At 34.8% G+C, this 288,358-nt stretch overlaps 1 protein-coding gene across 1 annotated transcript; it reads left to right on the plus strand.

Moving 5' to 3' along the window:
* The first annotated feature begins 108,625 nt into the window (after positions 1-108,625).
* Positions 108,626-242,106, plus strand: LOC129230209 (uncharacterized). Its single transcript, XM_054864610.1, has 5 exons — positions 108,626-109,009; positions 119,852-119,951; positions 127,017-127,094; positions 128,560-128,796; positions 241,838-242,106. Exons 1-5 carry the CDS (start codon positions 108,626-108,628, stop codon positions 242,104-242,106), a joined length of 1,068 nt encoding a protein of 355 aa, XP_054720585.1.
* Positions 242,107-288,358: the final 46,252 nt, after the last annotated feature.

The raw sequence follows: 288,358 nt of genomic DNA on the forward strand, positions 1-288,358 counted from the left end.
GCTTTTAAATTTTTGGAAATAATCCCATTATTATATGTGACATATAAATTAGTTTTTTCGTGTATATAATGATATTTACTTTCAGATTCGCAGAAAAAGGGGAAATAACGAACATCCAGAACCCTTGAAATTTTTACAAAGAGGCTGCTTGTTACTTGCCGATTTTTCAATTAAACTCTGCGGCAATACAAACTGAACCCGACGGCTGTACAACATTGCTCCCGGTTGAAATTTTAGATGCTGCCGATTTTGAACCAGAACCAGAAAATATATCAATGATCGACGGAGAGGAAATAGAAGCAGCCATTATTCCAGCAGTGTTCACGAAATACACAGCATAGTCTGAAAACATTTTTGCTCACATTGGGGGGTATTTAGCAAAAAAGTTTTTGCAAAAATTTGAGTGCAAGTACTGCATGGCAATACTTACGACTGATAAGAAACTGGACAAAAACACAATGTTGATAGACTGTTTACAATATGAATGGGTGAAACATGGTCTTAAGTACCCCACGCAGTCGCTACTTGACAGAGTGTTGATTTGCGGGAACATTTTCAAAAAAAATGTTTCCGGAAATTTCGTCAAAACCGGACATAAAAAAAGAAATAGTGTTGAGATGCGTAGTGTTGAATATAATGGTTTGATTGCCCAGAGCACTACAATAACTGGGACTTTTTTCCATTGTTATTTACCACGGCAATGTTATATAACAAAATAAAATTTTTGAATAGCACTATTCAAAAAAATACTCCCCAAGAAGAGAAAAAATTGGAGTAATTGAAAAAGTAAAAAAAAATCCCTGTTATGTATATTTTAGATTTTTAATCATGCTATTTTACTGTTGTCGGAGCAGAGTACATAAATATTACGAAGAGTAAAAAAAAAAGCTCTAAATGAACATTTTACTTAGAAGCATTCATGTCTGCTGTTATTACATACGAGTAAATGTTTAAATTTATATTTTTAATATTGTGTATACAGTAGTGTTTTTTGCGCATGGTTGTTTTCTCCGCAGCACAAGGGTTTCACAGCTGTTGCTCACAACATGAAGGGGTATTTATGCTTTTTTCAAAAACCTTTTATTTTCCTCACACCTTCTTTATGTTTAGACTTGTTTTTTTTCGCTCTTAGATTTGATGGTCAGTTTCTGATGGCATGGCTTTTGGAGCAGGGTACTCCTCCGGAAATTATACTCAATGGAACTAAAGTTATGGCAATTTTGCACAGAAGCTTTAATATTAGAGTCATTGACTCTTTCAATTTTTTACCCATGGCTCTATCGAAACTCCCAGCTTACTTTGATGAAAAGAACTAAAAAAAGGCTTTTTTGCTCATCTGTTCAACACAGAAGAAAATCAAAGTTACGAAGGCCCACTGCCACATACTGCATTTTTATGCCCTGACACTGTATCCGTTGAAAGCAGAAATGAGTTTTTTAGATGGTATGAAGAGCATAATACTGACACATTTGTTTTTCAAAAGGAGATTTCTGAATATTGCAAGTATGTGACTGTTTTTTTTTTTCCTTTTTTCATTTTTGTTAAGCGATACAAAAATCTTTTCTTCAAAAAAAAAAAAAAAAAAAAAAAGCTTATGATTTCTTTCCTATTTTCAGGTCGGATGTAGATATACTACGGAAATGCTGTGTGAAATTCAGGGGTCAATTTCTTGAGATAACCGAAGTGGATCCATTTTGGTAAGAAATTTTTTTGTGTCTCTATTTTCATTTTTTAATTTCCCTTCATTCTATTTTCAATAAAAATAATAATGCACCATTAATAAAAATAATCTACATAATCTTTTTTTTTTCTAGTTATGTGACTATTGCATCTGCCTGCACGGCTGTTTATAGGTACGCCACATCAAGCCAGAGAAAATAGTCATGGTTCCTGTTCGCGGTTACATAAACCAAATATATTTCAGCCCAGACTGTATTAGATGGCTGGATTTCCTGTCAAAGGAGAACAACATCAAGATTGAGCATGCACTAAATGGCCGCGGAGAAGCAAAGATCTATGGGATATCTGTTGATGGATTCTGCAGGGAAACAAATACTGTTTTCTAGTACCATGTAAGTTTCTTTCTTATTTTCTTTTTTTTAACATTCAAAAAATATGTATGCATTTATTTACTTATTCTTCATATAACATGGTTGCTTTGGTTTTGTTTGGTTTTGACGAGGATGCATCAAATCAACTAAAGGGAGTAACTATGGCTACACTGCGTCCGAAAACTGATAAAACCAGCAAGCACTTGAGAGCACTAGGCTACGAAGTCGTTGAAATCTGGGAGCATGAATTCCAGAAAATGAAAAAGGAATGCAAGAAATTGCAAAATTTCTTGAGTACTCATGAGCTTCAGGACAGATGGCAGTCTAGAGATGCTTTTTTTGGAGGTAGGACTAATGCAGTAAAACTGCCACTGGATGCAGTAAATTTGCCACTGGAACCATCAAATATGTAGACTTCACCTCCTTGTATCCATGGGTAACTGTTTTTTATTTATTTTTTCTCCTTTAGAAAAACAAACTGTTTTTGATATATGTATTGACCAATATTATATATATATATATATATTGTTAGGTGAATAAGTATTACCCATACCCAATCGGTCATCCGAAATAATCACTGATAGGTTTGGACGAGTGGATGATTATTTTGGCGTAGTAAAATGCAGAGTCCTTCCTCCACGCCGAGTAGGCCTTCCTGTGCTTCCCGTTAGGTGCAACAATAAATTGATATTCCCTTTATGCAGAACATGTACCCAAAATATGGAGCAAGCTTCTTGCAAACATTCGGAAAATGAAAGGGCATTCATTGGCACTTGGACCACAGAAGAACTAAAACTAACCGAAAAAAAGGGATATGAAGTAACTATCATATGTGCATTTAGTTTCAAACATATATTTTTTTCTTCATATTATAGTATTTTCTTTTTTAAAAAGTATTTTTATTTAGTTATTCATTTATTTTAAAAAGTTTCATGCCTGTTACTTTTATTTTGTTTTTCTGTTTTAAGTCTCTCATTTCAAACAGTCGGATACGTCCCTCTTTCGTTGATCAACCCTTACATTGATCTGTTCCTCAAGATAAAGCAGGAGCGCAATGGCTGGCCAGTGGAGTGTTAATGCAGAAGAACGGGGAAAATATATTTTCGACTATGAGCAATAAGAGGGTGTAAAATTGGATACCAATAAAGTAGGAAAAAATGCAGGAAAGTGTCAGGTTGCCAAATTGGCTATGAATAGTTTTTGGGAGCGGTAAATATATTCTTTTCTTTTTCCAAATCATTTCTTTCAAAAAGTAGCAAAAAAAGTTGAAAATAATAATCATAAAATAAAATTTAAAATTACGTTTCTTTAATAATTGGCGCATGAATATCAATAAAAGTCAAGTGAAGTACGTGAATTCGTTGCCAGAATTTAATAAGATGTTCGCTGACAGCACAAAAAATGAAAGTTCATATTAATGCTTTTTCAAACTTTTTTAAACTAAATAAATATATTTTTTCTTGTGTGTGTGTGTGTATTTATTTTTTTGCTTTGTACTTTTTAGATAAAAGATGTGTATTTCCCTACCCCGGAAATTGCTGCGCTGCATTGGGAAACAGAGAAGGACTTTGTACCACAGGATACTACAACAAATATATTTCTGGCAGCCTTCACAACTGCGTGGGGACGTATCAAATTGTATTCAGAGGTGGAGAAATTTGGTGATGCAGTTCTTGATCACGACACACTCTATTTTTATTCCAGCCATGACACAAACGACCTTCCTCTGGGAAACTTTTTAGGTTAACTAACAGACGAATTAAATTGAGAAACAATAACAAGGTTTTTTTCTGGTACGTGTTATTTTAAGGAGCTTCAAGCTCTATTATGACATGTTAGCACTTTGTATTTATTTTTTGTTTTTCGCTCAATCCGCAAAAAAGTGGACATGAAGATGAACATTTAAATTTTATTAAATATGGTTGAAATTTTGCACATAGACTGAAAATTGTACTAGTTCATATTTTACAATAAAAGAATTAAATTTGTCTGAATAACATACTTGTTTTAATTAATAAAGTGGGACTATGTCTGTGTGAAAAAGACTGAATCAAAAATGCTTATGTTTCATGGTCTCATGCAGCTCAGCAAATAATTCTACAACTCTCTAAATTTACACACATAATCTGACATCTATTGCTGAGGGTTTTTGCCCAAAGAGAAGTGTTTACTAATCTTCGTTACAAAAGGGAAGCATATTTAATTATTCTCAATTACTATGTCACACCCGCAACAAAAAGATACATTTATATTTTCAGAGAAATTTATTTGCCTGTAAGTCATGAAACTTAGTATTCAAAAATAATTCATTGAGGTACTTTCAATAACAGACATAAAAATAATTAATTAATATTTTAATTAAAGTTATTAAACGTTGCGGGTGTGACATGTTCCTGTTGCGGGTGTGACATCATACTAAAGTCACCCCCGCAACATCTTTTAAAATTGAACACAAATGTAATGTAAACAAGTTTAAAGTAATTTATTAAACAATAATATGCTGGAATATATTTAGATGACAAAACTATTTCCTTTGATTTAGTTGTGGGAACCCCAGTTTATAAATCAAAATTAACATCCGCTGAAAGTGGGATAGTGTGTGCAAATTTATTCATTTTAGATTGATAAATTTTTACTTCTATGTGCAAGAAAATAATATTTTTGTAAATTATAAGACAAAGAATATATTTTATATAGTACCTATAATGTTTTTATTGAAATTAAATTAATAGTTTCAAAACAAGATTATGTTTACTATTATTATTTTAAAAATAAATACAATATTCAGTGTGGATTGTTTTCTCTCTTTTAATTCAAATAGTATAAAAGTAAGGAATTAGAATACTTAAAATTGCTATTAAAGTGTTTACTAAGATAGAATAAAATGTAGATAGGCAAAGTTTGAAACGAATTAAAATTTAAATGAATTTCAATTGCAATTAATGAATTTCAATTGTAAATAAGGAATTCCAATTGTAAATCCGGCTCCAAGAACAATACAAAATACTGTATTAAATACAGAATCAGTGCATCATGTTATTCCTATTAATGAAGATACAGTTGGTATAGCACTAACTTCAGAAAATGCATATGAGAGAATTTGCTGCCACATCATTCTGATAAAAATGTACTGGGATCTGTTACTAACACAATTGCAGTTGAAATTTTTATCGAAGTAGTTTTGTTCACAAATACAGCAAATAGATGACGATGATATACAAATAGAGTATCTGAGGAAAAGTTCAGTGAATAAGTATATTTGACCAAATCAGCCAAGATGCATGTATCCGGGAGAAACAAAATATTATTTAAGAAAATGACAACTCGAAGGAATGAAATTTGTTTTCTTCATTACTCCTTTGATATTACAGTCAAACTTGCTTAAACAAGCCCTGATTTAGCAAGAACCCGCATGTAGGGAGGTAATTGGAACTATTTGGTTGGTACAATGTTAAGTGGGAGCACAGCTTCTTTTTAACGAGCAAAACCCGCTTACAATGTGTGTGATTTTATTTTTATATGTGTGTGTGTTTCATGAAATTGCTGTTGATTTACAGTTCAGCTTTTCTTTCCTAGGAAAAATTCCTTTAAAATTTAGAAGTCGGTTGAAAGTTAGTAATGAATCAGAAATCTTGAGAACAAGTGACAACAGTCCTTTTTTTTTTTTTAATTTGTGGAGTAAAGTAGCATTTTGAGTATTATACATTTATTTTTTTATGTTATCTCTTCCGAGAATAATGTAGCTCAAATTCAAGCTAATGCAGAAGAAAGAAATAATAATGAAAGAAATAACGACAATGACAAATATGGATATACACCACCCTCAACATACCCTATGGCTCTTGATGTTAAGAAAAATGCGGGGGGCACATGACGAATCTTCTCTCTTTGCGACATAAATATTCCTTAAGAACAATAACAAAAAAAAAAAAAAAAAAAGGAGATACCAAAAGATAAGTCAAATTAAACTACTTATCCAACTTATGTGTACAGAAAAGGGAAAAAAATGTGGTTTTTTTTAAGGGGGATTATTTAGAATTTTTTTTTACGAACTCGATTTTCATGAGTACTTGGTTGTAACAAACAAATATTTCAGAGCTTTTTCGCTTGTTAAAGGCAAGTTCAAATGTAATAATGTATTTATTAATTTGTTAGCTTCAAAAACTCTGCTTTGTTAATGTTAGTGTGAGGCATTACTAAAGTTTTAATTACAATAGTCTAACGAGTCACACCTGCAACAGGGCGTCACACCCGCAACGACAATTTTGAGAAATTACTACAAAAGAAAGAATTGAGTGTATAATTTAATTTTTCTATAGAATAATTACTCAAATTAAGTCACAGAGTTTTGAGTTTTTTCACAAAGAGATGGAAATGCATGTCCTTTTTATGTCACACCCGCAACGGGTGGTTGGTTTATTGGTTTATTGAATTTTTATGGCGCAAGAGCCCTTGAGAGCTATACTGCGCCAAACGAATTTTTATTATTTACTATTTATTTTTCGTTTAAGAATAAGTAAAAAGGTAAAAGTAAGCATATTTTGAAGTAAAAAGCATAAACGTTCAAGTACTAGTATTAAAAAAGAACAGTCTTCAAAACATACAAGCATTAAAAACACATAAGGAAAAATGGATGAAACAATGGCTTGAAAAACAAGTAAAGGACGAAATCACATAATGACGAGACAAACACTAAATTAAAAAGGGGAATCCAATCTCCTGGAGGAAGGAGTATAAATTGCAATGGGGTGGGTCCCCCAGCAAGTCTTTCAAAGATGGATTAAAATCATTAAAATATTTAAAGCGTATTTGATTAAAATTTGGGCAGTTGCATAAAATATGCAACACTGTCTGACTGACATTACATTTTATACAAGTTGGAGCTGGTTCACGGCATAATAGGTATTTATGGGTAAACCTAGTATGACCGATGCGAAGGCGACTTAATAAAACTTGTTCTCTCCTGGAAAGTTGTATTGATTTTAAACCTCTGGCCGACGGTTGGATCGAATGTAATTTATTTAGTGTTTCAAGATTCCATGTCTGCTGCCAATGTGTGTTAAGACTTTCAGAAATTGCGTTTTTAATGTCATCAAAAGGAACACTATCATCGACCATGGTGTTTGCGGTTTTTGGCAGCTGCATCGACTGCCTCATTGCCTGCAATGCTCACATGACCAGGTATCCAACAAAAGAAAACACGAAAATGATTTTGCATAAGATTTTTGTACAAATTATATGACTGAATGACTATGGGGTGGCTATTATTGTTGCAGTGAGTGATGGCTTCCACTGAACTCTTTGAGTCAGTATATATCACCCACTTTTTGTGGTTGGATTGAGCTATTGATTCAAGCGATGCAAATATAGCTTTAATTTCAGAGGTAAATACTGAACAAGATGGGTTTAGTTTTTCTGCAGTGACCTGACCATTAATTATTGTGGAAAAGCCGACGTGATCGTTTGCTTTTGATCCGTCAGTAAAAATGTCTTTATAACCAGAATATTTGCTTTTAATCTCCCTGAAAGATTTTTTGATAAACTGAATCGGTAGTAGTTTGTTTGGGGAATTTTCAGAAATCATTAATTATAGAAGGTTTTACTTCGCACCATGGTTCGATTAGTTTTATTGTGTTGACTGTTTTGAAATTTGTTATCTGCAGTTCTAAGAGTACCCAACGCATTCGGATCCCAAATGTTGAGGTCATCGAAGGACGGAGTAGAAATAAGAAAACATTAGATGGATTAAAAATATGGAGATGTAGTGGGTGATTTGTGCTAGGTTTTGTTTTGAAGCAAAAATATACAGAAAGTTGGAGACGTCTATTGTTTAGAGATTGTTCATGTGCTAGAATATGAATGCTATTTATAGGTGAGGTTCGGAAGGCTCCTGTGCTAATGCGCAGTGCCTGGTTATGTACTGGATCCAGGGCTTTTAGAAAGCTCTGGAAGTGTCATAAATTTGACATCCATAATCTAGTTTTGAACGTATAAGAGCCGTGTAAATTCTCAACAGAGACTCTGTATCAGCACCCCAGGAAGTGTTTGCTAAGACTTCAAGGATACTTAATTTCAATAGACATTTTTTTCTCAGCTCTTGTATGTGCGGTACAAATTTGAGTTTTTTTATCAAGTATGAGACCCAGGAATTTTCCCTGATCCTTTACAGCTATTGGCTGATGATTTGGATCAGAATGGAGACCTCTTTTATGACAAAAATGAATACAGAAGGTTTTTTGAGCAGAGAAAGAGAAGCCATTTTCTTCCGCCCATTCTGATACTTTATTAATGGCTATTTGAAATTGTCTTTCAATGATACTCATGCTCGATGAAGAAAAAGAAATTTGAAAATCATCAACGAACATGGTACCTTTTACAGCAGGAGGCAAATGGTAAAGCTATTGATTGCGATTATGAAAAGAGTTACGCTTAAAGCACACTTCCCTGGGGGGCTCCTTCTTCTTGGATGAAGGTATCCGACAAAACAAACTTGACACGCACGCGAAAAGTTCGATCTCTTAGAAAATTAGAAAGAAATATTGGTAAGTTACCTCGCAACCCTTACTCGTGCAGGGTTTTGAGGATCTCATACCTCCAGGTACGGTCATATGCTTTTCAATGTCAAAAAATACGCTCACAAGATGTTTTCGTTTGAGAAATGCTTCTCTTATTGATGTTTCAAGAAGCAGTAGGTTGTCTATGGTGCATCTGCCGCGCCTGAATCCACTTTGATGGGAAGATAGTAGATGGTGTGACTCCAGAAAGTACATGTATGGATCCAGACTTTTCAGATAGGTTTTTGCAGCGGAGAGCGGAGCCATAAATTTCACATCCATAATCAAGTTTTGAGCGTATCAGAGCCCTGTATATTCTTAACAGAGACTCTATCAGCACCCCAAAAAGTGTTCGCTAAGACTTTAAGGATATTTAATTTTAATGAACATTTCTTTTTTAACTCTTGTATATGCGGTATAAATTTAAGTTTATTAACAAGTGTGAGACCAAGGAATTTTCCTTGTTCTTTTACAGCTATTGGTTGATTGTTAAGGAGAAGATTTGGATCAGGGTGAAGCCCTCTTTTACGGCAGAAGTGGATACAGAATGTTTTTTGAGCAGAGAAAGTGAAGCAATTTTCTTCCGCCCATTGGGTTACTTTATTAATAGCCATTTGAAGTTGTCTTTCAATGATACTCATGCTCGTTGATGAGAAAGAAATTTGAAAATCATCCACGAACATGGTACCTTTTACAGCGGGAGGCAATTGGTCAATTAAGCTATTGATTGCTATAATGAATAGAGTTACGCTTAGTACACTTCCCTGGGGTACTCCTTCTTCTTGAATGAAGGTATCCGACAGAACAGACTTGACGCGTACACGAAAAGAACGATGTTCCAGAAAATTGGAGAGAAAAATGGGTAGATTACCTCGCAACCCATACTCATGAAGGGTTTTGAGGATGCCATACCTCCAGGTACGGTCGTATGCTTTTTTAATATCGAAAAATACGCTCACAAGATGTTTTCGTTTAAGGAATGCTTCTCTTACTGATGTTTCGAGGAGCATTAGATTGTCTATTGTGCATCTGCCACGCCTAAACCCACTTTGATATGAGGATATGAGATGGTGTGACTCCAGAATGTGCATCAGCCTGGCGTTTACCATCCGCTCCATTAGTTTACATAGGCAGCTTGTGAGAGCTATAGGTCTATAGCTCTCGAGTTTATCAGTTTGTTTATTTGGTTTAAGGATAGGAATTACTATTGCTTGGCTCCAAGATTTTGGGAATTAGTGTTCAGAATAAATTCTATTGAAAAGCTGCAGAGTATTTTCTGAAGAGGACCTGCCTAGATTTTTTAAAATGCTATTGTGAATTTTGTCAGGGCCTGGTGATGTGTATTTTGATTTTTGTAAAGCAATATTAAGTTCTTGAAAGGTAAATTTTGTTTTGTATTGATGAATAATGTTTGAATTAAAATCAAGAACTCTTTGTTCCTTGCGTGATTTGATAGTTAAAAACTTAGAACAGTAGTTATTTGCGCTGGAGACTTCAGCCAAATGCGTCGCCAGGCAGTCAGCCACTTCTTTGTTATCAGATAAAAGTTGACCATTTTTCTCCAGAATGGGAGTACAAGATGTGTTGTAGTTGCCAACGGTTTTTTTTATTTTACCCTACACCATCTTGGATGGGGTGGACGTCGTGATTGTGCTGACATAGGTCTGCCACGAGTCCCGCTGGCTTTTTCGTCGAATCCTTCGAGCTTCAGCACGAGCTCGTTTGAGTGCCACAAGATTTTGTGTGGTTGGATACCGACGAAATGTGTTCCATGCTTTTTTTTTGTGCCTTAAGATCCTCCTGACAATCAAAGTTCCACCAAGGTTTAGGAAATTTGATCCTATCTTTAGTGGTTCTTGGAATAGCTACGTTCGCTGCCGTCAAGATAATGTCGGTTACTCGGCTAAGCGCTACATCTATATCAATATTATTTACGTCTTCCGATGATATTTCTGCCAACTGGGTAAATGCTGTCCAATCAGCTCGATCAATGCGAAGTCGGGCTTGCTGATGCTGCTGATGGCCGCAGCGTCCAGTAGAGGTTATCCTGATCGGAATGTAACCACTGGTGTAGAGACCAGCCTACACATGAAAATCCCAACGTGGCAGAAAAGAAGGTGAGCATATTACGAGATCGATGGCATGGTAAGATTGGGTAGGAAGATTAAAATAAGTGTTTTTACTGTTATTAAGAATGCAAAGATCATTGTCTTCAATAAAATTTTCTATTGTTAAACCTCTACTGTTGGAGTCTCGGATGGCGATAATCCTCTCCCTCAGAGAGGATTATGGCCATTGAAATCCCCCAAGATGACAAATGGGGGAGGAAGTTGATCAACCAGTGTCTGCAACTCCACGCTTCTCAAGTCATAGGAAGGTGGGATATATATAGAACAAACTGTGAATAGCGAGTGAAGGCGAACGCGCGCCGCTACTGCTTGCAGGAATGTGTTGATATCGAGGTGGCTGGATGCATAATCATTAGAGATTAGCAATGCCACTCCTCCACAACGACGGTCGCCTGACAAGCAGTCCTTGTGGTGTATGTCAAAACCTTTCAACCTCGGTTTATCAACAGGGGACAGAAATGTTTCTTGCAGACAGAATATGGCCGATCGGTGATATTCGACAAGATCTTTGATGTCTGTGACATTATGAGAGTAACTCTGACAATTCCAAGAGAGAATGCTCAGGACCATGAAGGAAGGAGAAAGGAGAGAAGGAAGGAGAAACGGCCAGAAGGGAAAGAAACTCAAGAAGGAGGATGGTCCATCCACCCTTCATCGTCGGATGGCGAAAGGTCTTCAAAATCGACATCCTCGTCCTCCTCTTGGGGAGGGGGTTGTTTAAGTTTTTCAATTTGGGACTTGGTTAATTTTACTTTCTTGCTAGAAAGTAAAAAGTCCTCTTTTTTAAAATTATGAAATTTTGGGGGCCTCTGTTCAGAGGCTACCCCAATATTTGCGCGCGTTTGGATAATTTTCTTTTTTTCCACTGTTCTCTTTTGCTCAGTTGGTTTGTTGGATATTAATTTAGCTGAGTAACTTGTGCTCAGATATTGTGTAGTAGGTACTTTAATTTCGTTACAATTTTTTGGTGGTGGCTTAGGAGTATTTAGTTGTTTTTTTTTATTTAGGTGAGTTTCTTGATTTGGTGCTCGTTATTGTGTTAATTTGAGGATCTGTTTGTGTACTGGTAGAATTAAATACTTTTCTTACTGCTGCAGCATATGAAAGTCTAGCTGAAGGTGTACGAGACTGAACTATTTTTTTTGCGTCTGGGTATGAAATATTCGTAGTAGTTTTGATTACTTGTATTTCTTTCTCAGAGAGCCATTTTGGGCATTTTCTAGAGTAGGACGGGTGGTCTCCTTTGCAGTTGACACATTTGAATTCCTTTGAGCATTCATTGCTATCGTGGCCGGTCTCAGCACATCTGGCACAAGTTTCTGTGCCACGGCATGACAGCTTGGAATGCCCAAAGCGCTGGCACTTAAAGCACTGTAGCGGTTCTGGAATATATGGTCTGACAGGGCATGAGAGATAACCAGCTTTGACACGTGATGGGAGGATAGGCATACTAAAGGTCAGAATGACATGTTTCGTATTCTGCATTACGCCATTGCGTTTGATAGTAATCCTTCATTTCTTCTAGAATTTCCTCCCCTGGTGTAAATAGAAGGTCCGGCTCCGAAATGATTCCCGAGAAAAGTTTAATGTTGAATGTGGCGAAACTGTACAAAGATATGGACCTAATTGTTTGATAGATAGGATATGTTGAACGTGTTTTGGATGTTTTATTTCCACTAATAATTCACCAGTACGTATTTTTTTTACAGATTGAAATTCACCAATAATATTTACCAAGGCTTTATTTATTAGAAATGGGGAAACTGCAGTAAAAGTGAGATTTTCGTTTCTTTTTATAACAAAAAATTTAGCAGATGTAAGCGATTCTGTCTGACGCTCCCCACAATGGGGAGGGGTATTCTTTATGTTTTCATCCATAAATTAACCTGAGAATTGAGGGGAAGAACTGGGGTCTAGACCCTGTGTAGCCCCCCTGCACAGGGGTAAGGCTTTTACAGCAGGGTTCGCCTGCTATCCCTGACGTCAACCGTTTGAGGCACCGACTACCCCCGGTACCACGCAGCCACGGGCACGGTAGAAACACCTTGGCTTAGGCGGTTCCGTCTGAATTTGTTTAGTGTGATGAGGGAAGGAAGGGAACAAAAGTCCCTTCCCGCTGATATTCTGTTTGAGCAACAGGGGATTCACTACTCCTCCCAAGAGCTCGCCCCGAACTCACCACACCGCAAGTGTGGTGAGAGCATTGTGCCTTTAATTTCGTTTATTTAAGAGGAACACTGCGAATGTACCAATGAAAATAGCAGGCACCTCGAAAATCAAAGGCACAAAAAAGTTTTCTTCTTTTCAAGAAGTACAAAAACATATTATACCGCTCTGTTGTGCCTCTATACTCAACGGCAATGTTTCTTGTCTATGGAGAAATATGCTGTGAGTATAGAGAGGAAGTAGTTCCCAGTGCGGTGCCTGAATTTCGAGATTAAAGACTGATTTTTATTAAAAAAGTGCTATAGGATCCTTTATCCAATCACCTGTAGCTTTAACTAGTCCTAATTTTCAAATAATGTTGTTAATTTTAAATTTTACGAATGCATAACGCGGAGTATTATCACACTTCGGAATCGAAAGCACCAGTCAATAAGAGCTCACAAACAGTTGGCGTTTTGGGGAATTAATGTTTGGCGCCATTTAGCAAATTCAGAATCGTTTTGTTTACATGCGATTTGCGACTCATTCTTACTTCTATCTGATCTTCTGTTATATATACTGCATTTAATCTTAAAATTTGTTTAAATATCGTTTAGTACTTGAATCATGAAGTCAATCTTTGCTTTATAATAGTACGTTTTTTTGCATTAGCTTAGGAGAACCATGCAATCTACACCTAAGTTGGACTCGAACTTTGTCTTTCAGCCTCACAAGCAAGGCAGTGCTTTGAAAAGCTCCCAAAAGGTGATTATCATGAATGTATTTCACAAGTTGAAGGAGTGGATGCCCAGCGATTCCGTCAATGAAGTTCTTCGTAAGAATTTTGACCTAACCGACGTTTCTTCAAAAAGTGTCATCCGTATGATGAAGGAATATCGTGTTGCTGGATCTTTCTCAACGCCCGGGAAAAAGCGACCTTCGAGAATAGGTAAAGGGACCCGACTCCAGAAATTTGATGAATTTACCTTGTTTGCCATTAGAAGAAAAGTCCACATGTTCTTCAAAAGAAATGAAATTCCCACTGTTGCTAAGATAATTCATACCATCAATGAAGACAATTATCTTCCAAATATGCCTGTGGATTCAATCAGACGAATTATGAAGGATCTGGGATTTGTGTTTAGGAAAAGATTCCGTGATTCCATGCTTATTGAAAGAGATGATATTCAAGTGTAGAGAAGAAAGTTTCTACGACAGATTCGGCACTACCGAAAGGAGGGAAGGCCAATTTACTACACTGATGAGACTTGGATAAATTTTGGCCACACTAAAGAATCAGTGTGGCAAGACACTTTCATAAAGAGGCCAAAAGATGCCTTCATGTCAGGTCTCACGACTGGATTAAAAGCCCCTTCAAGTAAGGGATCCAGATTGATCATTACCCATGCTGGATCGGAGAAAGGATTTGTTGAAGGTGCTGCATATGTGTTCACCGGAAAGAAAGGTAGTGGTAACTACCACAATGAGATGAACGGTGACCATTATGAAAAGTGGTTCACCGAGAAGCTCCTACCTAACCTCGAAAGAAACAGCATTATAGTAATGGACAACGCTTCTTACCACAGTGTTTTTGTTGAAAACATTCCCAAATCTTCAACAAAAAAAGAAGCAATCCAACAATGGTTAACTTCGAAAAACATTAGTTTCTCAGGGGACATGATAAAAGCAGAACTTTTATGCCTCGTGTCCAATGTACGGCACAAGTACCAGGAGTATCGAGTTGATAATATAGCGCAACTTCATGGACACACAGTCTTACGATTACCGCCGTATCACTGTGAGCTCAATCCCATTGAACATATCTGGAGTATAGTAAAGGGAGAAGTAGCCGCCAAAAATAAAACCTTTAAGCAAAAGGATGTGGAACTGCTCACTCAAGAAGCCATAGGCAACATTTCTCCCGATACTTGGAAAAACTGTGTTAAGCATATTCTTAAAGAAGAACAGCGCATGTGGGAATAAGATAGTATGTGTGATCACACAGTGGAAAACTTAACTATAAACTTTGATCCTGAGTCTACTGATACGGCTTCAGAAGACACTAGTGATGGAGATGACGATTATAACGCCATAACATAATATACATAAATGTGGGAACAGCATTTGCAGAAAATTTTAGTATTGAAATGGATTGTGTAAAATATCAATTATTGTTTTGTGTCGAGAAATATGTAATTCATCCTCTCATTTAGCATACCTATTTAAAATAGCCTCTAATAATTATAATTTCTCAAAATATTTGTTGAAATTTTAAAACATTATTAATTTGAATAACATAAAAATATACTTAAAATTAGAAAGTTTCCGGATTTTTGATAGTTTGTTTTTTCTATTGTTCTTGATTATTTAAACATTCTGTTTATTTAACATTTTTTTGTATTGTTAATTCAACTGTCCAATGCGTTAGAAAATTTATAAAAAAAACATCTGGAAAATTAATTTTCAGTTTGTAGAGTTTAATAATTAAGTTTACATAATCAGGTTTTACTTCTTTTTACTCAACGCAAGAAACTTGTTAAAATTTTAAACTGATATTTTATGTGTTTGCTGCTATAAAACAGTTTATTTCCTATAAAACAGATAAGAATAAAAATGATTATATTTTTAAAAATAACTTTGTTCAGTTTATTTTGTTAAAAATTCTCTGTCACCAACTTATTTAAATGCTTATTTATTGGAAAATAGACCTGATATTTTTACAGAAAATTTGTCTTTAAATCGGGGTTCCAAAAGCAATCTTTCTTTTAAATCCCATTTATACTAATTGCATTATCTTTGATATAAATGGTGATATAATGTTCAACACCGAGGTTTTTACTATTTAATATCTCGCTATTAATTCAAAAAGCATTGGAACTTATTACCCAATTGCTTAACTCAATAACAGTTTGATAAAGTATTTTCTAATGATGATCTATTTCAAAATATTTATTTGGCCCAATTTTAAAATGTTAATATTTTTTTAAAGAATAACAGAATGTAGAAAAACTAAATTTGTTAGAAAATGCTTCGACTGTTAGTTTCAATACAATATTGATACATTTTATGACTGGTCTGTTTTCATCTGAAAGTTCCTTATACTAAGTTTAAGATTCTTATTTAGATAATATGATGAGGTAATGAAGTAATTTTACTTATGTTTTACACTGATAGTTTTTACTAAATTAATTTGATAAAAACAGAGAAGTTATTGTTAATTAACCATTCCAATTAAGTATTTAAGTTGTGAAAATAGTTTTAAACAGTGAATTTTAGGTTTCAGTAATACATGTTCAAACTTCAGTTTCTCTTTCACTTATATCAGTCATTGAGATATATTTTTAAAAAGTGTTTTCATTCAGAATTTTTTTTATTTATTGCTCATGCACAGATAAAATAGTCACATTTTAAATATTTTAACTGTTAGAAATTCTAACTTTCATTGAAAAATAACATATTATGGAATCATAATTTAACATCGCGTTTTATGGAATTTCCCTAATTAGTTAAGTAACCCATTTGTATTTTTTTAATTTGTAGTGTGACTGACGTAAATATAAATTGTTAATTTCTATGGTTATACTTTTTGGACTGGAGTACAGTTGCCAAATTCTTGGTAATTTTATTCAACATATCCCTTAGAAAAAACTACCATGAAGAAAATGTGTTTCTTCTTAAGCTATTTAATAGGATTTATTAATATTATGATATACACTGGTGTCCAAAAGTTAAGCATAATTCATAAAATGCGAGAAAAATCTGTAAATTTTCGTAAAATTATATAAAGTTACTTATGGAGATTCATTGGTTGAAGAAGAAACAATATGTTTATGCAAAATAGTATAGTCGATGGCGTCATGCGCGTTTCGGAATGTGAATAAAATAGCTTGCACGCTTTAGAGAGTTGAGGCGCGTTTCATGCAATTGCTGTACCAAGAAACATTGGATCTGGTGAAACAGAACTAATAATGGCACAAAGACGCCAATTGGACATGTTTGCGATTGGAAGAATCGTTAGCATGCTAGAAGCTGGACGATCACAAACTGAAGTGTCTCGTATTCTTAATGTGCCTCAGTGTGTAATCTCGAGACTGTGGCAGAGGTTTTCAAATACGAGAGATGTTACCCGCCGACCAGTACCAGGTCGACCAAGAGTCACAACCGCAAGCCAAGATCGTTTTCTGGCAATTTCTGCACGACGTCATAGGGACAGCTGTGCCAGATAACTGGGTTCGGCGCTCAGTGTCGTCACAGGAATAAAAATTTCGAGGCAAACTGTTTACAAGAGACTCAATCATGTCGGTCTGTATGCCAGAAGACCAGCAGTTTGCATTCCTCTCACATCAGCGCATAAACGCGCTCGTTTAAACTGGAGCTTGCAACATCGGCATTGGAGTCTGGGACAGTGGGCTGATGTGATGTCCAGTGATGAGTCCCGCTTTACTCTACAGAGTGATTCTCGTCAGGTAACAATTTGGAGAGAAAAGGGGACTCGTTTCCAACCGCAAAACATAAGAGAAAGACATTACTTTGCGTCAGCAGGAGTAATGGTGTGGGCGGGCATTATGTTGGATGGCCGCAACGACCTCCATATTCTTGAAACAGGCTCAGTCACTGGTCAAATATACAGAGACGAGGTTCTTGAGCCTTATGTTCGCTTGTTTCGAGCTGCTGTTGGTCCTGAGTTCATATTCATGGACGATAACGTGCCATGTCACCGAACAGCTGTGGTCAATGACTTCCTCGAATCGGAAAATATCCAGCGAATGACGTGGCCTGCGAACTCCCCTGATCTGAACCCTATCGAGCATGTCTGGGATATGCTCGGCAGACAACTTGCAGCCCGTTCGCCCCCGCCAAGCTCCGCTCCAGAGCTAAAAAGAGCTCTCCAGCATGCTTGGAACTGTTTAAGCCCACAACTCATCCACCACCTCATAGAAAGTATAAGCAATCGTTGTGCAGCGTGCCTGGCAGTCAGAGGTGGCCATACACACTATTGAACTTCAGCATCATCTTTTAAAGAAAAGTTTTTGTGCAAAGAGTAAACTCCTCATATGCCTAATTTTCATTTAAACTATTTTTTGGGATGATAAAAGTAAATATTACCGTTTTTTTGAGTAGTTTCCTTATTTTATAACAGTGTTGCACTCGCATATCACGTTTCCCCCTATTTCGATGTATATTTCTCACATTACTCACATAAATAACAATTATGCTTAACTTTTGGACACCAGTGTACTTTTATAACTAGCTGATATGTCCGTCCTTGCAGAGGTGCAGAGTATGAATTAATGATTTTTAAGTTCCCCAAATACATTTCTAATTTTGTATATTCAGCATTTACCAATCATTCCGGTATCCCAGGCGTCTTTTTCATTAGAGACGACCGAGTACTCGGTAACTACTCGGTACTCGGCCAAATTTTGATCAGATACTCGGCCAATACCGAGTAGTTGCATAAAATTGAATATATTAAAATTTACAAAAAAGCTCAAGCATACATAATTTTCTGCAACCATTTACAATTCAAATTTAAATTTTGAGAATAATGAAGTTTGAAATACTTCAATGGAATAAATCTTGGTTCGAATGTCTCGAAAGTTAATAAAACTTTTTTGTTAAAAATTGTGCAAATATGGAATTTTTGCTACAAACTAAAATTAGTTATAAGATATATAAAAATACCTTAGCTTTAAAAATAGAAGGAAATAAAACAACGTTAGAAGCACAGTGCAGGATCACTGCAGACACGTGTTTTGGCGTTACGAGGAATTTCTTTTTCAATGCACAAAATGTGAGCTCGTTGATTTAAAGGCATCCGGCAAAAGTCGAATTTTTTGTCGTATGCCTTTACATTCTTTAGTTCACATGTTATGTATGCACTGAAAAGACGAGCCTTGTAACACAGAAAAACGTTTCTGCAGTGTTCCTGCACATTTGTTTTTTTTATTTTAAAAATTATTTATGTTTAGCGAACTAGACCTATAATGAATAAATTTGTATAATTTGTTTTAATTCCAACTTGATAAGTCATACCTTTTATTTATTTATTTTTAATTTAAAAAATATTATTTTTGCAAAATTTTGTAAAATTTCAGCAGGAATTTAGTTTAAAAACTATTATATATAATAAGTTCAAAATTCATCGGTGTGTGTCGGTGGTCCTTCTTTCAACATATTGGTACTGGGAAACTCGGCCGAGAAGTGAAAGGCCGAGTTACTCGGTACTCGGCCAAAGTGCTACTCGGTACGTCTCTATTTTCATATTCCGGTGTTCCCGTTAACTTTTTCTATCCAGGTGTTCCTATAGTAATTTCTCATTCCGGTGTTCTCGGATGGATTGGAATTCCTTCAGTTCTCAAACAATGTAATTTTTGAATAATTTCCACATTCACAACACGGAAAAAAAGTTCTAAAAATTATTTAAAATTGATTAGATCCCTTGATCAATCATATCATTAGGAGTTACGTTTACGTGAAACTATTCAAAAATAATTCAAGCTTAATCCATTTTGCAATTAAAAAACAATCTTCTATTTGAAAAATAGTTTTAATATTTTTTTGTTGGTTAACCTACTTTTTTAAAAGCTACAATATGATCATCTTTTGATTTACATTTTCGTTTCCATATTTAAATAAATATCTGAATGAAACCTAAATTTGTGTGAAAGGTAATGCATAGGAAAAGTTTCATTCTAACCTTATAATCATTATTTTCCAGAAGTTGGTTGGTTGGTGTGGCGTCATGTCATGTAAGTATTTTCCTGTATATGGCAGAAGCTCCCATAAATGGCTTCAGCGATCTGGACACATTTTTTTTTTAAATGTGTGTTAAATTATTTTGGTGAATTTATTTTTTAATAAATTTAAGAGCAATCATTCTGTTAAAAAAAAAAATCTTAGAAAAACATTCTTTACACTTTGACATGTTTCTGTTGATGTTTGTAAGAGGTACTGCTGCAGCGCCCCCTATAGTTCGTTGGAGTTGCGGATACATTTTTGCAGTGTAAGAAGATCCACCTTTAATAATTTATCTTTTTTATAAAAATGCAAAATTGTGTGGAAAATTTAAATTATGCTTTGTCTTTTATCATAAGTTTATATGCCTTAATAGAGACCTGATATTTTTTTAACCATGCCCCAATATTAGTATGCATTGGCTAAAATATTTAAAATTAAATAAAGACGTTTTTACTTTTTAAAATCAGAATAGGTGTTTCAAAAGAACAAATAAAAAATAAAGTCTGAAGGTGCCTACATCATTCTTCAACCGTTATTACGGGAAAAGATCTTATTCACACGTACATGCCAAATGGAGTGATAAATGTTGCCAAATGTGGCTCTTTCTTGTATGTCTCTTTACTTTCTCCTCCCGGCAACCCTGAATAGAGCTGTTCACTCAGTTTTTCTTCCGCGCCTCGTGACGTAGTATGGACAAGAAAGTCTGCTGTGAAGTATAATTTTGTGAGACTGAACTTTCAGAGTTACAATTGAAAACAAACGCATGCGTGAACAGTGATATTATCCGTCATTTCCACTTCCTCCCGCCAATTTCATCGTTGTCGAAGCACGAACTTGAAGTTAAATCCCCTCCGTTAAATCGCCTTCACCTGATTAAAATGGTACGTGAACCACCTTTTTTTGAAAAGCTTCTGGTATTTATTTGTGACGTTTTTCAAATTGTACGCTGCGAGTTGAAGTTACATTTAATACAAGTTGTAGCTGGTTCACGGCATAAGAGGCATGGGTGATTGATGGAGTCGCTCACTTATTCACCAAATGGCGATAGCGCGCCAAATCTAGTGATCCCTCTTTCCTAAATTATGGCAGAGGAGAGCTTTTTTTGGATTCTGCCGTCTGAGGCGTGTGATTGGTTGAAATTTTTCTGTTGCGCAAACGAAAACGAACTTGAAATTCACTTGGCCGGTTTGTCCACTCGTCCGCTGTTAGCATTTTAGCACATTTTGAAGTAGTTTTTTCGGGTCGGGGGTTTCTCCGAGTTGATTTTGATTTTTTCAATATTTACAGTGGCTCCCAAAAGTGTTCGTACACCTTGAAATTTTGTAGTAAAACCAAAATAACGCAAAACTGAATTCGAATATGAAGTCCAATTTTTTTTTCACACCATTCCTATGACATTCTGAATAAAACCCAGCAGTTTTTTTTTTTTTCAAATATTTCTAGGTTTTATTTTTGAAATTTGTCACAAAACGAAGAGACAGAGAAAATGTCACAAAAGTCATCGTACATAGAAATATTTTCCAATTAATTCATGAAATAAATTATCATATGTGTTTTTTTATTATTATTTTTGCATATTAATGACACTGTAAAGTCATTTGGCTTTAATATTTTGTTTATTTATTCCCTAATATTCTGCTTATTATTTTTAAATGGCAGTTATGCGTAGAAAACAACAAACAAGATTCGAAATTTGATTTTTTTTCCCTTACAGTAGACATAAATTGGTTTAAAATGTCTCTAAATTAGTTAATTTATACCATTCTATACTGAAGTGCTTGATAAAATGCTTTAAAGACAAGAATCGGATCAGAAACAAGGTAAGAAAAGGTCAACAAAAGCAAACTTAACAAAGCGTGATCGGAGGTTTACTGTTAAAAAAAAATATGAAAAATACACATTTGAGTGCTGAAAAAGTTTCTGCAGAATTGAATGAAGCATTTTATGTTTAATTTTCACCTAAAATTGTTCGTTATGTTCTCTGATTAGCTGGATTAAAGGGGAACTCTTCACGCAGAAATTTTCTTGTTCGTGCGAAAAACAGTATGCTTACGCTTTGCGTCGTGAAATCATAGGCGGATTTTTGCCGAAATATTTGGAGGTGCAACAACAACAGGGATCTGGGGAGGGGAGGCATTCCCGGAATAACAAGGCAGTGGCGAAATCAGAAAATGATTTTAGTAGACTATGGGACGAAGCTGTAGAAAGCGATTAGAAATGAGATTCCGTTTGCCATCTCAAGAGAGTACCTAATTTTGACATTAAAACTTTGCGAAAATGATGTTTTAAATAAAATTGCAATGTTCCCACCTTTTCATGCGCACATTTTTCGAAACATTGCACATTCACCAAGAACTATATGTTTTATTTGCTTTACAGTCATTCTTCAGAATCGCCGCAAGGTGGCGCAGTAAAAATCTACTTTAAAATAAATTTAAAACTCTGAAAGACCTAGTTTGTTCTTTTTATTTCATTTAATGGTAGAAAACAGAGTAATAATGTGTAAAAAGCGAAAAAAAAAACAATTTTCCTTTGCTTTTGAATTTTTGTACGCATGCATGTGATTGTTGTATCCTTCCGCCATTTGTTTGTTTACATTCTGATTCCGTGCGATTTAGCTTCATGTTAAGTGCAATTGACATTTTTAGAGACATTTTGAAACATATTTCATGAAATAGCCATAAGCAGGAGATTTAAAAAATACTTTCACATATTTATTGATGCTCTCAACTAAAAATGATCCAAAATACGCATTATAAAAAATATTTTTTATCTCCGAAATGGATTCGAAGCTGGAGTCAAAAACTTGAAGTTTTTCTTTCATAAATGTTGAAGTTAAATTGGCAGAAATAAATAAGGATGTAGACTTTTAATATTCCTCCGAAACAATTCATTAGAGTTTGCCTGATTAAAAGTTATCAATAATTAAAATTTAAAAAGAAGGCGTATTTCTTTCCATTTTTTATCAATTTTTTTTGTTTAGAATTTTTAACCTGCAAAATCAATTCTAATGAAAAAGTTTAATTATTTACATTAAATATAATAAACTTTTATACCATTATAATTTTTCAATTAATACCACACCAAAATATTTACTAAAAAATATTGCAGCTGATTGCAAATAAGTTTAGTGGGGAATAAGTACAAGATAAAATAATGCACACATATTTCAATCAACAAAGATGCAAATTAGGGGCACATAAAAAAAATGGATTTGGAAATACTGTCAGCCACGCTTAAACAAATACTGTCAGTTCCAAGAAATATTATTCGATTAAGCGGGGATTTTGAACATTGCATTTACGGCATGGGAAATATTTGGTTTCAGGATATTTTTTTCATATAAGCGGGGTATTCATTTATCCGTAAGGCGATTAAGCAGGGCCGACAGTATATCTTCCATGAAACTCAATGTTTCTTTTTGATAGTGAAAAGGAATTAAAGTACCACTTTCCTTCAGATTTTTTTTTCTGGCTATACCACTGACACTAATAAACATTGAATAACATGTTAACAATTTTATATTATATTGTACCTCACGTTGAGATAAGAAAAGTCAACAAGTAATTAGTGGATCTCATGCAGAAGAGGAATTTAAATTCAGAAGTCGATATTGATTTTCATTGGTGTCATTGTGACTATAAGGGCAAGCATAGGAACTAATAAAACGTTCCTTCCCAATTTAAGCATTGAAATCACCAATGAAAAACTTCATGTCTTGACAAGGACATGAATTATAAGTCTCCATAAGTTACAAATTTAGTGCTGTGAGACATCACTATCACTGTCATAAAGTGAGTTCTCATAGTTTAAGTTGTTCATATCTTCAGAAAGCTCAGTTGACTGGAGAGAGTTCTGGCAGTTACTTGCACATAAACAAAATTCTGAACATAATGAGTTGTTTGACTTACATGAACAGTTTTTAGTCTTGCATGCTGATTTTGAACATGCACATGAGATATGTTTCACAACAAAATCTGGAGTCATGGGCATAGTGCTCCATTGTATTGTGATGGTATTATTACTTATATTCCATCCATGTTCGGACGGGCTTGGTGCATAAATAAAGTTTTTCAAGCACCTTCGGTAAATGTTTCCTTGATAATTTGCTCGTCTAATATGGCCCATCAGCGAATCAAAGTTAGGGGGCAACGAAACATCAATACTAAATTTGACCTGGAAAATTAAATAGCGTACGTCATTTACAAGGTTTATCTTCGGATAGCCATATAATTCACATATAAAAGCTTGAAGATTAGAAATCAAATTATCATTCAGTTCCCATGAAGAGCCTAACTCTTGAAATGTTGAACGATAAACAGGATTGAAATTCATTATATTTAAAGATTTTATTTTTCCTTTACCTTTAAATGCACTACAAGAATCACAACCAGTGAAAACGTGTAACCCAATAAGAGCTGAACAAAGATCATGGCCCAAAGACTTAGCAATTTCAGTTATATTCTTTATCTTTATATTAAATGAAGAGCCCATCAGTAAGTAAATATCAGCAGAAAAGTATTGGCTCATTGCCAGTGATAATATAAAGACGTCAGTGTCTGAACTTTTTATAATTACAGTTGTAGACTTCTTACATGCATGAAAAGCATGCAAAAACAACCGAGTATCGGCTTCTTCGTGGTCTGAGCTCAATTCTGTCACTTGTTCGTGAAAAATCTTTTCATCTTCAGTAAATATATGATGACAAACTTGACCATATGAAAAAAACATATTCACATTTTTAAAAAGAGCAGCATCATAAGTAATCCATTGCTCACACAAAAACTTTGCTAATGCTTCTTTATTTTTTCCACAAGTCAAGAACTTCTTAAATTGTTTTGGTGTTTTCTGAGCAGGTCCAATTATATTAATGACAGCTTCATCTCCATCACTTCGACGTTCTCTTTCGCTGTTCTTAATACTGATAAATGGATAAGTATCTGTTACAAAATGTAAAGTTATGCATTTATATTTAATAGCTAGGTTGACTACACGCTGCAGGATATTCAACGCTAACTCTCCAAATGTTGGTGGTATGTTTTGCATTTCTTGAAAAATAGCCATTCCATCAACAATTAAACTACTATTACTAGGTAAATTTTCCGCAGTGATGTTGATGTCAGCCAATTCCAAAACTGCACGAACCAAAGTTGCTTTGTTCGTTTTCACTAGCGATCCATCAGCATTTGCAATTGCAGGAGGAAATTCATTTAGGTTGTGAGTTAAAACACTTTTCATGTCTAAGGTTTTACTCTGTCCCATGATAATTATTCGGGCTAAAAGGTCAGAAGAATTTTTCAGAGCATTTTTTTGAGGCTGATCCTTTGAAATACTTTTTTTCCCACAGTCTGAAAAAGTTTTCAATTTTAATTGTTTTATTGGAGCATACACATCCAAACTCCGATCTTCGGTGAGGCGCTCTTGAAAAAATTTTTTATAAGCTTCTTCACCAAGATTTTTAGCTCTTAAAAGATCTGTTTGAATATGCTGAGAAGCATGAGCTCCGCTGGAAATATTTACTAATGTATCCTCCCTCCATGTAAAAGGATTGATCATTGATGTTATGGTGGTAGATACATTATCAATTAAGTCTTCATGTTTTTTAATTTCAGATAAATACAAATCTTTTTTAAGGGTATCAGTTTTCACAGTTCCAGCAAGCTCTTCACATGATATGCTTATATGTGCTCTTAAATGACGTGAAAGCATCCATCTATGTACAGCAGCAGGGTTTTTTGTAAATCCAGTGAGTCCGCCTTTGGTTTCTGAATCCCGATTTGCTGTTTGTTCAATAACTTGATCCATTGCGATACCACAGAACCCATAATTGTCTTGTCTCTGAGCAACAAAGTTTCCATTGCATAGTTCTTGGTAAATAAAAGGGTGTGTTACTGATAAATCTAACATTTCGTGCAAGTAGATAGGTAAATATCGAGCATAGTTCACTCTATCATATGAAAAATACCAAGGTATCATTTCTTCAAGAGCCGCAAGATGTAAATGCCAGTCAGCAGTTCTAGTTGCTCTTAAAAATCTCAGAAGACATCCAACCATATCCAAATATGTCATCCAAAAAGCAAAAGTTACATTGCTTTTGGAACGATTAGAAATAAAATCCTCAAACTTATCAACAATTAATTTGACATCTGAAGGAAATTCATTCTTTTTCAGAAGACCGAGTCTATAATTTTGATGAAGTTTTTGCGACATTCTTAAGCATAGGGCTCGCTCTTCATCGGAAATAAAATCTAAAAACTCAGTCCATAACAGTCTATTCAGGGCTTCAAAAACTATTTTATGGCAACGTAAACTGCGATTGTAGTGCTTGCCACTTAGTACTCCATTGACAGATCCTTCAGCAACAATTTCAGATTCAATCATGATGTTACTGAGTCCAGCATCTTTGAATCGCTTGCCTAAGATTGCAAGAAAGGACATAATAGTGTGGAATTCCCCAAGTCGTATAACTAAGCGTTGCTTGAATTTCTCTTCTTTCCAACGTATTTGTTGAGCTTTGGCAAAAATTGCTTGGTCGAAAACAAGTACTATTTCCTTTAAACCAATTTTATCAGCTATTTTTAAACTTTCTAATAAAATGGCATTAACAGTAGAATATTCTGTTGGATTTGCTTCTAAAACTGGCAGATAGTTAATGGTTGATATTGGTGGAACTTCCTCACATTCTAAAGAGCAGTTAAAACCAGTCCAGTTTGGCAAGGGTTCTTTGTTTTTATCAGGAAGTTTCGAAAGAATATATACCGTGTCAATTAGTTTTGCTGTGGATAATTTTTCCGCTTTATTATCACATGTCATTATTTTAGAAACATCAGGGTTACAACGTTGTCCAATATTATAATATGATACATGAGTTATTGGAGGATCTATTTTGCGTTTCTTCATTTTTTTTCCAGATTTCAAAATTTGATGATTATTAAAATAAAAATTAACATTAGGTTGCACAATTATGCCATTGGTACTATGTGTAGTACCATGGCCGGTAACAGTTTCTTCGCAGAAATCAATATTGTCCCACACAAGTGTTGCAAAACTTCCAGGAACAATGCCAGCCGGAAGACCATTAGAAGAATTTAACTGCATTTCTGCAAGCGCAGTATCATATTCTAAAACAGCGGAATGGGAAACACAGTGCCCTAGTCCATTCAAAATGCTGATGACTTTGGCAGATCCAGTAATATGTCTTACAGCCATAGCTAAAGACAGATGCTTTGGGGTCTGCTTTCTGCAAGCGGAAGAAATGTATATAATATCTTGAGCTATAGAAAGAATTTTTCGTTTTGCATTCAAAGAGGTATTTACAAATTGTTCAGTTTCAACATCCTCTGTTTCACCAATACTCCAAGCCAAAAAGTTAAATAATAGGTACGGAATCATATTTTCAGCAGAAACTTCACTCAAATCATCAGCAGTTGGAGGCCATGAACACTCGAGAGAAGGGGATGATTTAATGATATTTTTTAAGATTAATGCTGCTTTATAGAGAACTGCCTTAGATTCCCCATCAAGTTTATTTAAATTAAGATTTTTAGGCACCAAGTCTTCCATTTCATCCTCCGTTTCAGTTGAATCAGTCAGTGTCACATTTTGATTGATTAGGACAGGTTTTTCAGAATTTTCGTGGCACATAACCAGCTCCGACAGATTTCGTTGTTTTGGTTTTATAAATAATATTTGGGGAAAATCTTTTTGAATCCACCTCTTTAGTTGGCGATTATTTATAGAAAAGGAATCCGTTGGATTTAAATTACTGACAATCTCATTATATAAATTCGATAATTTATTCATAGACAGAATTTCAGAATTTTTAACAATTCTAGCTTTAATAAGTTCACAGAATAAAGAATATGCAGCAGGACAAGTTGGCTTAACATCACAAAAATTGTTGATTTTGGTGTACAACTTGTAGCAACTATTGTGGTATTTAACTTCTTTGGCAATGCAATCAATTCCTTGGATTTGACTAAGAAGCTTCTCATCAGCTTTTCTAACAGCACTATCCATGAGTGACTTACTTGCAGCAAAAGTTTGACACTGGCTTAATTTCTCTTTATTTCGCTTCCCAAAACGTTTATCGGTGACGAATTTTTCCTTCCTGCAAATCACGCAAATTGATGGGAAGATGACACTAGTCGATGGTTTGGATCGCTTCAAACGATTGACAGGTAAAACTTGTTCTCTAGACTGTTCTGATACCTCTATCCTTTTCTTGGCTCTTTCAATTTTAGTCCGATCTGTGAACTTCATGTAACATTTTCTATGATAGGCGTACTTTTTTTCAAAACATACTTCAACATTTCCTTCTCCACAAAAACCATCTAATTGTAATAAATTGTCAGCAACAATTTTTTCTTGGCCATCAAGAGCCGACCATTCCTTCATACAGATCATTATTTTATCATAACTTTTATGTGATAATACAACTAAATCACCGTCTGATCCTTCTAGGTGGATACAACAACATAATGAAGTATCAACATCCATTTTTAATAAGTAGCGCTTATTAGAAAGACAGCATGCAGAACAGGCATTTAAACGCAGTTGGAATCAAAAAAGCTCAGATGAGATGTAAACAAACGCGTATGAATACAAGCAGCACCGCACTTTTTAAAAAAATAAAGACAGTTTTCGCCCAATTAATATTTTAATCTCGCTAAAATATTCAAATAAAGTTTTTAAATAACTTAGAAATGTATTTTTGGGATTTCTAATAACAAATTAACTTTATTTTTAGCGCCATCTATTGGCTACTTTTTCTAAAGAGATGTAAAAAAGCATGCAATATAGTCCCGATTTTATTTGGCAAAATTTTGAAAACGTGCAAATTTAAAAGTGGGAACATTGTGATTTAAAGAAGAAATCGTTTGTTGATATAATTTCCAGCTGAACATGGTTACTCACAAGAACTGGTAAACGAACTTGAACGAACATCGCGTTCGTCCCATAGACTATAGGGCGGGACACACTTTTAAGCCTAAAAAACGCGATGTAAACCAGATTTAGTAAGATTAGGGGATGCGCAATTCTCAACATTTCAAACTGCAGAAAAAGTTTTAAACGAAAGTCGATATTAGAAGCAATGGGTAAATTCAGCTACTGGTTTGTAATGGGATTCACGCCCCCCCCCCCAAAAAAAAAAAAAAAAATTGAAATAGTAGTTTCGAAAACGCAGTTTTACAGTTCTTGGTGATATTTTATGGGCAAGAAAGGTACGTGTGGCTCCAAGGCTATTTTTAGAAATTTTAGTATTATAAATGTGATTATAGTCCATATTTATAGTTTGGGTTAGGAATGAGACTCATAGACTGTCTCCAATCGATTTTTTAAAAAGCAGATAGAAATACTTACCCCCCTTCCCTTCCCTATGCTACCTCTTTAACTTTTCCTAATTGAAGTTCCAAAAATGGTACGGAGGACAGTTTTTGATGCTGTTTCCGGACGAGGTGTTCTGGGGCTCTCCCCTGGAAAATTTTCCAAATTGAAGTCCTAAAAATGAAGTTCTTCTGCAATACTCCATGGTATTAAAAAAAAAAAGGATTCTCCCAAATGTTTCGAAATAGTAGTTTTCAAAACCAAAATATTCTCTTTGATGATATTAGAGAAAGGGGGTCGGAGGCCCTTGTTCAAATATTTTCTAAAATTAGTCTTAAACACATTAGTGTAAGACCATATTTGGTAACGTTAGGGACACTGCAGTTTTTCAAAACTGAAGCTCCAAAAACGCAATTTTAAACGATTTTCGATGTATTAAGGTGATTAGAAGAGCGTCCTTGGAAATTTTGCGAAAGTGAAGCTCAAGAAACGAAATTTGAGGTACTCTATAATAATTTTGGCTAGAGAAAGGGCTTTATGGAAGAAAAATTTTGAGGACTAATAGAAAAAATGAAAACGAAATATTTAAAAATGAAAAAAAAAAAAAAAAAAGGAGGGGGATATGAAAGAAAGAGTATTGTGCGAGGAGGGGGAGGAGGCTCACAATTCGCCGCCAATAATCTGAAGCTGTTGAAAAATTTAAGTGTCAATATTTTCTTTTTGAATGAAATTAAGATTTTTTCCCCAACATTCTTTTTCTTTTTTGTAAAATAACTGCGTTTTCCCAAAATGAGATCTTTTCTTCTATTCAATAATAAAGAATATTTTTTTAAAAAACATCTACTCAGCATTTTGTGGGGAGGGTCGCCAGTCTTGTGCCCCCTTCACTGCAGCAAAATGTCCGGGAGCCCTCCTTTAAAAATTTTTGAAAATGTACCTTAAAAATGCTGGTTTTTAGTTGATTTCGGAGAAGATTTTATTGATAAAGTTTTTTTTTTTTTTTTTTGACTTGATCAGCTATAGTTGTTTCAAAATAGAAGAATCGGTATTGATATACGAACAAATACCCAATTACAGAACATGCAATTATTCTATACATTAACGCAGCACTGAACAATAAATTGTTTGAGAAGTTTCTTTATTTGCATGAAATTATTTATTAGGTTTTTTTTCCAAATGGATCAAGTTACTTTAATTCTTAATATGAGCACAGTTATGTTTTTCTTGCACTAGCGACGTGTGGTGATACACTGGATTCAAGTAAGTTTACTAGTATAGCAGCTATGAATTCCCCCCCCCCCCCCCCCAACTGCGTTTCTGAGTGAAATATACTAAACTATTTTTTTTTTTTTTTCAAAACCCAACCAAAAATTTTGGGGATGCGGCGCACCCCCTGGCACTCCCGTAAATCCGTCTATGCGTAAAATCAATGATAAATAAGCTCAAAAGGTTTTGGAACAACGTCTTACTTATAGATGAAAATAAATTTAATATGTTGGGTTAAATTGTTGTATATCTGACAATAGAAGAAAAAATGAGGAATTTAATCTTAAGAACTTAGTTGGATCAGTTAATCAGGATGGTGAAGGTGTTTTTGTGTGAGGGTGCCTATCTGCTTCAGGACTTGGAAATTTAGAAATAATGAATCATGCTATTCATTTAAATATTTTTAAAAACAATTTTAAACTATTAGCCCCAAATTTGGTAATTGGAAACAAATTGGTTTTTTATCAAAATAACGATAAGAAGTACACGTTTGCGTTTGGTGCCTCAAAAATTATCCTTAAACTTAGAAATATCTCCTTAATCGCCAGATTTAAACTTAATGTAACATATTTGGAGATATCCGGCGGCTAGATTTCGAAAATACACCATTGAAACGAAAAGCGAACGAGAAACAGTAAGACTCGAAGAGCGGCTGAACACTTACTCGGAAATTGCATAAAAAAAGAAAGAAAAAACAATGAAATCTATTCCCACATGTTTAAAAGCTGTTGTTGATACTGCATCATATTCTACTAAATAATAATTTTGTAAAAAGTTAGATTATTTATTAATTTTTTGACATTTTTCAAAGTGTACGAAGACTTTTGTGAGATAAAATTTCCGGCACTTTGTTGTTTTTGATTTTTAAAAAATTAAGTTTTAATATTTTATTAGAAATTTTCGTGTAGTTTTGTTAAAAATAGATCATAGATCTTATAATTGAATACCCTTTCCGAAATATTAATTCTAACCAATGCATGGGGCCTATTTCATTGAAAGTCGTAGGTGTACGAACACTTTTGGGAGGTGAATGCATGTTTTATTATCTCTCAAAATGCTATTATATATAATTCTCTAACTCTAAGAAAAATTTCACATCTCTAAATAGACTGTTTATGACCAATTCAGTACTTTTAATGAAGAAAATAGCTGTAAATTTAATTGTAAACAGGCTTTTAATATCTGTTCTACTAATAGGACATCAGGCTTTAGAGCAAATGAGGTGTACTTTTGTACATGTTATATTAGTACTAATAGACACCTGGTGTACTACTAAGTTCATGTTTTGTTTTAAAACAAAACAATATTTTCAGTAATATTTTTTCCTCATAGTTATAGTGTGGATATTTTAAGGATTTTATTAAATAATTAAATGGATATTATTATCTCTTTGTACCAAATTATCCACACTGAAATGCTTTATTTATTTTTTTTTTAAATAAATATGCGAAGTAAAAAGTTGTCCTTGAATGAAGTTCTTCAATGCCTAAACAGTTTGGATGATTCTGATTTAGAAGATATAGACTTAGATGGGTCTGATGATGAATGGTAGCCATCAAATTATGATTTGCCTCACTTGGTACCTGATGAAGAGAACATTTCCTCTGATAGTGAAGACGATTTTGACGCAATTACTGCAGATGTTGATGAAGCAACTACTTCTAAACTTGATAAACAAAAGAAAAATCCTGTTCTGTGGTCAAAGAATGTTTTTGAACCCCCTGACGTTAGTTTTTTACAAAAACCAAATACGCAGCAACATATATTAGAATCCTCATGTACATATTTTTTCCAAATAAGTATGATGAAGATACCTTTATTGATACAGCTGATAAAACAAACATGTATTCACTATCGAATTTTGGAAATAGTATTGACACATCAGCAGAAGAAATAAAAAAACTTATTGCGTTACATCTTATTATCGGAATAATTCCATTTCCTCGACTGAGGCTGTTCTGGAAACCTTCAATAACTATCAAATAAGTTGAAAAAATACGTATGACAAGAAACAGATTTGAAAATTTAAGAGTCTTCATATTGTTGATGCAAATGACAGAATATGGAAAATCCGACCATTAAGTAAGAAATTTGAAGAACGCTGCAGTGAACTTCCATTAGAAGAATACTTATGCATAGACGAGTCTATAATAATATTTACAGGACAACTATCTATCAAACAATATATCAAAAGTAAGCCCGATCCATGGGGAGTAAAAATTTTTGTGTTATGTGGATTCAGCAGGCATAATATGTAATTCAATTGTATATCAAGGATCTTTAACACCAGTCGATTCTGACCTCAAAGAACAGTTTGGTTCAACTGGAGCAATTGTTTTGTACCTGGCTAATCGCATTCCATCCGGTCTAGGATATAAAGTATTTTTTGATAATTATTTTACCACCATTCCATTGCTAAATAATTTGTTGGAAAAACGAAGTTTCGCCGCTGGTACTGTAAGAAAAAACAGGTTGTCAAACCCTCCAATAAAAACTGATGCAGAATTAAGAAAGATGGCTGAGGAAGTACTGACAGTTGTATGACTGAAGATGGTAAAATCGACGTGGTAAAATGGTTCGACAATCGAGCTGTCACTCTAGCTTCTACTTTTTTGTCTGATAATGCACCAGACCAGGTTAAAAGATGGAGTAAGAAAGATGCCGAATTTGTTGAGGTAGCTAGACCCGAAATTGTGCTGTCCTATAATAAAAGCATGGAAGGAGTGGACAAACATGACTTTTTAACGTCACCATACCGAACTGCAATAAGGAGCAGAAAATGGACCCTTCGTGTTATTTTTCACTATTTCTTTCAGTATGGCCATAATAAACTCTTGATTGGAGTACAAAAAGGGATGCCGCTTCTTTAGGAATTACTCTGAAAGATCAAATGGATTTGTTAGATTTCACGTTTGACATAGCAGAAACGTTGGCATTTTTAAAGCAATCGGCAACCCCTAATAAACGTGGGAGGCCATCAGGTACCCTATTTTACCACCAGCAAAGAAAAAAATCAAACCCACCTGTTAGACCTTGTAGGGATGTCAGATATGCTGGACTAAATCATATGATTGAAAGAAGTTTAAAGCAACAGAGATGTAAATTAAAAGGCTGTTCATATAAGACTACTTCATTTTGTGAAAAATGAAGTCTATGTTTTCACGCCTAGAGAAAAAAAGCTTTTTTACTTTGAAAGCTTTCATACAAAATAAATGTAAACTAAATCAAAAATAAATTTTCTCTCTCTTTTACTTAATAACAGCCTGGTGTCCTATTATTAGAACATTTTTTAAATAGTTTCGTAATTGTCAGAACATTATAATATTTCATATTTAAGATATGTACATAAAATTTAGTATATATAATCACTCATTGATTTTTTAACATCCCAATTCATAATTCAGGGCCGAAGTTGTTAAAAAAAAATTTCGGTGGAAGAAGCTGCATCGAGAGGCCTGAACCTTTCTCCGTGAAGTGTCATCCTAGACTTCGAATTTTCTGCTATGATGGCATTCAAAAACACATTTGGAAGTAGCGTGCAGATACAGTTCTGCTACTTCCATTTCTGCTAAAATATTTGGCAAACTCTGGGTGTGACTAAGCTTTATAAAACAGATCCACAGTCCAGAGCATTGATTGGGAAACTGATGGCGCTGGCCTTTTTGCCAGCTAATGAAATCAATGCTGATTTTTTGACTCTAAAACAAGAGTCCCCATCATACAATTTGGAGTTGATGCTGTACTTCGAGGACACATATGTGTCTGGTAGATACAAAAAATCCTCACCTGCCAATGGCGGACGTATAATATTCCGAAGATCACCATTTTTGTTTCCCCCATCAATGTGGAGTGCACATACCTCCACATTGACTGGCGGGTACAGAACGAATAATTTAATCGAAGGGTTTAATAACAGACTGAACAAATTGACCTCTGTAAAACACTGTTTGGAGGTTAATAAAAGTGCTCCAAGCAGAAGAGAAGAGCATATGGATCAGTACCGCACCGAGCAATTCAGGGGCGGACAGCCTCTAAAGCGCAGGCAAAAAAGAAGATACAGGTTCCTCCAAAATAGGTTATTATAAATTGTAATTGACTTCAATGCAGGGGCGCTGACAGCCTCTGAATCGCTGGGTGGAGCAGGTAAATTATTAAGAAAATCTATTCCCAAAAATAGGCAACTAATTTTAATTACACAAATAATTTAATACAGCTGGTCAATTCCACTGTTACGGGTGCAACAATCACGTTTTAAACGTTTCCGATTTTACGTAATTCCAAACTACGTTCTTCCCGCATTTCAAGTTTTTTTTATCAGTTCTTTCTTATAAAGACATTTTTTTTTCTGTCTTGGATGCTGCTGCATTTGCTTTAAACTCCACGATCAAAACACAAAACACTGTAACGAACTATAACTGTTTTAAAATGATCTAAAAAAAATATACCTTTTCTTCACTACCTTTAGTTTTTTTTCTCTATTTAATTTTTGCTTTCTACGTGTTTCCCAAATTTTACAATTTTAACCCAGTCACTTGACAAACGTAAAATCAGGGTCCCATAGGAACATCCCTGGTCCTGGCTAAAATATATTTTAGCCAATATTTGCCAAACTGGCAAAAATACATCAGTTTTATTTTAGGGGATCTTATTTAGCTACTTTAATTTTTTTTCCTTTTAACTCTGATGAATTGGTTCAACGTTGTAAAAATTACAATGCAAGGCATCAATGAATCTAAATGTTAATTTTTTGGCTGTTTTAGTAAAATACCTTTTAATTAATAATACGAATGCAGAATATTATAAAGTGAAGAGTAAAAACAATAAAATAACTCAATAATTTTGGTTTCAATTATTATAGAGTAATAAGGTAGGTGAGGGTAAAGCCCCACGATTTTCAGTTTTTATACCACCATGGTCAATAAATGGCATATTTTCCCATTTTCTCAAATTAGAGTCATTGCGTGGGATGTTACCTATAATCCTTCCAAATTTTAGCTACGTGAGATTAGTAATAATTGAGAAAATTACAATTTAGCGGGAAAACAAAATTGCGGGGTTTTGCCCCACAAAATGGGGTAAAACCCCGCAATGCGGATCTTTACCCCATTCAATTTGAATGTGAATGAAAAGGGTGACTGTTTGATAAAAACACTTGAAAAACCTCCTTGAACCATTGGTTTATTGTTATTCAGCAGTACCGAACTTAAATATCTCACACATTTAAATTTTTTTTTTTTTAACTTTATCACGAAAATATTTTCTTCTCCACAAAAGGAGGATTAATTACCCGGAAAAAAAGGACAGTCGCATTATAAAAAATAATTTAAATGCCTGAAGCTATAATTTAATTGAATATCTAGTACCCGGTGCTTTAAGTTAACAGTACACTAGATTGAGTTTTCTAAAAATGTTATTGCATCGTGGATGGAACCGTGTTCTGCTGAGGTTACGACAATTTATTTATAACGTCTTCATTTCCAATGACTCTTCCTGTGCTCAGTACATTTGCAGGCTTCTAGGTGTTTTATTTAAGAAAAACCCTCTACATAACCTCCTCCTTCTAGTCATATTAAAGTTATCTTGGCCACATTGTGCAGGGATAATTTTCGAGTTATTCTCTACAGTTTCACTCGAAATTATAGGGAAATTTGTTTCTTCTTCGAAGTCCCAAGCTTTTGTTCGATTTTTCAGAGATGTCTTTTGATATTTTTTTACCTAACTTTAATGTCTATCATACAGAACGAAGAGAAGCCTGCTATTAAGGTACGTGTTCCATTAGGCTAGATATTATCGTGGTTCTGAATTGTTTTTCTTCTGAAGGTACTAGAACAAAAAATTAAACGTAAGTAAATGTTCAAAAAAAAAAAAAAAAAAAGAAAGAAATTATTACATTAATGAAAGCACGTTTGAATTAAAATGAATGTAAGATTTTACCTAACAAATCTTATCCAAATTAAAACTTCATGAGTAAATGTCCCCAACAATTAATTTTTTAAGATGAATAAGCTGTACAAAACACATGCTAAACAAAGATATTAATAATATTTCAAAAAAGAGACAATTTTAAGCCAAGTGGAGAGAATCCTTGACTTTTTGGAGATGCGGGGTTTTACCCCAAAACAACTGCGGGGATTTTCCCCATTTTGTCACTTTCTGAAAAACGCCTCATGTTGCTTTTAATCAACCACTAGAATAACTGTTTTCACGCGAAGGTGAAGCTTTAATGTACCAGTATTAACATGTAATTCATTGATTCTTCTTTTCAAATTCTACATTTTACAATGTTCGAATAATATATTAGAAAAGTTAGATCAAAGTAGTAAAAAACAGACTCATCCCCATTTCTCGTCTCTGGAGTGCCTAGTCAGGACAAAATTTGATTGATCAATAGGTTTCCGTAGGACAAGCCCACCACCTAGAGGTAAATTTCTTACTCCAAGGTGATCAAGTTAAAATATCGGTTCGGGTGTTTACCCCACGCGGAGCTTTACCCCCACCTACCCTAACTATTAAACGACAAAATTTTTAACTTTTAGGTAATTTTTAAAAGAATGATAGAAATTTGAAAAGAAAAAATATGGTTAGTATGCAAAAAAAGAAAAAAAGTATAATTGCGTTTTGAATTATTTCATTTGTAATTTTACTCAGGAAAATTACAAATGAAACACTTTATATTTCATCTTGTTAAAATTAAGTAATGTACGCTAAAATCTAATCAGAGAAAGCTTTCTTTTTTTTTTGGGGGGGGGGAGAGGGAATGGGATTTTTTTTTCTTCAGAATATTTATATGCAAACGAATAAGCAGTAATAGCTAGTGATCAGTTAGATCGATTGGTTGGTTTGAATAATTTTACTGGCACAAGAGCCCATGGGGGCTATACTGCGCCAAACGATTTCTCAAATTATATTTTTTCTATAAAGTTTAAAGACATGAAATGTTAGAAGAAAAAATGTTTTTAAGTAAAAGGCATAAAACTTCAAGCAGTAAAAATGAAATTGGCGAAATTCATGTAAACAATAAATAAAATGATATCTACACATAAGCCATAAATAAACAGAAAAAACACATAATGACGACACAAATTAAAAAGGAGAAGCCTATCTTCTGGAGGAAGGAGTACAAATTGCGATGCGGTGGGTCCCCCAGCCACTCCTTCAAAAATGGATTAAAATCATTAAAATATTTAAAACGTATTTGATTAAAATTTTTTGCAAATATTTTGCTTTTTCACAAAATTGTAACCCAAAAAGTAAAACCTGGATGAATCCATGAATAGAAACATTGTAACTTTTAATCGCCCCAAGACTGCTAGTTTTAAACAATCAACCATAATTTTAAATATATTAAAACCTTAATTTTGTAAAATTTTATGTTGGCATTTAAGTTGTAGATTAATTAATTTTTGCTTACTTATGTGTCTTTATTACTTCCAGGCGAAATACACAAGAGTCGCCTTTCTTCACTCAAATCAAGTACCAACGTGAAGAGCTTCTGTACATCAAAAGCAATGCCTAGTTCAGAAGATTCAAGTGCTAGTAACTCAAAAGGATCAGGAAACCCCACAATCAATGCATTTCTGTTAAAGAATGAAGTAATAGATGCTGAAATATTGTGGGTTATGAAGTGCATTAAAAGTTATTATTCATATAGATCTTGCGCAGATATTTCATAATTATTTTCAAAAATGTTTCCAGATAGTGACATTGAAGAAAATTTTCATGTGGTAAAAAAAAAAAGTTCTTATATCTGTCAGTTCGGTTTAGGACTGTATTTTCAAACATTGCTTATAAGTGCTGATTTTTTTTACTTTATTGTTTGATGAAATTCTCAATCAGACCAAAAGAAACAGCTGAACATTCACGTCCGATACTGGCACAAGGAAGAATCAAAAGTCAGAACGAAATATCTCACATAAGCATTCATTGGGCACTCCACAAGTGAAGATCTTCTTTCAGTCGTCTTGGAATGTGTCCCAAAATTAGATTTATCCAAGGTTTAGCAAATATCCATGGACGGTATTAGTACATAGGTACTCTGTAAACTGGAAATTTTGCCGCAGTTTACATGACAACCTTTCCAGAGAATTTGGAGTGCAATGTTTGACTCTAGGTTCTTGTGGTCACCATATCTTAAACAATGCATTTAGGCGTGGAATTTCAGCCAGTAGATGGGATGTAACATCTTTTCTTTCAAGTTTGTATTATATTTTTATAGATTGTCTAGCAAGACGGGAGGATTTTTTAAAAGTGTCATCGGTGAAAAAATTTGAATTAAAATTTTGCAGCTACAGGTGGTTGGAGAATGTACCTGCAGCTGAAAGAGCCATTGAAGTATGGGGTGACATCTTAATGTTTGTAAAAAAAATTGAGACAGGGCAATTATCGAAGATTACTTCTAAGTCTTATAACGGAGTTGTGGAATCAACAAAAGATAAAATATTTTTGATCAAATTACATTTTTTTTGTATCATTGTGAAAAATGCTGTAACCATTTTTAGAACAGTATCAAAGTGATAAACCTTTACTTCTATTTTTTGCCACTGATGCATTGAAACTTGTAAATGACTGAATTCAACATTTTAAAATTTTGAAGCTAGAAAATGAAGTCATAGAGACACCTGAAAGTCTATGTAAATTCAATTTCTATGATTCTAAGTTATATAATGACAAAAGCAAAATATATTTAGGGTTTCCGACTGAACTGTTAATAAGAGAGAAGGTTAAAAAGAAGATTATTGCTGACCAAGATGTTTTTACACTCAGGCAAGATGCTCGAAAACAATATTTAACTATGATAAAACATTTTAAGCTGAAATGTCCATTGAATTATAAAGTTATAAGACACGCAACCTGCATTGACCCACGAGTAATGGTTAGGTGTCCGGAGGAAGCATGGCATTTTATCGGCTGTGAAAGCGCACCGATTTAAGTATTTTTTTTTTTTTTTTTAAATATTAAACTTAAGCAAATTATTTAAAAACTGGGCAGATCCTACGTTTTTTTTTATAACATGCTCTTTCTGAAAAAAATACTTTTAAATTTTTGGAAATTATCCCATTATTATATGTGACATATAATTAGTTTTTTCGTGTATATAATGATATTTACTTTCAGATTCGCAGAAAAAGGGGGAAATAACGAACATCCAGAACCCTTGAAATTTTTACAAAGCGGCCGCTTGTTACTTGCCGATTTTTCAATTAAACTTTGCGGCAATACAAACTGAACCCGACGGCTGTACAACATTGCTCCCGGTTGAAATTTTAGATGCTGCCGATTTTGAACCAGAACCAGAAAATATATCAATGATCGACGGAGAGGAGCTAGAAGCAGTCATTATTCCAGCAGTGTTCACAAAACACACAGTATAGTCGGAACACATTTTTGCTTACATTGGGGGGTATTTAGCAAAAAAGTATTTGCGAAAATTTGAGTGCAAGTACTGCATGGCAATACTTACGACTGATAAGAAACTGGACAAAAACACAATGTTGATAGACTGTTTACAATATGAATGGGTGAAACATGGTCTTAAGTACCCCACGCAGTCGCTACTTGACACAGTGTTGATTTTCGGTAACATTTTCAAAAAAATGTTTCCCGAAATTTCGTTAAAACCGGGGATAAAGAAAAAAATAGTTCCTGAGATGCGTAGTGTTAAATATAAATGGTTTGATTGCCCAGAGTACTACAATAACTGGGACTTTTTTCCATTGTTATTTACCACGGCAATGTTATATAAAAAATTAAAATTTTTGAATAGAACTATTCAAAAAATACTCCCCAAGAAGAGAAAAAATTGGAGAAATTGAAAAATTAAAAAAAATCCCTGTTATGTATATTTTAGATTTTTAATTATGCTATTTTACTGTTGTTGGAGGAGAGTACATAAATATTACCAAGAGAAAAAAAAAAAAGCTCTAAATGAAAATTTTACTTAGAAGCATTCATGTCTACTGTTATTACATACGAGTAAATGTTTTAATTTATATTTTTAATATTGTATATACAGTTGTGTTTTCTGCGCATGGTTGTTTTCTCCGCAGCACAAGGGTTTCACAGCTGTTGCTCACAACATGAAGGGGTATTTTTCCTTTTTTTCAAAAACCTTTTATTTTCCTCACACATTCTTTATGTTTAGACTTGTTTTTTCCCCTCCAAGATTTGATGGTCAGTTTCTGATGGCATGGTTTTTAGAGCAGGGTACTCCTCCAGAAATTATACTCAATGGAACTAAAGTTATGGCAATTTTGCACAGAAGCTTAAATATTAGTCATTGACTCTTACAATTTTTTACCCATGGCTCTATTGAAACTCCCAGCTTGCTTTGATGAGAAAGAACTAAAAAAAGGCTTTTTTGCTCATCTGTTCAACACAGAAGAAAATCAAAGTTACGAAGGCCCACTGCCACATACTGCATTTTTATGCCCTGACACTGTGTCCGTTGAAAGCAGAAATGAGTTTTTTAGATGGTATGAAGAACATAAAAATGACACATTTGTTTTTCAAAAGGAGATTTCTGAATATTGTAAGTATGTGACTGTTATTTTTTCCTTTTTGTAAAGCGATACAAAAATCTTTTCTTAAAAAAAAAAAAAAGCTCATGATTTCTTTACTATTTTCAGGTCGGATGTAGATATACTACGGAAATGCTGTGTGAAATTCAGGGGTCAATTTCTTGAGATAACCGGAGTGGATCTGTTTTGGTAAATATTTCTTTCTTTTTTTTTTTTTTTGTGTATCTATTTTCATTTTTTTAATTTCCCTTCATTCTATTTTTAATAATAATGCGCCGTTAAAATAAAATTCTACATAATCCTTTTTTTTTTTCTAGTTATGTGACTATCGCATCTGCCTGCACGGCTGTTTATAGATACGCAACATATCAAGCCAGAGAAAATAGCCATGGTTCCTGTTCGCGATTACATAAACCGAACATATTTCAGCCCAGACTGTATTAGATGGTTGGATTTCGTGTCAAAGGAGAACAACATCAAGATTGAGCATGTACTAAACGGCCGCGGAGAAGCAAAAAATCTATGGGATATCTGTTGTTGGATTCTGCAGGGAAACAAATACTGTTTTCCAGTACCATGTAAGTTTGTTTCTTTTTTTCAACATTCAAAAAATATGTATGCATTTATTTACTTATTCTTCATATAACAGGGTTGCTTCTTTCATGGATGCCCCGTTTGCTTTGACTAGGATGCATCAAATCAACTAAAGGGAGTAACTATGGCTACACTGCGTCCGAAAACTGATGAAACCAGCAAGCACTTGAGAGCACTAGGCTACGAAGTCGTTGAAATCTGGGAGCATGAATTCCAGAAAATGAAAAAGGAATGCAAGAAATTGCAAGATTTCTTGAGTACTCATGAGCTTCAGGACAGATTGCAGCCTAGAGATGCTTTTTTTGGAGGTAGGACTAATGCAGTAAAAGTATTTGCCACTGGAACCATCAAATATGTAGACTTCACCTCCTTGTATCCATGGGTAACTGTTTTTTATTCATTTTTTCTCCTAACAAATATTTTTTCTCCTTTTAGAAAAACAAGCTGTTTTTGATACATGTATTGACCAATATTATATATATATATATATATATATATATATATATTACGGGGCGCAGGAGCGCCCCGCCCCGCCAAGGAAACCAAACGTCAGCAGCCAACAGAAGCAAATCCACCGCCAAAGACGAAAGGAAATAAAAGCGACCAAGACAAGATTACACGACAGAACGAATTCAGGTTTTTTGGGTTTTTCACCCCTCTGTATCTCAGCCCCATGAAGACCCCCGGAGTTGATTTTTGGTACACTCAATCTCTAGTGGCCCCTGACGCCGTAAACCAAAATACAATCCCCTGAACCTTCAGGGGGAGGAGGTATTAAAGTTATAAAATCGCTGTTCAAAAAAGTTTTCGCTTTCTTTGACAGGGCTACAGCCCAGACGAAAAAAGGAAAAAAGCTGAAATTTCGCACACGCATTCCTTATGCCCTACTGATGTGCCTTTTGTGCCATTTGACCCCCCCTCCCCTTCCCCCCTCGTTTTTACCCCCCAAATTGTACCTTCCCGGGGTTCTATCACAGCCCCCCCAGGGGGCTACGGTAATGATTTTTTGTATACATATTCTTGGGGGGCCATTGAGTACATATACAAAAATTCAACCCCCAGGGACATCATGGGCCGGAGTAACTGAAGTTTGAAAATCACTAATTTTCCCTAAATTATCATGTACTTACTCTCAGCTCATAGGGTTTGTTTATCTCGGACTGCAATTGCAAGGTTAGAACAGATCTAACAGTTATTCCGAAGTTGTCTTAGGAAACGAAATTCAATCAAGACTAAAACATATCCAACAGTTGCAACTAGACGTTAAATCGCGGATATCACAAATTTGCCACAGCGACTGCGCATGCTCGCAGACTTAGAATCTGAAAACAGAAAGCGTAATGAGCTATGTTGTTTGTTTATACTTAAGCAGAGAAACAAATTAATGAATGAGATTAGAATGCTGTCCCCCCCCCCCCCCCCCCCAAAGTTTTGCCGATACGAAATTTCCTTCCCCCTGTTTTTCAGTTTTTATGAAGGGAAGAAATTTTAAATGTCGGCGCGAAACTGGGGTTAAACCATTACAATATTTTACGTGACAAATTATATGAAACTGTACGCATATGAATACGGCACATATAACTTTTTAATTGAAAGCGAAAAATAGCACTTTTTTATTGGTTTGCTTATTTTCTAAATTATGGGATTTTTCACAAACAACACATAATGAATTGAAAATATATGAAATACGTGTGTGGATATCCGTGCTTTGAAGTAATTTGTTAGCTGAAAAAATTTTTGCAATTAATTTAAGCAAGACTTTCAATGAGCTTAGTCCGCGCACAACATGCGCTTTCGCTATGGCAATTTTGGGATATCCGCGATTTGATATCGAATAAAGTTGTATAGATCTTCTGACACATTCAAATTTAAAATATTTAATGGCTTATTTTATTTATTTATTTTTTTTTGCTTGTGATAACATGCGTTATTTCGTTTTTTAAATGAACTTTTAAACAAAACTAGGTATTAAACAAGACAAAGACTTCTATCAAGAAAAAGATAAATCACCAAACAATTAAAATTATCCCATAAAACGTAAAATAATCCACGATTTAAGAAAAAATGTAATTAAACAAGAAAGTGAAAAGCTAGATTAAAATAGCCCTCAAGCTGTAACACATTTAAAGAAACCTTCATGAAAATGCTGAATAGTCTGTCAAATAAAAAAACTAGTATAATTTATTGCGAAGTTGTAAAATACTTGAAAACAATATAATTTAAAATATAGTCTTTTATTATTCAAGAAGTTTTCTTTGCAACAGAGAGGATATAAGAATTGCAATAAAATTTAAACCGTCCAATTCTCGCAAAATGAACATAGAATCTTAATAGTCAGAAAATAACTTGACGTAAAATTAGGCTAGCCATTATTGTTCCTTAAAAACTCAAAACAGCGTTGTTTCAACTGAAAATTTTCTGACTTGAAGTTCTCAATTCTAAAAATACAAACAAAGTAATAATATCAATGCAAAAAGATCTGATATCTCATCAAAAACAACCCTGTTGTAAAAATTTCCCCCCCAAGAAAACCTTCAACTTTTCCGCACAAAAAAAGAAAACCTGCATCCTAAACCCAAAAACCCTCAGTCATAAAAATTTATGATATCTAGTTTGCCCACCAAGTATCTGCCAAACTATCATCTTCCCTCTTCTCCTTTTTCATCACAGCTACTTCCATTAGAACCTCCTCCCACCTTCAATTCCTCAGAAATATGGATAGATCTTTTTAATTGTTTATCTTGTTCGGCGAGAAGCTTTTTGCTCACCGAGCAACCACTTCACTTTGAAAAGCTTCCCGCCGAACAAGATAAACAATTAAAAAGATCTATCCATATTTCTGAGGAATTGAAGGTGGGAGGAGGTTCTAATGGAAGTAGCTGTGATGAAAAAGGAGAAGAGGGAAGATGATAGTTTGGCAGATACTTGGCGGGCAAACTAGATATCATAAATTTTTATGGCTGAGGGTTTTTGGGTTTAGGATGCAGGTTTTCTTTTTTGTGTGGAAAAGTTGAAGGTTTTCTTGGGGGGGGGGGGGGGAATTTTTACAACAGGGTTGTTTTTGATGAGATATATATATATTTATTTTTGTTAGGAGAATAAGTATTGCCCATACCCAATCGGTCATCCAGAAATAATCAGTGATGGGTTTGGACGAGTGGATGATTATTTTGGCCTAGTAAAATGCAGAGTCCTTCCTCCACGCCGACTAGGCCTTCCTGTGCTTCCCGTTAGGTGCAACAATAAATTGATATTCCCTTTATGCAGAACATGTACCCAAAATATGGAGCAAGCTTCTTGCAAACATTCGGAAAATGAAAAGGCATTCATTGGCACTCAGACCACGGAAGAACTAAAACTAACCAAAAAAAAGGGATATGAAGTAACTATCGTATGTGCATTTAGTTTCAAACATATATTTTTTTCTTCATATTATAGTATTTTCTTTTTTAAAATGTATTTTTATTTAGTTATTCATTTATTTTAAAAAGTTTCATACCTGTTACATTTATTTTGTATTTTTGTTTTAAGATATACGAAGTCTCTCATTTCAAACAGTCGGATACGTCCCTCTTTCGTTGATCAACCCTTACATTGATCTGTTCCTCAAGATAAAGCAGGAGCGCAATGGCTGGCCAGTGGAGTGTTAATGCAGAAGAACGGGGAAAATATATTTTCGACTATGAGCAATAAGAGGGTGTCAAATTGGATACCAATAAAGTAGGAAAAAATGCAGGAAAGTGTCAGGTTGCCAAATTGGCTATGAATAGTTTTTGGGAGCGGTAAATATATTATTTTCTTTTTCCAAATCATTCCTTTCAAAAAATAGCAAAAAAAGTTGAAAATAATAATCATAAAATAAAATTTAAAATTACGTTTCTTTAATAGTTGGCGCATGAATATCAATAAAAGTCAAATGAAGTACATGAATTCGTTGCCAGAATTTAATAAGATGTTCGCTGACAGCACAAAAAATTTAAGTTCATATTAATGCTTTTTAAACTTTTTTGAACTAAATAAATATATTTTTTCTTGTGTGTGTGTGTATTTATTTTTTTGTTCTGTACTTTTTAGATAAAAGATGTGTATTTCCCTACCCCGGAAATTGCTGCGCTGCATTGGGAAACAGAGAAGGACTTTATACCACAGGATACTACAACAAATATATTTCTGGCAGCCTTCACAACTGCGTGGGGACGTATCAAATTGTATTCAGAGATGGAGAAACTTAGTGATGCAGTTCTTTATCACGACACACTCTATTTTTTATTCCAGCCATGACACAAACGACCTTCCTCTGGGAAACATTTTAGGTGAACTAACAGACGAATTAAATTGAAAAACAATAACAACGTTTGTTTCTGGTACGTGTTATTTTAAGGAGCTTCAAGCTCTATTATGATATGTTATCACTTTGTATTTATTTTTTGTTTTTAATTGTAGGAGGTCCGAAGAATTATGCAAATCAAACGACATCTGGAAAGACTGTATGCAAAGTCCGTGCGTGGGTTTACCGTGAATTTCAAAGACTTAAGACTGCTGAACTTCAACACCATTAAAGAAATGATCTGCGAAGAGAAAGCAACATCCATTTTGATCGAAACCAGCTCAGTGATTTGCAGAGACCATAAGAGAAGGAAAGTAATAAATAAAGAGGAGAAAAAATTATACAGAATTACCTACGACAAAAGGGCAATTCAAGAAGATGACTCCACGTTGCCTTATGGTTTTTGATCAACTACCTTTTACGAATAAGAAAAAAAAATCTGCTTTTGAAGAGAGAGAGGAAGAGAGAGAGAAAAAACGGACCCCGGGTCAGGGTCCGGTGGAAAGACAGGTTAATTTGGCCTTATAATAAAAAAAAGAGAAAAGAAAGGAGAAAAAAAGGCATTTTGCAGCCAGGGTGTCAGTATATGATTGTAATTCTTCGTTTAGTAATTTTGATTCCTTTTTGAGTTTTCTCATGTCAACAAAAACGATTTAAAAGCTGCGAAATGCCTTTTTTCTTCCCCCCCCCCTTTCATTTTTTTTCTCGATGTCATAAAATCTTTTGAACCTGTGAAGTATTAAGGTGCAAACCGCAAATTCATACGACAATTTGTTGGTTTTCTGTGAATTTTTGAAATGTGTCAAGGACTTTTCGAACATCCTGTATTTTTTTAGAAATTTGAAATTGCTAGCGTTTGCCCCTATACTCCATATGCACCACAGAAACATTTAGGTATTCCACACTTCGCCTAAAATTAATAACTTTCTTCAAAAAATTGATTTTTTTTTCGATACACATTTTTAAAAATTTAAGGGCATTTTTACGAAATTATCAAGTTGAAAAATATTAACAGTGATGTAGGAAATAAGTGTTAAATAAATTTTTGCTTTCCTGCAATATTTCAGTCTCCCACATAGTGCTCAAAGATGTGGATTTTTTTTTTTTTTCAAGATTAATATTAGTTAAATTTTTCATTTTAAATTTATTATTTATTTATTATTCATTTGCAAATGCTGATCTGAACATGTGATGTTTAATTGATGTGAAACATGATAGTTCGTTTAAAATTATGCATATTTTTTTAAAAAATAAATAGAAAAAAAATCAATTTTTGGACGAAAATTAAATTTTAAGTCAAGTGTGGGATTAACAGAAATTTCGAGTTTCTAAAAAAATTTTTTCTTTGATTTGGCCTAGCATACAAGTGCTGGTTAAAACTTTCAAACGCAAGTAGGCACGGGTTGCCGTTGCTCAAATTATAAAACTTTTTTTCACAATTGTTTTGACGCATAAAAAGAAAAATATAAGAAGGTCTGCGACTTGAAAAATCAACTTTCGATCGGGACACCCTAGCATGTATGCTCTTTCATTATTTACTTATTTTTTGAAAAGTAGCAACTACATTTCAAAAGTATTTTGTAGTTGCTACATTTTAAAAAAGTAGTAGTTACCGACATTTGTAACAAAGTAGTCGTAGTTCCCTACAAAATGAAACGTAGTTTTTCCAACCACTGGCCTAGGCCATTCATTAATGGTCTTTAGAATCCCTTGTAGAAAGAAATGTGCCCCTGCCGCTTGGTTTAAAACGAGTGCAGAATAGCGATATGCCTGACCCAGTGCCATTGGTACACAAGTGCCCCGTGTAAAATGTAAAATTTTACAGAATGAAAGTGAGAGAATGGTTGGTCTGGAAGGAGCAACATCTATTGTGGTTCAAAATTACTTCCCCCCCCCCGTGTCCGTTTACCTTGTCGTGGTGGGGGGCTTGCGGTGTGGCGAGTTCGGGGCGAGCTCTTGGGAGGAGTGGTGAACCCCCAGTTGCTCTAACAGAATATCGGCGGGAAGGGACTTTTGTTCCCTTTCTTCCCTTATCACACTTACCAAATTCGGACAAAACACCTTAAGCTAAGGTGTCTCTACCGCGCCGATGGCTGCGTGGTACCGGGGGTAGTCGGTGCCTCAAACGGTTCACGTCAGGGATAGCAGGCGAACCCTGGTGTAAAAGCCTTACCCCTGTGCAGGGGGGCTCACAGGGGCTAGATCCCATTTTTTCCCCTCACTTCTCAGGTTAATTTATGGATGATAACATAAAGAATACCTCTCCCCGTAGTGGGGATCGTCAGAAAGAATCGCTAACCACCGCTAAATTTTTTGTTATAAAAAGAACCGAAAATCTCTCATTTACTGCTGTTTCCCCATTTCTAATAAACAAAGCTTTGGTAAATCTTATCGGTGAATTTCAATCTGTAAAAAAAACACGTACTGGCGAATTACTAGTTAAAATTAAGCACCTTAAACAAGTTCAATCTCTCCAAGCTATCAAACAATTAGGTTCATACCTTTGTACAGTTTCAGCACACTCAACATTAAACATTTCTCGGGGAATCATTTCTGAGCCAGACCTTCTATTTACACCAGAGGAGGAAATTCTAGAAGAAATGAAAGATCAACACGTAAGTGGAGTGAAGAGGATCACTATCAAACGCAATGGCGTAATGCACAATACAAAACATATCATTCTGACCTTTAGTATGCCTATCCTCCCTTCACGTGTCAAAGCTGGTTTCCTCTCATGTCCTGTAAGACCTTACATTCCTAACCCGCTACGGTGCTTTAAGTGCCAGCGCTTTGGACATTCCAAGCTGTCATGCCGTGGTACAGAAACTTGTGCCACGTGCGCTGAGCCCGGCCACGACAGCAATGAATGCAAAAAGGAATATAAATTTGTCAATTGCAAAGGAGACCACCCCTCTTACTCAAGAAAATGCCCTAAATGGCTCTCCGAAAAAGAAATACAGGTTATCAAAACTACTCAGAATATATCATACCCAGACGCACGAAAAATAGTTCAGTCTCGTACACCTTTATCTGGACTTTCATATGCTGCAGCAGTAAGAAAAGTATTCAATTCCACCGATACACAAACAGATCCTCAAATCATTACAATAACCAGCACTAAATCAACTAACTCTCCTAAATCAAAAAATAAACAGCTCAATACTCCTAAGCCTCCACAAAAAAATAATAATGAAATTCAAGTACAAAGTACACAAATCCCAAGTACAAGTAACTCATCTACATTAATTTCGAACAAGACAATTGATCAAAAACAAAAGACAACTGTGAAAAAAAAGAAAATTATTCAAACGCGCGCAAAAATAGGGGTAGCCTCTAAACAGAGGCCCCCAAAATTTTATAATTTTAAAAAAGAGGACTTTTTACTTTCTAGCAAGAAAGTAAAATTAACCAAGTCCAAAATTGAAAAACTTCCACAACCTCCCCCCCCCCCCAAGAAGAGGACGAGGATGTCGATTTTGAAGATCTTCCGCCATCCGACGATGAAGGGTGGACGGACAATCCTCCCTCTTGAGTTGCTTTCTCTTCTTCTGGCCGTTTCTCCTTCCTTTTCTCTTCATAGCCCTGAGCATTGTTTCTTGGAATTGTCAGAGTTACTCGCATAATGTCACAGACATAAAAGATCTTGTCGAATATCACCAAACGGCCATATTTTGTCTGCAAGAAACATTTCTGTCCCGTGCTGATAGACCGAGGTTGAAAGGTTTTTGACATATACCGCAAGGACTGCTTGTCAGGAGACCGTCGTTGTGGAGGAGTGCCATTGCTAATCTCTAATGATTATGCATCTAGCCAGCTCAACTTGAGAAGCGTGGAGTTGCAGACATTTAATGATCAACTTCCTCCTCCATTTGTCATCTTGGGAGATTTCAATGGCCATAATCCTCTCTGGGATAGTCCAGACTCCAACAGTAGAGGTTTAACAATAGAAAATTATATTCAAGATAATGATCTTTGCATTCTTAATAACGGTGAAAACACTTATTTTCATCTTCCTACCCAATTTTACCATGCCATCGATCTCGTAATATGCTCACCTTCTTTTCTGCCACGTTAGGATTTTCAGGCGGAGAGTGGTCGCTACTCCAGTGGCCACTTTCCGATCAGGATAACCTCTACTGGACGCTGCGGCCATCAGCAGCATCAGCAAGCTCGATTTCGCATTGATCGAGCTGTGGGCAGAATTAACCCAAATGGCAGAAATAACATCGGAAGACGTGACTAATATTGATATTGATGTAGCAGTAAAGCGAGTAACCGACATTATCTTAAAGGCAGCTAACCAAGAACCACTGAAGGCAAGATCAAGTTTCCTAAGCCTTGGTGGAACCTTGATTGTCAGGAGGCTCATAAGACACAAAAAAAAGCATGGAACACGTTTCGTCGTTATCCAACTACACGAAATCTCGTGGCACTTAAGCGAGCTCGTGCTGAAGCTCGAAGGATTCGACGGAAGAGCCAGCGGGATTCGTGGCAGGCCTACGTCAGCACAACCACGATGTCTACCCCATCTAAGATTGTATGGGGTAAAATAAAGAAAATCGCTAGAAACTACAACACATCTTATGCTCCCATTCTGGAGAAAAATGGTCAACTTTTATCTGATCACAAAGTGGTGGCTGACTGTCTGGCGACTCATTTGGCTGAAGTCTCCAGCGCAAATAACTACTGTTCTAAGTTTTTAACTATCAAATCACGCAAGGAACAAAGAGTTCTTGATTTTAATTCAAACATTATTCATCAATACAACACAAAATTTACCTTTCAAGAACTTAAGATTGCTTTACAAAAATCAAAAAACACATCACGAGGCCCTGACGAAATTCACAATAGCATGTTAAAAAATCTAAGCAGGTCGTCACAAGAAAATATTCTGCAGCTTTTCAGTAGAATTTATTCTGAACACAGATATCCAAAATCTTGGAGCCAAGCAATAATAATTCCTATCCTTAAACCAAACAAACAAACGGATAAACCCGAGAGCTATAGACCCATAGCTCTTAAAAGCTGCCTATGTAAACTTATGGAGCGGATGGTCAACGCCAGACTTATGTACATTCTGGAGTCACACCAGCTGCTATCTTTATACCAAAGTGGATTCAGGCGCGGCAGATGCACCATAGACAACCTACTGCTTCTCGAAACATCAATAAGAGAAGCATTTCTCAAACGAAACCTCTTGTGAGCGTATTTTTTGACATTGAAAAAGCATATGACCGTACCTGGAGATATGACATCCTCAAAACCCTGCACCAGTATGGATTACGAGGTAACCTACCCATCTTTCTCTCTAATTTTCTAAGAGATCGAACTTTTCGCGTACGTGTCAAGTCTGTTCTGTCAGATACCGGTATCCAAGAAAAAGGAGTTCTTCAGGGAAGTGTTCTAAGTGTAACTCTTTTCGTAATAGCAATCAACAGCTTAATCGAACAACTACCTCCCGCTGTGAAGGGTACCACGTTTGTAGATGACTTTCAAATTTCTTTCTGTTCATCGAACATGAGTATCATTGAAAGACAACTTTAAATTGCTATCAATAAAGTCTCACAATGGGCAGAAGAAAATGGCTTCACTTTCTCTGCTCAAAAAACCTTCTGCATCCACTTCTGCCGTAAAAGAGGGCTTCACCCTGATCCAAGTCTTCTCCTTAACAATCAACCAATAGCTGTAAAGGACCAAGGAAAATTCCTTGGCCTCACATTTGACAATAAACTTAAATTTATACCGCATATACAAGAGCTGAGAAAAAAATGTCTATTGAAATTAAATATTCTTAAAGTCTTAGCGAACACTTCTTGGGGTGCTGATACAGAATCTCTGTTAAGAATATACAGGACTCTAATACGCTCAAAACTTGATTATGGTTGCAAAAATTTATGGGTCTGCAGTAAAAAGCTATCTGAAAGCTTTGGATCTAGTACATAATCAGGCACTGCGCATCTGCACAGGCGCCTTCCGAACCTCACCTATCAACAGTCTCCATATTCTTGCTCATGAACAATCTTTAAACAATAGACGCCTCAAAATTTCCTTGAACTTCTACTTCAAAATAAAACCTTACACTGATCACCCTTTACACCTTCATATTTTTAATCCATCTAATGTTGTTTTATTTCGCCATCGCCCTTCTGCAACCCCAATCTTTAGGATCAGAATGCGCAACGTTCTCTCAGATTTGCATCTGTCGGATTTCAATACTATCAAGACCTAATTGAACCATGGTGTGAAGTAAATACATCTGCTATTAATGACCTCGCTAAATTCTCTAAAGAGATTACACCAAATACAGCTTACCAGCAAATATTTTATGATACAAACAAAATATTCGGACTATGAAGACATTTTAACTGACGGATCAAAAGCAAACAATCAAGTTGGCTTTTCTACAATAGTTGATGGTCACGTTACGGCAGAAAAATTAAACCCATCTTGGTCTGTATTTACTTCAGAAATAAAAGCCATATATACATTTCTTCAATCAATAGCGCAATCCAGTTACAAAAAATGGGTGATATACACTGACTCAAAGAGTTCAGTGGAAGCCATAACTCACTGCAATAATAACCCCCCCCAGTCAACCTTTTGTCCTACAGTCATATCTATTCAAAAATCTTACACAAACTCATTTTCATGCTCTCTTCTGTTGGATCCCTGGTCATGTGGGAATTGCAGGCAATGAAGCAGCCGATTTCAGCTGGTTGATGATACTGTCAATTTTGATGACATAAAAAACGTAATTTCTGAATGTCTTAACACTCATTGGCAGCGGACTTGGAATCTCGAAACACACAATAAATTGCATTCTATCCAGCCCTCGACGACAGGTTTCAAATCATTACAACTTACCAGGAGAGAACAAGTTTTACTAACTCGTCTTTGCATCGCTCATACCAGGTTCACCCATAAATACCTCTTATGCCGTGAACCAGCTCCAATTTTTATCAAATGTAACTTTAAGCAGACAGTGTTGCATGTTTTATGTAACTGCCCAAATTTTAACGAAATACGTTTTCAATATTTTAATGATTTTAATGTATCTCTGAAGGAGTTGCTGGGGGACCCACCCCATCGCAATTTGTATTCATTCCTCCAAGAGATTGGCTTCTTCTTTTTAATTTAGTTTTTGTGTTGTCAAAATGTAATTTTGTCTCTTTCCTTGTTATTCAAGGTTTTTTTGTCAACATATTGTTTCATACGTTTTTAAAAATGTTTAATGTTTTTCTATTAGTTATTTTAAACTACTGATGTTTATACCTTTCTCCCCATCAATTTTATTCTATCATGACTTTATATATTTGCATGAATTTTAAACTAAAAAAATGTTAGTCGCAGTATAGCCCTCAAGGGCTCTATCGCCATTAAAAATAAGCAAACCAAGCAACCAACCAAAATTACTATAAATATGAAACGCAAGAATATTTTTACATAAAAATGAAGAAATCCGCAATTTTTTTCGAAACTCAAAAAAGGGGGGCCTAGGGGTATGGGCTAATATTCATGGATTGACTTAAAATTTTGCGAGGATCATTTATTTGTATAATGGAACTAATTGAGGAGCCGTTGCAAAATATCTACAACTTCAAAAATAAGGATCACCCTAATATATATATGTAAAGTATAATATAATATAGTATAGTTTTTTTTTTTTTTTTTTTTGTGTGATTAGATTTTGACTTCGATTCCAATCCTTGCTACGCGCATTCCTTATCTCGTCATCTCTTAAAGTAAAACTACGATTGACCTCATTTTTTTTTTTAAATCTCCTCCTCCTTCCACTCTTATCAGTTCACGTGCGCTCTACGTGATTGATAAGAGGATCGGTTTTCCCTCTCCCCTTCTTCCTTATCAAATGATCTTTCTTGTTTGTTTAAATTCAATCACTTCTCGTTTTTTAAGATTGGTGTATGTATGTATTTTAGGCTTGGAAAGAAAACAAAATGTCCTACAAGAGCTTCAGAAATTTCATTAGTCGGAATGCTCATAAAAAAACTATGTGCATTCTATGCGAACGCGTCGTTTCTTTCGAAGATTTCGAAAATCATCGCAAGTTCAAACATCGATCGAATCCTCTGCAGAAATGTTGTAAGGAAAGGTTGGCTTACCTTTTCTTATCTCGATAGGCAGCGGTGTGATAGTTGAGTTTTCTGAACGCATGAAGAACAGTCAATAGACGAGTAGACGAACAACACGTAAAGATTTAATTAGGAATGACTAAAAACTAAATGTACACATATTATAAAATATATTCCATACGGCACAAAACAGATACACACACACACTATATCAAGAGAACAAAGAACAACCAAACTACTATTGAAGGGGGAAGAAAGGAATTGTGGGAAGGATAAGTATGACGCCAGAGTGACCTTGGCCTTTTGAGATTGTATCGCTATGCAGAAATGATTTACCTATTTGGATATATGATTAGAGTACAACATTTCCCCTCTTAATCGTATATTCAAATTACAAAACTTAAACTAAATTTAACTTATTTCTAAAGTCAATGAACTTGGGCTTAGGCAAAGGTTTAGTAAAAATATCTGCAATCATACAGTTAGTGTTACAATAGGTTATCTTAATTATTTTATTTTCTTCCATTTCCCTCACAAAGAAATATTTCACGTTAAGATGCTTTAACCTAGTATTCATTTTCCCATGTTGAATTAAAGAAATTGTTGATTTGTTATCATCAAACATTTTAACAGGCAATTTTTGAATTAGGCCAAAATCATTAAGTAAATCTAATATCCATTTCAGCTTTTGAGCAGCAGTGGCTGCAGAAATGAGCTCAGACTCAGTTAAAGATAATGAAACACAATTTTGTCTCTTAGTGGACCAAAATATAGGACTGTTCCCTAAGAAAAATACAGTACCCCCTGTTGATTTTCTAGTGGCAAGGTCAGATGCGAAATCAGCATCTGCGTAACAGGTAAGAGTTGGTGGGCTGTTAGAGTCAATTTGTAAATAAATGTCCTTCGTTGAGTCCAAATATTCAATGACTCTTAGAACTGCTTTCCAATCCTTTTCATTGGGAGATTCATTCTTCCTGCTTAATATGTTCACAGTGAAGGTAATATCCGGTCTTGTTACTGTAGATATATAAAGTAAGGCTCCAATTGCTTGCCTGTATTGCGTGTTGTCGACATGTGGGAGAGAGGAATCCTCTTCTTTTGGATAAGATGTGTCCATTGGTGTATAAGAAGGCTTTTTGATATCTGGACTAAATTTCTTTTTCAATTTTTGATTTAGTAGAAATTTGTCTCCATCTCGTTTAATGTTGATTCCCAAGTAATTTCTTACTTCTCCTAAATCTTTCAGTTCGAAGAATTTGTTCAGTTGTTTGATTAATTTCGCAATTTTATCTTCATTTTTACATGCTATAAGTATATCGTCGACGTAGATTATGATCATTATTCTGTCGTTTCCATCATTTTTTAAAAATAGACATGGATCTGCAATACTTTGAGAAAAATCTGCATTCTTTAGAATTTCTTCAATTCTTTTATTCCAAGCTCTAGCTGCTTGTTTCAATCCATATATTGCTTTCTTCAATTTGCAAACCTTATCCTTATGCTTTGGATCGACATAACCTTCCGGTTGTTTCATGTACAAGTCTTCTTCTAAATCGCCATGAAGGAATGCAGTGGTAACATCAGCGTGTCTCACTTACATTTTTTCGTATGCTGCGACTGCTAGAAAGGTTCTGATTGTTGTATATTTCACTGTTGGGGCAAAAGTGTGTTCATAATCAATTCCAAATTTTTCACTATAACCTTTTACAACAAGGCGCACTTTGCAACGTGTTACTGTTCCGTTTTCATTCTTCTTCAGCTTAAATACCTGTAGAGACGGGTAATCCAGTTGTTAAAAGCGAACATTTATTGTAAATTGCAACAAAACACATTACCATTAAAAGAAATAAATATAAATTAATCAGTTCCATCTCGGAATAATCTAACATTTACACTACACATCAATCCAGATACCGCGCGCCCGCCAACTCAGCTGGAGACTTTTAAATAAACTTTGCCAGATTTGCATGCGCTGTTTCTCTGAGTTTAGGCCGTTGCCACAGACTCCCTCACCAGTCTCACAAGACCATTGGGAGACGAAAACGTACTTTGCGCCCAAACCTTGTTGTAACTCCAGGAGTCCTTGGATTGGAATCTCCAGCAATTAAAAATGCTGGTTTTAAGCGATCGATGTGAACGATCTTTTGCTTGTCGTTCACCGAAATCAAAAAGTTCTTGTCCATTCTCTTTAGGACCTCATAAGGCAATTCGTATGGCGGCTGCAATGATTTTTTTACAGCATCTAAGCGCACAAAAACATGTGTACAGTTTTGCAGATTTTTAGGGATATAAATCCGTTGTTGACCATGCCGAATAGGGGTAGATGGACTTAGCGAGCTAATCCGTCTTTGAAGACGTGCAACGTAGTCAGGCATATTAGATAAAGTTTTTTCTTCATACAACTGTCCAGGTAACCGTAGAGTTGACCCATAAGTCAGCTGTGCCGCAGACGCGCCAAGGTCTTCACGTAACGTAGATCTGAGTCCCAACAGCACTAATGGAAGTGCTTCAACCCAATCGGATTTGTAACACATCAAAGCTTGCTTCAATGGTCGGTGCAGTCTTTCCACCAGACCGTTACTTTGGAGTCTGTACGGCGATCTCATTGCTAATTTTATGCCAAGCATCTTTGATAGACTCGTAAAAAGTTCAGATTCAAACTGTCTGCCCCTGTCACATGTTATCCTTTGCGGAGTACCAAATCGAGAAACCCATGACTGTACGAAAGCACGAGCTACCGTTTCTGCTGTTATATCAGTAATTGGCACAACTTCAGGCCACCGCGTAAATCTATCCACTATAGTCAAGCAATACTTAAAATTTTGAACTTGTGTTAGTGGACCTATTATGTCTAAATGAATATTAGAAAATCTCTCATCCGGAACTAAAAATTGAACTAACGGGGATTTAGTATGCAAATGTACTTTAGTCTGCTGACACGGAACACAAGCTCTGCACCAAGCAGTTATATCTTTGTTTATATTTGGCCAGACATATTTGCTATCGATAAGACGTTTTGTAGCACGTATGCCGGGGTGAGACAAACCGTGCATTGTATCAAAAATTTTACGCCTTAGAATTTGCGGAACAAAGAATCTATTATAATTTCCTGATGTATCACAATATAGAGATTTATCGGTACCAGGCATAGGAACTTTAGCTAATTTACCACTGTACTTAATTCGTCCCTCTAAAACGTCCTGAAGTTCTTCATCCTCAGATTGTGATTTTTCCCACATTTCTATATCATCTAGAGATGAAAATGTGATCTCCGATATTCGCGATAGGCTGTCTGCAACCAAATTTCCCTTACCAGGTAAATATCTGATATCCGTAGTAAATTGAGATATGAAATCCAACTGACGGATAGTTCGGGGGGAGGATTTTTCATGTTTCCGCCAAAATGCGAAAGTTAGAGGTTTGTGGTCTACATACAACATAAATTTCCTTGCCTCTAACATGTATCGAAAATACTGAATTGCACTATATGCTGCCAACAATTCTCTATCATAAATTGAATATTTACATTGAGTAGCTGATAGTTTCTTTGAAAAAAAAACCTAAAGGCTTGGGACCTTCGGGGGATAATTCATGCAATACACCACCCATCGCAAAATCACTGCAATCAGTTGTTAAAGCAAGTTCTGCATTAGTAGAAGGGTGATAAAGCAAAGTCGCTTCCGCTAAAGCACTTTTAATTTTTTCAAAGCTTGTTTCTGAAGCAGTATCCCACGGAATTTCCCTCTTATCTCGTTTTTTTGCTTTAATTAAAAACTTATGAAGTGGCGCTAAAATCACGGCAATATCTGGAATAAAGCGATGATAATAGTTTACCATACCCAAAAAACGTCTAAGTTCAGAAATAGTTTTGGGTTTAGGGAACTCTACCACTGCCTTCACCTTTTTTGGATCTGGCATACACCCCTTACTGTTTATCATATGTCCTAAAAAAATTATAGTTTCTTTCCCAAATTCACATTTTGATTCGTTTATAACGATCCCGTAGTTAAGGAAACGTTTAAAAATTTCTTCTAAATGCTTTTTATGCTGCTGGTGATTTTCACTCGCGATTAAAATGTCATCCAGGTATGGAAAACAGAAATTCAACCCTCTCAAAACCTCATCCAAAAAGCGTTGAAATGTTTGTGCTGCTGAACATAACCCGAAGTTTAGAAACGGAAATTCATATAACCCAAAAGGTGTTATTATAGCCGTTTTCGGAATATCAGGGGGGTTCACAGGAATCTGGTGATACGCCCTTATTAAGTCAACTTTCGAGAATATTTTCTTCCCGTGTAAAATGCTAACACAATAGTAAAGTCAGAACAAACAACGTAAGTAGAAGCACAAATTTGTAAATAACAGCAGACACGTGTTTCGGCGTTACAGGGAACGCCTTTTTCAATGCAAAAAATAATGAGCATTACTTTTTGACGGTCTACAAATCCCTTTGTCAAGCATATATTCAAATTCCTGTTTAGCTATTTGAAGTTGCGTTGGGTGTAACCGACGCGCTTTAGCTGAAACAGGGGGTCCCTCAGTCGGAATGAAATGAACTGTATTATGTTTCATTACCTTTTGTGAAAGAACATTAAGTTGTGTAATCTCAATATATTTCTTTAACAATTCTTGATATTCAGAATTCCCATAAATTGTTTTCACATTCGGAACCTCGCAAAATATCGATCGACCGCTTGCACTAAATTTAGTCACCGGATCTAAAATACGCCTTTTCTTTAAATCGACAAGCAATTCAAAATGCTGCAAAAAGTCCGCCCCTATTATAGGCTTTGTAACGTCAGCTATGATAAACGGCCATCTCAATCTGCGTCCTAACCCGAAATCTAAATTTAATAACTTAGTACCGTAAGTATCAATCCCAGATCCATTTGCAGCGTACAAAGTGAATTCTTTTTTTCCGCTGTCTAAATTCAAAAAGGATTTTGGGTAACAAGAAACATCACTACCTGTGTCAATTAGATAGCTCGTTTGAGTTAAAATATCAGTGATATACAGTCTGCGACTAAATCCTGTTTTAGTAAAAGTCATAGAAACTTCCGACGATTTTGAAAAATTTGAAAATTTCGCTTCAAAAGCGCATGGTTTTACACATTTGGTAGCTTTGTCTTTAAATTTAAAATGATACCAACATAACCAATTATTCCGCTTTTCAGCTCTCAAATTAAATTGTTTACGGCCCTGAGATCGATTTGGAGACCTTGAGCGACTGCGCGTTTTTACAATTTTATTAAGTTCGTCTACTTTCAGTTGCAATTGTTCCAACTGAATTTCAGTACTAGCAGTTTGGTATTTAAAAGTTTGCTTATCAATTGAGTTTACAACCAACCCAGTATATTCGCAAATCTTGTCTGCCATTTCCGCTAACTTTTCTAAATTTTCAGAACTGACCGCTAAAATTGTTTGCACTGGTACCGGTAACCTACGAAGCCAAATATTTTTTAAAAAATCATCATCTACATGACTCTCACTTAATTCTTTCATTTTTCGTAATAACATAGATGGAGATTTGTCACCTAATTCTAAGTCTTCAATTAATGTCTTTACTTTACGACTCTGAGAAAATTCGAACTCCGCTAACAATCTTTGTTTAAGTGCGGTGTATGATTTTTCTGGCGGCTGACATATAATATCGGTAGTATGAGACAAAGTTTCTGCATCTAGCGACGCAACCAAATGATCGAATTGCGTTTGTTCAACCGTAACGCCACCTAACCTAAAACTAGCTTCAAGTTGTACAAAAAATAACTTCGCATTATTAGGCCAAAAATTAGGTACTTTTACAGAAACCCTATTGCAACTTAAGTTTTCAGCACTTACTTCCTTTTGAGTCAAATTTAAATTCTCTTTTGTTTCCATACTGACATGAAACAAATATTTACTGAATTTGTAACATGAACAACTAATAGCTTAGGTACAATGCTACACTCAAGAACCTCAAAGGACACATGCACAGAAAAGCAAGACAGTTGAAAAAAATTGAAGTTTTTCGTCGAAATAAATTACCTTCCGGCGAATTGCTGCGACACATTCTTTCTTGAAATCATTTTGCTACCAACTGATAACTGCGTGTTCAGGTCACCAATGTAGAGACGGGTAATCCAGTTGTTAAAAGCGAACATTTATTGTAAATTGCAACAAAACACATTACCATTAAAAGAAATAAATATAAATTAATCAGTTCCATCTCGGAATAATCTAACATTTACACTACACATCAATCCAGATACCGCGCGCCCGCCAACTCAGCTGGAGACTTTTAAATAAACTTTGCCAGATTTGCATGCGCTGTTTCTCTGAGTTTAGGCCGTTGCCACATACCCATCGATTTCCAATGGCTTTCTTTCCAGGTGGAAGATCAACCAACTCCCAAGTTTTATTCCGGGACAAGGATTCGATTTCTTCATTTATTGCTTGAAGCCAATTTTCTTTTTCTGCTGGATTCATTTTAACTACATCTTCGAAATTTTCAGGAACATTTTTAAGTTCATCGGCAAGAAATCCTAAGCGATCTGGTGGTTTTCCTTTGGTTTTTCTTTTTAATCGTCTAGGCTTCTCTTCGGGTATTTGCTCTTCTTCAGATGTCATTTCGGATTCATCCACAGTTTTATCATCATATTCTTCATCTTCGAGTGAATCTTCGACTGGTGGAGGAGATGAAAGTTCAACGCTATCAGTTACCGAGCAGTCTCCGATAAATTTTACGCTTCTACTGACAATTATACGATTTCCACCGGTGTATATTCTGTATCCTTTAGAACGTTGATCATAACCAACAAAAGTTCCTTCAATGGCTTTCTCGTCCAACTTTCTTCTGTTTTCCTTATGTACGTAAGCATAGGCTGTGCAACCGAATTGTTTCATGTGAGCTAAATTAGGCCTTCTTCCGCTCCAAAGTTCATATGGCGTCTTCTCGCAAGCTCTAGTTGGAAGTCTGTTCTGAATGTAATTTGCAGTAATAATAGCTTCACCCCAAAATTGATTTGGTAGTTTGCACTGGGACAGCAGGTATCTAGTCATCTCTGTAAGACTTCTGTTCTTTCGCTCACTTACTCCGTTTTGAGCCGGGGAAAACGGAACGCTGAGTTGATGTTTGATACCGTTACTAGATAAAAAAATCTTCCATTTCACTATTTATGTATTCGCCGCCGTTATCAGTTCGGAGAGTTTGAATAGTTCTTCCAAATTTACTTTTTGTCATGCCTACAAAGTCCTTTAATTTACAAAGAACTTCAATCTTTTTAGCAAGTAAGTATATGACGGTTATAATCATCGATAAATGTGACAAAATGGTGCTTTCCACCAATACTGGTTGGTTGGTTGGTTGGTTAGTTGATTTTTTATGGCGCAAGAGCCCTTAAGGGCTATACTGCGCCAAACGATTTTTTGTTATATTTTATTTAGTTTTCATTTAAGAATAAATCAAAAAAGTAAAACAAAGTATTTTTTGAAGTAAAAGCATAAACCTTCAAGATGTAGTATTAAAAAAGGAACACCTTAAAAACATACAAATGCTAAAAACATATTACGAAAAAATGGATAAAACAATATCTTGAAAAATATAAAAAGGACGAAGTCACATAATGACGACACAAACACTAAATTAAAAGGGAGAAACCAATCTCCCGGAGGAAGGGGTGTAAATTGCGATGGGGTTGGTCCCCAAGCAACTCCTTCAAAGTAGGGTTAAAATCATTAAAATATTTGAAACGTATTTGATTAAAATTTGGGCAGTTACTTAAAATATGTAACACTGTCTGAATGACATTACAAGTTATGCACATTGGAGCTGGTTCACGGCATAAAAGGTATTTATGTGTGAACCTAGTATGACCAATGCGAAGTCGATCTAATAAAACTTGTTCTCTCCTGGTGAGAGGCAATGATGTAAAGCCTTTAGTTGAGGGCTGAATTGAACGCAGTTTGTTTTGGGTTTCTGAATGCCAAGACCGCTGCCAATGCGTATTAAGAGATTCAGAAATGGCGTTTTTGATGTCAGCGTAAGGAACACGGTCGTCAACCAGAATACTTGCAGTTCTGGCAGCCGAATCGGCTGCCTCATTGCCTACATGACCAGGGATCCAACAAAAGAGGACTTTAAAATTGTTTTGCATAAGATTTTTTAACAAATGATAGGACTGAATGGCTATAGGGTGGCTATTATTATTGCAGTGAATGATTGCTTCCACTGAACTCTTTGAGTCAGTGTATATCACCCACTTTTTGTAGTTGGATTGGGCTATTGACTGAAGAGATATAAATATGGCTTTTATTTCTGAAGTAAATACAGAGCAAGATGGGTTTAATTTTTCTGCTATAACGTGACCATCAACTATTGTAGAAAAGCCGACGTGATCGTTTGCTTTTGATCCATCGGTAAAAATATCTTTATATTCCGAATATTTGCATTTTGTGTCATAAAATATTTGCTGGTAGGCTGTATTTGGTGTAGTCTCTTTAGGGAATTTAGCGAGGTCATTGATAGTAGATGTATTTACTTCACACCATGGTTCAATTGGTTTTAATGTGTTGAAGGTTTTGAAATCTAATAGCTGCAGGTCTGACAGCATCCGACGCATTCGGATCCCAAATGTTGGGATCATCGAAGGACGGTGTAGAAATAACAGAACATTTGATGGATTAAAAATATGAAGGTGTAGTGGGTGATTAGTGTAAGGTTTTGTTTTGAAGTAATAATTTAAAGAAAGTTTGAGACGTCTATTGTTAAGAGACTGTTCATGTGCTAGAATATGAAGACTGTTGATAGGTGAGGTTCGGAAGGCTCCTGTGCAAATGCGCAGTGCCTGATTATGTATTGGATCCAAGGCTTTCAGATAGTTCTTCGCTGCAGAGCCATAAATTTGACATCCATAATCAAGTTTTGAGCGTATAAGAGCCCTGTAAATTCTCAACAGAGACTCTTTATCAGCACCCCAAGATGTGTTTGCTAAGACTTTCAGGATATTTAGTTTCAATAAACATTTTTTCCTCAGTTCTTGTATGTGCGGTACAAATTTAAGTTTTTTATCAAATATGAGACCCAGGAATTTTCCCTGATCCTTTACAACTATTGGTTGATTATTAAGATTAAGGTTTGGATCAGGATGGAGACCTCTTTTACGGCAGAAATGAATGCAAAAGGTTTTTTGAGCAGAGAAAGAGAAGCCATTTTCTTCCGCCCATTGTGATACTTTATTGATGGCTATTTGAAGTTGTCTTTCAATGATACTCATGCTCGATGAAGAAAAAGAAATTTGAAAATCATCAACGAACATGGTACCTTTTACAGAAGGAGGCAGTTGATCAATTAAGCTATTGATTGCGATTATGAAAAGAGTTACGCTTAGCACACTTCCCTGGGGAACTCCTTCTTCTTGGATGAAGGTATCCGATAAAACAGACTTGACACGTACGCGAAAAGTTCGATCTCTTAGAAAATTAGAAAGAAAGATTGGTAGGTTACCTCGCAACCCATACTCGTGCAGGGTTTTGAGGATCCCATACCTCCAGGTACGGTCATATGCCTTTTCAATGTCGAAAAATACGCTCACAAGATGTTTTCGTTTGAGAAATGCTTCTCTTATTGATGTTTCGAGAAGCAGTAGGTTGTCTATGGTACATCTGCCGCGCCTGAATCCACTTTGATATGAAGATAGCAGATGGCAAGACTCCAAAATGTGCATGAGCCTGGCGTTTACCATCCGCTCCATTACTTTGCAAAGGCAGCTTGTGAGAGCTATAGGTCTGTAACTCTCGGGTTTGTCAGATTGTTTGTTTGGTTTAAGAATAGGAATTACTATTGCTTGGCTCCAGAATTTGGGGAATTTGTGCTCAGAATAAATTCTATTAAATAGTCTCAGAATATTTTCTAATGAAGACCTGCTTAGGTTTTTTAACATACTATTGTGTATTTCGTCAGGGCCAGGTGATGTGTTTTTTGATTTTTGTAAAGCAATATCTAATTCTTGAAATGTAAATTTTGTGTTGTATTGATGAAAAATGTTTGAATTAAAATCTAGAGCTCTTTGTTCTTTGCGTGATTTGATAGTTAAAAATTTTTTGCAGTAGTTATTTGCACTGGAGACTTCTGCTAAATGAGTCGCCAAGCAGTTAGCCACCTCTTTGTTATCCGACAAAAGTTGACCATTTTTCTCCAGAATGGGAGCACAAGACGTATTGTAGTTGCCAGAAATTTTTTTGATTTTACCCCACACCGTCTTAGATGGGGTGGACGTCGTGATTGTGCTGACATAGGCCTGCCACGAGTCCCGCTGGCTTTTTCGTCGAATCCTCCGAGCTTCAGCACGAGCTCGTTTAAGTGCCACAAGATTTTGTGTGGTCGGATACCGACGAAAAGTGCTCCATGCTTTTCTTTGTGCCTTATGAGCCTCCTGACAATCGATGTTCCACCAAGGCTTAGGGAATTTGATCCTACCTTTAGTGGTTCTTGGAATTGCAACGTTCGCTGCCGTCAATATTATGTCGGTTACTCGGCTTACGGCTACATCGATATCAATATCAATCACGTCTTCAGATTTAATTTCTGCCAACTGGGTAAATGCTGCCCAATCAGCTCGATCAATGCGAAGTCGGGCTTGCTGATGCTGCTGATGGCCGCAGCGTACAGTAGAGGTTATCTTGATCGGAAAATGGCCACTGGTGTAGAGACCACCCTCCACCTGGAAATCCCAAAGTGGCAGAAAAGAAGGTGAACATATAACGAGATCGATGGCGTGGTAAGTCTGGGTAGGAAGATGAAAATAAGTGTTTTCACCGTTGTTAAGAATGCAAAGATCATTGTCTTCGATAAAATTCTCTATTGTTAAACCTCTACTGTTGGAGTCGGGACTCCCCCAGAGAGGATTATGGCCATTGAAATCCCCCAAGATGATGTATGGGGGAGGAAGTTGATCTACAATTGTTTGCAATTCCACGCCTCTCAAGTCGTAAGAAGGTGGAATATATACAGTACAAATTGTAAACAGCGAGTGAAGGTGAGCGCGCGCAGCTACTGCTTGCAGGGATGTGTTGATATTGAGCTGGCTAGATGCATAATCATTAGCGATTAGCAAAGCCACTCCTCCACAACGACGGTCACCTGACAAGCAGTCCTTGCGGTATATGTCGAAACCTTTCAACCTCGGTTTATCAGTGGGCGATAGGAATGTTTCTTGCAGACAGAATATGGCCGGTTGGTGAAATTCGACAAGATCTTTTATATCCGTGACATTATGCGAGTAACTCTGACAATTCCAAGAAAGAATGCTCAGGGCCATGGAGAAAAAAGGAAGGAGGAACGGCCGGAAGAAAAGGAAGCGGCTCATGAAGGAGGATGGTCCGTCCACCCTTCATCGTCGGATGGCGGAAGATCTTCAAATTCAACATCCTCGTCTTCCTCTTGGGGAGGAAGTAGTTGGGATTTAGTCAATTTGACTTTTTTGCTGGAAAGCAAAAAGTCCTCCTTTTTAAAATTATAATATTTTGGGGGCCTCTGTTTAGTGGCCACCCCAATTTTAGCACGTGTTTGCATAATTTTCTTTTTTTCAATTAGTTTTTTCGAATTTTGTGCGATTGGAATGTTTTCATTAACAGCAACAGATACAGTATTTGTTTTTTGTTTTTGTTGTTGATTTTGGTTAGTTTTCTTAAAAGAAGATTTTGGACTATTAGTTTGTTTATTTGATTTGGTTGTGTTTACGGTTTTGGGATTAGTTGAGGTTTCAGTTTCTGCATCTGTTTGTGTGCTTGCAGATTTAAATACCTTTTTGATGGCTGCTGCATATGAAAGGCCTGTTGTAGGTGTGCGAGATTCAACCAGTTTTCTTGCGTCTGGATAGGATATTTTTTGTGTTGTTTTAATCACCTGAATTTCTTTTTCTGAGATCCATTTTAGGCATGATCTGGAGTATGAAGGATGTTCCCCCTTGCAGTTTACGCATTTATAGGTCTTAGAACATGTATTACTATCGTGACCGGGCTCTGCACACCTGGCACAGGTGTCAGTACCACGGCACGCAATTTTCGAATGTCCAAACCGCTGGCATTTGAAACACCGGAGCGGATTTGGAATATAGGGGCGAACTGGGCAAGAGAGATAGCCAGCTTTAACACGTGGAGGGAGGACGGGTGTTTTAAATGTTAGAATGATATGTTTAGTATTGATCATTTCGCCATTGCGTTTTATTGTAATCCTTTTTACTGCACTTACGTTTTGGTCCTTCATTTCCTCCAAGATTTCCTCCTCGGGTGTAAAGAGAAGGTCAGGTTCTGATATTATTCCTCGGGAAAAATTAAGGGTTTTATGTTCGGTAACAGTAACTAGATAGGATCCTATTTGTTTGACAGACATAATGGATGTGGTTTGTTTTTGATGTTTTATTTCGACGAGGAGCTCACCATTACGCAATTTTTTAACTGATTGAAATTCCCCTATTTGATTAACGAGGGCTTTGTTGATGAGAAAAGGAGATACTTTTGTTAAATTTAAATTAGGATCAGAACGTTTTATAATAAAAAATTTTGCGGTGCTATTCGATTCAGTCTGACGCTCCCCACAAGGGGGAGAAGTGTTCTTTGTGTTTATATCCATAAAAAAACCAGAGAACTAGGGGGAAAAGTGGGGTCTAGCCCCTGTGTAGCCCCCCTACACAGAGGTAAGGCTGCGTACGACAGGGTTCGCCTGCTATCCCTGAAGCCGCCCGTTTGAGGCACCGACTACCCCCGGTACCACGCAGCCATAGGCACGGTTGACACACCTTGGCTTAGGGGTTTTCGTCCGCATTTGGTAAGTGTGATGAGGGAAGGAAGGGAAAAAAATCCCCTCCCGCCGATATTCTGTTTGAGCAACTGGGGGTTCACTACTCCTCCCAAGAGCTCGCCCCGAACTCACCACACCGCAAGCCCCCCCACCACGACAAGGTAAACGGACACGGGGGGGCCACCAATACTGGGAGTGGGCATAGAGCAAACGTCACTGTGTATGAGTTCCAGTGCTTTACTTGCTCGCGCAACAGAAACCTTTGAATAAGGAAGTTGCTGCATTTTATTTTTAATACATTCTGGACAATTGTTACTATGACAACAATTATCCAATTTAATTCCATCAGCAAGATCTTCGCGTACGAGTTGCCTGATTGCGTCATAATTCCTATGACCTTATCTTAAATGCCATATTCGGATACAGTTTTTATTTTTGCATTCAACTGCAATATTAACGTTTTCTGAGTGTTTATTTAAAACAATTTTGTATAAACTGTCATTATCGGAATGTACATGCATAATTATCTCATTATTCTTTTTCACGAAACAATGTTCTTTTTCGAAAAGTACAGAGAATCCCTTGCTTGTTATCTTCTTCACGGATATTAAATTACTTTTCAATTCTGGAACAAAATAAACATTGGTCAAACTGATATTTTGCAGACCGTATTCATCATTCAAATCAAGATTTACAGTTCCAATGGCCTTTGACTTCAAAATTCTTCCATCCGCTAAAACTATATCAGCTAAGGATTTGTTATAATTTTATTCCGAAAATAACACCTCATCAGAAAACATATGGGGGCTAAAACCAGAGTCAAAATAAAGAACAATTTCATTTGTTTTTTGTTCGGAATAATGAATCGGATTCGCAATAAAGTTTCTTTCGGTTAACCTTGAGACGTTTTGATCTACTGGCGCCGTGGAAAAATCTTCGTGTGGTTTACGAGATTTTGTAGAGTCGGCGATCATGCAAGGTCGAGCAGGTTTTCCGCCATTTTTGATTCCATGAAATTCCAATTTCTTATTATTGGAATCAGCTTTATTTTTGTTTTGCAATTTAAAACATCGATCGCGTGAACGACCGTACCGCTTGCAAAAGCTACATAATGTATTCGAATTCTTATTGTTATAATTTCTTGCATTAATTGCAGTTTTAAAAGCAGTTGAAGTGTTAGGATTTCAATCCGCTTGTTGCTCTATTCTTCGATTATATTCATCTGTTAGTTTCATTTTTACTAAATCCGATGCTATAAGTGCTTTATCTCTTGCTTCTAAAGCGGTGATGAGATTGTTGTAAGATTCGGGAATCGAAACTAATAAAAGAGCTGCTACATGTTGATCTGGGATATTTTCACCGATAGCTTTTAGTCTCTCGACTAAATCTGTCATGTGAGTTATGTGTTCGTTCATATCAGCATGTTCAGGCATCTTTATAGAATATAACTTTCGCAACAGGTATAGTTTACTGCTTAAATTGGATCGTTCGTGTATCGTTTTTAATTTTTGCCATGTGCCGGCAGTTTTGTTTCATCTTTTACGTGAATAATTTGTGAGTCGTCTATACATAAATTAATTATAGCTCGCGCTTGTTTATCTTTCTTTAAAAATTCAGCATTAGGTTCAGCGGGCGGGGGCGTATCAAGAAGTTCATCCAGCCCGTCACGCAATAAGAGCATTTGAATCTTGAATTTCCAAGTGGCATAGTTGTCGGAATTCAGTTTCGTTATTTGAGTCGAATCTTTAAAATTTGCTTGAGCCATATTTAGTTTTTTCTTATTAAACACAGTTCAATAGAAAATTATATATACAGTCCTAACTTTGTTCAGAACTTCAACATATACACTGTTAGAGAATATCAGTCTCATAATCAATGTTGTAAGGAAAGGTTGCTTACCTTTTCTTATCTCGATAGGCAGCGGTGTGATAGTTGAGTTTTCTGAACGCATGAAGAACAGTCAATAGACGAGTAGACGAACAACACGTAAAGATTTAATTAGGAATGACTAAAAACTAAATGTACACATATTATAAAATATATTCCATACGGCACAAAACAGATAAACACACACTATATCAAGAGAACAAAGAACAACCAAACTATTGAAGGGGGAAGAAAGGAATTGTGGGAAGGATAAGTATGACGTCAGAGTGGCCTTGGCGTTTTGAGATTGTATCGCTATGCAGAAATGATTTACCTATTTGAATATATTAGAGTACAACAAGAAATGTGTGTTTTGTAAAAGTGTTTTTTTTTTTTTTTTTTTTGGAACATCGGAAAGAAAATGTTTCAGGGAGAACATTTATCGAAATGCAGTGAATGACATTTCGAACATTACGAAAACGATTCGCTAATATGACAAACTGATGGCCATCAACTATCCTTCTTATGCTGCTATCCCTACTACTACTAATATGACCCCCGTCATCGCATCGATTGCTGCTGCTGTTGCTGAGGAAACAGGATTTCCGAAGCGGATCGACATTTCAGAAAGACCCCCGCCATTCGACGAGGATAAATTCCAAGAGAGGTTGATTATATATAGTGATGCATTCTCCGCTTCTTCTTTAGACGATAAAGAAATAGAACAAACAATCTTCATCGAATCGTGTCGAGACGACGACGACGACGCCTCGAGACGACGGAAATGTGTTGATAGAATTTCCACCCACGCCTCGTCCGGCAGCAGCAAAAGCACTCGAAGAGAAAATCGACGACGAACGCGACATCGAGATTGACGTTGCTCAAATAGAAATTCGAGCAAACGATGAGGAAGACGACAGTCTACCGGAAACTTTACCGCCGAGTCTCGTACCCGAAGAAGAACAATGTCCGATGGATATTACTTTACCGCCGACATGATCAACAGATATTCTATAAAAATCAAATCATCAAACACTTTGGTACCGACATATTTCAAGACTGGTTAAGACGTAAAATCGATCAAGGGATTAAAATTGAAATTATGTAAGGGTAAAAAATTTCATTTTGACGTGGATGGTGTGATTATTTCTTATTGTTTTTATTGATGTGAATACCGTTTTTCTCTGTATAAAATATCTAAAAAAATTAATTCCTTTCCTTCATTCTTTACCAAAAAAAAAAAAAGTGTCCAATATCGGTTATTTAAATGATGTAAAACATGTGAAGCCGATTAAATGTTGTAATTTATCTTGCTTTTAGTAAAAAAAAAAAATGCTTCGTGGATTTATTTTTACATTTTTGGATTTTTTCAATCAAAACAGTTAACCTTTGTATTTATTTTTGATTGTGTGTGTATTAATCGTATCGAGAATAAAGCAGCTTTTTTTACTTTCTTGTAATTTGATTTTGTTTATTCTGCGTATGTACACCAGAACGCTCATACTTACATGTGAGTTCCGAATCAATTTATATACCTAATTTTGAATTCTCTTTTAATATTGGTCTTTTTTTTTACACCCGAACGGTAAATTTGATAATTCCCCCCCCCCTTTCATGGATAACTATGACTGTATTCCAAAACATGTAGTATTAGTTAAATAATAGAAATAATTTTAGTTTGAGACATACGTTAAAACGGTACCGAGAGAATTGTCGTACATAAATGTGATAAACCTAAAAAAGTTCTCTTCCCCTCCTAAAAAAACATTTTTTTTTTTTCAATTTTTTTTCGATCAACGGTTAGGGTATGTAGTGATTAAAAACAAAGTTTGCACACAAGGGATACTATGTCTGTTCAAACGATTTGCTAAAAAAATAAATTACCGTAAAAAATGTTAAATAAATGAAACTAAATATATCTGTACCTTTAATTCTCTTTTCTTTCGAAATGAACTTGATTTTGTTTTTTCTTATGATATGTGGTACATTTCAATATTAATGATTTTCCTAACAAATTAAATGAAAATAATAAATTTTAACAAAATAATAATGAAAAGAGAAAAATGAATCTGAAAATATCACTCCTGATAGGTAAGGTATGGAGTGATAATAAAAAGTATAGTATAGTATAGGTTTTTTTTTTCTTTCTCTTTTTTTCCAAGGTTTATTAAGATTTTTCGGAATGGTATGTCGAAGATATATCTCGAACGACTACTGCTATCGTTACAAAGTGAGTGATTTTTTTTCTGAGAGATAAATACGGTCGAGCCCGCTTAATGGAATAGTCGATTTGCCAAGAAAAATTATTCTAATAAGCGGGATATTCTTTTATTTGGGATTCCATACTCAAGATGTTTCAAGCTACATTTTACCCCCCAGCAAAAAATCTAATAATTGATAGAAACACGTTACAATTTAGAAATTAGATGAAAATGAGCTTAATTTATTGTAAAATGGACATGTTTCCCAGTTTTCAAAAAATAGTTAAAATGTTACTCACTTATTTGTTGCAAAAGAAGTCGGATGTTTTAGACTGCTTACTGCTCTGAATGCATCAAGATAGTTACTTGATTTTCTAATTTATAAAACAAAGTCAGCATTTGGCTTCGTTTCCAAGAAACATCTTATAATACTACAAGGGTTATTAACTTCAACGTGAGAAGGAGCCTTAGTGACGACACATTCTTCTTCAAATTCATCTTCTTCAACTTCACTTTGATCAATTTGAGGGTTTGGTTCTGGAATTTCCCCATGTTCTTCCAAGTCATTGTCGAAATTAACGAAATTGGAAAAAACTTCTTCTGGTGGTTTCGTCCGTTGATATGTTGGTTGTTCATTTGTCACGGCTGTAGAAAACTTTCATTTTACAAAACAGTTTTTTATTGTTTCCGCAAATATTATTCCATGTTTTGTCATATGAACAGCTGTGAGAACTAAAATTCCTCCAGTAATTTTACTAGTTGAACTATTGTTGGAAAATCCAGTCATCATCTATAGATGCTATTAACTTTTTAACAACTTCTTTTCGATAATTCCTTTTAAAAACTGATATAATGCCTTGGTCCATTGGCAGTAAAAGTGAAGTATTCTTAAGCAAAAAATGAAGTGCTACGTTTTCTAGTCTTACATCGACTTTATGCGCTGGACAATTATCGGAAAAAAGGATAGTCTTTCTCTTCATCTTTGTCAAATGACACTAACCAGTTTTGAAAGATATTGCATGTCATCCAGGCGTTGGAGTTCGCTTCATACTTAACTGGAAGAGATTTTACACTTCTAAAACATCGCGGGTTTTTCGATTTCCCCATTACGAAAAGAGGTATTTTGTGGCTACCGCCAGCATTGCTACAGCATAAAACGGTGAGTCTGTCTTTCGGGAGTTTGCCTCCAACAACTTTTTCACCTTTAACACACTAAGTCCCATCAGGCATGTTTCCTCACAATGAATCGTCACAATTATATGTACACGAAGGACTATAGTCTTTTAATAACAAAGGCAACACATCACTTGTCCAAGAATTCGCAGCGGCTTCATCAGCATCACTAGCTTCTCTGTGAATTTTCTTGAAGTATATTTGGTTTCTTTCCTTCCATCTGCAGAGCCAACCATTTGTTGCTTCAAAATCAGTTACATTCATCTGTTTTGCTAAATCTTCGGCCTTTTGATTCAGCAATAGTCCATTAACAGGAACGTTACAAGCACGTTTCTCAGCAAACAAGTGAAAGAGAGCATCTTCAACTTCGGATTCTTTTCCTGTGCGTTTTCGCTTTTGGTTACGATTTTTGTTACATTTCCAGTCGTTTAGGACTTTTTCTTTATTTTTTAGCAGTTTTGAAACTTGAGATTGGGATATCTCATATCTCTTCGCAAGTTCTGATTGCGTACATTTATTTATATTTGCATATTCAATAATGTTTACTTTTTCTTTTAGAGTGAGATTTTTTCGTTTCGAAGACATTGTATGTAAGATACAAGCACAGCTGAACAGAGATTGGAAAATGATTCTAGATAAAGAAGTTCTCTAATTCACGGCAGAGACCCCTGCTGCGCTTCTCGGAAAATATTCGTCAGAGCTTGGTATTCCCTGATCCTTTCGACCAGTTGATTTTTCACATTTCTCTCCTATTCTCTTAGCTCTTTCTGGGACTCTGGAGAAGAAGCTTATTGTTCATTCTCTGAAAAGAGAAGTGTAGCAGAGGCACTGAACTATAAGAAAGGTGGAATGACTACTGAGGGAGAAACACAGTCCGAAAAAGGCTCTCATTCCTCCTCACCGTTTGACAGGGGTCTAGACGGCAAGAAAATCTGGTTGGGGGAATCTGTTTTGCTCAAGATACCGAAGAGTTTAGTAACATGGAACACAACTGTACAGTATTTAAAATAATATCCCTCTTAGTTAGGTTCGCAAAAAAAAAAAAAAAAAATGCATCTTGATTTCATAACAAACTATTTGTTTAATGAACCGATTTACGCAGTGTTTTCTTTTCGAATCATTATTTAAACACCTTAAATAAACAATGAAAAAGAAGGAACATTAATAAAGTTTTATGTTTTAAGAAGATATTTAAGTACATAATTATAAAATAAGTTTGTAAAAAAAAAGAAGAAAAAAAAAAAGCGGATTGAAAAATTTAGAATCCTTGAAAGAAAGAATCTACAGAAAATATTACCGAAAGAGTTTTGTAAAACTGATTAAATTATTATAACGCAAGTTATTTAGTGTTAAAAAGTTTTCATTCTGTTTGGCTTGACAAATAAACTTAAAATAATTTCGCGTTTTAACAAAAATGAAATATTTTATTTCTTTTTAGTAAGTAATTTTAAAAATATGTTTCAATATAGTTAAAAAAGTAATATTAAAATAATTTATACAAAGTACTCCTAATTTTAATCAAAAAAGGTGCGATCTTTTCCTAAAATTTTTCAATATATTTAGAATGGGTAAATCATGTTTTATGCATTTAATGCATTGTTGTCAAAATTTTCTAAAAATGTGTAACACACTCTGTAATTGTGAAATTGAACTTTTATACTTTAACAAGTGAAAAAATTAATGAATTGTGGTACTCACAATAGAAATTTTTTAAATCCATCTATCACAGTGTATCACCGAGGACGAAATTAGCGAATTTATGTTTCCACAAAATTAACTTTTCATATACAAGATAGAAATTACAAAAAATTATTCAACATTCAAAAGATTTTACTTAAAATTTCTCAACATTTTTTTTTAAGCAAACTTGACTCTAAATCAGGACTCTGTAGAGTGAAGATACATCAGAGAAATCAGGATGACCATACATTGGGGATGCGCCGATTAATCGGCCAATTTGCTGACTATTTATAACGGTCAAGTACTGCCAATTAATTGGCGGAAAAAATATTCAAAAAGATTTTTTTTTAAACATACCTTCAACAAGAGACTATGATGAAATCATTTGTTAACAAAAAATAATAATAATAAATGAATAAATAAATAAAATAAATGTAATTTTCTGCATACGGTACGACGTTACAATAACATGTAAACATGTAGAATGCAATTTTACAAAGCAAATAATTTACAAATTTCTTAAAATGAATGAAATGTTAAAGGATCATGTTCTAAGTTTGTTACAATAGCCTCATCCCAGCTTTTGATGACACTTTTTTTTTTTTTTTGCAGTTTTTTTATTCCTTCTAACTTTACATATGATTACATCACACATTTTACAACTTACTCTTTGCATTAATTTGATTAAACAAAACATTATTAATTATTAAATATCGCTTGATTAAAAATTGTATACATACTTATATACAATGATACAACATTTTTCATGCGTCTATAATTTTCTCCATCTTTCATAGTAAGGGAATATGGGGCAAAGTGAAATAGTTAAGATGCCCGAGCTGTTTTTATAATGAACATATTGAATATTTGTTCTTAAAATTAAGGTTCATAAAGAAAGAACAATATACTGTAAGCCCCGCTTAATCGGGTAACGGATAAACGAATACCCCACTTATACGAATAAAACCTTCCGGAACAGAATATTTCCCCTTAGACGCAATGTAACAGATCCCCGCTTTATCGAATAATTTCCCCGGATAATCGAATAATATTAATCAGCTAATGCAAATATTTTTGCTGGGAAAATTTTTGAATCAATTAGAAAAAGTTGAGTAAGAACAATTATTCACGGAAAATATAAGGTAATATTTATCGCCGACAACGGGCGAAAAAAATATTTATATTCTATCAAAACGTTTCCACTCTTCTGTCAAAATTCTTTTGATTTTGTCATTACAAATAATAATAATAATGCAGTAGATAATTAAGTTAAATGACACAAATAGATATACACATTTTAGACGATGATAAATTGATAAATATCAAATATAAGATACAGTAAACGAAGAGGGGGGAAAAGGAGCCAGAAAAGTGTTTCCAAAAGACCTTGAGCAAGCAATGCCCTATTATGGAATTTTTCAAAAAATAATGTACTGAAAAAAGGTGCTAAAGCAAAGATTTCATAACTCATGTTGTAATTTACTTTTTATAATTTTCATACTTACTTGTCTAATCATTAAACTTTGTTTTTTATTTAGCTTATTTCAAAAACTCGATTGCAATAATATTATTTCCTTTACATGGCTATTGATTTATTATTATTACATTTTAAGACAAATGTTGTCAATTTATAAAGGTAAAGAAAATGTCTCCGCTTAATCAAATATTTTTAGGAACCGGCGATATTCGATTAAGTGGGGCCGACAGTATTTTATATTAAAACTTCCATTGAAACTTTACTTTGTTATTTTTGGCTTAATTATAAACTAATTCGGATGAAATAAGCAAACGTTTTGAATGGCTCCTATACGAGAGACGTTATGTTTTGCCGTCTAAACTGCTGTCACCTCTCAAGTACCCTTAAGAACCTGTTTTAAAACTGGACCACGTCTTTAACAAAAGGGGGAATCGGCAGTAGTCATTCCACCTTACTTATAGTTCAATGAGCGGAAGGAACAATGCGTAGTGGGGGACGGCAAAATGTATACAACACTGCAGAGAAGCATTCCTTCAAATTCTAGAAAGTGCCATTTTCTGCACTTAGCACCCTTTCGAAGAAGTGACAAGAAAACTGTTGAAGACGTACAGTTGCTAAACATTCATCTTTGTTCTTTGCAGGATGGAAAATCTGAATAAATTGTGGAAAAGGAAAAAGATCGATATCGGCACGACTAAAAATTATCCTTTTAACCGGGTTTGCTTAACCCGAGATTGCTCGCGCGACCAAAACGAACGGGAGTGCTCGCGCAGGGTATCTCATACCCGAGGAGGTTTTTTAGTATTTTCGAGTTCAATTTCTTTTTCCAAAAAGGTTGAAAATGCAAATATGAGAAAAGAGTATAATTATAAAATACTTTCTTAAAAGACTTGCATTCAATTTCTACATTTTTTTGCAAATGCATGCCATATGGTCCATGCAAATGTTTTGGTTACATTTTCAAACACAAATTTGGTTTTTGTCTTTTATATTGGGGTTTTAAGTACAGCTTTTGTACGTTGACTCTGCTTTTTTAGCACGGGATACAATGTCTTCTCTAAATCCCAGTTTTAATTTTAAGTCTCTTGGAAGCATTGCGTTTGCTTTAGTTTAGAACTGTAGCAGAAATACTAGCGCAGGGCCATACACCCGTAGAAGTCAATTCTAAAGAAACTTATTTTAGAATGTCCCCACCGTTTCTACCCCTTCAAGGTCCTATGGGTCAGACTATAGGTCAGCTACTCAAGGAATAGCTACCCAAGGATAGTGCTGACCTATGGGTCAGCTACTCAAGGAATCATCCACTTCGGAAACAAAAGGTGGGGAGAAATTTGACTGAAAGCACAGAGGTGGGTATGTCATACCCTGCGCGAGCAATCTCGAGTTAAAGACATGATATTCCTTTAACCGCGAAATTTAACACAGAAATCATTTACTCCATGATGATACACCATGAACACTTAAAATACACCATATTTTTGAGCTGGCGGTGTATTTTAAGTATTTCTGCCTTTGCCCTGGCTTAAGGGCGGAAACTTACTACAAAATACCTTAGCTTTGCCATCAATCTTTGAATTGAACCGCACCATTGCTGCGGTCGCTCATCTGGTTTGTTAAATCTGCATTAGCTACCAGTTTGTTTGGCTCTCTTGGCTCCCTTAAGAGATTTTTCGCCTCCAGTTCATGTGATTCTTATTTCGGGCTGATGAGTGCTAAAAAGCACGAAACTGCAGTCCTCGGATGGAATAACTGAGCTGGCGGTGTATTCTAAGTAAAAAGCCAATCTCTTGAGGGAAAGGGAACTATTTCGGATGGAGGGTGCCCCTAACAGTTCCTTTAAAGATAGATGGAGCTGATTGAAAAATTTAGAACGAACATGATTGAAATTTGGACAAACGGAGAGAATATGTAACACTGATTGATATTGCATGTGTTACATATTGGAGTAGATTCGCTGCAAAAGAGACGTTTGTGGGTGAATCTCGTATGACAAATACGAACACGGGCTATTACAACTTGTTCTCTTCTGATCTTTGATGACTTGAATCCTTTCGTCGAGGGTTGATGGAGTGCAATTTACAATAGTTTGGTTAAAGCTTGAGTTATCTATTGGATTGTAATGTGTACGCATCTAGATGCATAAGTCAGGGGAGACGACCCCCCAAGAAGATGCACCCGTCTCAAATATCTCAAATTAACAGAAAAAATACCCCTGAAAACAATCCCTAAAAATTTTAATGCCGCAGTCTGCACCTTGGCCACCTTAGTTCTACACCCCTGGTCAGGGGTGCCCACCCTTTAAGTGCTAGGGCCCCCTAATTTTTGCAACGATCCCCCACCCCCAACAGAGCAAACGCCCCTTAAAAACGAGAAAAATATCCTTCAAAACAGCCCCCCTCCTAAAAAGGTCAACGGACCAATCTGCGCCATAACACCCTCTAGGTAGGCACCCCTGCCCCCGAGTATAAATTGCAGTTATGTGTCAACAATCCTCCAGAGTTAAGCCTTCCAGTCTGCATGTATTAGATTTTTTTTTCTTATTTAAAGCTCATAATTACATAGTATCATCTTATTTCTTTTGCAACTACCACAGATCTAGATCTTCAAATTTTTGGCTCCCTGAAAAAAATCAAAAATCCGCAAGGACTTTAACCGTCTACTGGATTGCTTTGCCCCCCCCCCCCCCCCCCATTTTCATTTAAAAATAAGTCAAAAAGTAAAAGTAAGCATATTTTGAAGTAAAAAGCATAAACCTTAGTGTACTAGTGTTAAAAAAGGACAGCATTAAAAACATAAGGAAAAATGAATGAAACAATATTTTGAAAAATATGGAAAGGAGTAAAATTAGACTCTGCCGATGATGCTGAAAATTTTAAAACGGACTTTGCGAAAGAAACACATACAGAATGGATCGTTTACAAATGATATCCTTCAAAAAATTAAGTCAATACATTTTTACTGTTATAGTATGATACTTATTCTATAATGTTAAAAGACTGGAATTGCATTGAGAAACATTTTAACTATGCGAAAAAGGCTCAACAAAGCTTCTGAAATATGAATTAAAATATAAATAGAAACTTGGAAAATATTTGCTCCAAGCAGGAGCGACCAGGTGCATATTTTACCTATAAAAACCCGAAATGAGATTATAAGCAGGTTTTTAACGGGTTGCCGGAGAGCTATTTGAACAGGGCTAGTGCTTGTACTGTAAGAAACTTGGCTCATTTTGAAAGATTCCAATAGTATCATGGACGTAGCCAAAACTCACGTTAAGAGGGGGGAAAGCAGGGCCCCCAATGGAAGGTCTCTGTGACCTCCCAAAAGTTGAAATTTCCGCAAGAATTCTCGGAGGTCATTCCACTGTATTGACCTCTAATTCTTGGAGGTCATTGTGATCTCCCAAAAAAGCCAATTTCTCCTAGCAAAAGAAAAATGAACTTTTTGTTATTTGATTCCATACAAAACTAATTGTCAGACTTTTCTTAACACATTATATTTTTAATACAAATTTTACAATTGTTTTGGAAATTGTATTTCGCGTTTTCTTTTTGCTTTTCGGTGTAATGCGATAAGTAAATGATATTTGAAGAACAGGCTTGTCATTTCAAAGCTTTCCACGGAGGGGGAAGGGGGGTCAGAATAAATGTATTCAATGTATTTTTTATTGAAAAACAATGTATGTCTAGTGAAACATGCCGAAGTATTAACTTAAACCAAACTTAGCTACCATGCTCGGCGCTTTTTTTCTGCAGTAAAATTGTACTTTGAATGAGGATAAGTTTCTTCATTTCGTGACTAATCGTGTTTCTTGACATTTTTCTGCTGTGTTTTGCATTACATTTTACTCTTTATATTTAGTTGGATTTAAAAAATATCAAATTTAGAAATTAACCCTTAAAGTATGAATGAAAAATTTGGTTTCAGTCCGAAATACGAATTTGAGTTTAGAAGAAGGTGTAAAATAACGAATTAAGCACATGTTCTGATCAGGGAGGTTCGAAACTTAACTCTATGTGTGTGTGTGTGGAGAGGGGTCTTATTGTACTGAATAAAGTTTCAAATTTTACCGAATAATGAAATACAAACTTGCACACATGTACCAGCATGTAATGAGAAAAAGTATCCAAAAGAAAAATGATGGCTTATAAGATAAAAAATGGGAAGTCATTATTTATATTAGAATAAAAGCATTATTTATAATAACCTCCCATAGGGGTGCACTAGCCCCTCTCTGGATACGCCTTTGAATAGTATTATCCCATGTTGAATCACAGTTGCATATCTTTGTTTTGTAAGTTTATGCTTAAAACTGTAGCACTTTTACTATTTTCTTTTACGAATGTATTTCATAAGACATGGATATGTGAACACAGTTGCCGAAATAAACAGAATTCTCATCGAAATACTAACTGCAAGGCAAAGTTTCATATTCGCATAAAGTAAACAGATCTACAGCAAGAAATAATGAATTTCTGAAAATGAGCCCCCCCCCCCCCCACCCCCCCTTTGTGTGCTGAAGTAAAAATATCTGTTCCTCCCAGTCATTCAACAACCTCAGCAGAAGCGTTAAAAATGTTGAGAGTTGATGAAAGTAGCGGAAATATGGGGCTACGAAGCCATGGAGTTTACTCCGGCAACGCCCACCCCGTCGACTCCATAGGGTCAGCGTGGTCGGAGTAAACTCCTTAGTTTCATAATCCCCATACTTCCTCTACTACGAACTCAGTGGAGGGGTGTTTATTTACTTTCGCAATCGAGCTGCTGAAGCGGCAAACGTGTCTGAACTTGAAACTACCTGTCTGCTTCGCACCTGGCTTCGGCGATCTATGATTTAAGTGATACTGACCTATCGTATTGTATAAAGCGGACGAAAGGGGGCGAAATCTCTTCATGTCCAGACCTGTGCTATGACTTCACGCGTTTACTGGGCATAAAAGAGAGGTGGCTCGGTTGAAATAATGAATTTGGTTTCTGGACGCACATGAAGCCGACCGCTGTTGTGAGACTGTTTTCGGTTAACGGGAAAGAAATTACTTATCCCTCGGAAAAACCGAAAGGGAAATGGCCAAAGCACAAGAAGAAGCTGGCTCATAGACTTCCGGACCAGCCAAATAGCGTTCATCCCATCGGGTATGGTGCACTGAGATCATGGTCTTGGTTGGTTGGTTGGTTTACTTATTTTTAATGGCGCAAGAGCCCTTGAGGGCTATACTGCGCCAAACGATTTTTTAGTTTAAAATTTATACATAAATAAAAAATCAGGGTATGATAAAAGTAAAAATGTTTTGGAGAGAAAGGTATAGACAACAGTAGTTTAAAACAAGTGATAAAAAACCTGTAAACATTAAAAAATTTATTAAAGGGTTTGAAACAATAGGTTGTCAAAGAACCTTCAGTAACAAGAAAAATGGATAAAATTACATTTTGACGACACGACCACTAAATTAAAAAGGAGAAGCCAATCTCCCGGAGGAAGGAGTATATATTGGGATGGGGTGGGTCCCCCAGCAACTCTTTCAGAGATGGATTAAAATTATTAAAATATTTAAAACGTATTTGGTTAAAATTTGGGCAGTTGCATAAGATATGCAACACTGTCTGGTTGACTTTACATCTAATACAAATCGGAGCTGGTTCACGGCATAAGAGGTATTTATGGGTGAACCTGGTATGGCCGATGCGAAGACGAGTTAACGAAACTTGTTCTCTCCTGGAAAGTTGTAATGATTTGAAACCTTTAGTCGATGGCTGGATCGAATGTAATTTGTTTTGTGTTTCGAGATTCCAGGTCTGTTGCCAATGCGTGTTAAGACATTCAGATATTGCGTTTTTAATGTCAACTAAAGGGACACTGTCATCAACTAGGATATTTGCGTCTTTGGCAGCTGAATCAGCGGCTTCATTGCCGGCAATGCCTACGTGACCAGGGATCCAGCAAAAGAGTACATGAAAATTATTTTGTGTAAGACTTTGGTATAAATGATAAGACTGAATGACTATGGGATGGCTGTTATTGTTGCAGTGGGTGATTGCTTCCACTGAACTCTTTGAGTCAGTGTATATCACCCACTTTTTGTGAGCGGAATGGGTTATTGATTGTAGAGATATCAATATGGCTTTTATTTCTGCTGTAAAAACAGAGCAAGATGGGTGTGATTGTTCAGCGGTAACTTGACCATTTATTATTGCAGCAAAGCCGACGTGATCGTTTGCTTTTGATCCGTCAGTGAAAATGTCATGATAATCAGAGTATTTGCATTTTGTATCATAAAATATTTGTTGGTAGGCTGTATTGGAGGTAGTCTCTTTAGAGAATTTAGCGAGGTCATTGATGGTAGATGGAACTGCTTCACACCATGGTTCAATCAGTTTTATTGTATTGAGAGTATTAAAATCTGACAGTTGCAAATCTGAAAGCACCCGGCGCATTCGGATCCCGAATGTTGGGGTTGCAGAAGGACGGTGAAGAAATAAGATAACATTAGATGGATTAAAAATATGAAGGTGTAAAGGGTGATCAGTATAAGGTTTTATTTTGAAATAGAAGTTCAATGAAAGTTTGAGGCGTCTATTGTTTAAAGATTGTTCGTGAGCAAGAATATAAAAACTGTTAATAGGTGAGGTTCGGAAAGCTCCTGTGCAGATGCGCAGTGCCTGATTGTGGATTGGATCTAGAACTTTCAGATAGCTTTTTGCCGTGGAGCCATAAATTTGGCATCCATAATCAAGTTTTGAGCGTATTAGAGCCCTGTAGATTCTTAAGAGAGACTCTGTATCAGCACCCCAGGAAGTGTTCGATAAGACTTTAAGGATATTTAATTTTAGTAAACATTTCTTTTTTAACTCTTGTATATGCGGTATAAATTTGAGTTTGTTATCAAGTGTAAGACCGAGAAATTTTCCTTCATCTTTTACAGCTATTGGTTGATTGTTAAGGAGAAGTGTTGGATCAGGATGAAGACCTCTTTTACGGCAGAAGTGGATACAGAAAGTTTTTTGAACAGAGAAAGTAAAGCCATTTTCCTCCGCCCATTGTGTTACTTTGTTGATAGCCATTTGAAGTTGTCTTTCAATGATACTCATGCTCGATGAAGAGAAAGAAATTTGAAAGTCATCAACGAACATGGTACCCTTGACAGCGGGAGGCAGTTGTTCGATTAAGTTGTTGATTGCTATTATAAAAAGAGTTACGCTTAGTACACTTCCCTGGGGAACTCCTTCTTCTTGAATGAAGACATCTGACAAGACAGACTTGACACGTACGCGAAAAGTTCGATCTCTAAGAAAATTAGAGAGAAAGATGGGTAGATTACCTCGTAACCCATACTCGTGCAGGGTTTTAAGGATCCCATATCTCCAAGTACGGTCATATGCTTTTTCAATGTCAAAAAATACGCTCACGAGATGTTTTCGTTTGAGAAATGCTTCTCTTATTGATGTTTCGAGAAGCAATAGGTTGTCTATTGTGCATCTACCACGCCTGAATCCACTTTGATATGGAGATAGCAGATGATGCGACTCCAAAATGTATATCAGCCTGGAGTTGACCATCCGTTCCATTATTTTACATAGGCAGCTAGTGAGAGCTATAGGTCTATAGCTCTCAGGTTTTTCAGATGGTTTATTGGGCTTAAGGATAGGAATTACTGTTGCTTGACACCAGGATTTTGGGAATCTGTGTTCCGAATAAATTCTATTGAAAAGATGCAGAATATGTTCTAAAGAGGACCTGCTTAGATGTTTTAACATACTATTGTGAATTTCATCTGGACCTGGGGATGTGTTTTTTGATTTTTGTAAGGCAGCATTCAGTTCTTGAAGGGTGAATTTTGTGTTGTATTGATTAAAAATGTTTGAATTAAAATCTAGAACTTTTTGTTCTTTGCGTGATTTGATGGTTAAAAATTTTGAGCAATAGTTATTTGCACTGGAGACTTCTGCCAAATAAGTCCCCATGCAGTCAGCCACCTCTTTGTGATCGGATAAAATACGACCGTTATTCTTCAGAATGGGTGCACAAGATATATTATAGTTGCCAACGATTTTTTTTATTTTACCCCATACGGTCTTTGATGGGGTGGACGTCGTGATTGTGCTGACATAGGTCTGCCACGAGTCCCGCTGGCTCTTCCGTCGAATCCTTCGAGCTTCAGCACGAGCTCGTTTAAGTGCCACGAGATTTTGTGTGGTTGGATAACGACGAAACGTATTCCATGCCTTTTTTTGCTTCTTATGAGCCTCCTGACAATAGAGGTTCCACCAAGGCTTAGGAAACTTGATCCTGCCTTTAGTGGTTTTTGGTATGGCAGCGTTAGCTGCGTTTAGGATAATGTCGGTTACTCGCTTTACCGCTACATCGATATCAATATCAGTTACGTCTTCTGATTTAATTTCTGCCAACAGGGTAAATGCTGCCCAATCAGCTCGATCAATGCGAAGTCGAGCTTGCTGATGCTGCTGATGGCCGCAGTGTCCAGTAGAGGTTATCCTGATCGGAAAGTGGCCACTGGAGTAGAGACCACCCTCCACCTGAAAATCCCAACGTGGCAGAAAAGAAGGTGAGCATATTACGAGATCGATGGCATGGTAAGATTGGGTAGAAAGATGAAAATAAGTGTTTTCACCGTTATTAAGGATGCAAAGATCATTGTCTTCAATAAAATTTTCTATTGTTAAACCTCTACTGTTGGAGTCTGGACTCCCCCAGAGAGGATTATGGCCATTAAAATCCCCCAAGAGGATAAATGGGGGAGTAAGTTGATCTACAAGTGTTTGCAATTCCACGCCTCTCAAATCGTAAGAAGGTGGAATATATACAGAACAGATTGTAAACAGCGAGTGAAGGTGAACGCGCGCAGCTACTGCTTGCAGGGATGTGTTGATATTGAGCTGGCTTGATGCATAATCATTAGCGATTAGCAATGCCACTCCTCCACAACGACGGTCACCTGACAAGCAGTCCTTGCGGTATATGTCAAAACCTTTCAACCTCGGTCTATCAGCAGGGGACAGAAATGTTTCTTGCAGACAAAATATGGCCGGTTGGTGGTATTCGACAAGATCCTTGATGTCTGTGACATTATGCGAGTAACTCTGACAGTTCCAAGAGAGAATATTCAGGGCCATGAAGAAGAAAGAGAAAGAAAAACGGCCAAAGAGAGAGAAGCACATCAAGAGGCAGGAAGATCCTCCACCCAACCTTCATCATCGGTTGGGGGAGTTTCTTCAAACTCAATGTCCTCTACTTCTTCGTCAGAGGGAAGAGGAGGAGATTTTGTTAGTTTAACCTTCTTGCTGGTAAGCAAGAAGTCCTCCTTTTTAAAATTGTAATGTTTTGGGGGTCTCTGTTTGGAGGATACCCCAAGTTTTGCGCGTGCGAGAATTTTCTTTTTTTCGACTGTTTTCTTAGATGGTTCAACAGCAGTGTTATTTATATTTGCATTGGTGGATTTTTTGGTTTGTGTTTTACTTACATTGGTTTTACTGCTAGAGGAAGAGGTTTGTTTATTTGTCTGTGTTGTGGAGTTTAGCGAAGTGTTATTATTAACAGTTTGTGTTTCTGTCTGAGTGCTTGCTGATTTTAAGATCTTTTTTACTGCTGCAGAGTAGGAAATTCCTACTGTGGGTGTGCGAGAGTCGACTAATTTTCTTGCTTCTGGATAAGAAATTTTTTGGGTTGTTTTAATAACCTGGATTTCTTTTTCTGATAGCCATTTTGAGCAAGATCTGGAATATGAAGGGTGATCCCCTTTACAGTTAACGCATTTGTATGTTTTAGAGCAGTTATTGCTATCGTGACCGGGCTCTGCACACCTGGCACAGGTTTCAGTACCACGGCACGAAAGCTTTGAATGTCCAAATCGCTGGCATTTGAAACACCGGAGCGGATTTGGAATATAGGGGCGAACTGGACAAGAGAGATAGCCGGCTTTAACACGATGCGGGAGGATGGGTGTACTGAATGTTAAAATAATGTGTTTCGTGTTTACCATCTCGCCGTTACGTTTGATGGAGATCCTCTTAACTCCACTCACGTGTTGGTCTTGCATTTCCTGTAATATTTCACTTTCTGAGGTATAGAGAAGATCAGGTTCAGAAATTATGCCGCGTGAAAAATTTAGGGTTGAATGTTCTGAGACAGTGACTAGGTATGATCCAATTTGTTTTATTGACATTATTTTTGAAACTTGTTGGGTATCTTTAATTTCGACTAAAAGTTCGCCATTTCGTAATTTTTTAACAGTTTGAAATTCACCTATCTGATGACTTAAGGCTTTATTGATGACAAAGGGAGATATTTTTGTAAAATTTAAATTTGGGTCGCTTCGTTTTATGATAAAGAATTTTGCTAAGTTCGAATATACAGTCTGACGCTCCCCACAAGGGGGAGAAGTGTTCTTAGTGTTTATATCCATAAAAAAACCAGAGAACTAGGGGGAAAAGTGGGGTCTAGCCCCTGTGTAGCCCCCCTACACAGAGGTAAGGCTGCAAATGACAGGGTTCGCCTGCTATCCCTGAAGCCTCCCGTTTGAGGCACCGACTACCCCCGGTACCACGCAGCCATAGGCACGGTTGACACACCTTGGCTTAGGGGTTTTCGTCCGCATTTGGTAAGTGTGATGAGGGAAGGAAGGGAAAAAAATCCCCTCCCGCCGATATTCTGTTTGAGCAACTGGGGGTTCACTACTCCTCCCAAGAGCTCGCCCCGAACTCACCACACCGCAAGCCCCCCCACCACGACAAGGTGATCATGGTCTTGAGAGATTTTTATGATCACAAACAATAAAAGGTCCTTTTTAGGATTCAAATTGTTCGAAAATTGTAAGAAAAAGAGACACATATAGATTTAATCTATTTAACGAGTTCTTTGACTACGCGTTATACATGGGTAACGAGTTTGACGCGATTGGTGACAAAGCAGTATTCAAAGCACAAAAGCAAACACTTGATCTGTCGGCGATGCCTAAAACATTTTACATCGGAACTGAATTTGGAGAGACATAAACTGAGTTGTGATCAGTATGAAGCTGTCCGAGTTGAAATGCCGAAAGACAAATGGCTAAGGTTCAAAAATATTAAACATACACAAAGTGTACCGTTTGTAATATATGCAGACTTTGAGTGCATCACACGACCAGTAAACTCTTGCTCTCCAAACCCCGAAAAGTCATATTCAGAAATATATGAAAAACATGAAGCTGTAAGTTTTTGACATTACGTGTCATACATAGGAGGGTATTACAAACCGCCATTTATTTACCGCGGAGAGAATGCTGCTAAAGTATTGATGGATCAAATGCGAAAAGAAGGCAACGAAATAGAGCAATTGTATAGCAATCCAAAGGCCATGGTAGCTTAAACTCCTCAGCAAGTGACACACCTTTGACAAAGCTGAAAATTGTTACATATGAAGAGAAAAGTTCACAGTTGAAAATTATAAGGTATGTAAATTAATTACTTTTTTTAAAAATTAAATTACTTAAAGTTATTTTGAAGTAGGTTAACAGTAATTTTGCATATTTTTGTTTTATTTCCAAGTTTTAGTTCAAATATTGACGTAAATTACTAACTTCTTTTTCTCACTAGGACAAAGATCACGGCCACCTTACACAAAAATTTAGAGGAGCAACTTGTAATTCCTGCAACTTAAAGGCTGGGGTACCTGATTTCGTTCTTGTCGTTTTTCATAACTTGTCAGTATATGACAGCCATTTATTCATCAAATTCTTGGACGGCGGTGATTTAAACATTACCGTAATACCTGAAAATACGGAAAAATATATATATTTTTCAAAGCAAATAAGTAACAGGCTAAGTCTGAGGTTTTTGGACTCGTTTAGATTTATGGCAAGTAGCTTGGATCAACTCACTAAAAATTTATCATCTGAAAAATTCACACATTTGGAAGAAAACATTTTCCAATTTCACAGATTCCACTTTTATTTCGTAAGGGTGTATTTCCCTATGACTACATGAATCCCCCTGACAAATTTAAGGACACTGCATTTTCACCACCAAGCGCCTTTTATAACCGGCTAAATAAAACGGAAATATCGCAGGCCGATTATGAACACGCTCAAAATGTGTGGAATGTATTCCAATTGAGAACCTTAGAAGAGTATGCGGATTTATACGTCAAAACAGATGTCCTACAACTCGTAGATATTTTTAAAAATTTACGATATGTCTGTATGAGCACATACGGATTAGATCCTCTGTGGTATTATACTGCTCCAGGGCTTTCATCGGAAGCTATGTTGAAGAAGACAAGCATTCAGCTGGAACTGATTACGGACTACGACATGTTGATGTTCGTAGAAAATGGCATCTGCGGGGGAATATCCCAATGTTCTCACCGTTATGCAAAGGCAAATAATTCTTATGTGCTGCAATATGACAAATCAAGTTATTTGCTATATTTAGATGCGAATAATTTGTATGGCTGGGCTATGTCACAGTACTTGCCCGTAGCTGAATTCAAGTGGGTGGATCCAATGACGGATGTTCTAAATACTCCAAGTGAAATTCGGTCGGTTAAAACTTGGAAGTCGACTTAGAATACAGTAATGATATGCATGATGCCCATTCTGATCTACCTCTGGTTCCAATAACTTCAAAACCTCCCGGTTGGAAAGAAAAGAGACTATTGACAACATTGTCTCATAAAAACAGGAATGTGCTGCACTACAGGAACTTTCAGTTCATGCTTCAGGTAGAACTGCAACTCACCGCTATCCATACACTCTAAAAACAGTGCCTGGGATATGAAAGGTACAAACGCATTGTGCCTTTAATTTCGTTTATTTAAGAGGAACACTGCTAATGTACCAGTGAAAATAGCAGGCACCTCGAAAATCAAAGGCACAAAAAAGTTTTTTGCTCTTAAAGAGGTACAAAAAAAATTATCCGGCTCTGTTGTGCCTCAATTTTGCGAGACTGAACTTTCAGAGCTACAATTGGAAACAAACGCATTCGCAAACAGTGATATTATCCGTCACTTCCGCTTCCTCCCACCAATTTCATTGTCAAAGTGCGAACGCAGAGTTAAATCCCCGCCGTTGAATCGCCTTCAAAAATGGAACGCGAACCATCTTTTTTTGAAAAGCTCCGGAAATTTATTTGTAAACTGCTTCAAATTCATACTTCGTACGCAGCGAAGGTAATAGAATTGTTGAAGGATGTTGGGGTTGAAGCTGAGGAAGATTTAAAGTTCGTCTGCGAAGATTTATCCATACTTAACAAGATTAAGAGGCGAAAGCTGATTTCATCTTGGAAGGAAACAAGTATGTAAAAAATGTTTTGTTTACTTTTATGCACATATTAGTTAAGTGTTATTAGTTTCATTTATTCATTAAATTTTCTCTGATAACTCTCATCCTAACCAATTTATAAAATTGAAAATTCAGTAAAACCTACCATGTATTTGCTCTGATATTTTTTAGTTAGAAGTGTAGTTACTTTATATTTTATGCAAATAATTGTTTTGAAGGTTAATGTTAAAAAAAATACATTAATGATTGGCCCATTAGTTAGGTTGAAGCTTGAGTTATTTATTGGGCTTTGTACTGTATACACGCATCTAGATGCATAAGTCAGAGGAGATGACCCCCAAGATTTACCCCCTCAAAAATCACAAAGACCCCCCGGACCCCGAGCGAAAGCACCTCTCTAATTAAAAGAAAAATATACCCCTAAAAACACCCCCCCCCTTTAAATTTCAATGCTGCAGTCTGCACCTTGGCCGCCTTAGTTCCACACCCCTGGGCAGGGGTGGCCACCCCCTAAGATCAAGGGCGCACACCACTAATTTTTGCAACGCCCACCCTCAAAGCAAGAGCCCCCTTAAAAATGAGAAATATTTCCTTCAAGCAACAACCCCGAAAAATGTCAATGGCCCAGTCAGTGCAATTACCACTCTCTAGGTGAGCACCCCAGCCCCTAAGTACCTATTAATTGCAGTAATGTGCCAACAATCCTCCTAAGTTCCTTCCAGTCTGCATATATCAGATCAATTTTTTTCTTATTTAAATCTCATAATTACACAGTATCATCTGATTTCTCTTTCAACTACCACAGGTCTTGATCTGAAAATTTTGGGCCCCCCTGCAAAATATCAACAGGGACCTTAACCCTCTACTGGGTTGCTCCTCCACCCCCTCCCAATTTTTTTTAGCGAGTAAATTGCTTTATGTTTTGAACTGCTTCACTATTTCTACTTAAATTTTAAATTCATTTGTTTAAATGTTTCATTCATTTGTTATTATTGTTTTAAGGTTTTTAACTTATTTTGTTAAATGTTATGTTAGCAAGAAAACAAGTCTTTCATAACTTTACATAGCCCACCTTTGTTTATGTGCTTAAGTGAAATGCATTGAGTTTCAATTTTTCCTCACATTTCTGCCAAAATGTTTGAAAGATGTTTTCAACAGCTAAAACTTAAATGTGGTTTTCAAAAATTTATTTATTTATTTATTTGACTTATTGTGCCAGAGCCCCTTAGAGGCGTAGGTCCCCCTGACCCCGGGGTTTGCGGGTATGTTGATCCGGGCTTGAACTATGAATTCCAGTGTTGATTTCAGGAATGAAATCAAAATCATTTTATTTTAATGAATTGAGACTAAAATGATTTTATTTATATAACATAATATTAATTGAGTTTCATATTATTTCAGTTAATATTTTCAAACAAGAATGCTAATAAAAAATATCAATTTTGACTAAAAAAATGAATGCAAAATAAGATTTCTTAGGCAGCTTGAAACATTTATTATATTCTAGAGCAGTGGTGCCCAACCTTCGGCTCCAGGCCACATATGGGCAGAGACGCTGAGCCATATGGGTGGTTGTTATATTCAGTATTATGAACTGAAAAAATATATTTTGGAGCCTTGCAAAACAACTGATCGTCTTCATTTGGTTTTAAGAATGATCATTGCAAATTTAGAGCCAAATAGTATATGAAATAGGTTTTTAAAAGACAGATGGTAACTTTTAAAATAGTGATACATTTTTAAGTTTGTAAATTTGTTTCCTTTCCCATGTTTTCCAAAGTCATTAATATATTATATACCAATGCTATTAAAAAAAAAAAAAACATTTTAAGTTCATGTGTGTTCTACCCCACGAGAATCATCTTAATATGATGTGCGAAGCAGAGGGTAAATGTTGGGTACCACTGTGCTAGAGAAATAGAGCAAATGTTTCATATAAATACTGTACTTTAAAAAAGTTTTTTAATGTTCTTCTTAATACACTTATATGTTTTCACGTTCAAATTAAAAAAATACAATATATGTTTATATATAGTGTAAATAATTTAGAAGAAGCAAAAAAGTTAAACATGAAATTTATCTGAGCATATATAAAAGTGCTTCAAAAGAAAGGATTTGAAACAAATCTTTCTCAAATTCTTCCGTAAATCTTAATATCTAATTTTAAAAAATACAATATTTTCAAATTTTATATGGATTTTTTTCTTTGTATTTGCAGCTGTAAATACTGCTGACACTGTGTCGGACCTTTCTCTTGGGCAGGGCACAAGCGCAGCTGGATTGTCGCAATTAACTCTCTGTGTTGATTCAGAGGTGAGAACACAGGTTTATAAGAATAAAATTCACAAGTGTGATCCTTGTGCATTTGAAACTTCTAGTTTCAGGACTTTTAAATGGCATGTAAAAAAGGTCCACAAAAAACAGCATTTTTTTCAGTGTGGTAATTGTAATTCAAAATGTTATTCTAAAAGTTCATACAGTTTTCATTTCAAAACTTGCCTAAAAGTAAATGCTTCAGCAGATGAGAATCTGACTGACAGCTTTGTAAATGATCAAATTGATCCTGGTGGAGTTATATATACTTGTACTAAACCTATTGATTTAATGATAGACCTGTGTATTAATTTAGAGGGTCGTCATAGGGCATTTCAGTCCTTGATTGACACTGTTGTGTCAAAAGTTCAAGATGTGTTGGAAGTTTGTTTCACTGATGTTTCTTTGCACCAAATATCGACAAATTACTCTCGCAGGCAACTGTACACTAATTTAGGGATATTTGTTAAACACAAAGAATGTTTGCTGGGAAACGGTAAAGGTTATTATATACCATTTAAACAACTAATTTCAAATTGAATGACAAGCATAGATTATTATAAATATTTTTGCAAGTCCTTCACAACCGAGGTTGAGGCTGGAGTACTTGTGGATTTTTTCAGTGGACTGAGAACTCAGTCACATCCAGTGCTCCTTAAACATCCCAACAATACTTTGTCGTGTTGTATCATGATGGTATAGAAATTGCCAATGTTTTGGGGATGAAACGATCCAATAAAGGGAAGATGGCAATGTTCTATGTCACATTTCTAAATATCCCAACTCATCTCCGAAGTCAGCTTTCCCACATTCGTCTTTTAGCAGTGGCCAAAGCAAATTTAGTAAAAACTGCTGATGGCAAATCTTAGCTATTAAATGATTTTTTTCAAACAATGAACCAATTGTCTGGAGAAGGTTTGCTTTCTATAACACACGGGGGAATGTCCAAATTTCATGGATGTCTTTTGTCCTACACTGGAGATTCTCTGGCGTGTCACAACATAGGAGGTTTTAAGGAAGGATTTTCAAGCAATGTGAAACAGCCATGCCGCACTTGTGAAATTTCTCCCCAAAATTATGACACAAATTTTTTTCATGCATCATGCCAACTTAGAAATGACTTTGAAATAAAATGACAATTGGCTGATCTTGAAAAATCTACAAGCACTGCAGAAAGTGAGAGCTTGTCCAAGGAATAGGGGCTTAGTTCTCGTTCTGTCCTCTGCAATCTCCCCTACTTTTCATTGACAAAAGATTTGCTATATGATCCCATGCATATTTTTTTTGGAAGGTGTTGCACCAAAAGAAACATGGTTTTTAAAATCATGCATTCAATCTGGGTATTTCACAAGAAAAAAATTAAATGATTTGGTTTTAAATTTTAAGTTTTGTAGCTCAGTGAGCAAAAGTTTACATCCTAGAGCATTTGAAACCAGTTTGATAGTTACTGCTTCTAGTAGTGCTTGCCTCAATTTAATCCTACACATTCCTCTTATTTTAAAAGATTGTTTTGGAAATGAAAACCTAGATGTTTTACAATGTTTTGTTTCATTGGTGCAAATAATACAGTACATTTTGTCACCAATTCTCCATGTCGATATGCTTGCAAAATTGGAAAACCCCATTGCATCTCATCAAAAATTATTCATCGAATGTTATGGGAGTGATAATATTATACCCAAGATGCATATGATGGTCAATTTGCCTGAACAAATTAGACAACATGGCCCAACAGGGCATCACTGGGTCATGCAGATGGAGCCCAAAAATGCCATTGCAAAAAATACGAAGTTTTATAACTTTAAAAACCTTGCATTTTCCATCAGTGAATATTTCCAAATGCATTTTGCTGCTTTTTTTGGGGGGGGGGGGGGGAGGGGAAGCAGGAAAGGTAAAAGAGGAGATTTTCACACCTCAATTTCAGTTTTTAGATGCACGACAGCAAATTTCCACTATTAAGTCGTGTTATATAAATGGAGATGACATCACTGATAATGATGTGAAAAAATCTTGTAAATTGTTGCTAAAATTAGTTTTTAATTCTGTAACCTTTTCTGCTGGGGATATAATTGTTTCAGGAAATATGGTTTCTGAAAAATCATATTCCAGGATACTTGATATTATTTTTTTTTTTTTGAAAATGAATTGTACTTTTATTGCAATGTACTCAGTATTGAAAAATTTGAAAATAATCTGAATGCCTTTGTTATGAAAACAACCGAATTGTTTATCACTTTTAATGTTAAGAAATTGTTAAACCCATGGCCTCTCTTAAATTTTTAGTCCAGTAACTTAAGAATTTTTCTTCGGAATAATTTTAAGCCAAAGTTTCTTTTCACACAAAGCTTTCTCGTGTCGTTCTAAGTAAAACCTCAAAAGTTCCCGACATTTGGTTTTAAGCGTCCCCCCTTTTAAGAGGGGAGAAGGGGGAGGATGAAAAATCTCGTTTGTGCACTTTTCACGCTGAGTTCAATGAAAACAGAATCATGTTGATACAGTCAATAGTTTCTGAGTCAGGAGGGGTTTTATATGTAAAAAAAGTCACATACGTAACCAAGAATATTTTGAATGAAAAATTTTATTAAACTTACATTAGAGAAATTATAATAACAGTAGACAAACATCATTATACTATGGAAAAAAATGTTATGATAAAAATTTACTTTTTTTATTATTATTATTATACAGTTTTGATAGTTTCTATCACCTGTTCCTGATTACAGAAAAATTGTTCAGTACATTAAAAATCCCTCTCGTCCATCACTTCTATTTCTTCAGTACCAATGATTACTTCACTTTCAGAAATTCCCTCCCTTGGTGCAACATTTAAGCAAGACTGCCCATGACAATTTCCACATGCTAGAGAACAGTGTAGTCCCAATTTTCGGCATCCACACATATTGCCGCAACCTTTAGAACATGACCAGAAATTCATATTCAAAATTGAATGTGGGGCGGGTGGCTGCGTTGTTCGTACTGGAAATAACAAATTGTCTTTCAAAATCCAGCCCCATTCCTGCGGATTCAATTCATTACCAAGCCATGTTTGTACTTGGTAATAAACCCGAAACAAATGTTGCTCAGCTGCATTTGAAATTGAAGGCAGGGCACATAAATTAACCGCTATATTTTTTGAGACATATTTGGTGAAAAGTGAAAAACGATAATCATTTAATGACTTTTGGTTTGATGAAGCACCATAAATAGCCAGAAAAAGTTGTATGCCATTTTCAGTTATCAATGCATGAGAAACATTACCCTGATTAAAAACTTGTATGGCATCTTGTAAATCTGGACGTTTTTGTATTAATTTCATGGCTGCTGATTTTCCTTTTCTGAAAATAGCGGATGTTCCATCACAACCTGAGAAAGCATGCAGGAATAAAATGTATTCTTTGTAATCTCTTTCCAAACTTGTTGAAGAATAAATCTTCTGCTCTAGTTTGCCTTTTCCGAGCTTGAGGAAAAATATTTCCAGGTTGGGTGGAGTACGAGCTACCATGATTACCAATAGATCGACATCCTCCCCAACAATAACAGTAGCATTTTTATTAGTTTCCGCAATCATGAGTGCTATTTCTATAACAAGCATGTCAGCATCATCTTTTGCTTGCTTGACAGATATATTAACGGCTTTAAATTTTTCAGTAAGCCAGCAGATCAATCTACTTTTGTTTTTTGGGTTTGCGAGGAAGTTTTCTTGGCTTACAGTTGAAATCATGTTTTTATCAAAAAGTATCTCCGTTGATGTTGCTTTGGAACATCGTCGAATTTGCTCCATGGTTTTGACACTTTTGTCTGGATTAGTATAAACATCAAATACGATGATAGTGCTTTGGTCGTACTGCTTTTCGACATACTTCACATATTTGTCACAAATCACTCCGAATGAATCGTTTTGATGCCAGACCACGTGATGAAGAAGGTAACCTCCATCAATAACATGATTCGCGATTCCAAAATCAAGACTTTTATGTATGGGATTAAAATTGTGGAACAGCGACGACTTGTTTGTTTTCCTCATTCCTATTTCATCGAAAAGGGCAACTGGATAAGGAGCCAGTTCAAACTTCAAACACTCCCGAAGCTCATCATCTGATCTTTTCATTACACTTATTCTTTGAAACAACATCAAGGGGTCGACAGGGATGGCAACATCATGAACTATTACATGGCTGTTCACTATTTGGAAAGAACGAACTCTATCCGCACGTGAATATTTCACATCATGAAAATTATCACCGACTTTTTCCCCCATCATAGTTGCACCAATGTTTAGTGCGTCGTAACAGTTTATCTGTTTCACATCTCCCGTAACCCCAATTGCAATGGACATAATCAATTGTACGCTTGGGAAAGAGTTGTGGGCACAAAACCATTTGGATACTTTATTAACGTCTTCTTGGTCTCTCTTTACCCCTGATTTTCGTGCATCCACATGTTGTTCTCCACTTGCAAAGGAAATCTTGCAAAAGTTTTCAAGTCTTTCAGTAACGTTACTTGCACTTAGCAAACCTACGACAAACTTAGTTAAAACAATCTCTTTTGTACTTCTTCCACGTACGAAACCTCCTTGCATCTTTGAGGACTTCATAAGGGACTGTTCTATTACCATGTCACTTGAAGTTCCACAAAAAAATTTGTCCGATCGCTTAACAGTGAAAAAATCAGCAGTAAATTTTTTAAAGGTGCCTACATCCATTGATAATTCCAACTTTTCCATGTCTTGTACAAACAAGTGGGCACTTTTGGCGTACAAAAAATGTCCTGCAGCATAGAAATAAGGTAACATTCCCTTAATTGCAGTCAAATATGAGGTCCATTCCCCTCTCCTCACAGCTCTTATAAACTCTTTGAGGATTAACACCATATCCAGATACTGAATCCATAATTTTGAAGTTGGTCCTCTATGTTTTTAATTGAAACATTCATTTTGGAATTTAATTTTCACTTCACTAAGAATCCTCATTTCTTCCACCTCAGAAAAGGGAGGTGTTGTTTTATGAATTTCTTTAAGGTAAGTGTCCATAAACTTTTGTTCGTCATTAGTCAAAAGCAATTCTCGAAAAATTATTTTTGATAGAGCTATATGCAAAAGTGTATGAGCTGGAACAGCTCGAGAGTAAGCATGTCCAGCCAGTATTTTGTCAACCGAATGAGAACCACAAATAGTGCTCATTACTTCTTTGAGGCCACTTCCAGCCATGATAAAGCCAATTGAACCGAGAAAGGACATGCACATGTGAAAACCTCCGAGTCTCACAATTATTTTGGAGACCCGTGAATTTGTATAGGCTGAAGCAACAATTTCCCTTGCTTTAATAAATAGAGGTTGGTCAAATGTTATTACACAGCTAGTGTGGCCATATTTAAGACCATCTTCAAGAACATATAGCAATGTACTGTAAATAGTATCATAATTGCTTGGAGGATGGTTTATGAATGGTAAGTACATGACACGTGATTTATAGTATTCTTCATGTTTTGTCAACAGCTCCATAAAACCACTCCACCCAGGAATTTGCTGTAGTTCCTTATATTTGGCATACATCCACAAAATATCTTAATTGCGAGGAATAGAAGCGGTTGTTGAGTCACAATGAAGCTCATCCACAATAATTTCTTTTAGTCCTTTTACACCACAATTTTCATAAATTTTGATTGGTATTTGTGTGTTTTTGGTTAGCTCTGAGGCACTTGGTATCACTTTTAGCCTTGGTATAGTTTGTAGGGAATCATTAACTTTATCATGAGGAGAAACAATTCTGATGATTCCCATGGAATGAAATGTATTCAAGCCATCTATTGTTGCGATACTATGATCTGCATTGTCCGCAACATACTGAATGAAACATCCTTCTTCAGGAGGGGAACTTGAAGGCTGGTGATATATTGGAGGATTCATACAGAAGTGCTTCTTTATAAGAAGTACAGAACCCTAAGCTGGACAAAATATCTATTAGACGTCTGGAACCAAAGTGTCTATGGAAATGAACAGTTACTCCATGGAGTAGGGGCGATATGAATGACCGGGGACGAACTGCAGACATGATGGCATGACGGATAGCAGTGGATTTCTTTTTTAAAGGTTCTACAGTGCCTTTTCTATTTTTTATGACAATTTCTTCTATTAGAAACCGAAAGGACTTGGGTGCATTGGCGTTGATATCAGAGAACAATTTAGTACTGGGAGAATATGTATCTACCTCACACACTGCAGAGCGCATATCTTGACGAATGATCTCTGCTGCCTTCTCTATAACTCTTAATCGTTCCTTTTCTGGATCCGATCCTCTGTTTTCATACCATGCTTTGGATAACATATCATAATTTGTGTCTCGAAAGCACAGAATAGTTGGTCCTTTTTGTTAGTAATTATAAGCTTATCGCTGAACCGCTCAGCAAGTTTTTTCTTAGTTGTCATCAGGCTACCAGTTTAAATCATCAGTCACGTCTTTTAGTTCAGGAAAGGGTAAACTGACAATCATCATTTGTCTCAATGAACGAATAAATCATATCCATAGCCTCAACTATACCCTGTTCTATAGGACAACCTGCAGGCACCTCTGATGCTTTCGTTGAAAATTTAACTAAACAAGTATCATGATACCTGGCATGAAGCAAGTATCTGTCATGGCATGACAGATAGCAGTGGATTTCGTTTTTAAAGGTTCTACAGTGCCTTTTCTATTTTTTATGACAATTTCTTCTATTAGAAACCGCAAAGACTTGGGTACATTGGCGTTGATATCAGAGAACAATTTAGTACTGGGAGGATATGTATCTACCTCACACACTGCAGAGCGCATATCTTGACGAATGATCTCTGCTGCGACCAATTCAATTTCGTAAATGATGCGCTGCCTTACAACTTTTGCCCAATCATCATTTCTTGTTTGTATCATATTCATCACAGTATTTAAAAATTCGAGGGTTGAAACCATTTTTTTTTTTTCGGAATTCTTTCCGCTTTTTGTTTTCTTTATCCACTAAAACTTCGTTTCGGAAAAAAAAGCAACATTCTTTGAAATTAAAATATGATGTAGTTCGCGTTCTGGTTTTAGTAGGACTAGTTGACGAGGCTGCTTCCTCAGTATCGCGTTTTCTTTTAAGTACTGCTATACTTGTTTTACGGATATAGTTCATACGGCAATCCACGTGAAGTTCAATTGAAGTCTTATTTGTGAACAACGAAACTTTTCCATCTTGTCTCTCATTACTCGCGGCAATAAGGCTGTCCAGTCCACGCTTTACAAACACAGTGCGTTTACACAGTAAAGCTTTACCACAAATTGCACACAACGTGTTCATTTAAAGTACTACACACATGCAGGGAACACGTGTTTTAGAAACAAAAGCACAGATTTTACGCACTTTTCAGTCAGGCAAATGGTAAGACACTGAGGCTGACGAACTTCACTGAGAGAGGGGGGGGGGGCGGAGACGGGTTGAACTGGTATTTCAACATTCCAACCACCTGCCCTTTCACACCTAGCTGTCCTTCTCAACGCTCATTTTGATTCGATGGATTTTGGCTCACAGACTTTTGAAAACAAAACACTTAATAAATATTTCTTTTATTTTCCATACCCCCTCCCCCCTAACTCAAACTATTCACACAGAAAAACTAGATTTTTATTTTTTGCTGTATATGTAAACTTGATTCCGTTTTCATTCGATTCAGGGCGTAAAATTCGTGAAAAATGACACCCCACTTGCCTACATACTGAAAATAGCATTTTTACTCTCACCTATTCTCACCCCCCAAAAAGGCCGAAGTGTACATTCAAATGTTGGGAACTTCTGAGGAATCATTTACAATGATATAACAAAGCTCTATGTGAAATAAAAATTTGTTTTAAAATTATTCCGTAGAAACACCCTTTTTTTGGCTAAAGTGACTGAACTATATGCCATAAGTAATAAAACGTATGTAGTTCTTCCTTGCATGTAGAACTGCAATGAATTATTTTAATGTGTTTGCCAAAAAAAAAACCCCACCTTCCTTAAAAATATTCATGCTATCCTAAAAATGTATATACAGTAGAATACTTTTATAAAACGGACCTATAAAACACAATTTTCTATTATAAACCACATCGCTTTTCAAAAGTATACAATTTGTTTTGTTCTTAAAAAAACATTCTATTCAGCCTTGTAAACCTAGCAATTATTTAAAAAAATGACTTTGGAAGCAGTTTTATAGCGTTCAATCGTATTTCTAAAGTTCTACCTAACAATTAGTATTCACAGTGAAAAATTGCCAGATTATTCGTAAAAATGCAGCTGTTTTTTGCTAACTATAAAGCTAACCAAAGTGCAAGATAAATGCACTTCCTTTGAATATGAAACATATGTATTTGTGAATTATAATTAACTTGCATAATTTGAGCTTTAGTACTCAATACAAATCAAAGCTTATTGCGATCTGCAAAATTATTGATGTATCCTGAATATTATTTTCTAAATTTAAAATTATGTAATTCCAAATTCTATGCAATGCAAAAACCTCAGGTCCGATGTCATTCGTTACAAAGATCTTCTACTGTGAAGTTTGTAAACTAAAACCCTTCCTTGAACTCTATGTTGTGGTTTTATTTTTTCGATTTCTTAACTCCACCAGGATTATACTGAAGCATTTTGTGTGATAATTTTCATGCTCTAATGTTAATAGGGCAATTCCATAAAAATGAAGAATTTTACAAAAATTTTTTTTTTTATTAATTATAATTGGAGTGATTTTATAAATTATTTTGTTCATTATACTTTGTTCAGTAACTTTATATTTGCCAATTTAAAATGTGGTCACTTTTATTGTAAAAAGTGGATATTGAAAATCCTTGTCATTCCGTCTCATCACACTTTAATTATTTTAATCTACTGTTCTCACTTCTGTATTCTAAAAGTATGCATCGGGGGGGGGGGGAGCGGGTTTAAGAATGAATTTTGCACTTAGATCGAAAATTTTGTTTAGAAGTGAATGACAATAAAAAAATTTTGAAAAAAAAAAAAAAAAATACAACCGACTTCAAAATTGCTCTAAAAAGTGAAAAATAATTTTATTCTTTAAACACCATCGATAATACTTTTAAACAAAATTTTTGAAGTTGGCGCAAAAACGATCGATAAAATCATTCACAGCCATAACTCAACTACAAGTATAAATTTAACCACGTCCAGTTTCTTCACTACCACATGCATTACGCATTGATGACAGCATATTTGAGTAACGATATAAATGTTTTGTTCCTAAGTTTGGATGATTTTTTGATAAAAATATGAACGAAGCATGGTTACAATGGATTTTACTTTTTGTTTTTGCGCCAACTTCAAAAATTATGTTTAAAAGTATTATCGATTGTGTATAAAGAATAAAATTATTTTTCACTTTTTAGAGCAATTTCGAAGTCGGTTGTATTTTTTGTTTTTTTTTTTTTTTCAAAATTTTTTTATTTCATTCTTTTTAGTGTAAATGTAGATATTTCAGTAAAAGTAAGAAGTTACCTAGTAAGAAGTGCGGCCTATATCACTATATTGCTTTAGAAAAGCCTTTATTCAAAATTATCATTACAATTACCATTAATGTTACAGTTATATGGCACCAAACTTTTATAACAATGGGTTTCATATTGTCGCCTAGATGAAGATAGCGAAGACAATGTGAAAGCCAAATGAAGCGAATACTCGTTAGTCTCAACCCGAGATCTTTATTCAGAACCACGAATGAACGTTACATCTCCTTATATGCAACTTGAAAAAGTGTTGGAACTTTCCAGACTTGAAAAGATACAGAAATTAATAGAACATTCGAGAAAATACGGGAAACAGTAGAACCGAAATTTTAGTAAAATTCACTTTTCCCTAGTCGGGATTTGAACCCGGGTCACTCGTGTGGGAGACGAGAATTCTACCACTGAGCCACCGTTATCCACAGATGCAAAGTGCGAACTTCGCTAGAATATCATTTTAATCATTTAATAGAGATATTTACTGTTTTTTGCCCATAACTTTTTTTCTAAAGAACAAATATGGTCCAACAAAGTAATGGGACCTAAGTTGAGCCATCCTCTATCCATTAAAAAAAGAATCATCGAAATCGGTTCACTAGGGGAAACGCTATGAGTGGACAAACAAAAAAAAAACATACATACGGTATGAACTGATAACCGCCTCCTTTTTGAAGTCGGTTAAAAATGTCATTTCATGGCAAAGAAAAATTAACATAAAAAGTGAAAAGTAAAACTCTTTTTTTTGTTTTGTTTTTCATATTTTAGTTTTCAATGAGAAAATGCAATGAATGAATGTCAATTTTTTAAATATAATTTCACTTAATCACTTAAAGTTTAGGCTTTTTTTTCATCAAAAACTCATTTTGTTACATATGGAATTGTTCTATTGTGAAATTGTGGTTTTTCATAACTTATTTAAATTTTTTATTTAACTTCATACTAAACAGACTTCAGCTTGCTGATTTATTTTATATGCTTCAGTGCTAGTTTATTTTGAAAAGTTAAATTTTCTTTTTAAAAAATTTTGCCAAAAATATTTGATAGCACCGTCAGGGGCAAACTGGATCCTTTCAGAGGGTGCCAACCATGGTCCCCAAAATGTGCAAAAAAGATGCAAAAAAAAAAAAAAAAATGCTGGTTATAAGGTCTGCGAGTAAATAGAAAAGAAAGAAAAAAGCAAAATCACAGAGGTTTGTAAATGCAAAAAAAAAAAAAAAAAATGCACCAAAAAAAAAAAAAAAAAGTGTTCAGGCTATTTGTTGTACTACGGAGCTTGTTGCTACTTGTTGTGACTTTTGTATTTGTTACAGTAACCTATGTTTAAAATTGGTTAGAGTTTTTATCAGCAAAATTATGTACAAGATTTTGCTGTTTGTTTATGCGACTCTTTTTCCCTACAAGGGCTTTGTTTGCATTCAAAATGAGAATACTGAAATTCAGGAGGACGTGCTGCAGGACAGCCACCTGGTACCTGCCAGTTTTTCTGAGGTGGAAGCCAACCAGATGGAAGATCGTGTAACGGAAAATGTTTCAGCAGCATCTTCCACTGGCAAGAAAAGAAAACTAAGGGTCAAACTTTTCAGACTACCAAGCAGCTTCTCTAGAGTTCTAGACCCACTTCTAGAAGGGCACATTGTTTCCGCCCAAGATCATGCTCGTTTAAGTTCAATTTTTAAAGACGAACTGGTTTTTGTTTCTTAAGTTTATTTTATATTGTTTGGTACATAATTATTAGCTTCTCATTTCATTAAGTTTAATACAGTTACTCAAACAAAACTTCTTAATGCTTCATGCCTATCTGTATATGTTATTATAAAATTTTAAAGTGTTGCTGCTATAATTTCTTGATCTACTGAGATAATGTTTAGCTTTACAACTGAATATTTAACAAATCATTGTATTTTCTTACATAAATACTTTTCAATATTTTCACTAATAGGACTTTTTTTAATATATAATAATTAGCATACATGAAATATCTAATACAATCTATAGTATTTTTAAAATTTATTTCCTATTTAGTCTAGAAAACATGGTTTTGCACGGAAATTCCAGCTCTCTAAGGTGGCAATATAGGGACCTTGGGGAAACCCTCATGAACAAATTCCCAAATATGATTTGGGATTTGCCCAGTAACCGGTATAAAAAAGTTCAGAGTGCAAAGGCCCCAATTTATGTGGTTATGTTTTTGTGTGGTCTTTTAAAAGAAACTTTGCAGTCAGATGTTTTAACTGTACAATTAATAAGTTCTTTAAAAAAAGTGCAAATTACAGTTTTTGATATGATTTAACTTCTTAAGCTATATTCTACTATCGTAGAGACAAATTATCTGCAAAACTGCCCTGTTTATTAATTTGTCACTAATTTCATTTTAATCTTGATTTGCGTGTAGAACACTTATAGATGAACCGTGTAATAGTTTTGTATTGAATAGTAAAATATTGTGCCAACACAGCTTTATAAATAAGGTTACAAAATCTATCATTCAAAAGTTCTATTTTAAAAAATGAGAATGTCTATATACCCCATCCTCTTCCTCTTAATTAAAAAATATGTATATATTTACATAAGAAGTTAAGTGAATGTACTGACATTTGCATTTAAAATGTTTAATTATTTTTAAGCCCACAACTTGATTGTTTTTTTTTTTTTGTTTGTTTGTTTGTTTTTTTTCTGTAAGATGTGATAATGTATGAGACAGCATAGATTTTTAATGTGTATGCAAGTTCATAATTTTAATCACGTCTTTTGTCACTTAATATCAGTACTAATGATTGATGTTGTAATAGCTAAATATAGAGTGCAACATTTTACTAGCATGTAATTGGTTATAAAAAGGCCTAGTAAGAATACTGAATTAAAGTTCCATAAAAATATTGACGTGAAGAAATGAAATTTTTATTTCAACTCTTTTGATAATGTTTTATTTTAATGTTTTAAAAATGTATGTTATTAATTTAAATATTGTATTGAGCTACTTAATAAAATTTGTAGGGCTCTAATTATCACCTTCTGAAGCAACCAACATTACATTCTTGATATTGTACCTCTGGCCCTGGTAGTGCAGTGGGATTTGGAAATGACTTGCAAAGCCAGACAGCTTTGTCTTGGTTGACTTTTGGTCATCGCAGATCTCTAAAATTCTTCCATGGTATTAAAGTTGTCTCAATGTACCAAGTGCAATGAAAGCAAGGCAACTGCAGAGCACCTTCCTTGTTGCATGAGGACATACTAGATAGATCTGGTCTGGCGAGATTGAGGGCAAATCAACTGATAGACCTAATTTGTTTTTAGATCAGTGAGAATAATCAAGAAGAGAAGAAGAAGCTATTATGGCATACAAAAAGACAACAATTACTGTTCGGAGCATTAAAGGTTCGAAAACAATTCGCTTGAAAATTCTATAGTTCAGTATTAAAAACAGGTTTAAGAGTACAAAAATTTGTATATTTTAAAATGAAATGGTGCTATTCGCCATAGGTAGATAAAGAGCAACACGTGCACGCTGTCAGCGAATACATTTGAGATGGCTTTTATATTTCACCGAGTGCCAATAAATAGATATTTATTTGTTTTAAAATAGAATTATTGAAAATCGTTGCTTTTTAGGGTACATTCATCCGAAGATTGAGTGAGCGGAGGAAAATGCAAAGACTTCGATAACAAAAAAAAGCAAAATCTGTCCAGCCAACAGATATGATAGAAGTTGAAGTTTCGCAAGAGGATGCTCTTATTGAACTAACAGTAAGAGATTTTTTTTCAATAGCTCTATTTTATTGAAACTTTTAATTAGATTTTTAAATCACTTAACTTATAATTAAAGAAAATGTATCAGTCATTTACGTGTGTTCTAATTAACTATTTTAGTCTGTCACTTATGAAGCGATAAGAAATGAAACAAGACAGGATTGTATATTTGTTGAAGAAATCCTTCAGCTTAAGGCAAACACAAGAGCTCTCGGAATTACCTCCATACTTGATGGTACAAAAATATGTAAGTTGGCACTTTTTCATGCTAAAAAATCTAAACAATTTCCTTTTGGAATTCCCCTACCACTTTTTTTTTAAATTAATTTTTGAAGTTTTTTTTTCTTGGAGCTTGAGATCAACATTTTATTTTTATTTTCATGCGCCGTTAAATTTATGGTCTTTACTTATTATGACAGTAAGCTCACCAAATGTTGATTTTTCGCTCAAGATCCCTGCTAAATATTGCTTGCATGCTTATTTCCATGACCTAATTGAAGCACTCTATATTTTTTATTATTGGACAACATATTTTACTTAATGCTCACTGTATATAAAAGAAAAGTGCCTGAAAAATATTTCTCTCTTTTCCAAAAACAGAAAAAAATCACTAGTCTCCTTTTTTTTTCTTCACAACATGCAGACCTAAAACTTAAAACCTGGATTGACCCCTTCTTTCACTGTCTGCAGCTGGCCTAGATAAACTAATTCTACCATCCCTTTCACTGATTCTGAACTTCCTATTTCCCTTAGCACTTTTAACATAAGGATAAAACTCATAGCTACTTAACACCAGGTAATCTGGTCACAAAAATACCAAATTTACGAAATGTTCATTCCAACTAAATAAATGTCCAATTTTGTTTTAAATAGCTTCTATTCTCTTACAGAAACCATTCTATTAAGAAAACAAAAATTGGGGATCCTTGGGATTTAACTGTACATTCTACTCTTTAAAAAAGCAAATTAGAGACTGTAAAAATCAAGCAATAAGTACTATTGATTATAGTATTTAAACATTTGAAGTGAAGGAAACAAAAGAGATACTGAATTTTGAACAGCAATACGTACTCTGAGTATCAACAAATCAGACCAAAAACATAAGCAGTCACTGATAGTTAGGCTTAGTTTATCAAAATCACTCTAATAACGCAAGTTAAGTAAAACTGAGTCCCAAAAAACTAAATTTCTAAATTACATATAAAATACTAAAACTAAAATAGAACTATCAAAAATTTACTATAAAGGTACTTGTCACTGCAGCAGCAAAAAGTACACGCAAGGAATACTTTTGGCACCCTCTAGTGGCCAAACATGCTACAAAGATGGGGGAGGAGGAACATTTAAAGAGTTTTCTTGTGTCTATTATTTATTTTTATGTTCAATACCATACATTATCTACCTCTTTTTTAGCTGGAAGTTGAACTTCGGTTTGAAACTGCATTTGAAGTAATGACTGTACAACTAAAAAATGCCCTGAAAAAAATGGCTGCTCATTATTCTATCCCAGAGAATATTCTAGAAATGGAAAAGTTAATGCAACCTAAGAGGTCATGCTGGAACGCCCTTTCAATGGTAACAATTTGCTTTTGATTTTAACTTGTATTAGGTTGCGAAGAATATTTCTTTGTAATCATCATTTCAGAAAGAAATGTTCTATTACAATTATCTTACTTATATTAATCTATTTAAATAAAACAAAGAATTTTTGTGTTTATATATGTGTATGTATATATACATATATAGATATATATGTGTATGTATATATATATATATATATATCTAACATTTCCCAAAACAAATCCACAGTTTACGTCGGATATTAACCAAATTTGGCAGGGAGGTAGGGACGTGGGGGAGTTTTCAAACGGCAAAGTACCGAAGCATTCGAAATTTAATTTTAGAACCCAAAAATTTCATTAAATGGTGGCTTTTTCTTCCCGAAATAATTATCCGATTTTCTTGATTCACATCCCATTTGAAAGCCCGTGAAAAATACCCCTGTTGTTGAGATACTTTTTTCTAGTTAAAAAAAACCATGGCTGTAAAATCACTGTGAAAAAAGTTATAAGCATTTTTAAGCCTAATGGAACAACAAAATCAAATTGGAAATTTATTGTTTGAGTTCAATTTTAGTTAGCGTAAATAAACGCATTGAGAAAGAAGGTCTGTTGCCATTTTTTTTCTCGGCTGTGAATAAATAAAATGCTTGCTTTTACATTGAGGTACATTTTCTGCCAGTAGAAGATAACTATGGATTTTAGTTATATTTATGGGAGTTAGCATTTTATTTATTGGGGGTTTTTTATTTACCGTTAACCAAATTTAAGAATCATTATTTTGAAGCAAAATTTAAAAGCATTTTTTTCGAATTGTTTAAGCCTAGTTGTTGAACATACTTCACTTGACAAAATTTTTATTTTAGAGAGATGCGGTGCAAAGCCAGGCGATGCAGCTATAGTAATTACATAAAGTAGAGTGGCGTAATTGTGAATGGGGCTTTATGCTTCCAAACTAAAGACCTAGGTTCATTTCCCGGGATCGTGCTCTGTCGAATGAACTTTTCGTCCCTTCAGTGGGTCAACAAAATGAGTACCAAGTGTTCTTAGGAGCTAAACACCAGGGGCGTTCAGCTGACCACCTAACCGTAATACCTGCCTTTGCACCTGATCATACCCAACGATCATTCGCTAATGAAGATGAACCAGAAGCGCAGTCTGTCCCTTCCTTCAACATTGCACGAAGAGTTAGAAATAATGAAAGACTATTTTCTTTCTCATAACGACCAGAAAACAAACTTGCAAAGTATTTTAATCTTGGAAGATGCTGCATTTACTTTGAACCCAAAAAAGCAATCCACTATTACTGATTACGTTCAACCTAAATGCCCGGTTAGTTAGTTAGTTAGTATAAGAGTCACCTCTTATACTAACTAAATGTGTTAAAATGATCCAAAATGATGTCTTTAATAATGTTATTTTCTTAAAATATAGATATACCTTTTGAAAGAATCATCTTTTCTACTTTTATTTTTTTCTGTTTGAGTTTTGCTTTTTTGTATTTTATGTTTTTTTTTAAAAACTCATTCCTTTGAAAAATGTAAAATCGGGGTTTCTCTGTTTATAAATATTAAATTATTTTCAAAATTTCGATATTTTCCTAGACTACTTCCAATTTTTTTTTCTACTAATTATTTTTCCTGCAATTTTAATGCTGGGTAAGATCAAAGTAATAGTTGGCAAAAGAACCAGTATTTTATTTCATTTAATGGTATTTCAAATATTGTTGTATTTTGTGGATTAAGGTAATGTTTTCAGACATAAAATCATTCTCTGATAAGTAATGTGTTTTTTTTTTTTTTTTTCAACGAATTAGAATTTGCAGGAAAATTATTCAGTATCAAGAAACTAAAGTTTTCAACTTTGCGCATTTTTTTTATGCTGCCAAGTATCAGAACTACTATTTCCTGTAGTAATACTTTTCATTTTATGTTTGAAAGCATTTAAATTCACACAATAGCACTTGTGCATTCTATAACACATACTACCTCCTACATTTATTTTTTTAAGATTGACCTGACTGATGATGCCAAAAGGCCTGGGCCAAGCATCTTTTTTGGGGAGAGGCCGTGCATCATGGCCAATGGAGGGCAAGTGATTGAGCTTGAGAGAAGCTGCAACTTGGAAGAGGCAGCATTTTTATTGCTGGGCCTCTACTTCATTTTAAATTTAAGTTTCCCAGCACCGTATGGACAATTTTTCGGACTTTTACAAATTATTTTAACGAAGGATAAGTTTCCCAAATCATTTTCCTCAAAACATCTCTTGGTAGTTACAGCTAATGTTTCTTCGTAAATTTTTTCTTCATATATGTTTTTCTTCTTTCTTATTTTATTTAAAAATATTATTTTAAATTTGTGTAATTGTTTTCTTTCAACGTGTCAATTTAAAACGTGTTTATAATTTTTAAAAAAAAATTTTCCCCTTTTTATTGAGATTACACGGAATTTAATCCAGTAAATATTGACCACACTCTAGCTGAGTCCAATACATTTGAAACTACAGAATCATAAAACATCAAGAGTTTCACTTCAACTTCAAAGAAACTTATACAAATACTGTATAAATTAATGTATGTATGAATTAAATTTAATCAATTTTAAGTAAAAGCATTACATTTTCATATGGTTTTATGCTTATCCCAAGATATTTACTGAACATATAACGGAATTATTTTACATAAATATGAATAAATTTTCATCCATTCTCATTATTTTATAAAACTGCTATTCTAAAATGAACTGCTTTGAAAAGTTATTAACGTGTAATAACGTAGTTTACATTTTGAAATGATTTGTTTAGTTCCTGTTTTCAAATAAGTGTTTAAAGTATTCCCTTGTGCTTAAAATTGTTAATAAAAGTAAAGTTATATGTGGACTATTTAAAGTAATTACATGTAAGGGACACAATTCAATTGTGCTATGAACCTCTTATTTTTAGAAGCACAAAAAATGCCCCTAAAAAGTGTGAATTAGAGGTATATGTAAGTAAAATAAGAGGTACACATGTCTTAAATAAGAGTCACACTGTGCCTTTGATATCTATAGGGGAATGCAAGTGAAACGCCTTCCGCAGTTGCGGTTTACGAGTGGGTTACGAGTGAGCTGCGAGCGAGCTGCGGTCTGTTTCGATGCAAGTGTAACATTTCCGCAACTCACAAGTTCTCTGTCTTTCTCGGCAACTGCAACCGATAAGAAACAACTCTCAGCCAATGAGAGCGAAATGACTGTAACCTCAACTGAGTAAACAGTTTTGTTTACCGGCTTACCGCGTGTTTCTGCTTCTTTTCGAAGATCGAAGTGTACGAAAAATGAATCGCTCGCAAAATTATTCTGCGGCAGAGCTGGATGCTCTGATTTCTGCATTAGAAAAGAAAAGATTTCTGGTGTCAGGGGAACTTGGGCCTCTTTGTGAAACTATTCAAGCCCAGAAGAATGCCTGGGATGAAGTGGCCGAGGTCGTATCATCCCGTGCTATGGGGGTAACACGCACTGGTTACCAAATAAAAAATAAGTGGTGCGATTTAAAATATCGCATTAGATGTAAAGCTGTCCGTATGAAGGAGGAACGAGAGAAGACCGGTGGAGGTCGTGGCCAGACAGTTAAACTGACTTTGCAAGAGGAGAGGGTGTTGGGGCTTTTAGGGGAAGCCTACATCAGTGGCATCGTCGGAGAAGAATTAGACACCTCATACGTAAGTACTCTATAAATTCTACATGCATGCTGTTCCGAAAATTAAATTTTTGTCTTTAAAATCCCTTGCTAAGTTCCTTATTGATTATTTTCTCAATATTTGATTGGTAACAATCAGGGGCATGCACAGAAATTTTGGGGCTCGTCACAAATGACTTTTCTGGGCCTCCTCCCATCCCCCTCTTATATTTCACCACTAGTAGGCTTCAAGCCATGGGCCCGGGCCAACCGGTGTCCAGGATTTTTCGATAATAGTGTCATTTCAATTATCCCCAAATTTTCTTCCACAAATCTTTCATGGATGAGGGCGGAAATGATAGGGCCTAGATTTAGGTGGCAAAAAATTTTGCCTCGGGTAAAAAAAAAGAAGCCATGTAGTGCCTTTATCGAAAACTTGGTGTCCCTTCTACCCCCCCCCCCCCCCCTTTGTACATTTACTTATTAGCTAAGGTTATGTTTTTTTCTTATTGATCTCTTTCATTAGTAATTTCACCCGACAATGTTTTTTTTTCACATTCTGAATGTGACATAAGAATCAGATGTATTTTTCTTTGATTTGAAAATGTTTTTTAAACTGATTTTATATTTGTGTTGTGTTGTGTTGTGTCCAATCCTTCAGGATCTAGCGACAGCTACATCAAATCCATAATTCCATGCACCCTCGCAAAGTCGAGCACCAGGAGTGGGTTGTCGCGGACATCCTCAAGAGTGAGCCCCAAGCAATCCAGTAGGTGTTGCGGGGAGGCCGGCAGCAGATGGCACTTGGGACACGTTGGGAAGACTTTACGGCCGGATTCAAATGACATGCATTTCAGGTGCCCACTGAAGAGTCTTGAGATGGCCGTTTGATCCTGTCTGTCGGCCTTGAAACGTAATGCACCTCCTGGTTTTGGTCTACTGTACCAAGAATGAGCTGGAGGAGCAAGCCAGACATGCCGGTCTCTATTTTTCGCCGCAGAGAAAATTTCTTCAAAGGTTAGGTCGTAATCAGTCGTGGCCATCTCAGAGCAGCCTCTTTTTGCCAAAGCATCCGCGGTTTCATTTCCCGGAATGTTGACGTGGGAGGGGATCCACTGAAGGTGGACGTCTCTTCGCTTTGAAATAGTTTTAAGCATATTGATGATTTGAATGCTTACTAGGTCATTTACTTGGTTCCAGTCCTGTAGATGTTGAATTGAGCTACGGCTGTCTGTAAGAATCCAGATGTCACTACAGTCTTTGGAGTGGAGAATTTGATTTAAACCCTCCTTAATAGCTATTAATTCGCTCTTAAAGACCGAGCAGTGGTCTGGGTTGCGTCGAGAGAGACGTACAGAAGGATTCTCAATATATATACCACTCCCAGTATGATTTGACTCGTCTTTACTCCCATCTGTATAAATAAGAGTAGCGTAACTCGGTATACTATTTATGACCTCCAGAGCCAGTTGTCGTAGATATTCAGGGACATCAGAGTTTTTGTTGGTTTGAGACGGTAGTTCAGAGTGGAAGTGAACTCCAAGGAGTCCCTCAGTCGGACTAACACAGGGTGTTAGAGATGAGTACTCCACTGAATGGGATATAATATCCAGTTTGTCGGCCAGACCAAGTGGGCTATTCCTTTTGAGTCTCTGGTTGCTACTCCAGCTGGACAGATATTCAGATGTACGGTTCTGATTTTCATAGCTTTTTAGTTTGTTGAAGTATTTCACCAGTTTCGAGTTTCTAACGAGGCCAAGGGGAGGGAGATCAGCCTCATAAAGCACTATATCATTTGGGCAACTGTTTCTTAGGCCTGTTATGATGCGAGCCGCACTCAATTGCACTCTCTCCAACTGGAGAAGGTTAGATGTCGAGGCGCAGAAGTATACCGGGAATCCATACTCAAGGATAGGCCTGATTAGTGCAATGTATGTTGATCTGAGTGTTTTGGCGTCAGCACCCCAGTCTCTGCCAGAGATGTACTTAAGGATATTTAGTCTCTTACGGCTCTTGATCACCAGATTTGAAATGTGTCCGTTGCTCGTAATCTCCTGATCTAAAACAAAGCCCAAGTACTTTGGATGTTTAACATATGAAAGAGGCTGATCTTGAAAGAGGACCTGGGGGTGGTACGAGTACAGGTGTTTATTGGTGGTAAAAAGTCCAACATATGATTTAGTGACGCTAAAATTCAGTTTGTGGTTGTTTGCAAACTTCCACACATCCTTTAACGTAGCGTTTAAGGTCGATTCAATATTTTTCACATCAGGGCCAGAGCACCACAGCACAATGTCGTCAGCAAATATTCCGACATCACACTCCGGAGCGATGATACTTTCGAATCCAGCCATAAACAATGAAAACAGAGTTGGGCTAAGGACGGATCCCTGAGGGACCCCCTGATACGTTTTGAACCAGTTAGATAGGGTTTCTTGACACTTAACACGAAAAATTCTGGCTCTTAGAAAGTCAGCAATCCAGGCAAGGGCACTGCCTTTGATTCCAAATTTGTCATGCAGTTTCAGGATGAGTAGGTTCCACCACACCCTATCAAACGCCTTGGAAAGATCCAGAAAAACCGCAATGGTGTGATTTGTTGGTTTGATGTTTTGGAAATCTCTGATATTTTGACAAAAGTAAAGAACTTGATCTGTGGTACTATGTCCTCTCCTAAACGCAAATTGTTCTTTAGGTAATAGGTTTTTGGAAGTCAGATGGTAAGAAAGTCTGGAGAGGATCATTTTTTCCATAATCTTGCATGGAATGCTTGTTAAGGCAATGGGTCTGTAGCTGTCTGGTGAGTTTGCGCTTTTAGCAGGTTTCCTAATTGGAACAATGGTAGCTTTTTTCCAATTTCTTGGTAGCCGACCCTTGCTCCAGGAGATATTAATGATTTCTAGCAATCTCTTCTTTGCCTTCTCACCGAGATGTAGGATCATGTGTCCGTAGATGCCGTCAGGGCCAGGAGACTTGGACAGTTTCAAGTTTCCAATAGCGAACTCCAATTCTTGCAGAGAGAAGTGAGCGCTGAATAAGGGGTCACTTGCTTTCTAGTTTCGGTGTCTGTTAGCAAGGATTCTTGCTCTACGTGCAATAGTCTTGTCTGGGTTAGTGAATGACAGTTTACTGATATTACTGTAATGCAGGCCTAAGATGTCCGCTGCTTCTTTGTGACCACTAGGGACACTCCCGTCCGGTGCTAGAATAGTGTTACAGCTCTCAGATTGAGGTTGACTTTTATCAATACTTTTTACTAGTTTCCACAGTTTGGACTCGGGTGTTCTAGAGTCGAGAGAAGTGCAAAATTCCCTCCATCTCTGCCTCTTTAGAAGGGCGTACTTGCGTTTGATTTCTGCATTCACTCTGTTCAGTTCGGTCTTGTCAGATGTGTTACCGGTATTGGATGAAATGAGATTTGACAGTGCTTCTCTCCTTTTTAAGAGTGGTTTCAATGTGTCGGAGTTGTGGGAGAAGAATGGAGTGTACTTTTTTACTTTACCACGAGGCACCGACTGCTTTGCTGCGCTAATAATTCCGTTTTCAAATGCCGTCCAGTTACTGTCGATGTTGTTGGTTAGAGGCTCATTAAATACTCCAGAATTTGTCAGATCATTGTACCTCTTCCAGTCGGCTTTCCTAAAATTCCAGTGGTTCCTACGGTCCCTGGAGACCTTTTGATTTATATCTAATTCAATAAGAATGGGGTAGTGATCACTACCAATATTACTTAACACAGTCCAATTACATTGTGGGTAAATATCTGGACTAACGATGGAGATGTCCAGTTCTTCTTTGGTATTGTAACTATGGGAGGAGTGTGTTGGGGATCCATCATTCAAAAATAGAAAGCTCTTATCATCCGCGAGATTAAGGAGCGCATTTCCCCTTGCATTGCTGTTGGAGCATCCCCAGTTAGGTTGTTTAGCGTTCAGATCTCCAAGGAAAAAGATGTTATTTTCATACCCTTGAAAGAAGCAGTCGGGCAAACCTGAGGAGCAAGGAGGATGGTAAGAGTTGAAGACTTTAATGTTCTTACCTCTCCAGGGGAACGAAATGCCTTGGATTTCCAGTTTAGTATTATCAAATTGTGGGGTGTCGATGCTCTGATACTGAATGTTCCTGACGAGGAAGGCTAAGCCACCACCAGCTCCTCCAGTTTTTCTGTCTGAACGGAAGACATTGTACCCCTTTACCTTCAGTTTAGAGGTCTCTTTAAGCTTGGTTTCCTGAAGAGCAATAATCTGAACTTCTTTAGTTTCGGCCAGCTCAAGAAGCTGGTCAAGTTTAATCCGCGTTGCTGCTGTACCAAGCCCATTAATATTGCATTGCAATATTCTAAGAGGGCGATGCTTGAATGGGGAAGGACGCATATTTTTCGAACGAGGCCCACTTCCCAAACCTCGAACGCGTCTCTGATTATCCAGCGCGACAGACGATGCTGTATGGCTTACTAAGGGTGACATATTTTCATGGAGAAGGGAAAAAGCAGCTTCTCATGGTACTAGGTACCTGGAGCTCCAATGGAGAGAAGTCTGACTTGGCTCCGGTGCCTGCAGATGCTTAGCTGAGCATAGTGGAACGGCCTTCACGCCTTGGGTGACCCTACCAGGAGAAAACTCTCCCGACGTACTTCACCCGTTCCGCCCAGGTACACCCCCTCGCCGGCTAAAAAGCACACTTTGAGGCGACCTGCAGGACTTGAGGGGGAAAGTCCGCTCTTAGATTTTCTCCTTGACCTTCAAGCTTGTTAATAGCTTCGATGTGTCGACTAAACTGACATGTGACTTGCCTTTGCCATAAAATGTGTTGAATTTAAATTACGTCACTATGATTCTGAGCCCCTTGCTCAATAAACATTTCATCAGTCCTCATGGACCCAATGTTAAAAATGAATCAATTATTTCAGAAAGAGCAAAGTGCTATGGGAATCCATTGGACTTGCGCCTGTTCTGTAAAAATCAATTCAAATCTTAGTGTCATGATGTCGCCTAGTATAAGCTCCTGCGCGTCGAAATGAAAAACTAAGGCACAATTGAATAAAATACATTAATGGTAACCCAAAGTTTAAGAAACATGTTGACAACATTGATTGTATTTTAAAAGCAGTTTTACAAATTAACTTGTCAAATCTATCACAAGTGCCCCCCCGTGTCCGTTTACCTTGTCGTGGTGGGGGGGCTTGCGGTGTGGTGAGTTCGGGGCGAGCTCTTGGGAGGAGTAGTGAACCCCCAGTTGCTCAAACAGAATATCGGCGGGAGGGGATTTTTCTCCCTTCCTTCCCTCATCACACTTACCAAATGCGGACGAAAACCCCTAAGCCATGGTGTGTCAACCGTGCCTATGGCTGCGTGGTACCGGGGGTAGTCGGTGCCTCAAACGGGAGGCTTCAGGGATAGCAGGCGAACCCTGTCGTACGCAGCCTTACCTCTGTGTAGGGGGGCTACACAGGGGCTAGACCCCACTTTTCCCCCTAGTTCTCTGGTTTTTTTTATGGATATAAACACAAAGAACACTTCTCCCCCTTGTGGGGAGCGTCAGACTGAATCGAATAGCACCGCAAAATTTTTTATTATCAAACGTTCTGATCCTAATTTAAATTTAACAAAAGTATCTCCTTTTCTCATCAACAAAGCCCTCGTTAATCAAATAGGGGAATTTCAATCAATTAAAAAATTGCGTAATGGTGAGCTCCTCGTTGAAATAAAACATCAAAAACAAACCACATCCATTATGTCTGTCAAACAAATAGGATCCTATCTTGTAACTGTTACCGAACATAAAACCCTTAATTTTTCCCGAGGAATAATATCAGAACCTGACCTTCTCTTTACACCCGAGGAGGAAATCTTGGAGGAAATGAAGGACCAAAACGTAAGAGCAGTAAAAAGGATTACAATAAAACGCAATGGCGAAATGATCAATACTAAACATATCATTCTAACATTTAAAACACCCGTCCTCCCTCCACGTGTTAAAGCTGGCTATCTCTCTTGCCCAGTTCGCCCCTATATTCCAAATCCGCTCCGGTGTTTCAAATGCCAGCGGTTTGGACATTCGAAAATTGCGTGCCGTGGTACTGACACCTGTGCCAGGTGTGCAGAGCCCGGTCACGATAGTAATACATGTTCTAAGACCTATAAATGCGTAAACTGCAAGGGGGAACATCCTTCATACTCCAGATCATGCCTAAAATGGATCTCAGAAAAAGAAATTCAGGTGATTAAAACAACACAAAAAATATCCTATCCAGACGCAAGAAAACTGGTTGAATCTCGCACACCTACAACAGGCCTTTCATATGCAGCAGCCATCAAAAAGGTATTTAAATCTGCAAGCACACAAACAGATGCAGAAACTGAAACCTCAACTAATCCCAAAACCATAAACACAACCAAATCAAATAAACAAACTAATAGTCCAAAATCTTCTTTTAAGAAAACTAACCAAAATCAACAACAAAAACAAAAAACAAATACTGTATCTGTTACTGTTAATGAAAACATTCCCATCGCACAAAATTCGAAAAAACTAATTGAAAAAAAGAAAATTATGCAAACACGTGCTAAAATTGGGGTAGCCACTAAACAGAGGCCCCCAAAATATTATAATTTTAAAAAGGAGGACTTTTTGCTTTCCAGCAAAAAAGTCAAATTGACTAAATCCCAACTACTTCCTCCCCAAGAGGAAGACGAGGATGTTGAATTTGAAGATCTTCCGCCATCCGACGATGAAGGGTGGACGGACCATCCTCCTTCATGAGCCACTCCCTCTTCTTCCGGCCGTTCCTCCTTCCTTTTTTCTCCATGGCCCTGAGCATTCTTTCTTGGAATTGTCAGAGTTACTCGCATAATGTCATGGACATCAAAGATCTTGTCGAATATCACCAACCGGCCATATTCTGTCTGCAAGAAACATTCCTATCGCCCACTGATAAACCGAGGTTGAAAGGTTTCGACATATACCGCAAGGACTGCTTGTCAGGTGACCGTCGTTGTGGAGGAGTGGCTTTGCTAATCGCTAATGATTATGCATCTAGCCAGCTCAATATCAACACATCCCTGCAAGCAGTAGCTGCGCGCGCTCACCTTCACTCGCTGTTTACAATTTGTACTGTCTATATTCCACCTTCTTACGACTTGAGAGGCGTGGAATTGCAAACACTTGTAGATCAACTTCCTCCCCCATACATCATCTTGGGGGATTTCAATGGCCATAATCCTCTCTGGGGGAGTCCCGACTCCAACAGTAGAGGTTTAACAATAGAGAATTTTATCGAGGACAATGATCTTTGCATTCTTAACAACGGCGAAAACACTTATTTTCATCTTCCTACCCAGACTTACCACGCCATCGATCTCGTTATATGTTCACCTTCTTTTCTGCCACTTTGGGATTTCCAGGTGGAGGGTGGTCTCTACACCAGTGGCCATTTTCCGATCAAGATAACCTCTACTGCACGCTGCGGCCATCAGCAGCATCAGCAAGCCCGACTTCGCATTGATCGAGCTGATTGGGCAGCATTTACCCAGTTGGCAGAAATTAAATCTGAAGACGTGATTGATATTGATATCGATGTAGCCGTAAGCCGAGTAACCGACATAATATTGACGGCAGCGAACGTTGCAATTCCAAGAACCACTAAAGGTAGGATCAAATTCCCTAAGCCGTGGTGGAACTTCGATTGTCAGGAGGCTCATAAGGCACAAAGAAAAGCATGGAGCACTTTTCGTCGGTATCCGACCACACAAAATCTTGTGGCACTTAAACGAGCTCGTGCTAAAGCTCGGAGGATTCGACGAAAAAGCCAGCGTGACTCGTGGCAGACTTATGTCAGCACAATCACGACGTCCACCCCATCTAAGACAGTGTGGGGTAAAATCAAAAAAATTTCTGGCAACTACAATACGTCTTGTGCTCCCATTCTGGAGAAAAATGGTCAACTTTTGTCGGATCACAAAGAGGTGGCTAACTGCCTGGCGACTCATTTAGCAGAAGTCTCCAGTGCAAATAACTACTGCAAAAAATTTTTAACTATCAAATCACGCAAAGAACAAAGAGTTCTAGATTTTAATTCAAACATTTTTCATCAATACAACACAAAATTTACATTTCAAGAATTAGATATTGCTTTACAAAAATCAAAAAACACATCACCTGGCCCTGACGAAATACACAATAGTATGTTAAAAAACCTAAGCAGGTCTTCATTAGAAAATATTCTGAGACTGTTTAATAGAATTTATTCTGAGCACAAATTCCCCAAATTCTGGAGCCAAGCAATAGTAATTCCTATTCTTAAACCAAACAAACAATCTGATAAACCCGAGAGTTACAGACCTATAGCTCTCACAAGCTGCCTTTGCAAAGTAATGGAGCGGATGGTAAACGCCAGGCTCATGTACATTTTGGAGTCTTGCCATCTGCTATCTTCATATCAAAGTGGATTCAGGCGCGGCAGATGTACCACAGACAACCTACTGCTTCTCGAAACATCAATAAGAGAAGCATTTCTCAAACGAAAACATCTTGTGAGCGTATTTTTTGACATTGAAAAAGCATATGACCGTACCTGGAGATATGGCATCCTCAAAACCCTACACGAGTATGGGTTACGAGGTAATCTACCCATCTTTCTCTCTAATTTTCTTAGAGATCGAACTTTTCGCGTACGTGTCAAGTCTGTTTTGTCAGATACCTTCACTTAAGAAGAAGGAGTTCCCCAGGGAAGTGTACTAAGCGTAACTCTTTTTGTAATAGCAATCAACAATTTAATCGAACAACTGCCTCCCGCTGTCAAGGGTACCATGTTCGTTGACGACTTCCAAATTTATTTCTCTTCATCGAGCATGAGTATCATTGAAAGACAACTTCAAATCGCTATAAATAAAGTATCACAATGGGCAGAGGAAAATGGCTTCACTTTCTCTGCTCAAAAAACCTTCTGCATCCACTTCTGCCGTAAAAGAGGGCTTCACCCTGATCCAAGTCTTCTCCTTAACAATCAACCAATAGCTGTAAAAGACCAAGAAAAATTCCTTGGTCTCACACTTGATAATAAACTTAAATTTATACCGCATATACAAGAGCTAAAAAAGAAATGTTTACTGAAATTAAATATCCTTAAAGTCTTAGCGAACACTTCTTGGGGTGCTGATACAGAGTCTCTGTTAAGAATATACAGGGCTCTTATACGCTCGAAACTTGATTATGGATGCCAAATTTATGGCTCCGCGGCAAAAACCTACCTGAAAAGTCTGGATCCAATACATAATCAGGCACTGCGCATCTGCACAGGAGCATTCCGAACCTCACCTATCAACAGTCTCCATATTCTTGCTCATGAACATTCTTTAAACAATAGACGCCTCAAACTTTCCTTGAACTTCTACTTCAAAACAAAACCTTACACTGATCACCCTTTACACCTTCATATTTTTAATCCATCTAATGTTGTCTTATTTCTTCATCGTCCTTCTGCAACCCCAACGTTTGGGATCCGAATGCGCCAGGTGCTCTTAGATTTGCAGCTGTCAGATTTAAATACTCTTAATAAAATAGAACTAATTGAACCATGGTGCGAAGTAAATATATCAACCATCAATGACCTGGCTAAATTCCCTAAAGAGACTACCTCTAATGCTGCTTACCAGCAAATATTTTCTGATACAAAATGTAAATATTCTGATTACCATGTCATTTTCAGTGACGGATCAAAAGGAAACGAACACGTCGGCTTTTCTACAATAGTGGATGGTCACGTTTGGGCAGAAAAATTAAACCCATCTTGCTCTGTATTTACTTCAGAAATAAAAGCCATATCTACATCTCTCCAATCCATAACCCAATCCAATTACAAAAAATGGGTGATATACACTGACTCAAAGAGTTCAGTGGAAGCCATCTCTCACTGCAACAATAACAGCCACCCTATTGTCCTTCAGTCATATCATTTATACAAAAATCTTATAAAAAACCAATTTCATGTTCTCTTCTGTTGGGTCCCTGGTCATGTGGGAATTGCAGGCAATGAAGCAGCAGATTCAGCTGCCAGAGCCGCAAGTATCCTTGTTGATGACACTGTCCCTTTTGACGACATTAAAAACGTAATTTCTGAATGTCTTAACACGCATTGGCAGCGGTCCTGGAATCTTGAAACACAAAATAAATTACATTCCATCCAGCCCTCGGCTAAAGGTTTCACATCTTTACAACTTACCAGGAGACAACAAGTATTACTAGCTCGACTTCGCATTGGGCACACAAGGTTCACTCACAAATACCTCTTATGTCGCGAACCAGCTCCAACGTGCATTACATGTAATGTGAATCAGACAGTGTTACATATTTTAAGTAACTGCCCTAATTTTAACCAAACACCTTTTAAATATTTTAATAATTTTAACCCCTCTTTGAAGGAGTTGCTGGGGGACCCACCCCATTGCAATTTGTACTCCTTCCTCCAGGAGATTGAATTCTCCCTTTTAATTTAGTGTTTGTGCCGTTAAAATGTGATGTCTTTTTCTTGTTATTCAAGGTGTTTTATCCAACATATTATTTCATACGTTATTTAAATGTTTTTAATGTCTACCTGTTTTTTATTACTTATTTTATACTACCTATGTTTATAGCTCTTACCTGAAAACACGCTTACTCCTATACTTATCTATATATTTTATCCCAAAAAAACGTTTGGCGCAGTATAGCCCTGAAGGGCTCTTGCGCCATAAAAATTAAACAAACCAACCAACCAACTATCACAAGTGCTAGTTCTGGATCGAAATAAATTTATAAATCTAATTTCAATTGATTCAGTAATATATATAGATTTTTTTTTTTTGCTTCATGGATAAAGCAGCATAATACAAGATTTTTTTAAAATTAGGATTTGGAGCCGGAGCAGTCAAATGGCTATTTGGAGACCCTTGCTGGACCCTCAATGACGAATTCTAGTCTAGCTGATGTAGAAACTGAAGTTGATACAGGTAACTTACTTCTTTTCAGAATAGTCTTGCATTTGTAGTTGCTAACTGTAGAAAATTTCATTAGCTTAATTAATGTTATCTGACAAAGTATTAACTGTAAGCCCTAAGACAGAGATTATGAACGTTGTTCGTATTAGCAGTAATTCTTTTTGAGAGTTCAAATTAAGGAAGTTGAAATCAGGGCTGTGGAGTCGAAGTCGGACTGATTTTGGATTAGAGGATTCGGAGTCGGAGTCGTTTAAAAACATGCCGATTCCAACTCTGGGTTCATTTTTTTCTTTAATTTCCACCGACTCTCATTGCATTTTTTAAACAACTGACTACTAACTATTTTTATTACATGTATAGAGGCCTACAAATAAGAAAATCACTGTCATTGTGGCAACCAGCTGGCTCAATTGCTTATTGGTTGGTTTGTTTATTTTTTATGGCGCAAGAGCCCTTCAGGGCTATACTGCGCCAAACGTTTTTTTGGGATAAAATATATAGATAAATATAGGAGTAAGCGTGTTTTCAGGTGAAAGCTATAAACAAAGGTAGTTTAAAATAAGTAATAAAAAACAAGTAGACATTAAAAACATTTAAACAACGTATGAAATAATATGTTGGATAAAACACCTTGAATAACAAGAAAAAGACAAATCACATTTTAACGGCACAAACACTAAATTAAAAGGGAGAATCCAATCTCCTGGAGGAAGGAGTACAAATTGCAATGGGGTGGGTCCCCCAGCAACTCCTTCAAAGAGGGGTTAAAATTATTAAAATATTTAAAACGTGTCTGGTTAAAATTAGGGCAGTTGCATAAAATGTGCAACACTGTCTGATTCACATTACATGTAATGCACGTTGGAGCTGGTTCGCGACATAAGAGGTATTTGTGAGTGAACCTTGTGTGACCAATGCGAAGTCGAGCTAGTAATACTTGTTGTCTCCTGGTAAGTTGTAAAGATGTGAAACCTTTAGCCGAGGGCTGGATGGAATGTAATTTATTTTGTGTTTCAAGATTCCAGGACCGCTGCCAATGCGTGTTAAGACATTCAGAAATTACGTTTTTAATGTCGTCAAAAGGGACAGTGTCATCAACCAGGATACTTGCGGCTCTGGCAGCTGAATCGGCTGCTTCATTGCCAGCAATTCCCACATGACCAGGGACCCAACAGAAGAGAACATGAAATTGGTTTTTTATAAGATTTTTGTATAAATGATATGACTGAAGGACAATAGGGTGGCTGTTATTGTTGCAGTGAGTGATGGCTTCCACTGAGCTCTTTGAGTCAGTGTATATCACCCATTTTTTGTAATTGGATTGGGTTATGGATTGAAAAGATGTAGATATGGCTTTTATTTCTGAAGTAAATACAGAGCAAGATGGGTTTAATTTTTCTGCCGTAACGTGACCATCCACTATTGTGGAAAAGCCGACGTGTTCGTTTCCTTTTGATCCGTCAGTGAAAATGACATGGTAATCAGAATATTTACATTTTGTATCAGAAAATATTTGCTGATAAGCAGCATTAGAGGTAGTCTCTTTAGGGAATTTAGCCAGGTCATTGATGGTTGATATATTTACTTCGCACCATGGTTCAATTAGTTCTATTTTATTAAGAGTATTTAAATCTGACAGTTGCAAATCTAAGAGCACCTGGCGCATTCGGATCCCAAACGTTGGGGTTGCAGAAGGACGATGAAGAAATAAGACAACATTAGATGGATTAAAAATATGAAGGTGTAAAGGGTGATCAGTGTAAGGTTTTGTTTTGAAGTAGAAGTTCAAGGAAAGTTTGAGGCGTCTATTGTTTAAAGAATGTTCTTGAGCAAGAATATGGAGACTGTTGATAGGTGAGGTTCGGAATGCTCCTGTGCAGATGCGCAGTGCCTGATTATGTATTGGATCCAGACTTTTCAGGTAGGTTTTTGCCGCGGAGCCATAAATTTGGCATCCATAATCAAGTTTTGGGCGTATAAGAGCCCTGTATATTCTTAACAGAGAATCTGTATCAGCACCCCAAGAAGTGTTCGCTAAGACTTTAAGGATATTTAATTTCAGTAAACATTTCTTTTTTAGCTCTTTTATATGCGGTATAAATTTAAGTTTATTATCAAGTGTGAGACCAAGGAATTTTCCTTGATCTTTTACAGCTATTGGTTGATTGTTAAGGAGAAGTGTTGGATCAGGGTGAAGCCCTCTTTTACGGCAGAAGTGGATGCAGAAGGTTTTTTGAGCAGAGAAAGTGAAGCCATTTTCCTCTGCCCATTGTGATACTTTATTTATAGCGATTTGAAGTTGTCTTTCAATGATACTCATGCTCGATGAAGAGAAAGAAATTTGAAAGTCATCAACGAACATGGTACCCTTGACAGCGGGAGGCAGTTGTTCGATTAAGTTGTTGATTGCTATTACAAAAAGAGTTACGCTTAGTACACTTCCCTGGGGAACTCCTTCTTCTTGAATGAAGGTATCTGACAAAACAGACTTGACACGTACGCGAAAAGTTCGATCTCTAAGAAAATTAGAGAGAAAGAGGGGTAGATTACCTCGTAACCCATACTCGTGCAGGGTTTTGAGAATGCCATATCTCCAGGTACGGTCATATGCTTTTTCAATGTCAAAAAATACGCTCACAAGATGTTTTCGTTTGAGAAATGCTTCTCTTATTGATGTTTCGAGAAGCAGTAGGTTGTCTATGGTACATCTGCCGCGCCTGAATCCACTTTGATATGAAGATAGCAGATGGCAAGACTCCAAAATGTACATGAGCCTGGCGTTTACCATCCGCTCCATTACTTTGCAAAGGCAGCTTGTGAGAGCTATAGGTCTGTAACTCTCGGGTTTGTCAGATTGTTTGTTTGGTTTAAGAATACTAATTAATATTGCTTGGCTCCAGAATTTGGGGAATTTGTGCTCAGAATAAATTCTATTAAATAGTCTCAGAATATTTTCTAATGAAGACCTGCTTAGGTTTTTTAACATACTATTGTGTATTTCGTCAGGGCCAGGTGATGTGTTTTTTGATTTTTGTAAAGCAATATCTAATTCTTGAAATGTAAATTTTGTGTTGTATTGATGAAAAATGTTTGAATTAAAATCTAGAACTCTTTGTTCTTTGCGTGATTTGATAGTTAAAAATTTTTTGCAGTAGTTATTTGCACTGGACACTTCTGCTAAATGAGTCGCCAGGCAGTTAGCCACCTCTTTGTGATCCGACAAAAGTTGACCATTTTTCTCCAGAATGGGAGCACAAGACGTATTGTAGTTGCCAGAAATTTTTTTGATTTTACCCCACACCGTCTTAGATGGGGTGGACGTCGTAATTGTGCTGACATAGGCCTGCCACGAGTCCCGCTGGCTTTTTCGTCGAATCCTCCGAGCTTCAGCACGAGCTCGTTTAAGTGCCACAAGATTTTGTGTGGTCGGATACCGACGAAAAGTGCTCCATGCTTTTCTTTGTGCCTTATGAGCCTCCTGACAATCGATGTTCCACCAAGGCTTAGGGAATTTGATCCTACCTTTAGTGGTTCTTGGAATTGCAACGTTCGCTGCCGTCAATATTATATCGGTTACTCGGCTTACGGCTACATCGATATCAATATCAATCACGTCTTCAGATTTAATTTCTGCCAACTGGGTAAATGCTGCCCAATCAGCTCGATCAATGCGAAGTCGGGCTTGCTGATGCTGCTGATGGCCGCAGCGTACAGTAGAGGTTATCTTGATCGGAAAATGGCCACTGGTGTAGAGACCACCCTCCACCTGGAAATCCCAAAGTGGCAGAAAAGAAGGTGAACATATAACGAGATCGATGGCGTGGTAAGTCTGGGTAGGAAGATGAAAATAAGTGTTTTCGCCGTTGTTAAGAATGCAAAGATCATTGTCTTCGATAAAATTCTCTATTGTTAAACCTCTACTGTTGGAGTCGGGACTCCCCCAGAGAGGATTATGGCCATTGAAATCCCCCAAGATGATGTATGGGGGAGGAAGTTGATCTACAAGTGTTTGCAATTCCACGCCTCTCAAGTCGTAAGAAGGTGGAATATATACAGTACAAATTGTAAACAGCGAGTGAAGGTGAGCGCGCGCAGCTACTGCTTGCAGGGATGTGTTGATATTGAGCTGGCTAGATGCATAATCATTAGCGATTAGCAAAGCCACTCCTCCACAACGACGGTCACCTGACAAGCAGTCCTTGCGGTATATGTCGAAACCTTTCAACCTCGGTTTATCAGTGGGCGATAGGAATGTTTCTTGCAGACAGAATATGGCCGGTTGGTGAAATTCGACAAGATCTTTTATATCCGTGACATTATGCGAGTAACTCTGACAATTCCAAGAAAGAATGCTCAGGGCCATGGAGAAAAAAGGAAGGAGGAACGGCCGGAAGAAGAGGAAGCGGCTCATGAAGGAGGATGGTCCGTCCACCCTTCATCGTCGGATGGCGGAAGATCTTCAAATTCAACATCCTCGTCTTCATCTTGGGGAGGAAGTAGTTGGGATTTAGTCAATTTGACTTTTTTGCTGGAAAGCAAAAAGTCCTCCTTTTTAAAATTATAATATTTTGGGGGCCTCTGTTTAGTGGCCACCCCAATTTTAGCACGTGTTTGCATAATTTTCTTTTTTTCAATTAGTTTTTTCGAATTTTGTGCGATTGGAATGTTTTCATTAACAGCAACAGATACAGTATTTGTTTTTTGTTTTTGTTGTTGATTTTGGTTAGTTTTCTTAAAAGAGGATTTTGGACTATTAGTTTGTTTATTTGATTTGGTTGTGTTTACGGTTTTGGGATTAGTTGAGGTTTCAGTTTCTGCATCTGTTTGTGTGCTTGCAGATTGAAATACCTTTTTGATGGCTGCTGCATATGAAAGGCCTGTTGTAGGTGTGCGAGATTCAACCAGTATTCTTGCGTCTGGATAGGATATTTTTTGTGTTGTTTTAATCACCTGAATTTCTTTTTCTGAGATCCATTTTAGGCATGATCTGGAGTATGAAGGATGTTCCCCCTTGCAGTTTACGCATTTATAGGTCTTAGAACATGTATTACTATCGTGACCGGGCTCTGCACACCTGGCACAGGTGTCAGTACCACGGCACGCAATTTTCGAATGTCCAAACCGCTGGCATTTGAAACACCGGAGCGGATTTGGAATATAGGGGCGAACTGGGCAAGAGAGATAGCCAGCTTTAACACGTGGAGGGAGGACGGGTGTTTTAAATGTTAGAATGATATGTTTAGTATTGATCATTTCGCCATTGCGTTTTATTGTAATCCTTTTTACTGCACTTACGTTTTGGTCCTTCATTTCCTCCAATATTTCCTCCTCGGGTGTAAAGAGAAGGTCAGGTTCTGATATTATTCCTCGGGAAAAATTAAGGGTTTTATGTTCGGTAACAGTTACAAGATAGGATCCTATTTGTTTGACAGACATAATGGATGTGGCTTGTTTTTGATGTTTTATTTCGACGAGGAGCTCACCATTACGCAATTTTTTAACTGATTGAAATTCCCCTATTTGATTAACGAGGGCTTTGTTGATGAGAAAAGGAGATACTTTTGTTAAATTTAAATTAGGATCAGAACGTTTGATGATAAAAAATTTTGCGGTGCTATTCGATTCAGTCTGACGCTCCCCACAAGGGGGAGAAGTGTTCTTTGTGTTTATATCCATAAAAAAACCAGAGAACTAGGGGGAAAAGTGGGGTCTAGCCCCTGTGTAGCCCCCCTACACAGAGGTAAGGCTGCGTACGACAGGGTTCGCCTGCTAGCCCTGAAGCCTCCCGTTTGAGGCACCGACTACCCCCGGTACCACGCAGCCATAGGCACGGTTGACACACCTTGGCTTAGGGGTTTTCGTCCGCATTTGGTAAGTGTGATGAGGGAAGGAAGGGAAAAAAAATCCCCTCCCGCCGATATTCTGTTTGAGCAACTGGGGGTTCACTACTCCTCCCAAGAGCTCGCCCCGAACTCACCACACCGCAAGCCCCCCCACCACGACAAGGTAAACGGACACGGGGGGGACCTCTCCCTGCAATATAGTGCAATATTTTCGTTGAAACTTTTAAGATGAAATTTAAGATTTATTACTGGGGAAATTTTTTAGAATCAAAGTATTTCAAATATTATAAATTCTGAAATTAAGTTGAGGTATCATCCAGGAGAGGGGGAATTAGGAACGGCCCCTCTCAAGAAAAGTTTTTTGACTTAACAAAAAGTTCGTTTTTCTATTTAGTTACAGCTTTCAAAAACTGAAAGCACAGAATTCGTAAAAACAGTTAAGGGGAGCAAATTATTCCTATTCAATTTTTAAAAAAATGGGATTTTAATAAAGTTCTCACTTTAGAAATAGCAACTATTAGATACTTTGACCTTCAAATTGAATTTCTGATGTTGTATGCATCTTTGGTTTACAATAAAATACAATGCGAAAATTTTGTAAACGGAAATTAATATTTCAATTTCTGTTTAGGAGTTTTTTCCCCTCTCTATGAGAGGGGTATTTGAATAAATAAATAAATGAAGCATCAGTGGGAGTCGGAGTTAGACGTTTCAAAATCCAGGAGTCGGAGTTGGATCATTTTTCTTCCGACTCCACAGCCCTGGTTGAAATGTGCTTATTTCAAGCTTCATGAGCCATATCAGAGTTTGCACTGAGCGTTTGCAACTGTGTCATGTATGATAAATCATAAATGAAGCACAGCAAATTGATCTAGCTAAAGTAGTACCAAACAGAAAACTTTAAAATTTCTTCCTGAACATACATGTTCCCTTCAATCTTGAAAATTGTTGCAAAGTTGATACGCAAGACATTTTTTTTTTCGTTCTTTTTAAAACATAGATAGCGTTTGCATGCATTTCTTCTAAATTTCTTTCAAGAGCACCTTTTGTCATATTTATTAGGATTTTTTTTAGGTTGCAACTTAATTCATTATTCTCCAACCAAATATACAAAGCGATAACTGAAAGAACATAATCTTTTTTGTCTAAAAAATACCTTGTCTGCATAACTATATTTTTGTTGAAATCATTATTCCTCTCTTCTTACAATGTACACAATTTTTTTCCCTTGCAGTTGAGAGAACATCCGCTGGACCACCTAGACGTATCCTATCAACGCCACAAGGAGTAAAGCGAAAGATAGAAAAACCAGGTATAATAATAAGAGAGAAAAAAAATTCTCTATTTCTGTATCAAGTTATTTTTAACTTACAAATTATATTGGAGAATTTGTTGTATTGGTATTACATGGTACATTACAATTAGTGTGTAGTTAAAACTTTATTACGTTTTTAAGAACGACCACACCAGGGTTGAGTGATTTAAATCAGTTGATTATTTTGAAATTGTTTTAAACCATTATTTTTAAAGATTAAAATTTAAAAGTTCAGAAGAATGAATTTGACGGGCATGAAATTTGGAGTATTTTTTCTAATAAAAACCATTAATTTTTTAAATCTTCATATGGTAATAATAATAAAAGAAAATAAAGAATAAAATTTGCAAATGCATAACTATTTTGAAGACTTCAGTTTGTACTGATTGAAAACATCACAAATTTTTCAAAATATCTGATATTTTTAAAAATGTCTTCAAACCCTGCAAATAATCTTTCCAAAAGAAAGAAAAGAATGGTAGTGAAATGAAATAAATAGAAACTGATAAAAAATCTCGACAATCATCCGACACAATCTGTTACAGTGCTGGATCTATTATTTTTCCGAGGTGGGGCCCTGGATCCGGCGCTGCTCATTTTAACAATAACACTTAAATAAAAAGAACTTGCTTAGGATATATGAAAGATGTATCTTTTTAATGAAATGAGGCATAATAATTGGATATTTATCTGTTAGCTGTTAAATTATTTAATCACTCATTTAAAGATAACCTAGTATGACAATTTTCCACTTCCCTTAATTAAAAATATGCATATCAATAAGACCAGAATTCTATGGGAAAAAAATGTATGCTTTTCAATCCTTGAATTTTATTAAAGATTTAGAAGTGAAGAAGTATGTATTTTATTTTATTTTTTTTAAAATCATGTATTAGTGACGCAACAAATATTTGGCTTCGACCAAATACCTAGCTTACTATTCAGCCTAAACAAAATATTTGAAAAAAAAGCATTGAAAGTTTTACATCTTTACGTTTGTATTGATCGTGTTCATTAAACATTTCTTAATTTGAACATAAATAGGTTGTATGATTTACAAATTAAAACTGATTTTGTGATTTGATAGATACAGAGAACGCACTTGGAACAAGAGTGCGCTGTTTCATTCCTCCCTGAAATTTTATGAACTGGACCACCTAAGCTATATGTTTTTCATTATGTGTAAAAAGAAATTGTTCAGAATTTGACATCTAAATTAACATTTTCATTTGTTAGTTCCAAATACATACTTTAACTTAACATTTAGATTTCAAAACTTAAAACAGAAAATAAATTTAAATTTAAAAAATATGATTTATATTCAAAAAATCTAATTATTTAAAAAGATGAGGATTTTTATCAACCCTGCACAAGACGAGTTGCAACAAAAAATTGAAAACTATACTTGGTTGCTTTGTTGGAGCTATTTTATGTGAAGTATTTTATTTTGTATTTTATTTAGGATCTTCAACCCAGCGTGTCCAAGAATATCGTAACAAGAAGAGAACACAAATGATAAACTGGGAAGAGGATGAGGACACGCAAGTGTTGACTACTCAGAAGGAAACAAATGAAAACATAAAAAAAATGAACAGAAACTTGGAAACTCTAATCGAGTTAAAAAGAGAAAGCTTAAAAAACCAGCAGAACATTATGAACAACCAGGCTGTCATTGCAAGTCTGCTGGCCAGATCCTTAGGTTTGGATTTGCAAACCTCAGAATCGTAAAAATTGGAATGGTTTCCTGCATTGTATTTATCATTTTCTCCCTTTTTAATTAGAAATTCATATGATAAATAAAACTCTATTTCATTCATATAGTCTATTTATTTTTGTCCAAATTTCATTTTACCCGGTTAACTAGTCAGTCAAAAATTGTTTTCTAAAATTCATTTTCCTTATGTGATCTTAGAAAGGCTGTTTGATAGTCGTTTTTCCTTGAAATCTCTATCCTCGGTTCTGGTCATTCGAAGCATACGTCTTGCTGTGATTGCCGAGTGCCAACAGTATGAATCAAACTCCTTTCAGTTACACATATAAATCTAATACCTAGAGAAAGTCAGTATTTAACACCCGTTCAAGGAACTACAAACACAGAATTTAAAGCTTGATATATGTTTGAAGACATTGTTCTTTTCCATAAGCAACAACTTCATCAGTCAACATTGTATTTATGTACTGTAACTAAATTAAGTTGTTATTTTGTAATGTAAAAGCAAGAGAAAATTTAACAAAGTAACTTATTAGTATTTTTCCCCCTTTTTAACACTTCCACTAATTTATAGATAACATAAGCTATTGTTTTTTCATGAATAGGAGTAGCATTCTGTGAATATTTGTAAGGCTTTTTTTTTCTTCCTTACTTTCCCACTCCACGTAAGTAGTCACTCTTTCAATTATCAATGGTTATTGTACATTTTTTATTTTAGCACATATTTAATCTTTTGTACATTGAAAAGACACACACACAAAACTCTGGTACAGATAAAATTTAAAAGAAATAATGATTAATTAGCATTGCGACTAAAATGAATAGCTAATTCATCCCTATAACGTAAACCACGTTCTCTCACATAACTTTGGTTTCCCCAATCTGGAACTTCGTCATCTTCCTCTTCCTCCTCCATCTCATAATCGTCATCAATGATCTCTGCTTCATTCCGAGCCATGCATATATTGTGCAAAATGGCAGCAGCCATAATCATTTTGCATACTTTAGCTGGCGAGTATGCTAATGTCCCCCCCGTTTGGTCAATGCATCGAAATCGACTTTTTATAACTCCAAATGCTCGTTCGACTACATTTCGTGCACTTCGATGCTTTTGGTTTAAGAGCTGCTCACGGGGAACGGTTGTATCGGCACTGTATGGAGTCATGAGCCAAGGCTCTAAAGCATAACCGGAATCTCCCAACAAGAAAGTACGACTTGGAATAAGGTTTCCTGTAAACTTGTTCCTCAGGTGGCACATCCTCCATATGAATGAGTCGTGGCTGCTTCCCGGCCACCTTGGCACGACGTCTAGAAACATCATTTTTGAATTTGCAACCTGGAAAATAAAATAACCTTTAATGTGTCAAATACCAACATAAGTAGACAATGTTTGAATTAGGAAGTTGCCCTAGAGCAAAGTATACTAGAAATTCAATAAATTTTGATTTATAAATTTCCGAGAAAACTATTAACATTAGAAAATGCAGGTTATTGCCGAAGTAGATACTATTGACCTTATGAGAAAATATGCCCTGAATCATGATTTTTCTATATAAAGTGAATTCCTAGAAATAGTATTGCCTCACGTTGGCGGGGAGAGACAGGGAGGGATGAAAGAAAGATTTGAGATAAACAAAACCTGCCTTCAATTGGTTAAAAATAAAGACCCGTCTCACTGACTGTACGGCCCCCCTTTGATGATTTTGAAAAGAAATTCAAATCTCAGCTCTTTTCTATTGATATTGATCTGATTTGTTTTCATATTAAAATGTAAGCAAATCATTTTATAATCCTTCTGTTTTATCCTTTTATAATTAATAATTTAACTATTAATCGTTCTTGTATAAGAGGGAAGGGTTTGTGTTTTCTGGCCCGGGTGCTCTTAAAGCCCTGACCTAGCCCAAATACCTGCCTTGCAGCCTGAAGCCCTTGGTCAAGAAAACAGAGATGGGCTTAGTAGGCTTTGGCCCTCATGGTCTGTTGCGTCACTGATTTTTTATTGAAGTTAAGCATGAATCGATCAATATAAGCAATACCTTGCAGTGATAAACTTTTTATTTGAAAATTATCTTTAGTTCAAAAACCAGTAATTATTATTTTAAGTTTAATTCTGAAAAATATTTTAGCTTTACAAAAAATATAGTTAGTACAAACTTTCAAATCAGAAATGAAATTTAAATATTTTTGAAAGATCAACTAATTTCAAGAACTTTTATTGTTACTACTGCAGTGAAGCACCCTTTATGCTTCTTTCAGAAGTTTTTCTCTATTACACGTTTTGATAACATGTTTTATTTACATGTGTATCCATTACATATTAACGTTTATGAGCTCTGTGACCTTCTAAGATTGCCCGAGAGGAATACAAATATGTATCATGAGGAAGTGATTTTATGTTTTTACTACTATTCTTGGCAGTGGTCTGCCTGCTATTCTTGGTCTACACGAGTGGTATAATACTGTGCTAAGCACAGATGTGGTATCTGCACATTTTATGAAAATTGAGTTATTGTCACCAGGTGGTTGTTAGTAATTTAGGCTACCTAAATCTCAAGTTTTTTCCCGATTTGTGAACAAGTTATTAAAAAAAGCTTTAGGAAAAAAGTCGTAACTGCACATTCTGCGTAGTTTGCTAAGGCAATTTAAATGTAAGTGAAAAATACTGTGCTTTTAAAGTGGTATCTGCGCCAGTTACCACTTTTTTCCTTAGTAATTTGTAGAATACTAAGGATTTTTATAACTTTGTAAAATAGCATATTTAATAATATAGCAGTTTATTGTAACAGAATGCTAATATTAGTTTACCATTAAATAGTTGATATAAGTCGATAAAAAAAATTAATACAACTTTGCATAAATGTTTGAGTAAATATTCAGCTTTTTCTTTTTGAACCTTTATTTAAAATGCAAATTCTGAAAAATCAAATTCATGTAAAATATTCATATCTAATTCTTTCATGCAAAAAAGCGCAATTCATTCTTTGGCCAATTATCTTTTCATTTAAGTATCGTCTGCTGTCAAAATTACCTTCATGCTGGGTAAAAATGAATCTATAAAACAAAACATCATAAATCATAGCATCAACACATTCTTTGAATATGAAGAACATGAAATTATAATGGTTTACAGTTTTAAATGTCAGAAATTTTGAAAATAGTATTTTTCAGACGGTAGGTTCTGTTAGATTTGTATTAACTAAATAATGCAGCAGCTTATTCAAACAAAGCAAAACATTATTTAATCATACATTATTCTCGTTTTATCTGTGCAGTTACCCATGAAAATGCCTAAGTAATAGCCACTTACGGTGAAATTACCCTAGTATATGAAAAGGTTTTGAAGAAAAAATGTGTTGTAACTGCATTCATTCATTTTAAATTGATATTTTTACAAAAATAGCTCTTAGGTGGGTTAGATAAGTTATTTATGAAACAACTACCGCGAGTTGAACATTTAATTAAGTCATAAATCAAAGAAAGGAGTTGTAAAACTTAGATCGTGAATTCCTCGTTATGAGCTCAATTGTAGATACCACTTTCGCACTTAGCACGGCAGAATAGTTGGTTACTACAATACAGTACAGGTACAGAAAAGTTGGTGAAAAAAATATTTAAATTTATCTTACCATCTGAACATTTATACTAAACTTCCCTTTCCTGTTGAGGTAGGTGAACCAGTCCTCCGTTGGGGGACACTGGATGGTTACATGCGTGCAGTCGACTGCTCCAATAGTATTTGGAAAGCCCAAATCAGCATAAAAAGCTGCAGTGGCCAAATGTATTTCATTTCCGACTGGGAACCTTATGTGCTCGCCTCTCAAATCAACGAGTGCATTTATAATTCTATCCATGTGTCTAGAAATAGTAGATTGGTCAACATGGGCAAGAACCCCATCTGCTAGGACATTTTGAAAACTTCCTGTGCCAAGAACACGAAGAGTATTCAGTACCTAAAATTTAAAATTATATTTATGATTAAGCTATTTCTGGATGGCATATACAAAATGCAGTATTTCTAGTTAAACTTTCCCTTCAGCGTTAAGCTTGCTTCAATGCATGTTATTCTAATCTCATGCATAGTAAGATTTATCTTACTATGCAGTTATAAAAATATAAAGTATCTGCACCAGCGTTAGAAATCAGTGAAAAATCCTACTGGTCCCTCGGACCAGTCAACGTGAATATGTACTGGTCCTCAAACAACACCACTGGTCCGCTTTAAATTAAACACTAAATATGTTTGTACCAAAAAATTACTTACGCTTTATGATGATTACATTGATTAAGTTTTAGCTCATTGACAAATCATGTAACTTCAAAATTACTGTACTGCGAATTAAATTCAAGATCATAAACAGAATATTAAATCACAATGTGAATGTGAACACGTAATATTAAATAACAATGCAAAACAGATTAACGGTATAAAACATTTTTCTTCTGATGAGGTTTTTAGTATAGTACTTAAATGTTTTAGAATTTCTAATTGGCAATAAGCATTTAAATGTGCAATCTTAAACAGCCAAGCATACAGTCAGAAAACAAATTTTGTTAAACACTTAAAATAGGCTACCAGAAATTTGTGAACTAAATTTGACCATTTTTACTTTGTTTCAGGATGTTATTTTCCCCTCCAAGTGTGAGTAAAATGTAAATGTGTGATTTAAAATTAGATAAAACTTTTCAAAATAAAATTAACTATAAAAGAGGTCAACCTAGGCTGATGCTTTTGAATTTTTTTAACCGAGTGTGATAAAAAATAAGCAGCAGTAAGTGGTCCCATGGACCACTGATTATTTTTTTATGGTGGTCCGAGGCTGGTTTCACTGGTCTGGGACCAGTAGACCAGCAGTAATTTCTAACGCTGATCTGCACAAAAACTCAAAAACTATCAGGAGGAATGAAAATAAACATACGGAGGGTAGGTAATTTTTAAGTAAGAAAATGCGTAATTGAACAGTTTAAGGGGGGAGGGGTATAGACAAGAACACGAGAATTTAGATTCGCTGAGTAGGTAATTAATGTGGTTGACTTTTCAACAACAATAATCACTACGTGTTTCGCTCATAGCAGAACAACTAGTAGGTAATTGGCTACTAATAATTTTATATAGTACAAAAAGAAAAAATCCACATGCTTATAATTATTGTGTTTTAGCAACATGCAATGCAAACAAATTAAACAACTTTACTTCTACCAAATGTTGAGTTTGAAGAAGGGAAAAACGAAAAAGAAAACAAAGGAGCATCTATAGCTGTCTAACTTTTTATGAATTAAGATTTGATTTGTTCAGGAATATACTACACTTTCATTTCTAGAACCTACTTGGAATTTGGGACATTCCTATATGTTTTTACATTAAAATAGTAATATTGAAAACGTAAATAGAATGAAGCACATCATTTAGCCCGTAAAGCTCCAACGATCTGCATCTGTAACGTTACTTAACATTTAATTTCAATAAACAAAACAGTACAATTGAAGTAACAGATCTCTTGTTTACATGGCAACTGTTCTTAATGAATGGAAGTAATTATAACTATATAAAATCGCATGCTGATGAACCATGTAGCAATTAAGTGCTGAGGGTAAAAGAGGTGAATTTTAAACATAGCTAATGCTAGAGGAAAACAAAATTGTACTTACTTGCAGTTCTAAAGGGTATCCATTTGGTTGAATCATGTTCCTCCTCGTCAGTACAACTGTCAGTTGACGACACAAATCCCTGGCTGTGCTCTTGGAAAGCCTGAATCTACGCACGAACTTAACATTTCGCATTTGAAATGGATCGCTAAGATCCTTCAAACTCCAATTTCGATTGATTCGAGATATTTGACATCTCCGGCGAATTAACATCACGTCCGCCATGTTTATCGCTCGCAAAGTGTCTGCGGGAAGAATTTGGTACCCACAGAGTTGAGCTGCAATTTGCCGCGTCGCTCGCAGATATGTTACAACTTGCATTGCACAAATCGCAGATGACGTCAAATACGAGCGAGTGATCTGCGATCGTTTCACTTGCATACCGGCATTAGAGTTACATTGTAACTCTGAAATTCAGAGGCACTAAAAATACATTTTTGCCTCTGAATTCCAAAGGCACAATGTGCCTCTTAATTTCATAGGTACAGTTTTTAGAGTGTAGAATTCTCCAGTTTTCACAATCTCCATCGTTGAGGACCTACATCGAATTGAACACTCAATTTCGTGCAGCTGCTGCTAATGAATTTGAGAAACTTTCTATAAATTAATAAACAATACAATTTTCGGTAAAACAATGGAGAATATTAGAAAACGAGTTGACATCAAGCTGTGTGGGCCGAGTGTTAAAAAGGCCGAGAAATGGATTTCAAGATCGAACTGTAGAGATAGGACTATTCTTTGTGGAACTTTAGCCGCGTTTCATATGAGACGGACCACACTAGCTTATAACAAACCTTTAGCTGTAGACATGGCTATTTTGGACATATCTAAGATCCTGATATATTATTTTCACTATTCAAAGATGCTTCCAAAATATGGACTCAACGTAAAGTTACTCTACACTGACACTGACAATTTCATTTATCATATAAAATGCAAAGAGGTCTACGCAGATATGATGGAAGATTTAGACCTGTATGACACATCCGACTATCCTGAAGACAACATTTTTGGATTTTCATTGATCAATAGCAAAGTTATTGCGAAAATGAAAGAAGAGGCAAGAGGAGAAATAATGACAGAGTTGGTAGGTTTGAGGGCCAAGATGTATGTACTGGTTAAGATAGCTAGCTTTAACATGTGGCGGAAGAACGGGGGTGTTATATGTCAGAGGCTATTTCCACGCGTTACAGACACTACGTCAGACGTTTATTTACACATGAAAAAATTTATTAAAAATTCTTTTTCACAGCTAGCTATTTTATTTTGCAAAAATATATTTCTAAAAATGCAAATAATTTTTAGAACATAAAAATACATTGTTATCAATGAAAATTTTTGTATTGTAATCACATTTACAGAAGTGTAAGTGACACACTACAAGAATGGAAGCAAATTTTGAGACAATTTTTTTAGACCCAAATTTCTTCTGGTCAAACAATGAAAGCAAATAATTTTTTTGAAGAAACTTCATTAAAATATTTGTATTTACAGAAAATAAATTGCAAAAGAGTTTAGGAATGACTCTTTATTTTTATTTTACGTTTTTCTTTGTGACTGACACTACACGCAGACTATGGCTGACACTACACCACCATTTTTTTCACTACCGTGAAAAAAACTTTATTATATTAACCCAATGTTAAGCTTGAAAAATCAAAATTATTGAAAGTTAAGCAGCCTCTGCGATCAAATCTTGGTTCAGGCAATATTTTTGTGTTTATCTCATTATCAATGTAGGAAATATCTTCTTTAAGCGGCCAAATAAAACAGTTTCCCTTTTTTTTTTGCAAAAACTTCTCTCTGATTTTTTTTCTTTTCTTTTTCCAGTACCTGACAAAAAAAAAATGCTTCAATTTACATTTTTCTGTAAATGGAACAAGAATCCAATTGCCCATTTTTATCTCTTGTGCCTCAACAAGAGAATTTTCCTCGCATATTTCTACATTTCCATCTGTTTGCCTTTTGTAACTTTCACTTTTTTTTCTTCACTATCTCCCATTTTTATCTCTTCACATTCACCTGTTCTCATGTTAAATTTAATATATTGTTTAGATTTAAACTTATGTTGGATGCCTTTAAGGTGTAATCATCAATTTTAATAAAAGAGTGCAATGTTCTTGTATTAGGAATTGCGAATTATTTCATTTCCTGCTGGACAACATAGTTGATCTAAGCGATTTTTTTCTGCTCCAATTTTGCATTCTGGAACATGTAATATAGTTACATTTTTGCAAATTTGTGCGCTGATGTAGAAAATTCTTCAGCATTGCATGAATTTAACTTTCTGGACGTGGTGGCTTTGCTGATTCTGCGCTTTACAGTTCCACCTACACCATCTATTGGCCCTTTACCGTGGCCTGTAACGGTAAAATGCCATTCAATATCATTTGATTCCAGCATTGATAGACAAATGGAATACTTCTGCTTAAAATGTTGTGCAGTTCCGTCAGACTTGTACACAGTTTTTAAAATTGACAATGCAGGAAAATTATGTTTCATTTTTTTTAATGATGGCGTTATTAAATAATGCAAAAGCATATTTATCATGATGCACGTAATCCGATAGCACCACAATAGGTACAGACTTACGATGATTTTCATAAATAAAATAGGCCATGGCTTTAAAAAGTGTACAAGATTTAGAGATCCAATGTAGTTTTAACTTTCTAATGAGAACTCAAATTTTTACCGGTTTTTTTCCATACTTTGGTTGGTTATGATGCTGACATATTCGTGAAAGAATTAGGTTACGACAATAACCCAATTTTCTTAATAACCAATAATGAGGAAGAATATGTTTCATTTTCTAAGAAAATTTCCGATAATTTCCACATTCGAGTCATAGATACGTTTAAATTAATGTCAGCAAGTCTCGATTCTTGAATATCTACCTTAAATAAAAATGAGTTTAACCATATGAAACATAATTTGCCTTCTGATAAAATCAATTAGCTCTTGTGGAAAGGAATCTTTCCCTCTGATCATTTTGATAATAATAATAAATGTAACGACACAAGTTTGCCAAAGCGAGAAGATTTTTACACTAAGCTTAACGAAGACGAAATCAGTGAATCAGATTATGAAACATATCGGTTGGATCCGTGTTGGCATTATACTGTCCTTGCTCTTTCTTGGGACGCAACGCTTTTCCATTCAAAAATAACAATAGAGTTACTGACTGATAATGACATGATTTTATTTATAGAAAAGGGCATTAGAGGGGGAATAAGCCAATGTTGCAACCGCTACTCTAAAGCAAACAATAAGTACATGCCTAATTTTGACCCAAATGAAAAATTAAATTATTTAATTTACCTAGATGCAAACAACTTGTACGATTTTACAATGAGTCAATGCTTACTATTGAACGAATTAGCCTAATGTAGCACAGATTTTAACGTCAATGAAATTGATGATGATTCTCCGATAGGTTACATTTTAGAGGTTGATATAGAGTATCCAGATGAGACTCATGATATGCATTTAGATTTCCCGGTAGCACCAGAAAATAAGAAACCCCCAAAATTGTAAGCAACCTCATCTTCTGACAACGTTAGAACCAAAAAAAAAATAATGTACTTTATTAGAAAAACTTAAAGCTTTATTTAGTTAGGATTATAATTAACAAAAATTCAAAGAGTATTGAAATACAATCAGTCCCCCCTCCCCCCCGACCGTGGCTTCAGAGCTATCTTAATTTTAATGCACAATTAAGAAAAAATTCCAGCACAGATTTTTATAAATTAATGCATAACAGTGCATTTGGTAAACTATGGAAAATATAAGGCGACGATTGACATTCGTCTATGTATATCTTCCGCACAAGCCACAAAACTCAATGCAGAACCAAATTTTAACCATAGGACTATATTTTCAGAATTCTTAATGGCCGTACACCTCAAAAAGAAAAAAAAAACATTTGCGAATCTATACACATAGGAATGTTAATTCTAGATGTAGTATCTAAAATTCCACTATAACATAATGAAAGTAACATATGGTTCAAAAGTAAAATTGATGTATACCGATACTGATTCCTTTATCTACGATATAGAAACAAGACATTTATGCAAGACATAAAAGAACGTGTAAATTTATACGACACTTCAGATTCTCCCCCTAATAACGCATACGGCATGGCGATAGTAAACAAAAAATTCGCAGGGAAAATGAAGGACAAGAACAATGGGCGGATAATGATAGAATTTGTAGGATTAAAATCAAAGATGTATGCCTATAAAACCGAGGAAAAATTGGAGTTAAAGTAAAAAGGGATTAAAAAAAGTCTTAAAAACAAGATCCAGTTCAGTGATTATATGGAATGTTTATTTAAAAAAAGGACACACTGAAATGAATGACATACACTGAAATGAATCTTATCTGTTCGAAACTTCATAATATTCATTCTGTACGACAAAACAAATTGGCACTATCTTTTAATGATGAAAAGAGGCACATTACGGACAATGGCATTTCTAATTTTGCTCATGGACATTATAGTTTAAAAAGAAAATAATTAGATTTATATATATATAAAATATTTATGAATTTTTGTTTATATATCCGGTGATTAATTTATTTAACAACTCCTTATATAGTATTTGTGTGTCTGTATTAATAAACTATTTTGTGCAAATTTTGTATGTCATTATCTTATTTTCAGAAACATACAGCTACAAATAAAATAATGCTTTTTCATTTTGTGAAAATGGGTTCGAGTTTCAAAGGTTAAAAGAAAAATTTTCAAAGTCCGAAAAAAAAAGAAAAGAAAGAATTCCATTTTTCTAAAGTAGATGCGCCACAATCGTATTCACGCTATTTTAAATATCTACACCGAAACTAAAAGATGCTGTCATTCTTAAAATAACAAACTTTTTTAAAAGCACTTTTTTCAACATTAACAACTTACAGGACTATAGTAGTTCCATGTTTCACCGCTAGGGGGCGAAGAGTTACAACCAAAACTAAAAACTCTTCTTATTCCCAAAACAAACTTTTAAAAACAACGCAACTCCACTCGAAAAACGCCTGACGGCATGCCTGGGGCGGGGCGTGTCACTCTGCCTCCACCGCCTGTGTTTTGAAAACGGGATTTTTATGCTACTTATGATCCAGTTTAATGGTTATGACAGTTGTCTATACTGCTATCATCTAGGAACATTGGATAAAAACCAAGTAAGATTTGATAAGTCTACGTATCCATTACGCACGCACTAAGAAGTTAAGCACGATATGCTGAAAGCTGAAAAAAATTAATGTTATTAAGAGTCTCTCGCCAATGGTTTTGTTACAGAAGTTTGATTTAGTTAATGGTTATTCCATTGATTATATGCATCAAACATTACTAGGGGTTACAGTGTACTCATGTGCAGCATGGATTGACTCTTCATGCCATGGTGAACCTTTTTATCTTTCAAGAATTGATATAAATTGCATAGATGAGAGACTTAAATATTAAATCGCCTTCAAATATATTCAGAGCACCTCGTCGATTTTCTGAATGCCAAATGTTGAAAGCAAATGAGTCGAGAGCATGGCTCTTATTTTATTCCATCACTTGTCTACAAGGCGTTTTACGGGAACAGTACTTTAAGCATTTTTCACTGCTAGTAGCTAGCATTTATATACTTCTCAAACATTATATTTCTAAGGATAAACTAGTGTACGCAGAGGAATGTCTTTTTACATTTGTGAATAAATCTGAACCATTAATACTCCCTGTCCAGAATGACATTTAACTTGCACCAAATAACGCATCTTGTCACTTTTGTTATACAAAATGGGCCTTTATGGGCAAATTCAATGTTTCATTATGAATCGTGTCTTGGTTTTCTGTTGAAATTCATAAATGGAAAAACCAATGTTTTAAGTCAACTTGCCAAAAAATACTGTCGTCTTTTCCAAATGCAAAAAAAAAAAAAAAAAAAAAAAAAAAAACATTGCCTTGTATGATGGCAAAAATTCTGACATAATACATTACTGTGATGACCTGTTTTTATACCCACGACTTCAAAAATCAAAGTGTTCTATTCTGGCACACTTTGGGGGAACCATCTAATTTTGAGCAGGATGGATCTCCCTCCCACACAGCACGGTCCGTTAAATCTTTTTTGGTGAATTAAAATATTTCTGTGCTGGATTGGCCGGGTAATAGCCCCGATATGAACCCATTGAAAACGTGAGGGAGGTAATGAAAAGAGAAGTGGCTAAAGATGTTATTACAAACAAAAAAGAACTTTTAGAAAAGATCATTCATGTGTGAAATCATCATCCTCAAATGCATGAGACAGTAGTCTTGCATTAATAGCATGCCGAGCGGGATTAAAACTCTTAGCGGCTAAAGGTTACTCAGCAAAATATTAACTTTTCATTATATTTTCTTCATTTTTTCAAGCTTTAACACTTACATATTTTTCCTATAATTACGATGCTTCATTGGTGTTACCTACAGATACTTACGTGGTGAATAATATGAAAATACATTGTATGTAGTAAAAACCATATAGCTGTTCAGCATCGGATAAGTTAACGTTTTCCATAACATCTGGTGCGTCTTATTAGACGCACCAGACTGTCGGCCAGGGACTGTAATTAGCAACTAAAGTGTGTGGCCAAATTATTTAGGGAATCTACTCGAATTTTCTAGTTTAGATTCAGTTTTTGAAAAAACATAACCACTAGCCACATTTTTTTTATTCTAAGATGCTTCTGGCATCATTACTATTGATTTTTAGGAGCATGTTAACATGATGGCGAAATTAACATTTCTTAAAACGCAGCGTGGAAAGAATCTTTAGTTTATTATGATTTCCGTTTTTATTTCGATTAAAAACCAAAGACGACAAAACTGGACGTGGTTTTTGATTTTTACTAAAAACGCACGGAATACCCTATTTTGCCGAAAACCGAATATTCGGTTCTAAAGCTAAGGATTTTAAAACTTAGATTACAATATTAATTTTACGTACGTTTTTGACTAATCTTTCATATTACATAAAATTTTTGAAAGTCAAATATTGCAAAAATTTTTGTAAATGTTTTTAATTTTTTAGCTGACTGTTTTACATGATAAATTAGCAGTTAATGTTCAGTGATATTAAATCTACTAATTTATAACAACTTAACATTATGAGTTTTTTTTTGGGCGGGGGGGGGGAGGGTTATTGTGTCATACTTAAAAGAGTTTATAAGTAAGGTGGATGTCATGTGTCATAAAATTTAAGAAAATTTGAAAAGCAACAAAATTTAAATTTAACATCTGTGTTTTCTCTTACATTCAAATCAGTAAGTAATAATTAGAATTAATTTTGCACTATGATACTATTCATTCATTGCGTTACATTGTTCACATATCATTGAATACTTAAATTTGTTTACTATTCGATTGGCTAAAACGAATATTCGGATTGTCTACCGAATATTAACTGAGTCTCTATTTTTTACTAATAGTGGGGACAATTGAGGGAATGACACTTTGGCATTTTAGACATTAAAAATACCGAAATTTAATTAACTTGTTAAACTGTATTCTGAAAAGTATTAAAGTCCTTAAAAATATGTATGAGTCATAAAACATTCGTTAATTATAATAAGGACATGGAAATGACCGTTTCTGTGCGAATGACCCAAATGTACACATTTTTTCTCCATTGTCCATAGTAATATATTTTTACTTTGGCCAAATTTTAATCATATTGCTTTTATGATTGCAGTTATTTTGCACGGAAGAAAACTTCAGAATTTTAAACAATACTCGAAGAATATTCTTGGGTGGAACTGTTAAGATCATTCGTGGAATATTTTGCAACAATATACGATTTATGGAGAATATATGTGAAAATGTTTTCCTTTAGCGTACTGCCTTTTAGGCAATAAAAGTCAACGGACATATACAAGGCTTTTCCGCCTCTGAAGGAGTCAGGTACCTTTTTAGAAATAAAGAAAAATCGATTTTTTAGAAGTTTGAAAAAATGGCAACATTTTAAAACAAACATAAAAAATTCTCAGTAGAACGGAAAATATGACGAAAATAGCAGACGCCGAAATTGGTAAATTGCGCTTGTTTATCCTTTTGACAGTGACAGCTGGCGATGAATTTCATTTGCTAAGCAATCTAACGTTTTCAACATGCATATTTTTTGTAATGGCTTGGAAGTAGATGTTTTATTTCAATAAATATTATTTACTGCTTTTTCTACAAGAAGAAAGAGTAACTCCTTCGCTTGATTTGTTTTGATCCGTGGTTGCTTGCGATTTTTTTCGTAGTGCTCGATATTTTGATTATTCATAGGTATATATTCCTTCTCTCTGTGATAGAAGTTAAATCTTATTGTTATAAACAAGTAATATGAGTTCGATTTGTGAATTTGTGCCTAAGCGATCATCTGAAAAAAGAAATAAGTAAAGAAAGTTCACTGGGAATATTCATACCAGGAAGCAGAATATAACACTTACTCATATTCTGGTTGGTTTATTTGGTTTTTATGGCCTTAAAGGCTATACTGCGCCAAACGATTCTTTATTTTTCATTTAAGTATAAAAACAATCAAATGGCAAAGTGTATGTATTTTAAAATAAGACATAAAACAAGTATAAAATAAAAACCGGTAACGGACACACAAACTAAATAATAAATAATGATTGAAACACTATATGTATTGAGAGTAATCTTAGAGTAAGAATAAAAGGATATAACTACATAATGACTACAGAAACACTAAATTAAAAAGGAGTAGCCAATCTCCTGGAGGAAGGAGTACAAATTGCGATGGGTTGGGTACCCCAGCAACTCCTTCAAAGATGGGTTAAAATATTTGAAACGTATTTGATTAAAATTTGGGCAGTTACATAAAATATGCAGCACTGTCTGGTTGACATTATATTTAATGCACGTTGGAGCTGGTTCATGGCATAAGAGGTATTTATGAGTGAACCTGGTATGACCGAGGCAATATCGAGTTTACAAATCTTGTTATCTTCTGGTAAGTTGTAATGATTTGAAACCTTTAGTCGACGGTTGGATCGAATGCAATTTATTTAGTGTTTCAAGATTCCAGGTCCGCTGCCAATGCGTGTTAAGACATTTAGAAATTACGTTTTTAATGTCATCAAAAGGATCGACCAGGATACTTGCGGCTCCAGCAGCTGAATCGGCTGCTTCATTGCCTGTAATGCCCACATGATTGGTTGGTTTATTTAGTTTTAATGGCGCAGGAGCCCTTGAGAGCTATTCTGAGCCAAAGGATTCTTTATTCATATAAATCAGGGTTCATAGTCCTCCTATATCTCCTACATTTCCTATTTTTTTGCAGTTTGGCTTATATTCTCCTATATTTTCTTATTAACTCCTTTTTTACTTCATCGGATGTTAGATGCTATCCAAAACTGCAAAAACTACTATCCTTCACAAAATGTGTTGTAGATATTCCGATTTTAGCACTGATGTTTATTTTTGAATACTGAGAACTTTGACCTCAGACATTTTTTCCCTTCTTTTCTCCACTGCGTGAACTCTTACTTTTTCTGTAGTGTTTTTGATCAATGTGAGACTTCAGCCTGGAAAGCATCCTCCTAGCACATTGAGACACAAAGGTGAGTCAATTTGTCTAATTGTTCTGTTTCATTAAATTTCCTACTTCTTAATGGATTCCTGAATTGGTGCTCTGGTCAGTGTAGCACTGACACTACAATGATGCCCGTCCTTTTCTTCTGTCAAGGAGTCTTAATAATGTCATCTAACGATAAGTCGACTTCCACGCTTTCTGTAAGTTGCTTTTTTTTTCTTCTGTCATTTTAGAACTGTCTTCTTTCTGAATGCTGTGTGGACTGCCTACAGGAACCGACTTCATCTACTATGTTTGCTGCGTGACTGTGCTTCATCTGGACTGTCATCTTTTGTAAATGTCTGCAACATTTCCTAGCTGTGGTAGAAAATTTTTGGGGGTTTTTTTTTTAAAAAAAGAAAAAAGAAAAATGAAATTTGGCATGATTAAAATTCTTTGGTGTAAAATTTGTTTTTTTCTTTCTTATATCGAAATAAGTAATCGGTACTTGGATGTAAAAAAACAGTAAATAATTTTGTGTCAATTGAGGTACATAAAAGTCCTGCTAATATCTTGTTTTGTGACATGAAATTTTTGTTCTTTATCTTACGGGCAACATCATTGTTTTGATAATATGTGGCATATTTACTCATTTTACACGTAAAAGTCCATGGCAAATTCTTTCTTTAAATAGTTCATGTCTCGATCTGCATATGAAGTGAAATTTCTTTTGGTACCAATGCTCATGTCTTTTGTCTTTTTCTTTGTAAGGGGGGGGGGGGGCACTTACGAAATGTCTTTGTATTTATTGAGCTCATGTATGCAGATATTAATATTGGTTGTCTTTTGATATTATGACATACAAACAAAAAAATAGTTTGATTTTATTCGATTCCCCTGGGTGCACCCAAATCAAAATTCGTTTATATCTTTCTGTGTGGTTGTAGGAAAAATTTTATGTGGGGAAGTTTTTGAAACATCTTTCTACTGCATTTTTATCAACATCTTTCTGTGGTTGGCCATTACCTTTTTGGATTATATCTTGAAGTTATTTGAGTGAAAATTTTTCTGTGTGGTGAAAGAGGTACACAAATTTTTTTGAGTTGTAGTTCTGCAAGATTTAAAGTATTAGAATATTGTTTTGTATTCTTTATATTGAATGATGGGAGCTTGAAAATATCTTTCTGTGTGATTTGTCAAAAATTCCTGTGTGGTGATGTGAATTGATGTGAAATTTTTTTTTTTTTTTTTTTGAAACAAATGTTTGGTATTTAGCAGATGATGTTATACAGTATCCCATTCAGTAAAATGTACATTTTTCTGTGCACTAAAATTTTTTTTATTGCTGGCATGAGTGGAAATGCATATCATGTTTGTTTTTTCAGGAAAAGAATGTAATTGTAATTGAATTCTTCTGTTAAAATTTATTTCTTTCCGTGTCATTAAGTGAAAATACAAATTTTGTTTTCTTTTGTATAGTGGCGAGTCAGGAATGATTTTTTTGTCTGAAATACCTTGAAGTGTCTCTAATGGAAACCAAAAAAAAAAATGAAAAAGGTTACTCTCAAGTAAAAATCTTGAAATTTTTGTGAACATAGTGCATGCTATGTCCAAGTATATATTTTGATTAAAAAAAAAAAGTTATGTTTGTTTTTGGCTGTGTTATTGACATGTCTTTGAAATTTTGAACTGTTTTGGACTGTCATGATTTTGATGCAAATTTTTTTTTTGTGGAAATGTTGGGCCAGTTTGTGTCATTCAATGTTTGGTAAAAGTTGGATGTCTGTATGATACTACTTACCTTTGTGACATTGTTGGCTTTGGAGATTTTGGCAGACAATGCCCCTCCACACATGTCTTGTACTGGGATTGATTTTTTTTTTCTCAACCATTTCGAGGGGGGATGTGGTGAGTTTGCATCACCATGATTTGTTTTGTTTCGATTTTGGTAGATTTCCGCTGTGTGAAAAGAGCTGTTCCGAATCGGTTTGCGCTCTCCTCGCGCCTTGCATTGTGTTTGGTTCTTTTTGCGTAACTGACTGTGTCGCTCTTTTGGCGGAGCGCCAATTGCTCCGGGTCTGTGACGTCATGCTAGCTTTCTCCCATTGTGAGCTGTTCTGTTTGTCGGTTAGCCCTGGGATTTGTTTTTTCATTCCAGATTATTCTAGAAGCTTTGGTTCGTTGTGAACCGTTGGAAATTTTTTTTTGCTGTAGCACCCTACGGGGTCTACAGAGTCTTAGTGAATGGGGGGGGGACGCTATCTGAAATTGAGGAGACGAAGTAGAGCTGGCGTGCTGGATGGTTGCGTTTTGACTGTAGGTGTGCGTTGCGGTCTGAGAATGATGTATAAACGAACGTCGGGGGAACGATTCCGCAAGGAAAACTGATGATCCTAATTGGGAAGTACCCTTAGCCCGGAATACCTACAGATAAATACCAAAAATTGAATATAGTATATTTTGGACGATTTTCTATCCATATAAATATAACTGTTGGAAATTTTAGCCGTGGAATCGGCTTGATTGAAAAAAAAAAGAACTGGAAGCTTTGAACAAATCAAAATGTTTACCGGGTATTATTGTGACTTTCAGACTTTGGGCATTTGCCGTGAATTCTTTGGCATGTATATAAAAAAAATATAGCGTTGGTAAAGATCTACAATAATTTCAAGTATTATCAGAAGTGGATTCGGGATTAGTTTTTGTTCTCTAAATCTTTGGAAAACTCGTTAGCGATGTGCTCTTATCAATGGTCGGTTGAAATTGAAGTTTTTCATTTTGAAGGGCCGTTCTGATATGTTCTCTCTTTTCGGAAAAATCAGTAATTTGAATTTATTTTCTGTGTGTATGGGGCGAGCACATGAATTGGAATATTGGTAAAATAAAATTAGATGTTCTGTGTGATATCGTAGGTGTGAAGCTTATACCTTTTGCATGAATATAGTCCGGCACTTGTTTTTGGAATTGAAGATTTAATGAAGTAAGAATATATTCTGTCTGAATGATATGTAACAATTTTCTGAATATTAATTGTGAGACACGCCACTTTGATTATTTGAGATAAATTGAAATTAAAGAAATTGTTCTTTTCAATATCTGACTTTTCATGTTTGAGTTTGGTGTTCTTATAACAGTACCGTATTTGTGCTTACGGGAATAAATCAAGTTCTCATCACCGCGGACTTGGGTTATGCGACATGTTTTTGAGACAGCGCAATTGGGAGGTAAACAATGAAAAGAGGAAGATTTCGTGAAGTTTTAAAAATAATGTTTTGAATGTTAATTTGTTTTCATTTTCAATTTTCACTGTCTTGCTGTTCTTCCCGGAATTCTAGCATCAAGAACATGCTCCGTGATGACATTTCCGAAACACCTCCTTAACTGTCGTGAATTTGAGATATACCACTAACGGTCTGGCCTTCTTCAAGTAATCATTCACGTATTGATAAGTACCAAACATTCATTATCATTTATCTATGATACTATTTATCATACACCATAATATGACATCCGTGTATTTGTCAATTCCTTCAAGATTTGTCACACACTCCTTCCGACCTTCCCATCTTATCAACGGACCATCCGCAATCTTCATCATCACAAAACATATTTAATTTTTATTTAAAATTCAGCACAGGCACCAGATATCTTCAAATATGTTCCATTAAGTTTAAATCTGGCGATTGAGGAGATATTTCTAAGCTTAAGAAAAAATTTTGAGGCACCAAACGCGAACGTGTGCTTCTTATCGTTATCTTGATAAAAACAAAGTTGTTTCCGATTACCCAATTTTGGGTTGATAGTTTAAAACTTTTTAAAAATATTTAAATAAATTGCATAATTCATTATTTTAACCAAAAAATTCCATATTTCCAAGTCCTGATGCTGAGATGCACCCTCACACAAGAACATCTTTATCGTCCTGATTAACTGCTCCAACTAAATTCTTAAGAATAAGTTCCTAATTTTTTCTTCTATTTACAATTATACAACAATTTAACCAAAAATGTTGAATTCATTTCTATCTACAAGTAAGACGTTGTTCCAAAACGTTTTGAGCTTATTTATCATTGATTTTACGACGGAAAGCGTAAGCTTACTGTTTTTCGCACGAACAAGAAAATTTCTGCGGGAAGAGGTCCCGTTTAATCCTGCTAATCAGAGAACTTGGCGAGCAAATTTAGGCAAAAATTAAACGTAAAATGTTTCATTAAATTCTGCAGAAACTTTTTCAGCACTCAAATGTGTATTTTCAGAATTTTTTTCACTGTAAACCTCCGATCACGCTTTGTTAACTGTGCCAGTTGACCTTTTCTTACCTTGTTTCTGATCCGATTCTTGTCTTTAAAGCATTTTATCAAGCACTTCACTATAGAATGGTATAAATTAACCAATTTAGAGACATTACAAACCAATTTACGGCTACTGTGAGGAAAAAAAATCAAATTTCGAATCGTGTTTGTTGTTTTTTACGCATACCTGAATTTTAAAACAATAAGCAGTATATTAGGGAATAAATACACAAAAAATTAAAGGCAAATGACTTTATAGTATCATTAAAATGCAAAAATAATAAAAAAACCACGTATGATAATTTTAATCATGAATTTATTTGAAAATATTTCAGTGTACGATGATTTTTGTGGCGTATTTTTTCTCTGTCTCTTCGTTTTTTGACAAATTTCAAAAATAAATTCTGGCAATATTTTGAAAAAAACTAGTGCGTTTTATTCCGAATGGCATAGGAATGGTGTGAAAAAAAAAATGGACTTCATATTCGAATTCAGTTTTGCGTTATTTTGGTTTTACTACAAAATTTCAAGGTGTACGAACACTTTTGGGAGCCACTGTATTTTGATTCCATTAGTCAAGCAGGAACGGAACTTTTTGGGAAGTTTGATAAAAGTTGCTGAACAGATGCTTGCTGTAATTAAAAAAGAGAACATTGATAAAGTGTGCTGCGAAGAGTGGAAAATTTTATATAAATGAGGAAATATGTAATGATTTAGTTTATGTTAGTAGAAAATCCCTCAGGTTGCATAAACGAATTGATGATTACTGGTCCATTACATTACAAATGAAAAATAATCCTGGCAATGTGAAGTATCCTTTCCTCTCAAAACTCGTCAAAGCCGTATTGAGTATTTACTATTATCTACCAAGGACAAGTTGATGTGGAACTTGGTTTTTCTGTAAATCGTCGTAAGTAACAACTTATCATCCTTCATTGAATGAACATGCTATTAATAGTCTTCGTACAGTTGAGGTGGAAAATAGAAGCAGAAGTAGTGATGTGACAAAGATTCCTGTTCCTCCCAAAATGTTGAAATCTTTTAGGGAAGCCCATAAAATGTATAAAACATACTTAGAAGAAAATAAAAAAAGAGAAAGAAATTTTAAATTTAATGAGAAAATATGATGATGAAATAAAAGGCTTAGAAGCAAAGAAAAAGCAGTTGCTGAAAGTATTGGACAATATTCAATATTTAATTGAGGAAACTAATACGAAACTAAAAAATGCAGTGGAGAGTAATAAAATGGCAGAGGTATGCTCTGCCCAAGCTTTTCTTCAGTCAGGGCATAAAGTGCTTGTCGAAAAGGGAGAAGAACTCAAAAATAAATTGAGTAAAAAATTTGATAAAGTTTTCTTTTTAAAACTAATGTTGTATATGCACTTAACCTTTGCTTATTATTTTATTAGTACTTTTATGAAATATAGGTGATTTTACTTGCAACGTTTAGCTTATTTTCAATGCAACAATCAAATCTTTTTTCTTTAAATGAATTTTTTTACGTAATTTTAGTAGTAAAACATGGTAGTTTAAAATGTACTGCTTCATAGATTTTGAAAACTTATAACTTTATTACATATAATTTTACATGTAGTTCAAATGCTCTGTTTTTGAGCTACGTATGACAGATTTCTAAGATTCCGAAATCATGCTCATTTTCTGATTGGAAACTGTACAGAAAAATTATATATGAAATATATTAAGTGAGCATTTTAAAACAATTGTGAAAATACCTATCTATTCTGTTGGGATTTTTGCATTTTTTTTTTTTTTTTTTGCTTTCCGGTCCTTTTCTTTGTATTATATTTTTAAATACTAATTTGAAGGTTTGAAACTAACTGCAAAACTTTTAACATAATTGTTTCTTTTGGTTCTTATTATATTTCGATATTTAGCATTATGATTACATGTGTGAAAATATAGGAAATAAAATTTCTTTATTCTTAAAATTATCTTTTTGTTAAGGTTTGTGTTTCTATCTCGATAATATTATTTCAAAGTTAAGTTTTTTAAAATGACTTTTACGCGCAATATTGAATTGCTCTTCAAGATCGCAAAATGTCTTTTTTTCTAAAGAAAAACATAAAATTTTAGGCCTGGTGTGGGATACCTAAATACTTAGAGTAAATTTTTCTGATACACATGTGGGTTTAACGGGACAACGTTTTATGAACATGAAGTTTTATAGTTTGTAAAAAATCGATTTTTTCGATTCCGTCTAGTACACACAAGTGATGTTTTAACCTTTCACGCTCAAGTTGGAACAGGGTTCCGTAGCTCAAATTAAATGAATTTGTTTTCAATTGTTCTGATATGAAAGGAAAAATATAAGAAGGCGTGCAACTTGATAAATCGACTTTCATTATTTTTGTGACACCCTAATATACATGTAATATAGGGAATTAAATACTGTCAAAGATTTATGAACAACAAATGTTCAAAAATAAAAAAATCCCTTTCCTAAACTCTATAATTTGAAACTGATTTACTAAAAATATTTATGCTTGTAAAAATTTTAATTTTTTTTTTATTTCAGGAAAAGTATGAAAAGGATAAAAGCCCTAGAAGACAAAGAGCTGCTAGGAACCGTAAAGGATACAATGAAGAAATATATTGAACCAGTTTACCAATGCCAAACGTGTCCATTAATTCCGGGCAAAGTTGACGTTCTAATGAAGGACACTATCTGGAAAGACAAACAGTTGTCTACACTAAACGATAAACTTGTAGAAATTAAATCAAAGTGCAAAATAAAGAAAAGAGCTGAAAGCATTAAAAAAGTCAAAAAATGTAGGCTTCTGGAGCTCCAGAATTATAGACAACGTTGACACCAGTAAGTCCAACTCTGGCAGAAGACTGACACAGACTGAGCTGCTCTGCCGGGAGTTAGAATATTCAAAATTCACAGGCGACCTACTGGATGTTTTATTTGGACCAAAGGTGCTAGGCACACAAACAAGTTGCTCAAAGGCATTACAGGGTGCAGGAAAGAAAGTGTCTTGCACTCTGAGTATATCAGGGAAATTCAGACGTATGTGTCACAAAAATTTAATGTGCCTGTTGGACCTGTTCGATAGGCCATTAAACAAAAGCATCATACAAGCTATTAGATAAAATGTCATTAGGCAGATGTTTGTCATAAAGCTGTAAAAAAAAGATATGCAATAAAATTTTTATACTTGTATAATAATGTTTTTTTTTTTTGGGGGGGGGGGGACACCCTAAGCCCCACATATACACAACATTAATAATATTGAAGAGGCCATAGCTTACGTCAATGAAAAAATCAATGAAGCCAAAGACAAGACTTCCCATACTACGATAATCAAAAACAAGCCGATAAAACTTCCTACTTACATACTGATTACTATAAAACTAAAAAATCAATATAGAAGGCTATGGTATACCACTAAATTTCCGCCCGACAAAACCATGTACAATCACCTGACCAGTGTAGTAAAAAAAACTTATCACCGACTATAAACAAGAAAATTGGGATACCTATGTTCAATCCCTAACCACAGAAGATAATTCCCTTTTTCAAGCAGCCGAAAACCTCAATAAGAAAACTCAACCTATCCCACCTCTCCATAGTAATAGGAGCATGACCTACAATGAAAAAGATAAAGCCAACGCAATTGCTGAATCCCTCGAACAAGTTTACCCATAGAACACCGTACCATTGAACTTTTCCTCGATATCTCAAAGGCCTTTGACAAAGTTTGGCACAAGGGAGTTCTTTATAAAATGATTAACTCGTGATTGCTCGCGCGACCAAAACGAACGGGAGTGCTCGCGCAGGGTATCATACCCGAGGAGGTTTTTTAGTATTTTCGAGTTCAATTTCTTTTTCCAAAAAGGATGAAAATGCAAATATGAGAAAAGAGTATAATTGTAAAATACTTTCTTAAAAGACTTGCATTCAATTTCTACATTTTTTTGCAAATGCATGCCATAAGGTCCATGCAAATGTTTTTGTCTTTTATATTGGGGCTTTCAGTACAGCTTTTGTACGTTGACTTTACTTTTTTAGCAAGGGATGCAATGTCTTCACTAGATCCTAGTTTTAATTTTAAGTCTCTTGGTTGGTTGGTTGGTTGGTTGGTTGGTTGGTTGGTTGATTTGGAATTTTTTGGCGCAAGAGCCCTTGAGGTCTTTACTGCGCCAAACGATATTTTATTATATGCTATTTACTTTTCATTCAAGACTAAAGTAAATAAAAGCATATTTTGGAGAAGAAAACATAAAACTTCAAGTACTAATATTAAAAATTGCAGCCGATAAAAACATATAAACGTTAAAAACATTTAAACAATTTGAAGATAAGGACAAAATGGACGAAACAATATCTTGAAAAATAAGGAAAGGACGAAAACACATAATGACGAAACAAACACTAAATTTACAAGGAGAATCCAATCTCCTGGAGGAAGGAGTACAAATTTCGATGGGGTGGCTCCCACAGCAGCTCCTTCAAAGATGACTTAAAATTATTAAAATATTTATAACGAATTAGATTAAAATTTGGGCAGTTGCATAAAATGTGCAACACTGTCTGATTTACATCACATGTAATGCATGTTGGAACTGGTTCATGGCATAAGAGATATTTGTGGGTGCATCTGTTATGTCCAATGCGAAGTCGAGCTAATAAGACTTGTTTTCTCCTGGTGATATTTAATGATCCGAAACCTCCAGTGGAGGGCTGGATCGAATGCAGTTTATTTTGAATTTCTGAATTCTTAAATACTGTGATAAAGATTTATGAACAACAAATGTTCAAAAAGAAAAAATAAAGAAATCCCTTTCCTAAACTCTATAATTTGAAACTGATTTACTAAAAATATTTATGCTTGTAAAAATTTAAATTTTTTTTTATTTCAGGAAAAAAAGTGTGAAAAGGGTAAAAGCCCTAGAAGACAAAGAGCTGCTAGGAACCGTAAAGGATACAATGAAGAAATATATTGAGACAGTTTACCAATGCCAAACGTGTCCATTAATACCGGGCAAAGTTGACGTTCTAATGAAGGACACTATCTAGAAAGACAAACTGTTGTCTACACTAAACGATAAACTTGTAGAAATTAAATCAAAGTGCAAAATAAAGAAAAGAGCTGAAAGCTTTAAAAAAGTCAAAGAATGTAGGCTTCTGGAATTATAGACAACAACAATTTAACCATAGAGCACCGTAACATTGAACTTTTTCTCGATATATCAAAGGCCTTTGACAAAGTTTGGCACAAGGGGCTTCTTTATAAAATTATTAAACTAGGTTTTCCTAATTACCTTATAAAAATTGTTACCTCCTTTCTGGATAATAGAACTTTCCAAGTTATAGACAAAGAAAAATTATGTCCAATAAATATCCCATCATAGCTGGCTTGCCACAAGGCGCAGCCGTTTCTCCTACGTTATATAACATATACACCAACGATGTTCCCAGCTATAGAAACACAATGATTTCTATGTTTGCCGACGACACGACACTTCTTGCCTGTCACCCTGACCATGATATCTCACACCTCATACTCCAAGAACATGCCAAAAGGCTACAGACTTGATTCACTAGATGGAGATATGATATTAATACAGATAAAACCAAACTTTTATACTTTTCCCGTGGGAAAGTAGTTTATTACCCTGACAAAATTAAGCTTTTTAATGACGAAATCGATTATTCCGACTCTGTCAAATACCTAGGAATAACACTCGATCAAAATCTAAATTTCAGAGGTCATGCACTCGCCAAACTTAATGAGTGTAAAGAAAAGATTGTTACAAATCACCCACTTTTCGTGAGCCCAAGTCTAAGCCACCATCAGTCAATAAAAGACTGATCTATACTACCATTATTTCGTCCTAAACTACTATATGCTATAGAAATTTGGCGATATGCAGCTAAAACCCATATTAAAGCTCTACAAATTTATCAAAACAAAATGCTGCGGCTTATCAACAATGTTCCAACTTATGTGAGAAATAGCACTCTACATAAAGACTTTGCTATCGAATCAAATTTAAAATACATTCGAAATCATTCAACAAATTTCATTACAAAACTACACCCTCAAGATAATAAAGAAATTGCTGACCAAATTCACTACATTTCTAATCTCATTGACTACAAAAATCCATCAAATACTATGATACTTGATTACGACACAGTTGAAACTTTCCAAATTGCAACCGCTAGGCGTGGTGGCGCCTGCTCTCCCTTTTCAGCCTCCTTCAACCAATCAGCACTCTCCTTCCTCCACTGATCACCTTGTGTTTTCTGAACGCTCCTCATACGTCGATTCAAGTCACATGAAATAAAATCAGCACTGTTTTAAAATTTGAAGCATGTTTTTTTCTCTTCAAAGGCTAGTCTCTTGCGATTAATTTACATTTTGAAAAATTTCAAGTTTTTTAACTTATATAAATTAGTCAAATAATTCTCTCTCTCTTCATTGGATAACAAGATAAAGGGATCACAAAATCTCAGATCTGATCTCCACATTCGAAGATCTCTTTCGCGAGCTTTCTGTTCTTGACGTTGTTTCAAAAATTAAATTTTTTCATACTGATAAAATTATATAGCATGTATTGACGAATTACATAAAAATGAATATGATAATGAAGAATTATTCTTATTCACCTTTTGTTTTAAAATTTTCGCTACCTTGTTTCCTTGCCTCCTCCCTTGTACTCTTCACACATAGTAAATAGTCGGAATAGTTATTTAATTATTCCCACTACCTAAATGCGGTATATTCGGCAGGCAAACCGAATATTTGGTGAGTCCGAATGCTTTAAAATTCGACAACCGAATAGTAAACAAAGTTAAATGTTCCAGAATTAGTAAAATATATATTTCTTTCGTTTTATAAATTTCTAAACTCTGCAAAGCCTTTTGGTACAATAATCTGCACAACTAAATTTCATTTTTGTAAGCAAGGAAAAAAGTTTTTGTGAAAATCCATATTAGTTGCTATCTACTAACAAATACCAAATTTTATAGAATATATAACACACTTCCAAAATTCAGATGCATTTTATACCCGAATCGCTGAATTTCTGAACGACAGCATGAGGTGGATTTCGTTTGCGGTGGTTGCAAGCCAACAACTCAGTTTTTCCAATGTTAAAATTAGTTATTAAAAAACAAACAATCTGATTTTTTGTTGCTATATATTTTTTTTAAGTTCAAGTTTTGTTTTAAGCCCTGTATTATTGTAATTTGAAAAGATAAGTTTTAGTAACCAAATATGCTAACAAATCCAAATCGACTTAAGATGCACTTATTGAGTTTTTCCTCTTCACCGATGTTATGATGTTGAATACTATTTGAAAATTGAATTCCTAATTTTAGTTTTAGGCTTGTGAACAACACTTCCAAAAATCGGATATTGAGGTTGAGACTTTCGTTTACGACAGCAAAATGGGTGAAAAAATTTCAGCACTATTGAAACTTCCCAGACTAAGGAAAGATATAGTTCCAACAATATTTTCTGGTTCCCCTTCATACTTTTCTAAAACTGAAAAGGAGAGAGAAGCTCCTGAAGCAAAACAAATTAAGGGTTGAAAATGACCAGTTAAAACTTGGCTTTCATTTAAGACATGAGAGCAGAAAACAGTTTGATGAAACAATGAAGTTTTCTTCACATGATGAACTGACCATACGTTTGACTACGTACAAAGTTACCCATAGTGGACTGTTTTCGAAAAGTCTAGCTGTACTACTTTTGCTTTATTAGATATGGAAACTTCTCCATCTATCGTAGCTGCTGTTGTGATTGAAATTAACTTTTCTTGGAAGTGTTGAAGTGCCAAAATGATGAAATGCATCTAGCAAGAACTACAAAAGACCGTCGAGAAATTACCACAATTTTTGATTTCTTGGTGACTGTTCATTTAAAAAGAGCAGCAGTTAATACTGATCGATCAAACGCCCTTCCCCTATTAGAAAATTTAGTTGATTAGTACATAGATTGTGATTTGCTATCACAATTTATGAAAGACCAGATAAGCTTATCAAACGTAAAAAGAAGTCAAAGGCCTTATCCTTCCTATCTAATGATTTTTGCTGCTCTTTTTCATTCAATATCACCCCCTTGCCTACCTTTTTTCAGTGTAATTCTTCCAAATCCAACAACAATAAGGCAGCTTACATCAAATCTTATCATAAATCCCGTAGAGGAACAACATGATACTTCGTTTTTAAAATATATTACAGAAAAATTCAATCAGCTGAAAAGTGAAGATAATGTTGTAGCAGTAACAATGGACGAAACATACATAAAACCATATTTTGAGTACAGTAAAGTGCCCATTCTTGGGACAGTTTTGAAATTTTACCTTTAGTAGCATATTAATCATATGTTTTCCATTAGAATGAAGTATTCTATTTTTAGATTGTGCCTTTCTACTTCACCTCAGGACAAGGTACAGATGTGTCGATATTTCCCTTTAAAAACAAAACAAAGAAATGTTCACGGTTACAAGTTAGGAACCCCCTCCCTTACTTGGGACAATGAACATTTTGATCATTTTCTCATGCATGCAAAAATAGATAATCGTTTGAGACACCAACTGTCATTTTAAAGAAGTTTTTTTACAACTCAATATAGATAGAAATAAAACGATCTTGTAAACGTCAGTCAAGCAAAGGAATGTAAGTGGACTATTTAAGATTTCGAGTAAATCGCGTTTAAAGTTAAGGTCCTGGGTAGGCTTCCATTCAAAACATTTTCTAAATCATGCTGTACTGCAGCACCTACTTGGGCAACTAGTACTATCACTAGCCGCAAGACAGAGGAGAAGTTCACCTTTCATGTGTGCAGTGATTATCTCCAAATTTTTAATTTCGCCACTTAAATCCCCTTGCTTTTCACTGCCTCATATGCAATATTTTGGCAAAATTTGTCTTCTTGCAACCAGGGCACGTGATGAGCATTGGGATATCATACAGTCGATCAGAATGCACAAACTGCATTCAACATCTTTGCAGATTCTCCGATGCCATTCAGTTCTTGGTAGATCCGCCACATTTGCTTAAAAATATCAGCTTAGCTTTGCTTAAAGATGAGCAATTCATTATCCCTAATAGTTTCAAGACAAATATAATTTGCCAAGCTGTGTTGTGGACATAAAACACGTGATCAAGTTGTTAGAATTTCAGAGAAGAAAGGCTTAAAGCTTGCTCCTAAATTGAAGGAATATACAGTAAATGTCTCTCATTTTGACAAAATGAAGGTGATACCAGCTACGTTAGTGCTAAGCACGATGTTAGTGCTGGATCGGAATTTTTGGCGGAAATTGATAATGATAAAAATCTTTTGACAACAGTATGGTTCATAAAGTATATTGACAAATGGTTCAATCTGATGACCATCCAGATGTTATACATTATTCCTAAACGATTGAATTGACAGAAGAATAAAATTTGCATAAAACTTTTTATTGAAAAGTTTTATTCAGGCCTAGAATAAAAACTTTTTCTAGGCTTGAAAAGCGTGGGGAAAAAAAATCAAATCTCTTGGAAACCTATCTAGAATGAGGTTATTATTTCTGAAACTTCTGTGCTGCAATTGCCACAAAAATTTTATATTTCTATTGACTTCTAGATTTTTTTCAAGATGTCGTAGAGAATCTGTTCAGTCGCATCCGCTTACGTTAAGCAGTTCCAACGTGTTTACAGTTCAAAATCACCTAAAAGCAATTTGTGTTTCTCGATTTCTGAAGAAATGTAAAGGAAATTATGACTGGGACGAAGGGCTAGCGTAAGTGCGGAAGAATAAACCCTGTCGAGTTAGTTGTGTAATTCCAGCGAAGGAGCAATGAGTGGTTCGAAAAATATTTCAAAAGTGACTTTCATCGTTTTCAAGAAAAAGAAGAGAAGGAAATCCTATGATTTTCAATTCAGCGTCTTTTTAACTGTCATATTAAAAACAAATGGAAGTGTAGAAATGCAAATAGAAGATTGTTACATACGTGAAAAAAATAATCTCACACCTCATGCTTCATGACGAAAATGTGCTCATTTAATCTGTCTATAAAGACGCTAGTTTTGTTGTGTATAATAAAGTGATTGTCTTCAACTTGGGTGGACAATATAAAATTAATCAAGTGGATATTAGAGGATCAAGTGTTACATTCGATAACGACGAATTCATTCTACATAATGAATCGGTTAAGTGCGTAACGGATAATTTTTCTCATAGTTTGGAAAAGCTGCAAGACTTGCTGTTTTCAACTACTTTGCAGGAAGTGATTCGTGTTTACCAAGAAGAATTGAAGCCCAGAAAATTATTCGAAAAACAGATTCATACTGAAATTTGCGAGCATATGCTAAACAGTATGCGAAGATGTCTCAATAAAATCTTTCAGCGTGCAGGATGTACATTATCACACTCGTCTCAGAGACGACATGTATGTATGATGCTGAGCTCACATTCAGAATATTTTAGCGTACTTAATTATTCTTTTCTAACTATTAAGTTTAATAAACCCTCACGAAAAATTTCAGAATTTGTTTGGGTACCTGATGATATGTTACGGGAAATTAACTGGGAATATTTTATAACTTGTATCTACCGTAAAATAGTACAACTTTGTGCCTAAATGGCAACAATGGGCCACTGTTGCCATTATTATGATTTTGCTCTCTAGTGGCATCATTTTCAAACTTACAACTTCCGAAAAAAATCACCAGGTAGTGCAACCATTTAGGTAACTAAACATGCTTTATCAGAGATTGCCGTTATTTTTGCATACCTCTGAAAACTCAGTCGTTCTTACAGCATGATGCAACCCACTCATGCAAGTCCCAAAAAATCTTCTATGGGCAGACCACTTACACGGTTTCTAAGATGTGGTAAGTTCAGGCGTTGTTTGCTGTAGATAATGGCAAGAAAAGGCAGAAGAAAGCTTGGGGGTCGTCCCTATCACCCGTATTCAGAGGAGTTTTTGCAGAAGGTGCTCACTAATAACCTAAACCAAACACAAAATGTGTTAATTATCAAAAATAATTTACTTTGATGAGCCTTTAAATGTGATTTTACACTTAATTTTCAAAATTTTTGTTGATCTTATTAAAACTTGTGAGACTTACGCATTTCCTGAAATAAAGTATAGGTAGCTTTTAGTTGGTGATATTTTTCTAATTTTTAAATGTTTCTATGTCCGAGGCAAACAATAAAGAACGTAACCTACATTTACAGTGTTGAACTTTATTAATCCTCAAGACGACAAATGATGATTAAACGTTAAAAACCGGGGGGGGGGGGGGGACTTAAAAAATTCTTTACACGGCTTCAAGCGGAAGGCAGCTCGTAACCTCTTGTTCATCAAGTTCATTCAATGCTAAGACAGTACTTATGTTGCTCATAAAGCACTGGTCGTGTCGATTATATGGAGGCTCAGCAAATATAGCTATTGAAGGTTTGATGATAGGAAGTACGGGCACAAAGTTATAACCCACCAATAAAAAATTTTCCGAGCATAAATCATGCGTTTTGCCTATAAAAGAAAAGTAAATTTCTATGGGTACGATAGATATGCTTGTTGCTCGTCAAATTGAAGAGGGAAAGAGAAATGCTGGCGGAATGTTTGGTAATGAGTTATTGCTGTTAGAGAGCCCTTACTTGCAACGGTTTATTATTGATGCGACATATGAAAACTTTAACTCTGTAAGAAAACAGCGGAAACTTCATCTTTTAAGATGATCTCGGAGTTTGACCCCTTTCTGGCTCAGCATATTGAAAAATTTAGCAGTCCGGGAAAGGGACACATATCATATTTAATTGCAACTACATATGAGCAGTTTGTTGACTTAATGAGTGAAAGTTTTCCCAAATAATAGAAGAAACTAAGCTGCCAAAGTACTCTTCCATCATTGTTGACTCTAATCCAAGACCAAGTGGCTGTACTTCTTAGATATGTTGATTCAGATAAATCATTCCGTCGAAAGGTTCCTTTGCTTTCTGTCCGATATTGGCTATAAAGCAGCAAATCTATGCAATGCAGTAACAGACATTTTAATAACTAAAGAATTAGCTGCGTCCTCATATCACTGACCTCTTCAATTCTTGATCTCTAACATGTCTGGTGTAGATATTCTGGTTTTCAGGTTTTTATAAAACAGGTCTCTCCTTATGCAACATTTACTCCATGCTGAGCCCAGCAGGCTAATATTGTTTTTATTCTTCTTTTGAAATGTAACTGTGGTTATAATTTTTCTTATATTTCAAGCATATTTTATTTTTCATTGTATATGTTGTGTTTGCATAGTAAAAGAAACAAAAATTCTCTCATCAATTTTTACTTTCAGTGCAGAAAAATAAAATCGTATTTATGTTAAATTTTCTTTAATGTATTCAATTTTAACAGTGTTTAAATTAGAATTTAGAAACACATTCTCTCCGAAAGCAGTTAAGTTGCTTTAGAAATGAGATCGCATGAGACTTCTAAAGTCATGCATTAATTTACAAAAAATAAACGGTGAGGTTGTGTACATTAAATTTTGAATTTTTCCCACTCTTTATTTTAACTACCATAACGTTTAGAGTTTTAAAATGTTCTTTTTTGTATTAAGTTATCGTATATAATTATAGTATTATAACTCTTCTTTTGATATGAGGCGAGGACAGCAATTATACATGGAAGATTTTTCGAAGCAGCATAACTTTTTAGTTAAAAGTATTTGTTTTTTTTTGTTTTTTGTTTTTTTTTACATTCAAAATTTCTACTCATGTATGCATATATTAATGTATACTCTTGTAATAAACAAACGAAGTTAAAGATATTGTTTTCAGCAGTCTACAATTTAAATTTGAAATCATTTAGTTTACTTTAAAAGATTTTTTTTTTTTTTTTTGATGTATTTAAATTACTTTTCTTCTGTTAACAGTTTCATGTAATTGTGTTACAGATAGCTTACACTTGTTGCGTCCCTAAGTGTAAAGGAAACTACAATCGAGAAAACAGTGGCTGTCTTCAGCTTTCCGAAAAATGAGGAACTACTTTAAAAAATGGATTAAAGCAATACCGAGAGAAAACCTAGTTATGACAAAATATACAAGGGTAAATAATTTTATTATGTATTTTAATATTTCATTCTTTTAATTGGCATTTTGGGCCAACTAGGATGTCTGAATATTGGTTATTTGTTTTTAATATTTGCAGGATGTGGAAAGGAGGTAAAGTCTTATTATTCACCCAGCCGTCAACAATTGGTTTTAAGTCATCAAAGATCACCAGAAGAGAACAAGTTATAATATCTCGGCATCGTTTATGTGTGAATCTGGTATGACCAATACATCTTTTTTCGCGAAAACCAGCTCCAATATGCAGCACATGCAACGTCAATCAGTGTTGCATATCCTTTGCAATTGTTCAATTTTCAATGATATTCGTTTGAAATTTTTTAATCAATTTCATCCTTCTTTGAAGGATCTATTAGGGGACACAATTCATCCTAATTTGTTCTCCTTCCTTCAAGAGATTGGATTTTCATCTCTAATTTAGTGTTCGTCCTTTTGTCCTTGCCTTCGTCTCGTGTTTGTGCTGTCATAAATGTTCTTAATTCCTAATTACTCTTTTGGTTTGTTACACAAAATTTAATACTTTGTTTATGTGGTTTTTCGGCAAAATTTTTTCAAAATTCTAGAAGTTTTGTGTCTTTTTCTCGTTGAACAATTTTTCTTCTTTGGCACCTTTTCGAATAAAAACAAACGTTTGGCGCAGTATAGCCTACTAAGGCTCTTACGCCAAAAGACCCAATCTAACCAACCAACTTATTATTCAAAAAAACACAATCCCATTTTAAAATCAATAAAAAAACTTTAAATAAACTTTTTCCATTTTCAAACTTTACCAAAAAAAGAAAAGGTTGTTGCAAGGTTTAAACTGTGTGTTTATATATTAAACTTAAACACCTTTTTGCAAATGGGCCGTAAAAATAGTAGTAATGTTATTCGACAGCTCCTCTCATTGGAAGTATAAATGAAGCAAACAAATCGTGAAATTTTTAATTTTCTTCACGCTTATATTTAGTTTCTCAATCAATTAAAACTCTTTTTTTCTTAAATTTTATACATGTAGCAGATAATCGAAGTTTATTTTCTCGATATTGGACAAAACAAAAATTGGTATCGATATTGTTTTCTAGCTTTTAAGATATAAAACATAAAAAATTACTATTCACTTGTTTATGGGTGCTTATTAATAAAAAGTAGAACCAGGGAAAAGGAAAATAAAGTTGGAATTTCGGAAATAGTGTATTTTCTTCTGAAGTTCGATAGTAAATTAATACATGCATGTAGTGAGAAATTACTAATGCCATGAAGTTGTACGTCGTTTAATGTGAAAATTTTGTTTTTGGTCTGCGAAAAACATTTTCAAGATGATGACATTGAGCGTCATACATTCTTTTATAGCGTCCAGTGGGGAAAATTGACTGCCGAGTTAAAAATGCCACGACTGAAAGATGGAGCCATTCCTTCAATATCTCCGAACTGCCCAAAGTATTTATCATCAGTCAAAAATATTCGTTATGATCCAGTTAAAAAGAAAAGTATTTGGAAGAGAACCATATCAACAAGGCTTTAGAGGACAGCTTACGAAGCAAAGAGGACTCTGATGAAAGGTTTGCATTTAGCAACTTCAATGAACTGTAAAAGTGCCATCATTTTGGTTCAATCTTTTTCGCTATAAATATCACTGAAAATGTACCTACTGTAACAAAAGTTATAAATATAGATTCAGAGCTAAAACTGAATGCTGCATATAAAAGCCAAACGATTCAAAACTATAAGGAATCTAAGTTACAGTCAAGTACCCGTACTTGACAGTATCCTAACTTGCAACATTTTGCCTAATTTAGTTTTGAGGGCTGGTACATCTCTTAGTATTTCACCAGTAAGAAAAAAAGGGTGTTACAGAATAAATGAAAAGGATTCTTATGAGGCTATGTGAATTAAACTTTGATGTATCAGCTTTTTGGGTTATTTTTTTAATTTTGAAAACTTCAAAGAAAATAAAAGGGGGGGGGGAAGCATGGAAATAATTTTGGTTACCAACGCTAACTGAGCAACATTAGTTTGAATTTGTTTCACAATTTATCTCGGCTATGTACCCTGTGCCTTATTTAGACAAATTCATTTCCACCCAACTAATTCAGCTGAACTTATTTGTTCATGATTATCAGAAATTGCAAATACGCTCCAAACTTCGGACACTGTTCTGAATTAGGATACTAAGGCATTAAAAATGTCTTTTAGGTATATTGAGGAAATAAAGTGTATATAATTCCATTAACAAAAACGTATAGGTACAAAATTTTATAAAATGAAGGCTATTCTGATGACTATAAATGTGTCATACCATCACAGGACATAACAATTGTCAGTTAAAAAATTGAATCTATTGACGAGCAAAAGAAGTCTTACCAAAATATCACATATGTTAGTTCTACTCTAATGAAAATGAGTCTCAAAGTATAGATGAGAGTAATTTATTGTACTGAATTTCACGCATTATGAAGGAATGAACATGAATGTGATAAGATGTGAAATAAGGAACATGGAGAGCTACAAATAAGCAAGTTATTCATTATTGGGTTCACCAATTGCATTTATGCTTCCGAATATAGAAAGGGGGTGCAGAAATATTACCTAAAAAATAATAATTGCTAGGGATTGAATCTTTACAAAATTATATTATTTCTATCTAATGATATTTTTTTCTTTATTGGATTGTAAAATAAACTGTTTTTAAATGATAGTTCCTGTCCCAAACTATTATCTATAGCTGAATACGTGAAAGGAAGATCAAAATAATAAATGCCCAAAAATAGGGGGGGGGGTGGGGTCCTTAAATTGGAACAATGTACATTTTTTTGTTTTATTTTTGAATGGACACATCTTTACCTTGTCTTGAGGTGAAGTACTAAGACACATCCTAAAAATAGAATACTTCGTTCGAATGGAAACCATATGATTAGTATGCTACTAAAGGCAAAAGTTCAAAACTGTCCCAAGTATGGCCACTTGACTGTATATATTTTTTATAAGCAAACTTCGACCGAATAACAATAACAACAATTATTTATTTATTTTTTCCATATTTCAGGAGAGGCAAGGGTCCCTCCCTCATATACGCCCTTGGTTCTGAACGATAATTAGCTACGTTGGTAATACAAGGAAATTGATCGAGTAGCTAACTTTTATTCATTCCAGAAATCTATGCATGCGGAAAAAAACCAGCATTGTTAAGCCTGAAATGAGGAAAACGACGATATTTTGCTTGCAAACAAGCACTACTTCATATCCCTGAATCCAACCGTCTAATAGCAGCAGATTTATTGATACCTAGCACTATTTACCGATTATAATTAAAAATTCCGAAAAATCGCTTTGTCTCACTGCACCTCAAGTTTCACAGTGCTCCTCTTTCCCCTGAATGTCCTAAAAATTGTTCTCACGTTTCTGAAAATGGGCGTTAGTCGACATAAATTATTTTATGCATAATGGATAGAGCAAATTCGACACCTTTTGCCACCAAAATATTATTATTATTTTGGTTTTTCAATTTTGTTTTGGTAAGTATTTTTATGTTTAAATTGAACTGAAAGTGAACTGTTTCTGACTTTTATTATTTTCACAGAACTGGTGTAGATACTTTTCTTATGCAGACACATTTTGAGAGCGATCAATTTGAAGAAACATCATCTGATGGTGAAAGAAAACTTAAAAGCGATGAGGTTGCAACATTGTTTGCTCACACCAAAGCACAGTGTAAGAGAAAGCAACCTAGCGATCGACTGCACAAAAAACTGATGAACCTGTTCACAGCCTTAAGGATGAACTTATCATTGATAAAGACAAAATTATTGTGTCTTCGAAAGAGTCCCTTCAGAAAATGACAGATTTGAACTCTTCTCTTGATCTCAAAACTAAACGATCAGAACAGAAAGTAAGGGTGACGTCATTGAAAGATTATAAAATGAAAGCAAAGTTTTCAAATTATCTATAAATGTGTAAGAAAAGGATATTTTTAAGGATGATCAGTTACAGGATTTGCAATCCAAGGTAACACGATTATCTAACAAAACGGTACAGACTGATTTAGCGTTAAGGTTCTCATGTGGTTCAAAAGTTTATGAAACCTTGTTAGCCCTAAAATTGCCCTTTCCATCAGTAAGAACACTGCAAAGGAGGATTGAAAATATAAAATTCGAAAGTGGAATACTGAAAGAGGTTATACCATTTATGCAAATTAAATTATCGAATTTCAAGCATGAAAATGAAAAACTAGCTGTTCTGCTTTTGGATGAAATGGATATTAAACCCAGTTGTGACTACGATGCTTTAACAAGTAGTTACATTGAAAATGTTACAAACCCCAACTGTGAGGGCCTTGCAAAAGATGCCTTAGTTTTGATGGTTGGAAGAGTTTCAATGAGGTGGAAACACGGTAGTAGCATACTACTTCACAAATGGGGTGTCGGATGGAAAGTAGGGAAACATGGGGCAAAGTGAAATGGTGAAATATTTACTCTGCTTTTAGCTCCATCTATCTGGTATTATTTTAACAATATAGTACCATATGTAGTCTATTCCAGTCTGAAAATAATACCGGCAAAGATTAAAGCATTTGGTAATACAGGCAATTTTTAAAAAATGATATTCATATTGTAATAATTAAAAAATTATTTTTGTTACTATAAAATAATAAAATTATTGTTATTATAATTTGAAATGTTAATTGAGACCTTATATTCAATGCAGCAAAAATTTAGTTCATATTGAGCTTATTTAGTAATTCACTTATTCATTTATTCTTTTACTCGCTCATTTATTTTTCTTCATATATCAATTGATTTATTCATTTAATTATTCGTTTTTTGCCTCTTTTCTTTTATTCATTCAACCTTTTATTTACGGATTCTTTTGATCAAAAATATGTTTTCTGATCAAATAAAAAATATTTCATTAGAAAAGTAACTCAAATTTACTGCCAAAAATTAAAAAAGCTGTTTCAACGCAAGTTTTATTATAAAATACAATGTTCTTTATGTACTGTAATTTTCAAAACAAATTTCCGATTTGATCATTTTGAAAAAACTCGCACTTCTTAACCGTTTTACTTTGCCCCACATTCCCCTACCTGGGAAAAATAATTTAAATCATCAAGGAGGCTGAAGTGATTGATCCACAAATAATTTCTGACACAACCGATATGAGTGCCTTTAACCAAAGCACGAGGAAAACTTTTAATGTCGGAGTTTATGGAGATAGCAAAATTAATTACATCACTCATCCTACAGATTCTTCAAGATGCATCTATTTTTTAGCAGACCCTCCCTACCTTCTAAAAAACATAAAATCATGTCTACTAAACAATGGTGAAGTATAATTTACCATCCCAAATTGTAAAAGTCCAGAGAAATTTCACCAATTACATGAGCTCCAAAAAGATTTAGAGTTAAAATTGGTACCTAAATTAAATAGTGATCACTTAAATATAGTCCATTTCAACAAATTTAATTTATTGAGTCATGGTGTTAGTTGTGCTCTGCAGTTTTTCGCTGAAGAAGCAAGTAATAATGATTTAACAACTACAGCATGGTTTGTAGGAAGAGTAACAAAGTGATTTGATCTGATGAGCTCTTGAAATTCTATCACTGCACTAAGTAAATTTCAGCCCAAAATATATAAAGACACATTGTTCTTTTTGGAGGAAGTGACAGGGGCGGATCCAGACTACGGATTTGGGAGGGGAACTTTTCTAGCAAATATGTTCATGAGGGGGGAGGGTATGTGAAATTACTCATTAAAAAATAACCATAAATATTGAGTTTTACAACGTATCTACAGCTTCTTAATGCTACTTATTTTTTAAAAAAATTTTCATTACAAATTCTAAAAGTACAATTCTTAAATAATTATTTTAAATAGTTTGTTCATTTTTCTATTTTTATGTGTTTAAAGGAAATAATATTTGCTGCAATGGCTCAACCACAAAAAGTTTTGGAGGGGGCACTTTTTAAATGTTCACCATCTGATTGGGGGGTCCGGGGGCCCACCCCCGGAAAAAATGTTGAAGTTTTAGTCTTAAGAACGCAGTTTTAGACGGTCTCTGGTGATGTTACGAGAAAGAAAGGTTCGAGGGCCGACTGCGGAAATTAAAGTCTTAAAAACAAGATTATAGGCAATATTTGTTGACGGTAGGGTAAAAGATGGGATTTTTTTGAGGGCTGCCTTCGATCGATTTTTTGTAAAACAGATTTAAATCGAAAATCCCTCCGCTAAATTTTTCGAAATTGAATTTCCAAAAACGCAGTTACAGACTAACTTTGACAATGTTTCGAGCAGTGCGGTTCTGGGGCTTTTCCCAAAAAATATTTCGAAATTGAAGTCCTAGAAAACGAAGTTTTTAAGCGATATTCGGTGATAAAGGATTTAAACGCTCTCCCCATTAAATTTTTCAAAATTGTAATTTTTTAATGTTTAGATTTTCTACAGGAGCATTTGAACCCTTGACTGGAAATTTTTCGTTATTGACGTCATGAAAAAATGACTGTAGACCATATTTGGTAACGTGAGGGGTTTGGCAATTTTTCAAAATTGAAGCTCCAAAAAAGCAATCTTAAACGATTTTCGATGTTATTAGAATGGGAGGTGTTAGGTAGTTCTCCCCTTTAAAATTTTCAAAATTCAAGTCCTAAAAACAAGATTTGAGACATGCTTTAAAAGGTATAGGCGGAGGAAGCGGACTTTCGAAGCATAGCATTATGAAGACTTTCTTATTTTTAGACCGACTAAAAAAAAGGGACTGTTCCCAAGGTACGTTCTATTTTTCTCTTTAATTATAAGAAATGTTTTGCAAAAACATTCTACTCGCCTTCTGGGGGATCACGGGTCTGCCGCCCTATGCCCCCCCCCCCTTCCCGCCTCCACCTCTGATAGCGCCACAGAATTGCAGAAGCTTTAAATATAATGATCAACCCTTCACCAAATAAATGCAAAAGACAGTTTAAACAGGTTTGTGTTCAAAGCGGCTTATTTTGAAAGATTACTGGAAAACAGATACAAAAAGCAAGTACAGAAATTTGGGAGACTTAAAATGGCCCTAAAATGGATAAATTGAACTACGACTGGAAAGCTGTATTGTAGCATATCGATGAGTCTTAAAAAATAAGTGCGATGAAAAAAATTTACTCAGTCCCCGAACTCGAATTTTTATGTAGTTAACTTCCCGTAGTCTTATAACTTAGCATAACTTATAAAATGTGACGAAAGCATTTAATTTTTGTACTTTTCTACAGTATAACTAACTATTTTTACATTCCTGCAGTGCCGGATTTTCGATTTTTTAGAACTGGAGCAAATTGCATTATAATAGGAGACTAGTTGGTGCAGTTATAATTTATTAAAAGTTTCCCCTATTATGAGTTCCCTCCAAGCTATGTTAACTAACACCAAAAATGAATCCTTTTAAGTGTCAACTACGGGTGGTTTTTTCTTACTCTGTTTTCTGCACAGTTTTAGGTTTACTTAAGATTTTTTTGTTTTGGAGAAAGACATTTCCCAGTTCCCCTCTTTGAGTCCGCTTTTGCAATTCTCTCCTCGCTTTTCCTTGCGCCTTTCTTCAAGTTCAATTTTCAAAAAACAGAAGAATTTCCTGCACTCTGTTCTAAAAATTTTTAGGTACTCTTGTGATTTTTGGGGGAGGGGAACATTTTCCCAATTCCCCACCGTGGATCCACTTTCGGTATTGTCACATCGCTTTTCCTGGTGCCTTTTGTCAAATTCTAAAAAACGGAAAAATGTTCCTGTACTCTGTTTTCTGAACAGTTTTTTTTTTTTTTTTAGGATCACTTTTTTTTTAAATGCAGGGAAGAGGGGAACATTCCCCAGTTCCCCTTCATGGATCCGCTTCTGTTGTTGCCTAATTGCTTTTCCTGGTGCCTTAGTTCACGTTCTAAAAAACTTAAGCATTTTCCGGTACTCTGTCCTTTGAACAGCTTTAGGCACACTTGTTTTTTTCTTTCGGTGTGTGTGGGGGGGGAGGGGGACATTCGAGCAATTCCTCTTCTTAGATCCGCTGTTGAAATTCTCTCCTCACTTTTTCTGGCGCCTTTCTTAAAGTTCAAGTTTTGAAAAACGGAATTATTTTTCCGTACTCTCTTTTGAAAATTTTTAGGTACACTTTGGATTTTGGAGGGGGAACGTTCCCCCAGTTCCCCTCCCGTGGATCCGCGCCTGGGAAGTGATGACTCTTTTCTGGCATGCAAGTGGTGCAAAAAAACAATAAGATAATATGGAAACCTATTCAGACTGGTGCACTTATTTAGACGCAATCAATTATACAATTACAAAATATGCTTTTGAACGAAAAGAATTTCCAGCTAGTTCTAAAATCAAGATTTTGCCAAGATTATCTGGAAAAGGTTTTTGGTTTTTTCAGATCTAGGCAAGCTATACCTACAGCATTAGAATTTAAAAATAACTTAAAGCTAATATCTGTGGCTCAATATATGAGAAAGAGCACGACAGGGAGTTACGATCCCGATGACAGGGAAATGCTATCAGAATTTCTGGATGTCCTGAAAAATCCATCTAAAGAATCAGATAAAATTGTGGGAAAAGTGTTGGTGTCCCTAAAGACTGGGACACCAACACTCAACAGTGTTACCGAAAGAAACTGCTTGTACAGTATTGCAGGATACATCATATGACGCCTCAAAAAAAATAAGCTGCAGCAAGTGTCTTTGTCATCTAAGTAGCAAATGTCAAAGTGACATAAAAGAGTCGATACTTCGCTCATGGGCAGCAATAGTGGCACAACTCAAAAACACGCATTTTTTTACTAAGAACAGGTGTAAATATGAAAATACACATTCTTTTCAGCAGCAATACTAGCGCAACTCATAATTCAATATTACGCCGCAAGGTGGCAGAAGTAAAATGCATTTCGCCACAAATAGCCAACCAAGTTTGCGCACATGCTTTGGAACACGTATTTAAGAGATTGGGTAAAGTTTTCAAATTATCTATAAATGTGTAAGAAAAGGATATTTTTAAGGATGATCAGTTACAGGATTTGCAATCCAAGGTAACACGATTATCTAACAAAACGGTACAGACTGATTTAGCGTTAAGGTTCTCATGTGGTTCAAAAGTTTATGAAACCTTGTTAGCCCTAAAATTGCCCTTTCCATCAGTAAGAACACTGCAAAGGAGGATTGAAAATATAAAATTCGAAAGTGGAATACTCAAAGAGGTTATACCATTTATGCAAATTAAATTATTGAATTTCAAGCATGAAAATGAAAAACTAGCTCTTCTGCTTTTGGATGAAATGGCTATTAAACCCAGTTGTGACTACGATGCTTCAACAAGTAGTTATGTGAGGGCCTTGCAAAAGATGCCTCAGTTTTGATGGTTGGAGGAGTTTCAATGAGGTGGAAATAAGGTAGTGGCATACTACTTCACAAATGGGCTGTCGGATGGAAAGTAGGGGAACATGGGGCAAAGCGAAATGGTGAAATATTTACTCTGCTTTTAGCTTCATCTGTCTGGTACTATTTTAACAATATGTACCATATGTAGTCTATTCCAGTCAGGAAAAAATACCAGCAAAGATTGAAGCATTTGGTAATACATGCAATTTTTAAAAAATGATACTCATATTGTAATAAATAAAAAATTATTTTTGTTACTATAAAATAATAAAATTAGTGTTATTATAATTTGAAATGTTAATTGAGACCTTATATTCAATGCAGCAAAAATTTAGTTCATAATGAGCTTATTTGTATTTTAAACAAACTGTGCAATTAGTCAAATACATACCGGGCAATGTAAAATAGTTTGTTTCATAGACTCAATCAATCATTTAATCTAAATCACTTACGTTTTCATTTATTAATTTATTTACATACCTTCATTTAGTAATTCACTTATTCATTGATTCATTCACTTATTTATTCTTTTACTCGCTCATTTATTTTTCTTCATATATCAATAGATTTATTCACTTAATTATTCGTTTTTTGTCTCTTTTCTTTTATTCATTCAACCTTTTATTTACAGATTCTTTTGATCAAAAATATGTTTTATGATCAAATAAAAAATATTTCATATTTACTGCCAAAAATTAAAAAATACTGTTTCAACACAAGTTTTATTAAGAAATACAATGTTCTTTCTTTATGTACTGTAATTTTCAAAACAAATTTCCGATTTGTTCATTTTGAAAAAACTCGGTCCTCTTAACCATTTTACTCTGCCCCACATTCCCCTACCTGGGAAAAATAATTTAAATCATCAAGGAGGCTGAGCGATTGATCCACAAATAATTTCCGACACAACCGATATGAGTGCCTTTAACCAAAGCACATGGGAGACGTTTTATGTGGGAGTTTATGGAGATAGCAAAATTAATTACATCACTCATCCTACAGATTCTTCAAGGCGCATCTATTTTTTAGCAGACCCTCCCTCCCTTCTAAAAAACATAAAATCATGTCTACTAAACAATGGTGAAGTATAATTTACCATCCCAAATTGCAAGTCCACAGAAATTTCACCAATTACATGAGCTAGCACCAAAAAGATTTCAAGTTAAAATTGGCACCTAAATTAACAAGTGATCACTTATGGTCCATTTCAACAAATTTAATTTGTTCAGTCATGGTGTTAGTTGTGCTCCGCAGTTTTTCGCTGAAGAATCAGGTAATAATGATTTAACAACTACAGCGTGGTTTGTAGGAAGAGTTACAAAGTAGTTTGATCTGATGAGCTCTCGAAATCCTATCACTGCACTAAGTAAATTTCAGCCCGAAATATATAAAGACACATTGCTCTTTTTAAAGGAAATGATGACACTCTTTTCTGGCATGCAAGTGGTGCAAAAAAAAAATAAGATAATATGGAAACCTATTCAGAATGGTGCACTTATTTAGACGCAATCAATTATACAATTACAAAATATGTTTTTGAACAAAAAGAATTTCCAGCTAGTTCTAAAATCCAGATTTTGCCAAGATTATCTGGAAAAGGTTTTTGGTCTTTTCAGATCTAGGCAAGCTATACCTACAGCATTGGAATTTAAAAATAACTTAAAGCTAATATCTGAGGCTAAATATATGAAAAAGAGCACGACAGGGAGTTACGATCCCGATGACAGGGAAATGCTATCTGAATTTCTGGATGTCCTGAAAAATCCATCTAAAGAATCAGATAAAATTAATCTTCCTAAAGACTGGGACACCAACACTCAGTGTTACCGAAAGAAACTGCTTGTACAGTATCGCAGGATACAGCATACGATGCCTCAAAAGAATTAGGTGTCTTTGTCACCTAGGTAGCAAATGTCAAAGTGACATAAAAGAGTCAATACTTCGCTCATGGGCTGCAATAGTGGCACAACTCAAAAAACACGCGTTTTGTACTAAGAACAGGTGTAAATATAAAAATTCATTCTTTTCAGCAGCAATACTAGTGCAACTCATAATTCAATATTACACCGTAAGGTGGCAGAAGTAAAATGCATTTTCCATTTTAATGCATTTGGCCACTAATAGCCAACCAAGTTTGCACACATGCTTTGGAACAGGTATTTAAGATTGCGGGCTAGTAGGTGAAATAGTACTTGGATGGCTGTCTTGAATAGCAGTCGTGTGGATCCTTGTCATGCAGTATTAGTGGTGCACATTCGTCTTTAGCTACTGTTCGGCTATGGTAGAAGTGATGGAGTTGTAGAGGTGATATGGTTGATCAGTTTTAAGTTTCTTCGGCTATTTTTTTTTAACTTGTCTATTACATGACAGTTTAAATGATTACCCTAAGGCTCAGTCATTTTTGCATGCTCTTAACCAGTTTTGTTGTCTGTTTTTAACCTTTAATAAATGGCTTTATTGATTTTAAAAAGGATTTATGAGTTTCTTTCAACAAATTTACATGCATTCAGTTAGTATTCATTTCTGAATAGCATTAGGTAAGCTATCAGTTTTACACAGGTAATATGGAAGTGTAAGTTGGTTGTCAGCCAGACGGACCCCACAAAGTATTCAATTCACCAGATCATATTGTAAAACAGTTTAAGAAACCTCTGAACAAATTTGGTAGAAATCTCACTACTGATAACTAGTATACCAGTAATATAGCCTTGCAAAAGATTTACTAAGCGAAACAAGTACACTAGCAGGAACAATGCAAAAAGATAAAAGGCTGAATGCAAAATATGTAAAGGAAGAGAAATTCATTCTTTCCTTCTTGGATTTCAGCAAAACACCACTTTAGTGTCTTAAGTTCCAAAAAAAAAATGTGCGACTTTGCTTTCAACAATGCATAACGATGATGCCATTGACGTGGAAAGCGGAGATGCAAAGAAACTAAAAATTACCACGTTCTACAACTGCATGAACTTAGCCGTTTATGTTGTGGATGAAATGGCAGCAAATCATTCAACTGCTCGTAAAACAAATAGATGGCCATTAGCAATTTTCTATTCAAGTTGTGTTTTTTCAGGAAAAATCCTACCAATGCATATCAAAACAGGCGACATTTCATAAAGGAGCCAGCTTTCTCCCTAATTAGGGTTATACAAATAAAAGAATGGAACATCCAAATTTAGCTCACAAATTCAGAGAGCAGATACAAAACTATTGTCACCCGGCAGCTGAAGAATCTCCAAGAACGAAATCAAAAACTGCCTAAAAAGGAAGATGTGCAATTTGTCCAGGAAATAAGGACATAAAAACTACTGGAGCCTGCAATTTGTGCACAAATTTTGCTTGCAAAGAACACTAAGTTTTTATGGAGACTATGGTTACAAATATAATTTAAAAATAAATGAAAATTAGTATGTACATTCAACTTCAATTATATTTAACTCTAAAGTAACTATATTAAGATTATTTCACAATTTGAGACAATCATGTAAAAAATTTTTTACTAGTATGGTAAAAATATATATATTTTTTTTAGCTTTTGTGCAAGAAAAATATAATGAGATTTCAGATTCCTTTAATTAGGTTATCATTATAGATGTCTCCCCTTCCATTCTACCTGTATGTGACATGCATTTTAATTTTTATAACAACAATGATAATAATATTTTGTTGATCTTTATACATGCAGTTATCAGAACACAAGAGGAAATAAATTGAAATAAACGAATAATTTTCTTTGCAATTCTAAATTAACATAGAAATACTTTTTAACATTATATCTAAAAGTTCACATTAAAAAAAAATCAATAGTAGAATAATAGCTGTTATAAATATTGTGAAACTTATATGAAGTGTAATTATCAGCAAGATTTATAAGAACTGGGTGCAAAAATACATTCAAACGTCTTTAAACAGAAACAAGACAAGTTGATTTATGCATCACATTTGTCTAAAATTAAGTTTTAATGTCTAGAACTATAAAACAAGACGGTTTTGAGAAAAGAAATAATAAACAAACAATGAATTTTGGTTTGGGATCCTTTTATGAGCCCCGCTTGTCCTTATGTTTGCTAAGGAGATACGTGTTCTCCCGGGTTAAGTAATAAATCATTGGGCTCATAGATTATCATTTTAGTTATTTGTCAAAAACAATTTTTCAGACTAAAATTTTCAAGTTACTCATTAAGTAATACAAAATCAGGCCTTCATATTCACAATATTAGAGTTATTGCTTCAATAAAATTAAATCATTAGGCCTAATCACAATATTTTGTGAATTAAAAAATTCGTTGAAAAAACATTGAATTTAAAGAAAAACATCAAATTAGTGTGGGTCATGTCTGCCTAGTAGCTTGGGTCAAAGTTACCTAGTTAGCTTTGTTTTATCTATCAATAAAATGACTAAAATTTTCCCTTTATATCCTTTTCATGAAAAAATACCCACGAATCCTGTCTCCCTATCACATCCAAAAAATGGAGTTTCCTTCTTATTAGAACTCTTTAGTCTGGAATAGTGAATAACCAAGCTGAAGGCAGATGTCATCCTCAAAATAACTGAGAGTGCCAACAAACTGGTACATAAACTAAATTCTCCTCACCAGCATTCAAAAGGATTAGTGTTCTTAAATTTTCTTTATAAATAACAAAATAATTAACAACTCAAATGTGTATATTAGGGTGTATTTAAAAAAAAAAAAAACTAGTTGATTTTTTAAAACAAACTGCTTTTTATATTTTTTGTTTTTGATCAAAATAAATGTAAAAAAAATTTCATATAATTTTAACAACGGCAACATGTGCCTATTTGAGCCTGAAAGTGTTAACCAGCACTAGGTACTAGGCCAAATTGAAAAATAAAAATTTTTTGGAAGTTTGAAATTTCATGTTGATAAAACGTTGCCTAAAGAGCACTACATACAACAAAAATATTTATCCAAATCCAAAATTTTTAAATGTCCAGCAGGAGGCATAAAATTTGTAATTTTTAAAGAATTGATTTTTTTTATATATATATATATATTTTTTAATGCAAGGTAAATTTTAAGAAGTTATCAAGATAAGAAATATAAACAGTAATGTTCACAATGAGCATTAAATAGAAATTTTTGCTCTTTCGATATTTAAACACACATGGTACTCATAATATGGGTATTTTTGATTTTAAATGTATTATTTTTATCATACCATTTGCAAATGTTGATTTGAAAATGTGCTTCCTAATAGTATTTGAGCTTCGTATTTTATTTAAATGCATATGTAATTTTTTAAAAGATAAATTTAAATAAAAATTCTTAAAGAAGCTTTAGTTTTACTGGACGCCTAAATGTTGTTTTAATTTGTATAAATATTTTTTGTGGTACATGTGAGGCAATAGGGGTAACATTTTATCAACATAAAATTCTGAACTTTCAAAATTTTTTTTTTTTAATTCGGCCTAGTACACAGGGGTGGTTTACACTTTCAGGCACAAGTCCACATGAGTTGCCGTTGTTCAAATTATAAAAAATTTTTAACAATTGTTTTGACCTTAAAGGAAAAATATAAGAGGATGTGCAACTTGATAAATCAACTTTCTTCCTTTTTGGGGGGGAGGGGGGACACCGTAGTGTATATCAATTATACATTTTATTTATTCAATTATTTTTTTTTTCTGGAATTAAAAAATATGAAATGAATCGGTTTCTGAAGCACGAAACCTTTAATAGTGATAATATTAACTTGTATTACGTAGGGGTATGAAAAGTAAGGTAACAAGAGCTCTGATGGGTGTGCAAATTATCCGTGTAAATAAAAATCCCTCTGAAGGTAACAGAAACAATCACAGCATTCAAACGGTTTCGGTAGATGGAGCTGATAGGCCGGTAACATGACAAAATTTGAGTTAGAAGATGGCCGCCTTCACGGAAGCATGGTCTGCAATCTAAATAAGAAATGCGATACGGTTTTTGGGTTTAAAAAAATTCTCCAGCTGAAATTCATGGCCAATTGGTGGAAGTGTACGGTAATAGTGTTATGTCCGCAAGGCTCGTCCGCATACGGGCACAACTACGCGCGATTTCTTAGAGCGTTTTCTGCGACAGATCTTGGACCACCCTCCTTACAGTCCCGACCTTGCACGAAGTGATTTCCATCTCTTTGGACCGTTAAAGAAACACTTGGGAGGTTTGCATTTCAGAACTGATGCTGAGGTTTAGCAAGCCGTCTTGATGTGGTTGCACAACCTTGATGCTAATTTCTTGTGTGCCGGTTTCAATGGTTTGGTGTACCAATGGAAAAAATGCTTCAATAAGCATGGTGACTATGTAGAGACGTAATATGTACCTGTGGCTTCCTATATTGTATATATTTTTTTAATTCTTAAATAAACATTTTCTCTGTTTGAGCTTGTTACCTTCCTTTTTGATACCCCCTCGTAGATAAAAATTTTAACTAAAAAACCTATATAGCATAATGAAAATAATTTTCAGATGCTAAAAACCTTACTCAATATATTAATCATGAAACAAGTAACTACACTGAATATATTTTATTTCCAAAAATTGAGTACATAAAAGTATTAAAGACAATTAACAGATTAACAGTTCAAATATATCAAGCACAATTCTGAAATAAAAGCAATTTCACTAACTTATACCTGTCAATATCCTTAACTCAAAAACAAATATTTGAAAAAAGAAACAGGAGACTTGGGGTAAGATCATTTTTCTTTTTACTGCTACATTCTTGCACTGTAACTACTTTTTTTCCAGCAGGACAGGGGTGCAAGTGGACTCATAAAATTTTCTGAAGAAATTGTGAAATTTTCAGATACTACGGGGAGCTCAACCCCCTCTCCGTAAAAACTCTTCAAATGCACAAACAAAAATCAATCAAATCATAGGAAAAAACTTTTGTTTTAGATTGACTTAGTGCAATATTTTTGGAAAATTCAGATCACAAACACCATTGCAGCAGGATTAAGCAGTTAAACTGTTTTTATTTCCTTTGAGTACTTAATCCTTTGAATATAATTATCGAAAAAGAAGCAATCAGTAAAATTAACAGCATTAAATCTCAGAATGTCATAAAAGCGGAGAGAATTCTCAATCTATTAAGTCAACATTTTTAAAGCAAAATTTTCTCTTAGATGCTAATATTTAAACGTTGCTTAATCAACATCTGTAACATTGTAAGTATTCTATAAATTTATCTTTAGGTGAACAAATAAGTTCCATAAAAAAATCAAAAGCAGGACTTTATCTTGCTAACTTCTCAAATCCTTAACAATAACATTTTTTAACACGCTGAAACTACACAAGTATTTTAATTAAAAACTCACTTGAAATCAGCACTTGATCTGAAGTACTAAGTTCAATACCAAAAACCACTTAAATAAACATCATCTTTGAAAGAACATCTGCTTTCTTACTATTTGATCTCTTTTTCCATACAACTGATTTTTTTTTTTTTTTTATTTAAAAAATGATATTAAATCTAACAAGTCCGAAAAATACCAACTCTAGTAAGTTGAATGTACTGTAAACGATAGAGAAAAAAGAAAATCAGAACAAAAAATCATTTCTATGCAAACAAATTTGTTTGTAGCAGAGACGGAATCCAAGAACATTAGTTTTATACTATTTCGAAAATTTCTTCCCACACATGGGAAAAATATCAATGAATGGTATTTTAACATATAACATAGGATTTATATTTCTGAGGTTCGTTAAATGTTTTGACTTGCAAGATATAATAATTGATTGCTTTTTAACATATGAAATAAATGTTAAAGGTCAAGTAATTATAGAATTTTGTAGTTTGGCGAAAATATTTCCTGCTTAAATTGTAATTAGCATTTTTTTTCCTTTTTTTTTTTCCAACATTGCCATCAGTTAGAAAATTAAGAGAAAACTGAAGATTTTGCTTCCTGTGAGGAAATTCAAAAGACAAAAGTAAAAAATGGGTCTTTGGCAGGTATAAGTTAGTATATTTTTTCAACAAAATATACTGTGATGATTTTTTTTTAATATCCTCACTGCTATAATGCATCAAAAATGCACATTTCAAAAGAACAACAACAAAGTAGATAAATTTTCTATTACATAACTATTAAGCTATTTCTTTCAAAATTAGTTTTTGTTTTTGCAAGAAACTTTAACAGTAATGAGTTTTTATTAATCAGCAAGGATTTCCTAACCATTGCAATCATTTTCGTAACCAAGGCTTATCATACTCTATTCTATATTAAAATAAAAACAATAAATGGTTTATCAAAAATGTATCAAAATCAAATATTGTTTAAACAAATAAAAGACAAAATATGAATACAAATATATAATTTTTTTTTATATTGTAATCCTATTTTACGAGCTCTTTCAATGTAATTAATAATCTTAAAAACTAATTATCTCTTTTTAAAACTACAAAAAGACAAATTTCATTCATTTGTCAAAGTCAAAAAATGCAACATACAAAAACAAGAGCTTTTGGTTATCAGTTTTGGGCGAATGCAACAGTAAATGAAAATGTACAAAATGTTTTTTTCATATATACAAAGAAAGTAAGGAAGATGACTTCCTTTGGAAGGCCATCGTTATTGATTCGCGGATTCACAAGCATCAATCCAGTCACTGTACACATCAACTGGTTCTGAGAGATCTTGGTCACAGTTAAGGAGCTTAAAACACAGCATAATAAAACCCAGTATGATGAGCATTATATTTGATTATGTGTTAGTATTAAAATGGAGACAATTTTACACTCACTGGCTAATGAATTAGAAACATTTGAAAGCAACTTCTTGCCTAGACTGTGAAAGGGTCTAGAGGGAGTATCATGATATGGAGCATGTTCTGCGGGCATGGAAGTAGTGCCCTGGTGTTTCTTGAAGGTAAATAAACAGCCATGCGATACATATACTGGCAGATGAAGTGAAACCTGCAATGTTGCATTTTTATTCTGATGGTGACTGATACGTCAGAAGTGTTGAAAATTGATTTGCTGAGAATCAGCGTCTTCCAACATCTTCCCTAGCCACCGCATAGCCGAGATCTTAACCCCAGAGAAATTGTGTGGGATATAATGAAAAGACACATCTGACACCACTCTCCTCTTCCATCTAATTTACTCGATCTAAAAAAGCTGTATAGCCAATGCATGGTATAAATGCACTCCAGAAGTTTGTAGATTGGATGCCCAAACAAATCTCATCAGAGAGAAACGTGGTACAATAAAATATCGATCTTTGGTTTCTAACTCATTGGCCAGTGAGTGTATATGTAGCATTCTATTGTAACAATTATATGTAGAGAGCAAAAAAAAACAAACAAACACAATCTCTACATTAAAACCTCCTTTAATGGACATTTTTAACGAGTCCAAATCTCATGATACAGGTGATTAAATATAATTCATTCTGAATAGTGAACACTTCAAATAGAGGACAGCTATTTGAATAAAATTCTTCTTTTTCGAGTGCTTTGACAAAATTTTCCAAAGCAAACTATCATTTGAATATTATATTTCACTATGCTTTTTCTTTTTTTCTTGTTTTTGTTTTCAATAGAGCTGTGTAAGAAGCCATTTGGCCTTCAACAGAACAGTGAGGCTCCCCAACAAAGCATCCGTCTTTCCTGTGACAGCATTAAGGTGCTGATGCATGGCACAAGTAGATTTTTAAGCCCAGCTTGCCCCACATGGAGTAATTAAGTAAAATGCTAACATTGAGGCACATTTTTACATCTGGGACATTATACTTCAAATAAAATTTAATTGCCTTCATACAAAGTCTGCCCTCTGAGGTCCAAGACATTATTGTCGAGCATATGATTGCTTTGTCAAGTTCTTTCAGAAAGTACTTCTTTGAACCAGACACCAATAATGACTGGATAAGATGCCTTTTCATTGATAAACACTTTACTAGTCTTCCTTGCTTCTCTGAAAGGTAGTAAGATGAACTGGGAATTTTATCTTGCAGTGAAAGTTGGGAGGTTTTCTTTAAAGAGAAAATGATCTTGGTTTCATGTCTGGCCTGAATTTTTTTCTTTAAATTATTCGTGTGAACAACCATTAATTTAAGGTTACAAATTCCTAAATCACTTCCTTCCCCCCTACCCTCCCCCCACCAAAAAAATTACTGGGTATGGTGGTCATATGAATCTTTACTACAATCAAGATCCGGTTAACCATATGTAACGGTGGTAGGTGTAGTGGACACTGGAGTGGAGTGTAATCCAGAAATAATGGTTACAGGGAAAGAAACACATCTGTTGCAGATTTTTAGCAAGATTAAAATAGGGCCTTTTTATTTGCTTTACGTAATAAAAAGTTTCAAAATCTGTAGAAACAATGCTGATAGATCATTTAAGATCCTGAATACCACAAATAAGTAGTAAAGGATACAGTTAATGGATGTCTGAAAATCTTCTAGGCAAACTCCACATGTGATACGACCCGTATTCCTTTGTCTATCCCTGAAAGAAATTTGAGCAAATTGAAATGAAATTCATATAAGAAACTTATAAAAAGTGTCAAGTTGAACAAATCTTTTATCACTACTATTTTACACAAATATCAGATTCTTCACGTATATTTGATTTCTTAAAAATATTGGACTTTTAAATATACAGTCACAGTTGTTATAACAACCTCTACTGTTCAAACAGAATTGGTCCCTAAAAGGTAAATGTACAAGAAAATGCATGCTATCCAATTCTATTTTAAAATGCGGGAATAACTTTCACAAGTTATATGATATTTTAAAAAAATAAATAAATAAAATTGAAAATTCCATATTTAAAATCAGTAATTGTGGCTTGCTTCTGCCTTATTCGAGATTTTTTCCAAAGCTATAGATTCTCTTCTTATTTAGATATTGTATTACTTTCACAAAAATATTCATTTGTGTGACGCTATATTTTACAACCATATTGCTACTAAAAAAGTTTATATTTCAATCAAAATAGGTGTTTCCATACTTATTGTTCTTCCTTTCCCCCAGTCAGAAACTCACAATTTTGCAAACTCTCCTCCCCCTCAAAGCGAATGGACAGCCTCTATCTTAATCATAGGGAAAAACAGTGAAAATAATTTTTAGTAAATACTGTCATGCACAAACCACTGATAAAATCTAATGTTTCATTTAATGCCTATAATAAGGGACAAACTGATGATGTTAACTCATATTTAGAAACCCAATTGTAGCCTTACAGTAATTTACAGAAGAAACGCTGCAGCACTTACGTGTTTAAAAGTAAAATTTTATTTAGGTGGGGTTTTTCTGAAGAAGCTGCGCTGTTAGAATAAAATTTCATTTTATTTATTCTCGGCCCACAGCTGATAATCTAAAGGAAATATTTTCAAGTAGATCAATGTAATTACCTACTCTAGACCTGTCAAAGTATGCACTTCAACAGATGTTTCCCGACGCCATACATGTGTGTAGATTTGAAAATGTTGAGTTGTCACATGGTGACTTATATTAAAAGTAGCGGCCGTGGGATAAACAAATGACTTACAGCTGAAGTTAATGTTTTGATGTCATCACTACACGCGATTCCCATCGGTCATTGGAATATATACAGGTGAGAGAGTGGAAACACTCTCTCTCCGATTCCCCATCTCGGTTTGTTTGTTGGCGTGAGGCCCAGCTCTGCTCAGGGTCGTTTGAAGAGGGGGTCAAGGGAGCAAACGCCCCGGGGAGTCAATATATAGAGGGACGCCATAAACTGAGCTTTTACTACATTTCAAATTTTTTTTAGCATTATTCTTTTTTTTTAAATAGTTTAAAAACCTAACACATTAGAGTTCAGATTACATGTTTAATTATGTAATAATTGATATAAAAATGTTTTATACTTTTCCAAAAACACCCACCATTCTGTGTGTGGAAAAGGAGCTTTCTTAGCAAAAGATTAGCAGGAGAGGGGGATGGAAATTTCAGTTTTGTAAAGGGGATTCACTCCTTTCAATAAAGTGGGTTGCTCAGGGTGGTCTAGTGACCTACTTATTGAAAACTTGTTTCTACACCTCCCAGCCCCAATTTTATTCACTCACATCATCGCTTTTGCTGTCGTTCATGCATTCTTTCTAAAGTTATCATTTTTACATTGAGTTTCTTCTGAAATGGCTCCTAAACGATTTAATAGTTACACTGCAGCTTTCAAGTTGGAAGTTATCTCAAAGGCTGAAGTGATTGAAAGGCGATCAATTGTCCTCCAGGCAGCGAACAACTGTGCGGCAAAGTCTTTCAGCTCATTGGATGGGGCAGAAGAAAAAATTCTAGACTACGTCGAGAAGCTGAAAAAGAAAAGAACTTTAATTCTCATCAACCGATCAACAACCTTTGGCGTTTGACTACCCTCCCAACAGGACTGTTACATCTGTCCTAGAGAAGAGCATCGCCATAACAACCACGGGGCACGAAAAACTTCATTCATGTGTGTTTTGGCTTGCACGGCTAGTGGAAAAAAGCTGAAGCCTATGCTGATTTTTAAGCGGAAAACGCTTCCGAAGGACTCTTTCCAGTCCACCATCATCATCCACTGCAACGAGAAGGGGTGGATGAATGAGACCTTGATGTTAGATTGGTTCAATGAAGTCTGGCGAAAAAGGAAAAGCACATTTTTTCAACCAAGTGGAATGTTGATCCTGGACTCCATGGCAGCGCACAAGACTGACGCGGTGAAGGAAGCAGCTTGGCAATGTTCGGCGTCCCTGGCCATCATACCTGGTGGGCTCACGAAAAAGTTGCAGCCCTTGGATTTGGCTCTGAATCGGTTTCAAGAGCCACATGCACCAACAATGGGAGTCGTGGATGGTGAATGGATTGCATGAATATATGAAAGGCAGCAATCTAAAAAAGCGTCGCTGCGGAAGTGGCTGCAGCTTGGAATGCAGTAAAACCAAGTACCATCATTTCCGGCTTCACGGAGGCGGAAATCATTACCGGAGTCCTGGATGTAACTGAGGAAGACGACGGCTCCGATGACGAAGGAAACAGCCCGGAGCTCGATGCAGACCTTCTAGGGACTGTTTGCGTCCAACAACAAGGACAGCGATTTTGAAGGAGTTTAAATTGCCGATTTGTAGTGGATGCGACCCACTGAAAAAAGTGCTTATAGTGGCGCTAACCACTTAAAAAAACGTGGAGCACGATGAGGTTGGGTCCTGATAAACATAAGTTTATTCTAAATATATTATCAGTAATTTATTATATGTATCTCATAATTTACAAACAACTATAATCATGTAAACGTAAACTTACTGGGAATGTTCACGGTGAAATGATAACCTAGCGAGTTCACTTTACTGGGCAATCTTATGATGAAACAACTTACAATAGAATGAAAACAAATCGGGAATTTCTCCTTTCGCATTCCGGATCAGATGATAAGATGACGTCGTGATTGATTTGCACACGTCTCTTTTCGCACGTGGCTGACATGTGATGACACATTAATGCTGTTCAGGTACGCAGTATTTATAGAGACTTTAGCTGTTGAATCGCTCTCTTTTTCTCGTGTTTGCTGCTTTTAGATTGCAGTTGGGGTTTTTTGACTCTCTGGCATTGTCAAGCCATCGAGTTCCCCGTTTATATTTTTTAGGATGTATTAATTGAAACTTAGTTTTTGATCGTCAATAGATATGATATGCTTGAATCATCAAATATTATCCGAACTTAGTATTCGTTGAATATATAGAATTGATGTTAGTATCTATTAATGCAGATCATGGAATCTTTTCGATACGATCTTCGGTAATAGTAAATTGGAATTAGTAACTAGAAATAAGATTGAATTTAAAAATCGTTTTAAATATGGCTTTGAGTTAGTAACTTTTTCTTTGATTTTAATTTACACAATTGTTATTCATAATTAACTTGTTATTGTTTATAATAGGACTTTTTCATCACTTAGTTTAAGATGATTCACAAAACAGAAAAGTGAATTTCAAATTGATAGTTTACTACTCTATTTACACATCACACTTTGCTAAATTATTAGCTTTGAAATATTAGTATTCTTAGCAAAACTTGGACTATTATTACTTATGCAATTTGCTGAAGTATTATTAGTCCATCAGGTCCGTGTCCCACACTCTGGATAGCCAATCAATGTCTCCTTCCAAAGTACGAAAATTTTATTAATAGTGGTTAATTCCATGAATATGTGGACATAGTTGCTAATTTTTAAATTTCATCAAAACTTTTAGTTTTGGATCAAATTGTGTAGGAAATAAAACAAATTTTTTGAAATTAATAAAATTCACTGCTATTATTATATCTTAATATTTTTATGAAGTATTTTTTAGAGTGAATTCTGTGACCGAAACTACAAGATTTATTTTCTCAACTTTGATTTTCCTTTAAATTAAAAATTTGAAATGTATCCCTATCAAAAGTTTTATTAGTCAAGAAAAATGATTCATGAGCACTTGAAAAACAAAGTTATTGATAAAAAAATATTTTTGAATTTTTTAAAGGATTTAGAGTAATCTCTCTGAGATCTGTAATGTCTGTCACAAAAAACATTTTTTTTTAAGTTTTAACAATTATATGTTTATATCTTATACTTTTTTTTATATTTCCTCTTATTCTGTGTTATAAGAAACATGTCTATGTAGTTAATTTTAAAAAAACCTAAAAGATTGAATTATATAGAGGGTTTTTAAATTTGTAATGTCTGTCACATATGTAATGTCTGTCACAATAGTTTACTTAAATATGCAAGCATCAAATTGTAACAATTTCTAAGTTGATTTTGGCAACAACAGAACAGTTTTAGTAAACAGCTCAACACAACCCATTAAGCCTCATACTGTGAGTGTTTCAAGTTTTATGAGCATTATTTTCTGCTTAGAACTGGAAGATGATCTAGAGTAAAATCAATTTAGCTACTGGTGAATTATTGATAACTGTTAAAGGTAAGTTCTTTTACTTATTTGCATAAAGAGTGTTCAGAACAAATATTTTAATAATTTAAATTTGTTCTTACATGATGAGAACAATCACGTTCTGAATACTATAAAAACATATTATTTTAATATTTAATACTTATTTGTGTGTATCGAGTTTCAAAGGAATATATCAGTCATATTTGATTTTTTTTAGTTTATAATGGCTAAAACAGCAGCAGAGAGGCAGAGAGAAAGACAAGCAAGGCTAAAAGAGAGTGGTCAGTATGATAAATATAAGAAAAAAGCAGCTGAAAACAAAAAAGCTGAGCGTAAACAGAAGTTAAAGAAAGAGTGTAAAAGAAAAAGAAATTCGTTTGGAAAAAAATAGAATAAATATAGCCAATTTCAGAATGAAACAGAAACAAAAAAAACTTCAGGTTGTCAGTAGTTCTTCTATGGCATTTGGCAATAACCAAGCTTTAGGTAAAGCTTTATCACTTGTTAAAAAATCCTTTCCCAACAGCCCAAGAAAAAGAATAGCAGTTGTTCAGAAGTTAGCTGGGCAATACTCCCCCAAAGTACCTCCTGTTATTCCAATCTCAAAAAATGGAATCAGTGATTGTGTAAAACAAGCTGTTATAAATTTCTATTCAAATAATACGATTTCAAGTCAAGCTCCTGGGTTAAAAGATTTTATAATCATACAAGATGAAGCTGGAAAAACAAAAATTCAGAAAAGATATCTCCAATTAACTCTTGGGGAAATTTACAAGCTTTTCGTGGAATAAAACCCTACTGTGAAAATTGGATTTTCTACATTTGCTAGTTTAAGACCTAGACATATTTTTTTACGTCAAGAAACTTCAAATAATATGTGTTTGTGCATTTATCACGAGAATACTAGATTGCTTCTAGAATATGCGACATGTTTCTCAAAAAGTACATCCGAGTTTGAAAACAGTTGTTTGTAACGATGAAAATGAAAACTGCATGTTACAAACTAGTGAAACTTGTGGAGAATTGAAGCTTTTCAGAAGATTAGTGGAAAATCTGATTTCAAATGAGTTGGAGACTGAATTAAGCTTTCTACAATGGATAAAATCCGAAGATGGAAATCCAGTAAGAAACAAGAGTAATGGAATATTAAATGATAAAGTGGAATTGCTGGAGAAAAAACGGCCTTATTTCTTATGGCATGTTTATGTAAAGCGCAAACAATCAAAATATTTGGAAAACCTTAAATCAAATATACCTTATGGCACACTTTTATTTCATGTTGATTTTAGTGAAAACTATGCCAATGTCTACCAAATGAAATTCAGTCAGCTCATTGGCAAAGCACATCAACCACAATTTACACAACTATGTTATATTATCGAGAAACACCGGAGAGTGCTAATGTAAGTTCTGAACCCTATGTTGTTGTGTCCGACTATCTTAATCATGACAAATATGCTGTCATAACGTTTAATGACGTAATATTGGAACGGTTTTCTCAAAAACATCCCCAGTTTAAAATGAAGCATGTTGAATTTATATCTGATGGTACATCACAACATTTTAAACAAAAGTACAACATTTACGCTATGACTCAGAGTAAACTCTCAACAGCATGGCATTTTTCAGCCACCTCCAATGGTAAAGGTTGCATCGATGGCATAGGTGGAACCATAAAACGACGTGTAAGAGAGGATAGTAGAGCTAGGACGATCGACCCAAGAACTGCTTTTGAATTTGCTGAAGCAGCAAAAAGGGTTTGTCCTGGAATAAATATATTGTTCATGTCAGAAAAAAACATTCAAGCAATGAAAGCAGATTGGGAATATTTGAGGAGAAAAGATGAAGAAATCAAGGGAATTCCAAATACCAGGAAAGCACACTGTTTCCGTTCTTGCTCTGAAGGGAAAATATTTTATAGTTCAATATCAGACAGTAAAAAGAGAATTTTTAATTTTAAAACTGGAGAATGCGTGGAAAGCTCTTTAATACCATTACCTCCAGGTAGTGAAGAATTTCAATGCGGTCAATGGGTCACTGCAACATATGACAATGAAAAGTTTAATGGTATAATAATTAAAACAGAGGGAGAACATTACCAAATAAAGTGTCTCGTGCCAGCTAAAATAAAAGGACTATTTACATTTGAGTCAGAAGACCATGCTGTTTGGTATAATAAAACACAAATAGTAGCGACCACAGTTGCTCCAACTTTGGTCAACTCTCGTGGGTTTTACAAACTTTAATAATGTAGTTTAACAATTTTTCATCTTCCAAATCATTTAAGAATTCAATTTGTAACATTTAATGTCATAAGAAATAAATATTTTTCATTTACTGATAGAAATTTAAATAAAAATTTTGCACGTGTAATGTCTGTCACAAAATCTTGTAATGTCTGTCACACAGATGAAATATTTAAAAAAAAAAAAAAACTTTTTTGAAATTTTTACTTTTTTCACTTAAATATTGTAGAAAACATTCTTTGTTTACTAACAACTTTTTTTTGGAACCAATAACATAAATCAATTCAGAGCAATTGGTTAACAACGAGGCATCGGCTCATTTCCATGTCTATTTTTTGTAATGTCTGTCACAGTGTTTTATTACTTTATAACTCAAATATTTAATTCAACAAAATATTTTTTTTATTTGTATGTAATAAGGGCATAAAAATGTCTTAGTACACCAAAATTTATTAACATATTTTAATATTTGGTACCTGAAACTACGGAAAATAGTTGTCTGATCTAATGTCTGTCATATGGAATTAACCTAAGTAATTATAATATAGTTATGTTAATTATTATTTTATTTTCATTTAATTCTAAGTTTCTTAACGTCTAATTGCGCTTTTAAGTTGTGTTAAGTTGGATACCCCGCTTATAGTGGGTGCAGCGCATACATTGACATTTTTTTGTCGCAATGATAATTTATGATGCGGTGCTTAATCCCCAAAATATGGTAATTGTTTTTGTAAAAGATAAACCTCTTCATGGGTGTGCATTTTTTTTTTTTTTTTTTTGAATACTTTTGAAATTACATAAAAACTTGAAGTTCAATAACATTACTGAATGAGAAGGGGGGGATATGTGATAGACATCTGAAAACAAGATTCAACCACATTCTCATTCCTAATGCATTATAATGTAATGAATCTTCTATATTCAAATAAGATCGATTTTTCAACTCTTTCGAGCATCTTAAAGTTGCAGTTTCAGGTTGGCATCTCTGGATGCCCAATCACATGCAAATGAGACAATTCAGTATAAACAGTGAACAATTCCAATGGTTTTCTCTCTTTTGCAAAGATACAGCATTTTATAAAAATCCGAACCTAGGTGTCAAACAATGTGTTTTTGGGAATTTTACATGTCATGAAAGAGGAATAAAATAAGGTAAAGAAATAAATTACTAAAATCTATATTAATATTATAAAGAGAGTGGGCGAATTTTCGTGTGTTTATATGTTCGAGGTAATCTCCGGAACCACTGCACCTATTTGAAAAATTCTTTCACTGTATGAAAGGTGCCTTCTCACTGAGTAACATAGGCTATAATTTGAAAAAAAAATCCGATACATAGTTCATTTTTATTCCAATTTAGGCCCAAATTTCACATAAATTGCCTATTACTGGCTATTAAAGGGGTGAAAAATTACTTGCACGTATTAATATTATATATATCGTTGAAAAGAGTAGAATTTTTCACATTCTAAACAATTTGTTTCGATGCTCTAACTCCATTACAACGGGAGTAATTTGCGTTTTTAGCTCTAACTTTTTTAGGCTAAGCTGAAATTTAGGCACTACTTTCTTCATTAAATCTATCAATAAAAAGTGAAGGAATTGTCCCACAGTTTTCTTTTTGACACCATTGAAAAAACGACATTTTGTACTCCAGAAATATCTTGACCTGTGGTCGAAAAAATTAGCTTCTATCTTCAAAGAAAAAAAGTTACACGTTTTTAGAGCAAGTTAGAAATATGTCATTTTGATTCAGGTTGTCAACTATTTTATTTTCACATTTCCACGGTTACGCTTTTTGAATCCATTCTTTATTTCCTCAGTTTGCATTTAATATCTTAAACTTATTTTATTTCATGTTTCCATGGTTACACCTTCAAAATCCATCTTTCGCATTTTAATTTCTTAAAAGTATTTTAATATCTGTCGTCAATGTTTGGAAGGGTAAATTTTGCATGGTGTTTTTTTTTCTTTTATTTAAGCCCGATTACTGAATATATGTCACTCGACAAAATTTTTATTCTCAAGGTAGATCGGGCAAAGCCGGGAAACGCAGCTATTAACATACAAAGATTTGAAAGCTACTGTTAATCTGATGATATACAATTTTTGTTTGTTTGGCGAAACATTTATTATTGCCAAAGAAAAAACATCTGCTTCACTCACAAAAGGACTGGGTTGGTAGCGTGGTTGCTTGGCGCGTTAGGCGCGGAACAGTTCAGTCTAGGATTATTGTTTTAAGGCAACCATTAATGAAATTCATTGTTTTGAGGATTTGTTTTGAAATAAAAAACTTTTGATTTCTTTTTATCCAAGTGAAATGTACGACATTTTCTTTTTTTCTAAAGATGGTTTTTGAATGATCCAAGGCATGTTTTTTTTTCGTTAGACGGATGAATTATGATAGCGTGGTTACTGGGCAAATTTGGAGATAAACAATAGATATGGAATTATTTTTACATTTGAAAGATATTATTTGATGTCTTTTTTTGTTTATTTTTGGCAAAAAATTTTATATTGCAGTAAAAACCGCTTTATTTGCTAAAAAGAGTTTTAAAGCAAATGTAAATCTAATTTAATCATTTGACGAAAAGTTTTTAATTACAAAGAAACTTAAGTATGTTTTTTTTTAAAGGTTGAGTATGCATACAAAGAAAATGATCATTTCACATCAGAAGGGGAGAGGACGTCAATTTTTTTTATTCAACGGACCTCCATTAAATTTTTTAGCACGGGCATCGCTGTGCGGGTACTGCTAGTAATGAATAAAATGAGTCGAGTTAGGGTAGCATATAATAAAACACTTCAAAACTTTCAAAATGATTGAAATATTTTCAGGATGCAAATGGATTGCAATCTCAAACAAAACATGCAATTTTCAGCAATGGACATGTTTCAATGTTGGCATGTTTCCAAAAGATACGTTTATGGAAGAAATTACAGTGGTGAAGATTGATTAGGAAAAATAAGGAAAAGAGGGATCAAAAACATGAAAAAAAAGATTTTATTCCGATTTAGAATATGAAATTTTTGCAGAAACTGCAGATTTTATACAAATATCATCCAACTCAATACAGAATTTTGTACAAATTCTGAAGATTTCTTTAAGTTCAAAGTAAATCTAAAGTTCCTGCAGATGACATATCAAATACAACATTTTTCAAATTATCGTAATTTCCAAGAATTTTAGATATTTTTCTAATTTTTAAAGAAATCTGCAGAATTTGTGCTAAATTTCACCTTGATTTGGAATATATTTGCAAAAAACCTGTAGTTTCTGCAGATTCCCTGCAGAAATTTCACAAAAATCTGTAGAATTTCACCAGAGAGTGAGTTTTACTCCCATATTTGAACAGAATTTTTTTGCGACTTAGGTCGCAACTTAAGTAGTATTCTGCTTTGGGGCTGATACATTTTTCATATCAAAGTGTACTTGAAAAATGTTCGTTAAAAGGGACGTGCAAATGTAAAACCTTTATTTTCTCAAAAAAGTTGGTGTTTTTTTTTAAATTAATTTTTTCGAGAGATGCTACTGTTGTTGTATACGAAACTTCATAAAATAGCTTACAAATAATGAAACTGTAAATAAGTTTTTAAAGAATTGAACTTACATTTTAACTTCACAAGATTTTTCATGATTACAAAAAGGGCAATTAAATTGAGTCTCCAAAGGCATAATAGCTTTCTGCTTTGGAGGAGGCTTCCGCTTACTTCTTCTGCGACCCATGATGAATAGTCTAAAAAATAATTACAAGATCAGAATATTTCTTAAATTTTAAACAGAACTTGATAAATGAAATGCATTTAAAAGACAAAGACATATGCTAAAGAGATATTTTTACAATGGGAAACATCAAAAGTCGGGATGGGCTAATTTGGCGTTGTCGCCAAATGAGCTGCGATTCGACCTGAAATTTAAAATTTATGTTGCGAGTTTTCTCGAGCGAAGGAGATAAACACTTGCTGCTACAGATAAAACCTGTTGATATTGCTCTGGATTCTGCTCTATTGCAGAAGCTTCTTCTGTGTGAATTCCTTTTTTAAAATCGGTTTAGTTTTTCTATTATTTTTATGTAAACGTCAACTAATTCCAATTTGTTTATCCCTCACTCTATTTTTATCATTTCTCCATTTGTTACATTGCTTCCATACCTAGTTTTTCTCATCGGTAAATTTATTGCTAATTTATTCAGAGCGGTTTCGTTTTTGGACTATTTGCATTGTTTATGGGTTGGGAATTTATTACTTAACGGTTTCTTTTCCTTATGGAATTATATAATAAATTTAGTCTCCTTGGTGTCATTTAATCTTTTTTGTTTTGTTAATTTATATTTTTTAGTATTTATACTATCTCCTGTTCCACCGTGTTGCTTTCCCGGTATGACTTTTCATCCAGAAGCTCATACTTATTGCATTGAAAAAGGTGTTCCTTGTAACGACGAAACACGTGTCTGCAGAAATTTGCATTACTTTGTGCTTCATAACATTGGACAACTGATTATTTTAAACAGTGTTTGTTTGATCGCAAAAAGCAATAACTTTAATTAAGGGTCAAAACACAACCTAGTTAATTTCAAATTTAATTACGCAAGCAGTGTATCACGAACTTGCAAGATAAGTCAGTCTATTAGAACATTTTCAATCAGTTGAAAATCTATGCTGCAACAAAAACTTCATAATATGTAACGGATTTTTTTTAATTAAAATTAGTCTGAAATCTTAGTAATCTTGAAGCCACTTCATTGCTACATTGAAAGTAAATTTGTTATTTTGCATTCTCTAGTGAACAAATATAAGAAAAATGTTAAATTAATTTTTACAAGTTATCAAAGATAGTTCCTGTCATTATGACAATTGATGTCACCAGTGCCATTCGGAGAGACAAGACCCCGGGCAGCCATAAACTGAGCTTTTGCAGCATCAGAATTTAAATTTTTTCAAGTATTTTTCTTAAATAGTTGTAGTATTATTAGATTTAATTCCTGGTTTTCTTTAGGGCAAAGATAACATGTTCAATCATCTAATATTTAAAATCTTATTAACAATTAAGGTATGGAAATATAGTCGGTACTTTCTATTATACACCCACTATACTGCCGTGTGCAGGTAAACGGCAGTATCTACAAAAATGAGTTTTTGAGATATTTGAAGAAACACGTTTCTGATTTCCCACAAATATCAATAAAATATTGAAATTTGATTTTAGGCTATTCTATGTTTATATCGAAGTATTTTTTGAGCAGTTTGTTTCATTTTGAAATCAAAATATTAATTAAAGCAGATACTGCCGTTTACTTGCTCTCCGCAGTAATTTTCATGCACTTTTACTGGCAGTTAGCAGTAACTGCACAATGTACTATTGAATGACCAATAATTACAAATTCAACATAATACAGAGTAGATATGTCATTACGAAGTATATTTATTGCAATGTGAATAATATATTTTATTTTATAAAATAAATAATACCGTGTATACACTTGACATTAATTTAATATAAATAAATGAAATGTAATTTAAAAATAAAATAAAAATTTATTTTTTACACATGTTTTTATGCCAATATAAAAAATTAATAAATATACATGTATATTGCTACAACGAACTATTTTTTTGTTTTACCTTTTCAAACACTGAACATAGAAAAAAAATTTCAGTAGATTTTTTTTTGCATATCTATTAAATCTTCTGTCATGTTTCTTCTTAATTAGAATTCCTCAAAATCGCGGACGAAGGGGAGGGGGGCAAACATAGAACTCTTCAGATTAAAATTAATTCTTAGGAAATCAAATTCCTTGGCTGCTGACAGTCAATTTGTTGTTGTTGGAGGAAGCCACAACATGTTCAAAATCGTGAAAATCAAATATATTTACTCAAAATTCAAATACTGACAACGAATAGTCGACAAGGCATATGTTTTGATTGCTTACGGCATTGTCGAAAACTCTTTAATGTTCTTACGTTGTCACTTGCAAATGGAAGATTCTTTAGGCATTTTTAAAACTACGACGAATCGCTTAATGTTCCTCACTTTGCAATAAAGCAATAAATATCCATGAAAATTTAGGTGAAAGAAATGCTTTGTGTGTTGACAATGGCTCTCATCGAACTACTAAAAGTGCAGCAGCTTAGTATATATAAAAAAATTGTGAAAAATATCGTCTGCGACAAAACAAATGGAACAGAATCGTTCTGTTGCTACACGTTTATTTATCGTCTGCCAAGCATTACTTGTGTTTACTCGTATGTTATCTTCTATAACTGTACATTACAAAAAATAATTTTGTTTTATTGCTTTTAGAACACGGATATGAAGAATCAAAGTTTTTGTTTTTAAATGTTTGAGGGCTTTGAAATTACAAAACGTTTTTTTCTACTTATTTGAAATAAAGTATGATTATTTTCCCTAAGTATCTCTCCCTTTTAAGTATCTCTTTCGCTCAAGGACGAGAGACGGTAATTCCCAATTTTACCGAAAGATAAAATACGACCTGGCACGCATAACTACATATCTAATGAGGAGCGACTAGGAATCATTTCAAAAAATGCAATCGTTTCTCTAAATTTGTCAAATCAAGGAAATTTTTGAGAGGTCACACAATGACCTCCCATCGGGGCGTTATTGCCTGCACTTAGTTGAGCTGAAAAGAAATCGCGAAAACCGTTTATGCACCTTTGTTCAAGTTTTGGCGGCGATTCATTTATGTTCCATTTTCCGGACAATGGTTATGGGCACATATAGAGCAGTAAGTACATACTGCTGATTACCTGTATAATGTAACAATATTAGTTACTAATCACCACTGATTTAAAAAAATGCTTTTATTTAGCGCTAACCAAATAAACATGTTTGAACTATAAAACTAAAGGAATATAGATTTGAAAAATTCTAAAAAAAAAAAAAGAGAAAATGGAAAATTTTGCAGTTACTGCCATTTGCCTGCCCACGGGTGAAAGTTTTCGTTCTTCCGTGTGCAGGTAAAGAGCAGTAAGTACATACTGCCGACTTCCCGCAAAATGTTGCTAAAAAAGCAGTTACCGCTAATTACCACTGATAAAAAAATCCCTTTTTTCTGCGTGCAGCCAAATAAAAATGTTTGTACCATAAAACTATAGTAATGAAGATTTCAAAAATGCAAAATCGAAAAATCTGCAGTTACTGCCGTTTACCTGCACACGGCAGTATAGTTGTTAGCGTGACTTTGGCAGCTTTAAAAGAAAGACAATATTGATTTTACTCATACTGAAGCACTTGATAGTAATCTTCATCTCTGTAAGAGTGGGGGGAGGGGATGAAAGCATTCGCTTTGTGAGCTGTCCTTTTAGGACCGTTCAGCATTTCAGCATGAATTCTCATTCTTAGGATGATCACAATACAAAATCCTAAAACAGTCATAAAGGTTGTTTCAGAGGAGAACAACTGATACAGTTGGGTTCACCGATGACAAATCAGTAGCTTTGTAATAGATTGCCAATTGGCCGATCACATATGAAAACTCTGGACACTCACCACTCATGTCATCGAACTTCATGAAGTCAAACGTTCCCCAAATAGAGACGAACATTTAACAAACATTTTGATCGCATTATCATCTCAGTTACTTTAATGCACATCTCATCGCTTCAGAGTAACAGCAAGACACCTAATCCCAGGAATAACACTAAGATATGCTACTGTTGGCTCTGAGGAGATGATATGATGAAATATTGAAAACTGCTCTCTACACTCAAAGTATGATAGTTAAAAATAAATGAGATCAAAACTATTCTAAGCTTGCAAGTTTAAAGTTTTAGTAATTTAACTGGAAGATAGAGTCAAGTACAATTTTGTGAACACTAATTATCCCTTGCAGTCCTGCGCATTTTGTCAAAGAAATTCACCTTAATATAAATACATAAGAAATATTTCTGTTCAGAAACTGTTGTTTATTTTTATACAGAAAAATTTGTAAATTGAAACAGTTTTAGATACTATGTGAGATATAAAATACAGTATTGGGTATAAGCATGTAGTACACAGAAATTGCTTCTTTTGTACAATGAAAAATAATAGTTATCACCACCAAAATCTTACCTAACTGATGAAAGAAAGGAATATATTGATGCAAAGCAAACGAACTGATCTGAATTTCTGTTGTTTTCTTTTTTCTAAGTATACTTTCTAATCTTGTAGAAAACGCCGCGGCGCACTGTTCGGAAATCTTAACGGTCCGTTATATGCGTCTAAACATCCGCCGGAAAAAAATACCGGGAGAGAATAATTCTTCAAAACCCCGCCCCTATCTGAGTGCGCATAAGCAACAATGGAGCTTAACAGTGTGTGTGTGGGGGGGGGGGGGGTGTTAGGGAAAACCACGTGATCCATGAGTTGATATTTTGTTCGCCATTGATCTGATGTGTGAAACTTACCAATTTAAATTGTTGTTTAAATACCTCCTTTGATTGTTTCGTTGTGTTTTCTTGCATTGAGAGTGATTAATAGATTATGCCTCGCTTCTGCTCGGCGTTCGCATGCACTAATAGTGCAGATAAACAAATCTGTAAGCTTAGTAACATTAGCTTTCATTCTTTCCCGCTCAATGAGAAACATCGTTTGGATTAATGGATTTTAAAAATTAACCGGAAAGATTTTGTGCCAAATAATCATTCGATAATTTGTTCCGAACATTTTCATGAAGAAGACTTCGAATATCAGCCTTTTACGAATAGAAGGGGCCTAAAAAAAGATGCGGTGCCAACGAAGTTCTCACACAAGCCGGAGTTGAATAAACGTAAACGGACTAGTTATCACTTTAAGTAAGTTTTATATCAATATGTCATCTTATAACTAAGATTTTTATACTTTTATTACGGGTGCACCCTTAAAGTAAACGAAACTTCACCATACAGTATTAAATGTTAGAGAAAGCAGCGGGTTTGCCGCTTTGCAAAAATTATTGGATTATGAAATGAATCATTTACCTATTATTTTTTTTTACATGAGCTATTTCGCCCAGAGGCGTCAGTAAATACTTGTTTACAAGGGCGTACTGAGATTTAATGAGTGCATGCCCCTGCAAATTATATTCAGTTTCTCTCCCTGTACTATTGTAAAATGTCCTTGAATATAATATTTTGTTTTGCTCCATTTGTTTACTCTCTCCCACCCCCTTGGGGAAAAAAAGTAACTGCTTTTGGCTGAAAATTATCCCTGTCTGTCAAGTACTTTTTTTTCATAAAGCAATTTTAAATGTGCATGACTATCTGTATAAAATTAAAATCAAATTATGCTTGCTTCTTCTCACCTTTTCAAGTATATAGTTGAATTATGTCGAAGTTAAAATTCAAGATGGTTTATTTTGTGTATCAGAATGTAATTTTAAATTTGCTTTGTATTATCTTCAGGTGTTCTTTCATACTTTTGTTCGTAAAACGAAGGTGCATCTTATTTAGCGTTCATAGCTAGTTGGGTCGTTGCGTTCATAGCTAAAAATGTGTAATTAATTTTTTTCTGTCTTGAATACGATTTTACTGGTATGTGGAGTTTTCATCAGTCAAGACTGGAGCTGAAAGGAAAATCAATTGAATTACACTTTTTTTAACCCTTTGAATGATGGGCCTAGGGTAGAAATCATCTCAAAGAGGCCCCCCAAACCTGCAAATCCATCACTGTGCAGTATTTATTTTCTTGCTCATAATATTTAATAATTACCTGTGGCATAACAATCATAGGATTATTTAGAAGTTCTTTTTAATTTTTACGATTAATGTATTAATAAGGAAGTTTTACTGTTTTTTTTTCTTTGTAAAGCATAACACATTCTAAGCAGTGTTAAAACGCTTTTGAAGGGACTATATGCAATAAATGTACGAATGAAAAAATATGAAATAGGTGTGTTAAAATGAAGGCCAGTTTCACTGCTTCTCACTTCCACGCCGGGGTTCTATTCCCGAGTCTGACATGGTCGACTCAGCTGTTCATCCCTTCACTGGATCAATGAAATGAGTATCAGGCGTGCTTGGGAACTAAAGCCTGGGGGTTCAGCGTTTAGTTTTGTCGCTCATGCCCAGGGGTTTGGTTTTATGCATTAATACAGTTTGCAGTCAGCTAGGATAGAACTAAGAAATGTACAAATGGTGCTTAGTTGTGATATTTCACTGTAAATTTAGCTATTTTCTGTTAAAGCTGATGATTTTTTTTTTTTTTTTTGAATTGCACTCGAGTAACATTTTCTAAAGACAGTGTAATTTTCGGAATCTGTGAGAAAACTGCCCCCCCCCCCCCGCCCCCGAAAAAAAAACTCTTCAAACATGCATACAAAAGTTATTGAAATATTTGATAAAAATCATTTTGAAAAAGATTTTATTTTGAGTAATATTTGAAATTTAGAATGTGTTGTCTGCCCAAAATTTTTGGAAACGGCAACCCAAAATTTTCCAATCAAGAACATCCCTGTATTTGCTGCAAAAATTGTAAATTACTTAAGTTCTGAAATTTAAAAGAACATACAGAATGCACCCCTATTTAAAGAATTTTGCGATTTAGCAAATTTTTCCTTTTTCCTGAGTAAAATGAAGCCGAAAACTCCTATTTACCGAATGATAAACCCCGAATTATTGAACTATTTTAACCGGAGGAAAAAAATAACTTGAATTAGAAAATAGTGGATTGCTTTCCAAATGATCTATCCATCTTTTCTAAAGCAGGAAATTTTTTTTCTTGAAATCAGCAATTTTTGAGAGGCGAGGGTGCAACCGGAAGCGCCTTCATTCTTCACAAATGCAGTTGAGTACTTCACAAATGCAGTAACTCGTCCAGGTGAATTTATCTGTGCCTGAGAAGACGTCGCTCCTGGGATAGACTTTAATGATTATCTCACATGTGATGACGGACTCTCTACTACCTGTACAACTGCAAAGTGAATGAAATTGTTGATTTGTCTAAATTAATGAATAGGGATTTTGATACAGAAACTGATAATGAAACTCCATATACCCCACTACGTCACCCCTTAGTTTTTCGTCAATGCTATTCATGTTCCTCCGATGTTTCAAGAAATATAGAACTCCTTTCTTTCATTTACAAACTGTTGACAGCATGGCATGTCTACCTTTTCTTTTATGCACAATAAAAAAATGAAAATTTCATATGAGTGCAACAGAAATAGAATCTTTTCTTCAGTGCCTGGAAATGAAGTGAAGAAAAATACGGTTTCTTAAAATTGAAATGTGTGCTTATGTTATGTATTAATTTTATAAATTTTCTTATATTGAATATTTTTTTAGGGAACCACTAAATGTATCTAATACAGAAGAGGGTGCCGAAGCGGATGACTTAACTGTTGAAGTTGCAGTCCAGACAGAGTCTGATATTGTTTCGCATTTATTGACTGTTATTGCTGACTTGAAAGCTGAAAATGAAAATTTAAAGACACAACTTAAAGAAACCAAATTATGTGCTAATAATGTGAAAGATGACAAAGAAATGAATTGTTCGACTGGTTTTACCAGTCAACAGTTCAAGGCTATTTGTCTGTTCCTAGCCGCTGACCAAGTGATGCAACACAATTTGTTTATTTATTTTATTAAATTGAAAACTGGAATGTCGGAGGAACTGCTGGGGCTACTGTGTGGTGTTTCAGGGAGCAGTTTCCCTCGGGTCCAAAAATGAAGCAAATGACTTTTAGTCGATATAAAAATCACAACACTGTGAAATGTATGATTGGCATTTCACCAGCTGGTGGAACTTCGTTTATTTCTGATGTTTGGGGAGGAAATGTTTCTGATAAAGAACTCTTCCTGAAAAGTGAATTGTTAGAAAAATTAGAGGCAGGAGACTCTATTCTAGCAGATAGAGGATTCATAGTTCAGAAGGAATTGGAAGCTAAAGGGTGTAAATAGTTTGCACCCAGCTTTCTGAGCAACAAAATCCAATTCAATTTGGTTGAACGCAAACACAACAAGCTTGTGGCAAGGCATCGAGGTCATGTTGAGCAACTGCATTCCATACACTTTGTTACCGTGCATTAATAAACTCATATATATTGTAAGTTTTTTTTTTTTTTTTTTTTTCAAATTTTGGCGACCCTTTGATCTACTTAAAATATTTCGATTTTGATGCACAAAAAATCTCTAAAAATATCATTTAAGTTTAAAACAAATGATAAATGCCAAAACGAGGAAAGACTCAAAGAAAGGAATGTTAATAACCTATGCAGTTTTTATTTTGTATTTTAATATTACTCATTTGCATTGGATTATTAAGTATTTTTCGATATTTTTAAATGGGAAAGATTGTTGTCTCCCCCCCCCCCCCTCCTGAGAAATTGATAACAATTCAGTTGTAATTTTTCCCTAAAAACAGGTAACTTAACTGTAAAAGTTTTAAACTGTTCTAAATTGCTCTGCTATTTAAATCTGCTTTAAGTTACACAATAATTAATGCATAGTAAAATGGGTTATTTTGGATTGTGTTGATGATGTATATTTCCCTTTTTAACTTATAGATTGTTCTGTTTATTTTCATTCGATTTTTCTTTTCAACTATGTCCTAACTGCTGTTGACAAGGATATTGTTATAAACAGCACAAAAAATAACTTGGAAACAAACTTTAATACTACTGTTTAATTTAGTTCACTAACCTAGATGATTTTTTTTTTAATGTTAGGTTTGAAATGAAATTAAATATTGTAAGAAATGAAATGTTACTTGTTTATAATGTAATAGATTTTTATGTCCTTATGATCTTTTTTGTTTTTCCTTTTTTCAATTTGTAAATTTTTAGTTATTAAAAATAGTTCGTATTAATTACAATTGCATCTTTTCCCTAATGTGTACACAACTGATATGTATGAATAGCGGTATGCCATGCATAAAATACTTGTCTTAAAATAAGTTTTTTAAGAAAAAAATTTAGTGTTATAATTAAGGTACGTAAAATTTGTTGTTTTTTTTTTTTTTTTTTTTTTTTTTTTTTTTTTTTTTTTGTGTGTCTGTTATGCGATTCAATAGCTTACGTATTTACCATTATTTTTACTGTCATATTCTGTAATAGAGATGTTTCACGTTCATAATTTTCCCACGCTCACTCGAAAAGTTGTATCAAACTGGTTGTAGGTGATAACTTTTGCATACCTGCCAACTCGACTGGTTTTTCCGGGAGGTACCTTCATTTTGAGCATTTCTCTCGATTGTGTATGGATTGTAAGGAATTTGCATTTAATAGTACTTTAAAGTATAGTAAAAAGGTTCTATTTTTCCCTAAAAAACAATTAAAAAAAATGCGATATTGCTGTGTGCCTCAATCATTTACTGCATATTTTTCCCAGTAGATGTTGGCAGGTAGGTTTTTGTATAAATTTGAACTTTTACCAGCATTTCATAATGGTATTGATCAATATTAAAAAATACATTTAGCTATAAAGTTTAATGAAGTAATTTTTCTATTAATAATCACAATATATTTTTTGATGCATGTTTATGTATTTTTAATCTACAATGTTTGTCCAAATTAGTGGACGCTATGTATGAAGTTTATTTTTAGTGAACTCTGAGAAAATATTGATGAAGCTCTCACTTTTCTTGTTTTTATAACTCTGTTAATATTATGTTTGTGAATAAATATGTACCTTTTTTTACTTTCTTCTATATCTAATACATAGAAAAAAGTATTGGATTCGTGCAAATTTTCGAATTTCGAATTTTGACGGATTCGAACGTTTTGAGGTGTGCTGAGTCCATTTCGACTATTTTTGGAAAATGTCTGTCTGTGTGTGTGTATGTATGTGTGTGTGTCTATGTGTGTATGCATGTGTGTGTCACCTCTGTGTGTGACCAGTTTTTTGTGGCCGCTCTACAGCAAAAACTACCGCATGAAATCGAACGAAATTTGGTACATATGTGCCCCTATGTGAACTTGTGCCCATTGGTTTTTGGCGCGAATTCCTCCAAGGGGGGTGGAGCAATGGGACGTTTTTTGAGTTACGCGTGCTTGCTATTCCTCAGGAAGTAACTGGCGGAATCAGACAAAATTTGGTCCATATGTTGCCATTAATAGGAACAGGTGCTGACACAATATTGGTGTCAATAACTCAAACGGGGGTTGAGCTATAGAACGTTTTTTGTCGTCAATTGTGACTGCTGTATCTCAAGAAATAATGAACAGAATGAAAGAAAAATTTATCGGCAAGTAGTCCTTAGTGGGTATAAGAGCTGATTTTATTTTGGTGTCAACGGCTAAAAAGGGGGGTAGCGCAATCGCCCGTTCTTTTTTTCCATTGTGAGTGCCCTATCTCAAGAAGTAATGCTACGTTCTGGTTGAAATTTGGAATATATGTGAATCCATATGTAAACAGGCTTTGGTTCAATTTTGACGCCAATCGCTCCAAGAGGTGTTGATTTTTTTTTTGAATAAAAATAGCTTTATTAATGCAACAATAAGAAAGATAAATCGTAATAGACTGTCGTCTGCGTATTTCTCGTGATTTTAATTGAATGGAAATGATCGGAAATATGAGTCGCCTATTTTCAAAACCGGCCAAGTGCAAAAATTCTCGATTTTCATTTTTTTTATAAGTTCCACTCAGTTTTACTAAGCGCTATGGTAACTAAAATTTTACGTTCAAAAGCGGCCTTTTTCAATGATAAATTAACATGGAAAGATTCGGTTAAGTTTCAAAACCGGCCAAGTTGGGTTTCTCATATAATCCGCTTGGAGCGCCCTTCACACAAACAGTCTGCACCTGTCTGTTGCTATAGTAACGAGACATGTCTCATTTCTTCGAGGGCAGTTGAATAATGGTTGGAGCTTTAAATGCGGTATATTGGCTTAGATTTTTTTCTTCGGGGGGGGGGGAGGCTAGGATTTCTTCCTCGCCTCCTCCCCCCCCCCCCCAGAAAAAAAAATCTAAGCCAATGTACCGCACTTAAAGCTCTAACCGTTATTCAACTGCCCTCGGAGAAATGAGACATGTCTCGTTACTATAGCAACAGACAGGTGTAGACTTTTCGTCTGTGGCTCTAGAGAAGTAAGGTTATTTGAGTGAGTTTGAGGTTTGTTTTTAAAATCTTTTATGGAAGTCAGTTTTTTCAGTGTTTCATGTTTTTTTTCTTGATAAAGAAAAATGGAAGTGAATCCGCAGTGTGTTGAACCAGCCTTAGCACGGAAAAGGGTTCGAAATGAGAGCTCTTGGCAACGAAGCAAGGAAAAACGAATGCGATACAGTGATCCTGGATTACCCTTAATGCCAAACTGCAAACATGAAAATAAAGAAGTTTACAAGTGTGCAGATCTTCGCCGGGAAGATGTATCGGTGTTTCATAATCGCTTCTATTCGCATAAAACTAAAATCCTGCAAGATGCCTTCATACTAAAATATGTGATCGCTGATGACCCGTCCCGGAAGACTAAAACTTTCCTAGACAGAGAACCAAAGATGTTTTTTGGGAAATTCTTTGTGCCAACTCCATCTGGAACCCAACTAAGGGTACGTCGACAAACGTTTTTACGAAGTCTAAACCTTAAAAAGCATCGGGTTCAGGGAATAATAAAGAGACATAAATTAAGCGGCACAATGCCTTCAGGGGGTCGTGGTGGCGACCATAAATCTGCAAATAATCGCGACAAACTTTCATCTGTTAAAAAGTTTATTGAAAAACTGAAATGCTGCGAGTCACACTACTGTCGGAGTAAAACTGTTGCTCGCATGTACCTTCCATCCGAGTTAAGCGTACAAAAACTGTGGAAAATGTATGAGGCGGAGTGTAATGAGGAACAACATGTTAAGGAAAGTTATTTTCGTAAAATATTTAATACAAATTACAATTTGGGTTTCGGTACACCTCGGAGTGATGTATGCTCAGTTTGCACCCAGTATAATGAAAAAATAAAAGCGGAAAAACGTGAGAACGAAAAAAAAGTACTAGCCTCTCTGAAACAAGTTCATTTATTGAAAGGAAAAGCTTTTTATAAAAAACTTAAGGAACGTCGTCCTGATTTATTGACCATTTCTTTCGACTGTCAAAAAAACCAAATGTTGCCTCGGCTCCCCGACCAGGCGTCATACTTCAGTAGGAAAATTCCAATGTACAATTTCACCATTGTTCAAGGAGATTCAAAAACTCCTCTCAACCCCAGCAACGTATTCATATACGTGTGGAATGAAACTGTTCTACCCAAAGGATCCAACGAAATCGCCTCAGCCGTTTTCCATCGCTTGGTTAACACAGATTTCACTGGAATTAAGAAATTGAGGTTAGTCGCGGACGGATGCGGCGGGCAAAATAAAAATTCAACAATAATAACGATGCTACACCACTGGCTGATAAAATTTGCCCCAGAAGACATTATTATTGAGTTGCTATTTCCAATGGTGGGACACTCTTTCCTCCCACCTGACAGAGTCTTCGGATTTATAGAACGTGACTTAAAAAAATTAGAAGTCATAGTGCGCCCTGAGGAGTTTGTCGATATTTTTAAAAATTATGGGACTGTAGAGCAACTTGGCTCTGATTGCCTTGTTTACGACTGGAAATCGGAGTGCAAAATTATAATGAAACCTCCGCAAAGCTGGCATTTTAAATTTGCACCCACGAAACGCTTTTTTCTTAAGAAATCTGGGAATCGGATATTAATAAAAGGAGAAGTAAATTATCAATCTGACTTGGGACAATATAAATCCATAACAAAAAAAAATCAGAAAGCAGAGAACATTCGCCTCAACATCATTCCAACTGGGAAACCCATTGCTCCTGCGAAAATTAATGATGTACATAATTTGCTGTCAAAGCATTTTGGGGACAATTGGAGGTCATTTAATACCCTTAAGTTTTACTCAGAACTGCGCCCACACCAGGATGATATTATTGAAGAAAATAACGAAGACTGTCACGAATTAATTATCGATCCAGATGAAGAAGTAAGGGGTTGAGTTTCATTTTAATCGTTCTTTATTATTCAAGTTTTTTATTTCCTTATCAATTTGCATTACTTCTGGGATTTTTTTTTTTCGTTCTTGAATAATTTTTTCAGTTTGTAAAAGAGTTTATGAGGCAAAAGTATTGTATTAATTTTTTGAGATATATATTGTACTTAAATATATTTACTTTAATGTTTTCAGTGTATTTATTTTAATCGTTAACCTAATAGTTGAGTATCAAAAGTGGCCAAGTGACATATTGAGTTTCAAACCCGGCCAAGTGCAAATTACTTTTCTTAATTACCATTAGTTAATTTTATTATTTTTTAAATTAATCTTTCAGTTTGAATATACTAGGCTAGAAGTATAGATAGAACCACAATTGATACACCACAATTGATTGATATAGTTGTAATAAGTTTTTCGGCCCTCCTGAAAATTTTAAATCACTGCACTAGGCCGTTTTTGAAAATAGGCGACTCATATTATCTCAATGATTTAAAATTTTTAACTGTTGCCATCTTATATTGTTAATAAATAAAATATTTGTAATTAATTCAAGCAAGGCTTTAAAAATAACTTTCAATTTTCGCTCTTTGCTTTGCTTTTGCAATAATTCAGACATTGGGATGGTAGTCAAGTTTTTGCATGTGTAATTTTGTTTTTGTTGGGAATATTGCTTCCTCGTCAAGCATGGGGAGGGATCAGAAAAAAAAGAAAAATATAGAAGAAAGTTTCGTGATGGCCACAACATACTATTTTAAACAAATGGTTGAAATTTTATTCTGAAAAGTACAACAATATAATTTAAAACAAAATGTAATGGATTATTATTCATGTATCAATTAAAGATTATAAATGCGCAATCAAGAACATGAATGATTTTATTGCAAATACTGAAGGATTTAAGTGATTGTTTACTTTACACTTATAACAAGCAATGAGAATGAGTCTTTTTTTTTTTACAACCATTGTTTAAGGTATTAATGAATCCAATCCAAACCCTGAAAATATTTATACTCCAAAGCCTTTCTCGTTGAATAATTTTTTAATGTTTGGTTCTCCATATGAAAAGAGTAACTCATTTCTACGTGCAAGCTGAAAGAAAATCTGTGCTCTAAAAGTGATAATAGATAATACACAATGTTAATAGGAATGTTGACGATTTGAAAAACTTTAATATGTTCATATTTAAAAAATAATTTTTAACCATACTAATATTGTCTTGTCCGTTTTTCATGAGAAGGCAATTTGCCATGCCTCCTCGAATGCAGAGTCCCATTTCACGCGGGGGTGATCAGTAAGCAATCCATGTGCTTCTAAAGAAGACAACCAGACAGCCTCAACTTGAGCATGCATTTTAATGAGGGAAAAAGTCTTAGTGTCCTTTACATCACTTGCTTGTTGTCATTTTAGTTATTACTTTTAAAAAACCGCTGCTTTTAATACAAAATACTATGATCCGAATATACCTTCTGCCAAAAACAGCGAAATAGAGTCATTGGATACTACGTGACGATGGAAAAGTCAAGTGTCTTCATGTGAAAAATGGACAATGCCCTGAGTAAGCCGTGCTAAGTGCAAAAGTCATATCAGAAGCAGAGTTCAAAATAAAAAATAGCAGTTTAAAGATGTGTGATTCCCTATATTTTACTAAGATGCAACTTTTTCAGTTTTTTTTTTAAATATTTTTCATTGACAAATGATCCTTAAACATTATATTTTGGCATACCTGCCAACATCTACTGGAAGAAAATCCAGTAGATCATTAAAAAAAAAAAAAAAAACAGTAGATGTTAACGACGGATTTTTCATTGTTAGTTAGGAAATAAAGGATTTTTCTTACTACCATTTTTGGTACAACCAAATGTTCCTTACATCTTATACATAATCAAGGGAAATAATCAAAATCTAGGAATCTCCCGGAAAAACCAGTAGAGTTGGCAAGTATGTTTTGGTGAAATTTGTACCAAAGAACCACTTGGTGCCGTAACTCAATTCTTATTTAAAAAGAAAGGTCAGTGCTATTAAGAAGAGCATAGGTTTTCATTATTATCTTTTCTTTCGCCCCCCCCCCTCGCATTTATTGCTCCCTTGGCAAGCCGAATCTAGGTTACTATTTATTGTTTCATAATTCTCTCTGCACTTTCTACAAAATAAATATTCTAACTAGTTACTGGAGAATGAATAAGGTATCATTGTTGCATTATTAAAATTTGTAAATATTCTTTTACAAATTATTGCAATTTTTTTTACTGGGGTATGTTAATTAGAAAAATCTTAGAAGCTTGGATTATCCTTACTCCTGCTATGTCCTTGTGAGGAAATATTCATCATCTTTTTACACATCTTACAGTATAATTCTGTACATTGGAGGTAAAGAGCACGGTTCTGTAATCGCGATTTTCCAGGAGAAGTTTTATTATCTTTTGACCTAAAAACTGAAGTTAATTTTTGTAATATGATAACCAAGCATAAAGCCATAAGTATGATGGAGCTTAGTACCAAATTTGAAGAAATGGACATGAGTGTCTTTTACTCCTCAGGTACAGAATAATAGACTAAGGAATTATATACCCACAATATTGTTTCTATGCACAATTATTAAATCTTTATACCATTTAGGCCCCTTTTTTTATTCTTTATTTCTCCTTTTCAGAGAGGTATAGAGATGTGCTAATTTTTAAATACAGTATAAAATAAAACAAAACGTGTTGAAAAATGTAAACATGGTTACTTTATTTGTTAGATTTTAACAAATTATATCAATACAACTCAGCAATGAAGAATCTTCATATTAATACCAGAGATGGCACAAAGAGCAATTTGGCTGTCGGCTGTTCTGTATGTTAAGTTATAGCATTAAATGCATATAACATCATGTAATTCTCCATATACTTATGTTTCAAGCCGAATCACAGGTCAAAATTCGGCCAGGCCCGAAGCTTATTCCATCTCCAATTCAGACATCAAATTTTTTCATTATATTAGGTAAATGGTACGTAAAAAAGAAAGATTTCAGTTTAATATGCATTTCGCTCCAGAAGTCACTGTCATATGCTATGATTTTTGTGAAAAGCACTTTTTGGAGATCATACATCAATACAAAAAGACATTTAGTAAGATTTGTAATTGCCATTTGACCAATAATCTGGTAATATGTATGCGTTTTCTTCAAAGTAAAAATTTCACCATTTCTTACTAAGCAGAAACTGGATTTGGAGCACAATTCTGAGAGGTTCAACTTCTCATCGTTGACAACACATTTAATTTCTACTAACATCGGGTTGTCACCGAACAAGAGACCATCTGGTGAAGCAGCCAGAAAAAAACTTTTGGGATCAATAACAAGCCCAACATTTCAAAAGTGATGGTCATTGTACATTTTGCGCACAATGTTTTTGACTTTGCTTTCATATTTTTTCCCGAAAGCAATTGCTGGAATATGAGATAGGTCCTTTGCATTTAGTAGCTGATGACTTAGTTCTTCAAAATGCTGCCTCCTTACACAAACATTGTAGAATTTTGAGGCTGTTAAACGTATCAGTCTTTCGTTCTTCCACATATCACTATTTTGAAAGGTAGTTTCACTTTCAATTTTGAAAGACTCTTCCAGATTGACTTTTAAATGTTCATTTAAAAAAAGAGTTTCATCCAATTTTAGAAACGTTGGAACGTCATAGTGAAATTTTGTGTATACTACTGCAGGTAGTGGTATTGATTTCTCATATTGAAACTAAACATTATTGAATTTCCTGTCGTTAAGTATTCCAAAAATTGGAGCATCTCCCATCAGAAGATGCAGAGCAGAAAAGTCAACATTTGTATCATTGCTGCTGCAAGCCTTGACTGCTCTTAATTTTACAAAATCATCTACCTTTTGAAGAGGAGTTTCCTCTTCGAGCATGGACGATGCCATTCTTGTAGCATTTCTGTAGTTGCATTATGCATTTCTTTGATGCAATACTCTGCCAAAAAATGCAGAACAGCAAATGCATGTTTGCGTGCTGCAGGCAATACCCCTCCAGGGCATTCACAAGTAGCACTCAAAATCTGAAGAAAAAAAAAAAAAAACACGAATAAAAACCATAGCTTGACCATGGGAGGATGGTGGATGAACTGGAAGGTAAGCAGAACATTTCATTTTATAGTAGGCAGGATTAATGAGAACACGCAAGCAATAAAAAAAAAATTTCATGTGTGATCTCTATGATCCTACCTATTAAAAAATTAAGTAATCCTTTTCCACTTTATCTGTAATCTCTCCGTGGTCAAGCTATACCAGAATTTCTGAAATAAAGTAACTGTTTAGAAGGAGTTTTACAGCAATTAACAAATTTTTCTTACCTAAACAAATTAAAATTTATCTCAATAAGCATTGCAGTGTCATAATTTGAAGCAATATAAGACCCTTGCAATATTCTCGACTTTTGTAACGCTTAACTCGTGTGGTGATTTTTTTATAGTGTAAGTGATGAGGTACCAACATTATACAGAGTAAAATATAGAAGAATTTAAGTAAAAAAAGTTCACATAATTATTTCAAAGTTTGTCCCCAGCATTAGTATCATTCCCTCACAAGTCTATTTTATTTCCAGAATGGCAAAAAAATAATTTTGGTTACAAAAAGCGTAGTAATTTACAGCTGAAAACCCACAAAAATATTGCTTCATATCTCATTCTTTTATTTGGAATCTGTATGAAGGCATAAAACCTATTAAGAGTTTTTGCATCTGTCATTCCCTCACATGTGTTTTTATACAAAAATTAAGTAAAATAATGCATGAAAACTAAACAATCATAAGTTACTTCCTTGTATGAGAAAATTTGTATGCAAATAAACTCAAATATCAGTCAGGCAAAACTACTAGACTACCGTTACTGACTTCGTGAGAGAATGACCCTTAAGTAAGGCTATAATGCTATTCAAAAATGTTTTTATTTTTGGGCAAGAATATTTTTTTATAAAGGTCTTACACCATATCTATCACCATAAAAGATATCATCAGATTCCGTCCACTTTATTATTATTATTATTTTTTTTTTTTTTTTGAGAATTGACCCATACCAACGAGCAAGGAGCAGTATGATCATGGTTTTGTATTGATATACACAATATAACCTCTACTTAACGATTGTCAAGGAACTGGAAAAAGTTATTGTTAAATCAAGGATATCGTTCAACCGAGGAGCATAGACATTCAATGCAGTCAAATCCGAACCAGTGAAATGTATCAGTAATTACGAAAATTCATAAACCAGGTGTCGTTTAATCAAAGTCATACTGCATATGGAACTACAGTGAAGCACCGTTTATACGTTTTTGAAGGGACCGTATGAAAAAACATAAAATAGGTGTACGTTAATGTGTATTAGACTCTGCAGGGACCAATTTAAAAACATGCAATTGATAAAAACCTATAAAAGAGAAACGTATAAACGGTGCTTCACTGTATATGTATCTGTGTATGCGAACTTACGGCACTGTTTCAGTTATATTTAAATTTGTGAAACGAAAATTGTTGGAAGTGTTCCTGTTTCAATTTGCTAACTTTTATTAATTATACAAAAAATTCAGGATGTCCAAATCAAATGTTGACTGCTCACAAAAAAAAATTAGCACACTTCTATATGAGCTCTTTTGGCCTTTCTGGCAACTTCCCAAAACAACACCTTTTATTCAAAATTACAAGCAGTATTATTTGATATAATTTCAGGAAAATTACAATAAAAAAAACCCACATTTAAAAAATTCAAATCGTTCTAACAAACATCAATATACAGTTTGAATTGTAAAATATTTGGAAGAAAATTTGATACCTCGTTTGAATTAACATCAATTGATGCTTCAACTTTTTACACTACTTTTTTCATTTCGGCTTTTACAACAGAAGCTACATCTTAAGTTCCCATGTTTACATCAGATTAAAACTTCAAAGAAATTATGAAATTCGACTTAAATAGTTTGGAACCTGCAATGCTGCACTTCAACGCAAAACTAGCTCCATTTCCCCCATTTACTTCATTGATTTTCAATATATATTCCGAAATATGCGTCTCTGAAAAACTTTTTAAAGGTAGAGGGCAATCAAATATAGTGTTCGTCACACCGTCAGCTCAGTCATTTCCAGCCGAGGACTGCAGTTTCGTGCTTATTAGCACTCATCAGCCCGGTATAGGAAAGTGACTGAGCTGGAGATGGAAAACCTCTTATGGAAGCCAAGAGGGCCAAACAAACGAACTGGTAGCTAATGTAGAATTAGCACAGACCAGTCGAGTGACCGAAGCAATGGTTCGGTTCAACTCGAAAATTGATGGCAAGGCATGGTATATTCAGTAAATTACCGCCCATTAGCCAGGGCTAAAGCATTGTAATTCTGCTTTAGCCCTGGCTAATGGGCGATAATTTACTGAATATAGTGTTCGTCATTTCGATGAGTTGAAATAGAAAAACATAAAAGAAAACACCGAAAAGTATGATAATAGAACAAAAATTTAAAAAAGTCAGTTACTAAAACATAATTAAAAAAAAAAAAACAACAAAGCAAAAAGCCACCAAGAACTCTTAACACTGCAACGAATCGGATCGCAAAAATAAACTAGAGAAATGTACAAACAAAACGCGATTTAATAACAATTAATAACAAAAAATAAATAAACAAGTACAAAAAAAAAATGATTATAATGCAACGAAAACAATTAACAGAAAATGAAAAAGGAGCATCAAATCTAACTAATAAACAAGGAAATATGGCGAGCGAATGCTAGTACTAAACGCTTAGCTGTCGACAAAATGTAAACAAAGCTGTTTCTGGTCACGTGATCCGTGAGTACGACGTCACATGAATAGACCCCATACTTTCCCATGTTATTCCTACAAGGATGCTGAGTGAGGTACATTTGCGAAATTAGGAAAGGTTTTATCGATTTCTTCAGTTTAAAAAGCACTTATTGCAACGCCAGGTAAAATGAAGTACCAAATGCAATCAGTCTTATGTTCATTTCAAGTACAGATTTTATTTGAGAATTAGATACAGTTTTGTTTACGTTCGCGTAGTGAACCATTGAGCCGCCATCCTGCATGTGTTGTTACTATTATTGCAGCACATTTTACTTCCACTAAAAACTTTTAATTGATGAAACTATTCCATATTAGATGAATAAAAGTCACCAAAAAATCCGTATTTCACGAAATTTATGGGGGGGAGGAGGGGTTCAGTTTTTCAGAATAACATAAATGTTTGCTTACATTTGTTGAGGTGTAGTGCGAAATGGGACGATTGGGCGCCGGGAAGCGAATTTTGAAACTCTCTCAATTAGTGCATTGGCGAAACGAGAAATAAAAGCGAGCGCGTTCTATCGAAAAGCATGGTAACCTGGATACATAGAAGCATCCTGCGTAAAATGTAAACAGAGCCGCCATTAAAATTGTTAGGTAGAAATTGCAATGCGAAATATTGCTCTTTGGGGCTTAGTTCGTTTTAATTTCACGATTCTCTGTTTTTTGTGTTTTGAATTAAAAACAAAAAAAAATGTAAGCTAATGTCTATGTTTACTGAAACACCCATGTTCCGTGTTGTGACGTATCAATATTAACTGTTCACTAAGCATTGCAGTTTTTCCTTATATTGGTAATAGATCAGTCAGAGTCGACAAAATGAACTGCATTTCATTCATTTTATTTACTGCTTTTGTTTTCAAGAGCAAGACAACTGTTAGCTTTTGTTGGGCCGATATCTGCCTGTCCTGTCTTATTTTTTGCTGTGATTTATAGTATTTTTTAGACATTAATTCTATTACCTTTCGAACGAAGTTAAAGCCAATGCTCAAAACTCATATGTGACGTGTTCAGGCTCATATCATGTAAAATTTTAAATTGAGATGTTAATTTCGATAAAGAAAAAGTTATTGTTGGAGCTACGCATAGTTAATGAGACGCATTAGCAGTACATGGATTTAGAGAGGTTGAAAACCACTGTTCTAGATTACCTCCTTTTAATTTAATTCAAGAAAAATTTTAATTGATGGAAGATGTTCACATAAAGGTTTTACTGCTACCCGTTTCCAAAAGTTGGCAAGTATGCTAATAATTCCCCCCCCCCCCATGAGCAGCGTTAGAAATCACTAGTATTCTGCTGGTCGAAAGTCAGTAAAACTGTGTCGAATCCAAACCCTGATTAAAGAATCTGCAAATTAGGCTGTGGCCTAGGACTCTCAAAGGCCCTTAAACCCTGGCTAATGGTTAAAATTGTAAGGATTGACTACAGAGGAGCCCCGACGGCCTAGGGCGCCCTTAAGTCTTAATCGGGGGTCCTGGTCCCTGGTTAGACCACCATTATATAGAGTTCAAGTCAGTGAAACTAAAGTCGGGGCAAACCTAACCTGGCAGCGTTGTGAAGGATACGCAGATCCTAATCACAGCATTGCGATGCTGTCGGGTTAGGCTTGCTCCAACAATAGTAATTGATGATCATTCCTTATTCAGAAATTTTATATTATTTACAGCTTTAAAATTTTATTTTTAAATTTGCAACAATTTCGTTTGATTAAATTGATGTAAATGTTTCTCAGAAGAATTTAATTTAAACCAATTATAACTAAATTTTGAAGATTTTGCGAAAGATGAAAATTTAAGTAAAATGGTTACAATCAGGTGTAGGAACACATTTCACGTTTAGTCGACCAGTCATCCTGGTTACGGACTAATTATTTTTTCTAAGGATTTCTAAGACTGCCATTAGCATACATTGAATAATTTTGGATTTTTATTTCATACCTGATTATATGTAGAATATTTATGATTTTATATTATGTATTCAACATTTAACAAAGCAGCAGTCAAAAATTAGAGTTATTAAAACATAAAACATTGGGTGAAATTGGTTTTGTGAGTGGTGGCACTAGTCAGCTATAAAAATGTACCTTGTTTTCATACCGTTTACAAGTGTTTAATATGTCACAAAATATCACAATACAGATTTACAAATTCTTATTCAATGTTTCGTGTACAAATCTTCTGAAGTTGAATTCGTGGAAAAGTTCTGAACTTTTATTTTAGGAGTTGGCTTCTTTCAAATCTCGAGAAAAAGGGCTGGTGTGGGAAAGCTTCTTGCTAAAAAAGCAAACTCTCTAGGATTTCAATCAGATGTCCTTCCTTTATGATGCTGATGGTTTAGATATTATGGGGACTGTTCGAGTAAGCATGAAAGAAAAGTTGTACATTGTATAGGTAATGAAACTTTAGAAAAGCTTTCGTTACAATAATTTTACAATTTGTTCTCTGTTGCAGTATTCTTAATTAATTTTCATTCATTTACAGCTCTTAATGATCATTTTTTACTCCAGTCATTTTCTGAGCTATTAATTTAAAAAAAAATAGCCTAGGTCTAAAGAAATTAAACCTATTATGTTAAGTGTATTTATTTTTTATTATTCAGTGTTCAAAAACTTGTACTTATTTTACTTCCCCCATAATGATTTTTTCCCCTTTTTCAATCAATGACACTTAACTCAAAGTAACTGCTTTATGTATTAAATGAAATTTGAAAGCCACCAAAAAAAAAGCTTGAAGTAGTGAAATCTGTCAATTAGTCAGTACAAGTTCTAGCATAAAATAAGGTATAGATGTGATATACCCCTTGGCGAGGATTGAATTTTTAGCTTATTTCGAAAATCGCCAAGGTTGGCGATAAAACATATTCCGGTAGCCCTAGTAGCCCTGCAGAATGCACCTGGGAAGTAGAGATGTGAACTAATTCTTTTCGCACGTGTGTCCGTGGAGGTAGGAGCACATACAGATGGGAGACAAAATAATATGAACACCTATGAAAAAGTATGCCGTATTTCACACCTATAGTACAGCCACGCCACCTGCAACAGAAGTCTGCCACATGGTGAGCGTAAAGAGGAACCTATCACTGTCTCAACAGAAAGTCACAAATGTTGCGTGCTTGGTTCTAAATTTCTTTATCTTTACTAATAATAAAGCTCAAAGTCTCTCTGTCAGGATGTCTGTGACGCGCATAGAGCTTAGACCGTTCGGCCGATTTTCATGAAATTTGGCACAAAGTTAGTTTGTGGCATGGGGGTGTGCACCTCGAAGCGATTTTTCGAAAATTCGATGTGGTTCTTTTTCTATTCCAATTTTAAGAAAAAAACTATCATAAATTACGAAATTATCATAACGTGGAACCGTAACATGGGCACAAGCCAATTGGCGAGATACGAAATTATCATAACGTGGGTACAAGCCAGTTGGTGAGAAAATTCACCATACTATATTTGTAAATATACAGGCGAACCAAAAGACCTTTTAATTTTTCTATTACGGGCAAAGCCGTGCGGGTGCCACTAGTATGTAATAAGTTGAGATGTCAGACCTTACTGAGTTCCAAAGAGGAATGATTGTTGGGGCGTGTTTAAGTGGAGCATCGGTTACGGAAACAGCAAAGCTTTTAGGGTGTGCAAGAGGTACGGTGTCAGAGGTTATGACAGCATACACGAAAGAAGGTAAGACGACATCTTCAAAGCACCACAGTGGCCGAAAGTCAAAGCTTGCTGATAGGGATAGAAAAGCTTTGAAGCGCATAGTAGCCCGAAGCGCAAGCAATCCTTATCCGAAATAACATCTGAAATGAACAGACATCTCCAGGACCCCGTTTCAACAAAAACTGTCAAAAAGGGAACTTCATGCTGCTAACATTTATGACAGAGTGGCAATTCGAAAACCATTGGTGACAGCAACTAATGCTTTCAAGCGACGCCGATGGTGCAGAGACCACAAAGTATGGTCCCCCACAGATGTGGCAACAGGTAATATGGTCAGATGAATCATCATTTACCCTATTTCAGACTACCGGGCACGTTTATATCTGGCAAACGCCCTCAGAAGCCTTTAATCCTGACTGCCTCTTGTCGACTGTGAAGCATGGGGGTGGCTCAATTATGGTATGGGATGCGATATCTTGGCGTGGTCTTGGGCCACTTGTTATTCTGCATGGGCGTGTCAAATCTAATCACTATCTGAGCATTCTAGAGGATCATGTCCATCCGTTTGTCCAGACTGTGTTCCCTGGAGAGCGACCGCTCTTTCAAGACGACAACGCCCCCATACACACTGCCAGATGTGTCCAAGAATGGTTCGAAGAGCATGACAGTGAAGTTGAACATCTCGCCTGGCCCCCTCAGTCTCCGGACTTAAATATTATTGAATATTTATGGGGATATTTAGAGTCCAAACTTCGTTGCCGATTTCCACCTCTATCTGGACTTTCGGAATTAGAGACCATTCTGCAGGAGGAAAGGCTTAATATTCCTTTAAATGTTGTCCATGACCTTTATGCATGTATCCCCCGTCGCATTCAATCAAAGGGTGGTCCACCCATTAATAAAGATTTTTCCTTATTTCACAGGTGTTTATATTATTTTGTCCCCCATCTGTATGTTCCGCTCTTAGGGGGATTTTAATTTGAAGTAATTTTAAGTTGAATAATCTAAAATAAAGTTTCAATTAAAATTTTATTTTAGAGTATTCTTCTTATTTTTACTATTTTCTGTTAATTTAGTTGAGTTTTATAATTTGAAATGAGTTCTGTTTGCAGTGTTATTGAAAAATATCAATTGAAATTTATGATTTGAGTCATCTTTTAATTTTTCGTCAGGTCGCCCAACCTTTGGACGTACCGGAGTGCGAAACAGATTTTTTATTTACAAATTAATTGAAAATAAGGATGATTTTTTAGAATTTTTGAGGGAAATTGGGTTGATTCAAAATGAAATGTTATGTTCTCGATGTAATTCCGTAATGAAAATTAAAGCAACAAAAAGATGTTCAGATGGGTTTGTGTTTGTTTGCAAAAAGGTTATTGGGGGGAAAGTTTGTGATAAAGAAACAATTATGTGGGGTTCATGGTTCAGTTTAAGTAAATTAAAATTAGAAGAGATATTTTTGTTGACATATGAAATAATAATAGGTACAAAGACTGCAGATATTGAAAAGCAATATTTTTTTTTCATCTCATACTTTAGCAGATTGGAGAAATTATATAAACGAAGAAATTTTGAAGAATTAAAATCCGAAAAAATAGGGGGGGTTGGGAAAATTATTGAAGTAGATGAATCAAAATTTGGAAAGCGGAAATACAATCGGGGTCACGCAGTTGAGGACAATGGGTTTTTTTTGGGGGGGGGGGGGAGGGGGTTGAACGGCGTTCGGGTAGAAATTTTTTGGTTGCTGTAGGGGAAAGGGGGAGGGAAACTTTATTTCAAGCCATAAAACAGTGGATATTGCAAGGAACAACAGTTTACTCACATTGTTGGAGGGCTTATGATACATTAGGGGAAGAGGGATACAATCATTTAACAGTTAATCACAAATTGCATTTTGTTGATCCTGTTTGGCTGCCACACAAACATATTGAATCCACATGGAGGCACGTAAAAAGTAGTCTACCAGCATATAATAGAAGGGGGGGGGGGATTTTCAATGTTATTTGGCATATTATTCGTTTAAAAAGAATTGTGAGTATAAGAATGAGGACATGTTTATAAAATTTTTGGAAACAGTACATGACGTTAATTGGGCAGAATATCAAATAAAGCAAAAATAAGGATTTTTTTTTTTTGTCAAAAGTAACACAGTTTAATAATTTTACCGTATAATAATAATAAAAAAGAGGATAATTTCCGTAAGAGCGGGACATATGTGCACGGCCTGATGCGGGGGTAGAGGGAAAAGAATTTTAAAAAAAAGGTAAGTGCACAGTTGGCTCTCTGTTTAACGACGCTCTATTTAGCGACTTTCTCTATTTAATGAAGGCTTTTCACGGTCCCACATGGTCCACTGTAGTGTTTAAAGCATTCTGTTTAAGGACGCTTTCTACTTAAGGACGATTTTTTGTGGTCCCTTGAAAGTCGTTAAACAGAGAGCCAACTGTATTGTGTTCTTAGATAGTTTTTGATATCTTTGTTACATATATCGCAATGTTCATTGTTGTTTTAATGATTGTCTTCTTAAAGTATTCGTTGATCATTCCTGTTGGTGCCAAAAAAGCATCGCCAGGAACGACGTACGATATATGCTGTCATACATCGTTCTCTTGGTGACACTTTTTTGGCGCCAACAGGAAAAAGTCGCCACCGGTGGGATATATCACATCAGTTCCTTAAATAATTATGATAGACTTATACAAACAGTGTGTTGGAATTTAACCTTAAAACAAATTTATTCCACATTTTAAAAATTTATATTTTAAATGCCACCTCTATATTTCATTGTGTAAATTTCATTGTTTTGATCTGAAACATTGTACAAATTTTAGACAATTGAAAGAGTGAGAAGCAAAGGGATGAAAATGGATATTTTCAAGGTTTGAGTAAAAAACGCTTGAAGTTGCGGTCTTAGGTAGGCTTTCATTAACCGGTTTGTGACCCGTCACAAATGCCTTTTACGAGCGCCCTCCAAATTGTTTACACATAAGTCTCTACACATATTTTACCCCTCATTTTAAAAATCTTGGGCCCCCTTCAGGCTCGATCAAACACCTTTCGGTCCTTTCTCCATCCCCCTGCTACTAGTAATATCTCGTGCCCCGAAACAGAGGAGAGGTTCACCTACCTTTTGTCCTAGTTATCTCAATTTTAATTTTGGCACTTACATCCCTTTGCTTTTCACTGCCTTAACTGCAGATTTCAGGTCAGTGGGTTTGAGAGTCGACTGTATGTACTATACAAGACATGTTTTTTTATTTACAATTTTAAAATGCACTCTTTTTTTTTTTTTTTTTTTTTTTTTTTTTTTTGCAGATTTTCTAGAATGAAAATAATGAAATTGTTTAAATTTTTCTTGAATGAAAATAATGAAATTGTTTAAATATCCCTAATGTTACCTTTTTTTTCTTTTATAGAAGATTGGTACAATTTTTCAAATTAAGAAAAAAATGTTAGGTACAGATTCCAAATTCTTAAAATATCCTTGGAATGAAGGAATCCGTAGTATTCATTATCTATTACATTTAAAAAAACAGCTAATTTCTATCTGTACCATACACAACAACTGCATCACCACGGTTTAAATTTCCAAAATCTCAGTTCCACAAAATAATTTTTTCTTTAAATTACTTGATATGGTTGTAGTAGATTTATTGACTGAAAATAAATCCTTACGTCTTCTTTCTTTCCCACATTTCTACCATTATCATCATAATGTCTTATGTACAAATTTCTGGTAGTTTGTATAAAATGTGAATATATTCATCCTTTTTCAGATGGCATTGTTAAATGGTTTGATTTGTCACACCTGAGTTCAGAAAAAAGCGCAACTACATTTGATGCATTGCAGATACATTTGTTCCGTGGAGCCCTTTTCTTCAATGTAAAAGAAGTGAGCTTATCGATGACATCTGGCAGAACACAGAATATTGACACACGCAAAAAAAAAAAAAAAAACTGCAATAAATGCAGCCGCTTACCGCAATGCAAATTTATATGAGTCTTTGCCATCTTTTAAGGGATTTCTTAAAATCATAGGCATCTGGTGCACCACAAAAGTGGGGGGAGGGGGCTCAAAAGAAGTGAGGAGGCTTCGGTGCCTCCAAAGCTGAATTTGTATTTTTAAATTGGGCTATATTATTAGTTTTTAACATTACTGGTTAAAAAGGCCTCTATAAATATGGAACATAGCATGAAAAATTACATTGAATGACCATTGTAAATTACCGATTTCCAATTAAAAGTTCTATTCTCATGAAATATGAGAAAAGTCTTTATTCGTAAATTTTGTTTTCATGAAATAAATGAATCCACCCTGTAAAAATCACTTTTCAATCTAAGATGTGAGGGGGCAAGGCATCTTTACATTTTGAATCCCTCTCCCGTACGAAAAGCCTGTTTTGAAAACTTAACAACATTGGAAGCTAGTGAAAACTAGTCAGGGAAATATTCCCCTTATTCTTCTTCCGAAAACAACATTGGATAAACAATGTGTATCTACATCTGCCACATTGCAGGGATAGCATAAACTAAGACGATTTTGCATCAACACATTGCTTTACATTACCCATAATTGCGTAAACATTCACGATTTAATTTTTTTTTCTCCTATCAACACATTAAAAATTTAATTAGAAAACAGTAATGAGTTATTTTTAAGTCTATCTTATTAACTTTTGTTCCAATTATTCTTTTGAATGTTAAGAGATTTTCTGTAAAAATAATATATATATTTTTTTCAATATAAATAAAACTTTTTTTACACACATTAATAATTTGTACATTTTTAATACAAACATCTTAAGCTGTAAGCGAATATCAGTCCATATGAAAAACTTGTTGCTAGGCCAATGAATCCGATTCTAGATACTCCAGTGGAGATGACCTTAGGGAGCCGATAGACGAGGTGTTACAATATTTTTTTCTCGCACTGCGATTTGTTGAACTTTTGGTAAAGAATTTTACTTTATTTGAACTTGACAATTTGAATCTCATGTGAAATATTACATATTTTTTCTAGAGAAATAAACCACTTCGGAAATATACTAAATCTCGAAGTACTGCTGTGACTTTTCTTGTACCTGCAGAAGCCATGAGCGGACTTTGGAGGAATCTACTTCTAGCACCGTAGCAGAAACATCCAGTGGAGCTCCAATTCCCCAACCATCTATGGAAAGCTGTCAGATAGCTACAATACAACTTCCACCAGCTGAAACTTATATCCCCAACTGGTGAAACCTCTCCAACTAAAGAAAAGTTAAACAGAAAGATAGTATCTTTGACTAATACAGTTGAAAGATAGACAAAGAAAATCAAATTGCTACAACAGAAATCTAGACGTTGCGAAAAAAGAATTGCAAATTACAAAGCTATCATACAAGAGTTCAAAACAAAACACTTCCTGAATAGTGCTGAACGTTTAGTTTTGGAAAGCAAATCCAAAGTCAACAAAGAGTTTCTTGGTCGCCAGTTGGCTAGTCATACTCCGAAGACTTAAGAGTTTTTGCACTAACTCTGCATTTCTACTCGCCTCGGGCGTACGAATATGTTCCGCCAGATTTTCAATTCGGCATTACCACAACAAAGTGTGTACACAAGTGTTGATGGTGACCCAGGTTTCATCAAAGAAAGTTTCAGAGCTCTGGAGGAAGGAAATTGAAGCCACATCCCATCAGCTTTTCTTTGCTTTGGTCATTGATGAGATGGCTATTCGTGAGCAGGAGGCGTTTGATGGAAAGCAATTATTGGGGCATATCACTCTTGGTGCTGGAGAGAGTGATGTATCACTTCCCTTGGCCAAATAATCTTTTGCTCTGTTGGTATACATTAACGACTGCTGGAAACTCCCTTTAGGATATTTTTTGACCGCCGGAATGAATGGAGGCCAAAGGAGTACGTTGCTCACAAGCTGCCTGCAACTTTGGAAAGAAGTAAGGGGTCAAATTTGTATCCCTAACTTTTGAGTTTATCAGCAAATCAGTCCATGGTAAGTGATTTGGGATGCTCAATGGACGCTGATAATCTTAATTCTTCTTTTCTAACCCTGTGAACACAGATACAAGAATCTCAGGGTTTTTAGATTCGTTTCATATGCTGAAACTTGTGAGGAACACTTTTGGTAACAAAGGTAGCCCAGCCTATGAAGATTCACTTATTGATTTTCGTTACATTAAAGAGATGCATGAGCTTCAAACAAGTGAAGGACTTCATTTAGAAACAAGTTAAGGACTGCTCATGTTAATTATAAAAAGCAGGAGATGATTTTCAAATTGCCCTCACAGTTATTCAGCCGAAGTGTGGCAGATGCAATCGAATACTGCAGAGTAAAGCTTGAGCTTCCCCAGTTTGAAAACAGCCCAGCAACTTTTGAGTTCCTGCGCATCTTTAATGATGTTTTTGATGTGTTAAACTCAAGGTCTCTCACGTGATATGGCTTTAAGAAAGTCATCAACAGAGACAACTTTGAGGAGATAGAAAGCTTTTTATTAATGGCTTCAAATTATATCTCTTCCTTGAAAATAAGTAGAAATGGAGTCTCCATTCTGAATTCCAACCAAAAAAAAAAAATGCGTTTCTTGGGTTCAAACTGTGCATCGACAGTTTAATAATCACGGCAAAAGAATTGGTATGTCGAGAAATGCCCCTCTATATTATTCCCCCCCCCCCATATAAAGTGTCGCAAGATAACATTGAGCTGTTTTTTTTTTCCTGCATAAGATTTCATGGGGGCAGCAATAACAACCCAACTGCCAGACAGTTTAAAGCTACATACAAGAAGCTGCTAGCTCAGTCAGAGTCAAAATTTTCCAGAACTGGAAATTGTGTTCCACTGACTGAAATCACAATTTTCATTAACCTGAAGCAGTAATCAATTTGTTTACCTCTTTATCAGATGAAAGCATTTGCAGCTCATAAACACGTGACGCTGGTTTTGTAGTAAAAAAATTTTTAAATTTTGAAATGTCGGGTACGTGTGTCAGTGATCGAAGAGCCATTCGAACGAGCCCGATCGAACCCTTACCACCAAATTAAATCTGATATCATTCAAATCAAAACTTATGTATCCAAGTGATGATGTATACCATATATGCAATGGAGTGAAGCGGCTTTCCGTAAATTGATCATCTAAGAGAGAAAAGAGTAGCCCTGCCAAAAATAGCTGTACAAGTTTTAGAGGCCATAAATTTCAAAATTTTATTTTGTGAGATTCAAGATTGTCAATTTGACAGCAACCCCCAAGATATTCATTTAATACACTTGGAAAGAGCTGTTAGAGGCCAGTATTTAAGTATCAGATATGGGTGAATATACGCTATTTGAATTTCAACGGCGAATAGATTTTTTTAAGGTAAAATAAATAATATTGTTATCGCATGCTTAATTTATTAATAATACTATGTTCTATTTGGTCCACACAGTCAATTATCGATAACTGTTTCATTGTTTCATTTATAAGCTAAAATAGTTAAAAATGTACACTCCCCTGCTTCCACCCCCCCCCTCTCTCTTTTTTTTTTTTTTTTTTTTTTTTGGAGGTTCTGTACAAACACGTTCAGCGTTCTTTTTAAAATAACCTGACAATGTATTTTACTATAATCATACTCCTGAATAAACATCAAAACACATTGAAAAAACATTTATTATTATGCGAAAAAATAGTGATTTTTACGTCACAGAAGAATAGTGTCACCCTCACCTGGCAAAATTGAAATTCAACATAGAAACTGCTGAAGGATCTCCTTAACTACAAATAATCCGCGTAATACAGACTAAAATTAAATGCTAGCTAACTGTTTTAGATCAAACTTCATGTAATATTGCATCAATTCTCGTTATAAGCGTCACAAACTGTGCTTGCTCCAGTCGTTAGAGTATTTCCCTTTGTATGTATATGTTTTTATATTTTATCGTTACATAAATGTAAGTTTGTGCAATGAAATGTTTATTGTGTTCAGACATCATGGATTGCGTTTCAGTTCTAGTAAAACGATTGCCTGATGCTTTGACAGGTTATGTGTGATTTTGTCACCTCTCTGACGTCACTCCTATGGCGTTTTTTGTGCCACTGGGAATACATATATATCTTACGATTGTAAAGCTTTATTTATTTATTTTTTAAAAGAGAAGTGGAAATATCGGTTAAATAAGAAAAAGAGGGGAAAATTGAGATAACATAGATAATTGCCAATAGAGTCACTTCCCTGGTGCATATAAAATTGAAAAATCTTCAAGTCTTCATCTTTATAAACTCAAACATAACGGCAACTAGTGAAATAATGAATATTAAGTGAAACAGATTCCTTTTTCTTTGGAGGCATAAAAAAAATCACTTACCGTATATTCACCGACATAACTACTACTGTAAAAATTTGATAAATCTGACAGTATTCGAATTGAAAATGCGAGGAACAACAATAATATGTAAATTGCCTGGATGGCGTAGTTGTTGTCTACAGTTATATATATATGGACTCTAGAGTTGGAAATTGGTTCGATGTTCAATGGAGAAATAGTGTGAATAATGCAATGCCGGATCAGATGTATAATTTAAGTTTATTGATCAGCTCAGTGAGCTTACCTTTTAGTTTACAATGTAATATAAACCAATAACTTTTTTTTATTTTTATCTGAATGTCTCTTGCTCTACAACTCTGTTATCATCAAAATCTCCATCTGATAGGCAAATATTAACCAAACCCATTTTGTTTAAACGTCAATAGTTTAAATAACAAGTTTTTCAGTTAATACAAAAATACAAAACATGAATATATTTTGTTTTCATCTTGTTTATTTTAAAATGATAAAAGGATCTTTACATTTGCTTTTATTGTTATTAACCTTTTACATATTTTTGTTCAGTATAGGAGTCTCACGCAAGTCCTTATGGAGGTCTATGTAGTATATAACATGGGATATATGCATATTTTGTAGCTAAAAAATGTTTTTTTTCAACAAAAAAAATCTTGGGTAATTAATAGTACTGTTGGCCCCTCTTAAACGAATACCGTCGGCTTCCAAAAAATATGATTCGATTGAGCGAGGTATTAGATTAAGCGGGAAAAATTTCTTTACCTTTCCAAATTTACAATACCTGTAGTAATAAATCAATAGCTATATACTGGAAGTTATTGGTAAAATGTTTCTTAACTAAGCAAAGTAAACAACAAAATTGTATACAAATTAAAGTGTATATATTATAAGTAGCTATGAAAATTATAAAAATGCAATTTACAATTTGTAAAGCTATTCTGCAATTCTTTGTTATTCTCGTCTGCAATATTTATATTCCTTTGCGTTATTTAATTTAATAATTAACTGTGCCGTTCATTCAATTTTTTTTTTTTTAATAATGGCAGCAGCGGCGACAATAGAAGTTAGAATAGTGGAAATGTTTTGATGGAATGAATGTTTTCTCTTCCATTGTAGATGAAAAATATATATTTTTTTAAATTTTATGTCAATAATTGCCCTTACTCTATTTTTGATTTATTCAAAATTTTTCTCGGTAAAAATATTTCCGAAACCTGATTAATATTGTTCTATTTTCCGATGAAATTTCTATCGGAGGGCTTCTTAACATTGTGTCTATGAGTAAAAATTCGGTTCTGGGATTTTTTATTCGTATAAGTGAGGTATTCTTGTATCCTTTACCCGATTAAGCGGGGCTGACAGTATTTTCTTTAATCCTGAAGTACAAGGGCTGTTCAAAAAGTATCCGACCTTGCTTTTTTTGGGTGAAAACTAGATGGATATAAATGAAGCACGAGGGTATGAGACATGGAATGAGCCAAATTTGGTGCTTTCTCTTAGTAGCGTAAGTTGCTCGTAAAAAGAGTTTGATTTACGTGAACGGGAGAGCCCTCTTTACATTTTTAAATTTCAAGTTTAATAACGAAACGACTGGAGTAGCACTAGCCTGTAAATCTTTGGATTTTGGGGAACAGCCAGAAGTTGCAATATGTCATATCAGGAGAATAATGAGGCTATTGAACTAAAGGATGCCAGTTTTCCGCCCAATATGTCGAATTCAAGTGCAGAGAAATCTTAACCGAAAACCGGCGGTTTCTTTCGAATGTCGTCCACCTAGCTCTGCCCAATAGTTTCGTCATTGTTCATGAATTTAAAGAACTGCGACAAGAATTTTCCATTTTACATCATTCAAGCTCTGTTTGCGAGCGACTGATGCTACTGACAGACGGCACAAATTTTACACATGCGGAGAAAGGTTCAAAGTTGGCTCAAGCAAGCGTGCTTTATTTATATCCGCCTAGTTTTTCGCACAAAAAATAAGGTTGGATTCTTTTTGGACAGCACTGTCTACGGTAAATATTTGTAATATTCATTATGCTTGCAATTTCACTTTTCAACAAGTAGATAAGGAATTAGAAAAATTATTTCGGTTGTTATTACTGCTGTAATTGCTATTTCTTTTTTTAATGTGAAAAGTGTAAATAAAAGTATTTTTTTTATAATGTATTTCAACTCATCGCACAGCAATTGTTTAGCTTTTGTTCTGAATCCTTCTATTTATTCTTCTGTGGTGCAGGACTTCCACGAAAGACCTTTTTAGGTCCTAGTTTTTATTTTCGATACGTTTTCAAAAAGTAATATTGTCCTTGATTGAAACAGAGTGTAAAACTGCAAGTGTTCTTTTTTTTTTTTTTTTTTTTCTTTTTTTGAATGAATGGATATTTAAAGACATATTTTGTTTCTCTGGAATGTGTTTTTCCAAAATGAAAAATATATCTTCATTAATTAATAGCAATATCTTTGATACGTAATCCTGAACTATTCAGTTAATAAATATTTTAACTATTCATTTTGTTTTGCTTCTTCCCTTTTCAAGCAGTAAATTAGGAAAAAGTGATTCAAATCAAGTGAGAAAAGCTCTATTAATTTTCTTATTTCCATTTTTAATTTATGTTTAAAGTCCTTTTTGAGTATATTTACCTAATACAAATTATTTTGTTGGTTTCGGTTAATTTTACTTTTCAAAATACTCGATGAATAAAGAATTCAAAAATCCAATGTGGTTTAAATTTATTTCAAGTACACTATATTTAAAGATTTAGTTCAAACAAAAGCCATCGTTCTTTAGACAAGAGCCTTGAAATCATTACAGACATTTAACAATGTAATTTTATATCCTGCTTTTAGCATTACTTTTAATGAAATCTCCTTTGCTCCAAAAAAAAAACATCACATCCTATATCAAAACAAAATATATCGTGCATAGCAATAGCTTTTTAATTCTTGAATTAAATGAAGAGCTCTTATACTTAGGAAGCAACGATTTTCCACCATCCCCCCCCCCCCTCCTCTCCCCATTTAACTGGCGGGGAAAAAACCCTTGAGTACTGCTCTTCAGAAAACCATAAATTATCTACTCTTATTGTTCAAAAGCAAAGCTATTGAGTCAACAAGGGCATTGAGTCGAAAGCGTACGATACAAACTTAAAGATGGCGGCACGAATTTTCGCTGTTGCTTCACTTCCATTGCGGAGTTTCAGCAGTGATGTCTTTTCCTTATCACTCGCAGCTCCATAGTTTGGGTGCGTTCCGAGTAACGGCACGAAGCGATCAAGTGTCATAGACATGACGTCATAAAAAAATAAGGGGCAGAACCTAAGCAGTTGTGCTCTGGACATCGTTTGGGACACCTGGGTGACAACAATATGGCGAATAACGAAAAGAAATTATATTATGTTGATAGCGCAGCGATTCTGAAGAAAGCTCATCGTTTGAGGAAGTTAAATTGTTATAGCATTGTTATATATATACATGCATTAAGGAGAACTGACGTCCCCAGAGTTCGGGATTACTGCTAGAAAATTTCCAGAAATGCTGGATACAGACTCATGTAGTGATGATGATGAGACTGAAAATGAGATTAATCCATCAACCCTCCACCTCCATTCATTTTTTCAGGAAAAATGTCTGCCTCCTCTTCCAATGCTAAGAATGACGTTAACCAAAGTACATCTGCTAACAAAGGTAAAATAAATGTCTACCCAATAGTCAGTTAACCCTTCTGTCTACTGGCCACTTTTTGGCTAAAATGGCTCACCTCAAAAGTAACAGAAATACAAACTGTAAGTTAGATATTAATTAAATAGGGAAGAATAATTTTTTTCTCTCACCTTAAACGAAATTTTCAGTTGAGCAAATTTGTAACCTTCTGATTTATGTTTTCAAGATAAGATTTCAGCAATAGAAAAAAAAATTATTACAATTTTTTATTTTTTAAGTGCCAACCTATCTGGTGATCCTGAACCTAAGAAAATAGAAGTTGCTCCAGTAAGTTAGGAATAAATTTGTACGGGATTCATGTAACAGTCTAACAAGCACAGAAAAGAAATATCCCGTATCACGTGTTCAAATATACAAGAGTAAGAATTTTATTTAGAAACGATGAACCTGGAGCTGGTAAGAAGATGAGGTAAAATACAGTTGCAATAAATACATTGAAGATTAACTGCCAATTTCCTGTGTGTACATATATTACTTAATTTATCCTTTCTGGCCCAGAAAAGTTATTTTATCGTTTTGAGTGTATTATTAAAAGTGCTTAGTATCTTTTAAAAGATTCTGTTATTACTTCTACAAAAGTATACGATTGATCCTCCTTAGAACAATGTTCATTCAACATTAATGTTGAATTCATACATATACTTGCAGAATCACCTCTAACTAAAATTGGTTAAAATACTAAAATTCTGTGAATTTAAAATAATTGTTTTTTTAGAAGATGAACAGGCTCATATATCGCTTCAAACAAGTTAACATCCATTGAAATTGAGAGATATCCAAGTTAAATTGCGAGATATTTAGATTTCTTTAACTGATACACCTACATTTAATAGATATCCTAGTAGATCTCTAAATTTTCCGTATTACCTCTTTAGTATCTAAAAATGTCTAAATAAGGTTCAACAACTGGTAATTTAAATGTCTATAGTGCATCTAGTAATATTTATTAGATGCTCACTAAATCTCCAAATTTGGCATATTACCTATATTCAACGTCTACGAATGTCTAAATAAGGTCCAAATATTAGATATTTGGATATTTATTAGATGTCTATCGGATATCAAAATTTGGTATATTACCTCCATTCAACATCTAAGAATGTCTAAATAATGTTGAATTACTGGTTATTTAGACATCTATTAGACATGTAATGTATATAAACCAGGGTGACATTTGTTGCTCTAATAGATATTTGTGAGGTATTTTTAGAAATCTGATGGATCATTTTTTAAATGTTAGATGTCTAAGTCTAATGGATGCAACTGGCTGTGTGGGTACCTTGCTACAATTCTCGACTGCACTCGGTTGTTGTAAAAGCAATATCAGAAATGCAATTCATTAGAATTATTTTTTGATTAGTGCATTATGTTGCATTACTTCTTCCGTTATCATCAGGTTGCGAGAGCAACGTTAATTGGGGCATTTCTTGACAACTAAAGTAAGTTATGAAAATTAAGCTTTAATTTTAAAGCAGAGTTTTTTTTAGAACGTATTGATTTTTTTGTGTCGAAATGCCTGAAGTTGAACGCAAGTTTTCGAAATGTCATAATGTTCGCAAAATTAATGAATCCGTTAATTCTAAAATTAACTTGTGTAAAGATTTCATTCAGGAATCGGAGGAATGTTTACCAAAAAACTCACTTGACGAAGTTGATAATAGTTTTATTTCTGAGGATTTTTCAGAAAATACTGAGTTAGCATGTACATCTTAAAATTTATCGCCTTAGTATGAAAAGGAGTAGGAAGATAGTTCATCAGAATCAGAAGATGATTTCTCGTCAAATCATTTATTCGAAGAAAATTCTAAATCGGTACAGGAGACATAACCGCTCGCAGTAACAGCGATTGCTGAATGGGAAACATCCTTGTCATATTTTTTTACCGAATGATTCTCACTTTTTAAGACTCCGCGGCATACAAATTTAACTGTATTGACAAAAAATAAATATTATAATTTGGTCTTGAGAAGGGTTGCAGAATATATTTGAGAAATCAGAGGGAAGAGATTTCGACTCCAATCACTTAAGTTTGATTGTAAATATTGATGATCTTCCTTCATCTAAAAATTTCTGGCAGCCAGTTATGGCCAATTTTAGGATTTGTAATTATTTCTAATCAGAATTATGTATTTATTATTGGATCATATCATGTAAATGAAGAACCAGTGACTGCAAATGATAATCTATAATGCATCTGGTAATATTTTCTAGATAATCAATAGATCTCTAAATTTAGCATATTATCTCTTCAATTTCTAATAATGTCTAAATAAGGTTCAATAACTGGCTATTTAATTATGTATAATGCATCTAATAATATCCTTTAGGTGTCCATTAGGCCTCTAAATTTGGTATATTACCTCCATTCAACATCTATAAAATTTCCAAGTAAGATCCAAATACTAGATATTTGGATAAATATAGTATGTCGAGAAAGATTTATAAAAATTTCTAAATTTGGTACATTACCTCCATTCAAGAATATCATCAAGAATCCGTTTTCACCCTCAAAAATAAACAAGGAGTTCACCTGCCCGCTTACAATGGAGATGCTGGTGTCAGATACATCCTCCCCCCCCCCCCCCCACGAGGTTTCCCAGGGGTTCGAAATGGCGGGCAACCAAGACTGGAATGGCAAACCACTTTCACAAACTTTTGTTATTTTAATATCACACTGGAGTTTCAGTATTTTGCATTTAAACTTGAACGACATTTTCGACAGTCCACTGCTAGTGTCAGATTTCTTAAGCATCAACGGCTTCATCGATTTGGTCCGACTCCGTCAGACCAAAGCGAGATTAAAAACAATAACAAGAATTACTAGATGTTTAGAGATCTATTACACATGCAATGGATGTAAAACAGGGTTACTTTTTTTGCTCTAGTATGTGTCTCAAGATATTTTTTGAAATCTAATGGATCCTTTTCCTAAATGTTTAATGGCTGTGTGAGGTATTCCAACGAACTCTTGATAAAATCTTGTCTGCAAAAAATGTGATATTGGATAAAAGCCGCTCTCTAAGTGAATCTAACTTTTGTAGAAAAAACAAGAAATTATTAAGTAATCAAACCAAACGCAAACACCTTATCTAGGCATAAAACTCAGCAAAATTGGTTTAAATTTATTGATTTCTCTCCATTTTGTCACCTTTTGATTCCTGTAATACAAATCAGAGTATGCTGTACGTACGGGGAATAATCAAAACGAGAAAAAATTGGCTAACTTTTTAAGTTCGTCGCCAAATTGGTCAAAACAACGCGCTTTTTTGGTCGTCAAACGTTGCCAAAATCAATATTTCAGATTAAAATTTAATTTTTAAACAAAACAAATCATTAGAAAACTGGAAGTTACATTAAAATGGTAAAAAAAAGTTCTACAAAAAATCGTTTCTTTGAAGCAGATTTTAAAGACGGCTAAGCCTTTAGTCACGCGATTGTAACCGTATTCATTTAGAGTAAAGAAATTACGGTTCATGAAGCACGTTTTTGAAAATGCATTAAAACATGAATTAATATGCAAACCAATCCGCCAGCTATTTTTTCGGTCTCTTTGCGAGATTGGTGAAAACTATTCTCGAGAAGCAACATGTTATCATAACTCCGCCCGTCATTGCACCGCTGTATCCCATAATTCCGACTTCAATTTCATCTTCTTTTTACCATAGACGGGGCTATCTATGCACATTTCTTTACTCGATGTTGTTAGCTGACAAGGAAATTAAACACAAGCGCCTCAGACTCAGGATAAGAAAAACGCATACTACAAAATCCCATCAAGAACGACTTTAGTCCACTTCGACCGTAAGAAGCGCCGAACTGTGCAACGCAGCGATCGAAAATCCCCGAATTAGCACATGGTATTTTGTAAAATGTACTCATGTTTGTGAAAGTTGCAACAACATGAAGGACTCATTGGAAAGGAATAAAATTTAGTGCACATATTACTCATAGGTTTACGAATTAACGATCAAAATTACAGATCAATAAAATAAAAACATGTGTAAATTAACATCGAATGCAGCTATCCGGCGCAGCTAAGCGAGCTTTTACACGTTTTTGGTATCGAACCAGAGATGCTTAGTGTCAAATGGGGTATAGCATCTCGCATTGCTTCAATCTGAAGCCAAAGTTCATCCGGACCAACTGCCGGAAGGGACACATGGGAGAGTCTCCAATAGACGAAATCCGAGACATGCCCGATGGGCGTCATATCCGGAAAGCCGGCAGGCCAAGGAAGTAGCGTAATATGTCGGAAACCGAAGAGCTTTTGTACGTTACGTGCGACATGTGGACATGCATTGTCCGGCTGAAACACTGCACCAGGAACGCCCTGAAGAACGGGTAGTAGCTACGGCGTCACAGCGTCCCTGAAGTAACGCTCGCTATTGAGTTTACCCGTAATTCGGATTAGATGGGACTGCCCTTAATATTGAATAGCACTCCAGATCATGACGCCTGGCGTTATGCCGGTCTGACGTCGGATGGTACGCTCTGGGAAGTGACGTTCCCATGTGTAACGTCTGACGCGTAAACGTCCATCGTTATAGTGCAGATTAAATCTGAACTCATCCAAGAAGACGACCTGTTGCCAGTAGCCACGCCAATGGGCGTGTTGGTGGGCCCATTGAAGCCGGAAGCAACGATGGTTTATGGTGAAGTGAATCCTGTATAGGAGAATCCTTGCATGCATGCCCTGGCGTTGCTCGTTCGTATGACGCTTTGCGTTTTGGACGAGACATATTGAGTACTAGAAAAACATCTACCATCGGCATATAATCATACATTGATTTAGAGAAACCTTTATAGCCTCTTTTACATAGAGAGTCTACGCCGCAGTTCAGAGGGCGTTTCTCGATCCACGCCTGCGCGATGTCTCTGTAATTCTAATAATTTGCATATCTTATCCTGCTAAACATTTCCTGTGAATTTCGTTACATTTGCATAATTCCTTTTTGGTGTTGCAATTTTTACAAACATGAGTATTATACAGCAAGCAATATTTTCCATACTTTTTCGTTTTTTACCTGCTGTCTACTCCATCAAATTTTAAGTTGCATATCTTGATATGTTGTCTATAATCAGCACAATTAATTACCTTATAATTTTCATTTTATTTCAAGCAACTTTTTTCCCCATAAATCCTCTAAAATGAGAGCGAAAAAATTATATTGAAGGAAGCCCCTAATTTATGAATTTCATGGCAAAAAAATTTCCAATGTCCCGTGGCAATTAAAACGGGAATTATTACTGTTTTTATCTAATTTCATGCCAAAGACTTCAATTTTAACCTCTCCCCTAGTAGACGACAAATTTAAATTTTTGATAGAACTTTTTATGGAACAAGTAGGCCTTTCAAATTCAAATTCCGCAAGATACCGATATTCCTCTAGTATTTATTTTTTTTCTTCATTCTTATTTCATTTACCGCCTCAGTCATATACATTTATTCATAAATCTGGTAATATACTACTTCATTCTAGTACCATAAGCAAGTAAGCTCTATGCTGAAATCACCCCCCCCACCTTCGAATAACAAGAAAATAATTTCCTTTTGTATGCAAAGCTACTGTTATAGCCTTTAGTCCCACCTACTCAATCAGGGATTTTCAAACAGACAGGGTGAAATATACTTCTGTCTGTAATTTCTTCTTTGTTATTTTATTTGAGAAATGCATTTTTTGTAAAATATATTACCCTGATTGAAATAAAATGAATTGAATTGAAAAGCAAATTTTTATAAAAACTAAGTAGAAAAGATGACCACGTTTTTTTTTTTTTATTACTTCTTGAAGAAATCACATGAGACCTTTCATGGATTACAAAGGAGGGAATATTATTGGTGAATTTTACAATGGTACAGATATGACTAAAAGAGCACATGTATTCATGATCACTAACATATCTTCATCATTCAAAGATTTAGTTCATATTGTTCCTGTAAGCCACAGCGTGATTGATAAAAAGAACTATAATTGCTTTAGAAGAAATAGGCTATGAAGTAATTGGCATAGTTACTGGCAACAATACAATAAACAGTAAAGCTGTTTCTACTTTTAGTTACCCTCCACAACTTCAAACCACATATCATCCAGCAGATAAAGGGCCCTTGTTCATCTCATAAAGTGGTCTCCTAAGAAAGATATATGACATTGGAGCATCAGGTTTGTTAAAATTTGGCACTTGACCTACAAATCTAGAACGGCAAAATATAGGCCTGGCCCTAAAACTTTTCAATGAATATCTTACAAAAGGTTTAAAAGAATTAGCCAAAAAAACAAACCTTATGCATTACAAGGAAACAGCAAATTTTCAGGAACTTTGTAGGATATAGTCAATGTAAAAACTGTTTTTAAAGGAAAGCACAAAAGAAATCCTATGACTGAACCTATAACTAATGCACCGGATGATATCACGAGAGATTTCTTAATAAAACTCATTGATTGGCTTCAGAAGTATGAAAAACTAGCTTCTGATAATGTTAAATTTATTCGTAAGACTCGATCAGCTTTGCGACAAACTTCTGAAGAATTTTTATCAGTAATTGAATATTGCTCTACGGACTTAAATATGTCATATGTTTTGTTAGAACAAATTCAAATTGATAAACTGGAGTCGCGTTTTGGTCAGTACCGTAGCATGTCTGGGGACCAATCTATTCGTCAGCTGTATGAAACTGAAAATAAGCTCAGGGTTAACAAAGAGCTAAAACTAATTTTTGCTACCGATATATTTGACTATGAAGGAAAATCGTTGGAAGTATTAGCGATTTTTTCCTGGATATTAAAGTTACAAGTTCTCATATAGATAAAGTAAAAAATTCGTTACTTACGAACTCTTATTTGGGAGGATATTGTTCTCATTCTGCTCATAAAAATTTCAAGTGCTGTGAGTGCCAAAAATAAAAATTGACTGATAAACAAATGGGTATTGAAGGCAATTGTAAATTAATAAAAAGTTGTGCTAGGGGGTGGACTATTCTTCAGAAATTGTGACAAATACTGTTCTTCCTATTTATATTGTAGTCCAAGAGTTTATTAGTGGAAAATATGAGCTTGAATTTTAAAAAGTTCAAAAGCAGCGTAATTTAGTGATGAGATTCCCGAAGGAATTATTGATAGCTAAAGATATGTGCGAGTTATCAATCTGTAGCTGCGGATATAATTTTGAAAAGATACTTTGACTTGATATAATACTTGGTATAATGAGGTCAGCTACCAATACGTCCAGTAAAAATTACTTTGAATAAGGTGTATTTTGCTCTATCATTCAGAAGAAATGTAATGTCCGCTTCTTGCATTGATAACTTTGGTTACGATTTGAGGTGCTATTCAGGTCGGATATGTATTTTCAAAGAGGGGGTTAAATTGTTTACAATAGATTGTATCTTGTAAAACCAATCCATTCTTTAAATACAGATAAAATCAATTGTGTACTGAAAGCATATGTATCCGAAACTAAAGGTTTAGACCAGGAACTATGGCACGAACGGTTTTTTCACATAAATTGCGATACAATTCTTGAGACAGAAATCTAATTGTGTGTATGATCTTAACATAAGTAATAAGGAAAAGCCAAATTTTGAGCCATGCATTTTGGCAAGAAAAGAAAGATTTTTTAAGCCGCCCATCTCAGGGCGGCTTTATGTAAGGGCTAAAAAACCAGTGGAGTTAATGTACATGAAACGGGCAAGAGCACAGCCCAAAGACATTATAGTGCTATAGCGGTAAAAAGGTAAATATTTGCCTTAATTGACGACTTTTCCAGAAAATCAACTATGTATTTTTTAAATTCTAAAGATGAGGCTTTTGATTATTTTTTGAGATACCAAAAACTCGTGGAAGGGTTCTTGGGAGGGGAGGGAGAAAGAGAGAGTTGACAAAATTTAAAATTACATTTAATAAAAGATGGATCAAGTATTGAAAGAACCAATTCATTTACACCTCAGCAAAATGGAACGGCCGAACTGCTTGCGGTTTTTTACGACGTTTTTCCACTAAAATAGAATATCGTTTGCTAGGGAATAATTAAGGTTGAATTAGGTTAGGTTAAGGTTTTGAAGACTGATTTCGAGTTTAGTTTCGGTGGGTAGTCGGTTAGGTTAGGTAGTAGTTTATAAAAGGCACCGACTTCAAAAGATGATTAAAAATGAAGAAATTGTATCTTATTAGTCAAGTATTGAAATAGTTTCTGGTATGGTAATTAAAATCAGTGTTTATTTTATATAGTTAAATGTTTGGTTTAGTTTTTTTTTTTTTTTTTTTTTTTTTTTTTTTTTTTGTGTGTGTGTGTGTGTGTATACTGGAATTTTCAAATAAATTTGATTTACAGGTTTGAGCAGGAAATCGTATGTGATCAGTTATTTTTTGCTTCTTAGTTCACGAGTGTTTTTTTAAAGCAGATTTATTTTTTCAATTTAAAAGTAATTTATATTTTGCTTTTTAGTGGAGTAAATATAAAATAGGTACATCGAATTGTTAAAATATTAATAATGTTGTCATTGGTTTTATTTTCTCATTGTTAGTTGGTGTTGAACATTCCTAATAAAAGCGACAAGTTTAAAATCTACAAGCTTTATTGTCAATCTCGGATAGTGCTCAGAAACTGAAGTAAAAGCTCTTAACAACGTAAATCCATGACGATTTTTCAAAATGGCAAACCAGTAACGCTGTGCAACATGCTAGCATCCCAATCATGCTCTAAAGAGCGTTGATAACGTAACGCGAGAGCTGTCATCCATTTAGGAAAAAAAAAAAGTATTTTACGAAAGGGCAAGTACACGTAGTTCTCAGCAGAGTCAAAACTACAGAAGAAATATAGCTCTACCTGATTTAGAACCTTTTAAACTTTTAACTAAACCCCACGATGAACGAGCATTAGCAGAAATGCAACGATTGAGAAATCTCATTTCTAATGAAAAGTGTAGAATGGATTCAGTATTTAGTTAGAACCATTTAATGTTTTGGTTTCCCAAACTACAAATCAATTGTAAGTTGTAAAACAGTCAATTGTAAAATTGTACCATATGTTTCACAACAATACGTGTTACGTATCTCGTGATAAAAGTCGCATGTTTCTTACATGGTCCCATCATAGATGAAGATAAAAAATACTCCACTAGAATGAATTTTATGTTTGCTTCAGAAAATCTTTTATTCAAAATTTTCATTATGATTACTTTTAATATTAATATTTTTTGGAACTTTAACTATGATCTGAGAAAGTTTCTTTTAAGGCATTTTCTTTAAAAAGTGTTTTAAAATTAATAGTTTGTGAGGGAAATTGCATGAAATTTAATGTTTTTTACCCATACTTTAAAGAACAAATATGGTCAACCAAAGATTTGGGACCTAAGTTAGACCACCCCTATCCACTAAATTAAAAAAAATCCTACAAACCGGTTAGTAGGGGAAAAAGGACAGTTTCGCGACAAGAGGCGCAGCTGCGCAGCCGGCTGCGCCTCCCAACCCCCTGCGCCTCCCAACCTTTAAGGTTGAGTGCTGAGAATACATACGAAGATAGAAATACGTTACATAATTCGTTGCAAAAGATTCGAGATGAAATCGAAAACTTTTTCAGTATCAACGATCAAGGCCCATACTTCGAAATTAGAAGTCAATATTTTTGTAACTATGAGGAAGACTATAATATGCCTTATTGAAGGGGAAGGTGAGTTTGTAAAGCTGAATTGCGGTCATATATGCCACGAAAAATGTGCAATACTTTGGGGGATAAATAACCCCACATGCCCTATTTGCCGAAAGGAATTTTTTACGGAACTTAAAAAGTTTGTCGGCCACCTGAAGGTGTATGGATTATGTTATGAACTGCATAACTACGTCGACCGAATGCAGAGAGCATTAGGTCGGTATGAGCTAGGTATGAATACGTTAGAACATTTGCACACGATGTGCACGATGGTTTTTATGTGTTATGAACATGTCATTGTTAATGGTAATTGCAATTATTAATTTCGTTTATAAAGTTTAATGGGTTAAGGGTTAAAGTTAAGGGTTTTAAGATAAGATTTCTTTAATGCAGCAGGAAAAAAAAATATTACTGTGAAGAATAATAGTAATGTTAATTCAGTCACTAGTGTTTGCAGATTGTAAAGTAAAATGATGATGTATCATGCATAAAGAAAAATAACTAGTCCGTTTATAAGTTTAATAACAATAATAAAATGTGTGATAAAATGAAAAAAAAAGAATTAAACGACCTGTGATAAATTAAGTCAAATAATGTTAAGTTCAAATACGTGGTGAAATTTGATTACTGATATGCAACAATAAATACTAAAGGTGAATTGATTGTAAGTTTTAAAATTATTTTGAAACGACTATGAAAAAAAGAAAAAAAAAAAACGTTTGTAACTATGTAAAAAATTAATTTGAAAATTGCTAAAGAAAAAAAAATTCATTGGAAGTCTAAAAATAATATAAACAGTAACATATAAAGTAAAAACATGTTGCTTCTTGAAAATCTTATACGTTGAAAGCGTTAAAGTAAAATGAGAAAGTCTCCTGTATTCTAAATTGATTGAAGAAACTTTTTAAGTGTGAAAAAATATAATATGATTCTTGAATTCGATGAAAATTGATTACTGATGTTGGTAGACGTTAAAGTAAAATGATAAAGTATTTTGTGCTACGAAAAATAACCATGACGAATATATTAATGTAAATTGGATTACCAGATTGATGAAAATACTAAAATGTGTGATAAAACGATTAAGTAAAGAATTAATTAAACGACTTGTGTTTAATGAAACTCCTGAAAAGTAAATGTAATGATGAATTAATTCTAAGAGTGAAAAACTTGGTTACTAGGAAAAAAAAAATTTATAAGAGGATTCTTCAATTTGATGTAAATTTGTTAATAATATGTGTTAATTAATGCTAAGAGTGCTAAGAGTAAATGGATTGTTGATATGTACTAATTAATACTAAGGGTAAATTGAATGAAAATTTAAAAATTAATTTTAGTAAAAGAAGTCATCTTTCGGCGAGTCTATTTTTTTTTTTTTTTTTTTAATTGATTGGACTGTGGAAGTGAAGTCGTGATATTCGACTTATAGTTTTAACGCTTCTAGGGCCCTTCTTTGATTTTTCATGTGATGTGTTTTATTTCAACATAGGAAAAAATAATTAAATTTATTTGATTTGGAAAATTAATTGCATAAATGTGCGAAAATAATAAACCTCGTGATAAAATAAACAAGTGAAAATATTGATGAAAAATAGTATTCAGAATTAATTACTTTGAATTCATAATACGTATGAATTAAATCTAAATCTTAAATGTAACTCACAATTCTAGACGCAAATCGCATTTAAATAAATCTTAACTTGACTGAAAAAAAAAAAAAAACCTTTGAATGTGTTGAAAATAATTATAATGGTAGTTTCAATTATGAGGTGAAATTTAGTTAATGATGTGCCATGACTAGTACTAAAGAGTAAATTAAATGATGGTTTTAAAATTAATTTAATTGTAATATTCGTTGTCATGGTACAGATTCACATTAAGACTGAAAGAGTAATGGAAAATATAGCATAGTGGTTAGCATACGTTTTTGCTAAAATTGTAATATTCGTTGTCATGGTACAGATTCACACTAAGACTGAAAGAGTAATGGAAAATATAGCATAGTGGTTAGCATACGTTTTTGCTAACTCAAAGTTTGGGTGTCCGATTCCTAACTCCAACACTCTGTAAAAATAAAAATAATTAAATTCGCAGAAATGTTCTGGAATTTAATTATTTTTTGAAGTCCGGAAAAAAAAATCAACCTCTGCATAGAACATTCTTAAAAGTTGTCATCCAAAAAGTTAAAACATAGCAACAAGTGTTGCCACTCGAAAACTAAAAACTTTGGTGTTGCCATCCAAAAAGTAAAAATCCTCCTAATCTTCTACAAAGTGTTGCCATTCCCTAAAAACGAAGGTTTCAAGAAAAACGACGAAGTCCAAAAACGTGGGCGCGCGAAAACCCTCCGTTATCTTCTTCAAGTTCCAGGCGCAGGGGGGTTGGGAGGCGCAGCCAGCTGCGCCTCTTGTCGCGAAACTGTCCTTTTTCCCCTACTCCGGTTCACTAAGTGATACGATTGTGATAGCGAATCTATCAGAAGAAGCATATCCCCTCCGTCTCTTTCTCGATGCCCACGAGATAAGGGATCCAACAAAAAGAAATTGGAAATTATTTTACTTAAGACTTTCGTATAAATGATAGGATTGAATGACTCTTGGGTGGCTATTATTATTGCAGTGAATGATGGCTTCTACTGAACTCTTTGAGTCAGTTTACATCACCCAATTCTTGTGGATAGATTGAGCTATTGATTGTAGAGATGCAAACACGGCTTTTATTTTTCTGCAGTAAGTATTAATTATTGTACTATTAATTTCTAACTAACACTAACTATCAATTATTGTAGCAAAGCCGACGTGATTGTTTGCTTTTGATCCCTCGGTTTTAAATGTCATATTCATAATATTTGCTTTTTGTATCATAAATGTTTGTTGGTAAACTGTATTTGAGGTAGTTTCTTTGGGTAATTTTTTCGAAGTCTTTGATTGCAGATGTAATTACTTTACACCATGGTTCTATTGTGTTGAGGCTATTGAAATCTGATAGCTGCAGGTCGCAGAGCACCCGGCGCATTCGGATCCCAAATGTTGGGCCGATGAGCAATAAAGAAATAAGACAACATTAGATGGATTAAAAATATGAAGGTGTAATGGGTGATCATTATAAGGTTTTGTTTTGAAGTGGAAATTCAAGGAAAGTTTGAGGCGTCTATTGTTTAGAGATTGTTCATGTGCAAGAATATGAAGACTGTTGATAGGCGAGGCTCGGACAGACGAATGCATAGCCTCCTTTTTTCAAATCGGTTAAAAACAGAGACCAGAGCAGACATGTCACAATGTAGCAGGATGACAATGAAATTAAATTAAGGTAGAAACCTGAAGTTCGTAAAGATTGTGATCTAAATACATAATGTTCGAACCCTGTTTTTGCAAGGCAAAGCCGGGAGGTAGGAGCAAATCTACATGTAGATAACAATGAGGCGGAAGCTAATTCGACTGGAATAATAATTCCACAATCATATAGCCAGTGCCTAAAAACCTCTGAATTAAATGAATAGAAAAAATCCATGTTTGAAGAGATTAAAGCTGTAAAAGAAAGGGAAGTGTGGGAGTCGGTCCCTAAACTAAAAGATAAACCCATTCTAAATAGCCGGTGGGTGTACGACCTAAAAAAAAACACCAAAGAAGAAACAGATTTAAATCAAGATTTGTCGTGATAGGCAATAGGCAGATAGCTAATGAATCTTATTTCGAAGTTTTCGCTCCTCAAAGTTTTCCTTGCAATTTTCGTAATTTTATTCGGGTGTAACCATTTTCAACTGGATGTCAAAAATGTATATTTATGTGCGGATCTTGAAGAAAAAATTTATATGAGACAACACACGGGATTTGTTGCTCATGAGAGGGAAAATTGGATATGTCATCGTAAGAAGTCACTATATGGGTTACACCAGTCAGGGAGGAGCGGGTATGTATGTCGAAATGGCAATGCCCTCCAAAGATTGAATCTTTTAAAATTAAATGCTAGTAACTGTGTTTATAACCCGGGATAGTTAACTATTTTTATTAATTTACGTGGACGACATTTTAATTTTTGGATAAAATGAAAAAGTAATTAGAAATGCAATAAATAATTTGGCTGTAGTGTATGATATTAAAGAATTAGGTAAAACAAGAAAACTATTGTAGGTGGTGTTAGGAAGAAATAAAAGGGGGGGGGGGATTTTTATACATCAAAATTCTTACATGAATAAAATCTGCGAGGGTTTTGATTCATATAAGTACCCATTTTCGACTCTCCCAATTTAGAAAGGCGCAATTTTATCAAAAGGAGATTGTCCAAAAAACGGAACAGGAAACGGACAAATTGTATTTTCGTAACTTACTGGGATGTTTGTCTTATATACCGGGAAAAACCTTTTTTCTCAATTTCAGGCAAATCCGAGGAAAAAACATTGGGAATGCTTGCTCAGACTTTTGGGAGATGTAAACTAAACAAATATTATAAATTAAATATAAGTTCAATAAACGAGTTTGTAATAAATGGTTTTTCGGATTCAGATTATGCAGCTAATCGGGATGATAGACATTCAATGGGAGGTGCTATCATTTATATTGACAAAGTACCTGTATTTCGGCAATGTTTCATCGTCCACTAAAGGACGTCGTTTCTTTTTTTTTTCGTTCGACCTAGTCACACGCGGTCACTCGTTCATGACAAGATTTTTTTTTTTATTAGGTTTTCATTTCGTCATCTAAAAAGTGGGACTGCGACCGATCTCGATTGAATGACCTGATATAATTATCAATTTAAAAATATTGAAAGTACTTTTGAATTCAGTTGCCAAATGTAAACATTGCGACAATGACAATTGTTTTGACGTTGTAAAAGAAACAAACAGTAGAAAGGGACTTGCAACGTCTTTATTACGTGTGTGCATAAACTGTTGGACTTCTACAACTGAAATGACTTCAGCAATATCTTAAGCAGGCTGTGATATCAATATAAGTTTAGAATATGCCATGAGATGCATCGGGAAAAGTAGAAGCGCAGTACGTACATTTTTTACCATGATGAACTTACCACCACCACCTTCGAAGCTTACAAGATTCAGTGACACACTATCGCAAGCGCTTACATCTGTGAGCGCAAAATCTATGACAAACGCAGTGGAAAGTGCTGTCAAGAATAATGATGATGACCGAGATTGGCAATTGCACTGGCCTGCTCGTCGCAAAAGGGAGGGCATGTGTCGATAAATGGAGTTGTCACGGCAATAGAGATAGAAAATGGAAAAGTAATAGACTATGAATACTTGTCGAAATACTGCTTCTTGTGTAAAAATAAAGGAAACGACTGTCCAGAATGGCACAAGACTTATGAAGGCTGCAGTGGAGGATTGGAAAGCGAAGGAGTGACTCGTATAATTAAACGATCTATTTCTATAAGAAATGTACGATACCTAAAGTATCTTAAGCAGATAATTCTAAAGTTTTTTAGAGAGAATGTGAAGATCTTGTATATGGAGAGGATGTAATCGTAGAAAAATTGGAGTGTGTCGGCCACGTACAGAATAGAATGGGTTCAAGATTCAAAGCTGTGCGAAATCGCCTGAAGAAAGCTAAGCTATCGGATGGGAAAACAATTCATGGACGTGGTCGGCTTTCAAAAAAAAAGAAATCTAGCTCGTTCAAAAATATTATGCATATAAAAAATATACACTGCAGAATGGGTACAGTCACACTTCAACGGGCGCACTGTCGGTGGTTCTGAGCTTGTAGTGCTGCCCTTTAAAGATCTTCTAAAACTGGTGAAGATTGCCTTCAAAACAAGGGACGTCTACACCTTGGAACAGGACAAAACCCTTGAACGACTTGCTCGTTTAAACCCCGGCCTTAACACGAGTTGCTGGAGGGCAAGGGAGAAGGCGGCTGTGAAAAACGCTTACGTAAGGTGGATCTTTGAGGTGGACTCTGCTTCAGGCAGTTTATCATGAAGCCCAACCTTGAATTGTTTGGGGGCTTTGGCAAGGGTCTGTGTAAGATCCGGCACGATCCCAACACTCAAATAACACCTTGCGCTTAAGCTGGCTCATCCAAGGACTCCGATGTTTCACTGGAGCCCAAGGATAATGAAGAGGCTACTAAAACTCCTGCTGGCGGCAATGATCCAGATCCTGCAGCGATGGAAGGGGTGGAAACATCGGTAGTCAGAACACCATCTGAATCCACTCCTACTGTAAGTATTGAGAACGAAGAGAATGTTCCTACAGGGATGAGATTGGTCAGAGAGCAAAAAGGAAATTCAAAAAAATTTCATAAAAGGGATGGTATCCAAAACCGCATCAAAATGGAACCTGAAAGCGGTGTTAAAAGCAAGCAGAAATTCCGGCAAAAGCTAGAAAAATATCATCCCTGTCTTAACTCTCCCAAATCCACTACCAATTCGATTTCGAAAATTTTGGAAAACCTTGATGTTTCAGATGTAGATTCCGACATGACGCTAACGAATGAGACCACCTTTCAGGATACTCATCCACACAAGGAAGCTGCCCCTTACGGGGTCCCCGCTCTCTGTGATGGCGGTGCCTGGCATTATTGTTGCGCAGTTAAACCTTCATCATTGCCAGTCTGCTACTGCTCTTTTCAGTAAAGACTTGGTCGAAGGAAGAATTGATATTGGCCTAATACAGGAAACCTGGGTAGCTGTGGAAATCTCTTCTATGATCTATATTATAGTAGACCGAGAGTCTGCTTAGTTGTTAAAAAAGCGTTTCAATGCTCTATGCCTACCGGAGTTTCTTGATGGTGACAACGTCGCCATTAGTGTCTTCAATGAATGTGGTGCTTCGGCATGTTTCATGTCGGCTTATCCACCCTAAGAGGATGCGATTCTTTTAGCGATCTCAGCCAAGAATTTTGTGAAATTTTGTGTGCATGCCAGGCTCAAGTTCATTATTGGTGTGACGCCAATGCTCACCACATTGTGTGGGAAGTAGTGATTGCAAGTAGAGTGGTGAGGACCTTTTAGAGTACTTGTTGTGTAAATTTGATCAGGTGGCGCTGGTTTGCAGTATATAAGGAAGCTCGTTTTGTCTTCTGTAGTTGTTGTACTACTATTGTTCAAATGTGCGTGCTAGCGGTGCAGAAATTGCACGAAACTTTTGTTTTAAATATGGTACGGTTAATCTAATAAATGTCGTATTAGAGATAGTAGAACTTCATCTTAAAATGGTTGACGAAAAAGCAGCTCCTCGAGTCCTAACTCTTAGGGTCCCAAACAAATCAGAAGGGTGGAACTATTTTTTCGATAGTCTGGAAAGAGCGTTCGTCAGCAAGAAGGTGGGTTCTGAACAAAAAGTCAAAGTGCTGACAAACCTTCTAGAAGAAAAAGCCGCAAATATTTTGACTGTAGCAGTAGACGGCTTCTGAGTGACTGGTATTTATCCTGTCAATAGAAATGTTCTCAGCAGTGACGATGTTATTGCTTCGACCCTCAGTTCCTATGCCTCGAACTATGAGATCAACAAATGACTCTCTTAGTTCGCTTACAAGCTGTGTGATTCACCTATACCCTGTTCTTCCAAGACAATTGAAGTGGTTGTCCCTTCTACGCTTTAGTCAACTAATTTCGTCCACTACCTCCAAAAAACAAACTCAAAAAGAGGCAGAAAAACTGTATCTTCTATAATAACGGACTTCCCATGTAAAAAAAAATTAGAGGTCGTACTGGAAATAAAGGACAAAGAGAAGAATCTGGAAGCTTCGATACAACGGAAGAAGCCTAACATTCAAAGACCTAAAATTAAGATATAAGATCTTAGACCGACCTTCTAGACTTAAATCTTTTACAGATAATTCTTGTAATGAAAAAAAGGGAGTTATCTTTTTGAAATACGCAAGTTATTTCAGTTAATATTTCTATTAATAAATTCTTTTAAATTCCGGAAATTAGTTTCTGCCATGCAAGTTTTAAACAGTTTTCATAAAACGTTGCCAACTGTGGTGCAGATACATTTGCAGCACCCGATAATCGTTAAAGTTACTTTTACTTTCAATTTGTTTCAATCACTAGTCTTTATTTACTATATTATAATGGTAAAACGTTAAATATTTTTAGAATTACAGGTGTAAGGAATGACCAACTTTCGATACATACTGGAAGAGTGGCCTCCTCCGAGTTCTATTTCAGCTTGCTGTGGGTGAATTCTCAAGACGCAGAAAATCGTTTGCATCCATGTCCTATAGTTATGCGGCCTGTTAAAGGTCCCTTGAGTATTCGTTTGGTTTAAATGCCATCACAAAGAATTCCAGTGCAGTTTGCGCCAATTTTTTCAAGCAGAAATGGCTAAAAGCCGATACTGGTGCCACATGAATAAATGGATGTCGGCTCCTGGGGAATGCACTAGGTCTGTAAATAGTGAGAAACCAACACGCAATCCTATTAGAAAGAAACACTTTCGATGCATTGTAAAACTAAGTAAGCTAACGTTTTAAAATTCAGAATGTTTACTAATTTTCCCGTTTTGTTTCATTCCTATATTTTTTGCTTCTCTTGGGTAGTTTCGATTCGATTTTAACATATATCAAAAAGGTTATTGGTGTTGAATTTAGAAGGAAAGCTAAAGAGTGAAAAAGCAGATAACTCATGGTAGTGAAACGTTAGGCAGCAGGCAAGACCTATCCAATTTCTATGACCTATTTGTTGAGTATTACTTTATTTTTCTCACCTTTGTAGATTGAATACAAAGCTACAATTTTTTTATTTATTTTTTTTTTCTTCCAACTTAGTAAACACTAAGGGGATTTTTTTTTTTTTTTGGAGGGGGGATAAATTGAGCTAAAATAAAAAATTTCGATATACAGTGGAGTCTCTCTATTCTGAACACTCATGGAACCGAACTAAAGTGTTCAGATTATTGGGGTGTTCATTACAGAGGGAGACTGGGTAATCCGTGTATATGTGTTCTATTTCTCTAATAGACTATGTTCAGCACTTTGCCTAGCAAGCTATACCAGTTACTGAGATAGAGGTGTTGTATTTTGGATTGGTGGCTAGTGCAATGCCTAATTCAACTGTTTTTAATTTAAAAAAAAATACGTAACATTCAGCGATAAAATATTACACTACAGTTACAATACCTGAAAAAAAAAAGAATAATTTTTTATTTGTTTTGCTTGTGTATTCTCATGCAAGGTACATATTAACATCCAAGTGAAAATTTTGCAGCCGCGTTTTGCTTTGAGGTAATTGTACTTTAAAGGTCTTGACTATTGATACATTTGATTGGGATGATTCTTGAAACATATAGTTCACTTCCAGAAACTTCAGGCTCATATTGCTCAGCTGAATGGTTTTACGTGATAGTTTTATTCAGGAAAATAATTTTTCTTCTTCCTCTCTCCATCTTCCCTTAATACTCTTCAGTCATTGTGTTCATTCATTGGAATTCCCAAGTACTGATTGTGAACATGTTCAGTATATAGCGAGGTAATTCTTGCAAGGGGTTAAAAATAGCGTTCATAATACTAGGGTGTTCATATTACAGGGTGTTCAGAGTACAGAGAGGTCAGCCTATGTTAAGTCTAAGGAGCTTTGCCGGGACTATCAAAATGTGTTCAGAATATTGGGGTGTTCACATTAGAGAGAGTTTTGCTACTCATACAGTATTTTAAATATGCTTCGAAAAAGATTTGAATTCCCCTAAGACATGGTTTACTCTGAGCGAACCAGTCACAGTTCCGCTACAGCACAACTTAGACAAGAAAAATTGCGTGTAAATTTCAGGGTTTTACTGAACCTTATTATTAATGAGTTCAGAAGACGACTTGATCAAAAAAATTTCGACTCCCTTATAATGATCCAATTTATATTTTCAGACGACATGGGCTTCAACCACTTGAATGAAAACTTGGAATCATACTGCTGATTCTGACTTGACAAAACTTTCTGCTAAGTTGACACCTGTACCAACACTAATTCCGGACGGAACTAATAGAAATGCATTGTCTATCGCAAGTAAAATTATGTTGTCGGATGAATTAGTTAAGAAATTATATTCTGAAATTAACCTTTTGCAGAATTTTTTTTTGGCGGTTCCTGCATCAGTAGCGACAGCTGAAAGCTGACAGCTTGCACGATGACTTCCCCTCCCTTCCTCTTGTGCAGTTTGAATTCGATTTTAAAACATGTCAAAAAAGTAATTGGTGTTGAATTTAGAAGGAGATATAAAGAGCAAGAAAAAGAAACTAATCAAATTTAATTTTCATTATCAGGGAAGTGAAGTTAAGAGAGCAGGCGAGACACATCCAATTTCAATGATGTAATACAAATTTGTTGAAAAAAACTTCATTTGTCTTACTCTCTTGGAGATTCAATTCAAAGTGCTGAGATTTTTTTTTTTTACAGTTAAATTGAGCTAAAATAAGTTATTTTCGATTTAGGATCAAATAGTTTGGCCACTCATACAATATTATAAGTATGTAAAGAGAAAGTAAATTGTCCTGAAATATGTATGATTTTCTGAATTGAATTAGTGTTGAAAAGCTCAAGCAATATTAGTCTTCTGTCTCTTCTCCTTGATTACACTGCTGTGCGTTGGTTGCGGAAAGGAAGCGTTGTGCCTGAGTTGATGAGTGGAAATGAAAGTAAAAAGATGCATAATTTGGTCATATTTTTCAAGACAGAAATTAAGAGTTACTGATTTATCTGCTACATTGGATCAGCTGAATAAATTACATTTGAAAATTACAAGCGAAAAAAATGAACATGTTTCAAGATAGTATTTAGAGTTTTGTTACTGAATTGAAAAATTGAACTTAGACAGTGAAGATATAAAAGCAGAGTTTATTACTCGTTTAGAAGCTCTTGAAAACGAGATTCCGGAACATTTTCCAGAACTTACACATAAGGAAAGTGGGCTATAAGCAACAGATTCTCTTCCTATTTACACACAACTTGCATTCTAGATGAAATAAAAGGTAACTTTATCAAAATGAGACACAATTCTTCCGCGTGCGATTTATGCTATTTAATGAAAAATCATTAATCGAATTTCGGTCAACTATGTATAAGTCTTATCCAACAGTGAGTAAATTTGCCCTTCAGGTCTGAATGACATTTGTGTATACATACTTATATGAAAGTGGATTTTTCGCACCCCTAAATTTGTAAACTAAGTTCAAAAAGAGATTAAATGTTGAAAATGACAGTCTTTTCAGAGACACCCAGTCACGAATAGCCAAAATCATTGGCGAGGTGCAAACCCAACCATCTCATTATGCAATGGAAGATAAAAGCAAGAAATAATAAAAAATCTGAATTAAATACACAGTACGATATAAAATATGCAAGTCACAACAATCAGGCAATATGTTAGAGGAACGTGAGAATCATATTTTTTACATTTTTCATTCACAATGTCGCACGAAGCTGAACAACATTTTGGCACTCCCAACCTCTCCTCCCCGCATTTGTTAGAAATTAAAAAAATCATTGTTTAAAACTATATTTCCCTAATATTTTCAGCTTTTCAAGCACTCGAAAATGAAATCATGTATTTTTCATTTTATTTAGGAACAAATCAATGAATGTTTTGGTAGTTGGGTGCCCCAAGCAATAGCTTGATAAGCTTATCTATGTGAATCTAAAACTGAGTTTATCTGACCAACATATTTGTCTGATGACTCATATGGCTGTGTGTGGTTTGATTCTAGAAGGACCATACTCTGAATTGTCAGTTGTTAAAGTACTTTGATACATATGCATTTAAAGCAACCACCCAAAATTTCACAAAATTATGCATAAATATTGATTGCATTAACGAATACCGGTATTTCGAGCAATTTTGCAATACCAGTACTTGCCGAGGTAAAATACCGGTATTAGCTGAAAATAATGAATTATTTTAATTAAGGAATTTTTAATTTATCTTATTAAATATCTGCTTATATTTTAAATGTACATTTCTTTTTCCATGATGCAGAACCAAAGTCAATCTATTGATGTACAATTTTGGCTTCATAAGCACGAACTAATAAAATATCATTACACAAACAAAAGTAGCGGAAAGATTGCAAAATAATATTGTCATTACTAAGATGGCAAGATGAATCGCGTTTTGTTCACCATGTTTTTATTTTCTCCATTTCCCTGATCACTCACTTTCCCTCTTGTGAAAGTTAATTTCGCGTATAATTTTGAATACATTTCTCCTATGAACAATTTATTCCAAACATCAATTGCAATAAATTTCTTTTTTAAGTATTTGCTCAACTGCACTAAATTTTGGCAAAAACATTTTCTTGTTAGTACATACAACAAATGATAATTTGTTGTCACCAGTATTATTTTGCTGTTCTCTCTTGCTATTTGACTATACTTAGTAAGATAATATTTATAAATTATACAGTGCCTTGAAAATTTGCATAGAGGTATAGCATAATCAATGAAAACATTTTTATGCATTCACATAATTATAATTGTGAAAAATTTTGAAAAGAGAACGAAAACGAATAAGAGAAATAAGTAATCAGGTCTAACGTAAATTGAAAACAGACGGCTAATAAAATGCAAACACAAGTCTCTACTGCACAAGAGAAAATGACGTTAATATTGGAAAGTTATCGTCTCTCGGAAAGAAATTAGAACTAACTATAAATTTTTTTAAAAAATAATTACAGTGGCCGACACTTATATGAATCACGTTTGTTCTAAACAGTTTTGATTTCATAAAATCGCTAATTCAATAAAGTTGGAGTTTGTTCTGTTTCAGACTATTTGACGCATAAAAACGACTGATTCTATTAACCACTGATTAACCCGGATCCACTGTATAAAAATACACACGATTCAAAAGAAACTCTCACACACACAAAAGGATTCATCCAAAAATAACATGAAAGACTGAATTATTTGAAGATGCAAGACTTCTAAACAGAGGAGGTGTTTCGTGCATTAACAGTGACATTTGTTTCTTAATTTTATATTTGTTCAATATGTTTTCATGAATAATACAACTTTTGTACAAAGTTATGAAAAGTGGAAACGAAACAATATGTTTTTAAGCATTTTTTGAGAAATTTCTAATGCTGGTATTTCGGTATCAAGTTTTAAAAATACCGAATACTGGTATTAAATTTTTGGTCCAGCATTGCAATCCTTATACACAAATTATACATGATAAATATGCATCAGTGGAGTATCAAGTTTCCCCTGACAATAAGATGCAAATATCAAAAGTATCTACTATACAATTTTTCAAAGTAATAACAGTATGCTAAGATTGGAATGTCTTTTGCATTTGCAAAAAAGATCAAAATTTTAAACAATTTTCTATTTTTAAAACTTATTTATGTCTTGCTATAAAGCACCCCCCCCCCCCCACACACACACACACTTTAGAGCCAGATTTGATGCCCCATGTGCCCATGCCTTAATCAAGTCCTGACAAGGAAAAAAAAAATCAGCCGAAGATATTAAAGTTTCTAATCCACAACTTGCCTTACTTTTTCATTAATAATAAAATTGGTAAAAATGAACTCTGTTAGACATATTATAAGTATTGACTTATTTAAGTACTAAAGCAGCAGAATGTAATATAAAGTAAACAAAGAAAATTTAATAAGGAAAAAAGAACAATTAAAAGGATGAAAATTAAGACCGTGAGACCTGGGACTCTTCAGCCATGGATGAGTCTCAAATACAAAAATCCCAATGTTTGCACTTGCGTAACAAAGATATTACTCTCCCCCAATGTATATCTTGAAAACCAGCAAATAGCAAACAAAGGGTGGTTTCGTCCATTTTTTGCCATGCCATAGACAAAAGCGGCAAAAAATTCCATGGGACCCTTTCTTTATATAAAATTAAAGGAAAGCAACACCTTTCCTAAATATCAATAATTTACAAAAAATCAATCGATGATCTATGGGTAAAAGTACAAATCCCCTAAATGCAAGAACTAACAATACAAAGACTTAACGGAGCATTACAAGTATATAACAACAGAATCCAAGGACATTTTAACACGGAAGAAGAGCTTACTATAGTGCATTCAGCAAAAAGTGATAGACGAAGTAAATAAAATAACGTAACACTTAGTGATACACTGTACTCCCGATTATCTGCGCTAATTAATGCAAGGATGTACACTAGGGTGGTTTAAAAATACACATAAAAAAAAGTTTCTCCTAGGTACCAGAATACCAATCAATATTTTTAGACTTGTGGACAGCAATCTACTGGAAGCATTTTAGCTTCCTATTTCAACTGAAAGCGGGTGTTCACCCCCCCCCCCCCCCCAAACTTCATTAGTATGGGAAAAAGGGTTAAAAAAATACATTGAAATGAAAAAAAAGCTACATATTATACTATACACGAGTATTATGCATATACATTGCAATAAAATAATTATTTACAAAAAAAGAGATGGAGAAATTAAATGTTTCTAAATTTGAGACATTTTCTATGCTACAGCTAATGTTAAATTGAGGGGTCATTGAGCACCGCCATACAATCTGAATAAGAAGTTAAAACTTTAAGTCGAAAAAAATTAGGGGGTGTCCTGGACTCTAAGTGAAAAAAAGTTTTTTTGAACCACCCTAATGTACAAATGATGAGAATAAGAGAAAAAAAATGACCAAGCACGCAGAAAAGTGTGTATTTGGAGGACATAAGCAAAGTGCACGGTGGTACATAAAATACATCGGGTTTAATTACAATTCTTTACCAATATAAGAAGTAATGCATTATTAGTACTAGTAATGAAATAAGTAATAAAATTTGGAATAATTATTAGCTTTGATTAATTTAAAATTTTTAAATTTAGATTTTTGGCTACACGGATAATCAGCACACAGATAATCGGGAGTACAGTGTATAATTGTCTGCTTGGTGCCGGTTTGGTTGAAAACAGCACCAATCAGATAAGCGAAACGCTCATGAATGCAATCTCCACTTCAAGGCAAATGTAATTCATGTAACTGGTAAATGTTGGATCCAAACAGCAACCCTCGGCACTTCTCCCCAGGGCCATAACCAGAAAATAATTTCGGGGAGGGTTTTAAAACTTTCATACAGAGCTTTGCACTATTTGTGCAAATGTTCAAGTTGTTAGATTATCTGTTATGAAAGTGTTTTATGCAATTAATATACATATGAAAGACATTTGAGTTATGGAACAATATTTTTTGGAAAATTTTAAAATATAAACGAACATTTAAATGTCAAACCGAACTTTGGGGTGGGGTTGAACCCTTAGGACCCCCCCCCCCCCCCCCCTGTATATGACCCTGCTTCTCCCGCAACTCACAATAGCAGATTTCTTGATTGGCTTGAATAGATTCACCTCCCGGAAGAAGTTGCTAGATCCCGCTCCTCGTCCTCGATGAAAATTAATGTTAGAAAAAAAAAACAGATTAGCTAGAAATCTTTAAAATAACATTAAATTTTCTTAAACTTTGAAATTATATAAAGAAATATAAACTTTTAAAATTATTGGACTTACTTTCTTTTTGTAAGTCTCCACCTGAACTAGTCATTATACTCAGCTTTTAAGTGCAAGATGTTAATTAATACAATTGAGGCAGTGAGAAGCAAAGACTTTTTTGAAATAAAGAACCAAGAAACTTCAGTAAGGTACTATCCCAAGATTATACCTCCAAAGACGTCCAGTATGTAATATTTAAAATAGTAACATAATTAATCTTGATAAAAAATATATAACTTAATATTAAATCAAACAAAAACATTTGCTTCTAATTATCACTTTTTACATTGAAATTTTAGGAAGAATTTTCAATTTAGAAGAATGCAAGCTAAAACATATAGCAAATGCTAAGAGTAAAGGTTTACAATATTGGATAATTTTTAATAGAGCAGTGGTTCTCAACATTTCCTATACAGCAGACCACTTGGTACCCTTCTGAATCCAAAATAGATCATGCACGATAGAAATCATAGTGTCACAACAATTACATTAAGTGAATATGAGATTAATCTATATGTTTTCTGCATATTTACAACTTTTCATTTTCACTAGCCGTTCCTGGACTACACGAAAATTGCTCGCAAACAACAGGTTGAGAAGCACTGGAACAGAATAACCCATTACCCGGTATAATTGGTTACTAACTAGGAGTGTTCTAACACATTAACAGTTAGTGGATCGTCACTGAAATTTCTATGGGTATTTACTGCATTAACGTCAACACATTAACCATCCTGGATAACCAGTTGCTCTATTCCAGTGTTCCCAAACCTTTTTAGGGCTATTCCCCAAAAAATGGTAATGTATTAATAATCCATCCCCCCTTATGAGTTCAGTCTGAAAACAAATTAGTTATTGAATTTTCTCCCTTTAAACTACAAAAAATATAAAAAATTTATTTTAAATAATTTTTATCAATCATTCGGACTAAGAAAATACTATTTTTCTTCAGTAATGTGTTAGTAAATGAAGTAGTCAAAAGAACAGTTAATATTGTTTAGTTATTACAATTCGGTTAATAGTTGTTTCGGTCAATGCACATTATAAGTCTAGCTATAAGTTTAGTTTTTTTTTTTCTAACATGATTATACCCATTAAATATTTAAAATTTGATGAACATGTTTTAATTAATTTTGCTGTGACCACGCAAAACTCAATCTCTAATTACTTTTATCCCTGTTTTACCCCTTTGGGGGATAATCAGCTCCAGGTTGGAAACCACTGCTCTATTTAAATATATCCATTGATAAAGCAGACACTTAAATTGCGTATATCTTATATATATCCATGCATAAATAATATATTCTCTTCCTACAAAAAACTGCCATGCTGTTGACAGGAATACAAAAATAGACAAATAAAATCACATACAAATTAAACAGTATATTATAAAAAAATACCAAATTAAAAATATGTAAAAATACTTTAAAATAATAACTCAATAAATTTATTGAACATCAGAAGCATAAAAAAATAATTTCTTAAAGCAATTAAAATATAGTTAAAAATTATTATAGTTGTACAAAACTCCTCAGACTTAAACTAATGAGTGGGAAATGACAAACAGAAATAATCACTGACATTCATTTCCTTTTTTTTGCATCATCGGAGAGTTCTAAACCTAGTTAATACATACTAAAATTTTCTATTTTACAAAATTAAAATAATTGGGAATTAAAAATTAGGGCTGAATTACTATATCTGACCTATAAAGAAGTATATTAACGTAGGAATTTTCTGCATGAACAGCATCTCAGATTGAAAACTTATCAGCATTAATTGATTCATTGAATTTCAATTTAAGTGTCGGTTATCTTCACAAATACCGATTTCAATTAGAAAACTCAACTACGTAGAATGTACTTCAACTAAACCTAAAAAAGTTTAAAATAGATTAATTACAGCCAAACTAATCGAGTAATATTGTTTCAGGAATTTTCCAACTGTAATTCAAGCAAAAAATACGCTGCTTTCATCAAGCCGCGTTAAGTTTTTACCCGAACTAATCTGTCAGAAAACTCAACTGAAATAATCTTAATACTATAACATGAAAAATTGAAGGTTAAGTATGTGCTAAAGAATACCTAAAATATAATTTTAACCACATAATTAGCTTATTAGCTAACCTAAACCTACATTACATACTATATACATATACGAGGCGAGATTATTCATTGCCTCACCTTGCAGTGTTAATTAGAATAACAACACAGAACGGAGAAAAGCTCCATTCAATTCTGCCAATCTAATTGGCTGCTCGTTTACACCAATGTGTAAGGGGTTACCAGAAACACATTTTTATCGACTGAATTTCAAAACTAAAAGCGATGAAAACCATGCCGTTTTTTCTCCTCCCTCGTGCGTAGCGTACACGGGACTCCTACGGGATTTCTAGTGTAAAAGTGGCAACGTTTGTTCACTATTTCCAGAGGGCGCTGTATGTGCACCGCTCCCGACAAACGCAGCGGATCAATGTAAATAATGCTAAGTTTCTAATTTTTTTAGAGGCAGCTATTAAAGCAAAAAAAGAAAAAAAACTACTGGAAATTGGTTGTAATAAGGGGCCAATATAGTGGATCGTCTGCTATTAATATTGCGCTGTGCGATGTTTCATTTTTTACGAGTTGGAATGTTTCTATTCCTGTAAATAATTGACGAAATGAGAATGTTGTAGAATTAATAACGTAAATCCTTTTTTTTTAATTAGTTGTAAATTTCGTGACATGTTTCGAGAACTAATTAAAGCGAAATAAATTTTTGCTTTAACGACCTTTAACAGATAAAAAATAAATGTTAATATTCTATTCAATTAACTTCAAGCTGATATTGATTATAATAATTTTTTTCACGTGTTTACTCACTGCTTAAACAGAATTGTTATCATTATTTTTTTTTATTGCATTTTTTTCGACAACCAAATGGAAAAAAAATCGAGAAACCTAATTCATTCAAAAAATTATACCATGGAACGCTTTTTTGAGATAGTTTGTGGGGTTTTCTGTTGAAATTAATCATGTGTATTTTTCAAATGAAAAAGGTTTCCCGATTTTTTTTTTCGATTTGGTTGTAGAAAAAAATGCAATAATAATAAAAAAAAAATGATAACAATTCTGTTTAAGCAGTGAGTAAACACGTGAATAAAATTATTACAATCAATATCAGCTTGAAGTTAAGTGAATAGAACATTAACATTTATTTTTATCTGTTAAAGGTCGTGAAAGCAAAAAATTGTTTCGATTTAATTAGTTCTCGAAGCATGTCACGAAATTTACAACTAATTAAAAAAAGTATTTACGTAATTAATTCTACTACATTCTCAATTCGTCAATTATTTTCAGGAATAGAAACATTCCAACTCGTAAAAAATAAAACATCGCACAGCGCAATATTAATAGCAGACGAATTCGGCAAGTTGGTGATGAAAAATAAAATCGATTTTTCCATCAAAATACTGCGCTATCTACCTGTGAACGAAAATCGTACATCGTCCACTATATTGGCCCCTTATTACAACCAATTTCCAGTAGTTTTTTTCTTTTTCTTTTTTTTTTTTTTGCTTTAATAGCTGCCTCTAAAAAAATGAGAAACTTAGCATCATTTACATTGATCTGCTGCGATTGTCGGGAGCGGTGCACATACAGCGCCCTCTGGAAAAAGTGAAGAAACGTTGCCACTTCTGCATAGTAAAGATTTATCTCCTTCCCTTTAATCTCCCTGATAGCGTATATCACTCTCTTATAATCCGTCTCAGTTATTGTTAATGCAATCAACGAGTTAAATGCGACACCTGGAGTGATGAGTCTTTGAGCTTTCCAATCCTGATGGACTTCTATTAAAAAATTAAATTTAACACAAATGATTACTTGGTTTTAATATATTTTTTTTTATAAAATTACTTGTAACAAAACAGACTTTTCTTATCAGTGTTATAAAAATTGTTGATTAATATTTCAACGAAATTAAATCATAGTAATCTTATTTAGATTATAAATATAAAACTTTTATTTTTTTAAGTCAAACATACATTTATATAATGAAGCCAGAGTTTCCCTTGTTAAAAAAATCTCATAGCACCATGATGATGATTTCCTTTCTTTCCCTCTGCTTTTTATTCATGCCTCTTGCTCGTCTATTCTCTGCTTTTTCTCTTGATGCCTCCTCTTTGAGGTTCTGATTAAAGCGCTTATCACACGATCCAACATGAGACAAAGTCCAAGCATCGCCGAAGTTCGAGCAATCCTCAATACCAGCCAACACCGGCAGAGCTCAACCCTCTCTTATGATGCTTTTTTTCCCCTAGTTTTCTACGAAGGCAAGGCGCTAAATTCGCAGTCCTTCGTCCCTTTTTTGGAAACTTGACTGGTTTCTTGAATAGAATAGAATAAACATACATTTACTATTCCATAAATATGCATTTTTCAAACATCTTTTTTCCAGCATGTCATAAAGGATCCTGCAAGGGTTATCAAAAAACTGATAAACTCCGAATTTTCTGGCATGCAAGGTAATATTGTACATAGTATGTGCAACTTGTAGCAAAATTTTAGAAGTCCTTGCACGCAAAATCAAATGAGACATGGCAAATGCTTCTTACTTCTTGCACCACTAGCCATTTGTCTACCAAAATAAGGCGGGTGTTTGGAAAAAATATAAAATCTTCTGCATAGAAAATAACGCTATTACTTTTGTTTACCTGTGGACACATTTCAATTTACTCGGAGATAAAAATTCTATCTTCGATATTTAGGAACAATTCGATTTCTCAAGTTGTTCTTTCTTTTAATAAAATCATATTTCATTTACTTATTCATTTCTTGTTGCATAACAATCGTTGCAACAATACTTATTATCAGTGTTATGTCAACCAAAGATGAAAATTTTTGATCCCAAACAATCCAACTGACAGTGACATTGAATACAGAAAAAACTATGTTTAGATTAGCCAACAGTATATTGAAAGGTGTACACGTACCTCTGATCACTTGGATATGAAACAAATTTCCTAAGGAGATGCTGCGACATGGCTTCGAAATGGGAAGATTGGGCCGTCGGGAACATTGGGTGCCGAGCATATTGGGCACCGGGAACATTGGGCGCCGAGAATATTGGGCGCCGGGAACATTGAGCGCCGGGAATATTTTGGACTCCCAGGTTTTGGGCGCTCAAAAAATTGAAATATTAAGTACTGACTTCCGAGACAGCAGTTTCCTACGTGGCTGAGGAAGGGGCGGACTGGGTCCCTCGAGAGGGCATCAACCTTGGGGGGGGGGGGATGCAAAAAAAATCTGAATTAAATTAAATAAATTTTTAAAAATTGAAAAAGAAAAACGTTGGTTCTAATGGTTTAATGAAAAGAGAAAAAAAGCGAAATCGCACAGGTCTGTGAGCGCAAAGAAAAAAATAGAATGCACAAACAAAAAACCAAAAAAAAGAGGACACACAGGTTCGAGGGTGTACAGGCAGGAGGGCGCTTACTTTGGCAGAAGTCCCCCCTCCCCAACAGACTACGTATCACTTCTGGGGTGCATTGAATTCAAAGTTAATTATAATGCACTATTAATTGGTAATTGCCTTCCGCAAACATTTATGAATTGCTTCGAACGTTTTAAACGTAAGGCAAAAAACGAAGGCAACAGGTTCGAGGGCGCAAGGACGCAGGAGGAAGCTAACTTTCGCTCAGGATCCCCTCTCTTCATCCGCTACTTACCTATCACATCCCGGGTTCTATGAACTCAAGTCAATTAGAATCAAGTATTAACTGTGGGCTCCTTCAGCAAACTTTGGATTGCATTACACGCTTTGAACCTAAGAGACCAAAAACAACTGTCACAGGTTCGAGGGCGGGAGGATGCACTGTCCAGAGGGAACTCACTTTGGTTCAGGATCTAATCCCCCCCCCCCTCCGCCTTACCTATAACACTGCGGGTGCTATGATTTCAATGTATAATTTAATTATAATCAAGTATTAACTGAGAACAGCAGCAGACTTTTATGGATAGCTTCAAACGCTTCAAACGTAAAAAAAGGAAAACTGGCGCACAACCATAAGCAGGATGGTGGAAGAAGAGGGCCGCTCTCTCTCTCAGGATCCCCCCCCCCCTTGACTAACAAAAAAAGGAAGTTGTAGAAGCAGGAAAGAAAAAAGCATACAGGTTCGAGGGCGTATAGGCGGGAGGGAGCTAACTTTGGCTCAGGATCTCCGCCTCTCATCCCTGAATTTCCTATCAAATCCCGGGTGCTATGAATTCAAAGTTAACTATCATAAAATATTAACTGTAGACTTTTTCAGTAAACTTTTATGTATTGCTTTATACGCTTTGAACTAAGAGAGAAAAAACAAGAGCCACAGGTCCGAAGGCGGGAGGATGCACAGTCCAGAGGGCGCTCATTTTTGTGCTCAGGACATAATCTTAGCGTCCCCCCCCCTCCCGACTTACTTATAACATCACGGGTGCTATGATTTCAGTATATTATTCAATTATAATCAAGTAGGACTAGGACTGGACTATGAGAACTAGGACTGGTCTATATCAGAATTTTAATACCGCGATATATCGCTCTTCAAATATCGATATTTTTGATATATTGATATATTCTTGGGAGAGGTGCAAAGGTTATAGTTTAGAGCAAAATATATCGAAAAACAAAAAAAAAAAAAAATTCCAAATATAATAAATACAATTATTTCTCTGATTCAAAACTTTCCTGGAGAGGGGGGAGGGCGTGCAAATGGTGTAGCTCAATGCATGACAAAAGTGCTTCGCATTGAAAAATTTTTTACTATTCAATTCAATACTTTGTTTTAATCTTTCAATTTGAGCAGTCTCAATAATTTGAATGTACTTTGAACTATATTTCGTATTGACGTCTTAAATAGTTTGTTTTTAGTCATTTAATAGCTCTTGCTTTAAGACTATTTACTTCCTAGTGGAGTAACATTAAGTGAAATACTAATAATAAATCTTTAAAGAATGCAGCTATACATTTTGGAAACTATCACACCATACACCCATTAAACACGCAGAACTATGAAATATACCTTTCATTTATATGGCACTAGCTGCATTACCCGACGTTGCACGGTCTACCTCGGAAATAAAAGTTTCGTCTAGTGGCAAATGTTTAACAATCAGGATTAAAAAAGAAGGGAAAAAATAGCATAAACATTTTCCGTCAATGTGTAGAAAGCATGATTTTATGACTCAAAATTTAAATTTAGACAACATTGGATTTTTTTGTAATCATTCTGGATTTCCTGGCGAAGCCCCCCAAACTGATCCCCATACACCCCATTTTGATGAAAAATAACTTATGTGAATTCCTGAGCATCAATGGACCGCTGCGCCATGTTTGGAAAAAAATCCGACGAAAACTGGATTTGCATAAGGAAAACCCGTCGTGGGGTGTATTCGCGCACTCCTCCTTTTCCTCACAGAGGTAGGTGAAAACCCCGATGACAATTCCTGACCATCAACGAACCGTTGTACCAAATTTGGCAAAGATCCAACGAAAACTATGGATTTGTATAAAGAAATCCCCCGTGGGAAGGAGGGTTGCTCCCAATGCGAATGAAAACTATCCTAATTGAATTCTTGAGCATCAAAGGAGCTGTCTGCAAATTTTTTGCAAAAATCCGACGTAAACTGGATTTGTATAAGGAAAACCAACATGGGGTGCTTTTGCCCCCCCCCCTCCCTCATCGGTAGGCGAAAAACTCCCTATGAAAATTCCTAAGCATCAAAGAATCGCTGATTCAAATTTGGCAAAGATCAGACGAAAACTGTGGATTCGTAACAGGAAACCCCCAGTAGGAGGGGGGAGGTCCGATTGCAAACGAAAACTGCCCGACATGTGAATTCCCGAGCATCAATGGACCGCTGCGCCATGTTTGGAAAAAAATCCGACGAAAACTGGATTTGCATAAGGAAAACCCGTCGTGGGGTGTATTCGCGCACTCCTCCTTTTCCTCACAGAGGGAGGTGAAAACCCCGATGACAATTCCTGACCATCAAAGAACCGCTGTGCCAAATTTGGCAAAGATCCGACGAAAACTGTGGAATGTGGATTCGTAAAAGGAAATCCCCGGTGGGAGGGGGGTTCCGATTGCGAACGAAAACTGCCCAGTGTGATTTTTTGAGCATCAAAGGACCTCTCTGCCATATTTGGCAAAAATCTGACGTAAAGTGTGAATTTGCATTAATAAAATCGTTATTTGGTTAATATATATATATATATATATATATATATATATATATATATATATATATATATATATATATATAAATGAATGTTTGTCTGTATGTCATCCATGAACTCAAAAATTACCCGGCAGATTTGGCTGAAACTTTCACCGTTTGTTATTTTTGGAACTGGGAATGTTTTTAGACCAGTTCGAAAAAAATCCGATCGATAGTTCCTTTTTTATTCCAATTTAAGTCACAATCCATTGGATAAATACGAATAAAATTATCGGCTGCAGAAATTAATTCGCGTGAAAGAGCTCATTGATAAGAAGTTAGCTGTTGCCATTTTTCTTGAGTTTGAACAAATAAATTCTTTTTTTATTGTTTTATGGCTTTTCATGCAACAGGGGGATTTAAAACTTTTTCTATTAGATATCTTTAGCGATTGATTGATCTTGCAAACTGCGTGAGTACAAAATTTGAGTATAGTCACGGCTTTACTTGATACCTGGACCGATTATTATGAAAATTGCTATATATATATTCATCAGTGGGGCCATGGCTCAATAGAATAATTAGGAAAAAATAGGATCTCAATGGATTCAGAAGTGCATCTAACATCATTTCACCTCAATAGCGAAATATTAAATACATTGTAACATTTTACCGGCATCAAATCATATTAACGACATGCAAGGTCAAGCGAAACAATGCCCCCAAAATACCAGAAATCTTCTTTGGTGACTAAATACGGTTCATAAAATCAATCATCAGCAAACTTAGGGTCATTAATGAATTGTGACACATTTTGAGCAATGAATTTATTTATAACCTTATAAAACAGCTAATATATGCAACGTAGTATTACTTTTTAAAGAGGAAGCAACTTGCAAGAAAGTTAGATTAAATTTCTTACATGTCAGTTCGGTGTACTGGTCAACACACAAAACTTATACTCACTTAGATTTAATTTCATTTTTGATTTCTTTCCTTTTTTTTGGCACTCTCGCCCGCCAAAAACATTGGTGTATTTTAATTTGTGATACACCAATTCGACATTTCCATGTTTGTAACGTGTCGAATATGAACATCACTCGTCAATTTAGCACAATCTTACACATAAAAATGCACAAAATTCTCTTCGTCCTTAATTTATTTTGTAAGCTTTCAAATGAAAAAAACTTCGCCCCAATTTTAAAAGTCATTTCTCCATAATTACAATAATTAGATCATTAAAATTCGCAACTCCAACGAACTATAGGGGGCACTGAAGTCACTGTCTAATGGCGGAATTAAAAACTAAAACAAACGCACATGGTAACGAAGAAAATGCTAAAAGTGTTGTGATTTTTGTTCGTACTTATGATTTTTTCGCTTTATTCTTTTTAAATTAATTTTCAAAGTCTTGTGGATATTCTGGCCCACGTAGAAAGAAATGAGAATTCAAGAAGCATTACTAAACGTCAAAGATTAATGCAAACTACGTAGTTCGTAGTTCTAAGCAGCTATTTCCACGATGTTGAATTCGATATTGATCAATTCTTGATAAAACTAAATAATAATTGTGACCTGACAAGAATAACAATTAATGCTAGAAAATTCAATATGACATTACAAATTGTTATCGAAAGAAGATGATACTTTTTTGCCTTGCTTGGCTAGCGCTTTTTGTTTTCCATTTGTAGCTGATGTATTTCTCTCGAATTCCCGAATCGGTTAATTTAAAAATTTTCTGTTTCGATTTTTCTAATTTCTGAGTTACGATTTAATTGTGTCATGTTATGCAAATCATCAACAAAATTCTCACAGATGTATGGTGGTAGTTTTCTTTTCAGTTGATTGACCATTATTTCTTTTCACTTATCGAATTCTGTAATCTTACTACCATTTTATTCCACTCATGATAAAAATTAAAAATGGTTTAACTAAAAAAGCGAAATCTCGCCAAGGCTACTTTGCTCGCACTATACTAAAAATATAACCCTAAACAAATTTGGCGAAACCTTTCCGCTGACAATAAAAGGAATAAAGTAAATTCTTTCTCGGTTATTCATTTTGTTCTACGATAATATATTCAAGAAAATATTTTGCATACTGTCCATTCCAACTATGCTGCTGTAAAATATGGTAAGTTTAATTAATTTAAGATTTAAAAAAACCCCATATTCTTACAAATTCATACAAAAAAAAAAAAAAATTACCTTGTATAACGTTATCCAAGTTTGTTAATCCAGAATTTTCGTTTTCACCAATTATTAAGGAAATAATGAAAACTAACATTATTTTGAGAAGCTCGAGAATACTACTAAGGGACGAATTAATTTCTGTAGCTGAAAGCAAACTAAGACTCATCGATTGCGTTAATAAATATTCAGAACAAACTGCCTGTGTTTACGTCAACAGACACACGTGGAACGCAACGTGGCAATGTTTTAGTTTCATTTGCAGTTTTGTAAAACACCGCAAGGTAGCGTATTCGAGCGCTGGAGTTCCGAATACTATCCATATAGGAATTTAAGCTGAGAAGCACGAGGCGCAGTTGTTGCTCGCTGGAAAAAACAACGCGAACGTAATCGCCAAATCTCGAGGACGTCTGAAACCACGCCAAGTTACTACAAAGGTTGCTAGAAAAATCGAGGAGTAGCAGACACTTAATTCATTCATTACTTCGCCAAGATAAAATGTGTTTCTTAACGTATTTTCCTTTTCTTTTAGCGTCTCCGAGCTCACTGTGAGCCAGGGTTGCCAGACATATTATTTTTGATACTACGGTAGTATTTTTCGTCCCAAATTAGGGGCGTAGTATTTTTTGCAGTATATCGCTAAAAAATGATTTATATGTGATTTTTTTTATTTCGAAAAAAAAAAAAAGAGAGACAAAGCAAATTACAAAGTTCAAATTCTGATTTTTTTTAAAAAAGTAAACAATGAGAATATGTATATATTTTTTAAACCACCACCTTAGGCATGCATTTTAGTGTTGAAGGTTTTCAACATGCTGTTATCGGGTACAAATTGAACACAATAGTTGGTAATATTTTAGTTTTATAAAACGTAATTATGAACACAAAACGCCAAAAATTTGCCAAAGTATTGTTATTTTTAGTTATATTTCTTTTCCAGTAGATGGCGCCAAATGTAGTATTTTTTCAGAGGAGGTGTAGTATTTTTCTGTTTCAAAATCTGGCAACCCTGCTGTGAGCTTACTTTCTCCGTCTCGTCTAACACTAAAGCGTGGCCGTCCGGGTATATTACTCCGGCAATTATACGTAATGTGTTATATATATATATTTTTTTTCTAGAGGAGTGGACAATCTTCAGTGCGGCTATGTGTTAAGTAACCTTGCTTTGCTGCTGCTTATGATAAGTTCAAAATTTTTTTGTTAGTAAAATGCTCGAAACTTCTTAAATTGATTTCCTTTGTCTAGAGTGCTTTTTTCCTTCAATCTAACGCCTGGTGTCAAAAAAATGTGTTTTATTGTGTTCATTTTCACCTCGCTTTGCATTTGATTAAAATACATTTTTGTGTTCTTTCACTTACACATGGTCTAAAAAGTATTTTTCGGATATTTTGCATTTGGACATTCAGTGTTGGATTTGATTCCTTTGCTTTTGCTGTAAGAATATTTTTGCGTTGTTTGTTTATAAACTTACGTTTGTTTAATGATATTATTCCCTCTTAATTAGTGCCTAGGTATTGGTTGGTGCTTGCAATTTTTTAAGTATGATTACTATTATTTTCAATTTCGTTTATTCAATCCAATTTCTGCTCAAATAATTACTCCCGGAAGGAATTATAAGCTGTTGGGTCATTTGTTATTATACTTCATGAGCTAGTGTTTTATTTTCCTGTTGTTAGTCCTTGCAGTAGATAATGATTCCATGGTTCGAATTCTCTAACGAAGCTACCAATCCATTGTAGATAATGTTCAGCCAGAAAGTCCTGAATTTTTTGTTGATGGATGTACAGGGCCCCATTGTGTAAAAAAAAATTCTCTTTCTTGAGATGGAATAACAACAAGTAATCTATTTTTATCATTTTCCAGCAACTTATAATATGTGCTTTCTCTCAAGTGCGCGCAAGCATTTTTGCTCAGTTGCGTTTTATGCAATGAGCCTTACGAATTATGCATTTCGCAAAATAAATACCAGAGCAAGACAGAAAACAGGAAGTAACACATGAAAGGTATGGAAATGCAAGATATGATACACTAATGGAGACAAATCATACCTCACAATAAGGTGAATAGGTCCCAGTCAGGGTCACTTTGGGGATTATCGAGATAGGAGATATCGCCCTTCAATTCAAGAAATTCTGGGTCACACTTTGAGGCCTTACGCCTGGGTATGAGGTCTTCGATCCCCTCACTGGCTGGGGTCGGCTTGTCGATGTGTCTAATAGTTAGCCCCTCTTTAGACCACCTGGGATAGACAGCCGTAATGTCCCTCAGGAACTGGTCCAAGCGAGCACCCATACTTGGTAAATTCCTCAGCCAGAAGCGTCAATAATAGTGCAACGCCATGTATTGGTGAAGCGTTTTATGCGACCTCCGCGACTTAAGGGACTGCTTGAGTATACGATTTTCATTCTCGAGTGGATTAATAGTATTTGTAGCATCATTGCAGTCCACATATTCCCCCTTGCTATGGTTGGTGGTTTTGTGGACCGCGTCAGTAAACAACTTATCAACATTATGATATTGTTTTCCTTCATCGGTACGCACGAAACTGGTATCTGGGTGACAGTGTCTTTTAACGATGGGCCACAAATGACATTTGGCTTTGCTAGCCACAAGGAAGAATAGCCCCTCCTTATCTTCTCTAAATACATGAAACATAAACACAAAAGGGACATTGGAACACAGCAAAATGAGTTGATAATAGGAAATGAATGGGCGTATCTGCAAAATATTCCCGAAACAGTTTGGGTCATGTTATCGGTCTTTCTTCCCCGATGATACTTCCTCTGTGTGAGGAAGGTCTCATCAAGGAGGATGGTTTTACCAGCCTCTCCCAAGAGTTTGCAGAGATCTTCGCCTCTCATCACGCTAATCTCTCGCAGGTAAGAGAAGAAGTTGACAATTGTCTCAGAAGACAAGGTTGGGTTACTATACCCTTCCTGCATCCGAAACATTCAGACTTCTTCCATCACCTGACAGAGAGGTTGCTTATAGAGGAAAGCGACTATCAACACGATAACCTCTCGGAAAGAGAGCCAGATACTATCGAGGAAGGTATTGTACCCAGTTGAAATCTAAAACGAGTCAATAAAGTCAGCAAATGTGGAATGATAAAATCCAAGCGACAATATATGAATTCAAGGGTTCAGATATACCTTCTTCTTGCATCGACGAAAAGCATACTGGAAGAAATATCTCCTATGTACGTCCTTGGAGGCAACAATTGGGTCCCACAAATTGTACATGGGGGACAATTCTTGGGGTCAGGAGCAACACCCATTTCAGTAAGAAATTTCAATGCCACCTCTTCGGACTGTAAAAGTCCTGAGTACGACAAAAGATTGAAGAATTTCAATCACCCTAGAAATTCAATCTCTGGTTCATTGATGCAGGAGTCGTTTTTTCCAGGATCTTAGCAGAATCGGTGGCTTTTGGGAAAATAGGCTTTGAACAGGCCATCTAGGGGCCCAAATAAAACAGTGAGAATCAAAAACCATAATTTAGAAGAAGAAAAATAGATAGCACACTAAATTTCAGACTGCATGCAGCACCAAAAAAAAAGTCCATAACCTTTAAAACAATTTCTATCCATTTTAATAAGAAAATGAAATAAATGCCTTAAAAACAAGTAATTTGGAGCAAGAGGAAATATAAAAGAAATAATCGATAATTTAAAGAAATCAGCAGTGTAAAACAATGCATTTAACCTAAATCCATGCAAAAAATATTCATTTTATTAATAATGCATAACTAATTTGAGTAATTATAGTTAATTAGTGACCAGGATTTACCCCAGGGATGGGGTAATTCCTGGTCACTTCTGGGGCAATTATTGGCCACTCACATATTTGATACAAATACATAAATTTTTTATGCACATTATTGATACATATTATTAAAGTAATAAGTTTATTTATTTTATTATTTATAGCAAATTAAATGCTGTACTTAATTGTTTCAGGGTTGAATACAAATTTATTCAAAATCGGAAACATATAGATTAATAAATACAACTTCAACCAAAATATTTTTTGTACAATTTGTATGCAATGTTAATTGCTTCTATATCTGCTGTGAATGGATCTACACCTTTAAATCAATAGGTCCATAAAAAATATATCGAATGTCAATTGTCTCTACTCTATCTCGCTTCGGCCAGCGTACATTTCCTGCTCCTCTTTCTAGAAACTTTACACACACTTTACTGCCCTCCAATTTTGTGATTTTTCCAACATAAAACAGATCTTTATCATAATATACAGCATAGTATCTATGCTCTTCTATGGAATTCTGTATGTTTTGAATTACATTTTTTGCATTTTGCAATGATGATGTACTTTTATTTAACTGCATAACCATGGTTGAAATTTCCGGTGGTTCATCGGGATCCTGATCTATTTTTATTCTTTTTGGTACCCCCCTTATTTTCTTGTCTTTTTTTCTTTTGATCGACATTTTCTTTTATTACTCTGTCACGTTCTGCGACTAGTTCCAGAAAATCATGATTGGTTATAACAGCAGCTTTGGTATCAATTTTTCGCCGAACTTCTGAGCATGCTACTATTTTTGGAGTTTGTCTAAACTGTGTGCTTAGCAAGTCTTCAAACGAGGTGGATTGGGACGGACTGACAATTGTAGATGTTTTGCCTATGCCAGCACTTGTAAAACTAGAAGCAATAGATGGTGTGTACTCTTTTGTTTGATATCCAAAAGTGTCCAAGTTAAATGATGGTATGCTACAGTCGCTTGAACATGTACTGTGGTTAGTTGAATCGGATGATGTACTAGCAATAGTCAACCCTTTATTAGGAGAATTTTGAAGTTTATAAGATGCGAACATTTGGGAACAAAACCTCTTCTCTGGATACTTTGTTCTGTCCACTGGATATATTCCTGTTGACTGGAAACCAGATTTAATATTCTCTGGAGTAAGTGATGTTTGGTATAGCTCATCAACTAATTGAGTAAAACTTGCTTTACTGATTCTAGTTGCTCCCGTCATTCGCTGAACTTCCACAAGCCTTTTGTCCCATTGTGCTTTCAGTGGTCTAAAACAGCATTTATCTAGTGGTTGAATCGCATCTGTTGTGTGAGCAGGTAACTTCAAAATTGATATATTTTCATTACGTGCTTTAGTAATTAAATCCAAGGAAATATGTGTCTTATGACCATCATAGATTAAAAGCAATGGACGTTTTGATACTTGTTGACAAAAGATGTCAAACCAGCTGTTAAATATTTGCGTGGTCATCCAACCATTTTCACTGATCGCTAATGTCAAATTTTTATCAACATTTGGGGCTTTCCAGGTGCTTTGTAACTTTTTTCCAGAGAATATAATACGTTCTCACCAGATGTCTCTCACCAGAAGCACTAACACATGCCATTAATGTAACAGATTCTCGACCAGGTGTTGCTGTGACTCTAGTCAACTTCTTTCCTTTTTCTCCTACTGCTCTTCCTCTAGAAGGATCCATGAACATAGCAGTCTCATCTAAATTATATATGTGAGATGGTTTATCTATTATATCCAATGCAGTAAGTTCTTTCTCAAGCAAATCGTAAAATTCAAATATATTAAATGGATTAGATGTCGCAATAACACGGGTCTTCTCCAGAGCACTGGGTTTTTTTGAACTAAGATTATGTCAAAACATAAACGCAGACAACCAATCATCGCCAGGCATATCATTTTTGAAGCGACAATATTTTTGTAAATGATTAGACAAAATATTGTCACCTTGTTTGTTTTTAGTTAAACTCTGCCACAACATTCTTGATTTCTGTTCTAGTTAAAGGAAAACCCCATTTCGCCATACATTTTAAACAAGCTGCTAACTCATTTTCATTTTCAGCAGGAATGCTTATAGGTGTTCCTACAGAATTTACAGTACCAAGTTCGTTTTTCAAGTTTGACAAGTACAGCTGGAAACTTGATTTAGGTACATTCACAGCCTTTGCAGCTGCACGTTGAGTCAGATGCTCATTTTCCATTTTAAAAATAGCTTCTTGAAACTTACTTTTTTGGAATTTGACATCTTTTTTTTAAACATAATTTCGCACCATCTTAATTTGAAAGAAACTGTTCAGGAAAATTTAAGTTCTGGACAAAATTACTAGTTAAAGTAAAATAGCTATCTACTTAGAAAGATACTGGGCACATGCTTCTGGTTCTGTTTTAACAGGTTAAGGTCAGCTGTTAAGTGAATAGTACATTGCAGTTATAGTTAAGAAAGTTTCTTAGTATAATTATCAGTGATTATTGAAATTTATAAAATAGGATGAAATTTAAAAAAGTAAAATTCAGTACATTAAATATTAATCATTATTAGCTAAGAATGTTACATAGTAGTTACAGTTAACTTTGCAGTTAAGGCTCAAAGAGTTACAGATAGTTAAAATTAATGAAATATGGCAATAATAGGCAAAATAATAATGCATGAATGATAAAAAAAAAGTACTGGCCAGGAATTACACCAGTGACTAAGAATTACCCCAAGAAACAGGGGCAGTATTTAGTGCACTCCTGCAAGTTAATTAAAATAATAATAGCAAATCCTAGACTATTTTTCAAAAGCTGAAGTAGTTCACTATTCAACTAAAAAGAGTAAAAAGAAAAATATTTATGACTTAACAGTTGTCCAAGATCTTTGTAAAAATGTATCATAAATAAGACCACTGTTATTTTACGGAAATTTAACAAGCCATTGCGAACAAATTTAAAAAAATAAATAAATAAACAATAAACTAATAATTGAGTACTGAATTCCAATGAAGCTAGTTCAGAGTACCTCTGTGATTTTTTTCATTTTTGTGAAGTGTTCTTAAAACATAAAAATGGCTGTGACCAAGAATTACCCCAGAAACGTGCTGACCAGGAATTACCCCGGGTGACTCTAAGCCTAAAAAACTGACATTCGATGTAAAACTATCAAATACAAATAAATATGGACACTAAAATCAACCAAAAAGTAACAAAGTAATAAAAATTCGGTGCGAAAGAACATGGGAGAACATACACAGTCCAGTCACATTAATGTTACCATCTGTCAAAAGCCAGAATAACCACCTTTCGCAGAGCGGACTGCTGAGAGACGTGCAGGAGGAGAGTCACTTAGGTCCCTGAAGGTGTTCTCTGGGATGTTGAGCCATGCCGACTCGAATGCTGTGGCCAGCTGCGCTAGATTACGTGGTTGAGGATCCATGGCGCAAACAACTCGATCGAGATGGTCTCACAGATGCTCGATTGGGTTTAAGTCAGGTAAGTTTGCTGGCCAGGGAAAGACGGTAAACTCATCCTGGTGCTCTTCGAACCACGCACGTACACTGGCAGCTGTATGGCACCTCGCATTGTCCTGCTGGAAGATGCCATCATCCTGAGGAAAAACAATGCGCATGTAGAGGTGGACATGGTCTGCAAGGACAGATGCGTACTTTTGATGATCCATCGTGCCTTCCACACACTCTAAAAAACTGTACCTCTGATTTCAGAGGCAAAAGTAACATTTTTGCCTCTGAAATTCAGAGGCACAGTTTTTGAATTCAGAGGCAAAAATGTATCTTTAGTGCCTTTGAATTTTAGAGTTACACTGTACCTTTGATATTTAGTGACTCTTATTTAAGACATATGTACCTCTTATTTTATTTATATGTACCTCTAATGCACATTTTTTAGGGGCACAACTGTGCGTCTAAAAATAAGAGGTACATAGCACAATTGGATTGTGTCTCTTACATTTTATTCCTTTAAATACGTCCACATATTATTTTGCATTTTAATAAAAATTTTAAGCACTAGGTAAGATTTTGAAATATTTATTTCAAAACAGGAACTAAACACGTTATTTCAAAATGTAAACTAGGTTTACTACAGTTTTAATACAAAAAAAGAATAATAATAATAATAATGGATGAAAATCTATATTTATATAAAAAAAAAACTCCATTATATGTTTAGTAAATATCTTATGATAAGCATACATACTTTATTATACATAAAACCATATGAAAATGTATTACTTTCACTTAAAATTGATCAAATTTGATAAATGTATATACTGTAATTTATACAATGTTTTCAAACTTAGCATAAATAGTTTATTTTTATTTGAGGTCAAACTCTTGATGTTTTATGATTCTGTACTTTCAAATATATTGGAATCAGCTAGAGTGTGGTAAAAAAGGTACTGGACTCAGTGTAATCTTGATTTTTTTTTATAAACATGTTTTTAAATTATGGAAAGAGAATAAGTACACAAATTTAAAATAATATTTTTAATTAAAATATAATTATTTATGAATCAATTATTTATTAAGACACATCACAAAGTACACAAATTTAAAAATATTTTTTATTAAAATACAAATATTTATGAATTAAACATTTATAAAGACACATTTGCAGTGACAGCCAGGAGATGTCTAGAGGAAAAGGATTTAGGAAACTTATCCTTCGTCAAGATGTTCTGTAATAGTCCCAAAAATTGTCCATAGGCAGCGGGAAAACTGAGATTTAAAATAAAATACACACCCAGCAATAAAATCGCTGCCTCTTCTACTGAGCAGTCTTTCTTTAGTCCAATGACTTGACCTCCATTGGCCATGATGCACGGCCTCTCCCCAAAAAAGGTGCTTGGACTAGGCTTTTTTGCATCATCATCAGTAAGATGAATCTTAAAAAAAATAAATGTACAGAGGTAGTATGTGATATAGAATGCACAAGTGCTATTGTGTGAATTTAAATGCTTTCAGACATAAAATGTAAAGTATTACTAGGAAATAGTAATTCTGATACTATAAGCAGCATAAGAAAAATATGCACACAGTTAAAAACCTAAATTCCTTGATACTGAATGATTTTCCTGAAAATTCTAATTTGGTTTTTAAAACAAAAAACATATTGTTCATCATTTATGATTTGGTCTGAAAACATTAAATCCAGAAGATAATGTTCCAATATATATTCTTTTTAAATAGATAGGTAAAAAGCTGGTTGCAGTTGAATCTTAATGCAGCAATACCTTAAACACCATTGAATGAAATAAAATCCTGGCTCTTTTGCTAATCATTACTTTGATCCTACACAGCATTAAAATTGCAGGGAAAATAATTAGTAGATAAAAAATTGAAAATAGTCTAGGAAAACTTCAAAATTTTGAAAATAATATATATGTGAAACCTCAATTTTACATTTTTCAAAAGACTGAAAAAATACTTAAAATACATAAAAAAACAAAACTCAAACAGAAAACATTAAAAGTAGAAGATATCACTCTTTCAAGAGGTGTATCTATATTTTAAGAAAAAAAATATTATTATAGATATCATTTTAACTTATTTAGTAGCGAATCCGGGCGTTTAGGTTTCTTAGTAGTCCGTAATAGTGGATTGCTTTTTAGTCATTCAGTTAGAAGTAAATGCAGCATTTTCCAGGATTTAAATACTTTGCATTTTTCCTGGTCTTTATGATAAAAAAGAAAATAGTCTCATTATTTCCAACTCTTCACTGAAGTATTGAAGGAAGAGACGAACTGTGCTTCTAGTTCATCTTCATCGGATGATTGGCGCGGGAAATAATGAACCTGGATCTATGGTTTGGATGAGTGAAGCTCTATCACTAAGCCACTGTACTCTACGTAATTACTAATAGCTGCGTCCCCCGGCTTTGCACAGGGTACCTCTAAAATAGAAACCTAATACAAGTAAAAATCAAAAGAGAATTGTTACCATTGAAATGGCATTCCAGCATGATCTTTTAGGTTGCATCAACTTTTCCATTTCCAGAATTGTCTCTGGAATTGAATAATGAGCAGCTATTTTTTTAAATGCATTTTTTAGCTGTACAGCCATCGCTCCAAAAGCAGTTTCAAAGCGAAGTTCAACTTCAAGCTAAAAAAAACATAGATAATATATAGTAATGAACATAAAAATAAATAATATATAACTTTTTAAATATCCCTCCCCCCTGCACACAACTTTCATTGTATCATGTTTGGCCACTAGAAGGTGCCAAAAGTCCTTTTTGCTGCTGCAGTGATGAGCACTTTTTAAAGTAAATTTTTGATAGTTCTAATTCAATTTTTACTATTTTATTGCATTTTATATGTAATTTAGAATTTTAGTTTTTGGGGATTCAGTTTTACTTTACTTGCTTTATTGGAGTAATTTTGATGAGCTAAGCCTAACAATCAGGTGGTTGCTTATATTTTTGGTCTGATTTGTTTATAGAACTAGTAACTCAAGGTATGTATTGCTGTTTTAGGATGCAGTATCTCTTTTGTTTCCTGCACTTTTAATGCTTTCTTACCACAATCAATAGTATTTTTTGCTCGATTTTTGCAGTTTTTTCTTCTCTAGTTTGCTTTTTTTAAGAGTAGGATATAGAATTAAATTCCATTTCAAGGAAACTGAACTCCAAGGGATCCTAAATTTTTGTTCTTGTAATGGACTTGTTTCTGTAAGAGAATTGAAGCTATGTAGGAAGTTCAGTTAGTAAAAAGAAAAGCAATAAAGGGGATGGTGAAATTAGTTGTTCTGGGCTAGCTGCAGGTTGTGTAAGGATTCAGTCCAGGTTTTTATTTTTAGGTCTGCATTTTGTGAAGGGGGAAGAAAAAAAGAAATTAGTGGTTTTTTTTTTTTGAAAAAGAGGGAATATTTTTGGGGCATTTCTTTTTATATATATATTTTTTGTGAAATTTTTTTTGTCCTATCATTTACAGCACAGTTTAGCTATCACAAATTTAATCCGATATTCCTTTGGCCAAAAGGACATCACTGGGAATGACTTGAAAGCTGGAATTTTTTACTGATGCTTTGCTTTTGGGTGGATTGATTGAGTTTCAAAGAGACAAAAGGCTTTCTCGGAACATTAATATTTTTGCAGATAATGACAGTGTTATGAGGATTGTTGAATGTGAAGAACAAGTGATAAATTTCAAGAGAATTTATGTCAGATTTGTAAGCAAGCATTAAGTGAGGCATGTTATCCAATGTTAGAAAATATGAAGTGTTTCACTTAGGACATGTAAATAAGTATGCAGGCTATTGTTAGCAGGGATCTATCTTGAGCGAAAAATCAACATTTGGTGATCTTAGTGTCTTAATCAGTTAGGACTTGAAATTTAATCAACAGTGCATGAAAATAAAGAGAAAATGTGGATCTCAAGCACTTGGAAAAAAATTTAAAAAAGAACAGTGGTAGGCGAATTCCAAAAGGAAACTATGTTTACATTTTTTCACATGAAAGTGCAAACTTACATATTTTTGTACCATCAAGTATGGAGGTAATTCTGAGAGCTCTTGTTTTTGCCTTAAGCTGAAGGATTTCTTTAACAAATGTATAATCCTTTCAGCATTCATTCTTTACAGCTTCATATGTGACAGACTAAAATAGTTAATTAGAACACATGTAAATAACAAATACATTTTATTTAATTATAAATTAAGTGATTTAAAATTCTAATTAAAAGTTCCAATAAAATAGAGTTATTGAAAAAATTTTCTGTTAGTTCAACAAGAGCATCCTCTTGAGAAACTTCAACTTCTAAGATAATATCTATTGGCTGGACAGATTTTGTTGCTTTTTTTTGTAATCGAAGTCTTTGCATTTTTCTCCTCTCACTCAGTCTTCGGATGAATGTGCCCTAAAAAGTAACAATTTCTAATACATCTATTTTAAAACAAATAAATATCTATTAATTGGCACTCTATGAAGTTTAAAAGCCATCTCAAATGGCTAGAAGTATAGTAAGATAAAAATATTAAGTACCTGCATACAAAACTAAAAACTATCTGAAGATACAAAAAACAATGCACAGTTCATAGACAGAAAATGCCTTTTGCTTTCCAATATGCATCTATGAAAGCAAAAAGAGAACTTTTTCATAAATTTTTTACTACTATTATAGAAGATAAGCAATGCTTAATATTGATATTAATCAACAACTATCAGACAATGAATCAATCTATAGCAGTTGTATCTGCAGGGCGGCAAATATATTCACTGACAGCATGCATGTGTTGCTTTATTTATACCAATAGCTAGTAGTACCATTTCAGTTTAAAATAGTAAAATTTTTGTCCTAATAAACCTGTTTTTAGCTTGAAAATTCTTATTTTATGTATTAATTATTTTAGAACCTTTAAAGCTTTGAACAGTAATTACTGTCCTTTTATGTACCGCAATAGCTTCTTTTCCTTCTTAATTATTCTCACTGATCTAAAATCATGTCTGGTTCATCAATTCATTTGCCCTCATTCTCGTTAATGACAGACCAGGTTTGTCTGGTATGTCCTCATGCCAGGGCCATGTATGGACTGACGGGACAAATCCTCCCCCGAAATTCTTGGATAGATACTTTTTAGATTCTGAATTCGAATAATGCTGCCGTTTAATTCGTCAGTACAGCCTTTTTGCTTAAAACTATTTCAAAAACATTTCCATCCTACATGTTTTATTCTGTCCATACGTTTTTGTCCCTACTTGCCCATTTTTATCTATTCCAATACTCAATTGCCCAGCCTGGAAATGTAATCTGATAAAAAATTTTAATCAAATTTTAAGAAAATCTATAGAGATGTTATAGAAAAGTATCATTTCGCCTTGATGAATAATTCTGGTGTAACATAAATTAATCATCAAATGTTGATGAACTAATTAGTTCATTAAAATAATTATTTGATACTAATTTTTCAATTACATTTTAGTTTAATTTTTGGAAACAACATAATAAACATAGTTTTTAAACACTTTTCTCTCTGGATTACATGTCTGGAACCATTTTGCCTCCGACCGTGTCCCTTCCCGAAAAAATATTCTGACTAAGGCCTTGCCTCATGCAACAAGGCAACACAACTGCAGATGCTCTGCAGTACCTTGCTTTCATTGCACTTGGTATACTGCGACAACTTTAATACAATGGTAGAATTTAAGAGATCTAAGATGACCAGAAGCCAACCAAGACAAAGCTAAGTGGCTTTGCCTGTCACCTCCAAATCAGCTCATTGAAAAATCATCTTCGCAGACAAACTTCAAATCATCTTTCGTTTCAACGCCAACATCCTTTAACAAATCGATCACCCTTGCAGCGTACGAAGATTCGATTTGAAGAACATAACAATAAATACCTGAAACTTTTCAAAAAACTCTGATTCGCGTTCCATTTTAGCAGGCGAAGGCGATTTAACGGAGGGGATTTAACTTCGCGTTCGCTTTGACAACGATGAAATTGGCGGGAGGAAGCGGAAGTGACGGATAATATCACATTTGCGCATGCGTTTATTTCCAATTGTAACTCTAAAAGTTCAGTCTCGCAAAATTAGAGGCACAACAGAGCGGGATAATTTTTTTGTGCCTCTCGAAGAGCAAGAAACATTTTTTTGGTGCCTTTGACTTTCGAGGTACCTGCTATTTTCATTGGTACATTGGCAGTGTGCCTCTTAAATAAACGAAATTAAAGGCACAACGGGTTTGTACCTTTCATATCGCAGGCACTGTTTTTAGAGTGCAATGATCAGTGAACCCAGAGAATGCCAGGAAAACATTCCCCAGACCATAATGCTCCTGTCTCCAGCTTGGACCGTTCCGGCAATGGTTGCAGGGTGGTCCCTTTCAGAGGTTTTATGCCTTATACGCCAACGTCCATCTGTCCGATGGAGCATAAAACGCGATTCATCTGAAAACGCTACCTGTCGCCACTCAGTGGACGTCCAGCTGCTGTACTGGCGTGCGAATTCTAGCCTTCGTCGTCAATGAACAGCAGTCAGTATAGGTGCACGAACCAGGCGTCTGCTTCGGAGGCCCAGACGCAGCGATGTTCGCTGAATAGTACACTGCTCAAAACAATTAGGGGAGCAAGCAAAAAAATCAAGAAAACCGTGCGATACAGCCGCGTATTGGCATAAAATGGGTAGTACACGCGTATCCATGTGTAATACAGAGAAAAAAAAAATAAAACAATGTGAAATTAAGCTTTAATTATTTGAAAATATGGGAAAAACATGAAAAGATGATTTAGGGCAACAATTTGGTTGCATGTAAACGATAAAAAAAGGCTCTGAATTGACATGATGCATGAGTTTTAATAGGCCGTGTGGTCTCCTCGAACAGCTAAGACTGCTGCACACCTGTTTGCCATGGATGCGATGAGGTTATCGATCAGACTTTGGGGAATATTGTTCCATTCCTCAAGAAGTGCAATCTCCAAGTCTGGGACAGTCACAGGCGGCCTTGGCCGCACAGCAATGCGTCGTCCGAGCATGTCCCAAACATGCTCAATTGGATTCAGGTCAGGAGAGCACGCTGGCCATTCCATACGTTGTATTGTTTCAGCTTCAAGCATGTTCTCCACCAGACGAGCTCTATGTGGTCTGGCATTATCATCCTGGAAAATAAAGGAATCGCCAATGGCTCCAGCGTAAGGGATGACATGAGATCGCAGTATCTCGTCTGCATACCTGCGGCCCGTCAAAGTGCCATTCCGAATGATATGCAGGTCCGTACGTCCGCCTATGCTGATTCCACCCCATACCATCCAACCAGATCGTCTGTATTGTGACCTTTCACGAGCGAATGCGGGGTTATTTCGGGTGCCCCTCTCCCGCCATACCAGAACGCGTCGAGTGTCACACTCCAGACTGAATCGGGACTCGTCTGTAAACAGCACTTGGCTCCAATCATGTTGCTGCCAATATCGATGTTCAGCAGCCCATCTTCTTCGGGCCGCACGGAGGCGTGGGGTCAACGGAATGCAGACCATTGGCCTACGTGCATAGAGCCCTCCCCCATGAAGCCTATTACGTACTGTTTGGCTGGACACCCTTCGTCCTGTTGCCAAGAACAACTGTCTTTGCAGCTGAGTAGCATTCTCTGTTCTGTTTCGACGGGCTGTTAACCGTATATACCGGTCATCAGTTGCTGTAGTGGCGCGTGGCCGACCTTGCCCTGGTCGACGTCTGACATTTCCTGTTTCTTGGAATCGATTCCACAGTCTTGCAACAACACTTCTGGCGACTCCAACAGCGTCCGCGACACTCCGTTGTGTTTGGCCTGATTCCAGTCGGCCTATGACACGCCATGCCATGGATTCAGGTAAATCACGTTGTTCAGACATTCTCTTAAGCTTGTCTCAAAAACAGAAAGACTGCGCAATCAAATCTCACAGTTACGGCAATAAAACAGACGTGTCTGCAACATCCCGATTTCTGGCCTTATCTTCTTTTTCTGGTTTGTGACGTCATGAACTTTGATTTGCATATAAAGTTTTCTTCTTCCGTTTATTGGCAGGCTGTAATTTATGGAGGATTCATTTTATGTTACTTATTGGTAGACATCTTTGCGCAATTCTGTTAAAACCATGTGCTCCCCTAATTGTTTTGAGCAGTGTAGTTTGGGAGACACTTTTGGTAGCAACTTGGTTCATTTTGGTGGTCAGTTGCTCAACGGTAACCTGTCTATCTGCCCAAATGCATGCATCTCCGCAACCGTCGTTCGCCTCTGTCATCTATTGTCCGTGGTGCACCACATTTGCCACGTCGCTGATTTTGGACAGTCCCATTTTGCCATGCACGGTACACTTTTACCACGGCGGCACGCGAACAGTTAACAAACTCAGCCGTTCGGAAATGCTTCCACCCTTGGCCCGAAAGCCAATGATCATGCCCTTTTGGACGTCGGATAAATCGCTTCGTTTCTGCATTACGCCAACGGTTGAAATGTTTTCTGAAGCCCTCACACACCCTTTATATACGCTCAACTGTACTGTGCTGCCACCTGCCTTCTGTGATTGGTTATTTAACTCTCACGTGGAAAGTTCGTGGTGGTCATATTAATGTGACTGGACTGTGTAAATGCAATGAAATTAATTATTTTTTTTACAAAATTGGGTTTTTAGGACCAGTTAAGATCGGGTTTGCACGTGCTAGATTACACGTGCTTAGAAATATTAATAAAATAATTTAAAAAAAGCAGCGGAAATCAACATTTTATGATAAGTGACACAAGAGATTAAAAAAGTAAAAAAGTACTTACGGCAAATCACGTAACAGAAATTAGGAGGAGCGAGGAGGCGCGAGAGAGAAGCAGCTTGCTTGCGCTGTGAAACGGTAGGGAGAGGGAGGAAGGGAAGGGGGCGGTTCGCAGTGGGGAGAGTAGGGTTGCCGTAGAAAGAGGAGCGCAGAGCAGGGGTGGCGTCGAAGGCGGTTTATCGCCAAAAATTTTCCGACGGTTTAAATATCTATGATATCGAAAAATAACCTCAGTTGTGTTTGAAATGAACCTACAAAAAATATTAACAAAATCAACAGAATTTTTGACAATGTGTGTTGGAGTCCAGCAATGGGGCAAACCTAGAAGTGAGAAATTTGGCCAGTCCATAAGAAGCGGTGCCTATGTTGGAAACAATAGTTCTTAAAGGTACTCCAATCTTATGGACTTTAGGCAGAGCGTAAAATCTAGCACAGTGCGAAACCGAAGGGATTAAATTAAAGCAGTTATAAAAAAGCTTACTTGTTTTTATGGCCCTGCGAACGGTTTTTAATTCATTCGGTGAGGGATCTTGTTTTAACTGGGTGTAAGGGCCATCGCGGAGTAGCTCGTTGACTCCAGAAACGTACTTGGACTTGTCCATTATAACAATCTGTCCCACTTTATCAGCTTTTGTAATTATCAAATTATTGTTGGTAGAGATATCAGGTAAATTTCTTTTTTCCGTTGGAGAAAGATTATACCCGAAAAATCTGAAATAAATGAAACATTGTTAATAATGCGATGCCATATAGAATCCTTTTGTGTGGGAGTTAATTTACTATGTTTGAACGAACTCTCAATCAGAGCCAAAATGCGTTCTGGGGAAGGCCTTGAAGTTACAGAAAAATTGGAATTTAATTTTAGAACATTAGCCTGATCCACACTGATAGGAAAATTTGACAGGTTTACTATAGAATTAATGTTGACCTTGGGGAGTGCAGAACTGTTCCGAAATTTAAGAAGTTTAGAGTGTAACTTAGATCTATGAATTGATGAAATAAACGAAGCATTGTTCCAAGACGTTTGATCGAAGGTAGGAAACTCGACGAAGCTAGCCGAAAGTTCCAAATAAAGTGAGTACAATTCACATTCAATTTTAGAAAGCTTAAAGTGAAAATCCTTAATAGCTGTTCTAAGAAAAATAAAACCTTGAAATCCGAGCTAATTAAGACCGTTGGTGCCTTGGATGTTGGAAATTTTGTATAAAAACCTGTCAGGATATCAGATCTTGAAATAGTATTAATTAAAATACTATAGAATGTTTTCAAAAGATAAAAATGACCATGTAAAAAGCAATGTTTTACAGTTAAAAAACTATTATAAAATAACTTGTAGTAAGTTTAAAAAAAAATTTAATTTTTTTACAATGCCAAGGTAAATATTGAATGATGGCCATTATACCTAATGTATATTATATTTGACTTTTCTTTCGTAGAGGAGCATACAGTCTTCAGTGTGGTCATGTGTAATGTTACTTTGCTTTGCTGCTGCTTATGCGAGGTTTAAAATTTTTTTGTTAGTAAAATGCTTGAAACTTATTAAAGTGATTTCCTTTGGCTCAGGTGCTTTTTTCTTGAATCTAACGTATGGTGTCGAGAAATGTTTTCTATATTGTTCATTTTCGCCTCACTTTGCCCTTCATACAGCTTAGCATACAAACTTATCGATAAATGGAGGCAAGACACAGCTTGTTTAGAAGTAGTGTGATGTGGATATCTCGTACAGTTTTCTTTCTTAGTTCTGCAACAGTTACTAAGGCACGGTCCACACGGAGTCATGTTGTCCCCCTCACTAGATAAAAATAATCCTTCATCATACATTGCCACACTATTACGTAAACTGGCTTCCAGTAGGAAAATAAATGGCAGAAACCATGAGGAACAGACGTATCCTTCAACATTAATACTCTTACCCTTGGAACTAATGTACAGTAGAACCTTGATTATCCGAGCTAATTGGGACCTATAGTGCCTTGGATGTCGGAAATTTTGTATAAAAACTTGTCAGGATATGAGATCTTGAAATAGTATTAATTAAAATACTATAGAATGTTTTTAAAAGATAAAAATGACCATGCAAAAAGCAATGTTTTACAGTTAAAAAACTATTATAAAATAACTTGTAGTAAGTTAAAAAAAATATTTAATTTTTTTACAATGCCAAGTTAAATATTGAATTATGGCCATTAATGTAATGTATTATTATATTTGGCTTTTCTTTTGTATAGGAGCCTACAATCTTCAGTGCGGCCATGTGTAAAGTTACCTTGCTTTGCTGCTGCTTATGATAAGTTTAAAATTTTTTGTTAGTAGAATGCTTGAAACTTCTTAAATTGATATCCTTTGGCTCAGGTGCTTTTTTTCTTGAATCTAACGTATGGTATCAAGAAATGCTTTCCATATTGTTCATTTTCGCCTCACGTTGCCCTTCGTACAACTAAGCATACAAACCTATCGATAAATGGAGGCAAGATACAGCTTGGTTACAAGTAGTGTGATGTGGATATCTCATACAGTTTTCTTTTTTAGTTTTGCATCTTGGGCAATATAAATTGGCAAAATACTTCGGAAAAAGAATTCGGATCTCTGAAAATGCTTGGAGCAAACAACCATTCTATTAGAAATTTTCTTTCCTATTTTCAGAACTCTCTTCAATTCCATGCAGCGTTTTCACTCTGTCTCATTTCTTTTTTCAAGGAAATAAGCTCAACACTGACTTCCAGTGAAAACGACCGTTTTTTGTGTGCGGGCCAAGATAGCCGGCAGAATCATATGCAGGGGGTGCACCTTGATGTAATCATTATTTTTCTAATATATTAACTAAACTATATGAGTTAGAAGCAAAACTATATTCCAAAATAGTTAAGAATTAGTGAAAAAGTTACCGGAGCTGCTCCTTCTCGATCTGGTTCAACTCTGGGCCTCCTAGTTGCCTGATCACTTGATGGTAGCGGTAAATCAGCTTTCCAGCTACTTTCTATGAGTAGAAGCAAAAGTATTTTTTGAAAAGTAATTCGGCGGCTTCTGGTGGACACGGTTTTCACAGGAAGCTCTGCAACAGCCATAAATATTTGAAGTCAATTAAACATACTTAGCTAAAGGCCAGAACAACAAAATTTAATCTGCCACTCACCATGGAGAATTCAGATTGTTCGCAGCACTCAATCTTTTCTTACATTCATCTTTACAAAAATAACGGCAACTAGTGAAATAATGAATATTAAACTAAACAGTAAACTTTTTCTTTCAAGACGCAAAAAATTCATTTACCATATGTTCACCAATATTTTAAACATTCCTGTTGGACTTAACATGCATAAAGGTACCCTACCGGTCTCAAACCATTTGGTTTTATGCCATTTCTTACTGTAGTATAAACTTTAGTAGACATAAAAACAAAGGTCCAAAAAAAAAAAAAAAAAAGCTTCGTTATTTTAGATTAAAAGTGATTAAAAAAAATGATTCACCCTTACATTATTTTAAAAATACTATAACTATCAATAATTTGATCGTAGCCGGGTTTTGCGCCTGTTTGCGGTACTTGAATTGTCGTGGAATCAATTGTTTTGTAGTAGTTGTGGAATAAGATACACTGGGCTTTGGATTTTAGCAGAGTTTCAATCTGAGGTTATAAGTTTTTTTAGCACTCACTGTCTCTAAATTACTTTAATTCAACCGAGCCATCACTGTCTGTTCAGGATCATCTAAATCTTTCTCAGAATCTTTTTGATCGACATTTTCTTTGCTTTCAGGATCTTCTCCCACCTCCTTATTGACACTGATTTCTTTCAGCGATTTACCATGAAATTGGTCAATTGTCCCATCATCAACTGCCATTAGAGGTCTGGAAATTTTTTGCATATAGAACTTTCTGTTTTTACTTCGTAACCAAAAAAAGCTCCGAGATTGGTCATATTATTTTCAGTAAAGTTTAGATCTTTTGCTGTTGTTGCGATGTGTTTTTTCAAAAGAGTACCAATTAGAAGATCTGGTTGTTGGACATAAAAAGCATATGCAATTTCTCTTCAAGCTGCATAAGCTTTAAAACATCATTTCCCCCCCTCCCCCCCAAATACGTACTTAGTTGTTTTTTCAACTCCAGCATCTTCTCTCTGCTTTAAAACGAATAAAATTAACTCAGAGATGCTGGCTTTAAATGCCCTTTCGATCTTGTCTCTACGCGTATTTATTTACCTGCTATTATTTTTTTCTGAAACTATGAGTGTTTTATAAAATAAAGATTTTTTTGTATATTGTGCTTATTTTGAATGTCTTTTATAAGCTGGTTTTCTAGTGTTCGGATAATATTTAACATGAAGCCAAGTTTCCATTTCTTGTTTCTTTGTCATGTGCAAGCTAGGCTGTCAATTTGGGGTGCGCTGCTTCACTTTTCCAACTGTACCGCAATTTTGTTTGAAGTCTGACTTCTACAGTACATGCCTGCCACATAAGGAACTGTTTATAGGGTAGGCAACCATTCAGAGCCAACAGCAAATTCATACAAAAAAAGGACAAGGACAGAAGAAAGTACGTCCATGCCCGAGCCGGGATCCCTGCCATTTTGTTTAGTGCATTAAATAATTTGCCGATTTGCAAGTAACTTCATTGCTCTCCCAATCGATATTGCTCTCCATCAAAACCTCAAACTATATTCACAGCATCTTGAAGAGATTAAATAGCATCAGTAATATTTGTCATTTCAAGGGTCTTTTTACTACCTGTCTTAATTTAGTTCAAATAATGTTTAGGATCTTTCTCTAATTCTTACCTATTACATAAAAAATTTCCGTACTCTAATTGTGTTATCCTTCATTTCATAGAATGAATTTGATCTTTAACCATGCCCGGTAATATATCCATTTTCTGTATATTTTCTGTTGATTTGTGAACGTGATTATGATTTTACACATTCGAACGTCGCTTGTAAATTTCTAGGAGCCTTTTATCCTGTGCTTGTGCGTTGATGTCTCCACAAATTTTTTCCCTAAAATAATTATGACAGCTAGTGCAAGGAGCTAAGCCTTCGTCCGTTTCTGATTGCTTTCCTCTCTGCTCAACAATCCAACTTCCTTTGTTCGATTCAATTGAGGAATTATAGATGACAGTTCCTCCTGCTCTTAGTTTTGAAATCGGATCTTTGGATGTGGGCTGCAACGACATAAGTCTGAACGTCAGTTTCTTTGTGTTTATTAATCAACTGTCTTGAATTAGAAAAAGTGGTCAACAAGCTTTCTGCAAAACAAACAGAAGTATTTTTTATATTTGCTTGACCTTTTCTTGTTTCGTCAACTGATGGAGCAGTAGTGCAAGCTGGTGAATTTTAATATAGGAAAAAATGAAGAAAAATGCTTATATTTTTAGTATACATTGCTAAACGTGTTACAATCGCATCTTATTTTTTTCTTTTAGATGCAGCAGTTAGTTTGAATCAATGCCATAGTAAGAAATTTGTTATTGGGATACATTAACATTTTGACTTTGTAAAATGTTTTCAAAATATCATACTCAAAATGTGGAAATGTAAATTCCTAAATAAAATGTCCCTATTATTTAAGGCAACATCACTGTTAGATCAGTGTTATACGATATGTTTTTCGTACAAAAAAATCTTGCTGAAAAAAAAAAGTTATGTTCTGATTATACCATCCCTAAAGTGCTAGTAATTTGGTGGCTCATAATTTAGGGTGTGCTAATTACACAGTGGCCCACGTCTTCAGGAACACTGCACCTTCTCTTTAAAAATACTGTTTCAAATAAATCAGAAAAACGAAATGTATATAAATAAGAGAAATGTTACAAATCACGTTGGCAGATAGCAAGTTATTCAAAACATTCATGATTATTTGTTTTCAAGTCCTCACTAATTTATATTAATCGATAATACAGATATCCATGGTAAACCCATTAATATGTTCTGCCAAATATTTGTTGGGCCCTGCATTTAGCACCCCTTAAAATGTACAGATTTCATAATAAAATGGGACAACTTATGTTGGATTTAATTTGTTAAATCGTAGCATCTCTAAGTTTAAAACTTTCATCGTGGTTAACATATCACGTGGCCTTAAATATTTTTACCACATTTTCGATCACCCACTACATACAACTACTGCTTGTTTGAAACATAAGCAGATTGTTTTTTTTAAAGTGGAGAACGGGGTTGAAGAGAGAAAGCTAGGCTACACAATATAAGAAACAACTAATTTATCAAATTTGTAAGACTAAACCTATCACACTATTGAACTCTATATGCTATAAAGCATACTAGCAAAATTAATGCAGCGAAATTCCGTTACAACGAATGAAAAGAAAAATGTATTCAACTGTATTATTACAACACACAAATTTTTTCAAGATGTTATTAAAGAGGTAGACATTACTAATAATACAGGATTTGTCCCAAAAGTAATGAGCCTCATTTTTTTGCCACACACACCTGCGGGAACAGTTGTAAGTGGTAGAGAGGACTTCTAGCTTTCCAGCGACATCTGGTTCAGTTGTCTACAAGTTCTCGAAGCAGTGGGACGTCACTTTTTGTGGACCTCCGCCCGCGCTGAACTTTGTCGTCGTGTTCAAGACTGAGAGAAGTTTGGAGCAATGATTTGTGATAAAACTTTTGGGTCTAACTCGAAAAGACGGAGAAGGAAACGTTTAATTTGCTCACTTAAGGATGATTGCTAGTCATACTCACAGGTCAAAATATGGCACAAGTCGTTTAAGAAAGGCAGGGAAGAAGTGGCCGATGAGGCGCCCATCAACATCGTGAACGGACGAAAATGTCACTCGTGGGCGTCCTTTGGCCTTAGTTGTCAACTCCTACCTGATGTGGTCCAAGTTTTAAACCATGCACAGGCCTTCTATAGCGGTGGCAGAATTCTTCTTGTGTGTGTGGGGGGGAGGGGGATGGGAAAGGGGAGTTAAAAGGAAAGCATTTAGAGGTCCTGAACAGCATACAAAAAACGTAGACAATATTGATTTGTTTAACATATATCAATATTTTTTTTTTTTGAAAAAAGGGTGATTACTATCGGAACAAATCCAGTATACATACACAATGCAAGTAAGAAGTTAGACAAACCTTTCTCCGGTCTCTCTCTCATTAATTCCCGCATGTTGGTATTCATTTCTTGCAAATTTCTTGTTATAACATCATTTTGGGCTTGACGCTATTAATATATATATATATATATAAAGTTTAAAAGGAAAGAAAATTCGATTATTTTACAAATTATGCATTTTGCAATCACAAGTGTGTGTTGTGTACGTAGGCATGCATGCGTCTGTGCAGACATGAGTGTGTATTTGTAGGCTCAGAGTATATACCCGAGTAAATACCCAAAATGGATATTTACCTGTTTATTTTCCCGTGAACTCGTTTCAAACAAACTAGTGTGAGGTTCTGAGAAGTTGAGCTCCGACTCTGACAATATTTACCTCTGTTTCAGAAAATAGGGAGGAGTAACTGGCGCTAAGTTTAGTTGGGAAACTTTCTTAGTTTTTCAAAAATATTCCAACTGAAATCCGAGCCAATAACACGTTTATTTTTCACTAAACTCCCCTAAAACAGATAAACATAGTCAAGGTCACAGCTCAACTAGCTAGAGATGCACTATACACACATTTGAGGATAGTGATGCAATTGAGTCTCGACTTATGCAACATTCACACTGCGTCCGCACATCCCGTCACCGACGTACTTTTTACCTGAAACCAGTTTTCGGCCGGCGTTGCCATGACAGCAAGCCGTATTGTACGGGATCCGTCGACTGGACGAGAAGCCAGATATCTGACAGATCTGACGTCCGTAGAGTTGAGCGTCGCATTTCATTGGTCTTCACGAGATGAGAGCGCTCTCTATTGGGTGAGAGACTGACGTGCTTTTCTCGCGTTCGCAAAGTATGAATGCTTCTCCCTTTTCGGAAAACGTTACTCTGTTCGCTTTATGTAGCGAATGTGATGTGCGGACTCTGAATTACGCTTTACGTGAGGGATGCGTTCCAAGACCCCTCGCGTAAAGCGCAATTCAGACATGGTTTAACTTATGCACTCTTTTTAAAATTAAGGCAATACAAAAATCAAATTGCTTTTGGTTCAACAAATTGTTGATATTTACACATATTACAACTGTTTTTTTTGCATTTTCCCACAAAATCATATAAATCTAAAGATAGATAACTAACAACGTACATTTTTAAAGACTTCATCCCAGCTCTTGAGAATCTCTTTAATTTCTTCAACGGTTGATCTGCAAGTTTTTAATAATCATTAAAATAAGAATAATAAGCCAACTGAAAGTAGTAGAAGTAGTGAAAGGAAACTACAGCAATCTCCCGATTATCACTTAGCAATCAGGAACATTTTCGCAGCAAAAAGCATTTACCAATGGCAGTTTTTTTTTTTGGTCAAAAAATTGAAAATAAACTCAGATGTATAAATAATTCATTGTTTGACGAATGCGTCAATACAGCTACTTTTATGAGGAAAGGACAATTTTTACCTTATTTGTCCGTCATTTTAGCCTTTTTGCTGTTTATCCGCGGCACTTGTGCCACCCACTTCCGCAGATAATCGGGAGTTCACTGTACTACGAACATGAAATGAATTACTGAATGTAGAAAAAACATTTTTTAACCGACTTCAACAACAGCTGGAGACGACTTTTTTGATTTTAGCAGTCGTATTATTTACATATGTTCCTAGTGCCTAAACTATTATAACCCCATTTTTTATTAATAAAGTGCTAATCGATTCGTTCCAGAATAACATGGGCTACCAACTTCATCAATAGGAGGAGTCAAATTATACCTTGTGATCTCAATTTTAACTTTTTTTTTTCAGCCTGGGCTCTTAATAACTCAACTATGGGAACAAAAAATAAGAAACTACTTTGGTGTTGCTTGCTATTAAGTCTTTAAATCAAATTTACCATTCTTGTATCACTCACGCTATTATTTTATTGTCCATCACAGTTGAAAAAAGAAAATATTAAAATTAAAAACGTATGAAACTCTGAAAACCGACGACAGCAAAAAACACTAAAAGGTAAGAAATTACATTTGATATCGTCTTATTGAGCAAAAAAAAAAAAAAAAATTCTTTCAGATGTAAAAAATTCCCATTTAGTTAGTTTTATTGAAGTTTTAATTAAGAATCTATTACAAACCTTCTTGCTTCAGAATCAGAAGCAGCTTTACTTTCATCAGAATCTTCATTACTGCTATCTACTGGACTACTCTGTAACGGGCCGTAGACTTTCGCCTATTTAAAACAAAAAAAAAAAAGAATTAAAAGAAAAAAAAGATAGTTACTCCGATGTTTTAAAAACCTTGAATAACAACTTACGAGATTTATTGAATCCTCTATGTGCTTTAAATGGTTTTCCTTAAATGACAAATATTCTTCAGGAAGAGCCATATCATCATTTTTATTTCTTTTCCTAATAGTAAAAAAAAAAAAAAAGATTAAAATAAGCCAACTGAAAGTAGTAGAAGAAATGAAAGGAAACTACAGTAAACTCCCGATTATCATTTAACAATCAGGAACATTTTCACACCAAAAAGCATTTACCAATAGCAGTTTTTTTTTTGTCAAAAAATTGCAAATGAACTCAGATGTATTTGTTTTATTTACTTTTTTT

Source organism: Uloborus diversus, chromosome 9 (assembly GCF_026930045.1).
Source record: "Uloborus diversus isolate 005 chromosome 9, Udiv.v.3.1, whole genome shotgun sequence".
NCBI lineage: Eukaryota > Metazoa > Arthropoda > Arachnida > Araneae > Uloboridae > Uloborus > Uloborus diversus.

Coding starts and splice junctions, on each gene's coding strand:
- LOC129230209 (XM_054864610.1), top strand. CDS start 108,626: ATGAATCGCTCGCAAAATTATTCTGCGGCAGAGCTGGATGCTCTGATT. Junction 109,010..119,851: donor AAGAATTAGACACCTCATAC/GTAAGTACTCTA, acceptor TTTTAAAATTAG/GATTTGGAGCCGGAGCAGTC. Junction 127,095..128,559: donor GCGAAAGATAGAAAAACCAG/GTATAATAATAA, acceptor TATTTTATTTAG/GATCTTCAACCCAGCGTGTC.